Consider the following 288,358-nt stretch of genomic DNA (forward strand, 5'->3'; position numbering starts at 1 on the left):
GAAGCAAGTCTTGCCTCATAAGAGTGTCTCCAGCACAGAAGTTCTCCCATCATAGACACAGCTGATCCTCACAACCAATTGGCCTGGAGGTCAATTCCTCCCAGTGATACCAACAACAATCAAGGCTTAACTACAACAAGACTGTGCACAAGAGTGTCCACCTCAGGTAACTGGGGAGGCTGAGCCACTAGGCCCTATAGGACACCTAGCATACAAAGCCACTCTATCAACCCAGGGAAGTAGCCAAAATGCGGAGACAAAGAAACAGGTAACAAATGAAAGAAATGGAGGAAAGCAAACGACTGGATATAGAGTTCAAAACTATGGTTATAAGGTTTTTCAAGAATTTCCTAGAAAAGGCCAATAAATTTAGTGAGATCCTCGAGGATATGAAAAAGGACCAACTAGAAATTAAGCATACACTGACTGAAATAAAAAATAATATAAAGAGATCCAACAGCAGACTAGAGGATTGCAAGAATCAAGTCAAAGATTTGAAAAACAAAGAAGCAAAAAACACCCAACCGGAAAAGCAAAAAGAAAAAAAGAATCCAAAAATATGAAGATAGTGTAAGGAGCCTCTGGGACAACTTCAAGTGTACCAACATCCGAATTATGGGGGTGCCAGAAGAAGAGAGAGAGCAAGATACTGAAACCTATTTGAAGAAATAATGACAGAAAACTTCTCCCACCTGGTGAAACAAATAGACTTACAAGTCCAGGAAGTGCAGAGAACCCCAAACAAGAGGAATGCAAAGAGGACCACACCAAGACACATCATAATTAAAATGTCAAGGACAAAAGACAAAGAGAGAATATTAAAAGCAGCAAGAGAAAAACAGTTAATTACCTACAAGGGAGCACCCATACGACTGTCAGCTGATTTCTCAATAGAAACTATGTAGGCCAGATGGGAGTGGCAAGAAATATTCAAAGTGATGAATAGCAAGAACCTACAACTAAGATTACTCTACCCAGCAAAGCTATCATTCAGAATTTAAGGTCAGACAAAGAGCTTCACAGATAAGAAAAAGCTAAAGGAGTTCATCACTGCCAAACCAGTATTATATGGAATGCTGAAAGGTATTCTTTAAGAAGAGGAAGAAGAAGAAAAAGGTAAAGATAAAAATTATGAACAACAAATACATATCTATCAACAAGTGAATCTAAAAATCAAGTGAATAAAAAATCTGATGAACAGAATAAACTGGTGAATATAATAGAATCAGGGGCATAGAAAGCGAGTGGACTGACAATCCTCTGAGGGAAAGGGGTGTGCGGGTGCGGGAAGAGACTGGACAAAAATCGTATACCTATGGATGAGGACAGTGGTGGAGGGGGGGTAAGGGCAGAGGGTGGGGTGGGAACTGGGTGGAGGGGAGCTATGGGAGGAAAAAAGAGGAACAACTGTAATAATCTGAACAATAAAGATTTATTGAAATGAAAAAAAAATTTAAAAAATTTAAAAAAAGAAACTACTTGGAGCAGAGTCCCTGTCAACCCAAAATAGAAGCAACAGTTTTATTAATGCACTAGGATTTAAAGTTAAAAATGCTACAGAAACTTAACCTAGCTAATACTTTACCTCATTATCTACTCTGACTTTATCTCCTACCATAATTTCATTCACTCGCCCTGTGGCATCCAACCTCCCTGCCATTCTCTGAAAAAACCAGGTACTCTCTCCACTGAGGGCTTTGCTATTCCCTCTGAGTGCAATGCTCTTTCCATAGGTCTCAATCTTTTTACTTGATATAGCTTTATTCAGATTCTAGAGTCAGTTTCAGTTGTTTATGTTTCTATGAATCGGTTCATTTAATCTAGGTTATCTAATTATTTAGCATAAAACTATTCATAGTATTCGCTTATAATTCTTGGCACCCTTTTGAATTGTACACTTAAAAATGGTTGAATGTAAACATCATGTCATATAAATTTACCACAATAAAAAAAAAATGAAAGGAGATATTTCCAGTCACATGAGCCTGCCAGTGACTAGTTCAGAGAAAGACAATATATAAGTTCCTAAAAGGAAAGAGTACAGGACTAAGAGTTAAGGATATTATTTTAGGCCATAGGAGTTCAAGAATATCCAATAGTTTAGATAATTTCAGTTTTAATATTACATTTGTCCTTTCCACCTTTCCATAGTTTTGAGGGTGATAAGAACTGATGCAATTAATATCAGTCCTTTGTCTAGTAAGCAGCTCACAAATGGCCTACATCCCTCCGTGGCTTCAGTTTTAAGGGTTATATTGGATAATTTGTAGGTAAAGGGTTAAAAGAATCAATCTGAACTCATCTGAGTTGAGCTCCAATTATAGAGTATTTTTCCCATAGCTATCCTAGAACCATAGCTAATTCTCAGCTATTTTCTAAATCATACATAATGTGATATATTATCTGTAAATCCAGATCAGCTATAATTTGATTATGTGAGGAGAAATTGTCTGTTTCTTTTACAAAAAAAAATTCTTCTTGTGGTACATTCTGTCTAGCAGTTCCATTTGCAAAGTAAATCTCTCCTACATATGTAGGGGTGAGTGATAGAGAAGAAAAGTGTGTTCTGACAATGGTCCCAAAGCAATATTTAAAAATTCAGACATGGGAAAAGCTTAGGATTGTTATAAATTCCAACTATTTGAGTGGTTTCAATATTCTAAGGGGACTGATAGTCTATGGTAGTGGGAATAATGATAACTAGAGTGTAACATGTCAACAAGAAACTATAGTATTGTTGGTTTATATTTCCAGATCATACACCTTGTGAGTTCAGAAGAAGGACAGGGAATTGTTGGGCACTAATATTTCCCTTGAAGTAGCTTCACTGGACATACTTTTGAGAGTTGTCCTTTTTGTTTCTTGAATAATAAGGGACATTGGCTCTTCCAATGACCTGTTTCCTTGCAACATCTTATAGGTGTCCTTATTTATGAGCTCTTGATTCTTAGACTTTTTGTTCTTATTTTCATTTCAGGTTTTACCTAAAGAGCCCAGACTTTATTTTTATTTCTAGATTGTTTGCTTTGTTGCTATTTTTTAAACTGCTTATCGCACTTTAGAGATCTTCAAAATTGGCAATTTCCAATTCCAACTTACTTTTTCTATTTATGGCTCAGTCCATTTTAAAATCACCTATTAGTTTGTCTATATTTTATTTGAAATTCTACATTTTTAACTCATCATTACTTGAGGAAGAGGCTTCTAAAATTTACTTATTTAATGCATTTTATATTTTCCTTCTCAAAGGCAGACTTTTAATTATGCACAGCTTGGTTACTTAAATCTTCTCCTAGTCTTTCCCTTCATGCTTCTTTTAACCATTTTCCCGTGATAAGAGGCTAACAAATTGACTACCTGAAATAAATTTGTTATGTAGAATCTGGTATGTATAATTATCTTTAAAGATTTCTAAATTCCACAATAAGTATTTACTTTTCTTGACCTCAAGAAAAAAAATCTTTCATCGTGGCTCTTATTGCAGCTCTAAACCAGGATTTAAGGACAACATCTATATGTCTGCCTTCTTGGTCAGCAATGTAATTATTCCTTTCCTGAAAACAAGATAGATTTACTAGGCCTAATCTCCCTCTGTAAATCACACTACTGATTTTAGGTGGGAATTTTTTTAACTGTGCAGTTCAGGAATTGGCAGATTCGCAGATGTGTACAGGAGTTGACATCTATATATATAAAAGCCTAAGTGACTGTTATGACCAGTTGACCAAACGATCAGTCGACCAGTCGCTATGACACGTACTGACCACCAGGGAACAGATGCTCAATGCAGGAGCTACCCCCTTTTGGTCAGTGTGCTCCCATAGGGGGAGCGCCGCTGAGCCAGAAGCCACCGGGGCTCACGGCTGGCAAGCACAGCGGTGGTGGCGGGAGCCTCTCCCGCCTCCGCTGCAGGCAGGCAGTAAGGAGTGAGGGGTCTCAGACTTCAAGAGCCCCTGACTGCAAGAGGAATGTCTGACTGCCAGCTTAGGCCTGATTTTCAAGGAGATCAGGCCTAAGCCAGCAGACGGACATCCCCCGAGGGGTTCCAAACTGCTAGAGGGCGCAGGCCGGGCTAAGGAACCCCCCAAGTGCACGAATCTCGTGCACCAGTCCTCTAGTCATCTATAAAAGCATAGGTACTCATGTGAGATTGTGTTTAGTTGGGACTCAGGGTGTGTTTAATAGGGACTCAGGGTCTGTTTATGATGGCCTCATTTTCAGAAAGGAGAAGCTATATCAGGTTGGTTTGCCAAAGTATGTTTACTGAATCAAGTTGTTTTAAATCAACTGAACTCATTTAAAGCTGGTCTAATGCTATGAACAACTGGTCTTTTCCAAATGCTATGAAAACTTTTCTTTACCTTACGCAGTAGAATATAAGCCCCACAGGAGCAGGTTTTGCTCACTGTTATATCCCAAAGGTAGAACCACGCCTGTCATATAATATCACTCAAAAAGTACTTGTTTCATGAACTTCAGCCAATTGCTTAATATCTTATATCTTTAGGTGTATTTTTTTTTGAAAGGGCATTAATTGTATTTAATTTCTGGGGTGGTTGTGAGGATTAAATTCAGTTGTGGTTGTAATACATTTGGTAAGGTACCTGGCATATAGAAAGATTTCAATAAGCAGTGGTGGCAACGTGGTGGTTTCCATTTTTCTTGTTATTATTAAACTAGAGGCCCGGTGCATGAAATTCTTGCACAGAGTGTGTGTGTGGGGGGTCCTTCAGCCTGGCCTGCACCCTCTTGCAATCCAGGACCACTGGTCCTTAACTGCTTGCCTGCCTGATTGCCCCTAACCACTCGCCTGCCTGCCTCATTGCCCCTAACTGCCTCTGCCTGCCTGCTTCATTGCCACTAACCACTCGCCTCCCTGCCTGATCGCTCCTAACCACTCTGTCTGCCTGCCTGATTGCCCCTAACCACTGCCTGCCTGCCTGATCGCCCCTAACTGCCTCTGCCTTGGCCCCCGCCACTGCGGCTTCATCTGGAAGGACGTCCAGAATGACGTCCAGAAGGTCGTTCAGCTGTCTGGTCTAATTAGCATATTACCCTTTTATTATTATAGACTAGAGGCCCAGTGCATGGATTCACTGGCCTGGCCTGCGGGGATCGGACCAAAACCAGCTCTCCAACATCCCCCAAGGGGTCCCGGATTGCGACAGGGTGGTTCTTGGGTGATGCACCCTGGAATCGGGCTCCCTCCTCTCTGGTTCTGAATGCATCACCAGAGAACTGCAGCTGCCAAGTCACCACAGCTCGGGAGCTCCTGCGTTGAGTGTCTGTCCCTTGGTGGTCAGTGTGCGTCATAGCTACTGGTTGGAGCGTCTGCCCCCTGGTGGTCATTGCATGTCATAGCTACCAGTCAGAGGGTTGAACAGTCAGATGGTCACTTAGGCTTTTATATATATACTAGAGGCCCAGTGCATGATTGAATCATGCACGTGTAGGGTCCCCTACACGCTTTCACTTTCGATCATGGGGAGCTGGGTGCCTGTCCGCTGGTGCACCAGGCGCCGGAGGCTTCTGAAAGGCCTGGTGCCTGAGCGGAAAGGCATCCAGCTCCCACGCTTTCCTTTCAATCGCACCAGGCCTTTCAGAAGCCTCCGGTGTGGCAGAGGCTTCTGAAAGGCCTGGTGCCTGAGTGGACAGGCACCCAGTTCCCACGCTTTCCTTTTGATCGCTGGTGCACCAGGCCTTTCAGAAGCCTCCAGCGTGGTAGAGGCTTCTGAAAGGCCTGCTGCCTGAGCGGACAGGCACCCAGCTCCCCCGCTTTTGATGGTCTGCGCGGCGGGACGTCAGCTCACTGCCCCAGAGGCCCTTTCTGTGCCGCAGCACAGCCATGGCGCAGACGCTGAGCTCGTGCCACTGCTGGCAACGAAGCTCATCGTCCCGCCCGCCCAATCAGCTACCCCGGCCACCCCGAGTCCCGCCCCCCCCCGCGCCTCCTGGCCAATCATGGGCATAGCGAAGGTACGGTCAATTTGCATATTTTTCTATTATTAGATAGGATAGATGACAGGGTAAAAATATATAAAATAATTTACTTCTCTAATTATGCTCCCCAGTATCCTTGCTTCATATTGATATTTCACTACCGGAAATATACTCCAGTAATTCCAATACACCAATTCCTTAATTATTCAAAATCTATCTTTTTTTATGTGCCCTTCTATCTGAACCATCACTTAGCTCTTTTAAGAACTAATAATAGCTGATCAAGCCATAAATTGATTTCCTTCAGAGTGCTTATTTCCCTGCCAGAACCCACATTGACATAGTGGGAACTTAAAGCACTGAGACAGCCCACAGAAGATTTTCAGCAGAAAGGGAGAATGTTGTCTACCATTCCAGAATTCATCTTAAATAAGATGGGGCAGCCCAGACTCCATACCAGGCTGTCTATTCGTTTCTCTACAGTGCCTCTCTCACAATGATGAATGCATTAGCTCTCAGTTACACCAGTCTGACACCATCCTTGTCCGTTCAGAGATCCAGATACAAAAACCAAGTAAAATAAGTTCTAAAAAGTGTCCCATGGACCACCAGACCAGCTTTCAATCTTGAGAGCAACTTAATTGCTGTAGCAATGTCTACAGCAGCTAAACTACATTAAGGAATCATTGAAAATTAAGAAAAGCTAGTAAAAGTAAATTATTCTTTCAACTAATCTTTTCATGATAAGGTGTGATCGTGTTTTTCTCTTTTGTTTCAAAAGGGGTATAGTTTAAGCTAATAAATTTCATAGTGCATGGCTGATCTATAATAATAAAAGCATAATATGCTAATTAGACTGATGTCCTTCCAGACGTCCTTCCTTCTGGACAAAGCCTCAGTGGGCAGGGGCCGAGGCAGAGGTGGCAGAGGCCCCCCGCAACGGCGGCGGGCAGGGGCTGGGGCCAAGGCCCTTATACGTATTTCATGCATCGGACCTCTAGTAAGTAAATAATAATAATGTGAACATACTTTGAATGTTTACTGGTCTTATCTTATTCAATCATCACAACAAATCTAAATAGTAGATATTATTATTGTCCACATTTTAGAGGTAAGTTTAGAGAAGCTACATGAGTTGTACATTGTTGTTAAACTACTAGGTGGGAGAGCCAAGATTCCAATCTGGGCCAGCCATTTGGCTCAAGAAGCCTTTCTCTTAACCGCCATGGTACACTGAACTCAGAGATGCTCTGTGTTTTCTGCTTTCCTAGAACAATGCTGAAGAGCAGGATTTTAATAGTTGCAGCTCTCAGAGAGCTACCTTTCCATGACATCATCCAGCCACTGTCTGCTGTAAATGAGACAACTTAGAAAATATCCTAAATTCATAAAGCTTGTTCTCCATGTGGTCAACCAATTTCTTTTTACTGTAGAAACACAGAGAGAATTCTATGATGTAGTTCTCGTGTTATTATTCAGTTACTAAAACCATGAAAATGAGAATTTGATGTAAATTTTGATGGTCTATGTGGAGGAATTCCTGGTTCAACATACGTTTTTTTTTTAATAATGGTACTGACCATACCAGGTAACATATTTTTTAATCACTGTTATGAATAAAAATGGTCAGTAATTTAAGGAGCTCAGGATACAATTAGATGAGACATTTGAATATGGATTAACATACTCAGTCCTCTAACAAGGTTTGTATGATATAATAGGTGCAATCCAACCATTTCAGCCATTCATATGCCCAGTGGCGGGCGCTTTGCAAGATCCCTTCAGAGGTAGTCACCAAACACCATGGGAAGACCAAAGCAAGGACCACAAATTCAACTTCTAAAGGCCTTGTTCTGCCCTCAGGGGCTTTCCTCTCTAGTCTTTCCTTCTCTTTTACCTTTTAATGCATTTTCTCTCATCACATTATTCTTTTTTCCCATTACCAAGTGCCTTGTAAAGAAAACATTTTAAAGCTAGATTGCCAACGCAATGAATTTTTAAACTCTCTAAATAGGACATTAGTTCATAGCTTGAATGTTTTGAAATCTGATCAACACTCAGTTTCTCAATACATTAAGCAAAGCAAGCAAAATTAGTCTGCTTTATGTCAGGTGCTTAGCACAAATCCCTTAATAATGTGCTTGAGTGCAGAAACCATTAATAAGCGCATAATTCCCGAAGACAGGCTTGATTAATTAAGTCATATGTGTATCCTTCTAATTAAAAAAAAGAACATTAGGCAGATGAGTGGAAATTCTAAGTACAAAATTCAAAGGCTTCTTCTGAATGCCTTTTGCCTTTCTCTTCAAGATGAAAGGAACGCTGCTGGTTATTGTAACTGCCAGCAAACAGTTATAGCATGGGCACAAAGCACCCAGAACTCTGTGTCATATTAAAAACAATTTGGTATTCATCTGCCAATTTGTAATTCAGTTCTCAATCAGGGGCCTGTCTGATTAAGTCAGGCAATTCAAATGTGAGGGGGCAGCTGGTGCCGCTATGCAAATAAACAGATGAGAAAGAAATGGGACCAATGAATCAACAAGCAGATGGTAAAAAGCCAAGGCCTGCAAAGAGTACTTGAGTTTCTTTTCGTCTCTGCTTCCTATCACCCTGAGTCTCACAGAATTTATATTCCAAGGGATTATAAAGATTATCACTTAGCTTAATGATCAGCATAGAAGAGTTTCTAACGTTGCTGCCTTTCGCATTAAGGATTTATGTAAAGAAAACATCGCAGTCACAGAATACTATTTTAAATTGTTATCTGCTTCAATAATTCCTCGTTTTTTTCTTAATCAATTAACTATATAATAGAATTAAGACACACATATGCGGCCATCTTTATTTCTGGCCAAGTATTTCCATGCAAAGCTGCATACTCTTCAAAGAGTAGGAAAGTCTTCCTCTCAGGTTATATATGTGTTGGGAAGCAAGGCTGAAATAAAGGCACTGGGTCCTGGATCTGTTCATTACCTCAGTTATGCATTTCCTCATGACTGGGTCACTGTCACATAGTCGTACTAATTCTTGATCTTTTTTTCTGCCACTAGTTCAAGCATTACTCATTTGTCCTTGTCTGAACTGGATCTATTTGGAAAATGCTCACAGAGTGTATCTTTATTTCAGGGCATCTCAAATTTCAGATGCAACTTTGGCAGTCATGTTGTCGAGGTCTCGACATAAACACCTCCATTAATTATGGCTTTGCATCTGCCAAAATCTTTTCTCTAGCTTCCTTTCTTTATCCTGATATCAAACAGACAAAGCCAAATCATAAAGATAGTATAGGACAGTGGTCAGCAAACTCATTAGTCAACAGAGCCAAATATCAACAGTACAACGATTGAAATTTCTTTTGAGAGCCAAATTTTTTAAACTTAAACTTCCTCTAACGCCACTTCTTCAAAATAGACTCGCCTAGGCCATGGTATTTTATGGAAGAGCCACACTCAAGGGGCCAAAGAGCCACATGTGGCTCGCAAGTTGCAGTTTGCCGACCACGGGTATAGGCGATAGGATGAGAACAGATGCAGTTAGAAGTTGTTAGGAGATTTGAAGTAGGCATGGTATTATTTGGTATACATTTTTAAAATATAACATACTGATTCTTACAATAACTCATTGCAAATATTGAGAGATTGCTTTTAGGACTTTGACAGCTGAGAAGACTTTCTTTAGAATGTGGTTGCAAGTCATTGGTTTTATTAAGAGGGTGGGGAACATTTCTATTTTTATAAGCAAATATTAACACAGGACCAATTCTTGACTTCAAGGATTGTTGAACTCAAGGATATGGTTCTTGTTGGCAATGTATAAATCACAATATTTCTAAAATATTTGTTCATGCTAAATATTTTTGACCAAGGTCTTTGGAATGAGTTTCCTTTCTGCTTTCTAAATAGAAAGTGTTGTTTCATAGTCATCTGTTACTATCTTGAAGTTCTAAAAAGCATGATAGTGACTGCTTTGGACTAGCTTTATATCATATAGTGACTAGACATGTTCTTTTGCAAGGCAAGGTTTAGTTTTATGTTAATTTCTCTACCACTAACTATTAAAAGACCCATGTAAATCATAACCTGTGAAAAAGTCAGGAACAATGCTATGTAACATCTCTATTTTCTTTGAATAAGAAAAAGCACTGAATACCAAGGATAAAAAGCCAATTTCTAGAAATCTGTGACAAAGATATAAAAGTTTAATTGTTGAAGATGTTGGGAAGAGTCCATAAATGCAGTCACTTGCACATACACAACTTCACACTTGTACCACTGAGTTATTTCACTTTAAGGTTTCTATTACCATTTTCCACAATGCTTCTTCTGTCTTTACCTTTGCTACCCCATTGGTTCCAGTTCCCTGGACATTAAATCTAATTTTGTTCCCTGATTTGATTATTGGCTTATTTGTTTTCTAATTTCATATCTGGTTTTGCCGAGAAGTCAACTGTCAGTTTAATTATTGCTCCTTTGACTCAAGTCTCTTTTTCTCTGCCAGTTTATAAGATTTTTCTCTTTGTACCTAGGGATGGATTTCTTTTGATTTATTGTGCTAAAATAGCACTTCTTGAATGTGTCTTGATGTATTTAAACGGATTTGGAAATTTAACAACCATTATCTCTTTAAATACGACTTTCTCAGTTTACTATCTACTTGCCTTCAAGACTCCAATAATCTATATATATTAGAGGCCAGATGCACGATATTCGTGCACTGGGGAGGGGAGTCCCTCAGCCTGGTCTGCACCCTCTCGCAGTCCAGGACCCCTCAGGGGATGTCCACCTGCCAGGATCGGGCCTAAACTGGAAGTCGGACATCCCTCTCACAATCTGGGATCCCTCCCTCCTTACCACCTGCCTGCTCACTCCTTACCGCTTAGCTCGCTGCTCCTTAGCACTGCCGAGAGGCTCCCTCCACCACCACTGCGCTCACCAGCCGTGAGCCCGGCTTCTGGCTGAGCAGTGCTCCGCCTGTAGGAGCACACTGACCACTAGGGGGCAGCTCCTGCATTGAGCATCTGCCCCCTGGTGGTCAGTGCATGTCATAGCAACCAGTCATTCTGATCATTCTGCTGTAACAGTCGCTTAGGCTTGTATTATATAGATAAAAGCCTAAGCAACTGGCCAACTGGCCGGTAGCTATGATACACACTGACCACCAGGGGGACAGACGCTCAACGCAGGAGCAGAAACCACAGGCATGGAAACATGGAACAGACTGATGAATCTCAGAGGCAAGGGGGGGGGGAGGGCGGGAAGAGATTAACCAAAGATCTTATATGCATACTAGAGGCCTGGTGCACAAATTCGTGCACTGGTGGGGGTCCCTCGGCCTGGCCTGTTGGGATTGGGCCAAAACTGGCTCTCCGGCATCCCCCAATGGGTCCTGGATAGTAAGAGGGTGCAGGCCAAGCTGAGGGACCCCACTGATGAACCAGTCCTCTAGTCTATATATATAAAAAGCTAATATGCTAAGTGTCCATCTGACCAGTCGCTATGACACACACTGGTCACCAGAGGGCAGACACTCAACGCAGGAGCTGCCATGACGCACATTAGCCATTTACAGAGAAATGGCACCACAGCCCTGGAGCCCACAAAGCAACACTCGGCTTCCCCCAAGTGGGACACAGGCCCGGCCACAGTCCCAGAGCAACAGCTCACCAAATTGCAGCCGACGCTGCCAAGACCCCATAGCACAAAATGCAGACCACAACCCAGCCCAGAAACAGTGGCTATGGGCGCTGGGTAATGACATCTGGCTTCCTTTCCCTAGAGACTAGCCTCCTTGGAGTTTCTTCAGCCCAGGAACATGACTTGCTTTATAGCCAGCTGGAAACATTTTACACTGTAACCAATGTCTGTGAAGCATTTTCCTGTGCCTCATCTCATTTGATCCTCACAGAAGTCCTGGAGTAGCTAGATAGGAGACTCGGTAGAACCCTATTTTCTTTTCATTGGCCAGAAAACGGAGATTTAGAAAGCTTAAAAACTTGACCCGACTGAGAAGAAGAAATAAATGGTGGACCTTGAAAATGACTTCAGGTTTTCTCACTGTGCAGAATATAGTCAAACACTGCTGCAGTTAAATATTTTACCCTTTGTTCTCCCTGCATGATCTACAATAATAATCTGCTTTGTGTTGATATTTACTGCTGTGTTGCTGACAATTACCTGAAAGAGAAGTTGGGGTGCTTTACTGGGCTGGAAAATGTTTAGCTAAATCAGAAAGCAGGTCTAATTAAGCAAGTTTATTCTATATCTATGAAAGGCTAAGTTGACTCACGCACGCGCGATACATATAAAGCTCTCGCTTGCGCCAATCTCACGCATGTGTTTCAATCTGTCATTGTCAATCATGAATTTGGTTGACACTTCTATTATAGAGAAAGGGCAAATAGTGATATTAAGATATTTCTTCTAATTAATTTCCTTTCAATGTGCACGAATTCATGCACCAGGCCACTAGTAAATATATAAGATCTATCTTCTATGTTTTTAATCTGTTTTCTGTATTTTTCATCTTTTTGTAACTCAGTACTTCCTTCTGGATTTTTTCTTCTGATCTACTTTCCAATTCATGAATTCTCTCTTCATCTGGGTATAGTATGTTTAGTACGCCACCCACTTAATGCATAAATTTGATTTTATAATTTTAAGTTCTATAATTCCTTTTTTTATAGTTTTCCAGTTTTCTGAAAAAAATCTCAATTTTGTATTTTATTTTCTTAAAAATAATAAGAATAGTTATTTTTAAATCTCTATTTGGCAATTCCAGTATCTAGAGCCTCTGTGGGTTTGTTTATATTATCTGTTTTTTCTTCTGTTTTTGCTAATGTTTTCTTTACTCTTTTGGTTTCTGATTACTTTTTATTGTTTGTCAAGCACTGTATTTGCAAAATTGCTTGTAGAAATAACTTGAAGTATAGAATAATGTTATCTTCTACCAGAGAGAATCTGAATTCGATGTTAGCATACCGCTAGGGGAACTAGTGATATGGGTTCACTTCATTATAATTTCAGAAATTGAAATGATTTACAACTAAGCTGCAGTCCCCAAAAGGCATGACTTCTCCCAGTTCTCTTTTTTCTTAGGATTCAGCTATTTGGATTCCTAATCAAAAGTGTTGAGAGCTCACTTGTCCCCCACTTTTACCCCTGGTGACACTGGACTCCAGTTTTTGCCTTTGTCATTTGACACTATTAAGTCTTTTCAGCCACGTCCTCCAGAATGTACAAATGGCCCCAGAGGTGAAGCAGCCAAAAATTCTTCCCTTGGCTTTCCAACTCCTCCAGATTCCAGTTATTTGTCATTCTTGTTTTTCCTTTGCCTACAAGCAGATGTGGTATTTTTTTTTAATATCCTGTCCAATTTTTCCTGCTGTCCTAATTGGAAGAATTGACCAGTAATTCAGTTTTGTCCTAACCCTTGAATGTGTGGCTACCTTCTAAATCACTCCTTTTATGTCACTGATCCTGCCACAAGCTTAAGACAGACTCAGTCAAAACTGATGCTATATTACACGTCCTTTTTCCAAAAACCCATAGAAAACACACACGCATGTGCACGCGCGCGCACACACACACACATACACGCACACACAGAAGCCACACTATACCATAGCAACTCACCAACTAAAGAAAGTAGTGGTAGCAATGAAATCAGAATTTTTAAGTTTTGAATAAAATAAAGAGTACCCAGCCCATACTCATGACTCTCTCTAATTGAATCTTGCTTACCTGCATACAAATAAGAGCATGTAAAAGGAAGCCATAGGCTTTGGCCCAGATCTCCAGAATTCATTCAAATAATCAACATTTGCCTGTCCCCTTTTCAACTTCACCCATTTGTATCTGTTTTTTGGCTCCAGTTTCTCAACCAATCTATTTTATTTACAACAATCTCCCACCACCACCACCACCAAACGCACCTTCAATCAGCACCTTTCTTAGTACAAAACCTCTGGCATTTTCCCTCTGACCCACCTCTATAATCTTGGATAAGAATCATGGCACAGGTAAAATTCTACCTGTTTCCATTAGATAGGCTTACCAAGTTCATGAGCCCCAAACAAGGTTGCCCAAGAGACAGAAGATGAACATTTTCACACAATTTCCTAATTATTTAGTGTGCAAACAATTGGATGTTTAACTCAAAATTACTATTTGTTGAAAATTATCTAAAATATATTAAATAGAAACATTTTTATCCACATTAAAGAGTAAGAAAATTACCTTTCAAATAACAGAGGGATTTGGGGTGAGGATTTAAGCCAAATAGAATAAGGACTCTAGGGAGGGAGGGGGTTAGGCAGGAAGAGAGAGAGGGAGAGAGAGGGGAGAGGGAAAGGAAAGGAAGGAAAAGGAAATGGAGAAAAAAGAAAGAAAAGATTTGGTTGATGACAAGGAGAAAATATTCCCATGTCCAGCACAGACTGGGTATGTTTTCTCAGTAGTATATACCTTCAGTTATATAATTAAAGCTTGAGCTACTGGTATAAACAAACAAACAACTACCCTGAACTTACTTCAGGCTTTTGTTTGCTTCCCATAATTCAGTTTGGAAATAAATCACTTAAAATTTTTAAAAAACAGGAGCAAGCTATAACAATGAATAACTGTCACTTGCTCTCACTAGCTTGAATGCCAAGGTTCCTCCCTCAAGAAAATTGTTACAAATCTCTAAATATAAGGATTTTAAATGGAGACAGCCACAGGGAAAGATAGAAACATCAATGATGAGAGAGAATCATTGTTCGGCTGTCTCTTGCACATCTCCTACTGGAGATTGAGCCCACAACCCCATGGTTCATAGATCGATGCTCAACCACTGAGCCACACCAGCCAGGCACAGCATGCATCTTTAACTCATTATGATTTACTTAGAGATAATACTGAATTACTAAAGGAATATACATCAATCTTACAACATTATAGATATGTTTCCTGACATACCCATCTTTTGTTTTTTGGGTTTTGGTTTTGCTTTTGCCATGTATGGGATATTTATGTTTGTAAAAAAAATATGGTTTTTGAATGCTTATTTTAAATCAACGACAGGGTAAAAGGCACCACTCTAATTTGATAGAGCCTTACTTAGTCAACACTATCATTTTAAATAAGGTAGGGTTTTAAATATATTTGTTTAGAAATGATTTATTTAGACCACCAATGATGCCAGAAAGGTTAAAGAGAGCAGACTAGTTATTTATTTAGAGGTCTCTAGAAAAAGAAGGTGACACATTTCTGACATATCTCACAATTGCTGCTGAGGGAAGAATTAGATCCACATTATAACTCAATTGCTTTATCAGCCCACCAGTAACTTCCCAGTTGCCTAGAACCGTGGTCGGCAAACTGCAACTCGCGAGCCACATGTGGCTCTTTGGCCCCTTGAGTGTGGCTCTTCCACAAAATACCATGGCCTGGGTGAGTCTATTTTGAAGAAGTGGCGTTAGAAGAAGTTTAAGTTTAAAAAATTTGGCTCTCAAAATAAATTTCAATCATACTGTTGATATTTGGCTCTGTTGACTAATGAGTTTGCAAACCACTGGCCTAGAATGTCTTCATGGTGAATTCATACTTGCCAAAGATGCAACAATTCTGTAAATTCTAGGACCATCCCATTGAGACTTTCCTCCTCTCCTTGATTTTGTGAAGCTTCTGGTAATTTATAACCTCATGCTAATGTCCAGGGCTCTCTGAAAGAGCAATTACATAAATATTTTTAATTGCACTATTCTCTTAAGCATACAAACCACAACTCATCTTAAGTATGTCAAGGTCATTGGTTATCTGCACTGACGTTTTAACAGGATGTGACAACCTTAAAGTTCTTCAGTCAAAAAATCTCAGCAAGTTTAGACGTTTTGAAAGGTCTCCCAATGTTCTGTGAACTACAAAGTGTGCTAATCTTTCATGGGCCTTTTACTTCTCCATGTTGCCCATTTGGCTAACTCCATGGGACAATTTGCCAATGATATCAAAGGTATGACTTTAATTGTACAGAAGAAACTACTGCCCAAATTCCAATCCTCAGCTTTATATAGTCATATTTCCCCATACAAAGAAATTTAGGGATAATAGTATAAATTAATGGCAATCCTTCACTACCTTTTCTTCTTCCTCTTTCTAAAAAAAAGTCTGTATCAATGCATAGCACATGTGAACAAGGGCAAGAAATCAACAAAGGCAAAAGTAAAAGATGCCTCACCTGGAACAACATTATGAATAAGTAATGAGGAGTATAAAGAATATCAGAAGTAGGGAGTTAATTGCTTAGCAAAGTGGGAAAATTTTTAAGGTAGTACTTTAAGAGAATTTTTTAGCACCCCTTTCAAAAAGAGCTGAGATGTGTAAAAAAATCTCTTCTATTGCCACTGCAGAAAACCGAGGACATAAGAGAGAATACCTTTAATTAACGAACTAATCATTTCAAAGCCAATGTTGGAGAGCAAATTTCACTAAAATTAGCATTTCACTGACTTATACAGTAGCACATTAAAACCAATGATAGCCAGGACTATAGAAATATTATGAAAACTCTGTACTTGACTTATGAACTTTGGACAGTTGCAAAAATAGGGACAGTGACTTTTTTGTTAATTGATATAAAAACCCTGACACAAAGTCATATTCATGCCAACACAGACTGTCACAGAATATGCCCTACCACGTCACATCAGATCAGCAGATAATTCAGAATGAGCCTAAGGAAATAGGAATCTAAATGTGATTATGGCACTAACTAGCTAAGAATTTTATAAATTACTTAGGGAAACAGGAGTGATGTTTTCTGGTGTATGAAATCTTACATATAGATATGTAGTATATCCTATATAATAAAAGGCTAATATGCAAATTGTCCCCACGGGCAGGAGTTCCACCAACTGGGAGTTAGATGTGCGCTGACCACCAGAGGGTGGTGTGGAACATGGAGGATGTCAGTGATGCAGCACTGGCAGCGGGCAGCAGTGGAGGCACTGCCGGCCCAATGGGCCCCGACGAGAGCGTGACTGTGGCGGGATGGTGGAGCAGGTGAGCGGTGGCGCCAGGACAAGGCAGGTGTGAGCAGGGTCCCCAATCGCCCCACTGGTCGCCCCACAGATGGGCCCTGATCACCAGCCAGGCCTAGGGACCCTAGTATATACATATACATATACATATACATATACATATACATATACATATACATATACATATACATACTAGTATATATATTTCACAGTATAGTACATATACTGAGTGGCCAGATTATTATGACCACCTGACATTTGTAGGCAAATTAGCCATACACTGCATCGTATGGGATATGGAAGCCAAAGGCCTGTTCGAACACCTTTGCTGTCTGCAGTTACCAAAATAAAACATCTCCAATTCGCACAGCAACACAAGGATTGGACAGTCGAGCATTGGAAAAAAGTCATGTGGTTCGATGAATCACATTTCCAGTTGCATCATGCAGATGGCAGAGGGAGAATTTCACAGAAACAGCATGAAAGCATGCACCTCCCATGCACCCTTCAAGCTGGTGGGGGCAGTGTTATGGTTTGGGGCATGTTTTCCTGGCATGATTTGGGCCCTTTAATTCATGTGGAACAACGTCTGAATAGCACAATATACCTAAGTATCGTTGCTGATCAAGTTCATCCTATCATGTTGATGGCGTATCCCAATGGAGATGGCTTCTTCCAACAAGACAATGCGCCATGCCACGGTGCTCGTATTGTGCAGGAGTGGTTTCAAGAACATGAGGGAGACTTTACCTTACTTAGGTGGCCCCCACAATAACCAGATCTCAATCCAATTGAGCATTTGTGGGACGAAGTTAAAAGAGCCATCAGGCAGCTGGTTCCACAACCATCAAATCTCACAGAACTGGACAGTGCTATTCATCAGGCATGGAGTCAGATTCCTCGCATCACCTTTCAACATCTCGTGGAGTGAATGCCAAGAAGAAAGGCTGCAGTATTGAAGGCAAAAGGTGGCCCAACGAAGTACTGATAGGGTGGTCATAATAATCTGGCCACTCAGTGTATATTCACACTTTAGCTAACAATGTTGTAAATTCATACAGCACATGTCATTATTAAAATCTACCATCCTCCTCCTGATATTTTTGTTGTCTACATAGAGCCTCATATCAGAAGAACTCTGAAAATTTTTTAAAATATGACCATGTTGTATATTCCCATTTGCCACTCTATTCCACTATGCACACATTCTCCCATCCTGCTTTGTGACCTGAGAGCCTGACTTCCATGAATAACAACAGCTGTCCTCTGTCTTCCAATTAGGTTCAGTGGATAGAAGGTACACAGTATGGAGGGCAAGAGGAAAGAGGTTGGGGTATTTATTCCACCAGCTACTTCCCTGCCAGGCCTTGGGTTGGCAGCAGGTTGGGTCCACTGCTGACAGTGATAATGCAAATTAATTCTTGTCAGGCACTGCTCTTCTACAGCTGTAGGAGACTGGAGGCACTTCCTCCCCTTCCCCCTTCTGGCCTACTGTGAAAAGTAGGTAAGGGGTAGCCACTGTTGCTACCATGGGTACATCTCCATTGCTTGCTGGCTCCCTTAACCCTGCCCAGGTGTCTACAAATAGTTCCTCCTTTTATCTCTCCTCAGCTTACCCATTCGATATGATATAACCTGACTGATGTATTATTTTACGTGAATGGAACCCAATTCAGAAAGTAGCATCTTTATTTAGAGAGAAGTGCTCTAATCTGGAAATACTTCATGTCAGCAGCACATCCTGCTGCTACAACCAAACTAGCTATGTCAATTCTCTGTAAACTATGGTGACAGGGTTTTCTTTCCTATTCTTTTTGAGGTATAATTGACCTTTGTATTAGTTTCAGGTGTATAAAATAATGATTCAATATTTGTGTACACTGCAAAATGACCACAGTAAGTCTAATTAACACTTGTCTCCATATATTAATTGTTAAATTTTTTTGTGATGAAAACTTTTAGATTTTTTAGTAACTTTCAAATATACAATACAATATTATAAACTACAGTCACCATGCTGTACATTACATCTCCATGACTTACTTATTTTATAACCGGAAGTTTGTACCTTTTGACCTCTTCACCCCTTTTTGCCCACCCCCTGCCCTGGCAACAATGTGACAGTGTTTTCTATGCCAATCATTTAAACACATGATCTCACATAGTATTTCTAATTTCTGATCTATGAATTTTGCTTACAAGAAAGGTCTTATGAATATACAAAAAAATGAAATAATAGGTCCACATACAAAGGCCAGTCTTTTTTCCCATAGCTAAATAACACATAAATGAGAGAAATGAACACACAATGCTGAAGGACTTGGTTTTCAAATATTTTAGGGACAGAGTAATAAGATGGCCTTTCCACAGAATTCTAGCATTTTCCATATACCAAGATACCACTTGATTCATTGCTGTTTGCACCCCTGGTATGAATGTCCTTTTTATATGAAAAGGGCAAACCTTCTGTAAAAATATTTTGAATGTTTCTCATACAAAACCCAGAGAACACTTGCAGAGGAACCAAAACAACATACAAACAAAACGGGGCAGGGAGGTAGGACACGATGATAAAGGCATGAAAGTGCCTGTAGCAAAAAAAAAAAAAAAAAAAAGACTTCCCGAAAAGGAAAATAAGGGCTGCGGCAGTTGAACTCCCTTTATCTATATCCTAACAAATAACACCTCCTGTGCTTTAAATATTTAATGTGAAATCTGTGGATTTATATAGCTTACAAAATGCCAGGGGCTTATTATCTTTACAGTCTGTATGACAGGAATATTCATATCGCTGGATTCCATAGTCGAAGACAACAGGAATTCCTCCAGGTGCCAATGGCAGATAACTTTCACATGGCTTCAATAATCCACTAATTATGTAACCCCTCAGGTAGAACAATGTCATTAATCTGATTAAATTATTTATGTTGCTGGAAAGCTAAATCTTATTAGGTCTTTACTATTTTATTTGGTTCTGCAGTATGGATATGCAAAAGGGCAAAACCATCTTTTCTCCACTGCATTTTCCAGCTTGGGGGGAAAAAAAAAAAAGCAACAAAGAAGGAAATAACCACTTATTTGGTGTTTTTGATACAAGTTCACACAGGCCCAGAATGTTCCAGGTCCCTTTTGAAGCCCTGCTCTCATGGCTGAGGGCTCCTCACCATGTTTCAGTAGCAGGGTTTTAACCCGTGGTCAGATTAAAGTCCTACCAGAGGCCCTGTCAGAGGTACTGTCTAAATTAAAGTGGAGAGGCTTCATGTCTCCTGAGCAGATCACTGATAAGACTGTGAAATCCCCAATGCTAAATGTGCTACCCAAACACATTGAACAGACTCCCCTATTTTTGTTTTTGGCAACAGACTGGCCCATTTTCATATCTGTGCTTACCTATCAAACATTTAGTTAGAGGATTAAAAAAGTCTGGAGATTAGATTAAAATCCTCCTGAATTTGATGGGCTACTCAAAGCCTGTACCATTTATCCAAGCACTCTGTGTGAATACTAATTTGTAAAATGCTTTATAACCCTGAATTTTAAAATGTTATGGCTAATTCATCTATTATTTCCATTTTATAGAAATAAGTATTAACTCTAAACATTTTATCAGGAAAAAAGAAACAAAACACAAGGTCTGTAAGAAAAAATGCATGTTTTTAAAAATAAAAATACAGCCCTAACCGGTTTGGCTCAGTGGATAGAGCATTGGCCTGCAGACTCAAGGGTCCCAGGTTCGATTCTGGTCAAGGGCATGTACCTTGGTTTCGGGCACATACCCAGTAGGGAGTGTTCAAGAGGCAGCTGATCGATGTCTCTCTCTCATCGATGTTTCTAACTCTCTATCCTCCCTTTTTCTCTGTAAAAAATTAATAAAATATATTTAAAAAAAAAAAATACAAAGTGTTGCAAGTCTTACATTTGATCGAATCAATTAGTTGACATATTTATCTTTATTAAAACTTTCCTGAGTCTAGTTGCCCCATGTCTACTGGGATTTCTACTAAGTTTCTCACTTCCAAATACTCTTCCTTCTTTCAAGGTTTCCAAAACATGGGGGGTAGCTATGATAAGCCTTTCTCTTGCAGCCCAGGGCTTTCTTTTAATCGGTATGTGCTCAAGACATATAGCCAGCCCAACTCTCAGCTAAATTTAAATCATATGATACTAGGATTAGAATTCATAATCTTATGTTACAAAAACACCACCCTCTAATAGAGCTCACAGAATTAAACAACTCTACTTTCTTCTTGACCAGCAGCTAGAAAACACCATAAAAATAAGTCTATGTTCAAATCCAGGCCCAACCAACATGTAGTAAGAACCAGCAAATAGTCCACTTACATTGAGTTTTCCTGGAGATAGACTTTTGGGTTAAGTGTGTCCTGAGAGGCTTCAGGCCACATACAGTAAATCTTAGAGTATACCAGGCATCTATCTGCCCAAGGTTTCTAAGTGTACAAGTGACTGTGCATGTACCTGCACCACCTGGATTCCTCTCTAGGAATGAGGGACTCAATTCACCACTACTGGGAGCACTACAGGCAGACAACCCTCCGCTGTCAGCCCCCTACAAGGATTGCCTCTGCGAAGACAGCCTCCATACTCAAGATCACCACCTTACCAGGGCAGCCCATATCCAATGAACAGGAGATGTGGTGGTTATGAAGGCCCTGCTCCTTTGCCCAAGCGGGATGGTTCTGAAAGATTATCAGCTTCAGAGCTCCCTATATGTTGACTGAGGCTTCCACTGAGAATGCATTGTAATTCAACTTCTCTCTCTGCCCAATCCTGCTTCCTCCCCTTCCCTTCCACAGCTTCTGATGGCCAAAGCACTCTCTAATAAACTTCAGGCTTGTTCAGCTCCACTGAGTCAGCTCCCTGGACAGTTCAAGCTGTGATGATGTTTAATTACTATACTCCCTAAGAATTCTCTTCATCCAGGAGTATACCTGCCTCTTCCAGATGCAGAGTCCTGGTCGAGTTCGCAATTAAGAAAGGAAGTTAAACAACACAGAGTTTAAAAATGTGAACTGTGATAAACATTATAAAGAAAATAGAAGGTAAGGAAATATATCATAATGGAAAAGAGCTATTTTAGGTGAAATTTTTATGGAAAGCCTCTATATAAAGGTTACATTGAAGCTGAGACCTGAAGATAGTAAGGAGCTGATCACAAAAGGATCTTAAGTGGGAATGAACTTAGCATGTTTAAGAAACTTTAAGAAAGGGTAGAGCAGATAAAGTATAATGAACATAATGAATATAATTAGCAAGCAGCAAAGAGCAAGGAGTAAATGAGGTTGGACAAGAACCAGATCATGTAAATCAGGATAAAGAATACAGATTTTATTCCCCAAGAATAATGAGAAGTCATGGCACCACGGTTTTTATTTATTTATTTATTTATTTATTTAATTTTTTAAAATCTTTATTGTTGAAAGTATTATATATGTCCCTTTTTTTCTCCCACTGACCCCTTATAGCCCACCCCTGCCCCCCACCACCCCAGGCCTCTGCTACCATACTGTCTGTGTCCATGAGTTATGCATATATGCATATTAGTTCTTTGGTTTTTAAACAGGAATGAAACATTATCCACTTTACATATCAGATCACACTAATTGCATTGAGAGTTGACTGAAGGAAAAAGTGAAATATAGGAGACCTGTAGGAGGCAATGTTGTAGACTTCCAGGGGATGGTGGTAGTACAGCTAGGTACTGACAGTGGCAATGAAGAGAAATGGAGAGAATAAATATTTCAGAAATCATGGCATGTATCTGATATATTGATTATGGCTTGGATATGAGGGGTTAAAAAAGAAAGAAAATCAAGAATGATGCTTGGGTTTCTAAAATATACCAAAGAATGATGGTGATACCATTTAGTTTTGGAGACTGGTGAGTGGGAAGGCAAAGCTTTGGGATAGAATAAAAATTCATCTTGGACAAATGAAGTTGCTTAAGAAACATCCAAGAAAATACCTCAAATAAGCAGTGAAATAAATACATCTACATATCATTGGAAAGATTTTATCCATTATCATCATTATCACCATAATCACCATTATCATCATCATCATCATCATCAATTAAGGCATCTAACCCCTTAGAGATTCAGTTTCTTTATAAATAAAACTAGAGGCCCGATGCACGAAATTCGTGCAAGAGTAGGCCCTCACAGCCCCGGCTGCCCTGGCCTGGCTTCGTCTAGAACAGTGGTTCTCAACCTGTGGGTAGCAACCCCTTTGGGGGTCGAACAACCCTTTCACAGGGGTCGCCTAAGACCATCAGAAAACACAGATATTTACATTATGATTCATAACAGTAGCAAAATTACAGTTAAGAAATAGCAACGAAAATAATTTTATGGTTGGGGGTCACCACAACATGAGGAACTGTATTAAAGGGTCGCAGCATTAGGAAGGTTGAGAACCACTGGTCTAGAAGGTCATCCAAAAGGTCCTTCGGACGATTGTTCTGCCATTTGGTCGATTTGCATATTACGCTTTTATTATTATAGATGGGAATAATGTCTACCTTTCTAATTCATAGAATTGTAAGAATCAGAATAAAATAATATATGAGCAAGCACCTTGCAAACACACACATATACATTATATATATGGATATGTATGTATAAATAATACTCAGCATTTTGATTTAAAACCAATTATTTACACTTCAGTCCCTAACAGTAGTACTCACACAGGATGCTTTTAGATCATGTTAATTCTACCAGTCCCCAACAGTTAAGTCCTGTGTGCGTCTATAATGTGTAATTGGTTCTAGATTATGATTTCTACATGCTTGTTCTAACCAGATACCTGGAACTTCTGAGGATATATAAGGCGTATATATAAGTAGTGCTGAACATACAGAGAGAGAGAGATGGGGGGCACCAAAAGAATTGTCAAATTCAAAAGTGCATGTCAAATATCAGTAAATATTAAGTATTCAAAGGATAGGACTTCCTTCAATAGAACAAGAATCTATAGGTAGATACTCCTCCTTATCCTTCACTTCACTTTCCTTACCTTACTAACGCAAGTAGAAACAAAAAGTTTCTTTCCTATTAGAAGTTCCTATTAGCAGATATAACGAATACTCTCTTGGCCTCTGAGGAACACCCGTCCAGTAAGACGCAAGGTGAATATTGAAGTTCTAGTAACTTCTGAGGGGTTAACCCTATTTATGCAGCACTCTGTCTCTGAACAGACCTTCTGGAGTCATAAACATGCTAATTAATCCTCTCCAAGGAATCACTCTGGCAGACAGAGTCTGGTGCCAATGCTAAAAAAGAGAGAGATGGAGATAAGAAAAGTACCATAGTTTTATCACCAGATACCTGAAACTGACAACCAGATAAAATGATCAATGATGAGAAGCAAAATCTCTGGAAATCTGTCATGGCAGCAGGAAATGCTTATCTCAATAACCAATTTCTGCACTAGACATAGTCAATGGGCTCCTTTTTAAAGCCAGGCAAAAGATTAAATGTATTACTGCAGTAATTATTGGTAAAATAGCGACATTTTCAAGAACTTACTCATCTTTATCTTTGCTGTATGCTCTGAGGATAGCTTTCAGAAACATAAAAATCAAAATATTATAAATAAAATTTTTCTATTTATTAAGTTTTGTATTTTTGGATATTTAACTATTTTAATTGTTTACTTAAAGATGGCCAAGATGAAGATCCTATTGCTAGAATTCATCATTGCGATGAATTTCTAGAGTTGGAATGGTAAGCTTACATGATTAGAATTTGAGATAGGCTTTTAGTGTTAGGGCAAGAAGGGACCCACTTTGATCATCTTCCTTATATTAGTGGTCTCAAGAGTGAAATACACAAAAATTTTTTACATTTATTTTTATTTCCTTTTTATTACTGGATATATTTAATAACGAACATAGTACATCAGAACAGTTATGCAAGTACCTAATTTAGAAATATATACTTAGAGTAAATAAATAAATCTAGTATATTTTTATACTTATAATTTCCTGAATGATCCACATATTTGGATACCCTTGCTCAAAAGCTCACGTTATAACCAGTAATGTTTTAAATACATATAGGACTTACCCTAAAATACCTTTCATGAGTATTATAACATTGCAAAAGCTCTGATTCAGGACCAAACGGTGCCTTTCTGCAATTTAGAAAAGGAGCCCTTCATTCAGGTGGACCTGCTCGGGAAGTACAGCTTTGAGAACTGAGCAGGGGCCAGAATGCAACTCCACTCAACCCTCAGCAGATACCCGGGTACAGTGAACAAACTGCACCAACGTCCAAATGTGTGGGCCCTGCATGCTCCATTTTCAGAGAATGTGCTCCAAGCAATCACGCCCCCTGCCTCCATCTGGCCAGACTTCTGGGAAGTGGCCCCAACAGCCTCACAAATGGCAGTTCCTTTGTGAATGAGCTTGGTCACAATCCAGAGTCTGATTCCCAGTTTCACAGCCTCAGAAAGGAGATGTTTGTCCTCAGGGAGAACAGATCCATTTACTTTAACCCAAGTCACAAAGTTAGCAAATTTATTATTTTGACCCAAGAAACATCAATGTCACAGAAACCAGAATGCTCTGGGACAGCACACTGAGTACTTCTCATCATAAGCAAAATTATGTGGGAAAGCAAGTTATAATCAGAAACAAGGCACCCCATCAAATGAATCAAAAGCAAATGGCATCAAATCAAGGTGGCCAGATGTCTGCAGCTGACAACAGAGGTGGTTAGATCAATATGACCCAAAGTTCTCTAGCTACAACTATTTGGATCCTTCTCCATAATAGATGTCATCTTGCCAAGATCTCTGCCAATACAACAAGCATCCTGAACTGAACAGCCACTGGCTGTTCCCTTCCCCACACAGTGTTTGGAAAGGCACAGTCTGTACATGCCTCACTGATGCTTCTCGGTGCCTCCCTGGATAATAAAACAGCCCCTCTTTCTGGCAGGCAATTTTTTTTCTTTACATGTGTTATAACACTGCATTAGCTTTCATCAGTCCTAGAGGTAAAGATGTCACTCCTGGGACCGTGTACATCACTGCTACTGGCCCATAAGTTTAAAGTTTCATTTTCCAAAGGAAGTCCAATTTTTTGCAACTTTTTCAGGGTACTATACTGTACCCCCTAAGTGCCAAAAACAATGTGCTGTTCACACTGTCTTCAGAGTTGCAATAACTCTGATGTACAATGCTCAGAGTTTCAGGAGTGAAACAGCCATCTACATACATATCAATTCCCTGATCACCAAATGCTAGTCATGTAACTCTCCTCACTATTAAGACACTTCAAGGGGTGCCCCTCCTCATTACTAAGACATTTCTACCATGCAGTGCTCCTCGTAACTAAGAACGTCCACATGGCAGACACCTTCTTTTGATAAATTTATTATTATAACTTTGGCAACCAATAGTGATGTAATAAGGAGAGAGCGATGTATTTAGACTCAAATGAAAATAAACTTCACCGGGGGAAAAAATGTGCCCATTCATAAAGATGTTTATACTAATAGGGACCAGCCGAAGAAAATTATTTATTTAAGACCCAAAACATTTCTCCAAATGATAAGTTTGACCTCAGTTTCATGTCAGAGTTAAGTAGAAGAATTCATCCCTATGTGTTTTCATTTTCCCATTAATATATGCTACACCAAGAGAAAATAAATAAGTAAAAACTAAGTCAGTGAAGTCAATGAACTGATGTGAATTAGTTATTCATGTTTTAATGTTGGCAGTGGAAAATGACTGCCAGAAGGTACAGGGGCTCATAGATCCCCAAAGTCAGCTGTTTTCTGTAAACATACTTTTTAGATGGTTTATAATATGTCCTTGGACCAGACTCTTGTGATATTGCTCTGTTTTCCCTCTTAGATCTCCTGCATGTGCATAAAATGTCTCTTCTCATTTTACTGACTGAATTGGCTTCTTATTCTTTAAAATGGTCATTTTTTACCTTCGAACAAATTGTTAAATTTGCTATTGATCATGCATAAAAATAACTATCTGGCCTGAAACCTGGAAAAAATTTATCAGACTTTACTGGTTGATGCTATTATTGAAGGTAAAATACCATCTATCATTTAAAGCTGTGTTAAACTATTCATATCTCTTCAAGAATTGTGATTTTTCAGTTTCCTATTTATATATAAAATCATATTTAATTTCTTTTATGCCAAAAGCAGTGTGCTAGACAGTGGGGAAAATAGCAAAGCGAATTAGGCCTGACTCCTGCCTCCAGGAATCTGACACTCTACAAGGAGCGAAAGGTGAGACATGCATATAAATGGCTACAATGTGAGGCAGCATGAAATTGGGGCCATGGAAAGAAGGACCAAGTACCCTAGGAATTCAGAGGGAGCCTCGCTTCCAGCGGGGATGGTCAGGGAATGCTTTCACCACAGAGAAGGAGGCATCTGAGTTGGGCATTAAGCCATGAGTCAGATTTCAGAAGGCGCAGATGGGGGATGAGGCATTGCAAGCAGACAGAATTGCAACAAGGACAGAAGTAGCAAAGCACAGGGAACAAACAGTGATCCAATTTGGCTGGACCATGGTGTACTGTAGGGGGTGGTGGTGCTTGGGAGGTAAGGGTAAGTTGAGGTTAAATTATGAAGGGTTTTGAATGTATGGTAAAAGCGTATAAACTCTGGTGGGCAATTCAGGGAAAAAGGATCATCTTGATCAGAATGCATTTTAGAGCAATTGATCAGGCAGTGCAATATGGAATAGAGAGAGAAAAGAACAAGGCAAGGAATGATGATTGATACATTTTATATATGAGATGGCTAGTGGGCTTTGCAACAGACTGCCAGGAATAGGTAAGTTTGAAATGCAGCAGGGATTTTTCTGTGAAATATTTCTTATTCAACCTATATTTCCCCCTTTCTGGCTATAGGAGTGAGGAAAGCCAAAAACCACAGAGTGGGTTCATTAGTCTAAAATGTGAGATGTGAATTCTAAGGAACTAAAAAATCTGCAGGGGGTCAGAGGTGGGTGCTGAAGTCAAGTTACAGAGCTAAATTTCTAGAACCAAAGAAATAAGAATAAGCACAAACCAAGTCAATTCAGAGAAATCGAGGGTGGGAAGAGAGTCCTGCCAGACCACCAAGAATGCAATTTTTAAATTTTGTGTTTTCTTTTTTGTTTTTCATGTTTTCTTTTTTAATGATAAGCTAAAAGAATTGTGAAAGCATACTTTGGGCCATGAAGATAAGAACCTTATTAATGAGTGCTTCCACTCTATTTCATTGTTTGTGCTTAAATTTTTCTATTGCGTTGACACCAAGTAGTACTATTTAATTTGCAGGGATTCATACAGAGAAAGCAGAGGAAGAATTTATATAGAAATGATACGTATGCCAGTCAAAGGCCAAATGAAATCCTGGTGAACTAAATAAACAATAAATTATCATTGGTTCAACTAAAGAAATAGGAAAATGGAGTCCATGATACCAAAACTTAACAGAACTAAAGACTCAGAGTCCATTGTACCCAGAAACTAAATTTTCTTAAATCAGTACAGAATTTGAATTTCAATGATTTGGTAATTTCTTGATATTTAATTTGTATATACATTTTGGTTTATAATTATGTATCATTTATAGCCATAATAAGCTTATACCTAATTACACTTCATGAATGTAAGTACCATTTTCTTAAAATGATATCAGCTAATTCAGTGGAGGTAGAATGAGTGAAAATTTTTTTTCACTAAAGTGGGCCATACATTACTAATATTTGGAAAACATGCATTTTGGCTTGTGGCTTGATTTTAAGATAAAGTATGGCAACTATTTGCTTAAATTGTCAAGGCAAAGGAGACACTCATATATTTATATTGTAAGAGGTAGCCCTACCCACTTTTCAAGCTATAAACTTCCAAATTAATAATATATGCAATAAAAAAGTTTTGTGTAGTACCTATTTGTTTTGTCCTTGAATTAGTTCAGTTACTATGTGATTTAACCAGAGAGCCCCAGGCTATAAAATAAAGTGACTGAACCTAGATTGTAAGAATATATATTGTAGAAGAAATTCTTCAATATTTTTCCATTTTTGTTTTTATTCCACCATTTTGATATCAGTCAGAAAATATATTCTATGGTAACTAAATAAGCAAATAAAATCAGCATATCAGTCACCACTGGGATTATGTTATTTTTAGCATGCTGATGTGAAGTTGAGTTTAGTAGGAATCTCTATTACATTAATTGGCTACCAGTTCTGCTAAAGTGTAATTAGCACCACTATTCATATCTCAGCCCATGTGTGAATTTGGCAGCACTGTCAGCATAGCACACCTGTTTTCCTAGCCCAGGATACTAACTGAGCAACAACTGACTGATATCCTGAATTATATTAAATACTAGTGGCCCGGTGCATGAAATTCATGCATGGACGGGGGTTCCCTCAGCCCAGCCTTCACCCTTTCCAATTGGGGACCCCTTGGGGGATGTCCGACTGCCAGTTTAGGCCCAATCCCACAGGGTTCAGGCCTACACTGCAGTCAGACATCCCTCTCACAATCTGGGACCGCTGGCTCCTAGCCACTCACCTGCCTGCCTGCCTGATCACCCCTAACTGCCCTCCCCTGCCAGCCTGATCTCGCTCCCAACTGCCCTCCCCTGCAGGCCTGATCTCACCCCCAACTGCGCTCCCCTGCTGGCCAATTTGGTTCTGATTGGTCGGTTTCTATGCCAGTCAGCATCAAAAGCTCCACCTCTTAGGCAGCCATTTGCTCCTCACAGTTCACCCAGATGTGGTTCTGATTGGTCAGTTTCTATGCCAGTCAGCATCTTCGGGCCTATCTCCAGGCCTGATCAGAGAGGCAGGGCTGATCAGCAGCCCCTGTGGAGGCCCAGAGAGAAACAGAGGCACGGCTACTGGCGAAGCCCGGAGAGAAATAGAGAGGCAACGGCTGATCAACAGCTGCCATGGAGGCTGCGGATCAGACCCTGCCTCTCTCTCCAGGCCTCTTTCCGGGCATGATCCACAGCCCCCTTGGCAGTCAGTGCTGGGTCGCTGCGCCCACACCGGCAGCAGTCAGTGCTGGGTTGCTGTGCAACCCAGCTCTGACTGCAGGACTGACGTCTGGTGTTCAGTCAAGGTTTCAGTCAGTCATTACGGACCCTGGGTTTTTATATATTAGGATATTTAGTAGTATTCCTGACATGTGTTCAAAGGAGACAGTGTTTAGATTTTTTCTCATTGCTAATCTACACTAATAAAAGAGAAACATGCAAATTGACCATCACTCTGCTACACCCACCAGCCAATCAGGAGCAAGTATGCAAATTAACCCAACAAAGATGGTGGCAGCCATGGAGCTGGAGCAAGCAGGAGGCTTGGGTTGCCCCTGGTGATGGAGGAAGCCAAGCTTCCTGCCCACCCTGGCTGGCCCTGGCCTCCACTCAAGGCTACAAAGTTTCAATTATAGAAGATAAATAAATCCCAGATACCTGCTTCCAGCTGGCCCTGGCCTCCGCTCAAGGAGGCGCTGAAAAAAAAAAAAGAAAAAAAGGAGGGGCTGGGAGCCTGGATCACTGGGGGGGTGGCCAGCCTGAAAACAGCCCTCAGCCCCTCACCCAGGCTGGCCACACTCCCATGGAGTGAGGGTCCCCACTGGGGGGCTTGGCCAGCCTGCAAACAACCATCAGCCCCTCACCCAGGCTGGCCAGGAACCCCAGCAGGGATCCCCACCCTGAAGGGGGTGTGGCTAGCCTGAAAACAGCCCTCAGCCCCTCACCCAGGCTGGCCACACCCCCATGGCCCCATCCCTGTAAACGGGCAGTCGAACATTCCTCGAGGGGTCCCAGATTGGAGAGGGTGCAGGCGGGGCTGAGGGACTCCCCCCACCCCCATGCACGAATTTCGTGCACTGGCCTCTAGTATAATATAAAAAATATGGAATTTTCCACAAGTTTCACAAAATGTTAGCTAAGTCATATTTAAACTACCTCCATGAGGTTACACTCCATTATCTCCAATGTGTAAGAACAAGGGTCAGGGTCTCCCAAGCTTTAAGATTCTTCAGCTCATCACATTCTTAAAGTTTCCTCCTTGTGAATAAACCCTCATAGGAAATGCCTCCAGCAAGTGCTGGAACATGCATGACAATCTAAGAACAACTCATTTTAGGATAGGAAAAATCAATGAAAAATATTAAATTAGTATTTATACGAAGAAAAATATTTAAAATAAAACAAGTTATTAAATGTACTTACCTAGAATAAGTATCAAATCCAGATAATGCCAAGTAATCACAAATTTCCAAATTAAAAAACTATAGGCTAAAAAAAAACAAAAACTATAGGCTACTATCTCATCTTTTGACTTATAATAGCACCCTCTCAGTCTGTTATCCAATTTTCATATTTAGATGTAGGGAGCGGCTATAGGGTTAAGCCTCAGACTGACCTGTTGGCAAAGCCACAAGTAAGCCCCAGCTTAGAAGGCACAGCCCTCTTAGCATAATTAAGCTTGACCTTATATCCTCCCTAGATCCTTCCTGGGTAGCTAATGGGCTGTGGGAGGTGCAGCAAGTGCTGCCAAAACAAGTGAAACTCACAAGAACACTGTAACTATGGAGACCACTACCTTGTTTACCTCTGACTATAAAATAAAGCATCAGCTTGCCCTCTGGATCTCTCTCTGTGGCCTCAGCCAGGCACTGGAGATCCACCTAGACCAGTGGTCAGCAAACTGCGGCTCATGAGCCACATGCGGCTCTCGAGCCGCGGTTTGCCGCTCTGTTGACTAATGAGTTTACCGACCACTGTCATATACTACCCTTTACCTCTTTGCACACAATATGCCACAACTGCCTAATCCTCACAGCTTCCAACTACATGGTAACATTTAGTCTAGCAGTGGTCGGCAAACTCATTAAGTCAACAGAGCGGCTGCGGTTTGCCGACTACTGACCTAGACCCAGCTTATTCTCTTTGTCTTTTCTTCAATCTTTCACTGCCCCCGCCCCCTCAGGCTCACTGAACCCTTGGCTGAGCTGGCCCAGCTCATTTAGATGCCACATCAACTAGTCTACAAGTAAAAGGGCCATGACATATTCAAGCTTGATACTACATTTCTTCTTGTTTCTTAAAGAAGGGATTTCCACTCCACTCTATTCTTACCTCTGGAAGCACACTCTAAGTAACTGTTCTTTCTGGATCCCTACTTTGTTTTATACTAAACAAATCACAGCAGTTTCCAACCAACTCACTGACCCTTTATACCAACTCAACAAGATTAGGGAATCTTCTTTCTAATGGGGGCATCTTATTTTCAACCACAAGCAGCAATATGCCCTGGAATTATGATGAATAGATTCCCATAATCCACAAGCTCCTGATTCAATGTGAATTAAGGCCCACTCCTTAATTCAGGGATCGAGCCTGCAACCTGGGCATGTGTCCTGACTGAGAATTGAACCATGACCTCCACGTTCATAGGTCAATGCTCAACCATGGAGCCACACCATCCTGGCAGGAATAGGTAGATTTGATGGTGAGTTAGCAATTCAGAAAAAGAAAAGTAGGCCAGAATTGTTTGCTTCAGGGGGAAAAAATCTGGGAATCCAGAAGTAAGCATGAATAAACTGGGCCCCAGAAAGAGTGAGAGGGCCTAAGATAGGAAAATGGAATAAAGTTTTGAAAATCCTTTCTAATTTATCCAGAGATGGATTTCACTACTGAAATTTTCAGCCCTAATTTTGTATAACTGTGATAAACAGCTGATGGTTCTTCAAAAATTAAACAAATTACCAAATGGCACAGCAATCCTATTCCAAGCTACACACCCAAATGAACTGAGAACAGGTGTTGGTTCACAAACTGGCCCCTGTACATGGAGGGCAAGGAGAGATCAAAGAAATAGGCAGGCCATTCCAGAATGGTAGGTGGAAGATTTAATAAGGAAGGGAAATTACATATAAGGACCCTCTTGGGCAACTGCAAGATGAGTATATCTCCACACCCGCCCACTAGAATCTTAAAAGCTTATACAGAGTCCTTAACTGGGTCCAGTCATGTCCAGGTGGTCTCAACAATGTGACTATCTCGCCCTAGACGATTTGGATCAGTGGATAGAGCGTCGGCCTGTGGACTGAAGGGCCTGGGATCGATTCCGGTCAAGGGCACATGCCCGGGTTGCGGGCTCAATCCCCTGTGGGGGGGCATTCAGGAGGCAGCCAATCAATGATTCTCTCTCATCACTGATGTTTCTTTCTCTACCCCCTTCTTCCTCCCTCTCTGAAATCAATAAAAATATATTTTAAAAAAAACACACGTGACTATCTCAAAGCTGTGTCCTTAGGGCAGCTTCTAGCTTGGGGAAGGCAGGCAGAACACACATTCCAAGGACAGGGAAGGGTGTAAGGTGCCTCCAAGTGCCTGGGACCAACTCACAGGTCAATCAGTGGTCAGATCCTCTTGATGACCTCCTCCAACAACAGGTGTTCAAACAAATACCTGAACATGAATGTCTGTGGCAGCACTATCCACAATAGCCAAAAGGTAGAAACAACCAAAATGCCCATCAACCAATAAATGTGGTATATCCAATTTATAATAGAATGTTTTTCAGTGATAAAAAGGCATGAAGTATGCCCAGCTGGTGTGGCTCAGTGGTTGAGCATCAACCTATGAACCAGGAAATAACAGTTCACTTCCTGGTCAGGGCACATGCCTGGGTTGGGGACTTGATCTCCACTGTAGGGTGCAGCCAATCAATGATTCCCATCACTGATGTCTCTATTTCTCTCTCCCTCACCCTTCCTCTCTGAAATCAATAAAAAAATATATTTTAAAAGGCATGAAGTGTTATACATGCTACAACATAAATGAACCATAAGTGAAAGAAATCAGACACAGAAGGCCATATATTGTATGGTTACATTTATGTGAAACTAGAGGCCCGGTGCACGAAAATTCATGCACTGGGAGGGGAGGGGTCTCTCAGCCCGGCCTGTGCCCTCTCGCAGTCTGGGAGCCCTCAGGGGATGTCCAACTGATGGCTTAGGGGAGCGGGGAGCGGGCCTAAGCCACAGTCTGGCCTCCCTCTGTGGGAGACGACAGGAGGGCTAATCAGAGGAGGTGCCCCCTGATTGCCATCCCCTCCCTCTGCCTGCTGGCATGCACCTTGGCTGCCTGACGCCACCTGCTCGCGGGCCCTGCCCCCGCCGACCGGTTGTTCCGCCATTCGGTTGATTTGCATATTACACTTTTATTATATAGGATGTTCATTTTACTGAAATCCATAGAGACATAAAGCAGGTAAGTAATTGCAAGGGACTAGAAAAGGGGACACAGGAATGAGAAATTATTCTAATAGGTACAGTTTCTTTTTGGGGTGATAAAAATTTTCAAAACTAGATAGTGGTGATGGTTATACAGCATTGTGAATGCACTTAATGCCCATGGTACTTCTGCAGCCCACTGCCTACCTTCTGTGTTAAATTCACAGACAGTGCTGAGTGGGTGTGAGTAGAGAAAAAATGGTCAAGTGCAGCATCTCAAGTTACCCTATGCCTTAGAAGAGATGAACAGACAAAAGTGAGAAGAACATTTGAACAGTATGGGTTCCTAAATGTCATCCACTCCCTGGACACTTCACAGATTGGCAGGAAATGACTGAAGGATGCACCCTGTAATTTAAACTCAATCAACAGAAAGGAGGATTCCAAAACAAAGAAAATGCTGATGAACATTTCCCTCTAAACAGGTATCATCTTCATCCTTATAGGGTCAGTCAGCAAGGAAACAAAAGTGCCCATTGTTCCTTTATGCCATCTAGCTCTGCCTTATTCCACATATACAATACAAAAATGTGGGAGAAATGAAGCTATTTTCTGGGGAAATTTAGACAATTCCCTAACTACCTAATTACTGGCCTCCAAAGTATTTAGCTATGAGACTTGAAAAGCAGAGGAAAATATGTCTCACTAAAGGTCTGATAACAGGTATAGACAGTCCCTCTCATTTCACACTGTCTGTTCTCTATGGGTTTACAGTAGCCAGGTCTTCAATACATAGCTCATCACAGCTGATTATCTTTGTTCTCGGTTTAGAGAACTCGGGTAAGCAGAATGCACTGCATAAACATACAAGTGAGTGGACATAAGCAATAGGAAACAAAAAAATATGTAGGCAGAATTCAGGTTTTGTAAATATATTTTAAGAGAGTGTTGAATGAAAGGTCATTCAACAACACGTTTACACAGATTGTTTTAGAGTGAGAGGGTTATTGGTGATAAATGGTTATTTTTCCATTTTTTACTTATATTTCTGGATATAATGCAATAAGTACATATTTATTTTTTTATTTTTTAAATATATTTTATTGATTTTTTACATAGAGGAAGGGAGAGGGATAGAGAGTTAGAAACATCGATGAGAAGGAAACATCGATCAGCTGCCTCCTGCACACCCCCTACTGGGGATGTGCCCGTAACCAAGTTACATGCCCTTGACCAGAATCGAACCTGGGACCCTTCAGTCCACAGGCTGATGTTGTATCCACTGAGCCAAACTGGTTAGGGCCATATTTATTTTTTAACTAGAGGCCCGGTGCACGAAATTCGTGCACGAGGGGTGGGGGGTGTCCCTCAGCCCAGCCTGCAACCTCTCCAATCTGGGACCCCTCGAGGGATGCCTAAACGGGCAGTCAGACATCCCTCTCACAATCCAGGACTGCTGGCTCCCAACTGCTCGCCTGCCTGTCTTCATGATTGCCCCTAACCGCTTCTGCCTACCAGCCTGATCACCCCCTAACCACTCCCCTGCCAGCCTGATTGATGCCTAACTGCTCCCCTGCCAGCCTGTTTGCCCCTAACTGCCCTCCCCTGCAGGCCTGGTCACCCCTAACTGCCCTCCCCTGCAGGCCTGGTCCCTCTCAACTGCCCTCCCCTGCTGGCCATCTTGTGGCAGCCATCTTGTGTCCACATGGGGGCAGCCATCTTTGACCACATGGGGGCAGCCATCTTGTGTGTTGGAGGGATTGTCAATTTGCATATTACTCTTTTATTAGATAGTATAGAGGCCTGATGCACGGGTGGGGGCCAGCTGGTTTGCCCTGAAGGGTGTCCCAGATCAGGGTGGGAGTTCCCTTGGGGCGTGGGGCGGCCTGGGCGAGGGGCCTGTGGTGGTTTGCAGGCTGGCCACACCCCCCGGCGACCCAAGTGGAGGCCCTGGTATCTGGGATTTATTTATTTTCTATAATTGAAACTTTGTAGCCTTGTGCGGAGCCAAGCCTCCTGCTTGCTCTGTGGCCGCAGCCATTTTTGTTGGGATTTATTTATCTTCTATAATTGAAACTTTGTAGCCTTGAGTGGAGGCCTAGGCCGGCCAGGCTGTGAGGAAAGCTTGGCTTCCTCCATCACCGAGGTCAACTCAAGCCTCCTGTTCTCTCCAGCTCTGTGGCTGCTGCCATTTTTGTTGGGATTTATTTATCTTCTATAATTGAAACTTTGTAGCCTTGAGTGGAGGCCTAGGCCAGCGTGTGCAGAAAGCTTGACTTCCTCCATTACCAGGGAAACCCAAGCCTCCTGCTTGCTCCGTGGCTGCAGCCATCTTGGTTGGGTTAATTTGCATACTCACTCCTGATTGGCTGGTCGGTGTGGCTTGTAGGTGTGGCAGAGTGATGGTTAATTTGCGTATTACTCTTTTATTAGATAGGATCTTATAAAAGAAAAAGTACAGATTATTTTCCCACCAAAAGGAACCAGCTCAATTTATGTTTATGCTTGAAATATGACAGATTAATCTTGAATAGTTTGTCAAACTAGAAAGCAAGGAAACTATCATGATTAAGATAATATTAAAAATATTGGATTTTCACCCAAGCTGGTTTGGCTCAGTAGATAGAGTGTCAGCCTGTAGACTGACGTGCCTGGGTTTGATTCCAGTCAAGGGTATATGCCCTGGTTGCGGGCTTGATCCCCAATAGGGGGTGTGCAGGAGGCAGCCAATCAATGATTCTCTCTCATCATTTATGTTTCTATTTCTCCCTTTCCCTTTCTCTCTGAAATCAATAAAAAATATTTTTTAAAAGAATATTGGATTGTAAAAATGGCCCAGGAACCAACCAGAAAAGAATTTCACAGCCAAAGATGAAACTATTTGAACATTAATATTATTAAATAACTGCAATGGATGAAAACACATCATATATATTTAAATGTATTACATTGTCATGATGCTAAAATAATTATTTATTGGCTACCTTTTATAGAATGCTAGAGAATAAATTCAATATTCTAAAAACTGGTAAAAAAAATAAAAAAAATCAAGCAAGTATCTTGCCTTTCCTATGCTAACTGTACTGGAGGATAACCTAATGGTTGATGATGAAAACTGTTTCTTTATAGAGCTATTCCAGCTTGTAAATTAGGAAGGAATTATAAAGTTAAATTATCATTGTTTTAGAAACCCAATAAACTAATGAATACAGAAAGTTATCATTTTTGGTTCCTAATATCATCAAAAAAGGGGTAACCAGAAATGTAACTCCTACTAGAAGTAGATACCACCACCTATAAGGATAAGTCTCCAGATCAAACTTTTGTTTTTTACTAGATATAAGGGAAAGATCTCTCTAAAGGACAGAGAGGACGTAATCTACAAAATCAAGAATGTGAAAGGCTATACAGAACAAATGACCTAGCTTCTCCAATTAATAAATTGCAAGGTGAAAAAATTAGGGGGAGGGGATAGCCTATAAATTACAAGACAATTAAGAGATAACAACCAATGCCAATGTACAAATCTTATTTGAATTTTGATTTGAAACATTTTAAAATAATTTTTTCAGACAATCTGGGAAATTTGTCCACTGACTAGCTATTTGATAATAATGAAGTACTACTGTTTATTTTTTAGGTTATAATAATGGTTATGTGATTATATTTCTTAAAAGAGTTCTTACCTTTCAGATATACATAGTGAAATATTATAAACAGAATGATTCCATGTCTTGGATTTGCTTCAAATGATCTCTCTACAGGTGGGAGCAGGGAGTTAGGTAAAATAGTATTTACCATGAGCTGAAAATTTATCAAGACAGGTGATAGGAACAGGGGGTCTTCTTTGTACTATTTATTCTTCCTTTTGTACAAGGATAGTAAGTTTTAAATTCCAGAACACCTACAAATATCCCCAAACTATCCACCTAAGATTTTAAAGTATCTTCTTTCTCTGGGTAAATATTAAGGCCTGGGATGGGGGGGGGGGGAGGGGATAACAACACCTAACTATTTTATAGCTGAGTAGAGAGACACCATGGGACTGGGGAGAGATTGGCCAGGATGAGCTTGGCAATGCCCACTAGGCCATCGGAAATTTCATCTCAGTCCATGTCTTTAAAAGTCTGGCCTTCCAGAGTGAGTCTAACAATTATTTTCTGAACAACCTAAGGGTAGTGAAGTAAAGCTCTTTTGCCTGTTTCATCTTTCCACCTCTCAACACAAATAACCTCCTGGAATTTTATAACCAAGAATTGGAAAGCAGGGGAATATTATTTTAAAGGATCTTGGCAGAATTTCTCATCTATAATAATAAAAGTAATATGCTAATTAGACTGGATGTCCTTCTGGACGACCTTCTGGACGAAGCTGGGGCTGCTAGGGAAGCCCGGGTCCTGGATGCCAGGGGGAAGCTGGTGCCAGCAGCCGGGGAAAGAAGGCCTACTCTTGCACGAATTTCGTGCATTGGGCCTCTAGTAGAAACAGAATTGTCTTTTTTTTCAAGCAAAATACTTCAATGAGCCAATTAGGTAGAACAATGCTTATGAAGACAGTAAAAGATTAGAAGACAGTAAAAGAAAGATAAAAATAAATTCCTTTGTTTTTAATGAGAAGAATTTGGATGGTGCACTGGGAGCCTCTGAGAAATGAGTGGCCTCAATAAAAAGGGGTGGCAGACTGTATGGACAGTGAGGGAACCCAGCACCCTGGAGGAAAGTTTTTACAAGAAGAAAAGAGTGTCCTTAAAGAAATATTCATTGCTAGCTATGGGTATGGGACTACTTGGAACAGAGGTGGCTAAATTTCAATTTTGAAATGACTGTTCTGCTGTAAAGTGATGCGACCCTCAGCCCACTGTTGAAATCATAAGTAAAAGCAATTGCCCACACAGCCATATGTGAGTAGTTCATGGGAGAGGAGCAAAGGCAAGGTAGCGGCTGTTCATGTTGAGTTGGTGTGGGCAGAAGCAAGAGACAACTGCAGGAGATCTGTGTTCAGTAGAAACAGAGCAATTTAGAAGACAATTTAGACCACCATATTCTGTAATCCTATGCTCTTAATTCTGGGAATAACCCTAGAGATCACCCAACCAGCAGTTTTTAATTTGGTCCACAAAGCCCTTGGCTTCCCAGAGGTGCTCAGGGGCTTCCAGAAGGGACATGGCCCCCTAATCCTTGCTACATCCAGAATTTAATCTACATTACATATTAGAATTCCATGTAATATCTTATTTTTTAAAAAGATTTTGCTGCCTGAAAGGGGGAAAGGGCATTGATATTATCTAACACCCTCATGTTACAGGAAGGCAGAGAGTTGAAAATGCTAAGGAACTTGCCCACGATCACACAGTAGAGCTGATATTAGAATCCAGTTCTCCTGATCCCTAGTTCACTTCTTCCTCCTCTTGACAGGGGCTAACAAAGGTGCCAATGGAAAAAATGAATGTACACTTAGGGCTTGATTGGCCTCTGCAGTTTTATAGGTTCTTGGCATCACATACAAGTCTCTGTGGACCAGGTATCAGGAGTCTTCTCAGCAGCATAAACTAGGTAGCAGAGAAAGACTGGAAGGCTAGAGGAGACCTTTGCCCTCTCTGCCTGTTGCAAATATCCATTCTAATTCAGTTTCAAGGCTCTGCAAGAAGCCTGAGGCTGATTTCATCCATCCACCTGTCTTGCTCCTACTCCACAACAAAGTCTGAGCTGCCTTCACTTGCATTCCCCTAATCTGTTTCTCTTTTTTCTTTCAGTTTTATTGAGATATAATTGGCATATTACACTGTGTAAATTTAAGATATACAGCATAATGACTTGACCCTAATCTTTCTAATGGAGTCAACCACCATCTCTCCAACCAAATTCTTTCTCCAAAACCAAAAATTAAATTTCGGGAAAGTCTTGGGCATAATGGAAAGAAGACTAGTTTGAGAATCAAAAACCTTGGGTCTACAAGACAGTTCTACCAATTAGCTGTGCGGCCAAAAGTTAATTAACTCTTTGTCTATAAAATGGTTCTAATAATACTTACCTCATGGAGTTATTACATAAGGAACAAATGAAGTAAGCCACTTAAAATATCAACCTCAGGACATGTTAGTCATTTAGTAAATATTGATTATTTTTTTCACATTTCAATTCAACTCATAAAAAAGCCCTACAGTACTCGCCTGGCATCCTATCACTGGTACTCAGCTAAGGCAAGGAGACCAGCGGCAGCCAGAAAAGTCATGAAGAAGTATTTTTTTGTCTATGTCTGAATTCTTGATGTTTTTTCAAGGATGCTAATGTGTCTACAGTAAGAGGCAAAATTGTTTCCCTCTAGAAAATATGATCTGAAAAAAAAATGGCAGAGTTGTTATGTGGTCACAGTTGACTGTCTGCCCAATCCACTCTTCCTCTGGTAGACTCTTAGGTCCAGGGAAAATGTTGACATCTCAGAAAATATTTCATTCTGTTGGTTCAAGCTTATAGAGGGAGTCAGCCACACAGAGCCTCCTTTAGCAGGTGGATCCAACCAACTCTGAAGGAAAATCAGATCCCTCCCTTCACACAAGACACTTTAGAACAGTAGGCCTTCAACTTCCCATGACAGTGACAACGCTGTCTTCTTATCCTTCCCTTTCACCATGCTCTGTTATAGGGTGCTTCCTTGACTGCAATGCTCCATTAGTTTCACTGACATAATTCAAACAGCAGCTATGAATCCCTCACAGAGGAAGAACTGCCCCATTTCCCTTGTGATTCATGCCCAGTTGCCTAGTCCAGTGGTCGGCAAACTCATTAGTCAACAGAGCCAAATATCAACAGTACAACGATTGAAATTGCTTTTGAGAGCCAAATTTTTTAAACTTAAACTTCTTCTAACACCACTTCTTCAAAATAGACTCACCCAGGCCGTGGTATTTGGTGGAAGAGCCACACTCAAGAGCCAAAGAGCCGCATGTGGCTCGCGAGCTGCAGTTTGCCTACCACGGGCCTAGTCTATAGCTATTCTGTAAACTCATTCATATCCCCCTGTCCTGCCCTCAGTTGACAGTCATTATTTCTCATTGGAAAACTTACTGCTATAAATAAACTAAAGGCTTGATTTTAAAATTTTTTCCAGAGTTTCACCTAACTTGTAACCCCCAAAGCAGCATCTATTCATAAGCACAAACTCAGGGGGGAAATTTTGCACAAAAATTGAGACATACTGTCTCAATCAGTTATTGTCACAATGACATTAAGTAAAACAAACAAACAAAACTGGATCTCAATGACTAACCCATAAGGCTCTGCTTCAAGCTGCAAATCAGCTGGGACAATTCTGTTCCACAAGGGCTCACCCTGAGCCCCTGTCGAAGGAGGCAGCAGCCCTTATCATGTGAAGGGGTCAGAGACTCCCAGAGGTTCACTTGGACATACACAAAGCTTGTAAAGGCCTAGAATAAAAACTTTAACACTGTCAGATTGGTACGGTATCCACAAATCAATAAATGTGACACACACATCACATAAACAAAATAAAGTATTAAAATCATATGACCATATGAATAGATGCAGAAAAAATATTTGATAAAATCCAGCACTCATTTATGATAAAAACTCTCAGCAAAGTGGGACTAGAGGGAATATACCTTAATGTAATAAAGGCTATATATGACAAATCCACAGGCAACAACATAGACTCAATGGGCAAAAACTAATAGTGTTTCTCTTAAGATTGGGAACAAGACAGGGATGTCTGCTTTCACCACTCTTATTCAATATAGTACTAAAAGTCTTAGCCATAGCAATCAGACAAGAAGAAATAAAAGGAATACAAATTGGAAAGAAAGAAAACTGCAATTATTTGCAGATAATGTGATACTATATATAGGGGACACTAAAAATTCCATCAAAAAACTACTAGAACTTATATTCAGTAAAAGAGCAGAATACAAAATAAATACCCAGATATCAGTTGCATTTTTATACCCCAACTAGCGTTCCTGTTGCAGGAAAAATCCTGCAATAGGATTTCCTGCTGCACTCTACCCTGCCTCCGCTCCGCCCTTGTTGCCCGCCCCGCCTTCTCCTCCAGCCTGCCTGCTTTTCCCTTCGCCCCCTGCCCTGACTTCGCTCCTCCCTTGTCGCCCGCCCCGCCTTCTCCGCCAGCCCACCTGCTTTTCCCTTCGCCCCCGGCCCTGACTTCGCTCCTCCCTTCTCCTCCCCGCCCCCCCCCCCCCCCCCCCGCCACTTGCTTGCTTCTTCGAAGCTTTACTCCCTTCTGCAGCTCTTGGCTTCTTTTGATGCTGTCTTGATATGCAAGTTAGCCGCCATCTTTGTTGGGGTAATTTGCATACGCATCCTGATTGGTTGGTGGGCGTGGCTTGACTGGTGGGCGTGGCTTAGGTATAGCAAAGGTGCGGTCAATTTGCATATTTGTCTATTATTAGATTAGATAATGAACTATCAGAAAGGGAAACTAAGAAAACGATCCCATTTACAATTGCATCAAAAAATAAAATAAAATACCTTGGAATAAATTTAACAAAGGATGTAAGACCTGTACTCATAAAACTGTAAGACACTGAAGAAAGAAACTGAAGAAAATACAAATAAGTGGGAGCATATATCGTGTTCATAGATAGGAATAACTAACATCATTAAAATGTCCAAACTACCCAAAGCAACCCATAGGTTCAACACAATTCCTATCCAGATACCAATGACAGCCCTGGCTGGTTGGTTCATTTAGTTGGAGCATTGTCCAGTACATCACAAGGTTTCAATTCCAAAAACTTGTATGGGACTAGAAAAAAACCTGAATATCCACAACAATCTTGAGAAAGAAGAACAAAGTTGGAAGAATCACACTACTTGATATCAAACTATACTACAAGGCCATGGTACTGGTATAAAAACAGATACATAGATCAATGGAACAGAATAGAGAGCCCAGAAATAAACCCACACCTTTATGGTTAATTAATATTTGACAAAGGAGGCAAAAACATATAATGGGGGGAGGATAGTCTATTCAATAAATGGAGTTGGGAAAATCTGACAGATAACATGCAAAAAATGAAACTAGACTACCTTTTTATACAATACACTAGAATAAACTCCAAATATGCTCATTACAGCATTATTTACAATAGCCAAGATTTGGAAATAGCCTAAGTGACCATCAGTAGATAAAAAAAGCTGTGGTGCATTTATACAATGGAATACTACTCAGCCATGAAAATGAGGAAATCTTACCTTTTGAAACAGCATGGTGGACCTAGAGAGTACTATACTACATGAAATAAGCCAGTCAAACGAAGACAAGTTCCGTATGATTTCACTTATGTGTAGAAGCTAATGAAAAAATAAACAAACAAAATAGAAACAGACTCATAGATACAGAACAGACTGACAGCTGTCAGAGGGGTGGGGTTTGGAGGGGTGAATAGAAAAGGTGAAGATATTAAGCAAAGGAAAAAAAACCTCATGGACACAGACAACAACAGTATGGTGATTACCAGAGGGAGAGGGGGGTTGGGGAGGTAGAAGAGGCGAAAATAGTGACGGAAGGAGACTTTACCTGGGGTGGCAAACACACAATACAATATACAGATGATGTATTATAGAACTGTACACCTGAAACCTATGTAATTTTATCAACCAATATCATCCAAAAAAAATCAATAAAAATAAAAAAACTTATGCACTGTCATTTCCTACTATATTCTATTAGCCAAAACAAGTCACAATTCCAAGTCTACATCAGTAGGGTGGGAAAGTATACTCCTCCCATTGAGGTAGTGGGAAGAGAGAGGGTGAATGTTTGCTAAACAATGATGAAATTTCTAACACCTCCGTAGATGCCAACTACAGGGTGACCCCCAATAAATGTATACTCACTTTAATAGCTGATAGCTCAATTGATGCTTCTTTCTTTTCAATTTAATCCACTGGAATTAATAAACTATTCAAAGTGTGTGTACATTTTGGGGGGGACACCCTGTATTTATTCCTTAGAGAGTCAATGGTTCCCTGCATTTCTATATTGATGTCTTCCTTGCCCAGAGTTAGGAGTTAGATAATATGATGATTCTCCAGGAAGTAGTCTACCACAACAACTTTAGTGCCATTGCCTACTCAGCATTAGGTAAGAGATAGAGACTAAGCCTTTCTGCTATTTGTATGTAGCCATCACTAGAAATAGATGCATGTATAAACGATATGTAGTTTAAACACACACATACTCCCAAACCGCAGACATTTTTGCAAACTCGCCAGTGCCAGAGGGAACCTCCAGCTTGTGGTCTGGCCTTTTATGTGGCATTTCACTTGAGTATTTGCTTTGGAATTTGATCAACAGAGCTATTCACGGGGCTATCACCACATGGTACACTTACTACCACAGAAACACAGAACCTCTTCTACAGGAACATCCCCTGTTCATTCTGTAAGCTGAATTCCTGCCATTTCCTAAAGATCCCACAAAATGGCTATGTGGGCTCCTACTTCATGGTAATTTGGAATAGAAGCTAATGTATTCGTTTTTACACAACTCTTCCTTTGCCTCCTTCCTCTGGAAGAATTACCTTCATCGTGTTTTATTTTAAAACTTAAAAAGAAAAATCAAAAGGTAGGGAAAATATGGTCTCACTTGAAGAACTGAAAAGTGGGTATGGATGAAGGTCTCACTAGGGTTAATCTGGAACTTCTTTTGCTTTTCCCACCAAATCATATCTTAGGTTCTAGGGAAATAATTAACAGCAGGCTGACCCAGAATTAATCTCAGAACTTATTTGCCTATTATTTAACTTTTTATTGTAATGTGGAAAAAGAACAAACATTTCTTCCCTTCCTACGTGCTCAGGAATTAAGCTCAGAGAAATTTAGCACCAATCTGGACATTTAAACACCAGTCTGGAAGTCCCAGAAGAAGAGACCTCACAAAGTAGCAGAAAGTGCCACAGCTCTGTAATCAGACAGATTCGGTTTCAGTCCAGACTCTGCTCCTTCCTCTGTCATTGGCAAGATTGCTTAATGAAACCCTCAGTTACTTACTGCTGCATAATATACCACACCTCCACACTCAGTGGTTTAAAATGACAACCCTCTTACCATAGTTACAATTTTGTGGGTCCTGAATTAGGGCAGTGCACAGCAGGGACAGATTGTCCGTGCTCTACAAGGTCTGTGGCCTCAAATAGGGTACCACCGAGGGCTGGAAATGACTGGGATGACCCAACTCTGGACATATGTTGGAGCCTAGATTTTGGTTGTTGGTTAGTCTTTTTGGCTCTTCTCTGAACAGTATCTAATGGGGCTGGAATGTCTAAAATGGGCTAAGATGGCTAGAAGAGCTGGTTCTCTCCCCTCCACCTTCCTTCTCCCCCCGCCCCCCTCTCTTTCTCTCTTTTTCTCTCTCCCCATCCCTCTCTCCCCAGATAGCCTTTCCACATGGCTACCTTGGCCTCACTCAAAGCATGACACCCTTGGGGTACGTGAACTTCTTACATGGCAGCTGGAGCAAAAGCAAAAGCTATCGGGTCTCTTAAAGATTAGACCCAGAGCATGCTGTGTCACTTCCACCACATGCTTTTGGTCAAGCCAGTCTCAAAGGTCAACTCAGATTCAAGAGACGGGAGAAAAACCAAACCGCCTGATGGAAGGGTGGCAAAGAATTTGCAACCATTTTTAATCCACCACAAATTCAAATTTCTCATTTGTGAAAGAAAATCAACAAATTCTATAACTGTTTTAAAGACTAGCTAAAATGTTTTCAAAATATTTGATATTTGGGTGGCATTTTTAAATGGTGGCCTTTATTACTGAGAGTGTTTGTTTGAATAAGAGAACATTTAAAATTCTCAAGATCACATTTTGGTCTCACTGATATAAACAAAATGCCAGAACAAAATTTTGCAGAGATGTCAATATATAGCCAAGATATAATATAATGTATAATATGTGTTCCTATTCTATTGTTCCCTGTTGATTTTTTCCTGTTATCATTAGCCTTATAGTGTTTTCATGGCTCAGACAAAGCTACTATCCATTCCTTATGGTAGAATAGGCCACCATTACAGTGAAACTACCATAATCTGTAGGGGATGAGGAATGTCCTGGTGGTGACAGCAAATACTTAGAAGTCCTTTTAATGGAAATTTCCCATGTATGCAAAGTCTTCGTCTATAAACATATAAACAACAAAGAGAACTAGCCTTCTGCAGAGATAGGTCCTCCCCTGGGTGGTGGATAAGGCACTGTAGACCAGAAAACACAAGAAACACAAGTCTTAGAGAGGAGGACTTGAGTTCTCTGACACTTGCCACATAAGTTCCTTCCCACTCTGCACCTTTGTTTCTTTAACACAGGGGTGTATGGTATGTGATTTGGCACATGGAAGATGCTCAAAGGCTTTTCTTGTAAACCTGTGTTAATGAACACAGTTACTTAGTGTTCCAGATTTGATATCCATTCTCTATTTTAAACTTCCTGTCCCACTGACTACATTCATGTGATAGCACATGTGACTTTTGTTTTGAATTAAAGAATCAACTCACTTCCTGAGGAGACAAGGAATCTGAGCCTCCCGAGTGGAAGGAGTATCCAGGGTTCCTATAACTACAAAGAGCTGTCCACAACTGCCATTTCTGAACTGTACAAGGTGACAGGATGATCTCAGTAGATGATGTCTATTTCTTCCTCTCCATTTTCTCAAATTACTTCCACTTTGCCTCTACTCCCAAACAATACATCACAAAAGCTGTCTCTAGAGCCACCGATGACATGCATGTCCACAAAAACAACAGATACTTCCATCCTCATCCCATTTGACCCTGTGTAGTAGCATTTGACACTGTTGACTTCTCCCTCCTTTTTGAAACACTCTTCCCTTGGCTCCAAGTAGCACATAACACATGTTTCTCTTCAGATCAACTGCTCCATCTCATTCCCTGCATAAATTCATCCTCCCCTACCTGAAAAATTGTTAGAGTTCCTCAAAACCTGGTCCTGGGTTTTTTCTCTTCTCACTCCATAGTCCTTGTCTACTGACACTCCCATCCATTACTACCCCTCAATAGCTTGCTAATGTCACAAAAAATGTACATCTCTAGTCCAGACTCCTCCTCTGGACAACTCTTTTTAGGTCTCTCAAAGGCACTTTAAGTCCAAAATGTCATTGGAATTTTTGAAAGCCCTCCATGGAATTCTACAGCTAAGTTTGGAAACCATTACTCGAAACTACCAGTTCCCTCATCTATAAAACAGTGGGGAAAATAGTCCCAACCATAAAGAGTTAATGAGACACTTTAACAAGGCCATTTGTTACATAAAGGGTTTGCACATTATAGGTGATCAGAGAACAGTAGTTATTGCCATTAGCTGGTGGTGGTGGAAGTAGTAACACATAGTCAGGAGGGATCAGATGATGAAGATTCATAAGGAGTCTCACCAGCCTTGCTGGCTATGTAGCATATTTAGATTCCTTTAAATGTCAGCCCAATTTCTACTTCTATACATCTGGAGTTTTTTCTGGCTTGTAGAAAGCATCTTACCACAGAGGCATCTTTTATTTGGATTTACCTGCATTGACATGAACACCTGCCTTTCACACCTCACGTAAAAATCGTACAACACATCCTATGGGTCTGATAACTAACCAGGAAAACTTCTGTGGGGCCTTCAAAATTTACAGGGCTAACTTAAACACATGAGGAGAAAATTTTGATATCAAGTTGCATCTGAGCCTTTGAAACTATTTTGGGTCAGCTACACAGCAGAAGTTTGGGCCTGGCAGCAAGCCGTAAAACTGAGCCAAAAATAAACCAAAGACCATTATAAAAATGCTGTAAGTGCCAAATGAATGCGATGTGAAAATTGCAACATAATGGGGTAAAAATATATACAAAAAACTGCTTTCCGATGGTGGCATTAAGTGTCCCAGCCCAGGGGAAGAAAGTTTGAGGGGAAAAGTCTGGAGAGCAAATCCAGTCCTTGGGAAATTAGCCTTCCAGACATCTCAGAGTCCCCATCCAAGGCGATTTACAATTTATTACCCACCGCGAGTCAAGAGCATTCATGCCTCCTGCCCATATCAAAGAGTGCAGCCTGGTACAGGGAGGAGTTTTCATAAAAATTAATTGGGCCACTCAGCTTTTCAACGTATTCAGAAAATGAGGCTCTTTTTTCCCTTCTCCAGCCTGGACACACTCTTCCTGCTCTTCTCTCAATATCTAGCCATTCCACAATACACTTGGCACATTTATTCGTTATTTATGGTCTTATTTTCCTGAGCTCCAGAGAAGGTGGTGATTTATTCTCAGCGCAGTCCCCTGGTAGAGGCTTTTAGGAAGGGTGGCAGCAAGCACCGTGCTTCCCCTCCTGGCTCTGCCCAGCCTGCTAGTCTCAGCCTGCTTTGCCAGGTCATTCCCACCCTCCTTTTCTCCAATTAGGAACTGTTACCAATTGAACATGGACAGATTTATGCCTGGCTGGGGACCAGCTCGTCTTCCACTGATTGTCTAAAAGAAGAGTATGTTCTGTGTCAAAAATCCTTTGCATGGAGTCCAACTGTTTTCTTGGAAATTGCTTCTTTGACCCAGGCTCATAATTTTTTTTTAGATTTGAATTTTATGGGCCTGATGCAAAGTCTGTCAACATATTCTTTGTGACACTTTTTCAGGGTACAGCATATTTCTGAAGAGTACAAAGGTTTGGGGATATTCCTATCACTTAGTGCCAAGAAAATGCACTAGAAACGGAGGAGCGTGGGAGAGGTGGAGGAGCGTGGGAGAGGTGGAGGAGCAGGCTTAATAACCTTTTACTGAGGGATTTTTGAGCGGCAGGACAGATACGATATTCTATCAGCAGTTTTGAAGTAGTTTGATGTTAAATAGCAGATCCTTCATGTTCAGGTGAACCCCCATGGTAAGGTCATCAGGATTGCTATGCTCCAGAGAATGACTTAATTGGCTCAGAGCCATGCCATTTTTTTATTATTATATATATACTAGAAGCCCGGTGCACGAAATTCGTGCACAGCGGGGGGTTGTCCCTCAGCCCAGCCTGTACCCTCTCCAATCTGGGACTCCTGGAGGGATGTCCAACTGCCCTGGCCTGCTCTCTCAAGCTCCATTCTGCCGCCATTTGTTTGAATTTGTTTACCTTCTATAATTGAAACTTTGTAGCTTGAGTGGAGGCTTAGGCCTGCAACGGCTATCGGAAAGCTTGGCTTGCTCTGTTACCTGGGAAACCTTGCTCTCTGTGGCTGTAGCCATCTTGGATGGGGTTAATTTGCATACTTGCCCTGATTGGCTGGTGGGCGTGATGTAGCGGAGTGATGGTTAATTTGCATATTACCATTTTATTAGAGAGGATATATATATTTTTTTAATCCTCACTCGAAGATATTTTTTCATTGATTTAGAGAGAGTGGGAGAGGCAGCGGCAGAGAAAAATATTGATGTGAGAGAAGCACATTGATTGGTTGCCTCCTGCACACACCCTGACCAGGGTGGGGGAACCTGCAACCAAGGTATGTGCTCTTGACCAGAATTGAACCAGGGATCTTTCAGTCCGCAGGCTGATGCTCTGAGCCAAACCGGCTAGGGCACTATCCTGTTTTTTACCATATGAGAAGATCAAGGTGGAAATACGGTCAGCAACACAATTGTGCATCAGACCACAACCTCAATTTCCTCTAAATATTTGCCCTTCTCACATATGTTATAATGTGCCTTTGGATGCACTAATAATAGGGTAGGCAGGGACCTTGATGAACTTCAGATGGGCGAGGGCTAATTTAACCTATTCACACAACTAGGGAGTATATAGTCTTTTTTGTTTTATTTTTTAAATCTTTATTGTTACATATGTCCCCTTCTTCCCCCATTGACCCTTTCTTGCCGCCCCCATTCCCACCCCAGGCCTCCACCACCTATTGTCTGTGTCCATGGGTTATGCATATATGTATACAGTTCATGGTTGATCTCTTCCCACCCACCCACCCATGCCCATCTTCCCTTTGAGATTTGACAGTCTGTACCATGCTTCTATGTCTCTGGATCTATTTTGTTCATCAGTTCATTTTGTTCATTAGATCCCACATATGGGTGAGATCATATGAGATTTGTCTTTCTTTGACTGGCTTATTTTACTTAGCATAATACTCTCCAGGTCCATTTATGCTGTATCAAAGGGTAAGAGATCCTTCTTTTTAACTGCTGCATAGTATTCCATGGTATAAATGTGCCACAGCTCTTTTATGCACTCATCTATTGATGAGCACTTGGGTTGTTTCCAGATCTTAGCTATTGTAAATTTTGCTGCTATGAACATAGGGGTGCATACATTCTTTCTGAGTGGTGTTTCACGTTTTTTAGGATATATTCCTAGAAGTGGGATCACTGGGTCAAATGGCAGATCCATATTTAATTTTTTAAGGAAACGCCATACTATTTTCCATAATGGCTGCACCAGTCTGTACAGTCTGCATTCCCACCACCAGGGTTTCCTTTTCTCCATATCCTCACCAGCACTTGTCATTTGTTGATTTGTTGATGATAGCCATTCTGACAGGTGTGAGGTGATACCTCATTGTCATTTGAATTTGCATTTATCTGATGATCAGTGACTTTGAGCATTTTTTATATGTCACTTGGCCATCTGTATGTCCTCTTTGGAGAAGTGTCTATTTAGGTCCTTTGCCCATTTTTAATTGGGTTGTTTTCTTCCTTTATTGAGAGTGCATAGTCTTGATGCTCAGGTGATACCTCCTTATGCAGAAATTCAATGAAAGTGATTTGCTCTCTGAAAATGGTAAACTGATGAGCATGGATAGGAAAAAAATATATGAAAAATTGAAGGGATGCTCACATTTTCCTTCCTCAAAACCCCACTGGGATTTCAGCTATGTCCAATATATTTAAGAAAAGACCAAATATGTCACCCAGGCCCCAAACTCCTTGATGTGAGCAGCAGAGATCCAGGAGTCTGCAAAATAAAATGGTGAAGTAGAAGAGTTTTTTTTCTCCCATGTCCCACCCTCTTTTTAGCAGCCAAGAATAACAGAGGCCAGGATAGAAAAAGAAACACACAGACTTGCCATCATTTCATTAAAAGAATATGTTGCTGAGGCAGAAGAGAGGAGAGATTCTGCAATTTGAGAAAATGTTAAATGTAGTCAGCCTCAGAGATGGGAGCATCAGCTAACTGACACACACAGCCCTAAATCATAAGGAGTTTCACTGTGCACCAGCAAGGCCTCCTGCCACCTCCAAATACTAGCCTCAATTTTTGTGATAATTTTATCTCTTCCACTTCTTTCCTGAACTCTGAATACTTCCTATTCAATTTCCTTTTGATGTCTCTTTTCCCCTCAATTAGCATATTCCCTCCTTATTGGCTGAATGTTTTTATCATTTCTTTGTGCTCTTGTTTTAAAATGACACATATTCTATTTACTTCTCTGAGACTGTGGATATGCATTTGACATTATCATGTGCTTTACAGTAATACTAGAGGCCCGGTGCATAAAAATTAATGCACTGGAGGGGGGGGTCCCTCAGCCTGGCCTGCCCCCCTCTCAGAGTCCAGGAGCCCTCCGGGGCAGGAGGCAACCTGACGATCAGGGGAAAGTGATGCTCCATAAAACCTCTGCTTCTGCCACTGCCGGCAGCGCAAGCCTCGGCTGGCCCTGGTTACCTGAGCCTCAGGTTGCACTGGGCTGCTAGGCAGCCACCATCCAAGGCTTGCCTGTGCCTCGGGCCAGCCCTGGACGGCTGGGAGGCTGAGGGGACTGGGGGACTGGGGGACTCCGGAGGCAGGCGCACGGGGCGGGCCCAGCCTTGCTGTGTGCCTGCCATCCCGGTGGGGCTGAGGGGACTGGGCACCACAATCTTGTGGCTGTGGGCACCGCCATCTTTGAAGGCATGGCAGTCAATTAGTATATTCTCTCCTTATTGTCTGTGGGCACCACCACCTTTGAGGGCGGGGCAGTTAATTAGCATATTTCCTCCTATTGGCTGTGGGCACCGCCATCTTTGTGATGGCGTGTGAGTCAATTAGCATATTCCCTCTTTATTAGATAGGATTTTTCTGTGTTTTTGTTTTAATCTTTATTGTTGAAAGTATTACATAGGTCCTCCTTTTCCCCCCATTACCCTCTTCCAGCCTGCTCCCATCTTCCCTCCTCCCCCAGGCCCTCACCACCCCATTGTCTGTGTCCATGGGTTATGCATATATGCATACAAGTTCATTGGTTGATCTCTTCCCATCAACCCTCTCCTGCCTTCCTTCCCTCTGAGGTTCAACAGTCTGTTCATGCTTCTATGACTCTGGGTCTATTTTTGATCATCAATTTGTTTGGTTCATTAAATTCCAAATACTTATCTTTCTCTGACTGGCCTATTTCGCTCAACATAATACTCTCCAGGTCCATCCATGCTGTTGCAAATGGTAAGAGTTCTTTCTTTTTTATTGCTGTGTAGTAATCCATTGTGTAAATGTACCACAGTTTTTTTATCCACTCATCTGCTGATGAACACTTAGGCTGTTTCCAAGTCTTAGCTATTGTAAATTGTGCTGCTATGAACATAAGGGTGCATATATTCTTTCTGATGAATGTTTCAGGTTTCTTTAGGATATATTTCATTGTAATATTTTTATAGTATGCTTTTTTTACATCTTTTCTTTTGTGTCTTACTATATGGAGTATCTTTGACTAGATCTTTTGATAATTTATTTTTATTATCTTTTATCTATGAAAGATGTACCAGATATCTGGAGGTGTTTTATGTTGACAATGTTCTGGGGTAGCAGGAGGCCTTGCTGGTGCACAGTGAAACTCCTAAATTGGGCAATGCACAGTTTACTTATTACTTTAACCAAAGATTACAGTTGAGCAATAGAGAGAAAAACCTGAAAGGAATGGACCAGAAAAACTAGTCATAATATAATTTCTTTAAATGTATTTGTTTACACCACCAATCAGAAGTATGGCTTCTATACACATTTCATATGCATACCCACATGTGCACACACACACATATACATTCCTGGTCCTACTTACAGGCTCATTCCCCCTTATGTTAGACTCCAATTCAACTTCTAAGGTGAATAATTTTTTTGTACTATATTTCACTTAAATGTACAGCTTTACACAGCCACATTTTTATTTGACAACTAGAGGCCCAGTGCACGAATTCGTGCAACAGTGGGGTCCCTTGGCCTGGCCTGCGGGATCGAGCCAAAACCGGCTCTCTGACATCCCCCAAGGGGTCTGAATTGCCAGAGAGTGCAGGCCAGGCTGAGGGGCCCCTCCGGTGCACGATTGGGGCCAGGGAGGGACATGGAAGATTGGCCACCTGGGGAGGGACCACGGGTGAGCTCCAGGGAGTGTCTGGCCCATCTTGCTCAGTCCCAATCAGACAGACCCCAGCAGCAAGCTAACCTACCAGTCGTAGCATCTGCCCCCTGGTGGTTAGTGCACGTCATAGCGATTGGTTGACCAGCCGACTATCTGCCTCCTGGTGGTCAGTGCATGTCATAGCAAGCAGTTGAGCAGTCTTAGCATATCATTAACATATTACACTTTGATTGGTTGAACGGCCAACAGGATGCTTTTATTATATAGGATTTGGAATAAGTTCTTAATAAAGGGTGTCAGAAAATAGTCTTGTGGCAACTAGGAAATATAGTTTATATGGAGGATAATGTTCCTACTAAAATAACTGTTCCATTACAGTGGCAAGAAGATGACCTCAAAGGCCTTCATGTCATTATTCTGTTGACTTTACTAATAAGAGTAGACACATTTTCCTTGACAGGCAGAAGCCACAGAAACTTCCTTCTGTAGCCACCCAAGAGAGAGGCATGCTGGAGTAAGCCAGGACCTGCCTAAACATGGAAGTAATCTATTCATTGATCTGTATCTAACAATAGCCAGCAAGTTAAAGGAGGATACTTAAGTGAACTATACCTGTTCTTACCAAATGGGTTGTTTAATGTATTGTCCGTTATGTAGGGTTTCTGAGCTCACCAAAGGGTACACACATCACCATTCAGCTTTGAGGGAAAAGAATACAACATACCATTCATCCCTTCACCAAGAGGGGAAGTACTGCTTCAGTTAATGTGCTAATCTCTAATTAAGATTGCAGCTAGTAGTTAAATAAGCAAACCAGTAGGATAGAAGCAAAAATGTCAGTGCATCACAAATCTATTGATGGTTGCTAGGTTATTAGCCACAACTTGCAAATCCTGAAAAGAGATTAGTAAAATGTGGTCTATTTCTAACACTGAAAGTTCTGCTACTGTTAAATGATACTGATTAGCTCTATACCAAAAGGAATGAACTGGGTCTGCCAGCATGGCTAGAACTCAGATGCATAAAGTTTAAGGGAGAGAAGCAATGCTCAAAAAGAATGAGGGTGGGTGGGTGGGTGGGAGGTAATCAACCAAAGACCTTGTATACATATATGCATGGCCCATGGACACAGACATTTTAAAAAGCACTCAAGAAATAATATTATATATCATCATGGAAATGAAGAGAGTTTTTATAAAGGTCTATTGTGACCACACACCAAACTATTGATAGTGGCTGCCTCTGGAGGTGTTGGGATACTAACAGTTAATTCTGGGTAGTGGGAATATGGGTATTTATGTTTTCTTTTTTACTTTACTGTATTTTTAATTAAAAAAAAACATTTTAAAATAAATTACACCATATTGATGACCTATATCATGAAGTTCTCTGGGTAGGAAGGAATTGTGGAGACCTGCAGCCCATATGGCGAGAGGGTCCTTGAATGGCCACCACAATGTCAGTCAAATGAATTTGTTTGTGCATTGCACTTGGGTCCCTCCACAACTCCACTACTGTCATGCAATTTAGCTATCATTGCACAATGCAGCTTTCCTGAGATGGTGTGATCCAGGAGTTCAAGACAGAGTAATAGTTTAACTCAAAAACTATTGGCAGGCCCTGGCCAGGTGGCTCAGTTGGTTGGAGCATTGTCTATACACCAAAAGGTTGTGGATTTGATTCCTGGTCAGGGCACATACCTAGGTTGTGTGTTCATTCCCAGGTTGGGGCTCATAAAGGAGGCAATCAATCAATGTTTCTCTCTCTCTCTCTCTCTCTCTCTCTCTCTCTCTCTCTCTGTCTCTCTCTCTCTGTGTGTGTGTGTGTGTGTGTCCCTTCTTCTTTCCCTAAAATCAATAAACATATTATCTGTGAGGATAAAATAAAGAACTATTATAGCTCTCAGCGCAGACTGACTTTCAGCTTCTCATCAGCATTCAGCTACAATGCTAAATACCAGGGAATGGACCACTTTGACTACTCATTAGAAAACATTGTAGGGAAGTCAAGGAAAATTAGCAAGATGACGACGTTTTAGTGGAACCCAGAAGCAGTCACTGAGCAAAAGCTGAATAGCAAAGAAATAGCAAAGCCTGTTGATAAATCAGACACAGGAAGAACATCAAAGTATCAGTTATGTTAAAATCAAAATCATCATTTTGGTGAGTATAATTTGGCATCCAGATGGACCACACTAAACAATTCAATTCTATTTAATTATTTAAATATCATTTTTGAGAATCACTTACTTGGCAGTAGAACTGTTTAAAATCAAATGTTTTATAGGAACCACATTACAGCTTTGCTATGTAGAAGACTTTCTGTAGTCTTTGCATTATTTGTAATAGATACCTCTAAGGCAGTGGTCGGCAAACTCATTAGTCAACAGAGCCAAATATCAACAGTACACGATTGAAATTTCTTTTGAGAGCCAAATTTTTTAAACTTAAACTTCTTCTAACGCTACTTCTTCAAAATAGACTCGCCCAGGCCGTGGTATTTTGTGGAAGTGCCACACTCAAGGGGCCAAAGAGCCGCATGTGGCTCGCGAGCCACAGTTTGTCGACCACAGCTCTAAGGTTTTAATAGATTGCATGTTTCAGCAAGGAGGAAGGGAACTAATATTTGCTGAGTTCCTTTTATGTACCAGGCCCGGGCTACATGCTCATCTCATCTCAATTCATCCTCACAACAGTGTAAGATCAATATCAGCTAGAAATGATATTCTGGAAATTCCTTCTAGACATGAGAAAACTAAGGCCTCAACTGTGAAGTAAGTTGCCCAAGTCCGATGGTTGGGAAGTGGGAGATCCAGATTGCAAACCTAGGTTGCTCAACTTCAAAGCCTTTGTCCTAGAGACAGCTTGTTTAAAAAAAAAAAAAAAAGTAATATATAGCCATCACAGTAAGTGAAAAAGGAAATTCTGTGATATACCTGAGGGGCTTTTATGGTTGGCCTATGAGTCCCCACCCGCTAATACTCTGTAGACTGTGGAAATTTCCCTAACTGAGATCTAATAAACTATGATCAAACTTTGATGAGCACATGGATCCCCTGGTCTTAATAAAAGACAGATTCACAGTCAATAGGTCTAGGATGGAGGTAAGATTCTGCAGGTCTAACAAGCTCCCCATAATAATGACCTTGCTGGTCCACAGACCACAGTTTGAGTAACAAGAAGTTGTAGAATATTTAACTATGTTCAGATGAAGATGGCTTACAGAGACAATCCTCTGCTGAGAAACATCATTAGATTCTGTTTTAAATGACAGGATCTCATCTTAAAAAACTACTTATTTTTTTTAAAGTCCTTAGACTTATATTTTACAGAAACACATCCTAAAGAATGGTGGGTTATGTACAAAAAAGGGCCTTTCTTAATTTCCAAAAAATTACAGATCTATTATTTCACCAAATACCTACCCAAACTCTATGTTCTCTTTTCTTCAATATGCTATATACACTGACTCCTCAGTTAAATATTCAGCATAAGGAATAAACTAGTTTCAAGAGGGTTTTTTAACTATTGACCTTTAATACATTTTGCTTCACTTAACAGAGGAACTAGTTAAATATAGAAGCAAGTGTTGGACATCTCTAAGCACTTTTAATAGAATCTGTCTCTATGATCTCAATAAAATGATACAAGTCACTTAAGAATCCTATGAGAGACTTGTTTTGCAATATCAACTTTAAAAATCACACTAAAGTTTTTCAAACAGCGGTTAAAAAATGACTATATTCCAGCCAATTCCTTTTTAATCTATACCTAAGCAATTTGATGCAAATATTCATATACATGTTCTCTTGCAATTAAAAAAAAATAGAATGGTTGTCATTCTTATCCATCCTGAGAACATAATCCTCCCCTAATGTTCTAAAGAAGGTAAACAGATTGGTCAATTATAATCAGGTAGAAGTGATTATAGTTAAACCAAAATCATAATTTGTGGTGAATACGTCTCTGTCACAAGATGGATAATGATAAACAATTCTGTCCCTTGGGTTCACTCATCTGATTAACTGGAGGGTATTTTGTGGTTAATGTAATCCTAACAGCTCTATCAGAATTTCTGTCTCATCAAAATTTAAATTTTTACATTATAGAATTGGGAATCTTGCCCTCATAATCTTCCAAAAACAGTAAATAATGTGTTTATCTACAAAATAACTCACTCCCTCTTCTTTTGTCAGCTACTCAGTTCTCTTTTGCTATTTATATCCACACATAATCCTACCCTTCCTGTCCCAGGTGCTTTGGAGCAGTGGTCCGGGGACCACTGGTTGGCGACTGCTGCTTTGGAGGAAGGCAACTCCCTCCCAGCTGGCCAGCCCTAACCTAGCAGATTATCCCTTTCCCTGGGCAGAGTAATTGAGTCATTGATGGACTTCTGATCCAATTGGAGTCAATAAAAAATGAGAAGAGTTTTGTTGCCACAATCCAGCTTCTTTCTTAGAGGGAAGATTCAGAGGCACCCTCTCTCTGTTCATGGCAAGTTATCAACAAAACCATCTTTTAACCACAAGGGGGAGCCAACCCTTATGGTGAAGCTGACACCATGGCAGGAGTCAAAACAAAAACAAAAACAAAAAAAAAAAAACGACCCTCAGATTGTCCCATGCACTCTTCAAGCACTCTTTCAATCCTCTATTCGACGAACATTCCTCTAATTGATCTATGAAGAAATTTTGAAAGCCCCTTTAAATGCCTTTCTTTAGTTCAATAGCATACTTGGCCACATTTCCCCTGGCACCATAGTCCAATATATCTGTCAAAAAAGGAAATGAGGTTACTGTAATGATGACCCAACCACTTCCTCTTCTTAGAACTCCAGGAAATAAAATAAAGCTCATAATTTAATAGTCTGCATAATCTCTCTTCCTCTTTTTCAAAACTGGAATGGCAAAATGGCATTTGCCCATATCTAAGGTATCCAGCATAACTCATGTTTGGGAGGATTACTCAACATTTACAAGTTCTTTTCTTAATATGTTGAAATGTAATCTTTTAAAAAACACACATTTACAGCAATGGCGTGCTTCAACCTCTCGTTACAATCTTTTTTGTCCAGTAAGCTCTACTTCCCCTTTGACTACAATTCTGATTAAGGAAGTATTGTTATCATTTTCTCTCCTGTGTTAAATTTCATAGAAATTTCTTTATCCCCCCGCCCCCCCCAAAAAAAATAAAAGCAGACCAGAGGTCACTAGCCGATGGTCTTGAGTTTATTTTCCCTCAACAGCTCAGCAACCTCTAGCATGAACCCCATGGTCCACATAATTACTAAGAGTGTTAACCTTCTTGTCCTTTATTCCAAGCAGCACAAAGGAAGAAGAGGGGCAGAAGAATGTGCCCCTTCCTTTATAGCAGGGGTTGGGAACGTCCAGCCTGCGGGACATATAAGGCCCGCGAAATTATTTGGTCTGGTCCTTCTAAGGCCTTAGGGGTGAATCAATTAAGTGTTTGACCAAATATAGCAGGCTAATTTTTAAGTTGATAATTTTGGAAATCTTACCTTATAATAGACAAATATGCAAATTGACCGCACCTTCGCTACGCCCAAGCCACGCCCCCAACCAAGCCACGCCCATCAACCACGCCCACCAGGAAACCGTTGCAGGGAAGCGCCTGCTCCGATCACAGGAGCGAGCCAACCTGGGGGGTCGGCTTGCTCCTGCGATCGGGTCACAGGGACGCTGGGTTGCGGCAGAGCCCAAGGCCCGGAAAGCCGCCCGGGGCTTTCCCGGCTTTGGGCGCCAGCGGGGTGCCTGCTCCGATCGCAGGGACGCTGGGGTGCGGGCGGCGCCCAAGGCCCGGAAAGCCGCCCGGGACTTTCCGGGCCTTGGGCGCCAGCCGGGTGCCTTCTCCTACCTGGGGGGTCGGCTCGCTCCTGCAATTGGGTCGCAGGGACGCTGGGGTGCAGTTTTCACCTGCACCAGTTTTCTGCCGGCACCGGGACCCTGAAAGAAGGTAGAAGGCGGTGGCCACAGCCAAGGCCTGGGTCCCCGGTGCAGGCAGAAAACTGGTGCAGGCAGCCAGGTGAATGAAGGTCTATTGCACGAATCTTCATGCAAACGGGCTACTAGTGATATTATAAATATCTAAATGGCCTTTGGCAGAAAAAAGGTTTCCACATCCCTGCTTTAAAGAACTATATTGATTGATTTATGATAGATTATGCTATGGCAATAAATTCCAAATATCAGAGTTTACAACATCTTTCTCACTCTCTTCACAGGTGTCTGTAGCTCTATGCTACATTTCCCCCCATTTGGGGATTGTTGTGAGCTGAAGTGTATTTCCCCCTCAAAAAAAATCCATATATTTAAATCCTAATACACAGTTCCTTGGAATGTGACTTTATTTGGAAAAGGGTCTTTAAAGAGGTAATTAAGTTAAAATGAGGTCATTAGGGTGGGCTCTAATCCAGTATGGCTGATGTTCTTATAAGAACAAGAAATTTGGACACAGACAAATACTGAAAGGAAATGGTGTGAAGATGAAGGGGGAGAGATAGCCATCAATAAGCAAGGAATATATCCTTCCATTCCAGACTTCAAAAGAAACCAACCCTACTAACATCTTGATCTTGGATTTCTAGCCTCCAGAACAGTGAGAAAATAAATGTCTGTTGTTCGAGTCACCTGGTCTATGGTATACTGTTTCTATGGCAGCACTAGAAAACTAACACAGAGACCCAAGCTGAAGAACAGAGAGAGGAGAACAATGGTTGAACCTTGCAATTTCTCTTATAGATTCCGTTTGGATGTGCCATTTGTCATCTGCTCACATTCCATTGGCCAAAGTCAGTTATCTGGCCAAACTCAACAGAATATACTCCTCCTAAAGGGAGGCACTGCAGGTCTCATGACAATGGGAATCTATACACATAAAAGAGTAATATGCACATCAACCGAATGGCAGAACAACCAGAACGACTGCTCGACCAATTGCTATGAGGCATACTGACCACCTCTCAGTCCCTCCCCTTGGCCAGCAGGCTCCAATCACCCAATGGCGAACAGAGAACCAGGGGTGGGTGGCAGCGGGGGGTGGGGCCAGCTGCTGGCAGCCGGGGAAGATGGCCCTGATCACAGGCCAGACCTAGGGACCATACCTGCACACGAATCTCGTGCACCGGACCTCTAGTGGATCTATAATCCTCACACAGCATGGACAGCAAACAATAAAAATAATAATATCATCTACCACAATGATACTTTTCTGGTTCTCTACTGTGTAGAAACTGTGCTGAAACATAGTGGCTTAGAGTTATTCTTTTCTCTCACAGTTCTGTGTATTGACTGGTCATTTCTCACTTGGAGGCAGCTATAGTCCAATGAAGCTGTCTCCTCTGAAGATTCAGCTGGGCTGGACATACAAAATGGTTCACTCATGGTGTCTGGCAGGTGATGCTAACTATTAGCTGTGAACTCAACTAGAGCTCTTAACCAGAGTACCTACATAAGGTCTCTGCTTGTAACGTGGGCTTCTTACAGCATGGCAAGTAGAAAGTAGCCTCAGAACCTGACAAGATTCAAGGTGAGGGCGCACAGACTCCAAATATCAATGGGAGAAGTATCAAAATACTTGTGGCTTTCTTTTATCCACCATTGGTACATTCCACTTCAACTGTATCTCACTAGTGAAGAGTTAGACAATTAGTTCCATCTAGCTTCAAGGGAAGCTGGGAAAATACTCTCTATATAGCAATGTACCTGCTAAAAATTCAGGTTCTGTTATTAGGAAGAGATAAATGGATATTTGGATAAATAACATTGCCACACATGCCTCATATCCTCTTTATTCAGTTTTCTTTCTTAAAACAATTTATATTATCTCTAGAAACTCTTTGGTTTTTTTTTTATTTAACTTGTTTCTTTTCATCAAAGTAATAAATACACATTTTTAAACAACCTCAAAAGGCTTATATAAAATACTAGAGGCTTGGTGCACAAAATTCGTGCACTTCGGGGGGGGTTCCTCAGCCTGGTCTGCGCCCTCTCACAGTCCGGGAGCCCTTGGGGGATATCCAACTGATGGCTTAGGCCCTATCTCTCCGGGGAGCGAGCTTAAGCCATCAGTTGGACATCCTTAGCACTGCTGCAGAGGTGGGAGAGGCTCCCACCACCACAGCTGTGCTCAGCAGCCGTGAGGCCAGGGGAAAGCTCCTGCATTGAACGTCTGCCCCCTGGTGGTCAGTGCACGTCATAGCGACCGGTCGTTCGACTGTTCGGTTGATTTGCATATTAGCTTTTTATTATATAGGACCAGAGGTCCAGTGCATGAAAATTCATGCACTGGCTCGAGGGTCCCTCAGCCCGGCCTGCCCCCTCTCACAGTCCGGGAGCCCTCAGGGGTGGGAGGCGACCCAGCCATCAGGGGAAGGCAATGCTCCCGTCACACCTCTGCTGCTGCCACTGCCAACAGCGCAAGCGTCGGCTGGCCCTGATTACCTGAGCCTCGGGCGGCCCTGGGAGGCTGGGCAGCTGCCATCCAAGGCTTGCCTGCGCCTTGGGCCGGCCCTGGATGGCTGGGGGGATGAGGAGACAGGGGCGGGACCAGCTGTGCCATGCGCCTGCCGCCCTTGCGGGACTGAGGGGACTAGGCGCCGCCATCTTGTGGCTGTGGATGCCGCCATCTTTGAGGGCGTGGCAGTCAATTAGCATATTCCCTCCTTATTGGCTATGGGTGCCACCTTCTTTGTGAGGGCATCATAGTCAATTAGCATATTCCCTCTTTATTAGATAGGATTTTATTTTTTTAATTTTTTTTGACATTTTTTTTATTGAGGTATTATATGTGTACATATCTTACCATTGTCCCCCCACCCCCCACCCATACATGCCCTCACCCCCCAGAGTTTTGCGTCCATTGTTTATGCTTATATGCATGCATACAAGTCCTTCGTTTGATTTCTTATCTCCCCCACCTCTCCCTAACTTTCCCCCTGTAATTTGACAGTCTGTTTGATGCTTTACTGTCTCTGTATCTATCTTTTTGTTCATCAGTTTATAATGTTCTTTACTATCCATAAATGAGTGAGATCATGTGGTATTTTTCTTTCATTGACTGGCTTATTTCACTTAGCATAATGTTCTCCAATTCCATCCAGGTTGCTGCAAATGATGAGAATTCCTTCTTTTGTATGGCAGCATAGTATTCCATTGTGTAGATGTACCACAGTTTTCTGATCCAGTCATCTGCTGATGGGCACCTAGGCTGTTTCCAAATCTTAGCTATTGTAAATTGTGCTGCTATGAACAATTAGCATATTCCCTCCTTATTGGCTATGGGTGCCACCTTCTTTGTGAGGGCATCATAGTCAATTAGCATATTCCCTCTTTATTAGATAGGATTTTAAATAACTCTTGTTATCTGTTTCTTATCATTTTTCTTTGAATATTTACCTCAAAATTTCTAAACTAAATTCTTCATTCTTGGGAAATTCTTCCTATCCTACTCACTCCAAAATTGCCCAGAATATAATTTAAAAAAGATCCATAGAACCCTTCGTGTTTCTGGCAAGATCCTCCCATCCCACTGTCACACATCTCTGGTTTCACCATTACATGTTATTTAATAGGCCATTCCCAACATGGATTTCCACATCTCCCTAAAATTATCAGAATGCCATGCACTATGCATACATCCATTCCAGTCATGACAAGGAATCCACTCCTCAGATTCGTCTCTCATCTTGATTCCCATGTGGATTTGCACCTCTAATCTGACTCAATCTCCCAACCCTCCACAACTCCCTTTCACCTTGCACTGGGCCCTCTCTGGACCTCAAAGTCCCCTATGCTTCCAACCTCCTCCCTAGAAGTTGCCTTCACCTCCTTGCTCTGCTGGAGCTTTCAGGCACCATGTCAAGAGCAGCTCCTTCAAGCAGTGGTTGCTTTTATTCTCATAACCAATATTCAACAAGGCTTGGACAGGGGCTATGTCCACCCCTCTCCATTCCTTACTCTATTTCCAAACTACTGTTTCTCCCAATCACTAAATTCCCCCATGGAAAAATGTGTTATCAGATTACCACATTAACTGTCCTTGTTGTAATGATCTACCTTCTACTCGCTCCCATATTAATGTCCTAGATCTTGTCATTACCAACAACTGTTCTGCCTCCAAAATCTCCATTTCAAGCATCTGACTTAGATCACCATCTCCTATTTTTCTTGACCATCTATCTAAAAATCCGGATCCAATAGTTCTCCAAACACACTGGGACCTCCAATTGACTGTTCTTACCACATTTCACTACCTGTCACACATTCTTATTGGCCCCTTCACCCTTGGTTAGATTCCAAAATCCATTATTATAATGTTTCCCTTGCATACGCCTGCTATGTCCTTGTACCTCTCTCCTTCTGTCTTACACACCCAGCAAGATCCCAGTCAGACCAGGTGCCTGCATCTAAGCAGCTGAACACAACAAGAGAAAGCCCTCCAACCACACTGATGGCTCACCATTCAATGTTTATGCAAACCTTTTAACTGGGGCCTCAGCACTGCCAGACAAGCCTCATTCAACATTCTCTGATACAAATTACTCTCCCACTCTTCAGGAGGCCCATTTCACAATTTCTCCTTTATAGCAAACCTCCAACTCCTCCCTATTCATTTTCAGCTTACCCTTTTGCTTTTTGTTTTTGGCTAGGAAAATAAAAACAAAACAAACTGTTAAACTGTTGTGACAACCTACCCCAAAATTTCATTGAAAAAACCATGAGAGCTCTGCAGTCATAGAGAAAAAGAGACAGGTGAGTAAAGTATAGAAAATAGGACATCAGCAACAGACTTTATTTTCTTCATATCTGTCTTAAAGGCCAGCTCAAGTTTGTTGTATAGAACCCTTTCCCCAGCCAGGGGCCCTGGGCCCCAGTCTTGGTTCCACCAACTTTATGGCTGCACAAACCATCCTGCCCAAACAGTAAGTGTTACCAACTAAATTAAAGTCATGAAACTGCAAAGACATTATTTTTCTTATAAAATGGCACAATTAGCTTCTACGCTTTATTTCTTTTAATGTATGCAAATGAATGGAGAAGTGGGAGTGGTTTAACTCTTCTACAAATCTAGTGGAATTCCTTTGGGGAAAGATGTCAATAAATGGAACTACACATTCATTGTAAAGAAAAAGACATGCTATTATCATCATTAGTAATAATTTAATTACATTAGCTAATTGTTATTACATTTTTATGCATTCACATGAAGGCAAATTTTATCTCCCTGCTATCTCTGCTGTTAAAACAAAAGAATAATGCTATCCTAGATAGTAATAATAATGACTACACCTGTCAAAATAGATTTATATCTTGAGTCTCAGACAGCCTCAGCAATATGTTTTGCCAGGAATATTTATTTTTTCTTTTGTCTTTTCTTTTTTTTTTTTAAAGAAGAAGACAAAAAGCAGATTTCCATATCTACTCTTGAGCCTCCCTCTCCAATGGTGCTCCAGGCAACAACCCTTCAAAATTAGGTACCAATCAGTGCCAATTCCTTTGGTAACCATTGTAATAACATTAACATGATGAACTAATGAGATATTAATGCGGTTGTAATAGACATTTTCATAGGAGTTCCATTGTAATTGAGTAGTTTAATAATCTGCCTTAATCTGTGCTTGGCAAGAGTAATGTATGATGAATAGGGAAAGGCAGAATTTTGATGACTTTCAGCTTGTAAGGTGTTTACTCTTTTAAAACAGAAAATACCTGTTTTTAAAAGCAGGTGCATGAGTAAACATTGGAGAAAACTGAGCTCAGAGTGTCACAACCCTTATTCCTCAAGGCATCTCAATGCATTTTATACATTTTACTTTCTAAATGGCAATAGATGTGGGGAATGGATATTTAAGATCTATATTTGTATTTTATATGAATATGGTAGTTCACCTGTTTATTTGACTTTTTGTTTGTCAAAACTTAGCAATTATGATTCTGGATGACAGAGTCTTAAGGATTTAACAACAGTACAATCAGCATTGCTTTTAAAGGAAAGAAGCACTAACACCCATACCACATACACACAGATACACACACCTACACACATAAACACAATTACAAACACACACACACACACACACACACACACACACACACAGAAGAGCTTCTATTGTTTGAGAGAAATAAAGAAATAAGGTCAAGAACCCAGAAAGAAATAAAAAGGCATGTGGTGACAGAAAAGAAAAGGCAAAAGCAAGATTGAAAAGCCAAGATATTCAGAGTCTTTCAATTGGATTCAAGAGGATACCTGCAAGTAACCCTGGTTTGAACTCTGCTAAAAGAGAGAGGAGCAGAAAGAGCAAGGCCTTTGTATGATTATTTATTCCAGCAAACAACAGCACATGGCAACTCAGAGCCTTTCTACTCCCTGAGCTAATATTTGGAAGACATTGTATCTCCAGGGCAAATTCTAAGTGTTCCTCCTCTCTCTAAAGAAAAGACAAAGGGGGGGGGGGGGGAGAGGGGGTGGGGGGTGAGGAATCAGAGGTTTCCATCATCCAAGGATAAAAAGAAAATACTGATGAAATTCAACATTGAACATTGTACAAGGAAGATAAAAAATTTAAGAAAAAAGGTGTGATGAAATGCTTTGCTTAGCAAATACAAATGAAGGTTATGTAAACCATGTGATTTTTTTTTTAAGGCTGACTGTTGTTAAATTCACTGGCAGCATTTTAAAATCTCCTGAACAGTGAATGCTGCTGCCAGTTCTACTCAAGCTTTCACCGCCTCTACATCAGACGTACTTTCCTGGACTCTTTCAAGGTTGCTTGGTTCTGCCCAGCTTGGACACAAGGAGGAGATAGCCTGCAGATTCACTAGCTTCCTTTCATCTCCTCCAATTCCATTTCTCTGCTTCCCTTGGAAGAACCCACTTCCTCAGTGTGACTCAGCACTGTGTCTGCCTGGAGCACAGCTTGCAGGGTGTTTGCTTTGCTCCCTCATCATGGCCAACCCACAATTACTAGAGGGGACTGTCCAGGTTCTGCCTCTAGTTTCACCCAGCATTTCACAACTTACCAGACCCTTTACCCGCCTGTATATTTGACACCAGTAAGAGTTTTCAACACTAAAACTTTTGGGGAATTAAAAGGGCAGACCAGGTAGGAAAAAGACCATCATCATGGGATTCAGAGAGCCTGTTTTCATATTCTGGTTTCTCCACCTAATACCTTGTTACTTCATCTCTCTGCATTTCAGCTTCCTCACATATAAAAATATCTGTACTAGTCTCCTCAGGCTGCTGTAATAAAATATCACTGATCGGTTTTTATTTTCTCAAAGTTTGGAGGCTGGAAGTCTAAGATCAAGGTTTGGCAAGGTTGGTTTCTCGTGAGACCTCTCTTTCTGGCCTATAGACACTAACTTCTCACTATGCCCTCACATGGCCTTTCCCCTAAGTGCACATGAAGAGAAAGTTTTCTGGTGTCCCTCTCTCTTCTTATAAAGACACCAGTCCTATCAGATTAGGCCTCAGCCTTATGACCTAATTTAACTTTAATTATCTTCTTAAGGGCCCTGTCCCCAAACACAGTCACATTGGGTGCTAGAGCTTCCATCTATGGATTTGGGGAAAACACAATTCAGTCCCCTATAACACCTACCTTAAAAGATTTCAAAGATTCCCAGAGTTTTTACACTTCATGAAGAAAACTCCTGCCCTGAAATGTAAAAAACAAAAAAAAGGGGGGGGGGGGGGGGGGGTAAGGGGGAGGGTGAGAGATAAACAAAGCCCAATCAAGGCAGCATTGTTTCAGGAATATCTTTGTGAAGAAGAAAAAGGAAACTTAGCTCATATGTTTTCTCTGGCCCTCATTAGCAAAGATTCTGTATTTATCAGGGATAACTAAATAATGGATAATTTTATTCTCCTATTATATTAGAAAACATTGGGATAACCATTGTCCATATGGCCAGAATATGCAGAATTCTATTTTCTATCCCTGCCATTGACTGATAAGGTCATTTTGAATATTACAATTTCCCTCTATTTTTAGAGGAAATCAAATAGTGCATAATAAACTACAGTGCAAACAAAACTATGTTATGCTTTCTCAGCAATTATAAATAACCAGATCAACCCTAATCAAATTGTAATAATATTTAGAGTCTACTGAGTCCACTAGCTGTGGTTTAAGGTAAAAGGAATAAATAGAATACTCCTAATAAAAGACACAGGCCACTGCTAGCTCTGCCCGTAACTTCAACTTATTTGAGATAGTATGTGCAACACCTTGGAACCCTCAGGTGATTGGACTCATGGTGCAAACCTAATCCAAAGTCTGCCCAACACCGCATTAGTAAAGAAAGGCTGTGGTCCCATGCCTTCCCAGCCACAAAGCCTATAAGACCCACTTGTTATGCCTATTTCATGATAGACCCCTGAAACCTCATAAGAACCCTATCTTCTTTTGGGGGTGTGGGGGGGGGGCTGGCTTGGGTGAATTTCTTTTTCTGCAATTAAGGGAACCATAAAATTTGGGTCTATAACAACATCTTTTCTGTGCCTTTTGATGCTATTAAATCTAGAAAAACACTCAAAAGCCTGAATGTTTCTCCCTCCAGTGGTTCCTAAAGGATTTTTGTTGGTATTTTATTTGATGTTGTGTATCTTATTTTATTACTGTTACTCCACATTCAAAGTGTGGGGAGATATCAGTCTGTATTGAATCACCACAACAGGATATCTCCTTTTGCAAAGAACTTGTCTTGGCATCTGCAGATGAATTCATCTATAAATATTAAAACATACTAGTATCTAGAGCTACAGAAAACTACTGGTTAATGTTTCCTGGTAGAAAAAAATTTAAAAAGCCAATAGATGAGTTTTCAAATTGGGGTTCTTACCTTTCATTCATTCAAAATAGATGAAAATGTCACGCAAAATCTATTTAAGAGAACCAGCAAGTGAAATCTTCTTGTATCTCCTGACCTCAGACCTGACGTCAACATGAGTTGGGCATGGCTTGGACGTGATGGCTACCATGAATTGTTCTTCCTCATCCACACTCCCACTTCCACTCTTACTATTACAATCTTAAGCATTATGAGGATGTCAAGTAAATCTATCTTATTTTACAATATATGCCCACTGCCCCCAAAAGAGTAGGTGTTCAATAAATACTGTTGATCAGTTTTCAAATAAGTGAATAAAACTTCCCTTAAAAAAATACTCCTCCTTGTGCACAAACTACACTCCTACAACACAGATTTTCTCTTTTCCTTGTTTTTTATTTAGGAATCCTCATCATATATATATGTATATATATATTTATATATATATATTTATATATATATATATATATATAAAAATATATATATATATTTATATATATATATATATAAATATAAATATATATATTTACTCATCCAACTAAGATTTTATATATGTGTGTGTGTGTGTGTGTGTGTGTGTGTGTGTGTGTGTATATTTCTCATCCAACTAAGATTTAAGTTATTGAGGTTAGAAACTTTGTCTTTTTATATTCTCTCTATTGTCCTTAATCCAGTAAATGTGCAATAAATATTGGTTGATTAAATGATAACTTGAAAATTTAGTGAAATAACTGACAGTTTATTGTTTAAAAAGGTCAAATCAGTTGTGTCATGAATTCACTGGTCAGTGCTTCAATCTTCTAACACCCCAAATAAACTCTTCTCATTTTTAAGAAGCATTGATTTGAACCAATATATCCATGTGAATATTAGGAAAGTCATAAGGTTTTTTAGTCTTAACTGTATTCATATGTTAAATACTGTTTTATTGCTTACCCTGGATCTTCAAAGCCTGCTTTGTTTAAATGGGGAAAGGATAGCAGAAGAATGTGTAAGAGGCATCTCTGGGAAAAGAGGAAGAAATTAACTTTGAGGTTTTCTAGTTTGAAAAGGTTAAAAAGCACTAAAAAATAAAACTAGTCAGCATTCTCAGTGTAGGAAAATGACAGTGATTAAAAACCTCTTTCTGCCTGGGTGAGCACTGTCCCGTCCCTGTCCCTGTCCCTAGTGCTGGGTAACTCAGAGATATAATTTATGATGGATTCACAAACAAAATGGTCAATGGTTCAGCACAAACCAAACATGAGCAGACACATTTCTAAATCCAACCGTCATGCTGCTTACACAATCTGTTGATCCATTGAACAAATATATGTTGAAAGATTAAGCAGGAGTTGACTGCCATTCAGGAAGATAAATGTAGAGTAGACTCATTTTCCGCCTGACTTAATGCTTAAGGATTTGTATTAGAAGGATGTTGGGGAGGGGATGTCTGCAGGGGGATGGGAGGAAGGGGAATTCCAGTCACCCAGATCTTTTGAATGAGATTATCTTGCCAAGGACCTCACACAGAGGCCTTTACCAGCCCTATTTCAAATCCTGGACCTTCTTTTCCCCCTTATTCTTTTATTGTGAAAAGAAAAAAAAAATCGAAGGAAATAAATGAGCATTGCAGGAGCACTTGCCTTGGCTATTCAGTCCTCGTTGATGGAACGATAGGAGACAGAATGTTTTATACAGTACAGTGTGAGATTTGGAAGGGGGGAAAGAGACAGGTTGTCATAAAGACACATTGTTATCCAGCTATCTCGTAAAAGAGCTGTGAACCACTAAGCTATAGAGAGGACTGAAAGCCTAATCTAGAAACTTGGTGTTCCCAGTGGTGAGGCCAATGCCATCCCCTGCCAGAGAGTGGGCCAGCCTTGATCCAGCTCATACTTGTTGAAACCTTCCTCAATTGAGGTCTGAGGGCAGGTTTCTGGAGTTCATGTGTTCAGCTTTGCTGGGCTGAAAAAGCCAGACCCCTTCACTGTTGTTCATCCTGTTCTAAGTGCTTGAGCTTCACAAGAAAGCATTGCCAAAAAGAAAGAGAAGGGAGGGTGGAGGGAGAGAGGAGGAAAGAAAGGATGAAAGAAGAACAAGAGAGAAAGAATAACCATTTGTACAACCTAAGTGGAATTTCCTTGATTTGTAAACCGGGGAAATAACTACAATACAATAATGCAATCATGCTGCTTCCTTATTTAGCAAGCTGTGAACACTTTTCAGACACAGCCAACATCTCTGGCCTGGTTGGGAATGCATTCAAAAAGAAAACCACTGAGCACTGCAAAAAGAGATGGATCTTGACCTACCAAAGTACATGTGCCAATAAATGCACTAGAAAGCAATTCACTTTGATTCAACATTTATTGAGTGCCCATATGGGTCATGACACAGGAGTAGGAAGCATACAAGCTTATAAAAGATCTGGCTCTTACCCTTGCAAAGCTCATATGCCAACAAAGACCATGTGGACATGTGTAGAATGGTACTTGGATGTCCAGGGAAAGGTATTCTTCATTTTCTATTAAAGAATAAGTTGAATCTTCTAAATTGGAAAAAAAATTAGGCAGGTGCTAAATTTAAGCAGTGCCATGAAGAAGTAAAGGGAGATGAGCACGGACAGTTTCTCACATACAGGGTCAGTACGAAGGCTCAAGAAGAAACTGTTCAAAGTAGTCTAAGAATATCTTTATTTGCCAAGCAATGCAATGAGTTTGGAAATCGAGAGGGTGTTGGGTAAAACTGGCTGATGAGAGGTCTTGAAATTGTTTTTAGCCAATCATGAGCCCTTGTTTTTCATTTTTTAAATGCATCTAGTGCAAGATGAAGAATTGCTAAGATATAAATTTTGTGATTTCTAGTTTTTTATAGCTTTTAATTTTGTTTCTTCTCATGAGATTTCCTATCATCACAGGCCTCCAAGTTGAAGAGGTTAATGACCAATATACTAGCCCGATGTTTCAGTTTCTTATTATTTTATTTCACTGTGAAATTTTGCTGGGATTTAAAATGATGCCACACAGCACATGAGTTTGGACCATTCCTTTAACATTAACACCCCCATCTTTTCCTTGGTGCCACTGTTATTCGTTTTATCTTTCATGAGCACTTGACTTCCAAGTAAAACCAACAGCATAAGTCTCGGGCACAAAGTTTAAATTTTAGACCAGTGAGTCTACAGTCCATTTTATTCCATTTGTTTATTTTAACCAAGTATCATTGACTTTGAACTATTTAATCGTAAGCATCTGATTTCTCCTCTTTTTGGATGGCTTAGAACTTGGCAAGCCAAAATGTTAACTACAAGAATAGAAAAGAAACAGTACTAATGAATTCAATGGAAATTGCTTGCAGTCTAAAGAAAATATGACCATCTGTGTTAAGTTATTGAAGATTATGGATTGAGCTTTTTGTTTGGTTTGGCTTGGGATGGGGGTGGGGATTTGCCTATCACCCTTTTCACTTATGTCTAACAGTAAAATGTCAGATATTATAGGGCTTTAGCCTCCTGCAAGGCTATCCCATTGGACAACCAAATCTATGTGAATCTTGCACATGATGGAAATTGGAAAGCAGTCTCACGTATATTCATACAACCTCCTAAAGTTATTTCTCCTCTGCCCTGGAATGCACAGGAAACAGTGTGTTTGGTCCACTTTCACCAGATCCAACCACCTCAGGTTCAGGTAAGCAACTCTGTCTTAAAACCTCTCTCTCCCCCTCTCCCTTCCTCTTCCTCTAAAAAATTCAATAAATTACACACACACACACACACACACACACACACACACACACACAGAGGTGAGTATGAGCTAGGTGACAGCAAAGCATAATCTAAGAGAGTCTTTTCTCCCAAATGGGCAGGAACTAGTACAGACTCTCCGGATTGATTTGTGGCTATCCCAATGAAGAGAACATAATTATGTAGATCCAACCCTAGTTTGGCAAGAGATAATACTAGCCTGGATGCCCCTTAATAAAGAAGTACGAAGTGGTTCTTGTGGGGTTTCAAGGAGAGGAAAGTTAATGATTGTGCTACAGAAGTCTGTTCTGGATTGAAAAAAAAGAACTCTGTTTTTATCCCCTAAATCTAGGAAAAATTCTTCCAGAATAGCAAAACTAATGGTAGCCATAGCTAATGGTGTGTTCTAAAATGCATTTTATTCTTTCTCAATGAAGCTCCACGAGTATGATGACATTTTCAGAAGGAGCTGAAAGCTATTTTGCCAAAATTAAAAGCATGGTTAGAAAATCTGCTCCAAATACAATGGTCTGCTGGATTTGAAATATTCCTCCAGAGACAAGCCCCACGTTGCAGAATACCTGAATCAGCAGAAGGTGGGAGGAAGTGTGAAGATGGTATTTATTATGTCTTGAGATGACTCCATAGGTCACTGCTGATTTCTGTTTATACTGCGCTGACCTTTCACACTCCAGAGCAGTTTGTTCAGCTGTGATCTACAATCAAGAGTACATGCACTATTTCATCCGGTGGGCCCTGCTCTAACCTCCTGGTATACCCAAGGAAAGATGCAGTACATAGAAGGAAATGCCCATCAGACTATAGTTCTTTAAATTGTCTGTTTTCTCACTGTGCACTTTCGTATTAATAAAAATTTACGTGTTGGGTTACTAGTATAAACCATGATCCCAATGGACTGGGTTTTAATAAAGCAACTGTTTTCACTTTACATTATGGTAATTGGAAAATGAGCCTCTGGAAACAATCCTATCTTTAGGTCATTTGTTCACTCATCTCAATTAGGATATGTTCAAATACTGAAGAGCAGTCTAATACTTTTTGTAATGGTCTGTGCCAACTCTTTTACAAAGGATTACTTGAGGTCACCAAGCTGTGATCATAAAGAAACCATGGGCAGTTTAGTTAGCCTTTCAGGTTGATATTTATGTTTAAACTTACTGGAAGTCTGTTACTTGGAGCTCCTTGATCATTTTATCCATCCATTCAATAGCACAAGATTCCTCCTGTTTTTCCTGGATATGAGAACTCAATTATACTGCCACAAGAAAATGTTTTGTGATTTTTTTAGGCCAAAAACAGTCTTATGCATGTGTAATATAAGCAATAATAATATAGTATTGTTTCCCAGATAAAACTACAATTCCAGGGACTGGACTACTTCAGTCACTCATTCCTGAAGTACAGCTTAGCCTGTGTGGGTCTCTTAAAGACGAACTTCCATATGCAGATTACCTTTAATGATTACTTCCCTAAGAAACTTTCCACATATGCCCCTAACCTGTGTACATTTAGCACCTTGTACTACTCCCCCCATCCCCCATCCAGCACTCAACACTGCACAATAACCCCACGCAAATTAGCTCTTTGAGATCAGGATCTTATTCATCCATAGAGCCCTAGTGCCTAGCACAGTACCTGACATACAGTAGGCCCTCAATAAAGTCATGAGAGTCCACAGTGATAATAAACTCATGTCCTTCATCAATAGGCCTCTGTCTGTTCTTCCTTTCTCCAACCATTGTGTGCTGTTCTGACACCAAATGAGAGGCATGCGTAGTAGGAAGCATATGCTTAGTGATTGAACCAATGTGTAAGCATCTCTGAATGGTAAGGGCTTCAGGGCAGGGACCATGACTAATTTCTCTTGGGTCCTCAGTCACTGGTTTATAGCAGGTGCTTATTAGATTTATTTGTATTGAATAGGCCTGATCTTTTAATCTGTAAAAGTTTTGAAACATGATATGCCTTGTAATACAAATGCCTATAAATTTAAAGTTCACAATATATTCTTGAATGGAGGAGTAGACACTGATTCTTTTGCTTCTTCCTTAAAACCCACTGTTATCTTGGGTTCTGGGTCCCCGATTCCTTAAAAATAATTGAGAGGGAGGGGGATAAAAAGAAGGAGGAGGAGGAGAAAGTGAAGGAAGGAGGAGGTGATGGAGGAGAGGAAAGATAGAAAGAGGAGGGATGATAAAATAAAAGATTAAAGGAAGAAAGAAAAGAAGGAAATGAAGGGAAACCCATAACTCTGTGTCTAACATAAGGGATGATGGAGTAATAAAAGGAGTAATGTTGATGAATATAAAGTGATCAAGTAAGCACTATTTTTCGAAGATGAAACAAAAAAGAATTTAGAATTCTATTTTCAATAACATGGTAGACTAATCCCTCCAGGCATAATTAAAATGCTGAATAAAATATTTAAATTGTCATTTGCATACATGGCTTGGCTGGCAGGAAACTATGGATGGATTGGAGACCAAAGATGAAAAGTGTGAATCTAGAAATATAAGTAAGCAATAGAGAAAGCCCTTGTCCTAGGACTATCTAAAAATCCTCGAGACCTATAACTCATTTTTTACTGGGCTGCACCCATAGAACTTGGGGCTCTAGCAAGGGTATAGGTCAAATTGAAAAGCTTTGGCATAAAGCAGCCTACCCTCTCCCCTCCAACCTGTAATAGATACACTGTCAGAAGGGAGAGGAAAAGAAAAAATATTCCACACACTTTACAGAGGGAGATGTTGGGCATAAATGCCTTGTTAGGCTCTGACCTCAGGTTTAGGTGAAAAAGGGGGGTGGGGGGTGGGAAATAAGCCTTGATAATTTCTAACCACAAGCCCTGTTTTATGTTAGTGTAATCTCAGAATTCCCTCTGTGTGACTCCCAAGAAAATACATACTGAGAAAAAATATTTTCTTAAGTGGTCCAGCCATCACATCCATATGCTGGAATGAGAGAGAGAATGAGGAGAAAAGCAAGCCACCTCCATTTCCCAGAAGTCGTACACACCAATTCTGGCCCCCAACTTACTCATATACCGATCCTAGCTGTGTATAGGTTGTCTTTATTCTGGGTTCCAAAATTTATTGATGACGAAAAATGCAAGAATGAATATTGGAGGTTGTTGTGTGGGAGTAAACTCTGCCTTTATCTTCAAATATTGAGAAGTAAGGTAATACTTGTTCCCTGGACATCTTTCTGGTTAGAAATGGACAGGATTTTTGAGTCATATTGTGGAATAAATCCGTTTTGCTAGTCTTCAACTTTTCATTAAGAAAAATAACTTGATAAAAAATATATATGAAACTGGTAATCAATGCTTAAATAAAAAGATGAAAGAAGAATCCAAGATCAAAAAAATCATATAAATTGTAACTAAAGTTCTTTTTCTAGGATATTTGAAGTCACTAGGACACGTAAAACTGATTAGAACTGAAGCAACCTTATTGTTTCCTTTTATTTTGCTCATCTTAACACAAATTTCCTCAAAAGCGTATAGTGGCCAAGCCCTCCTGCAGAGCTGGAAAAACAAGGAAATCACTGAACATTTTCTTTTGATGGAATGCCTTGCTTAGGGCTTTTTGTTTGCTTGTTTGTTTTTGCTTTGGTTTGGGGTTTTTTGGCTTCTGACTAAACCATAGGAAATAGTCATTTTAAATTTTATAAAAGGTTAAAAAAAAGACATCTTCTGTAATAAGACAGCATCTTTTTTAAAAATCCTCAGTTAGTGCTATTAATTATTCTTGGAAGAAGGGAAGTGTAAGTTCTCTTTATAGGAATAGGTTTACATGTTTTTTTAAAAAACCACAGCACTATATCTGAAAATCTACAATAGAGGCATGTGCAATTTCCCAAAAATGAGGGAGGTATTTTCTTTTTCTGTGCCATGCTTCCAGCTATTTTACAAGAAAAAAATAAAATGTACTGTTGTGCAAATATCAAGATAACACTGACTCATGACAATACTTAATGCTGGCTAAATTAGTCTCTCTTTAATTCTGGGTTAATCTGGAGATGTGAAGAGGAAATTTCTACTGCTGCAGGTTCTCACACACTCACACACAAGCATACACCTATGTATGTATACTTGTGTATGAGTCACAGCAACCACGTATTAGCACAAAAATCTCCAGCCCAGCTGGTGTGGCTCAGGATTGAGTATCAACTCATGAACCAAGAGGTCACCCATTTGATTGCTGGTCAGGGCACATGCCTGGGTTTCCAGCTCAATCCCCAGTAGGAGGCATGCAGGAGGCAGCCAATCAATAATTCTCTCTCATCATTGATGTTTCTATTTCTCTCTCCCTTTCCCTTCTTCTCTGAAATCAATAAAAATTAAAATGAAAAATAAAAAGCTTAACCAAGTAAGGTTTTATTTTTCTCTTGTAACAAATACAGGAATAGGCCATCCTCTTCTATTTCTATATTTTCATTCTGCCACATTTAGCATTTTGCTTTCATCCTCATGGTCTCAAATGGCAGCTATACCTCCAGGTATCACATCCACATTTCAGACAGGAAAAAGAAACAAGTGATAAAGAGGAACAGGAAATGTCTACACCTGAAAAGCAAAACTTTCCTAGATGTCCCCAATAGAATCAAACTTATTTTTTGTTGGCCAGAATTGAAAGAAAGTCTAGACAATGGGCTAATTTTACCAGACATATTGCCATCTCAAATTGAGGTTCTAATAGGAATAAAAAAGAATGATATAAATATTTAATGCCAAACTTCTAGCATTTCAATGCATGAAGGAAGTTATTAAGCTTCTCAGAGAAAAGTATAATATCGTATTTATTTTCTGTTCACCAAGTGCTGACATATAGTTCATAGTCATTCAACAACTATTTCTTCAGCTCCTATTGTATGTCAGGTACTATTTTCGGTGTTGGGGATACACCCAGATAAAAATTCTTGTCCCCTTAGATCTTTCATTCTAGCAGGCAGAGACAGCTAGTAAACTACAGTCACAATAAATAAAGTCTACAGTTTATTCAAAGGTGATAAATTATACGGAAAAAAAAACACAGCTGGGTAAGGAGAGTTAGGCATAGAGGACCGAATAAGAAAGAATGGTATAAATATTTCATGCCAAAATTCTAGCATTTCAATCCATGGAGGAAGTTGTAACAAAAATAAACAAGGTTATGTACTAATTTGTTTTTCTTTTTATATCTCAGTCCCTTCTGATTTCTGGAACGTATTGTATGTTTTATCTTTAAAAATAATTTTTTAAAAAATAGGTCAGTATTCTTTTCAACTCCCATTCTTAAAAGTGTTGAATCCAACTGCTGTTATTTACACAAGAAATGTCAATGATTGTGTCAGGTATCGTGGTAGACTAGACATTGCTTCACACAGTGCAAACTGTTTGCAATTTATTTAAAGGGTCTTATTCCATGAGGAAGAATGAAAATTGCAAGGGAAAAAAGGAGCAATTAACAAAGAGAAAATGCTCTCCTGACCTGGTGCCTCTTAAGCCTGGCTTTTCTAGGGAATGTGCTTCTCAATAGGCATAGTGCAACTGGTTAACTCTCCTCTCCTCTACTTTAAATCATAAATATAAGAACTACATTCACACAAGAAATTACATTTCAGAGTTTTAAAAAAATTCCAAAATCAACAACATCTCCCAAGGGATTGAGGTTTGATTGATTTTATTTAAAATCTGAGTGGGTTTTGACCACTAAATATTTGTTTAATTATCTCAGCAGTGAAGAGTGATGCTCTCATTAGCAGGGGTTAGAAGCCCATCTGTGTTCTCTGTCTATCTTTTGTACATAATTGTAAACCCGCCAATTGAATGTACAGTTGGGGAGTTGGAAAGTTGTAATTGCAGCTCTGATTATCCTGTGAACGTGGGTAAAACCATTTATTTTCCCTGGGCCTTGGCCTATTTGTGCATAAAATGTAGTTAATGCTACTCCACTAAAATGCAAAAATTCAATATTTAATGCTAAGCTAAAGAGTGTTGCCTTGTATACTGCTCACTGGCAAAAAGTGATGTTCTCCCAGTCCCTGAAGCTGGAGAGCCCAATGACAGTAAGAGGAATCTGATCCCTATGAAATTTGCAAACACAGAATCACAAAGGTGCCATGTCCCTGCAGAAAACTGAAAGTGAAGGCTTCTCCAGAAAGACAGGAAGCACAGTGAGTTGAATTTCACAAATGTTAGGGAAATGAGCCAAAGTCATTTGATAGTTACTTTCAGCAGAGGCAAATGCAGATTTTGTGAGACTTGGAGCTTTTTTTTTTTTTTTTTTTTTTTTTCAGGGAGAGGGAGGTACTCTTCAGTGAAAAGAATACTTAGTGAATGTTTCTGTAGCATGAAAAACAAAGTCACAATGAGTTATAAAAATTTTTAATGGAAAATATCACTAAGTCACAAAATGTGTAAAAATACTGACACTTGGAACTATCTGACACACCTCTATAATATGTTCCCTTCATTTTTTGTCTACATCCTTAATGGTCTCTTCAGACAATTTTTTTTAATTCATTGATTTTTAGAGAGAGAAGGGAGAGAGAAATATTGACTTGTTGTTCCATTCATCCATGCACTCATTGGCAGGGGATCGAACCCACAACCTTGGCCTATTGGAATGATGCTCTAACCAACTGAGCTACCCAACAGAGCCCATCTCTATATATAAAAAGCCAGCGACCAGAACACTATAACAACCAGAACTCTGTAATGACCGGAATGACCAGTCGCTATGATGCCCACTGTGCCAGCAAACTGGCCTGATCGGGGGCAGGGCCGGCCAGCCAACCCCCCCCCCCCCAGGCCTCTATCCTCTGGCCAGCCCTGCCCCCGATCACCACCCCTCACCCCAATAGGGGGCCGGGCCAGCCAGCCAACCTCCTGCAGCCCCTCCCCCCGGCTGGCCCCACCCCTGATCGCCCCCCGACACCAATCGGGGGCAGGGCCAGCTGGCCCACCACCCGTAGTCCCTCCCCATGGCTGACCCTGCCCACAATTGGCCCCCCCACCCCAAACAGGGGCAGGGCCCGGGGGCCAATTACCCGCAGCCCCTCCCCACCGGCTGACCTGGCCCTGATTGGGCCCTGATCAGGGCGGGCCGACTGGCAAACCTCCCGCTCTCTCCTCCCAACAGGCCCTGCTCCAATCTGCCCTGATCGGGGCTGGGCCGGCTGGACCCCACCCATGCACGAATTCGTGCACTGGGCCTCTAGTACAATAATGACTTTGATAAACATTCTCAGAGGCAGATTTACCATGAAGCAAATGAAGTTACAGCTCCAGAGTCCCTCACTTCCATGGGTCCCTTGCAAGGCCCTACACCAATTTTGTATTTTCCTCATTCCTATCACAAAAGAAAAAATTATTGTGTCTTTATAATTGTGCATGTTGTTGCATTATTGGGTTCTATTCCTGAGAGGAAAGAACTTCCATTTACTAGGCTTCCATGAGAACCAAATTTTCTATTAAGAGATGACAACTGGACAAATTCTCCATACTAGCTTCTGACTCCGCATGTTTCAAATTATTGTCTTCCTCCACTACCACCATCCTTACAATGCCAGGCTCTATAAGACACACTCCCAAAGCAGGACAACTTCCCGTGCCTTCATGGCACAATAGTGTGTCAGTTATCACAATGGACAACAGGAGCATTCCTGGATGCATTCTCATAGCAGTACACCTAGCCTAATTCTCATTCTAAATAAACGTTCACTATGTACTTCTATAAGTGACTATGAACCACATAAAACCATCTCACTAAACACAAACTACATACACCGCCAACTCAACTTCCTCTTAGCTAGTTCTCCAACATACAAAGCCATTCCAATGCCATCTCTATGCAAGAGAAAGAATAAAGGGAAGTTAGAATGGAAAGAGACTATGATCTTAAACAACATGTTTTAAATGTTTTACTTTTATAAATTTTATACATATGGCCTTTCAAGTGTCCCTTTAGTTTAAGCATCATTAATTTAATGGTAAATCTTTGCTAATGCTGAGTCCTGATGGCTTGGGTTTGATGGCTCAGAGGAAACAGAAAGCTATGCAGGTATATAATATTCTGAGCTTCAGAAATAGCATTTTGGCATTTCTAGCTTCTATGCATCCAAAGATGTGAATTCTGATTTGGATTTCTGAGGACACAAATTATTCATTCAGTTGCAGTTCACTTATATATCAAGTCACACAAAAAAATGCTTACTGAATTTTATCATCATTAAGAAACTACTAAAAGCTGTAGGTGATTGAAAAGTAAGCCATAGTCCCTGCCTTTAAGGGATCTAGAGTCCAGAAGAGGAGACAAAGACAAAATCACAATGCAAGGCAAACTGCACTGGAAGAACAAAGGAAGTAATGTCCAAGTAGGAGTCCAAATGATCACACTGCAGGCTGTTTATTTAAATGACTTTAAAACCTCTGATCCTCAGTTTCCCCATATACAAAATGCAGGTAATTAAATACTGATCTCACAAAACTAATGTAAAGATTAAAGGAGATAAAACTGCCTAAATAGAAGGCTTTCTATAAATATCACTCCCTAGAAGCCAAAACAATCTTATTCTTTTATATATTTGCTTCTGTTCCAATGCTCAATAAATCTCTGTTGAAAGCAGAATAATAAATAACAGGATGAATGAAATCCTATATAATAAAAGAGAAACATGTAAATTGACCATACCTCTGCTACGCTCACCAGCCAATCAGGAGTGAGTATGCAAATTAACCTGACAAAGCTGGTGGGTTAATTTGCATATGCAGGCACCGAGCGCCCTGGGTCCTGGGAACATCCTCCAGACCCAGGCCGCTCCTAGCCTGTAGGCCCGCACATAGGCTCTGAGTGGCCGGGATCCCAGAATGCCCCCAGCCACTCCGGGCCTATGGGCGCAGGCGCCAAGTGGCTGGGGGCAGGGCGGGAACATTCCTGCATTGCCATGGCAATACAGCAGATGTTCCCGCCCTGTGGTCGCTTGTGCGTGCACTAGCACCAAGTGGTGGCCCAGGTCCAAGCCATCTGTAGGACATCCCCTAAGGGCTCCCAGTCTGTGAGAAGGGGCAGGCTGGGCTGAGGGAACTGCCCCCCCCGCTCCGTGCACAAATTTCGTGCACCGCATCACTAGTAAAAATATAAGAAGAGATAGTGAGGGCTTTCCAGAAAACATTTGCTCTTACTCAGGCCTTAAAGAGCTATCAAGAATGTCTTGGGCAGTAGTCTTTGAATGACAAATGGCAGAAACCCAACTCAAACTGGCTTCAGCAAAAAAGAGGAACAGTTGATTTATGAAACTGAGAAGTCCAGGAGAACCCTGGTATCCAAACAATATTCCCGGAACAAGTCTCTCTCCAGTGTTCCTCTTTGCTTTTTCTGTTAGCTTTGTTCTCAGGCAAACTCTCCCCTCTCCATGGCAAATAGTCACCTTCAGCTCCAGGTCTACGTGGCCCAACTCACAATATCTGTGGGTTCTGAGATTTGGAATATGCTGATTTGGAATATGCATCAAGGTGGTTGCTGGGGTGGTATACAAATGGGGTGGTATTTTAGGGATTGAGAATAAGAAGGGGTTGATTCTTAAAAATATCCAGCAGCTAAGTAGGAGGAGGGAAAGGACTGCTGTGGAATTCACCTACAAAGCACATTTCAGGTAAAGAAGAAACAAGAGCAAAAGCGCAAATGTTTACTGAGTATATGCCTCCCTGGTGTCTGGGAGCATACAAAGGTGAGGGCAATGTGATTCTGACCTCGAGTAGGGAGGTGAAGCATGTCTGAAAAATAAACAACCATAATCCAAGATGGGACGCGAGCAAAGCCCTAAAAAGGTTGGTTAAATGCCATTTGCTCAGAGAAGGCAGAGATCTCTTTCAGCTTGAAGGATTATAAACTTTCCAGCAGACAAGGCACTTGAATTGGATTTTGAAGGAGACTGTAGGAAAAATGGTTATAAATCATCTGAAAATTGAAATATCAGCCCCATTTCCCCACCCCCTTGAGAAGAACCCCAACATTGGCTTTTAGAGTTGAGGAGTTATAGTTCTGATACATGAGAACATCCAGTCATTTCTCAAACCATTATCATGGACAGAGATTAGAAACAAAGGCAGATAAGAAAGGTCACAGAGTGGTTTGTAATGTGGCACAAGTAATGCTGCCTGGGCTAAAATTTTAAGTAATTATATCTTTTCTCATTTGTTCTTTTATGCATCAATTTAACTAGACTTTTTTTTTATTGAGGTAATAGTTGCATAACATAAAATCAACCATTTTAAAGTATACAATTCAATGGCGTTTAGTACATTCACCATGTTGTTTAATCATCACCTAGGTCTAGTTCCAAAACATTCTCAATCTCCCCAAAAGGGAAATCTGTACCCATTAAGCAATCATTCCCTCCATTACCCCATTCCCTGTTTCTCCCGGCCCCTGACAACCACTAGTCTGCTTTCTGTCCCTATGAATTTACCTGTTCCAGATATTTCATATAAATGGAATCATATAATATGTGACTCTTTGTGCCTGGCTTTTTTCACTTATCATATTTTCCAAAGTTAACTGGACCTCTTCTGATACTCCTTCCAAAATTCCATAATGTGGGGGCTATGTACAGTGAGTCTATCAGCACTCCTATGACGGGCTTTCTACCACCCACTGTCCACTGACCCTGGCAGTCAAGTATGAATCCAGGGATCATGTCATAAGAATACCTTTGGGCTCTTCTGGTCTCATAAACAAGTACTCACTTGGTATATAATAACAAATTAGCTGGTTGCATATTGGGTGCTTGTAAACTCCAAAATAAATTGTTTGACCAACAGAACTCTGTTTATCCTGGAATTTGAAATCTGGAAGGTTCTTAGATAACATCAATTTTTTAATCTGTTCTTTAGATAATGAAACTGAGGCCCTAAAAGCTTTAAAAAATTACCCAAGAGCACAGAGCCCATATAAAAGCTCAGAAATTCTCGGGCTAAATTCAGCACTCTCTGATATGATATGGTTTCCAAGACTTTGCCTCTAGAAGCAAGAACAAAATGCAAGAAGACAGCAGATCTAAAGAAAACCTCTCAACTCTGGAAAAACCAAGAGGAGTCTCATTTCACTATTTAGGAATCTGTGCAAATAATAGGGGAGTTGGGGGTAACACTGCAGTTCACAGAGGAAGAAAAGCTGGTGGATCAAAACTGAGACCAGTTTTTTTTAAAGACCAATTTTGATCTTAAATTATGAGCATATAAATGGGTGGACAATGCTTTCTACCATGTATAAATTTGGAGTGACCATTGGAGTTATTTTTCCCTGCGGGGGTGTTCTCCTTGTCAACATGGCTTATGTCTTATATTATTATAGCAATGATGATCTACATCCTGCCATCTCATTTCAGATTTGCTGCCGGGGACACTGAAAATGAATGACCCAGCAACGGGGAAGGGGTTGGGGGTAGGGGGCAGTGTTTAGGATGCAAAGGCAGTGAGAGCACTCAGGAGCAGCTAAACTGTTCTGCCTCTCCAAAGATATCCTTTGTAAATGAGAGCTCAGATCCTTCTAGGTAGAAATGTAGGCCTGTAAATATCATGTCAGGAACCCTACTTTTTTTTTGTAACATAAAGTCAATGATGCTTAAAATATGCACAATATGTACCCCTGTGGAACACTCAATTATCTTGACGTCTGAACTTCTGGGGATGGTCTATAAAAAAATAATTCAGAGGTGAGCAGAAATAGACAGAATTGTAAAACACAATTAGGGAGGGGTGGTGGGGAAGCCCCAGAAGAATATGCAGCAGAACAAGGGAGAAACAAAACAATGCTCCAATGTGGTCATCTTTGTTCTTTAATCTCATCTTTGAAAGATGTATTTCCTGGATTTTTGTCTGAGAGATTCATAGCATTTCCTGGAGACAATTTACTTTTTTCTTTTTAACTTGAGGCAAAAAGGTGTTTTCAAAAACAAGCCAACTGAACCATTCTCTCTCTGCAAAGCTACAACACACAAACTCTCTGTACCTAAAACAAGTAAACAAACAAAATCTCCTAACTAATATTTAGGCTTTCAAAAGCTGGTCGGCTGCGAGCCTGGCTAGGATAATAATTTGCACCCTCCTTCAGCCACACATAATACAGTCTTTATGCAGCAAATAGCAAAGTTGTTTCCCCGCAAGTCAAAGGTCACTTTCTGCTGAATTAATAGCTGCTCTGGGAGGGTCAGTGTTGTGCTATCCTACATTTTTTCCAAGGCCTGGAGATGCAATTTCCTCCAATCTGCAGGCAATTTCCCACCAATTTTCTTGGGGAGCTAATAGGCTGTGACAGGAGATGGAGCTAGCAACTAGCAGGCATCTTCAGAAAAGACAAATTGCATCTCTGCCACCTAACTGGGCAATCTAGATCGACAGAGTTTATAGCTTTGTAGTGTTATTGGGCCCCATGCTAACAGCAAATCATTCACGCTGCTCGCTGAATTTCATATTCCCTTCCTTCTGAATTTGTTATTACCACATATCACTTTGTAGCACTTTCCCTGGAAATTGCAGTAAAAAGGGGGATCGAACATATATTAGTGACTTAAATGTCTCCTAAATTGCTTACCAGAAATGATTAGCTTTCAGTAATTTCTGTTTACAGGGTTGGGGCTAAGCTGGTACTTTTTAAGTGATGGGGTGGGAAGGTTGGAAAGACGAGCCAGAAAGGAATGAAGAAGTGCTGTGCAGCAGGTTGCAGCCTTCGGCCAGCATATAGAGACTGTGTCTTCTATCTGGTAGGTGCTTATGAATAGTCAAATGCATTTCAAAAATAAACATTTGCAAAACATGTTTGCAACACTGCTTTATGCTTTGCCTAGATTGTGTTTTAAAAGCTAACAGTTTAATGTAACAGTGGAAATGTTTTCATAGAATTAAAAGGAAACACCCTTATTTTCATTTATTTTTTCCTCATTACATAAGTAATACATGTTCAAACTAAAAGATTTAATAAGGATAAGAGAAGGGAAGAAAAGAAAGGCTGATTAAAGAAACACCTACTCATTGTTCCACTCAAGCATTTTTTAATTGCCTGAATTAAAAATGCACAAAAATGAACAAGCTAGGCTCCTGCTGCTGGGGATTCAGCCGAGTGGAGGAGATAGGCAAATGAGCAGATACATTGTAAGACACTGTGTCCCAGTAGTCTGAAGACCACTTTTGAAGAAAGGGGGAACAGACTGCCTGCTCCACTAAACCGAGGTGAGCAGAACAGGTCAGGTGGAGTTAAATGGGGCAGGTAAATTAACAGCAGAGATTTGAGTCAGCTTTGCTTTCCTAAAGTGATGCTAGCTGAGAGGATCAAAATGAAAATAAGTAACCATTGCACTCTCATTATTTGTATCTAGAGACCATCACTTGACAAGCATATAAACAATAATGCTTTGGACAACATGCTCTATGCTGTAATAATGACTGTACTAACATTAGAGTAATATTAGGGTATAAAAACGATAAGAGTGAACCTTAGGATTACTGAGGCCCGCCCCAGGAAAGGAGTTGAGCAGAGACTATGCTAGAGAAAAATGCAGACATCCTAGTAATCTTAAGAACCTCATTCCTAAATGATACCTATCTCTAGAACTTAGAGAAAACTAAAATGCTTTAAAAATTTTTTCCTATTTAAAAAAAACTTCAGGAAGGCTAATTAAATGTTAGGAAGCACCTGACCTTGACAGATAAGTAAAAACTAAAGCAGAAATACGCCCCATTTCACTAGATCAGGAGGCCACTGGAAGGATCGTGTAGTCTCTGCTGTATTTGCTAACACCTTCATAAAGAGTAGTGTTATGGCTCAGCTAGCGTGGCTCAGTGGTTGAGCATCGGCCTAAGAACCAGGAGGTCACAATTCCATTCCAAATCAGGGCACATGCCCAGGTTGTGGGGATCCCGGTATGGGTTGTGCGAGAGGTAGCCAATCAATGATTCTTTTTCATCATTGATGTTTCTAATTTCTCTCTCCCTCCCTTCCTCTCTGAAATAAAAAATATATATATTTTAAACATAGTAGTGTTATGATGTCTTCTTTTTCAGCTCATTATCATACCAGTATGCCTAAAGGTAAGCAAAAAGGATCTCCTCAAAAGGAAAAGGAACAAGGTTTGGTGTGGAACTTGTTAAACCTTGGGGGTTATCAGGTTGATGTGAGCAGATCAGCCTGGCTTGCTGGTTTTGAGGGCAGGTTCACTCAAGCAGTAGAAATGTGAAGGGTGCAGCAAGATGCCTGCTGTAACTGATCTCCTCCACTTGCTAGCTATGCAATCTGAAATTTCATCATCCATATTTTTCCTACACAGAAGGCCTATTTAGGTGACCCTGAGCCTTAAAGGCAGAGTGTGTTTTGAATCTAAAGGTATTCAGAGGTAGGCCTACAATAATCCTCCATATATATTAACTGACTGAATTGAATAGAATCAAGAGTCCCCTAATTAAAATGCAAATACCCTCTGAAAGACACCAGTCATTATCCATGGACCTCACCCAAGCAGGTTCCCATTAAATGGGTCTGGGCAAAGGCCTCAGCATCTGCACAGTTCCCCTGCAGAGCTAGTTTTGGAAACCCCTGTCTAGATGTGGGCTGAGAGGAGTGGGGTGGACATGAAATGTATACCCATAAGAACAGCAATGTCACATTGTGGGAAAAGCATGGGAATGGCCCCTCAAGTCAAAGCTGCCCTTTAAATCTTAGGAGCTATGGGAACTCAGCCAAGTGACCTAATCAGAACTTTTTGTGTCCTTAACCCAGTGGTCGGCAAACTCATTAGTCAACAGAGCCAAACAAATATCAACAGTACAACGAATGAAATTTCTTTTGAGAGCCAAATTTTTAAAACTTAAACTTCTTCTAACTCCACTTCTTCAAAATAGACTCGCCCAGGCTGTGATACTTTGTGGAAGAGCCACACTCAAGGGGCCAAAGAGCCTCATGTGGCTTGCGAGCCGCAGTTTGCCGACCACGGCCTTAACCTGTTATCGCGCGGTGGTTGTGAGGGTCACAAGAGGCAAAGCTTGTGAACCTCACCCCATCATGGTCAGCACTGGCAGGGCACCTTGCACAGGGGAGGCTTATAAAAAATGGCAGCTCTTTCTGCCCCCCTCTCTTCCCCCCCCCCCCGCCTCCCTCCCCCTCCCCCTCCCCCTCCTCCTCCTAGGTTAGCAATGGATCTTCCCCCCTGCCCAAGCCACTCCCTGACTCATGAAGTAAGTACAAAGCCTCTCCCAGGTTTCAAGGTTCCACATGGATTCAGCTCAAGCACTGGGCAAAGTGTTCTCTCCCGTCCTCCCACTTCCCTGTAATTGCATTTCTCTTGGGCATAACTTCCCAATGGGTGAACCATTACAGAGCCACGACTGGCCGTCCTCAGTTCCTGCTTAAGCATGTTGGCTTTTCATCCAATCTGTACCACTTCTTTGCATGCTATATTCACTTCTCTCTGTCCATATGAGAACCCTCAAGTTAATACCACTGGAACCGGTAAGACACAAAATGGCACCCTGTGGCTGGAAAGAGTCCAAGGGCTTCACTGAGCATTTCAATTGCTACTTCAAGAATTAGGTAAGGGAGAGAATGTAACTCATTAAATTTCTTCCACAGGCAAAGAAAAGTTAAGGACTTGTCCAAGATCACACAGCATTTCATATATTCTTCAATTTCAAAACTAAAAAAAAAAAAAACACAAAACACAAAAACACTTATAGACAAATTTTATGGCCTTCATGAACAAGGGTTCAGACCCCATGGCTTTTCTGGGGACACCCAAGAATTCAGAATAAACTAGGAAAGGTCACTGGTGAGAAAAAAAAATTCCATCTTTCATTTCTGCTTAACCTTTAATACTAAATGCCTATCAGTTACTGAACCTAAGAATATTTAGAAATAAATGATGTTGAATAAAATTAGTAAAGTTTGCAATTTTTCATAATATGAATAAATGAGATAGAATTAAATATGTTTCCTACTTAAATTAACACTGTCCAGTGGGAAAGAAAATTAGTTTATGCTTACTAGAAGGATACATAAAATTTTACTATAATTCAGCCCTAAGGAATTTTTTAATTACCTCAGTAATGAAAAATGTAAAATTACTGTGAGTGCAAGTGCTGGGATCTTTCAACACCCATTCCTCAGCTTTAAACCATTTGCCATTTTAATATCCAACTTCATAAATATTTTATTTCCAAAATGTTTGGCCCTTCAGAAGACAGGAATGAATGCAAGATAAGATCTAGCAATAACTAGCACTCAACAAGGGGGGGGGGGGGGGGGGAATGGTAATATCCACAGAGTGTACAGATCCAACCGAGTTTAAATGCCAACCAGTCATTTCTTAATCAGGAGCAGTGACAAAAATCACAAATTTCATTGCTGCTGTGTCTTCAGAATTAGGTCCAAGAAATAAAAAATAACGACCTTCACTTGTTTGTGTGGTCTGGCAAAGGATTAAGCCAAAAAAAATAAAATATTTTCCCAATCAGCAAATGTTCCTATGAATGGATTGGCCAGCAACCCCAAGAACATTTCTTTGAATTATATCTTGCATGCAATCCCATTTTTCCAGTGATCCATTAGTTAACCAGAAATACTGTACAGAATTTAATGGGTTAGGAGACCTTAAGGGAATTGATGCATCTCAAATGAATGCCTCAGGGGATGCTGGTTTATTGCACAGAAGATAATTCTTTCCTGAAAAGGAGCAAGCTTCATTTGAAATTAAGATTTGAAGATCATAAACGGAATCAACTGAGCCAAGAAGTCTTTTGTGATGTACCGCACCTGGGAGGCAAAGGCGCATTTGCAGAGAACATGAGGAGTGAGAGGAAGGCTTCATGGAGTGACAGAAACTTTTCCCCCCACCTGAAAACAGTATGTCTTGTGAAGGAAACTTAAAGGGTTTTTTTTTTTTTCCATATCAGTGTGCCACACTAAAAAGTTTGTTTTTGAGATACAGATAGATGACAGGCAGGTAGGTAGGTTGGTAGATAGGTAGATAATAAATGTTGGTTGTGTTCCAGAATATCTTGATGCAGTTAACCCCAAAGTAAATAATTAGCTTGTTGTAAATGCAGCCAGTTTTTAAAGTCCTGGAGTAATCCACTGTGGACTGCAGCAAGGAAGTGGAACAAAGAGTGTGAAATGAACAGATGGATTTGATTTTAAACAAATTAGACCCATGACAAGGGATGTAACAAGTCGTTTTTCAGTTTTCCATGCTATGGGTGAAACTTCCCTGTGCCCTTTCCAGCCTGCTAGCTCATTTTTCCCCTTCAGGGAATGCAGGCCTTTCAGCTTTGGGCTCCATGATTGTAAACTAAGGTCTCCTGCTTCTACTAAATTGACCAAACGAGGCACCAGAGGGGCTGAAGCAACAGAATGCTTGATTAGTTAATCTCCAAACTATTTGTTCTCTTAATCTCCGACTCGTTCCTAGACACACTCATAAATACAAGAACAAATGTTCAGGAGATATCACACCTTTGAAACTCTGGACTCTGGGAGTATTCCACAATCCCTTATTGCCATACCCATCGATGTGGCTGACGTCATCCCCAAGCTGGCTCACTGACATGAATCATCCTTGTCCTTTCCACGGTTTTTTAAAATCCCACCCCTGCCTCCCTGCCCCAATGTCATGGGTTCGGTGGCTGAAAGCTACCAGAGGTGGCCCCTGTGCACTGAGGCACACCCCTCCACCAAACCTGAACTCCCCAGCTGCATCCACGGCCTCGAAATGTCCTGCTGTCGTCTCACTACCTCAGTAAAACTCACATCTCCTTACTGCCCATATCAACTAGGGCTTTGAAGGGAAACAAGGGGTCTCTGTAAATTCATACTAACAGGTGAATGACTGACCTAAGTGGTAAGTCCCCTAACTGACCCTTCCCTCTAGGCCACCTTCACAGAAGCATCTAGGGGTGATCTGTGACCCACAGAAAACATTGCAGCCCCACCCTCACTCCATCTGCGAGCCCACCCTACCCAAATACCCACCCGCTCTGCCCAGAACTTAACCATTGCTCCTCCCTCTTCCTGTCACAGAACGATACTGAAGTTTTCACTTTGCCTCTGAACTCCCTTGATGCACTCAGAACACACTGCCTCTGTCACAAGAGTTTAGCGAAATCTGTGTTCACAATCTTTCTTTTTTTTAATATATTTTGTTGATTTTTTTTTTTAACAGAGAGGAAGGGAGAGGGAGATAGAGTTAGAAACATCGATGAGAGAGAAACATCAATCAGCTGCCTCCTGCACACCCCCTACTGGGGATGTGCCCGCAACCAAGGTACATGCCCTTGACCGGAATCGAACCTGGGACCCTTGAGTCCGCAGGCCGACGCTCTATCCACTGAGCCAAACCGGTCAGGGCTGTGCTCGCAATCTTATAGTTCAAGCACCATTTTATCTGGAAACACTCCCGGCTCACACCCACCCACGAAAGGTCGCGGCTCCCGTCTTGGCGTCAAACTCTTACCTAGGTCACGACGGCGACTCTCGGCAGCCTTCACTTGATTTCTGCAAGTTCCAATGTATCCGAACTTGTCCAGTAGCCAGCTACGAAAGGTGACCGCCGTGCACTTCTGGACTCAGTACAGAAAAGCAAAACAATCCAGCGTGTAAACAAACGTCAAAAAAAATGAGTGTGCGGTAGAAAGTAGGGAGGCTTGTGGCTGGTCCACGTCCCCAGTGAGCTGCGAGGGGAAGGGCCCAGTGGGGCCGAGGTCGGCGGAAGCTGCCACGTTTCCAGCGACGGCAGGGACAGGCCCAGTATCTCCCAAACATGCCCCCCAAAGCCCTCTTCTCGTCAGCCTGCTGTTGGGTTCTGTGGGGGTGCAGAATCCAGAAGACGGCCAGCAGGTACCGCGGGAGCCAGGCAACCGGGGTGCAGGAGGGGTCTCCCTGCGGGCCCTGTGCGTGGAGCGGCAGGACCAGAGGGCGCGGAGAGCGGACCCAGCAGCTGGCAGGTAGCGGAGAGGGAGGAGGTGGCGGAGGAAAACCGAAAGGGACATGGGTTTCGTCTCCGAGACGCTTCCGCTTGAACAAGGGGGAAGCTTCGAGACCGTTCCACGGAGAGAGAAATTGCGCAAGGGGGAAGGCCTCGTGGGGAGGCGTGGCTGTGGATCTCGCGAGAAGTGACCCTGGAGTGGTGCTTGCTTTGTGGGGAGGGCAGTCATGCACCACTTAACGGGAAACAGCTGGTGGAGGTGGAGGAGGATAGAAGGGAAATAAGAGGTGTGTGGGGGGGGGAATAGTAAAATAAAGAGGGGAAAACACGGGGAAACGTTTTTGAGAAATGGTCCTTAGGTGGTTTTGACATTGTGCACATTGTGCAAATGTCCTACCAAGAATGCACTTACACAAAAGTTTGGGAACCTTTGCTTAAGAGAATTGAATGATTGTGTACGTTCATATAGATATATATCGCACTATTTTGCAGTTTTTGAAAATGTGTGTCTTTCCTCCTTAAGGAAAGAAATTGTCTTTTTCATCTTTGCCCAAAGACAATGAATGTTTGCTACGTGACTTTTGAATGAAGGGTAAAAAAAATGTCTATTTATTTACTTATTTATTTTTAAAACCACTTTTATTAAGATATTATTGTCATACAAAAAGCTGAATATTGCTCACTTGGCATGGCTCAGTGGTTGAGTGTCGACCTATGAACCAGGAGGTCACGGTTTGATTCCTGATCAGGGCACATGCCCAGGTTGCAGCTCAATCCCCAGTGTGGAGCATGCAGGAGGCAGCTGATCAATGATTTTCTCTCATCATTGATGTTTCTCTCTCTCTCTCTCTCTCTCTCTTCTGTCTCTCTCTCTGTCTCTCTCTCTTTTCCTCTATGAAATAAATACAAATATATATATATTTTAAAAACAACGAAAAGCTGGGTATTTTTAACACACACAACTTGATGAATTCAGAGATAAGTATATATCTGTGAAACCATCCCTACCACAAAGAGGGGGGGAAAAAACCCTTTTTAAAAGGAAGCTCGCTACTCCTAGAAGAATGTAGCTCATATGTGATTTCAGTCAATGGGATAAAATAGGAAAACCTACAAATAAGAGAAGGAAAGAAGGAAAATTTGGGATCAGGAGATTTGAGGAACAGGGTTTTCTTTCCCTGAGTCTTAAAATGACAATACAGACACAGTGGCTCCCTCTGTTATGGGAGTAGCGCGGCCTTTGTGAGAGCAACAAACACAAGATAAAATTCTTTGGGCTGAACATTAGAGCAGCTGATGTCACCACATCTATCGTGCCATCGCCAGAGGAAAACCGCCCATTCCTCCTTGAGTTAGCATAGAATTTTTCAGCTGTGTCCAAAGCATTGCCACAGATGTGCTCATTTTGTCACCTGCTTCTCAGCAAACAGCACAGACCCCTCTGGGCCCCAAGCCTGGCCCTGGCTCAAATTCCCTGGCTTTCCAGAAGGCATCCAAGCCTCTCTGCGTTTATACAGGCAGTATCCCCTTGACCTTTTGCAGTTTTCCACAGTTGTGCCATAACTGGTCACTTGCAGGCAAGCACAATTATTTGCACTGCCTGGTGCCAGGGGAGAAATGCCAAGCTGGTGAGGAAATGAATCAAAATGAATTGAAATTAACCTGCAGAGAACTGATGAGGAAGACTCATGCTGCAGCAAAAATCAATGAATAAAAAAAAATGATCTGCCTAAGAAAAATCAATGAAACCAAATGGGCTGCCCATGGAGAAGAATTCTCTCATATACACAGGCTACGCCTGACCTCAGATGTGCTCAGCTAATCCAGCACTTGTCAGCTTGCTGAAGAGAGCATAACCTGTCTTTCCCCCCGCAGCAGAGGTTCTCAAACTTTAATGTGCACGAGTTACCTGGGGATCTTGTTAACATGAAGATTCTGATCCAGTAGGTGTGGGGTGGGGCTCGAGAATCTACACTTCAAACAAGCTTCCAGGAGATACTGATGTTGCTGGTATGTGGACCACACTTTGAGTAGGAGGCAGCAAAGTGTGTAGTCTCTGGACCAGAATCAGCAGCATCATCTGGGAACTTGTTAGAAATGCAAATTCTTGAACCCCAACTCCAAACTGACTGAAGCAGAAACTCTGGAGATAGGGTCTAGAAATCTGAGTTTTTACAAGCTCTCCAGGTGATTCTGATGTACTCTGAAGTTTGAGAACCGTAAATATTCTAGATCTAAGCCATGTTTTTTTCATGTAGGTCCTTGACCATCTCTACCATGAAAACTTCTCCTGGTAAGCAAACTTGAAGATCTCTTGTCTCCTTTTAAAATCATCATCCTTTAATTTCTAGTTTATGTTAACTTTTTAAATGCTCTTTTTTGTCTCCTAAATTCCATCAAGAGAGATTCTCTTGGCTTTTAAATTCTATCAGGAGCCACTTGAGAGCCTGGTCCATACCTTGTTCATCTCTGTATCTCTAGTTTAGCAGTGTTTGCCATAAAGCATGTAATCATTAAACACTTGTGGATAGGCTGATGATAGTATGTGGATTCACAGTGAAGCCAAATATGGTTAAGTGAAGGGCAGGAATTCAGTTGCCAGTTTGAGCATTCTTTTCAAGTGAATAAAATATAGATATCTGCATTAATTATCTAATGCTGCATAACAAACCACCAAAAAAACTGAATAACTTAAAACAACAATGCTCATTTATTATCACTCATGGTCTCTGTGGATCAGGAATGTGAGTCTGTCTTGGCTTGGGGGTCTCTGATGAGGTTGCAGTCAGATATTGGCAGGCTAAAGTCGATGAAAGGCTTGACTGGGCCTGAAGGACCTGCTGGCTCACTCACATAGCTGGCAAATTGGCGCTGGTTGTTAGAAGAGGCCTCAGTTCTCTCCACGGGGCTACTTGAATGACCTCACAACATGGCAGCTGGCTTCTCCCAAAGGAAGCAATCCAAGCAAACAAAGCAAGACTCCCATGCTGTCATTTTTATTATTATTATTATTATTATTCTATTGGTCACATAGATTAACCCTGATTCAGTGTATGAAGGGACTCCACAGGGCCTGGAAGCCATGTTGGCACCTGGCTATCATAATGTGTATCTTCAGGTTGCCACAGATATTGAGTTTGCTTTCAAGGAGTAAACAGTCTTGGGGAGGAAGAAAAATAGTGAACAAGTTCACAAATAAGGATTTAAGATAGAAATACAAGCATGAAAAAATAAAACAGTAACTAGGGGACAAGGTGGGGAGGGTGGTGACTTTAGATAATGATGTCAGGGACTCTCTAAGGCAAGCATGTCAAACTCGCGGCCCACGGGCCACATGCCTTGTTTATTTGGCCCATGTTATCCTTTGAGTTTGACATGCTTGCTCTAAGGTAACGATATTTGAGCTGAATGATGAGGAGGAACCTCCATGTGAAAAACAGGCAGAAAGAACAGTTTGTGCAAAGGTACTGGACAAACTTGAACAAGCTTGGCATGTTTTAGAGATGGAAAGCAAGGGTGGCTGGAGGGTTATAAAGAAACTAGAGGCCTGTTGCATGAAGATTCGTGCAATAGGCCTTCCTTCCCCTGGCTTCTGGCACTGGTTTTCCTCCAGCACCCTGGACCCAGGCCTTCACTCTGGCCACTGCCTTCCACCTTCACTCCGGCCAGAGTCTACCATCTTCATCTTCGCTGCGGCCAGAGTGCCGCTCCTGTAGATCCTTTCTCCCCCCCCCCCCCCCCCCCAGCCCTCCCTCTCATAGCAGGTGTCCTGCCCTGCCCAGCTGCTCCGCACCTGGAGTGGCTAGGCGGCAGGGTCGCCACCATCTTTGTCCTTCTAATTTGCATATTCCCTCCTGATTGGCTGGTGGACATCATGGAGGTACAGTCAATTTGCATCTTTCTCTTTTATTAGTGTAGATAGGGGGTGCCATGAGGGAAGGACAGCCTCCAGAGAGGTGGGAGGCAACCTGGCAGAGTTTGGCATCTCCAAAGCAAAGAAGGTGTTTCGGGAAGGACAGAGTAGTCAACTGTTTTAAAAGCTGCTCAGAGTTAGAGCAAGGAAAACATGAAGACCTTGCCAGTGGGCTTGGCAAGAGAGCACTGGAGACCTTGTCAAGGGCAGTTTCCATGGTGTGGATGGGATCGAAAGCCTGATGGGTGTGTTGAATGGAGGCAGAGGGTGAAGGAATGGAGGCTGGGAAATGGAATTCTTCTGAAAAGAACTGATGTGATAAGAAGAAGACATATGGAGTAGTACCTCCGGGGCATGGAGTTAAGGAAATTTTTTTGTTTTGATGTTTGTCTTTGATTTTTGGTTTTGAGATGGGAGATAGGAAAGCCTACATGGGCTGAAGTATGCTGAAAGGAATGAGGTAAATACAGGTCTCTGAAACATAGATAGCAATCTCTTAATATATGTAGTTCCCATCTTTACCCTTGTGACTGAGTTTTATTTAGACCCAACTAATTCTAGATAGCTAATTTGGCAACTTGGAACATTTTTGTACTTTATTTAATTGGGAATTATAGTTCTTTTATTAGCTCTTCTGATTTAACCCATGAGTAGATATTTAGACTTTAGTGTCTAATTTATAGAGTTTATGAAAGTAATAACATGACATTTTTTTCTACAATATACAGTTTTAAACTCCCATTAATTTAGACTTGTCTGAGTTTTGTGACTGCAGGTGACCAGGTACAGAGACTCACAGTGATATCACAGGGTAGTGAACATTTTCCTAAAAATTATAGAAATAGTCAACTTTTATTGACTTTAATTACATACGTGTTACATGATAGAAGGCTTTTGTGTGTTTTTTAAACAAATAGCCAGAACTTCCCATTGTTGCCCTGAGGGTCTGGGAGAGTCAGCACCAGCAGCTTCTATGTCTCCCCCCTCTCTACCCCGCCACTGTATCTTTTCAGTATTTGTGTGTGTGTGCCCTGACCTGAAAAAGTGGAGAAATAATGATTTTAAAACACTGAGTGGGAGTCAAAAGTCAGACCAGGCCTTGTTTTTTTCCTGATTCCTCCTAGATGGGCCCCTGAGCGTCCTCCCAGTCTCCTCTCAGTCCTGTCCTGCTCCCTTGGGAAGTTCCTCTCCTCTTGCAGTTCAGTGGCCTTGTATATATAGGAGGGGGTTTGCAAAAGTAGGTTTGCAGTTGTGAGTGAACGAAACACAGAGTTTATTCTTTTATTATTACTTAATTATTGTATTGTTTTCCACACGATCAACTGTAAACCTACTTTTGCCCCACCCTGACCCCTTATTCACAGGGGCTAGATTCATTCCAAGACCCCCAGTGCCTGAAAGTATGCATAATACCAAACACTATGTGTACTGTTGTTTTTTTTCTATATATACATGTATGCCTATAATAAAGTTTAATTTATAAACTAGGCACAATAAGAGATTGACAATGATAACTAATAATAATATAGAACAATTATACTGAATTAAAAGTTATGTGAATGCGGTCTCTCAAATAACCTACTGTGCTATACTCACCCTTCTTGTGATGATGTGAGAGGATAAAACATCTACGTGATGGATGAAGTGAGGTGAATGACGTAAGCATTGTTGTCAGAAGGAGGATCAAAACTAGAACAAATGTGTTTTTCCTTCTTCACAATTTTACAGATAGAAGACTCGTTCTTACCATATATCTTAGCATCCCCAGCATACAATTTTTTTTCTTTCTTTATTAAGTTGAGAACTTTCACCTCTTCACTTAACGGAAGCACTTTATGGCTTCTCTTTGGCATATCCATTGCACTTGTGGCCATTATTAAGTAAAATGAGGGTTACTTGGACACAGGCACTGTGATACAGACAGTTGATCTGATAACTCATATGGCTCCTAAGTGACTAAAGGGCAGGGAGTGTCTACAGTGTGGATATGCTGGACAAGGATGATTCACGTCTCAGGCCTGAGGGAGTAGAATAGCACAAAATTTCACCATGCTGCTCAGAATGACATGCAATTTAAAACTTACGAGTTGTTTATTTCTGGAATGTTCCATTTAATATTTTCAGACCGTGGTTGACTGAGGGTAACTGAAGCCGTGGGAAGAGAAACTTTGGATAAGGAGGGACTGTGTGTAGGTCTGAGGTTTCTGCCTGGAGAAAGGAGAAAGGAAAGAGACGTCAATAAAATCATGGATCCACAGGATGTGTAGGTTATGTCCCTCTCCCTGGTAGTTGTGAGCACTTGTCTAGTCAGGGATCCCTATTCTAGGGGCAGTGAATTGGGAAGTAAAGGACCTGAGTCCAGAGTTCATACTCCAGATTCTGCAAATGCTTCAAATATCATTATCTAAATTAGCATTGAGGGTTCCGTAATTAGCTTAGAAATGTTAGGTTTATGTTTTTCATTGGAAGAATAAGTGTTTTCAAGCTGTATGGTTAGCTAGAATGATTATGCATCATCCTGCAGGAACAAAGTGATAAGCCCTGGGAGCCCTGCAGCCCAACAACTTCAGAGCTTTCCCAGAAGTCCATGCGGTCCTGAAGGAACCTGCTGCCTGATCCAACTTAGAAAACTTGCTGAGCCTCCCATGCAGGGTGCTATTCAGAATGCTCATGAGGACGGAGAACAGGGGCTGCACCACGCCGAGAGGACAGGTTGGACGATGTTTTCTTATACAACTACATTCTGAGACCAGCTATCATTTTTAACAATCACCCATGTCAGTTACCTGTTGCTGTGTGACCAACACCACCCCGCCAAACTTAGTGGCTTGAAGCAATGATTTATTAAGTTTCACAATTCCGTTTGTTGGAAGTCTGGTCATTGTCCTGCTGGCCTTGTGCAGGTACGGTCTTCTGAGGGTTTGACTGGGGCTGTCTTCAGTTATGTCTGGCTGTCGCTGCTGGCTGTCAGCACCCCGTTATCCTCCACATGAGCACTCAACCCCAGGAGACTAGACTAGACTTCTTCACACATGAGAGTGTGAGAGTGGAAGCTAAAGGACCTCTAGAGAAACTAGCTGAAGTCACTTCCCCCATGTGCTGTTGGTCAAAGGGAGTCACAAGGCCAGCTCACATTCTAGAGGACAGAAAAATACACCCCGACTTTTGGTGGGACTAGCAGTAAACTCACATGGCAAAGAGGTGCACAGGGAGGAATAATCCACAGGGGCCATTTAACAAAAGAATCCAACAACATTAGGCTGAAGTGCATCCTTACCCACTTTTGTCAAACAGTCTTCTTGATCATTTTGAATTTTTCTTCGGGACAAACTTCTTATTAGATCTAAAGAAAACCTCATCTTTTTTTAATCTAATAATTTGATGAAGAGTTCCCGATACACCAAGTAGAAGTGCCAGCACTGACATTTTGGGTTTCTTATGCTTGTATTATTTTCAACCTCCAACCCCACTGCTGGAAATTCTTAGTACAGAAATCCACTTCACCTGTACATGGAATCTGCAACACATCACTATTTGCTATTAGGACACCAATGTCAACTCCCTCTACTGCCCCTACCATCCCTTGAGGCACCTTGTGAACCGAATGGGCCATGTAACCATGTGTGAGAGATGCTCCACTGAGGCATGGGAGAAAACAGTAACATTTTAATTCATATTTGTGTATGTATATTTACATTTATTTACAACCTAAAATAATAAAATAAGGCTTACTGATATTTAAAAGCTGAGTTAACAATATAACCCCTACTTGGTTCATATGCTATATGGTTGAAATCATACAGTACGTAGCCTTTTCAGATTAGCTTTTTTTTACTTAGTAATATACATTTAAAGTTCATCCATTCTTTTCATGGTTTGATAGCTCATTTCTTTTTAGTGCTGAATAATACTTCTTTGTCTTGATGTATCACAGCTTATTTATCCATTGTATTAATGTGGGCTCTCTGGGGAAAAAGAACCAATAGCTTAGATATAGACAGATAAATAGACAGATAGATAATGCAATATATATTATAGATAATGCAATACACACACACACACACACACACACACACACACACACAGGGTGGGCAAAAGTATACTTACAATTGTTAGTACCTGAAACACAGAGTTTGTTCTTGTTTTATTATTTATTTATTATTGTATTATTTTCCATATGAACAACTGTAAACCTACTTTTGCCAACCCCTGAATGTATTACATAGTATTACTCAATATATTACTATATATATAGTAGTGGCCCAGTGCATGAAATTCATGCACATTAAAAGGGAGTTAATTAGAGGAAATATTTTAATATTGCTATTTGCCCTTTCTCTATAATAGAAGTGTCAGAGATGAAAGAAAATTAGTAAAATGTATATAGAATCTCCCTCCTGTCAGAGTCTGGGGCGCACCGCAGGACCTAGAGTCAAGACCCAGCTCACCACCCGCATGCGCTTTGAAAATGCAGGAGACCCAGACCCGGCTGGCCCCACCCCCATTGGGTGAGACCCAGACCAGGCCGGCCCCACCCCCATTGGGTGAGACCCAGACCAGGCCGGCCCCCCCCCCCCATCAAGCCCCTCCAGGTGGGGTGGCACAGCCTCAGGTCCCCCATCAAGCCCCACCAGGCGAGGGGCATGGCCTGAGGTCCCCTGTCAAGCCCTGCCAGGCAGAGGGGTGCGGCCTGAAGTTCCTCACCCTGGCCAGGCACCATGCAGCCTCAGGTCCCTGCTGTTCGGTTGTGACGTTACGGTGTCCTGGCTAATTTGCATATTCTTCTAATATATATAGATATTTAGAAAGAGATTTATTATAAAGAATCAGGCTGGAGACCCAGAAGGTCCAAAGGTATAGTTTCAGTCCAAGTCCAAGTCAGAGGAAACAGAAGACTGTCCCAGCTGGAAGACAGGCTGGAAGAGTGAATTCTATCTTACTCAGCCTTTTTGTTCTATTCAGTGATTGAAGGAAGCCCACCTCAATGAGGGAAGAGGCATCTGCTTTAGTCAGTCTATCTGTCCTAATGCCAATCTTATCTAGAAACACCCTCCTAGACACACCCAGAATAATGTTTAATCAAATATCTGGGCATCCTGGGCCCCAGTCAAGTAGACACACAAAATTAACCATCATACCCACTCACTTACTGAAGGACCTCTTGGTTACTTCCAATTTAACAATTATGAATCATAAACATCCTTGTGCAGGTTTCATTTTGACTCCTTTGTGAAGATACCAAGGAACATGTTTGCTGGATGGTATGGTAAGCATATGTTTAATCCCAACTGGTTTAGCTCAGTAGATAGAGCATCGGCCCTTGGACTAAAGAGTCTCAGGTTCAAGTCTGGTCAAGGTCATGTGCCTGGGTTGCAGGCTCAATCCCCAGCCCTGGTTGGGGTGTGTATGAGAGGCAACCAAATCAATGGAAAAATATCCTTGGATGAGGATTAACAATAAGAGTATGTTTAGTTTTTTAAGAAGCTGCCAAACTATCTTCCAAAGTGACTTTTTTTTATTGCAATTCCACCAGCAATAAATGAGTTTCTGTTGTTCCATTTCCTTACGGATATCTTGATTACTGAGGTTTTTTTTGTCATCACCTTAAACTTTGAGCTTGAGTAGTGTGCCTTCCTCAACTTATTCTAGTCCTGGCCCTGGACTCGGATTTTTTTTTAGGGCAGAAACTAGGTCTTATTATTATTTTTTAAATGAAATGTGGCAAGTAGAGTACTTAGTAAAGTGCCTGATGTACAGTCAGTGCTAAATAAGTGTTAACCATAGTAATTACTATTGTATCTCTCAAATAACACCTACCAAAGTTACCTGCACATAGTAAATGTTTGTTAAATGAAGTAATAGGCTTGTTATACAACTGACGTATCTGTATCTAGGGTTTGGTCTAATGTTTTTATCAACTCTAGTTTTATTTGATTGGCACATATTTCTTCTATGATTTCCCCCACATTCTATAATCATTGAGATGTTGATGCAAATGACTTAGAATATTTCAGTTACTGGCAAATTACAGAATGGTAATTCCTAAAATTGAAATAGCCATAAGACAGAGTGACTCAGAATACAGACAAGGAGGAAAATCTTGTGAAATAGATTGTGGAAATGCTGGGAGAAAAAATTCCCATTGGAACAGGAGAGTCACTGATACTTTTGTGACTGGGCCTGGAAGCTATTCCAAAAGGTCTCACCATTATGCAAGGCTAGCCATTTCACCACCTGCCTTTGAACAACTGTCAATTGCCAACATCAGGAGCCACACACACCCTACAAGGAAATTTCTGTTCAAATCAAATCAAAATCTTATTTATGCACATTTCTGTATCTCCCAACTTAACTTAAAGAAATCATACGTGTATGATTTTACGGAAGCCCAGGTGGGATGTCAGCCTCACCCACTTCACAGTCAATTTGAGGAAAGAAGAGAAATGGTAGGTTTAATGTCTTTTTCGCTAATGATAATATTATATAACAGATTTATCTTACTGTTTCTCCACCCCCATGAGTGGGGATAAAGGCCAGTACTGAAATCCATTTCAGCATTTTTCTTATTGAGTCATTCAACCAACCAACTCGTCCTCACATCGCCCTTAGAAAATATTGCTCAGCTGTGGCTAATGGGAAGGCATCCTCGGCTGTGGGTGCTAAGAGGTACATGGCTGACAAGGGCAGCATGGACTTGGGTTTGAGTTACTCTTACACAGGTATTACTCTATAAGGTGTGTTTTATCAGAGAGGTAGGTTTGGCTAAAAAATTTAAGAGTTTATATATTTTGTACCATAGGTAGCAGTTGATATTTACTATGTGCAAATAATCAATTGAAGTTTAAAACTTAAACAGTAAACGTCTCATGTATTTAATATAAATCATTTAAACCTAATAGTAACAGAGGAGCTCAGAGTAGATGACATGTAGAATTATATTTTGTTTTTAGCAGAAGCCTACTAGAAAAACAAAAATTCATAGAACGGGTGAGCTAGCATCTCTACACAGCAACGGTAAGAATTGATACCCCTTTAAAGCACTCTGCTCCTTCCTATAGTCCCTTCTAGTAATTTTTCCACGTTCATCCAGTGTTGAAATGTTCAATTGAATTATGGCCATCACGAGACATTTTTTTTGAACAGTATCTCGCTTACCTGCGGGGGATTGGCTCTGCAGATGCTGGGGACTACCTAGAGCTTTTCAATTATTTCGATGTCAATGTTAAGATTTCTAACTATTTCATCCTGAGAGTCTATGTCTTCTAAAAGGCAAAACATCTAAAATGGACATAAATTAGTAGACAATGTGACACCTATTTAGACACTGATGCAGAGATTAAAAACAACACTAACATTTACACTCTCAATATTGAAGGTATGGAATGCCTCATATTCTGTCAAAATATAATAAATTACAGCCCAGAAGAGATGGCTATCACGCTGTTAAATATTAGCCCCAATATTAGAAAGACAAACATGACTGACACGGAGGTTTGTGTATTGACAAAGTGTGTGTCATGGAAAGCAATAATAACAGACTGGACCACATTCCTGAATGATTGTTTAATAAAACATAGAAGGACAGACATCTTGGCTGGGTAGATTCTGTTTTATTCACTCTTCAAATAAGAGAGTCTTTCCAGCCCGACGATATGTCACAGGATTGTACAAATTGGCATTTGCAGATATCAAAAGGATGCCTGCCACCTAGAGAGCAGGTTGCATTTACTGTCAGTTGCTGGCTGTCAGCGGCCTTTCTGATCCTGTTTCCATGGAAATTGACATTAGATAGGTGGGGGGAGAAGGGAGTTATGGGTTGCGTTCTTATTTCATTATTTCAAATAAGATGTTTGAACCTTTTACCTGCTTTGCACCCATCTGAAACTGGTTTCCCTGGTAACGGAATCAGGGATGTGGCCCCCCAGTTGCTGAGAGCAGGTACTCTTCCCCTGCTGATCTCAGAACACAGCACGGAAGGGGAGAGTCAGCAAGGCCAAGAGTCCTGGATTAGCTGAAAGGGTGTAAGGAAGGAAAGAAATTGGAAGTGACCTAAAACTTCATAAGGTTGTTGTTTTTTTAAATACAAGTTTTTCTTTAATTAAAAATCTAGTCATTCAGGTAAAAACAAATATACAGGTGGTGACGGTCTGCCATGGACCTTAAAAACGGCCACCCCTCAACTGCTAATCCCGCTGCTCTACCCAGCCCCGTCCCTGAGGCTCAGACCCGCTGCCCATGCATTTCCCTATACATCATGCTTACTTTTCTTAGAGGGTTAAAAGAGAAAAAGGAACAGTATAGACAAGGGCTCACTGGCTCCTCCTCCCTGCCCCTCCCACTCCCCCCGAGATCAATGTTTCCTCATCCTGAGTGACTTGCTTTCCAAGGGACTATAGTTGTTTTTAAAAGGCTTTTCACTGCAGAGGATATGCATGGGGTGGCACTAAAATGGCAGTCTTCTTTAAAAAATACTAATATACAAGTAACCTTAGGGGAAAGAAAAGAGTGGCCAATAAACTAAACTATTAAGAATGGTTGCGCTTTACATTCCAAATGTGAAGTTATGTATCGGGGCTATTCCAATCGCAGAGTGCTATGCGCTGGATTCAGTAGAATGGCCATGTAAATTGAAAAGCAAACTAATGTCTCTTCAAGCTCTGGAAATCACAGAAGGAATTTGCTCCCAAGTGGAAAACGCTAGGCAATCAACCAATGAATCACTCACCCAAAGAACAAAAGCTTTGTCTTTCTCATCAAGTGTCTTTTATGCAGAAGTAGGATACGGGTCACTTCATGCAATATCAGGAAGAAAACCAGAAGGGCAGAGGTTTCGGCACATAGACCTCACTTGAGTTCTGATGTGTTGTATTATGGAAAGGGGAACAGTGTATTTCCTTCCTTTAATTTTGCCATATATAAAACATTCCCCCCAAAATATTACACCTGAAATGCTTGATAAAAATAAAACTGCTGACTGAGATGCTAGTATTGGGTGAAGGGAAGAGATTTTACTTTTATGCAAACAAGAAAGCTAACTATAGAAATGAAATACAGGCTTATAATGCATTCCCACCCTACGATCTAGTAATTCCATTCTTGACATTATTTCAAGGAAATATTTCAAAAGAAGAAACAGTTCTATATTTGAAGATTATTAATGCACTATTAGTTATCGGAGTTAAAATATGGTAAAAATAACCATGCAACATTGCAGAAGTAGTCTAATAAATGGTGGTGTATCATTCAATGTTGCCAAAAAAAAAAGAACTGAAGACTGCAGAAATATTGGGGGGGGGGGCAGGGGGACTTGTGATAGCTTAATGTGAAGAGCAGAAAAACCTTATACACTGCTGATGGGAATGTAAATTGCTGCAGCCACTATGGAAAACACTACGGAGGTTTCTCAGGAAATGAAAAATAGAATTACCATTATGACCCAGGATTCCCAATTCTGGGTATATATCCAAGGAAACAAAATCATAATCTCAAAGAAATACCTGCACTCCCACGTTCATTGCAGTATTATTCACAATAGCCAAGGTTTGGAAACAACCGAAGTGTCCCTCAACAGATGAATAAAGAAAATGTCACACACACACATACACACACACACACACACACACACACACACACACACACACCAAGAATATTATTCAGTCTTTAAAATAAGGAAATCCTGCCATTTGGGACAATATGGAAAAACTTGGAGGGCATTATGCTAAGTGATATAAGCCAGACAAGACTATCACACGTTATCAGTTGTATGTGGAATTTTTTAACAAGTCAAACTTAGAAACAGTAGCATGGTGATCGTCAGGGCTGGGGGAGATAGGGAGACGTTCGAAAAGAGTACAAGGCGGAGCTGGCGGCCTCCAGAGTCCATGCCCCGGTAAAGCCCAACACCCCTGCGCGGCCGCCCAGGTCGAGGACCCTTTAGGATCTGGTGGCCGCGGTGGCGGCCTTGGAGGAAAAGGAGGATGAAGAGGAAGAGGAGGAGGAGGAGCAGGAAGATGAGAAGAAGGCAGTGCGACAGGCGCGGGCGATGACTGACTTTAACACCATTTCCGGGGTGAATAACCTAACATATATGAACTCTGAGGCTCCTGTGGACTTTTCTGATATTTATCACTCTAATGAAGAATATTTCAGGAAACTAGAAGAGCTGAAGACTGCCCACATGGAAACTATGGCAAAGTTAGAGAAAATGTACCAGAATAAATTAAATTTAAAGGAAGTGCAGCCAGTGATCATCAGGGATGAAGCTTCTAGCGTCACTTCCATGTGTGTATCAGAAAAGAACTATCACCCTATCTCGTTAATCACATCACTTTCAGAACCTGATTTAGGTCATTCTTCCTCCTTGATTGTGTCTTCCTCTGAAGATGAGCTGCCCAACTTGGAAAAAGACTACCCTGAGAAAAGCAGAATGATGACCTATGCTAAGGAGCTCATCAACAACATGTGGACCAACGTTTCTGTTAAAGATTACATTCAGTGTGAAGATGCTGACTTCCCAGCAATTAAAAAAACAAGGAAGAAATCAAAAGAATGGGTGCCAAAGATTACAGTACCTGAGCCTTTTCAAATGATTAGAGAACAGAAGAAAAAAGAACATGAAATATAAATCAGATATTGAAATGGTACACAAACTGCTCAAAAAACAAGAAGATTCAGAGTGTAAGAAAATATTCCGAGCCAACCCAGTTCCAGAATTTGTCTTTTTCCCCCTTTATCATGATATAGTCAAGCAAAATGAAGAACGAGGACTATGAAGGAGAAAAACAAAGGAGCGCTTTGGCCTCACAAAAGCCATTAAAGTTTATTGCAAGGGAGGAACAAAAGCGAGCAATCTGGGAAAAGCAGCTGAGAGGCTTTGTTAAGTCTAAAAAGAAAACAAATCGATTTAAAGCCAGACCTATACCTCGATCTACTTACGGGTTCAACTACCAATAACAGGTTAAAAGAAGAAGAGCTCTTTAGAAACATTAAGACACAGCGGAGAGCCCAAGAACTTTTACCGAATTCATCCCCTCCGCCTTAGAGTCCACCTCACAGAAGTTTTGCTGCAAGGAAGCCCAAGGATCCCGAACGGGCTGAAAAGTTGAAGTATAAATGCAAGTCTAAGAGCCGGATTGCTGATTCTGGAGAACCTCCTGAGAGATATCAGAAGCACCTCTCAGAACAGAAAAGTCCAAAAATCCTGTTAGTTTACAAACCATCTGATCTTCATGCAGCCTCACATGCATCCACTAAAAGAGAGAAAAATTAGGCAGATAATAAAGCAGATGAAGAAAATTTGAAAGAAACACATTGGGCTTATCAGTCTCTAAGGCACAAGTCACCAGTAAGAAGTCCAAATGCAAAGCATGTGCCTTATAACTACAACCCTCCAATGCCCACAGTATCTTCCAGAGGAAGAGAACAAGCCACCAGATCACTTGAGGAAAAGAAAATGTTGGAAGAGAGAACTCGGATCCTAACTAAGCAGAAACAAAGAATGAAAGAATTGCAGAAACTCCTGACAACCCGGACTAAGGCTTATGACTCACATCCAAGTTTAGCTGAAATGTCTAAATCCAAAATAAAATCTCTCAGAAAGAGTGAAAAGGAAAGGATGAGAGAATACCGACGAGAACTAGAAGAAAAATTAAAACACAGGCCACTGCTATTTCAAAGAGCTGCTCAGAAAAATGCAAGAATGGCAGCAGAGAAGCATTATTCTAACACCCTAAAAGCACTAGTAATATCTGATGAGTTTGTTCCAAAGAAAGGCCAAAGTGGAAAAATATTTGAGTCCTTCAGCAATCACGAGATGAAAAGTTTCACTGAAGATAAAGAAAGCTTTAATGAAGAAGAAAATATAGGAGAAAGAGAGAATGGGGAAGAAAATTATTTTACTGAAACCAACAGCCAGGATTCTTGCAAGGAAAAAGAAGCCGAAGAAGAAAGTGGAGAAGAGAAATCTGTTGAAGAATAAAACAGAATCAGCAGGGCCTCCTCTCTATGCCTTTGCTGTTTTTTGCAGCATCCAGTGTTAGCAGCTTTGCTTGTTTTGTTAGGAACATGGATGGGAAGGAACCCTTCTGATGTGTGCAGGGCTCTTTAGCAAAGTTATCTGTAGCCAAAAAGGCAAATCCAGCTGATTAGTCATTTAGTCCGAGTAAGGCTTTGCCTATTCAGTTTTTTAAATGGCTACATGTGCTCTGTTTGCAACTTTGCTCTTACTTGTATTTTTTAAAAGCAGTTGAGAATCACAGCTGTCACAAACTGATTAGTTATTATGTCATTATTTTTGGTAGAAAAAAACTGGCTTAGCATTGAGGGCAGAGAAAAGTATTGTCCTCTGGTGATTTGTTTGAAAAAAAATTTCTGGAAAGCATGAATCAATACATATTTTAAAATTGTGCTGTTTGCCCATTCTTTTTCTCTGCAGTACATCTCACAAAATGAACCCTCACAGTTGTTTTACTAGTTAACTTCCTTATCTGAACCATTTTTATTTTTATTTAATTTTTAAAATCTGGACCATTTTTTTAAAGTAATAAAATATAGGAAAAAAATGGGTACTTGCAAATTTACATTTATTTCTGCACTGAACGTTTATTATTAAATTATCCACCCTATTACCAGTTTTTCTTTTTATCTCTGGTTTTATTCTAAATTATTTTTGACATATAAATTATTAGAAAAGTTTTTATACTTACTTTTTAACCTTGTGTATTATGGCAGATAGAAATAATTATAGCATTCTGAATTATAATCATAATAAATAACAAGCTGGTTTTAAATGAGATGAAATTGTGCATAATAACTTGTCCAAGGCAAGTCTCCAAAGTAATTCAGGCTTACCTCTTTAATTCTAGAACCAGGGTGTTCAATTTTTTACATATTATTGCAGACACACTTTGTCTTTCTGAGAATGATGTTATGACTTTTATCATTTTTCCTCTGTAAGCAAATTTTTTGTTATAAGAATTTAAACCAGTCATAAAGATGTGATAGAGTGAGACATTTTCTTTTATAAAAATAATCAACTTATAAAGAGGATTAACTAATAAAGGTATATAATAGTAGTATTTACTTACTGGAAATTTATGCTTTAAATGAAGAAATAAAGTGATTTTTTTTCTAATTAAGGGCAAAGGTTTATTTGCTATTCCTTTTTTATAGTTTGTGTTAAACTATTTGTCACTACCATTAGATTGTTAGTTGGCAGCCTTGATAGTTGGCATCATTTTAAAATTCATATTTGTATTCCTTTAATATTTTGCACAGGATTGTGCATATCATAGGTACTTAATAAAGGTTTGGATGAGTAAGTAAAAAAATAAATAAATAAAATAAAAATAATATAAACTTACCTATACGGTGAATAAGGTCTAAGGCTAATACTGTTTAACTGAAATTTGCTTAGAGAGTAGAACTTGTGATGTCACCAAAAAAAGTAAATATGTGAGGTGGTGGATGTGTTAATTCTATGGAGGGAATCCTTTCACAGTGTATACATGTATCAAATCATCATGTTGTATATACTTTAAAAAGCTTAGAATTTTATGTGTCAGTTACACCTCAAGCAGAAAAAAAGACAGAAAAAGAAAGTGAGAAGCAGGTTCTAAAACCATGTGGACAAGGAGGTAGAACAGTACCATTAAGACAATGGGGCTTTGGACGGTGACCAACAGGCTTAAAGCAGACTCCAACAATTAGCTGTCTGATCTCAGGCTGTTTACTGAATCCGTTGGCCTCAGTTTCCTCATCTGTTAAATGATATGAAACCAGTAACCACTTCACTGTGATGATTCAGTGAGATAACATGAAGAGCTCACCTATCCTTGACACATGGTAACACTCAACCAGTGCTCTTATTATTAATCACCTGTGTTATTTTTCCTAATAATAGAGAAACATGTAAATTGACCGTACCTCTGCTAGGCGCACAGCCAATCAGAGTGGGTATGCAAATTAACCCAATAAAGATGGCGGTTAACTTGCATACATTCCTGGGTCCCGGGAACCTCCTCGGTACCCAGGTCACTCCCAGCCGGCCATCCTGCAGAGGCTATAGGCTTAGGGGACAGGGGTACCCACTTCCCAAGCCTAAAGCCTGGGGCGGAGGCTGTAGGCTTGGGAAGGGGCCGAGCCTGCCATTGGAGGGGCGGAGGGTGCCCACTTCTCAAGCCTACAGCCTGTTCAATTCCCATTCAGGGCACATGCCCAGGTTGTGGGCTCCATCCCCAGTAGGAGCTTGCAGGAGGCAGCCAATAATGATTCTCTCTCATCATGATGTTTCTGTCTCCCTCTCCCTGCCTGGGATCGAGCAGGGATCGGAGGGGCGGGGGTACCCGCTTCCCAAGCCTACAGCCTGGGGCGGAGGCTGTAGGCTTGGGAAGGGGCTGAAACTGGGATCGGAGGGGCAGGGGTGCCCGCTTCCCAAGCCTACAGCCTGGGGCGGAGGCTGTAGGCTTGGGAAGGGGCCGAGCCTGCCATTGGAGGGAAGGGGGGAAAAAATCAATGGAAACATATCCTCAGGTGAGGATAAAAATAAAAATAAAAAAAGAAATGTCATATCTCATGAAAGGCACGTCTTGAAAATGCCTAAAGAAAGTTGTCATTTTTTCATGGTGAAGGGACTGGAGTCCATGTTGATGAGAATACCTTGGTGGCTGCGGTGGCTGGCAATGGCTGCAGTAGCAGGGTGATGGGGCTGGCGCCTTCCCCTGATCAGCCCGGTTGCCTCCCACAAAGGGAGGCCAGACTGCTCCAACAGGGAGTGGGCCTAAGCCATCAGTAGGACATCCCCTGAGGGCTCCCAGCATGTGAGAGGGGGCAGGCTGGGCTGAGGGACCCCTCCCCAATGCACAAATTTCATGCACCAGGCCCCTAGTATTTGACATAATTGGCATACAAAGTATATTTTTCCTTGGTGGTGCAATTGGGGATTTTAATTTCCTTCTTTGTACCTTGCCATGTTTTCCAAATGGAGAATCAGAGTTGTACGATACTTTCATAGAATGAAAAATATATATATCAGGAGAGAACATCTGGAAGCCCTTGGCTCAGTGCCTGGTGCACAGTTCTGCCAGCCACTTGTTGGAATGGCATCACTGGTGGTCCTAGCCAACTAATGTCAACGTAGTAATTCACATCCAAGATGCTGAGAGCTGCCTGCCCTTCCCTTGCTGTCAGTTTCCTCAGGGCAGTGCCTCACCCACATCCTTCCACTGCTATCAGCAGGTTCTTCCTCAGGCCCCTCACTGGAACAATTTCACCTTGGTCATCTGCCCAGAGGCCACCTTGCCACGTGCTAAGTGAGATCACATCCTCCATAAATGCTGGCCGGCTGAATCTTATGATAATTTGAATAAAAACATTCTATAACAGTCAGCAGCTTGTTGTTCAACACACAGTAAGTATTCCACTTTTTCAGAGAACAATTTCTAACCTTTAATTATGCATCATCTCTCTAATTAAACACATTCTTGAGGCTTCCACTGTACATTAGGTCATTTCAGTAGGTTTTCCAAGCTGTAGAAGACTCACATAACTCACATTAAGTTATGGCTAAGTTAAAAAGCAACATTTAAAAAAACTTGTCTTTGGTTTAGACCTATTATAACATTCAGCTTCAAAAGTTAGTTTTGGGGACAAGAACCATATGATTTCACTCATATGTGGGACATAAAACAAAAAGCAACAGACAAAACAAAACAAACTCATAGACAGATAACAGAATGGTGGTTACTAGAGGGGAAGGAGGGTGGGGGAAGTAGAGGGTAAAGGGGGTCAAATATATGGTGATAAGCACACAATGCAATATACAGATGATGTATAATAAAATTTTATACCTGAAACTTCTATAGCGTTAACCAATGTTATCCAAAAAAAACTTTAATTAAAAAGAAAAAAATAGTTTTGGGAACAGGGACTAATGCAAGAACAGCAACTTCAAAACAGTATGCCTTGCCCGGCCGGTGTGGCTCAGTGGTTGAGCATCAACCTATGAATTAGGAGGTCATCGTTCAATTCCAGGTCAGGGTACATGCCCAGGTTGTGGGCTCGATGCCCAGAAGGCGGGGTGTGGGAGGCAGCTGATCAATGATCCTCTCATCATTCCTGTTTCTTTCTCTCCCTCTCCCTTATTCTCTGAAATCAATAAAACACACATACACACACCACGAACAGTATGACTTGCATTTTATTGTCTTTTTTCTTTTAACCCTCAGCCCCAAAGCCTAAACTATGGTATGGTTCCAGTCTTAAGAGAATATGAATATATTCAAACATTTTCTGAATATACTAATAGCTCTATTGTTAGGAATGCTGCTCCAAACCAGCACCCTCAGGATCACCGGGCAACTTAGTTTGAGAAATGCAAATTCTCGGCTCCCACACGGACCCACTGAGCCAAAACTCTGAGAATGGGGTGCAGAAATTTGAATTTTTACTAGTCCTCTTGGTGATTTGGATGCAGACAAAAAGTTTGGGAAAAGCTTCCCTAGAAAAACTAACTCAATTAAAACCACTGAACTGTTTAAGTGCAAGAAGTCCGGGGAGTAAGTTCCTCTGGTCATTACCCTTAAAGACAAGCGTCATCTTGCTCAGGGGAGCTTGAAACTGGTGATCTGCCGACTTCATTGCCAAGCGAGAGTGAAGAGAAGACATCCTTGAGAAGCAAACAATCCATGAACCTGCAGCGGCGGGGACTTGAAATGTCATCACTCTGGCTCAAGCTGACAAGGGGCAGCCGTCTCTTGATGGAATTAAAAAGGATGCTGAAATTAAGAACTAGATCCCTGGCTCTGATTTGTTGGAAAACTTTTGGGAAAGTCACCACCTCAGTGAGCCATTAGCAAAAGTGCAATTTTTAAAAGCCCTGTATAAACGCTCCACGGGTTTGGAACCAGCTGCTGCTTCTCAGTCACGAAGTCTTAAATAACCCATTAAAAATCCCATCTCTGCCCTAACCCAGTGGTCGGCAAACCGCGGCTCCTGAGCCACATGAGGCTCTTTGGCCCATTGAGTGTTCTAACGCCACTTCTTCAAAATAGATTCGCCCAGGCCGTAAACCGACTTCTGTGCATGGGCCACGAAGTTTCAATCGCACTGTATGTCCACACACGCACATGGTATTTTGTGGAAGAGCCACACTCAAGGGGCCAAAGAGCCGCAGTTTGCTGACCACTGCCCTAACCGGTTGGGCTCAGTGGATAGAGCGTCAGCCTGTGGACTCAAGGGTGTCCCAGGTTCGATTCCGGTCAAGGGCAAGTACCTTGATTGTGGGCACATCCCCAAAAGGGGGTGTACAGGAGGCAGCTGATTGATGTTTCTCTCATCAATGTTTCTAACTCTCTCTCCCTCTCCCTTCCTCTCTGTAAAAAATCAATAAAATATATATTTTTTAAAAATCCCATCTCTCAGACACTGAGAATCATAATTTGTCAAACACTTCCCTATCGCCTGGTAAATAACAGAAACTTAATAAAGGTGAATGAGCCTATTGACGAAATATGTTGTTCTTATTGTGATAAAAACATCTAGTTATAAAAAAGGCACTACAAACCTATCATACTAGAACTTCAGTTTTTACACAATGAACTTCAATTCCATGGAAGAGTTACATGGCAAAAACTTACATGCAATGTATCAGTAAAGACTGAGTGATAAAAAAAAAAGGTAAATATATGTAAGGTAAACCTATTACAAAGAATGGAGAAAACAATTATCTGCATAAATTATGTTAGTGAACACAAACCTACCTACTCTTTTCTTATATATATACTAGAAGCCTGGTGCACGAAATTCGTGCACGGCGGGGGGTTGTCCCTCAGCCCAGCCTGTACCCTCTCCAATCTGGGACTCCTGGAGGGATGTCCGACTGCCCGTTTAGGCCCGATCCTGGTCAGGCCTAAACGGGCAGTCTGACATCCCTCTCACAATCCAGGACTGCTGGCTCCCAACTGCTTGCCTGCCTGCCTTCCTGATTGCCCCTAACCGCTTCTGCCTGCCAGCCTGATCACCCCCTAACCACTCCCATGCCAGCCTGGTTGATGCTTAACTGCTCCCCTGCCAGCCTGTTTGCCCACAACTTCCCTCCTCTGCCAGCCTGGTCACCCCTAACTGCCCTCTCCTGCAGGGTTGATCACCTCCAACTGCCCTCCTTTGCAAGCCTGGTCCCTCTCAACTGCCCTCCCTTGCAGGCCGGGTGCCTCCCAACTGCCCTCCCCTGCTGGCCATCTTGTGGTGGCCATCTTGTGTCCACATGGAGGCAGGATCTTTGACCACATGGGGGCAGACATATTGTGTGTTGCAGTGATGATCAATCTGTATATTACTCTTTATTAGATAGGATAGAGGCCCTGGTGCACGGGTGGGGGCCAGCTGGTTTGCCCTGAAGGGTGTCCCGGATCAGGGTGGGGTTCCCTTGGGGCCTGGGGCGGCCTGAGCGAGGGGCCTGTGGTGGTTTGCAGGCCGGCCACGCCCCCTGGCAACCCAAGCGGAGGCTCTGGTATCTGGAATTTATTTTCCTTCTACAATTGAAACTTTGTAGCCTGGAGCAGAGCCAAGCCTGGGGCTCCCTCCGAGGCCGGCAGCCATTTCTGTGGCAGTTAATTCACCTTCTACAATTGAAACTTTGTAGCCTTAAGCAGGTGAGCCCGGCCAGGGTGTGCGGAAAGCTTTGCTTCCCCTGTTGCCGCCGGCAACCCTGGCCTGCTCTCTCAAGCTCCAATCTGCCGCCATTTGTTTGAATTTGTTTACCTTCTATAATTGAAACTTTGTAGCTTGAGTGGAGGCTTAGGCCTGCAACAGCTATCGGAAAGCTTGGCTTGCTCTGTTACCTGGGAAACCTTGCTCTCTGTGGCTGTAGCCATCTTGGATAGGGTTAATTTGCATACTTGCCCTGATTGGCTGGTGGACGTGGCGTGGCTTATGTAGCGGAGTGATGGTTAATTTGCATATTACCATTTTATTAGAGAGGACTAGAGGCCCGGTGCATGAAATTCGTGCACTTGGCGGGGGCGAGGGGGTGTCTCTCAGCCCAGCCTGCACCCTCTCACAATCTGGGACTGCTGGCTCCTAACCACTCACCTGCCTGCCTGCCTGCCTGATCAGCCCCTAACCACTTCTGCCTGTCAGCCTGATCACCCCCTAACCGCTCCCCTGGTGGCCCAATCAATACCTAACTGCTCCCCTGCCGGCCCAATCACCCCCAATGGCCCTCCCGGCTGGCCCAGTTGCCCACAACTGCCCTCCCCTGCCAGCCATCTTGTGACAACATGGAGGTGGCCATCTTGTGGCAACATGGGGGCGGCCATTTTGTGATGACACGAGGGCAAGACACCACCTAGGCTTTTATTAGTATAAATATTTTTATTGATTTCAGAGAGGAAAAGGGAGAGAGAGATAGAAACATCAACGATGAGAGAGAATCATTTATTGGCTGCCTCCTGCATGCTCCCTACTGGGGATCGAGCCCACAACCCAGGCATGTGCCCTTGACCAGAATCAAACCTGGGACCCTTCAGTCCGCAGGCCGACGCTCTATCCACCGAGCCAAACCGGCTAGGGCAAACCTACCTACTCTTATACTATTGCACCAGACCAGTACCTAGGGAATTGAAGGTAAGAGGCACTTTGAACCGTTTGGAAAAATCACAACCCACTCAGATTTGAAGGAACACAGACAAGACCCATGGTAAACCCGAATCTGGTTCTGACTCCTATGAAGCCACAGTTTTCCTGAGTCTTGCTTACTTAAGGATGACGATGGTCACCTCAATTTTTATATGTAAAACTGACGAGCATGACTCTTGGCACATACTGGTGATCAATGTCTAGCTGAATCTGAAATTTATTGAACCCTAACTTGTAATCCACATTCAAGACAAGAGGTACACAAACGTTTGGCTCACCTGGGTTTCAATAACCATGATTGCCACCACTTGGAGAGAAGTGTTAATTCAGTTACTTCCTAAATTCACAGCTTAGGAAGAAATCTCCCATGCATGCCCCCTCCACTCACAATCCTGTTTCACATGCCCATTTCTGATCCTCAAACCCTGAAAACTGGGCATGACAATTTTATTATTTTCATTTTTATGAGTGGGGAGACAGTTTATCCAGGCAATTCTCTACGATTCCAAGCCCCCTGAGCAGAAGGACTAGCTCTAGAATGCCTCTTCCAGGACCAAACGAGTGCCTCATCCAAAAGCAAATCCTTAAGTTGATAAGATCTAGACCTTATTAGAGAAAATCCAATTAGAGAAAGAATATCAGAAGCTGGGGAACCTACAAAGCATGAGGGGAGAAAATGCAGAACAAAAAAAAAAAAAACAGGACTACTTCTTTAACTCAGAATTCTTTTGAATGTGCCCCCCCCCCCCCCACACCCCGCTTCATGGACACACGATACCCAGCTGGAGACTACATTTCCCAGTCTAGGGAGTGACTAAGTCCTTGCTAATCAACAGGGCGGGAGGGATGGAGGGATGAACCAATGCCTAGTCACCTGCCTGAGCGCACATCCCTGCCCCTGGACTTCCACTCTGTCCACTGCCGGCTGGAAGTGGGGACGATGAAGCCACCCCGGAGGCAGAGCGGCACTGCTGGCCTAAGTCTCTGGGTCTTATGTGGGAGAGACACAAACCTTTGTGGTCTCTAAGCCACTGTATAGTGGGGTCTCTGTTCCAGTAACTTAACCTCTATCCTACTATTACAGAAAATGGGGAAGTGAGGCAGGGAAGAAGAGAGAACAGAGAAGGTACACGGTCCTTTAATCAGCCATCAGAGTCTGTGGTACAGAAACCTGCTTCATTACACAAGGAAAGGATGAGAGAAATCAAGTTAGTAATTAGGGCTTTGCCATTCGCTTAATAAGAGAAAATATTTAACAAACTCTGTACATAAACAAGCATTATTTTGGCAAAAAGCAAACAAAATAATGTTGTTAAATGTATAAAAAATAAGGTCTGGATAGCAAACAAAAAAAAAATATTAAGACAAACTTACCAACAGCTTTCGGGATCATAAGAAAGCAAGAACATTAAAAAGCCCTTAGATGCGATTTTTAAACAGCCAGGGAATGTGACTTAACATCGTTGCTCATTATTTTCTAAAATATAACAGTAAACAATAGGTATATATAGAAAGAGCCCTGGACTCTTTTCAGGAGGAAACATGTATGGCAACTTATTCAAAGCCCAGGGTTAGATTTCATCTAGTCTAATCAGTAAAAGCTCACTCACAAAGAGGAACAGACTCACGACGGAGAGCAACGGCTGAGCTGCAGGGGAAGCCTTAACGAGGAGAATGAGGTGAAGCACTGGGTGTGGTTGGCTTAAGAACAGTAAGTTAATATAACAGATCAAATAAGTATTAATGGAGACAAAACCAGTTGACAGCTCACCTTTCTTTTACAGGTTAATAAACTCAACAGCTTCGTGAACATCATCAATCTTAACACTAGGCCCCAGTTACCTCCACTCCTTGAGACGTGAAGCTTGTGAAAGAGAGATTAAAGGTTTGAAAAAGCTGAGCCTTCCCAGAGAAAAGAACATTCTGTTCCCCAATGAATCACCAAAGGAAGCAGAACTTTCACCTGTGACCTTGAATGACAAGAGTATCCAAACAAAAGAATAAATTTTGACCAAGTTATCTTAGCTTCCCAAATAAAACTGTTATTTATATACCTTCGATTTACTCGCGATACCTAGTGTTGGGTTTCCAGTAACTCAAAAGTGTTGCCTGGGATGCCATGCAGGAGAAACCCATGACCAAATACATTAACAAAATCAGAAGTGCTTTTAAAACTTCCTCTACAAATGTTTATAAAACCCACATCAATGATCCCAAAGCGTTGATAAAAACAAGAAGGCAAAGGAAAACCACTTATTGGTACTAAAGCCTTTACTGTAATAAACCAAATATATTTACAATTTATACAAATGTTTAACCTTCAACAAAAATACAAAAAAACATTTCACAAGATGCAAAACCAGGAAACAAGTTCATTGGAGACACCACTGCGCTACCAAGGACGGAACGTGAGGTGAACCGCAAGGAACAGAAAGGTAATCTGTGCAGATCACACAGAAAGAAAAGGACCGGCTCTGCCCGGGCCACAGGCTCTGTCCCTCAAGCCCGCAGCCCCGGCCCCTCTGTCCACCTGGCCTTGGTGCTCCATTTGGTCTAGGCAGATAGGTGACCTTCTGTTGATGGATGCGTCGCCTCCTCTTTGTAGACTCAAAGTCGTTTTGTGTCAAGGTTTAAAAACAGGTTTTCTTGTTTTTAAAGTTACAACTCTTCTATTTCTACAAATTCAAAACATTTTGGCCCAATTCAACTATAAACATTAAACCACATAATGTTTTCAGTAGATGACTTCGTAGACTGTAGCCTTCTTGTCCCCTGAGCCAGTGACTATGTACTTGTCATCCACAGAGATGTCACAGCTGAGCACAGAGGAGGACTCTTTGGACTGGAAGAGAGAACAGTGGGGGCATGTTTACTGTGGAACAGAGATACTCAGGGGCCCTGCTCCCTCCAAGGCACCTTCCACTTGGGGTGTCACTGGACTGGTAAGGAACACTGACTCACCTGGAATATACTAGCTCCGTAGGGGGTCCGCCAAGCGTTGAGGAGGTTATCTTTCCCAGTACTCACAAACCACTTACCTAGAATTAGCAAAGGAAGATGTAGTTTAACAAGATAAAATCTCTACTATACTATTAACTCCATGGACTTAATCAAACTCAGTGCATTTTTAATCATGAACTATCATGTCCAAGGGCTGGGCTATGCCATGAGTAGAGACAGCAGTTTTAAATCCAGGCTCTGCTGTGAATCACCTGTGATCTTGGTTTAATGAAAGCAGCGGCAAGGACCACGTCAGCCTCCTTAGCCACGATGGGTAGCACCACACCCAGCACACAGTGGGTCCTCAAACAGGGAATCAGTGACTTTGCTGTCCTTGTTAGTCTCCCCATGACAAGATGGGGCTAAGAAGGATTAAATGACAGACCTAAGGAAAATGCCAGACACGACGCATGGCGCACAGAGTGCGGTCAGGGGTGATAGCTACTCATCCAGCATTGACCTTGCGAACAAGTGTTTGATCCAGTGTGGCCTTCTCCCCTCTGTATCCTCACTGCAGGGTGCAACCTTCAGGCTCAGCTACACATTACATCCTGACTGTGGGCTCCATACCCTGGTCACTCCCCCATGACTCCCTCCACTCCTGCCTGCCTCTTCAATAAATCCCCTCCCAGCCCTCTTCAGAGCTGCCACTAACTGTGCCCCACCCTGACCCCAGACTCTCCCTACCAAAAACAAACGTGTCAAAACCTTGTATGAGGCAATTTCATTGCCTGCTGACTTCTCTCGAATTAGGAAAACAGACATCATTGTGCTCTGAGGGACATATTAAGACAGTGGAATTATTACTTCCAGCTGCTCAGAGCACAATATTTTTTTCCAGATACGATCTCAGCTCTATGTTTCTAAAAGTCTTTTCCACAGAGGCCATCGCTGTCCTCGGGAGTCCCTTCAGCTGCACTCACCACAATAAGCAAACTTCAGGGACAGCACGCAGCTCTCGTGGAGGTGCAGCTGGTACTTGTCGGGCTTGTTCACGTGGAGGACCTCCACGTTGCTGCTCTCCATGCCCACGGCCAGCCACTCCCCGGTGGGGCAGTACCCCAGGGAGAAGATCTACAAGAACAGAGCAGCTCACTGATGAGTTTGCCTAGTAAACTTACGATGGAAAAAGGCAACAGGGAAGGGGGAAAAATAGCAAGAACAGGAGGATGGAATCAGCAAACTCCAGACTGTGGTCAAGTCGACAACAAGCAACTCAACCCAGATGAGCCAAGTGTTAAACATCTTTATATGAGACAACTGGAAAAATGGGAGCAGTTATATGTGATGAAACTAAGAGGTTATTCTCAATATTAATGGTATTTTTGTGTGTGTTGTTTCAAGGATCCCTGTCTTTACAGATACTAACTGAAATACTTATGGCTGAAATGACAGAATGTCTGGCATTTACTATAACAAGCTAGTGTTTGGGGCAGGAGTGATAGATGAGACAAGACGGGCCACGTTCACTAACTGTGAAAGCTGGGTGAGGGGCAGGTGGGGTTTACTGTACAATCCTCTGTCCTCTCATATATGCTTCCACATTCTCTGTACTCTCTTATGTATTTGAAAATTTCCACAAGAAGTTTAAAAAAAAAGGAGGGCAGACCAAACAGAATCCTACTCATACTGGGGAAAAGGGCTAAAACAGGGAAGAAATTCCACAAAATTTTAACAGGGACACAAAATTTAGTAGTATATATAATTATTTTCCATTTTTATCCCATTTTTTTCTGAGTGGAATGATTTCATTACAAAAAAATAAGTCTAATGTTGAAAAGAACACTTTTTCCCATCAGAAAGCACTTAAAATGGCAGTCTTTCCCCAAACACACCTAGATTCAGAAGCTTGTCATCTAAATAATCTTCACAACCCACAATCAAAGTTGAGAGTTTTATATCATTTCAAAACTCTATAAATTTAGTCAGCCATGAGTCTATTTTCTAAAGGGTGAGTAATAAAACAGGCACCCATGGAGAGGCTGCAGCATTTTTTTATGTTCCCTGATGCAAGAAAAATGAATTAACTTTCAGAGCTGTTGTGACTTTCCTCTACTCCGTGTGATGTGCCTGCATGCTTTTCAAGCTGTTTATATGTGAATCAAATTATCAGCTCTCACCCTCACATGAGGCGGGGAGAAGCAGACCCAACCCGCTGCGGGAAAGCTGGATATTCCTGATTGCACCGACTCCTTAAATGAACTCATATATGACTGTAACAGCTATCAGGGCTTAACCTACAGGAGTTTAGACATCACTCTAAGTGTGTCTGGGGCAGGAGTGATAGATGAGACAAGACGGGCCACGTGTCGCTGTTAAAACTGGGTGAGGTGGGGGCAGGCAGCTGTTTCAAGGGCTTTTTGTTTGTTGGTGTTTAAAAGAAAAAAATCAGGCCGAAGCCGGTTTGGCTCAGTGGATAGAGCGTCGGCCTGTGGACTGAAAGGTCCCAGGTTCGATTCCGGTCAAGGGCATGTACAATGGTTGCGGGCACATCCCCGGTAGGGGGTGTGCAGGAGGCAGCTAGTCGATGTTTCTAGCTCTCTATCCCTCTCCCTTCCTCTCTGTAAGAAATCAATAAAATTAAAAAAAATAAAATAAAATAAAAAATAAATAAATAAAAGAAAAAAATCAGTATCTCAAATTTAAGCCCGGTCTGTTTGTATAGCCACTGTTGTCATGGGGTATGAAGGGAGGGAGAGTACACACACACACACACACACACACACACACACACACACACTCACTCACACCACCTCCCAGATTCCAGGTAGGAGGAGCCGGGCACCTGTGAGGTGAAGTCGTGCTGCTGCAGCTGCCGCCCTTCGCGCAGGTCCCAGGATCTGACCGTGTTGTCCAGGCCGCCCGTCCAGAGCTTGGTGCCATCATTAGAAATGTCAATACAGCTGGCCCCGTCTGTGTGGCCCTGGAATTGCCTGATAAAACAAACCAGATTGAATAATGATTTCCTGCCAGAGCTCAAGGTAAACACTGTTGTGTTGTTGGTTTTGGACTCGGGGTGTGTGTGTCATCTCTTCAGTGTCTGCTGATGTACAAGATCAAACCAACCCTCCCCGAGGAGGAAGACGGTGCACCTGCAGGTTTTCTTTTTCTTTCTTCATGATCCAAGTGCTAAAGAAATGGAATGCCATCTTAGGTCACTGCACAGAAGTCAAACACGCTACTATAGTTGTTCTTACAGACCCGCCTGGAAGGTAAAACCTCTCCCAGGTCTGGAAGAATGTTTTATGTGTTAGAAGAAGAAAAAAAGAGACAACCACACAGAATCCCAGCCGTATTCCTCAAAAGAAACACGAAGGCCCGGCTTTAATCCTGCAGGCCCGCGTCGCCACATTACAGGCTCGGGGTCTAGCAGTGCTCACAACACAGCGGTGAGTCAACACAGCAGTGCCCTTCTAGCCAGCAGAGGCTGAGCTCACAGTGACTCACCCTTGCTCTCTGTGTTAGAAGGTGCCCTACATTCCAAATCTGGACTCCCAAAGACAAAGGGTTGTGCCCACCTCCGGACTCGAAGGTGCTGAGCAGAGATAAAGCTAACCGCTGAAGCTGACCCCTGGCACCTCAGCAAGACTGAGCACAAGGTCGATCTCTTAAAGGGAACCCTCGAGCTTCAATCACAAAGCGACACCAAGAACAATCAGCCAACAGGATCTGCTGAGCACAGATGCTCTGCTAGGCAGCAGGTGGGGCCCGCTGGGGGAGGGGATCAATGTAAGTCGCTGCAGGGCTGGCAGTCTGGGGGTCCGGGACCCGGTTCTGCATGCTCAGAGGGAGCTGGCGGGAGAGCCACCAGAACAGGTGAGAGATGCTCAGGGGCCCAATCGCGATGGTAACAGGACCCAGTATAGAGCTGCTTGGGAATTTCAATGCCAAGAGGGGATTTTCCATACCTGTCTTTCCACTCACTTATTATTCCCACAGGTCTGCATACTTTTATAAGCTGAGCTTGGAATTTAGTAAGCGTGTAGGAATAAAACAGCACCGCTGTTGCCCAGAATTCTGAGACAACATGAGAACCATCCCCTCAAAAATCTTTCCTCTGCGAGCCACTCTGAACTTCTGTCTCTGTCCTCCTCTTCCCCGACAACCCTGTTCTCCCAAACTCTCACCATGCACGTGCACCCCAGTGGGCTCCAGACTTCCCACCAGTCTCACAGGCCTACGGCAGACCCTGCTCCACGTGCTGCAAGTGCAGCTTCTCTTTCCTCCAAGCACTCTTGAAACCCAGTGACTCCCCTCCATTTCATCCTCTCACTTCGTCTTACTTCCAGAACTCATGAAATACTCTCACTCCTTGACTACAAATGCCTTTGCTGACTTACAGCGGTTGGTAGGTGTCCCTCCATCCCTCTGTCCACACATCTCTGCACTACTCTCAGGCTCCGACAAGGTAGACCCCAGGACTGTTCGGAAGGTGCGGTTCACAGTAGATACAAAGATATTCATAGATTCTACACTGCCTGGTTGCTCAGAGCAGCTGGTATCCATAGGTGGCTGGTCCAAACTGAGAAAGAGGTTTGTGAAGCACCACCCCATTATATGAAACAGGGGCTGGCACAGAGCAGGGGTTAGAACACAGACATGAGAACAGAATGCCCGGACCCAACCACAGCTCCATCATGCCGGGCAGTGTGACCCTGGGCAGGTAAACTTAAACTCTGTGCCTCCAGCTCCTCTTCTATAAAATCAGAATAACAGGAGTGCTGACATTATGAGGATTAAATGGGTTAAGAGTTGAAAGCACTGAGAACTGGTATTTTGAAAGTGCTATTTCCTAAGTTAAAAAACAAACACACACAGAGAAAAAACAACGAACACTTGCTAGGTTAAAAGTCTGAAGCAGTTGTCAGCTCTAGCTCCATTAATTTGCTCATTCTGCCCAGTGAGTGGCAAGAGAGAAATAACCACCACACCGTCTCGTGCGCACAGGGACAGAGCCTGGCTCAGAGACTCTCACTGGAACGAGAGGGAGCTGCTCTGATGACCTCCACGGTCTGTCCAACCCTTCCTCCAGCACACAGGCCCAAAGCACTGGGAGGAAGCCTGCTAAGCAATTCATGAGCCTAAAATCACACCATAAACGAGCGTTTCAGAGTGAAGATGAACTGTGAAATGAAAGGGCGAGAGATGCTAGTTTTGCCTGGATGTTTTAGTGCTTACATTTTCAAAGATTTTTCTGTAAAATCTCTGGTGTGAGCAGTGACTTAGGTGGAGGGAGTGAGCTGCCGGAGCTGAGAAGAGACACAAAGGTGGTGACTGCAGCTCTCACTACGGTTAGGAGCACAGGTTCCAGGAAGTCAGGCTCATTCCTGGTGAGTGGCCCTGGACAGGGCTTAGTTAGCTAGTTATCAAGAAACACAGATATGCCCTGGCGAGTTTGGCTCAACGGACAGTGCCGGACTGAAGGGTCCCAGATTTGATTCTGATCAAGGGCACATGCCCATGTTGTGGGCTCGACCCCACTGGAGGGTGTGCAGGAGAGGCAGCCAATCAATGATTCTCTCTCATCATTGATGTTTCTTTCTCTTTCTCCCTCTCCCTTTCTCTCTGAAATCAAAATAAATAAATAAATAAATAAATAGAAACAAACACAGATATTTGAAAAACAGTGTGAAATTCATGCAATCTCCTCTTCAAATGTTCGTTTTGTTATCCTTTATTAGTTGGCTCCTGTTTGCACAAACAAGGTTCTAGCCAAAGCCAAAACTATCTGCCCTAGCTGGTTTGGCTCAGTGGATAGAGCATCAGCCTGAAGACTGAAGGATCCCAGGTTCGAGTCTAGTCAAAGGCATGTACCTCAGCTGCAGGTGTGCAGGAGGCAATCAATCAATGTGTCTCTCTCACATCGATACTTCTCTCTCTCCATCTCTCTTCCTCCCTTCCACACTCTCTAAAAATCAATGGGAAAATATCCTCAGGTAAGGATTAACAAAAACAAGCCAAAACCATCTACCACTGAGGACCCTTCATACCACCATGAAATCCATAATGTGCTGCCATGTGGCGAAAGCCAGGAATACTTTTTAAACAAGCCTGGCATCTCTATGTGCCTGAAGAATGGAAATGGGAACATTAGGGAGTTAAATATAAAGTCTAGGGGACACTCGAGCACAGCATCAAGATGGTGAGTCCCCCAAGGGAAGCCACACAATTCCGTCTTTGCACTCCTAACACCCGGCTCCCAGCCTGGCACACAGTAAGATCTGAATGTGTGGGCTGAGTGACTGGGGGCAGCTGGAGAAGCAGGGGAGACAGGAGGCCTTCTGACCTCCCCACTAATAGAAAACCACCTGTGCTCACCTCACCAGCGTCTGGTTGTGCAGGTCCCACACGGCAATGTTGCCGTCGCTGCAGCAGGAGAAGCAGACCTTGGAGTCAGGGCTGATGGCCAGGGCGTAACAGGCGGGGGCTGAGGACGTCAGCTCTGCCTTGATGCGAGGGGTTGGGGCGGCCAGATCCCAGATGGACAGAGTGCTGGCTTCCCCTCCCACTATCAGAGTGCAGCCATCGGGGAGCAATTTGCAGGAACGGATGTAGTTATCTCTGTTCTGTGAAATAAATACAATTCAATCGCTGCATGTACTATACACTAAACCATAACAATGCCATGTTCTCTAACTGCTATCTTGGTTTTTTGACCTGAAAAGTGGTATTTCATGGACACTAACAAGCAAGAATTCTGTCGTAAAAATCGGGATCCGATTGCAGCTGTCTCCCTCGAAAGAGTAAACGAAACGAACTCAAAGGATTGCGTGCTCAGACAGGATTGTCCCTCATGTTCAGTTCTCGCCGAGTAGACAGAACTGAAGTTATCAGTAGATGTGAGGTAGTAGATACACACAGACTTCTCTATGAAGAAACCTCTTTTCAAAGCTAGTTTATAAATATTTGAGCTCATCATTCTCTTTTATTTACTAGTATTTGGGGACTGTAGACCCCCTGCCTATGCTCTGGTGTCCATTACTCTTACCCGTACCTAGGCCTGCACCATGTCCTCATTAGCCAGGTGCCTCCTTGTCTAGGAATTTAACAGAGCTGCTTTCCTGTAACCTCGCTGCTGTCATTATTTATGCCTCTCAATCCAAAGACAAAAGAAATTAATAAAAGAGGGCATCTCTCCATCAAAATCAACACATCTTAAAAAGAGAAGTGGGACCTAAAATGACAGCCCTACCCCTGAAAGAAATAACTGCTATCCTCCAACCCAAATAGACATAGCGGAGTTATTTTTGCTATGCTTTCACCATGGTCTCTCAATCAAAGATTGGAAATCCTGCCACCCTTCCTTTTGGAAGCACTCTCCAGAGTCCAGGCAGGCAGTGAGTGAAGGGCACCACCTGTACAGCCAAGTGCAAGCAGACTCCACCCAGGGGCAGGGTGGCCTTTGCCTGCCTCAGGCCAACCATATGTGGTCTGTAGATCCCAGGGTTACAGCTTAGCGACCGGAGCATGCCCACCATGTCCTATGATCCTGGAAAATGCATAGTGGTATTCTCGGATGCTGAGAGGTGGACGGGGCACCTGGGAAAGCCTTCTCACCACTCCTGTTTTGCTGACGGCTGCCCTGATTTCTCGCAGCATGATCCATTAACCCTTTCCTGAAGTTAAGGTAATAAAACCCAGCCAGCTCCCCAGGCCTCCCTGGAAACACAGACCCTGTTCAGACTGGTTTTAATGCCACGTTATCAAATGTTTACTATTCAATATTTATCCAAAGGCTGCAGGGAAATTAAAAGTTGAGTGGGTTGCAGGGCTCGGAGTCCAGGGCTAGCTGAGCTTTCATCCATTAAATGGGAAACCCCCTTTTGAATACACATTTGAACAAGGACAGCTTCTGTAAACGACTCTAAAATATTTTTCTAAAAGAAATCCATCATGGGATTTAACCACCGAAAGAGCAGCAAATGAAAACTTCACATCTACAGCAGAGGGGTGGCAGGGAGCTAAATCGCTAACACAGGAAACAGAATGGGCTTCCATTTCCTCCTAATGGGAATTAAAACCCAGGCCCGGACAGCTATTTCCTTACTGAGTCTCCAGGGAGAAATTACCCTTGTGCACCAGGTTCTGCTCACTCACCAGACAGTCAAGCTGAGAGACAGGGCTCTTATTGCCGGGGTGGCTGATGTCCCAGACCTTGACGCAGCCCTTCCCACCCGTGTACACGTGTCTCGTGGGGTTGCTGATGGTCACTGCGCACACCACCTCCCCGTGGTTCAGGGTGTTGATCTGGCGAGCGTGCCGGGGGATGCCGGGTCCGATGAGGGCGTCGGGGGGGAAAGGGACAGGCTGCATCTGCCCGTCTGCTGTCACGTGGAAGGAGTAGGCACTTTGGGACGGGGTGATTGGAGAAGAGAGAAGGGCAGGAGAGGAAAACAGAAAAAAACATCTATTATAAAGCAATTAGTCACAACCTCCACACACTTCTGTGAGAAAGACAAAGAAAAGGAAAGATTCGTTTGTTAGGATTTTCTTTTAAAATCAATGTAAGTTGAAGTATTTACTGATGGAACAAATTTAAAAGAATAACAGAACCAAAGACACATATTGAACTGTATTTATATTTTTAAATTGTGTGTATCCATTCCATAAAGCATTCCTTCAAATCTAATTATAAGACACTAAATGTGCCTCCAAATGAACATAATATGCTTCCTTCCATGTACCTTATAACTGTATCATTTCTTTATATAATGTTAAATGATTATTTTTGATGCTTATGTCAAGCACTTATGAACTTATAATAAACAGTAAACAGTGCCTCTCAAAACAAATACAGCTTTCTAAAGTACCAATTTCAAACTCTTGTTTTGCATAACCAAGACAAAAGAAGAGAGATTCTCTTAGGTCAATGGCTTTGTGACAGCAATTTCACGTTTCTCCTGCAACAATCTCCCGGTACATGAACTCCAACAAAGCTCCCAGCTAAAAGACTACTCTTCCCAGCTTCCTTATAGCCAGCTGAGTCCCTGTTCTGACCACAGAGACATAGGTCAAATTCTTAATCTAAAACAAAGGGGACCCAGTGGTGGCATGAGTGCTATCTGTACTTTCCTCTCAACTTTGCTGCGAACCTAAAACTGCTCTAAGAAATAAGTTTATTAATTAAAGAAACAAAGAAAGAAAAGCATTATAAAAGGGGAGGTGTGCCTGCCCTCTTCTCTTCCTCCTTCCTGCTGCCTACAAGATGAGCAAAATGACTGGAGCTTCAGCAGCCTTTTGGGGCCAAAAGGTGACTCTGAAGATGGAAATCAATTGCTGAGGGAAGCAGAACAGAAAGACAGGATGCAGAGGCCTTCGTGACACTCTGGGAGAGAGAAATAAACTTCTCTGCTATTTAAGCTTTTGTTTTTTTCTCCTATTAAATACAAACAAACTAATCATAGTGCACACTTCTGTTTCCACACCAAAATCTCAACGTGTATTTTCTCTCTCATGTAAAAGTGCTTAAACTCCCAGCACTAATATATAACAGATGTTATAAAAGATACACAAAGTTAATAAGGTTTAGAGAATGGAACTACTAATATGTTCACCCCACATCCAAACTGATGGAATTTGGCACATGGCACTAAAGACTACTCTTACTTTCTCTCGTCGGAAGGTCCACATTAAACCTTTTCTATATGTCCATATACATAAACAATAAACGAAGTATGTAAAGTTTCCTCCTTCCCATAACCCTCTGGGGTAAATCTGGACACTCTCTGAAACTTGTCATTGTCACCTAGCAGTCCCTTTACAGATCTAAAGACCATGAGTATTAATAAAGAATTTAAGTTTTTATTTTGATGCCAACTCAAAATTTGTAAAATAACTTAGCAAGCACAAAATTGAAAAGTCATACAAGATATCAGGTCTCTACTGGCCTGCACATAAAACCCACATACATGCTTAGCTTGAAAATAAAATATACGCTATTATTTTTCCTATAAAAGCAAAATATCAAACACATGACTTTTAAAAGAATCCCTCCTGCCCCCAATCAAAGGATACAATCTTACATATCTGCTCTCTCCTGACAAATTGGTTACAATAAATAATATTAAATGGTTCAGTGGCCCAAATCCTTAATGTTACTCTTCATCTGAATAATTGAGCACACAAAATGGGAACCACACAGACTGCCCTAGGCAATAAATACACACATAAAACAAAGATAGCTCAAAGCCCTTATGTTACCAAACCACTAAACCTCATATTTTTTTAATCCAACAGTATTCTTTGCTACCCTTAGTAATGTATCAAGTCCACATGATAGTTCAATACGTGCACATTATATAGTTAATCGAACCTATGCCATTTATTATATTTGAAATCAAATCGCATTTTATTGCCCTGGGAAGAAAACTAATACAAAATAATATTGACTATAAACTGTGAGTTAAAAAAATACAATCGAATTGAATGTATTTAGGGAGAACAGTGGTTGGCACAGGGAGAGAACTTGCCTCTCAAAGCTTTCTGTGCTGTGACGACAGTGGCAGGAGTGAAGGTCAGTTTCTCTGCCATAAGTCACTTCCACAAAGGCGAAGTTTCCCATCAGAAGCCCTTTCGGCAATTCTGGGTTTTTAAGGGAAGGACATTTTTTCTTACTTCCACTGGAACCCTGCTTATTACAGAGTTAAATGTTCCAGATCAAAACAGAGGCACCATGTCCAGGCAAAGAGCTGTCCTGTCGTCTCTGAAGATGCCACCTCTGCCCCAGGCATCCTCTGCTTTACACTGCGCAGGAGGTCTGCGATCATGCTGAGCAATTTAAAACTGACTCACAGGGCAGTGAACTGCTGCCAGAAGCTGCGAACACTTGTCCGTCCCAGGGGAAACCCGTATGGATGTTAATACCTCAGTCCCAGGGGGCCTCGGAGGAAGCGGGCACTGGCCGCTGTGCTGGGAGCCTAATCAAATGAACAAACCAGAACAACGATGCAGAAGGTGGAGGGTCCCAGAGAGGAGTGCACTGGAAGCAGTGACCAGGGAGCAAGCGAGATGGTTTGGAATTCACTTTTCATCCATAGAACAGGACCGTCTCCGAGAAAAGGCCACGCTGATGGTGCACCATGAGGATGTTCAAGAGACGCAGGAGGAAACTTACGTTTCTGATCGAGGAGCTGGGAAAGGGTCAGACCAACCAGGAAGGGGGATTTACAAACAGAGAATATTTATGAATATATCTCAAGACTGAATTCTGAAAGAATATGTTTTAACTGCCTTTACAGTTCAATCATAGACAAAACTCAAAATCTGAGTGGTGGTCACCCTGGGTGACCCAAAGGGACACAGGAGGGTTCTAGAGAGCTCTTGGTGAAAAGTCACTGAGCTATACAGGGGTGATTCACGCACTTTCCTATCTCAATAATTACAATCTTAGATTCATTTGTTTATTCAAAAAGTCGAGGGGGGTGGGAGGGGGTATTCCTGACTGATGAGCATGTTAGAGTAGGCCTGTGGTCGGCAAACTGTGGCTCACGAGCCACATGCGGCTCTTTGGCCCCTTGAGTGTGGCTCTTCCACAAAATACCACGGCCTGGGCGAGTCTATTTTGAAGAAGTGGCATTAGAAGAAGTTTAAGTTTAAAAAATTTGGCTCTCAAAAGAAATTTCAATCGTTGTCCTGTTGATATTTGGCTCTGTTGACTAATGAGTTTGCCGACCACTGGACTAGGCCCACAGTCAAGTCGAGAGCCCAGGCTTTGGTTTACGAACCTGAGTCATGAAGCCCCGGCTCACTGTCCTTGCTAACAGTGGCCTTCCTACTGGCGTAACCACCTGCGGCCTATCACATGTCTGTTTGCTGATCCACAAGGTAGAAATAATAATACAACACAAAGGCTGAAGGGGCTGTGGTTAGGACTAAGAGATGACAGCTGCAAAACTGCAGGGCACAAACCCAGTGCCTGACACCTGCAGGGGCCTTCGGGCAATGGCAGCATCAGTATCAAACACCCGTGACTTTGGAAGAGGAAGAGGATATGCTGAAACAAGGGCTCTTATCTGGACCAGTGGACAAGTGTGAGGGTCAGGATATGCTGAAAGGGAGGACGGTGTGGGTGGGAGTCAGGAAAGCACAGGGCAATGGACAGGCACAAAAATGAGGAAATTCAAAGGCACGGGAGGATGGGGAGACGGCACAAAGAAGAGGACGGCTGGATAAGATTGTGGCAACCTGTGGGGCAGAGAGAACAGTCCCGATAGCCCTCATTAGGGCGAAACTGCTAGGGCCACCCACCTTATCCAAGAAAGAGAACGGAGCCCCCGCCTCACCCCAGCCAGCTTTCTGAACCAAGCACCGGCAGGTCAGGATCCTAAAGTGAAAGCTGGTTGTAGAACTGAAAAGAATAAAGCCCACTGGACATCACAGACTTAAAACCGAATGAAGTCACACATGGTCAGAGCACGAGACTCTTCATTTATTGGGCACACAGCAGAGAGGGAGGAACGCAAGAGTCTCCACAGGGATGCCTCGCAGCGGCCGTGGAAAACTGGAAAACAAGACTGCGTCCGGGGAAGCAGGTTGTTTTTCCCTGGCAGGCTGGCTCCTGTTAATAAAACTATGCTGTGCTCCATGACCAAAGGAAAACAGGTGTTTACAGAGTTATTGGTTCCCTATAAATAGATAGCAACAGCAGCAGCAGAAGCCAGTAAACAGTAATGAAGAACCACGGACCCCAGAGATAAAGGCTGTGGCTAAGACCCCTGTGGGCTGTGGACTTGGCACGCTTGACGTAGGATTTCTTGCTGTATTTAAAGGTATCAAAAATCTGATTATGTCAAAAACCTTTGCTTGCTCGTCAAGCTTTTGGAACCAAGTCCTTCACAACTGAGCCTCTTTCATGGGACTGTCCTGTGTCCTAAACTCCCAGCCACGTGGAGCAGGCCAGTCCCCTAAAATATCGCGGGCTGGGCTGTCCCTCACTGTGTTGCACACAGGCTGTTCCCTGCCGCCTAGACCAGCACCGCCTCCTGCGGACGTGCACTCACGTCCTCCCTCCCTCGCCTGGCACACGGCCCCAGGCGGGATGATTCTTTCCCAGGGTCCGGCTCATCCTGTATCCTCCTCTCAATCTCGACTACGGCACGTCTCACACTGTGGACTATTTGCTGCACGTGTTCACATGTCTGTCTTTCTCATTCCAGCGTTCTTCGGGGACAGGTGGATGACTTCACCAGCTAGCACACAGCTGGCACTCAGTGAACCCCAATGCTCCAAGCTGTTTACTGCAACCTAATCACTTATAAATGAAGGCGTGAAAGGTTGTTCCGGCAAGGAAAGTCAGCTACTATGAGAATGTACAGAGTCCTCTGACCCCCTGGGTTATACCAGCCAACTTTTCCCAAGGAATTTCTAGAGGTTGCACCAAATATTGATAAAAGATGGTATCAACTTTCCCAAGGGGGGTAGGAGAGCAGTCCCTCAATAGCTGATATGAACAGAAAGGCAACAAAAGCAACTATAATAAAGGAGTGAAATCCAAGCCAGCAGAACCCAGTGGATGCAAGAACCCTGCAAAGCAAGCTGAGGCAGGTGCCGCCACAGGTCGCAGGCTGCATGCTCAATCCTGTGGCTGGTGGCTGAAAAGAATGCAGTAACTAGTGAGGAGACAGGTTAGAGTCTCAGTTTAGCCACTAATAAGATGTGGGGATCTTATCTAGCTCATTTGGGCATCATTTCCCTACTTTTACAATGTGCTATGACAATGCTGACCCTGTACACCCGATTGCTGAGGTGTGGAGTAAATGAAGTGATGTGGGACAGTACTTCCAGCAAAGTTAGGAAGTACACTGCAGATTTGACCTCTGTTCCCATGTCCCAGGAGGCAGCGTACTATCCCTTAGTATTTAGAGAGGAGGGAAGTAGTACAGTAGAGGGTGCCCCCCTATTCCCTGACTAATGAGTGGGAGCAGTGATGGCGAACCTATGACACGGGTGTCAGGACTGACACGCGTAGCCATTTCTGATGACACGTGGCCGCATGCCGAGGATGAAACATTTGCTGCTCCTGAGGATGAAACATTTGCGAACAGAGTCTTGGAGTTAGTTTTTTCCTCAAAGTGACACACTACCCGAGTTATGCTCAGTTTTTTGGCGAAGTTTGACACACCAAGCTCAAAAGGTTGCCCATCACTGAGTGGGAGAATCAAGATCCCGGTCCAGGGCAGGTTGGTTATAAACATGGAGTTCTAACCTTTACTGTAGCTTCCATATCAGCACTATCTCTGACATTTTCGCCTCAAGAGGGATAATGTGGGCCCAGCAGGAAGGAGACACCTACCCTGCACTTCAAGAGACATCAGGTATGTCAACATATCCGTGCACTTCTTTACAGAGCCCTGGGCACAGGAGGCTGGGAGGGCTGGAGTGTCTGGGCTCATTCTAAGATGAGAATAGTGTAGTTATGATTCTGGAGTGTACTCTTAGCTTCAAGAACCAGGAGAGTGAAGGTGGTGGCTGGGGGTGGGAGGGTGTGACATGGGGTCATAAGAAAATCAGAGTCATATTACCTCTAAGATTTCAGCAAAAGAAAACAGGTCCTCAGGACTTTAATTCATCTATGATGGTAAAATTTCTCTCTTTGCCAATATGACATTTAACATTTCTTAGGGTCTGCACATCCAACCCATAACACCTATAAAATCCTTTACTTCTTTCCCAGGATTTTTCCAGTTTGGCGTCCCAACAGAATAGAGGGCTTTGGAAACAAATTACTACAAGTTGAGGACTTCAAAGTATTAAGATGGAAAACTTTTTGTTTGTTTCCTTATGTAGTTGACTATATTGCTATTCCTGTTATTAAAAAGGCAAATGCCGAAAAAGTAAATGGATATGAAAAAGTAAATTACTAGAAAGAGAAAACAAGAAGAGATGGCCTGATCAATAGACTGGAAGGATCTCTGGACAAAGTAGGCATTTATGATTCTGTGTCCTGTGCCCTTCTTCCTCCATCAATTAAATATTTTCAAATTTGTTGATGTGCTGAGGCAGAAATGAGGCTCCAATGTAGGAAAAAGATACAAATCGAGATTTCATGGACAAGTGAGACAAAACGAAGTTTAAAATACAGCCATTTCAAAGCTCAATTCAAAAATTCTAGCCACGAATCCAACCACTATAGGCAAACAGCATGATCTACACAAGAACTGTACAAACTACTTAATATATGATAAGCAGAAAGTAATTTCTGAAGAAGGGAAGAGGTAGAGAAGTAAAGAGAGGGTTAATTGTCTAGCAGGTTAACGTACCTCACATCAAAAGAAAGGGCCTCATATGTCAATATAATCTCAAGAAATTAGCGACACATTCTCAGATCATCAAAGGATAGAAAAACAGAAGTTAAACTAAACCCACATGGTGATAATAAGGCACGAAACAGGTATGTTACTTTTAGTGTTTAATAGACAAAACACCCAAATGTCATAACAGGTAATTTTCAAATCCAATAAATAAACCGGCTGTGGAATCTAGACGTCAGAGGAACCAGAAGTAAATTCAGTAATGGAAAAAGGGGGTGGGAGGACGCAGCCACTGAAGTGTCCTTTGGCCAGAAGCCAGGGTGGCGTCTCTTCACAACATGTTTCCTAAGAGGCCATTTTACCCCAAATGTAGTTAACATTTTCTTTTCCCTTTAGGCTCTGACTCCTAAAAGGTACTTTAACGATTTATTTAAATAGTAAACAAGTGGGTGGAAGATTTCTCAATTACATGTCTAGCATTAAAATACAGGGTGAAGGAACCTGGAACTAAGATGGAATCTTAAGCCAAACTATGATTAGTGACTTCTAGGTGCTACGAGGGAGGCAGGTGGAGCACAGCCCCCAGTATTTATGGAGGACAGCAATGCTCCAGGGCCAGAAAAAAACGTCTCCACAACAAAGAAATGTCAACCTGACTGAATTTCCAAACCTCTTTCACCAGTGATCTACACAGAGCTTAGGGAATGCACTGCCTACAACTAAAAATGAGTTCCAGTAAAGCCGACTAAACAATGCCAAATAAATCTCACCTGGAGGGTTTGGAAACTTCCAGGGTTACCACTTATAAGTCAGCACCACTTCCCTGCCGGCCTGGTTCAGTGGTTGAGCGTCGACCTATGAACCAGGAGATCAGGGTTCGATTGCCAGTCAGGGCACATGCCTGGGTTGTGGGCTGGATCCCCAGTGGGGGGTGTGCAGGCGGCGGCCGATCAATGATTCTCTCATCATTGATGTTTCTGTCTCTCTCTCCCTCTCCCTTCCTTCTCTGAAATCAAGAAAAATATATTTTAAAATAAAAAATAAATTAAAATAAAAACCAGCACCACTAAATTCTAAAATGCAAAATGTGAACCTCCTTTTGGAATGCTGAATTTCAGGGTTTCCCATAGTCCTGGGCTCATCTCCCACTAGTCAATGCAACAAATAGTTGTTTACTGGGATGCTCCAGGGACAAAGGGACTTCATAAGCTTCCATTCTCATGGGGAAGTAGAAGATACAAATGACATGTGGACATCAGTTTACTCGAGGCCAAAGTGTGAAAAAGCGGCATGAGATGTTACAAGGTGCCACTGGAGAGAGATCATACATGGGAAGTCATCAGCAAGGCTTTGTGAAGAAGGCAGCAACTGAAGCGGTCTTTGAACAGAAAATGCTTCCACAGGAAGAGGAGAAGACTGATGAGAAGGTAAGCTGCTCAGGATAGAAGGAGGAACCTTCAGGAAAAAAACTGGATATCCCATCTGGCCTGAGCACAAGATGCAAACAGACATGAGGCTGGAGTGATGGTACCGAGGGCCCTTGAATGCCACATGGGGAGCTTATATGCAACTTTTGAAGACCTCCGAGCAAGAAATGGATCAGATCAGATAAATACTTTAGAAGGGGGAAAACTCATCTAGGATCCTATTGACAAAAGTGAGCATAAAATAAGTAAGAATTTTAACAAATAAAATATTGAGTAAAATGAGAGTTAAATAAGGAAGAATCAAAGGCTAAGTTTGGGCCCAGATATCAGAGAGAATGGGGAATATGCCTTTAACAAAGCTATAGAAGTTAGAACAGTGTGGGAGAGGGAAAATAACCATGTTAATTGCATAACCCTATCGAGATCTTAGATGACTTTAGCACCAAAAACAAGTACAGGATAGTGGCGACATGAGTCATCTTGCGCTCGTCCAATTTGATAAAAAGAATGTAAGGCCACAGGACCTTTTGCATATGCTGGTTCCTCCCGCTAGAGGTTATGCCCTGCCCCTAGGAGGTTAATGCAGCTCAGAAAACACTACTGAGAATCCTTCTTTGACCCTCCCCATGGATGGGATCAGCCCGTCACATGCTTTCACAGAAGAGTTCCTCTGTCATAGCTCCTATCTCAATTATAATTAGGCATTCGTTTTTTGCAATGATTTGATTAATGTTGTCTCTCCATCAGTAGGCTGTGAGCTCCCAATAGGGTCCCCTATGCCTATGCAGCAAGTCTCGATGAAATCTGTGGAAGAGAGAACAGGAGGGAGGTAACTGTCTAGATCTCGGTGAGCAGATGGTGCAGGAACCTGAATCACATCCTACAAGATAGGGCTGATGCAGGGACACGTTCAGCCAGAAGAGACGCCTCGTGGCAGATGGTGGTCTCCAAACATATCTGAAGAGCTGTCGTGAGGATGATGGATGAGCGGCACACTATGTGGTCTCAGGGGGAAGGAGAGAACCAGGATTGATGGGTAAAGGTTCCAGGGAGACAGATCTCAGCTCAAGGGCTGGAAGAGTTTTCACACAGCTGGAGAAAACGGATTGCTCCAAGCAGCAGCAAGTCCCCTTCACTAGATACGCTTGGTCAGAGGTGCATAGCCACTTGGTGAGGCTATCGCAGAAGGCGAGCCACAGATGAGCATTCACACCAGAGGCATCTTAAAGTCCCTGCAGTCCCCACTGGACTCTCCTAGAGGCAGTCATCCATTTGCTCCCTGTGCTGGCAGCTTATCTCACGCTTTCCTCAACAGCCCACCCGCTCTGTCCCTTTCCAGGGGGCTATTCCTTCTGCACATGCGTCAGCCTTCAGTGTGACCACCACACCTCAGGAAGCCCTGCCCTTCCTAACTGGTCATTCTTCAAATGTCCGCCTATAACCCACTGCTGTCCTCACAGCACTCATCACCGACCACACACACAGCTAAAGCATGCGTTGTTCCTTCAATGTCTCCACTACATCAATAGGCCCCCAGGCGGGGAAAGCAAACATTCTCTTGCCTGAAGCATGCCCACAGTCCAGCACAAAGCCTGCCATACAGTTCTTGCTCAAACATCCATGAATAACCACCCAAATATTTCGACTGGTGTTTCTCAGAGAGACCCTTGCAAAGCTTTTACCACTTTCTTCACCCAACTCTGGACTTACTGGTTTGTCTCCCTTTCTCTTAAGTGTCTCAGCCCAGTGCTGGTCTAAGTGTGGTCTGCAGACCTTTGCTATTGTCAACTCACTGAGAAACGTTTATACAACAGTCAGTTCATGACTCTTATACTACAAAACTGGGATCCTTTGTGTCGTCCCCTATACGTCTGTGTTGTATGTAACAAGAGTGTCAATGTGTCAAACTAGGAAAAGACTGGTCCGTGATCACAGCCGGTAGAGAGGCAGTCTCGGGCAGCATTACTTTACTAACTGGTAAGAAGTTACTAATTCATGGATTGATATGGGCATAAGGCTGTACAGCCCAGATCCTCTTGACAATGGGGGAGTTCATTTTGCTCTCTGATATTAACTCCATCTTGCTCACATGATACGCATGCCTCAAACTTGAAAGATAATCCTAAAAAATAGATTTTAATTGTTTTAGACAGCAAGGACCGTTCTGATCCAAAGACCAACACCAGTGGCCATTTGACCCAGGGGAGAAAAGCACTCTCCTATGTGAGAGTCTCACAGTGTTGTCACTGTGCCACTGTCCTTCTCTCTGGGCACCTCATAGCCTGTTTACACCGCTGTAAACAAAAACCCAAAGTGCTCACAATCCTCGCACATGAATATTTTGGCTCTAATAAGCATGACACCAGTATTGTTCACTGAAGGTTTAATCTTTGTGTCTAATCACGTTATTGACATACACAATACTATATACAAACACACACAACACTGTATACAAACACACACATGCACAAATACTGGGAACTGGGTGTCCGTTAACCATCCCCTGCACACCAGCCTTGGAGACCAGCACTGTAGTTCAGACCTCTGCCCACCTTCCCCTCAACTTCCTCACATATCACATTCAAGGTGGGATCTTGGCAGGGGGGCACATCTCCTACCAATGACTCTTAAAACTGGCTTTCCTTAATGGTTGGTTGAACTTAGCTTTATGTGCCCATTCTTTTCCCAAAGATCCACCAATGACTATGAATTATTGCCTTTTATCACAACACTAGTAGCCCGCGCACGAATCCATGAGCCAGTCGCTCTCTGCGGGGCCTGGCCACTCCGCACCTGCTGCCCAGAGGCTCTCCACAGCCCAGAGGCCCATCTGTGTCCTGGCCTGGCCAGAAGCCCATCCGCGGCCGGGTGCGGAACGCTTGCCTCGTTGCTGGGTCAATGAAGCAAGCATTCCACCAGGCCGCTCACACTGCCTGCTCTCAGCAGCCGCCCCCCGCAGGACTGGGGGACTCTGGCGGGGCTGAGAGGACTGGGCACCGCCATCTTTGTGATGGAGTGATGGTTAATTTGCATATTGCCCTTTTATTAGATAGGATTACTTGTTTTCCCTTTATCCACTCACCAGACAATAGGACATCCAACAGCTACCCTGCCAGCAAACACATATAAGAAAAGCCCATCCTGCACACAGGGCCACACACCCAAGAAAACACACAAGGTAGTAGCTAATGGGTATGTAATCGGAAGGAATCTACCAGCTAAGGAAGCATCTGCAACACTGTCCCACTCCCCAGTCCCACTCTTCCCTGGGCCTAAGATGCCACCTTAAATTCTTAGCACCTCTATTAGTTCCTAGTGTAGAGAAAAGCCTAATGTCATCATTAATCAAATTACTATGAGACAGATACTATAATGCATGAAAAGTGAACAACAGGAATCTGCTTTCCTAAAAGCAGGTGATGGGAATAAAGAATTCCATTTTATCTCATGCTCCCGGTTTAGGTGAAACAAGGCTCCAATCAAAATCACACAAGGATGACCACGTTGTTGAATGGACCACTCAAAATAATGCAATAATAATGTTTGCTTTCCACTTTATGTGTCCTTTGCAAACACACAAAAGTAGAATGTAACAAAAATAAACTGAAGGCCTATGACATGTACCTTTATTGAGAAAAATCAACAAAACTGGAACAGGCTTTTCTGCCATCTTCTATCCCAGAGAAAGGCAGAGTACTTGCTAGGAAGTAAGACATATTTCAATTAAGCTTTAAAAAAAAAAATTGAGAACTTGAGGAATTCTTGGAAATCACATTTCTAATTACTAACTATGGAAAGCAAGTAATTTCATGTGACGCTGGAGGAATAACCACCAGGGTTTTTCAAATTCTGAATGCTCTTTTGCCCTTTAACCTATCTGTCTTGCTTCCCCACATAGGCACTCTGCTCTTATAATTCTGAACCTCTCAGAGTATGGCATTCAGCAAAACTTTACTTGGGGGTCAACCTCGGATGTTGGCATCCGACAGAACATACTCTCTTTTCAAACTCTTGTTTCTACCAAAATAGGGAGCAGGTAGCACTGAGCTGGGTAAAGAGACAACATGTTTAAAATTTCTGAGATTTCAAGAGTTCATTATAGGTTACTGCCCACCACACAGTCCTGTTGAAAGTCCCCCGCAGCTACCCTCTAACCACATGGCAAAGCAGAGCAGCTTTCTGCCGAAAGGTCAAGGGAGGAGGGCCACCCACCCCGGTCCTTGCAGTGCTCCTCACCCTGTCTCCAACAGTTTCTCTCCAGAAATAATGGAATGCATGAGCTCACCCGCCGTGAGAAGACAGAGGCATGACACCTACAGGGTGCCTATTTATAGAAAGTGTTAACACTCCTCAGGAAAAGACACTAGAAATCTCCTTGGAAACACCCAGGCCTGTGCTCCCTTTGGAATTCTGGTCTGATAATACCCATGACTAAGCAACCGCCTTGAAAATAAAACTGAGAAGTTGGAGGTACTTACGGTTTCCCCCCGGGGATTCCTGCCAGGTTGGGAGGGATCGTAGGTACTCGCATGTGAGGGGGAGGATCAAACCCAACCTGGAAACAAAAGAAGGCATCGCAGACTCAGTTTCTACAGGGCAGGCACTTGGTGAGCATCACTACAGATGTCTCACTTGAAACTCAGGTCCCCAAAGCAGCTTAAACAGGAACAGTGGCACAGGCTAGCAATACCCAGAGGAAATACATCATAGGAGAAGTAATACAACCAACTCTAAATACTACAAGACACACTTCCTTCTGAGGAGGTGGAATGGAGAGGGATCTCTTGTGCACTGAGCCAGCCTCCCATGGCCAATACGGGTCTGCCTGGTCCTGGCGGTACACAGCGCAGCTTGTTGTCTCAGTCAGCATTTCTCAACCTTGACACTATCGATGTTTTAGGCCAGACAGTTCTCTGTTGGGGGCTGTCCGGGAGAAGGCAGGATGTTTAGCAGCATCACTGGATGCTATCCTCTAAGTGCCAGTCACACACCCCAGTTGAGATAATCAGAGTATCTTCAGACATTACCGAATGACCCTGGGAGGCAAAATCGCCCCCAGTTTCATACCACTGATCTAAGTTAATCCTTAAGGACTCATACACGATTTTGTGCACCTTAATCGCAGTACCTAGTCCCTCAGCTGCCCACTTGGCTTTAAACTATCCTGTCCTCCACTGCACTGCTCTTCCGGCAAGTGAAACATAAGGGAAGAACCAACAAATGAGAAATGCACATGACATACTGCAAACAACCAAGAGGAAATATTTTCTATTTGCTATGGGTTATAAACTATCCCCTTGTCCTGAAGCAGTCAAGGGCTCCACATTCGATTTTCCCTTCCTTTGCAGTTTTGTATCTCCCTGGTCAAAAATGAGGCCAGAGAGACAGCGCCCCATGGTTCCCGTCCCTGTTTGTGTTTCTGCCTGTTGCACTGAGGTCACTCCTTACACCGAAGCCATTCTATTGGGTTTAAAGAATAATATAGGCATGGAAAGAGAAAGTTATGGCTTCTCAAATATTTTTTCCTAAGAATTAAAGAGGAAAGAAAACGAATGAAAAGGCTTCTGTGAGCTACTTAAGTCATTTCATCGCCTTCCAAAAAAAAAAAAAAAAACCACTTAGGTGGGAGAAAACCAGATGTCCCCTGAACCGCTAAAGGAGCTCCTAAACACTGCCTTTTTCATCCACACAGAGAGTAAAGCAAAAAACGTCTGGCCGTCACTAAATGGAGCGGCATGTGGATGAAAGCGAACAAGGAGAAGGCAGGCACAGCGAGGACACGGGGTCTTTGTTTCTGCTTTGTGGGAGCTGCCACCTGGACCCACCATGCTCCCAAGGTCACCTACCATGGGAGAGCGCCCATAGGCCACCACAGCGGCAGCAGCAGCCGCCGCACTCATCTGCGGAGACATGTTGTGCAGGCTGGCGTAGGCGGCACCGGGGCTGGTCAGCTCACCGTTCATGCCCGCGTGGGGCACCATCCCGAATGGGGCGGGGTATGGGCCGGGCACTGCCAAGGGCGTCCTCAGGCCAGCCGCTGCAAGGAAGCACAAGCCACACGTGACTCAACTGGCAGCTCAGGTCCAGCCTGGCTGGCCATTCAGGGAGAGCTTTTAGTGTTATTCTTTAGGGAGAAGGAAAAGGGGGACGGAAAGAAGGGTGACTGTGGGATGGTGAATCAACTCCAAATCGTACACAGGATCCCTTCTTCCCCAGAGCTGAATTCATCTGGAAAGAACAGACCCCAGGGGAAGCACTGCCCACACATTTCCTCCTGAGTAGCACTGGGAAACCAGGGGGAATTAGCAGCATCCCTGCACCCAATTCACACAAGGCAAACTGAGGCAAAAACCTGGTCCTGGATTTATGTAAACCAAAGCATGGATTTAGAAGATATATTCTGGGGCCTCTTGTCCTTTGAGCCTTTCCAGTGAGGAAGATCAAGTTGAAGGTTATGAGTTTATTCACAGGCTGGAGTCTCATTGAAATTCTCCAGATTTCTACTGAAAGAGAGATCCCGGATTCCTGATGGACCCGCAGAAAACCGGCCAATTGAAGTAAGCAAGGAGCACACTTAGGCTGGCCAGACGGGCCATTTTGGTCAATATTAGCGAACTCAAGACACACAATAATAGTTTGGGAAGGAGCTTACATTTGGAATAATTATCAGAAACTTTACTGAAGTCCCTAGGACTTGTATTATTTGGAAATAAAAGTCAAATGTAAACAGCTAGAAATAGGAAGGGTGAAGCTGCTGAAACCCAAGGATGAACATCTGCTTCTTATCAGGGCTTTTCTGAGATAGGAAGGAGGGAGGTGGGCAGTAACTACATTTTGTTCCTGGGGAAACTGCGTCACAACAGGAACAGATGACGAATCAAGCTGGGGAAGGACAAACAAAACAAAGCACAAGAAGAGGCGATGCCCTACCCGCCTGGTTAACGAGGGGGTCCATGGCTGGAGGCTTGCCGAGGCCGGGACGGAGGCCTGGAGTGGCACTGGTGCCCGGTGTGGGCATGTCGCTCCGAGGCGTCGGTGTGCTGGATTTCAGAACAGGCGTGCTGGCTTTTTCATGCTAGTATCATTAAACAAATTAAATGAGTATTATTTTTAATCCAAGCCCTATTACACAATTTATCACAACAGCAGCTGGAACACTGGGCACCTTCTAGCTACTCCCTCAGCCAATTTTCATAAATCCACACAATGTTGACAGCATTAACTTGTGAGCGAGAAATGTTGACCTTTCCTCTTCCTGCCAGAATTAAAACCCTAGCGAAAGACACAGAACATGATCACACTTCTTCCTCCGCAGGTTGTTATTTTACGAAGTATTTTTCCATCAGGCTTGTGGACTTTGGATCGAGGCCAAGTCAGAAGGATGACCATTCAGAGGAAAGCTCCTGGTCACTCAGAAAAAAATGCCAGGTCACCAAGAATGCTAGAGGGAAGACCCCTCTTCCGATCTTGCCTTTCGTGGCAGTGGGAGTGAGGCTAATGGTGAGACACAGCAGGGCCGTTGATTTTATGAGATGCAAACCAGCATCTCAGAGGCAAAAGCCCTAGACTAGTCCCATTGCTGTGTTTGAGAGATATGCCTAAAATGAAGAGATGGTGCTCTGGACTTAAGCATCACGGCCTGCTTGCCTATGTAACCCATGTGGACCATTAGTGCAGGCGTCAAGGCAGCTACAGGGTGACAGAGTATCTTCTTTTGCCTCTCAATTTTTCATGTCCTTTAAATTCATCTGAGCAGCTCTGTGGCACAGTAGCAAAGAACATGTGCTAGAGAGAGACCCCAGCTCTGTCTGGCTTTGGATCTGATGGGCTTTATAAATTGGCAAGTGCCTCAGGCTTCTTTCCCCATCAGAGAAATGGCTTGAGAAATGACACTGTAAGGATTTACTGTAGTCGGTTATGGCTCAACTAGAGTGAGTTAAGAGATGACGCACTCTACAGTGTTTGCTGTCGACTGAAAGCAAGAATGGGCTCTGCTGCAGTCCCCTCCCCCCGCCAGCTCCAGCTTCCCCCCAGTGCTGCCTGGTGTGAACCACCAAACTGACTAGCAGCCCAATCACAACATGCCCCCACCGCATGGTTCCATCTGAAACCAGATAAAAATGGACAGCTGAAGAAAATGAGGACTTCTCAGGACCTAGGAGGTCTGAATTATTTGCTAACTGGGAAGTTTCAGAGAGCCTGTGCTAGGAGCATATCCCCCAAATAAGAAGGCAAGGAACATAGAATTGTATTTCTCTCTAATTACGGCCCAAAAGAGACAACTGAGAGGGGAAGAGCAACACTGTATGGTAACAAAGAACAGAAGAGTACGTGTCACTTTTAAACACTTAAAAATACAATTCTCAATCAGTAAAAACTCCGCATTTCAAATACTTTAGGGTCCCCCAGTTCACAAAGAAAACTAAACTGCTAAAGAGGCAAGTGAGAGTTCTTATTACCTACCAAGCTCATTTCTTTGGATTTCAAAGAAGCAGAACTTCCCGAAGAGGCGGTGGATGCTGGGCTGCTGGAAGCATCTTTCTTTAGCAGGCGGTTTTTGTCGATCCCATTTTCCCGGGGTGAGTGGGTGGGGCTTGCTCTCGGAGAAGCAGGGTCCTTAACAAGCATAAGCAAAGCTTCCATGATTTTGCTTACAATGGACAGATCTTTCCCTTACACACTCTTATTCCCACACTAATCCTCTAAAGTAAAGGAAATGCTGAAGGTCTAGATTTAGGGGACTCGAGGATATGCGCACCAACACTGTTCTCCTTAAAAGGATGGTGTCTGCAAATATACCCAATTAGACACCATAAAGAAGAAAAAAATCTGGGAACAACCATATTCCTCCTCATGCTCAAATACTTTGCCCAGAGGGCACAGGAAGAAAATGAGCACCAGGGACCCAACTTAGGGATTCAGAATGATTAGGGAAACATTTATTTTAAAGGAAACAGAAGTTCGGGTCAGATAGAGCATGACTGCTCCATCCATGAACAACCATTAAGTTCTCTATGGATAAAGGTGCAAGAAACCAAAACACTGTGGCTCCACTTCTTTTTCTCACAAGTCACTCGGAACATAAAGTTTGATAAAGAGTGTAGTTACCTCATTAGACACATCCACAACTAAATTGTCATCGCTTTTGTCACCATCACTGTCCTAGGAAAAAAAAAAAGTTTTAATTCCATTTATTAAAGGTTTGAAGCCCAGTTAAATTTCTATAGTTCTTGATATCAGGCAGACTAAAGAAAAAAAAACATCTGGAATGTGCCTATGGGCTCCCTTAGAGATCACCAGCCCTAGTAATGAATCCGCCTTCTCCCCTTATCGGACCTGAGGCTACACAAAGCCTCAGGCGGGATTTCTGTTGCAATAGCATACCAGTTACATAATCACAGCCTGCATATGAGGTGTGGCACATAGTACGGGCTTGATAAATGTTTTCAACCTGAATTGCCCTTATAATCTGAAATCCGCATTATATCAGGTCTTTTCTCATTGAATTTTAAATTATGAACACAATTCATGTCACTGCTTTAATGAGCATCACCTTGAAGACAGCCAACAAATCTAACGTTCACAAATAATTGATTATAAAGACAAACTTAAACCATGTTCCCATGGGGTGACTCATTACTACAAAAAATATAAAGCAAGCAAAAAACTAAAAACAATAAAGGTAGTTATTGGCTGGAATAACAATAATCTTAAGAATATGAACATGAAATGACCTCATGTTAAGAATAACCCTCTTTAGCAACCAGCATAAAATATTTTTGGAGAGATAGAAGGAAGACAGGATGGCAATAATGGAGGGCACCAGCATCCTGCAGTAGGGCTTTCATCGTCTCTTCATAAAGCCATAGTTTGATAATCAGAGGAAACTCCAAGGTTGCACTGAGTTTGGAAAGGCTTCAGAAAAGCTGTCCAATGTAAGGATCACTCTTCAAGTTTGAGGCAGGCTGAAAAAGGCAGCTTACTTTCCTAGTCGAAAAGCCTGACGTCCTTTGGTGCAAAGTAATACAGCGAGCATACAGAAAAAGTAGGCTATCACAACAGGCCCTAATTCCCAAAAAGAAGTAGGCCTGTAGTTTATGACCTAAACAGTCCTTTTCCTGATGTCACTGTCAATTGAGAATTCACAAATAATGTTTGAGAAATATTAGTACAGTGCAAATACTACCCACATTGGCCTTCTGTGGGACACAAGTCCAGGCTGGAAAGTTACCCTCAGCTTTAAAGTCAGGTCTTAAATGTTTTCTATAACCATACCTAGAGCATTACGTGCGGGAGACCTAATTTACTTTCTTCAATAATGTGTTACTTGAGACACTGTTATAAAAGCACCATGAAATTCACCAATAACAACATAAAATTACCACCAATGAGGAAGCCTAGGCAATTCAAAATGGTCCATTGAAAGAAATACTTTCAGGTAATAAAAGAAAAAATTAATACTAAAGAAGACTTGCATTTGCTTAGTAAAGCACACAGAAAAGCTTAAATATTTCCAGGTGTACAGAACCCAAAGCTAGAGTGGTGATAAAATAGAAGCTGAAAGTGTTTCCCTTTTAGGAAAAAAATAAATTTATAGAAATGGTTAATGCAACTCAACTGGCAAAAAGTAGCCAACAATTAACTTATTATAACAGATCTTTGAAGTGAGTCCTTAAGTTTTCTGTAATTTAAATCTTAGCTTTGTATCGACCCTTCTGCCAATATAAACCTTCACAGTACAGTATTCCTGTGATGGGTCCTGAGGCCTTTGTCCCAGATTCTTCAACATCGCTTCAAAACACCCTCAAACACCTATGCAATTAGCCATACACGCATGTTACAAAACAGTCATGCAGAGCTATGGGTTGCAGCTCACTCACTATTAAATAACTTAACATACATAAGTAGAACAACCTGAAAGTGTATCGGCAAATTTCCAAATTTCTGCATATCATGGACCTTCTCACTAGCTAATTAATAGTTGATGCTATATATAAAAATACCTGCACGGGACACTGGCTCTGGGCAAAAGATAGGGGCAAACATTATGTGCTGAAAGGCTTGGGCTGGAAAGGACCAAAAACCTGGGTTCTTTGTATATTATTATTATTATAGTGCAAAGTGTAGACTAATTCAAAGGACCTCTGACAAAATATCCACCCTAAGACCTCGGTTTGGGAATCCTAGCACAGTTGTTAAGAGATGGATTCTGGAGTCAGACTGCCTCCAGGCTCAGCCACTAGCTCTGACCTTGGGCAAACCACTTGCAAGGTCTGTACTACAGTTTCTTTATAAAATAGAAGTGATCAGAATAGCATTCAAAAAGGTATTTTGTGGCACCACAGATCTTACCCTGATCACGTTAGCAGCACAGGCCCAGGACAAAATGAAAATGCAAGTCCTTGTTCAAAAATTGAGAATGTGAAGATGGCTGAGAGCAGAGCAATAGAACCAAGGGTGAGGCAGGGTCCTTTTACAAGCAGGGCCCTATGCAACCGCACTCCCATGAGGCCAGCCCTGCATTCCTGTGTCCCCGCTTAAGAGTAACTAAAGCAGAAAGCCTAAAATTTAATACTAAGCCTGGCAGAAGGATAATTTACAGTTCTAGGGGGAAATAAAATCCTGCAGTGTTAAGACTCTATCCTCTTTATGGTATTATTTTAAGGGCTGTGGATTATCACTAAGATCTTAGAGTACTTTTGTATACTCACTTGGAAAATAAGCAAGTAAGCAACAAATATTATTTCAAGTCTTTTATTTACTTACATAGTGGCTGGAATCCTTATCATCCACCTTTCTTTTTTTGATGTCGTTGGAAAATTCAGGCCCATTTCTGCGTTTATCGGTGCCTCGCAGACTGTCTGGGACCAAGAGGGAATTACTCTACAAGACAAAAAAATTAATCAAGGATTTCTTCCCAGGTCTCTTTGTACACATGAAAACCCAACCTGAACGTGATAGCTATTTTAGAAAGGTGATACCTACATCGCCTTTCATTCCATTTAATTCATCTCATCTGAAGACTGGATGGCAAACACTTATACAACTTTAAGTACTTAAAAGGGAGACCCTGGCTATGCAATCAAACCATTTTTTCAGGCCCTACTACTCACTTAAAATGTTCTGTTAACTGTTAAAGAAATGGGAACTTGCTGTTTATATGGGGATGTGTTTTTATTTTCCCACTGCAACTTCCTGGTCAAGAATATGAATGGCCTATGAGTAAATCCTGAGGTTATTCTATTAGACTTATTCTGTGACTGCAAGTCAGAGTGTGTCACTCCTAAAAAATGCAAGGAGAATAGGTGAGGTTAACAGCACAGTTTACTAAGACAAATCAGCACTTCCTGCAGCAACAATGAAGAAACTCCTTTGAATTCTTTTAATTTATTGTTGAAAATAAGATTTGATGCTCCTCGCAAAAACACCGAAATTTAAGACCCAAAGAGAGAATTTCAGCCAGTGAATCTTCAAGGGCCAGACCAGTTCCCACACATAAAAGCAGGAACAAGGACTAATCTTTTCCACAAACCACACAGGATACTTTCATTTGCATGTGCTGAGTACAAACTGTTGACCCAAAGAAAAGAGGCATTTTAGATATTTGGGGGTCACATGACATGATCTGACAGCTGGTCAATTCCCATCTCCTCTGGGCTAATGCATCAGAACATGTTACAATGAGTTATTTTAAGGGCGGGATTAGCATATGCAAGGGGGCAATTTGTTCAGTGATGTGTTACAGCCTGGAACAATGCTGAGCGAGCTGTGCAAAAACCTCCTTTCACAAAGCAAGATAACCCCAATTTCTGAAAGATGCTGGCAAACTAAGAGGAGGGTGTCCAGGGCCAACAGACAATTATGTTACCTTCCTCTGCCACAATTTAGAAGAGAAGGGTCTGTTGAAAACCTTTGCGTTAGACCACTCTAACGCCATTGCATGTACCAGGAGCAAATCATTTACATATATTTTTAACCACCGTGGGTACCTAACTAGCCTACAGTAATCAGCCAGGTGGCTGGCTCTCAGAGCTCCCACGTGACAACTATGGACCCCACCATAGGGGCCTCCACAGCTTAACCACATGCAGGAAAAAATAAAAACTAGGAACCAGAAAGCAGTCTGATGCCTCTATGCTTACTTCAGGGGCTGACTCCGTTCTCCCTTGAGCTGAGCTTTTCATTCATGACTGTTCAAGCTACACAAAAGCCAGGAGGCTTACAGAAAAACAGGGGAGGGACCACTGCAATTCAATATAAAGAAGCTCAGAGTAATGTCTTTAGCACAGGGTGGGGGACTGAAAGGTGAGCTGGCTGGATCCCTGAACTAATTACCTTGGTAAATGTCAGCTAAAAATTAACCCCTACAACTCAGAGCCACACAAGATGCCTGACAAAATTCAGAGCCTAACTAAAAGTGCCAAGTGCAAACATGCACTCAGAAAAGCTGAGCCTCCAAGGGGAGTAGCAGCTTGCACTTCAGTATAAACAGTATCCAAATAGAGCTGTGTTATAGAACTATACATCAGCCCCAAAGTCTCCTCTCCAGACTCTGAGCAGGTACAATGGAAGGGCAGGGCTGAACTACTTAACTTCTGCCCCTGTGCCCAGAACCTTAGTTGGTGCCCACTGGTAATTTTAAAGTCTCTGATCAATGTCACCTTTGTAGCCCTTCTGCTGAATCTAGCACTGGGCATCCAAACCATTCAGTCATTCAGAGACAGCTCTGAATGATCTTATTTCTTTAATGATGTTAAGTGGTATTGCGAACACAAAAGTAAACAACACTTATTAGGATCAAGAGAATTTTTGTTAGAAACAATAGCACTCCTACAGCTGGACCTGTAAGCACGTCAAGTGTTGAGGCCTTCCGACTAAGTCTTAGAAGTTACTACTGGAATTCCCCGCTTGAGCCGCTTAAATGAGGCCTATAATCTGAATGCGGTTTTGAAAAAGCTCTGAGAAGTTCCTCTAAATTTGGACAGGGCTAGTAATTAGCACCCCTACTTATCTGAAAATTGGCCCCATTCAAATGGCAGACTTAGACGAGTTATGAAACAAAACATCTCATCGTACCTTTGATGCTGTAAAACTGATTCGAAACAGGTGGCGAAGAGTGTGGGCTGGAAAGGCCGAGAGCGACGGCGAGGAGCCAGCGGGTTCCTGGCTCCCACTGCAGCCCCACCAAAAACGGACCACCTCCTTTTACCCTTGTCCCCAGGAACCCAGTTTTCTGTGTGTAATTGCCCCTGACAACCTCCGGGCTCTGACGCTGCCTTCATTGTTGTTCCTGATTTAGGCAAACAGTTCCTGTCTAATGAACTTCACGTCAGCAACAATAACTTCTTGGTTAACTACTGCCTAGGAGACCCCAAGCTTCGTGGTTCCTTCATTTGCTCCCCAGGAGCCCAACCAAAAGACTTCACAGGTATTTCCAGAATTCTCATGAGACCATGAGTCTTTCCCTCTCATGCTGTGTTTCCCCCCAGGCACCATCCAAAGGCTCAGAGGTGGAACACAGCCATTTTGATGGTCATTATGAGCAGTTTCATACCTATTTTAAGAATGAAGAGATTATACCTGGGTACTAACTTAATATCCTTTGGATCCTTCAAAATTTAGGGTTCTATCTTGATCTGTTTGACTAGGACAAGTCAGAATCACCTTTCATACTAGGATTTATCAACATTTAAGAAGAGGCCGTGGCACAAGAATGAAACTGAGGCTACTTTGCTTTGTTGTTATTTAAAAACTCATGCATTCTAAACACAGAGGAAAATTAGAATCCAACCTTTGAAGAGGCTAGAGCAACCTTAAAGACATACTGTTCATCCCCTTCATCCCCTCATTTTACCAGCAAGGGGAGGCAATGTGCCTGAAGGCAATGAGCTCTTCCCACTAAGTCAAAGTGCCACCACACCCAGAAGAGAAATTTCTAAACTCAATTTATGTTCCTGCATTACTTGGCCCCCAATACTTATCACTTACAAGTCACACTGGCTCTTTAGCCTATGAAGCTTAATTGACCTTCTAATGGACAGAATAATGCCTAATATATGTTGCGTGCTTTCTGTTTCCTCTTCCTAACCACAAGACACCTCTCTCTCTCTCATACACACACACACACACACACACACACACACACACACACACACATCCTGATTCACTTGGTTGATTATCCACAATATAAAAAATGTGAACATAAAATTAAAAAATGAACATTTCACAGCCTACTTTAAAGTGGCCTAAAAGTAGTCCCGAATTCCAACGTTTACATTCATGAGTCCTACCATTTATAGCCAAGATTCACACAAGAAAAGAACTCAGCAGAGAACAAAGTAGTCCAGGGACCCACAGCACCAGTCCGATGGGATGGCAATCTTGGCAGAGAGTGATCCCACAGACCTGTTTACCACCACAGACCTCCCTTCCCAGAGTCCCTACTTCTAAAGATTTTAATCTACCAAACAGCATTTATCAAGTACAATTCATTTGTCCAATATTTACTTGCCAAATAAATATTTAATTGTGAATCAGGTATTTTTGATCAGCACGAGATCTCCAGACAGTATATATGTTTTCCTTTGTTTTAAAATTTTGTTAAGAACAAAACAAAATCACCTTATTTTCCTTATGTCTTCTATACGAACTCAAAATAGGAGTTTTAAGCAGCGCGCCCCCCCCCAGGGGGGGGGGGGGAGAGTATTTAAATATGAACAAATCAAGACCTGAAAACACATTATGGTTTCAAAACAAAGTTTCTAAAATCGTGATTTTCTGCACCTTTCGTGTTGCACACACTGGTAGAAAGCTAAGTAAATAGATCAAGGGAGATGCATATCCGACACATCTCTAAAGTAAAATGAATCCTCTGGAATATTCAGTACCAGAGACAGAAAGTGGGTCCAGAAGACCTATTCGCCCAACAGGCATGACTTCCTCTCATTTTCACATTGAAACCACATATGAAATGACTAGATGAGGTGCAAGTACAGAGAAAACATGCTCCACAAGAAGTTATGACCTGTCCCTCTTAAGGTAAATCTCCAGAATATAAAATCTGAGTGGGCCTCTTCCCTGACAACAGGGAAATTGTTCACTATGACCAATAATATGCAACCTGAGGGCCACTTCTTGCACTAACAGTGATGTGATGGTTAGGAGCTACTCAGAGAGAAAAGCAAGAGTAGCAGATCTTCCAATATTACACCAGTGTGCACTCATTGAGTGGTCAAATCCATAGTAGCTTCCTAACTGGGTGAACCATGTTTTGTAAAAGCAACACCAGGAATATTCTCTGCTATAGTTCAGTGGAGTCAAGTTGACTAGACAGTTGGTAGAGGGTTTGAATCTAAATGGGTAGAAGTAGACAATATGTTCTCTTAAAATAAAGCAAAGATAAACATCCAAATGCAATTATTAAACCATTCGTTCATGGAAGAACTTAGCACGTTTAAGTAGAAGAGTCTGTTGAACTTCAGAGAGCATTGGGTTGAGTCAAAAGAAAACGTCAAGATTCAGACTTTGTGTTTGTTTCCTTTATTCTGACTGTTCCGGACAATGTTGTTTCTATTTCACGCTCTGATTACCCACTCAAGACTGAGGGAGAGACCCAGCTGCTTCGGGATGCATAAAACCAGTCTTTAGAGTCTTATTCCAAGAATTTAACTTTTCTTTAGCAATTTAACAATAATAGTTGTTCATGTATGTGGAGATATTTTGGAAGGCAAACTCCAGAAGATATGAAAGAAGGCAAGTTTAATGAAACGTTCCGCTGACAGTGCTACCGGAACACTTGTTCCGAAGCCCTCATACATCCCTCATCTAATGTAAGACCTCAAAGCAACTCTTCTGCCAACCAAATATCAACCTGGAAGCCACCAGCAGCAAATCTGAAAGGAAAAACCTCTCATGGATACAGCAAAAGCTAGACAGGTTTCCCTAATGTGAAAATAATGTACATTATTCAAATGGATTTCTTTAGCTGCCATGCCGATTCCCCTAGGGAACTTTCTCCTCCCCGCAGGAAAAGTGTTTGTGTCAGAGGTACAGATTGGAAACGCATGACACCTCATTTATCCTCAGTTACACTGAGGCAGTGGGAACCTAATTTGCTAGCACACTCTACACTGACAATTAACTTCTCGGTGAACATTAAAACAATTAGGTAACGACGCACCCCATCACATCTGTGTGCTTTCTTCACCGACACCTGATACCAATTAAGTCATCACCCCCGACGCTGTACTTTTTGCTACAGTCCAATTGGTCAGTCTCGTATTCTGCCTGACATTTCAACAAATATATTTTTTGCTCATAAAACTAACAAGATCCCCACTTATCAATGGTGAAAAGTGGAAGAGAGTGGAGAAGTGTGGAAACGTGTCCACTTGGCAACCACATCGCATCTCAGAAGCCCTGGCGGTGAAGCGGGTCTGGTATACATCTATTTTTCATAGTTAAAATGCAAAATACAGAAAGAACCAGTGTGTTCTTGCATCTTGATCTAGGAACTCAGCACTGTCGGATGCAGAAGGGGGACTCAGTCAGGAGGACTCCCAGGAGAGAACATAGCCATGTAGGAGGCATACAAACCCAGTCGATATTTGGGCTAGAAGAGGTATTAAACCACACGATGTCTTAGGCATCATCCTCCACGCCCCGCCCCGCCCCGCCCCCAGCTTGCCTTTCCACCTACCTTCTCCTGGTAAAGCAAAATAAAATAAAAAACTCTTGAGCTGACAATAAATATAATCACTTAAAAATAATTTTTAAATGAACTCAGGATACCCCCATTCCCCTAATCAGGACCTTGGTCACAGCAAAAAAAAAAAAAAAAAATCAAATCTGTTATTTCAAACCTTTTTTAAAAGCATGTTTTCGAGGAACTACTTAGGGGTTACTGTTCCTCTTCTTTCTCCAGCCCCTGATGAGATACCTTCTATTGCAAGATAAGGCCCTGAAACTAGAAAGCACTGGGTCAGGACCTGGATGTGAGTTATTTGGGTATCTGACAACTTCCATCCACCCCTCCTTATCTGAAAGTCAGCAGATGCAGAGCTTGCTGCCTACTACATTCCAGAGGGAATGAAAAGATTATGGGGCCAACATTTAGGAAAACCTGCTCCAAATGGTAGGCATCAAGTTATCTAATTACAGAACACAAATTAAGTCTTTAAAAAGGTTTTGGAAGGAGAAAATACTCTCTACCTATTCTTTGTTGTTTTTTGGGGGAGAGGAGGAGTCAAGATGCCCTATATTCACTGTGATCACAGTGAGATAAAACCTAAACATTTCTCTAGTCACACACAGGCTCACATACCCATCTGAACATTTGTCCTGGGTCATACACAGGCCCCGATACCCACCCGGTGAGATACGGCATCCACAATAAACGGACACCACCACCACTCTCCCCCCTCTCCCCGCCCACTCCTAACAACCTGGAAACAGCCCAGGCTTTCCTTTCTTCAGGGGTTCACCCTTCTCACAACAGTGACGCCGATTTTCCCAGAGGATCCATTTTTTTTAAGCACATGGTTTTAAATGCTGTCCAAAGGGGAAATCTGCTGAGGCAACTAACTGCCTGAGAAACGTCAGTATCCTTCACTGTGCCTAAATACTGCAATTGTAGGTGACGCATCTCGGTTCTATCCTTCATTCCCAGGCAATTCCTTGGCATGCACTAGGTCAAGATAAAGTCATGAACATTTAGATGAAAATACCTTCTCCAAGTCCCCCCTACGTTTGGTGAATTTTAGTATCATGAGATGGATCAAGGGCACAAAAAGCTGAGATCAGTTCATGGTCCCAACATCCTAAGAAACACCATTAGCTGCCACCCTGTCACATGGGCCTACCCTCCACAACTGTCTCACCCACTGTATTTTAAAAAGGAAAGGACACCACAAGTAACCTGGTTGGGCATGACTAACAATGCATTTACTGTCTTGCTAGCAGGTGCTGAGGGGAGACATGCCTAAAGGCTTGCTCTGCTGTGTCTGAGGCCTTGCTGTTTCTGGTTCCTCCTAAGTCTTCACCTGCGAGGCAGCCCCATCACCATGTTTCAGATGACCTGCCTGTGCAGCCAGACTCCCTTTGTCCACAACAGGGGTTCCTTCTATCCCACCACCCCCATAATGCCATGGTCCTGAGGAGCCACTGGAGATGACGTGAAACTCAAAATTAAAATTTCAGAGAAAGACCAACGATGCCGTTTTTCCAGAGAAAGCCTCACGTCCTACTTCCCCCTGTGCTCTCCAGTGCTGGTCGTTCTGAGAAAAAGTGAAGTAGGAACTGGTCCTGCCCTACCTTGGCCAATTAACTAGCAAGTAGGACAACTAGAGAAGAAAAACAAGATAAAGACACCACCTTATAGTAAATACAGTGATGGCTGTCATAACTACTCTTACGTCCTAAGTATGAACCCAAAAATTTTAAAAGCCAGTTACGGGAGTGACAACACAGTCTCTTTAAGAGACATGATCTAATTCTCAATTGCCATTAATTAACTAAATGTATGACCAGTGGCACCCAACCTCCCTGAGCATTGTATCTTACTAATAAAATAACTACTGTTATGATCTCTAATGTGGATGAACAGTACTTCCGACTTCTCTGGACCAGGAACCCCTTTTGAGAAGTTGATGAAAGTTCTCTCCTCAGAACACTCTGCATAGTTGTTAGAAGGTTCAAGAACCTTCTGAGACCAATCTATGAAACCTGCTTATGTCCACAGACCCTCTATTCTCTGGAGTCTCTGCCAAATCCCCACCCCCAAGGCTCCTCCCTTTTCCAAATGTTTCAAAGAGTGATTACAGGGGTCAGGAATTTCAGTATTTTCATTAAAAAAAAAAAAAAAATCTGACTATGACATTAAAAGGCACCACTGCAAAATGGCAACCAATATTATGCAGTGCCTCAAACAGTGCTGGGCACATAGTAGCTACTCAATAAATATTTGCTAGAGTAATGAGAATTTAAACACATATTGTATGCTATTTTCTTTTTAAAAAATATATTTTATCGATTTTAGAGAGAAAGGGAGAGAAAGTGATAGAAACATCAATAATGAGAGAATAATTGATCAATTGCCTCCTGCACGCCCCACCCTGGGGATACAGCCTGCAACCTGGGCATGTGCCCTGACCAGGAATTGAACCATGACCTCCTGGTTCATAGGTCGATGCTCAACCACTGAGCACACTGGCCAGGCCTATGCTATTTTCTTAAAAGCCATATGACTCTTAGTCAACTCTCTTATTCCAGGTCTTTCAAGCCTTGTTTAAATGATATTCCCTTCAGCCAAAATTTAATGTAATTCATCTCTAAATGAAATATCTAACGTTTTTGTTATTACTGAAGAAATAAAGGCCTTTGTTAGGTCATTTAATATTTCTTTGTTCAATAGTAAGTAGCATTCTGATAGTACACTCTTGTTAAAAACAACCACCAAGTTTTGTAAATTAGGAAAGCACTAGTCAAATCTTAATTTATAAACAGCCAGACAGCAACGGAAACCTCTTAAAAGTAACTGGCTTTATCATTCATCCCTTTCAGAAACAAGCCACTTACACAGTGTCCATGTTTTCACCCTGTTCTTAATGCTTTCATATCCTGAGTTTTACATTAAAACAGGTTGAATTAAGGCTCATGTGTTTTCCTACCATAAAACCTTAAACTAGCAAATGGAATAATTTTGTCACTAAAAAATAAGCAAACATGACCTTTGAACCAGTTTTAGACTTAGAGATACAAATTTATACACACTCACATCCCCTCTGGATCTATGTAAGTTCCTAGGTTTTGCACTTAATATAAATAATGTGTGTTCAATGTAGGAAGAAGAAGAGCAGGAAGACATAAGCCTATAGACGGGTCTGGAATTTTTCAGAACTCCTTAGTCTCATGGCAGAAGTTCTCAGGGTTTGGTCCAAGAACCCCTGATGTTCCCAGGGACTCTTACCTACCTCTTTGAGGGCAGACTTTCTTCCTATTCTTCCAAACAATGTTTCAAAACAGAAAGAATGCAGAAGTTGATGAAAATCCAGCTATCCTTTTAAAACCAGGCACTAAAGACATTTGCAAATGTGTAAGACAAAGCCACTCTTCCCAATAATTTTTTTTTGAAAATAGTTACTTTTCATTAATAATGTTACCACAAATTAAGTAGCTCTTTATCTGCTTAAGTGATTTTAAAATTTATTTTCTTTCTAATCCAGAAAATTTTCAAAATATAAAACCCACATAAACAAAAGTTCTTTGGGGTTATCAACAATTCTAATTTAAGGGTAGAAAAAGATTCTGAGACCATAAGGTTTGAAAACTTCTGCCCTGTAGCAACTATCCATGACCCCTTATTGGGTGAAAAGAAATAAGAGCATTACAGGGCAAACGGACTTTATCTACCAAGTAAAATTCAACTTCATAATTCAAACCACTTTATTAAAGAGGTAAGTACTACAATATTTTAGGAACTAATGGTACACATCATCTTATTACCCATTGCTTCTCATATTCAATTTTACACAAAGTTTGAAGAGCTACTTAATTTTATATAACTGCAGCAAAATCCCACTTACGTGGACAGCGAACAGTTTAATTCCTCTCTAGAGACTGAAGTTTAAGTAAATGTTTATACTACAAATTAGTGTAGATTCCCATTTTATATCACCTACAGTTTTTTGTAACTTAACAAGCAGGAAACACAGTACGTATTCTGAAAGAATTTTGAAATTATCATTACTTGTCAAAAATTTAATGTGGAAAAGGAAACATACAAATAACACATTATTTTATATTTTTACAGACTGCTTTATGCAATGTATCCACATTTTGACTTGGATGCTCACTGATTGCTAACGCAACATGTGGACTTAAAAACAATCCACAGCTGCATAAAATTCAATAACCACTTTGTCCTTCTTTAAGGACAGAACTCATCATCCTTCCTCCATCTCACCATCACTTCCACAATGAATAAAGTTCTTGCTTACATTTTTCAGCCAAAAATACAAGTAGAAGGTTATTAGACACATTCAGAAATATACAAAGAGGTCTGAAAAATGCCCCTACTACCTTCAGCATGCAAATCTCTCCTCATTCCTGTCACACACTGGCATTTCACAGAGGTACATATCATGGTATCTCTTCCACAACTGCCTAGAATTTTTGCTGAAACTTTCTAGACTGTATTTTAGGATTTTGGTCTCCTTTCCTTGGTTCCTTGAGAAAGGCCTTGTGATGTATGTGCCTACGTATCCCAAACTACAGACGCGTTTCCTATATTACCTAACATTCAGTAAATAAGAAATATACAGTGATTTAAGGTGAAACCATAATACTGAGAATAAAAAGTTAAAGTCCCAAACCTAGAAGTAAATTAAATGACAACACGCAGCATGCTAAAGGACATGGGTTCTCTCAGCATCTTTTGCCTTCTGTTCTCTGGTCCAGGATTAGGGATTTTAATTTGACACAATATAGGATGAACATGACAGAAAAAATGATAATCTAGAGACACTAAAACTGCAAAACAGAAAGGTCACCTCCACAAATCAGTCAGTTTACTTAGGTGTGTACTTTGTGAGGATACTTTATTCCCTAGCTGTAATTTTTTCTCTCCCCAATATTTCCCAGAGAACACTTAGAGTACCAGAATTTAAAAACTAGCTACCCCATACTTTCACCATTATCCACTGCCCCCAACACATCCTGATACATAAAATATTCCAAGATCTATCTCAAAGAGAATTTTTAAAGTCCCTACTAATTCATCCTGGTTTGTGGATGTGGCTTAGTTGGTTGGGTGTTGTCCCGCCCACCAAAAGGATGCCTGTTTGATTATTAGTCAGGGCACATGCCTGGGTTGTAGGCTCAATCCCAGTAGGGGCGTGTGGGAGCTGCCCATCCATGTTTCACTCTCACATAGATGTTTCTCCCTTTTTCCCTCTCTCTTCATCTCTCTCTCTAAAAATCAATTAAAAACCTTAAAAAAAAAAAAAGATAAATCACACACGCACACACACACACACACACACAGAAAAGGGAGGGGAAAAAACATAAACTTTTCAGAATGAAAAGAATTGCCTATCTTCCTCCCAAACCCATAACAAAAAAGTTATCAGAATGACTTACAAGTTCAGTATCTCTCCCCCACACACACACCGCCCTTTTTGTAACCAGTTAGATTTAAGATGGTCAAAATATTGCTATGTTCAAAAAGAAAGAAAAGAAGGGAGGGAAGGAGGCAAAAACTGTCGATTATCATTGCTGAAAAGGGGCCAATTCTCACTCTATTTCATCATGACATTTGCGAGATGCATTTTAGATACAGATCTCCCGACAGCTACTGGTGGATATGTGTGCAGGTCTGACATGCATTGTGTGAAATGCGTGAGAGCCAGGCCGGTGGAAAGATGAGCTCTCCAAGCACAGAATCCTGGCCGCTGAATTTCCTTGTTTTTAAGAACTTAAGATGCTCAATTCTTTGGTCTAAAATAAATTTAAGTTCAAGTTCACACTCCAAGGACAATTATGAAAAAAGAAAACTAGATATGGAAACCTAGCAACTAAGAGGCATTTGCAGAGGATAATAAATGGTTCAGGTAGAAATAACACATTACTAACCCAATTTCACATGTGGATTGTGACCTCTTGCCTGTAAAACTGATTTAAGATAAAATATGAATACTCTTAAACTACAGGCAACCTAGCCTCAAAATGCAATGGGAAACATATTTTTAAGTGGGCCTGGGGCACATACAGATAATAGCAAAGAGCTCTGCCCCAAAATCATGTTGCTCTCATCTAACGAAAGTTTTATAAAAATACAGGGTTGGGTGGGGAATAGTCGTATTTTTTTAAAAAGCAAAAACCTGGTCACTGAGGGAGACAGGGAAGATGTGCACATCTGTGCTAAGGAAAGGCAGTGTGGGGTGCACTACGGGAAGGGGGTGTGTTCGTGTACAGCAGGCGTTAGAGTACTTACTGTGCCAGGTTCTCTGTCTGCTCCCGAGGTTACCAAGAAACGCACAGACATGCCCGTTCAGACACAGAGGCAAGAACAGAAATAAAAAAAAGGGGGGAATAATTAGAACACAAGCCCCAAACAGTTTTAAAAATGGCTTTTATTTATATAAGTCATTGCACATTCCTAATACAGTGATTTCCTGAAAATTACAGTATTTTGTAAACATAAGATTTACAGTTTAACCATACACAAAGCCTATTTTTTTATTTCTTGACAGAATAAATTACTTTTCTTCAAAAAATTAGTCAAGTGCAATTTTGCCCAATATTTAACGCATACTAGAATTAAAGCCTATGAAGCTAAGTAGTAACAGATGCAATTATCAAACCTCTCATTTGAACACATTCACTTTCAGATTTAACTTCTTATTTCGCCCCATTTAACAACATTACTTTCTTTGAAAATTACCCAATTAAGCAGTTAACAGTTTTCCATAATATGGTACAGGCCATTGGCATTAACTAGGCAGTTGCCAAGATGTCAAGATGCCTGCAATCTAAAGAGATCGAGAAATCTACAGATGCCCACACTAAACCCTGAGAATTTCCAGGGTGAGCTGTATTTCAGTGGCCAAGCTTTGCGGCAGTTCCTCTTAGCTCATTGTTTGCTCTCTGAATAGGTTGGGGCTTTCTTTAGCGGTGCACACAACTTTGCAGCACTGTATGAGTGTGAGGACAAAGTCCTAATCTGGCTTGCCCGGCCGCTCACCTCTGTGGTGGTCTGCATCATGGTGCTTCTTGTCATCTTTTATTGCCAAGTGAGACTGCCCACTAAGAGCACTAGACAGTGCCAGAAGGCCGGCACTGCCGCCCAGGGGCGGGATCCCAGGCGGCTGAAGTCCTGAAGGGTGAGGCGTAATGGGGACTGGGGGTCCGTGGCCATGAGAAAGATGCTGAGCTTGCAACTGCTGCTGCTGTTGGTGGTGGTGAGGGTGGTGAGGGAGGGGGAGGAGGAGGAAGAGGAGGAGGAGTTGTTGTTGGAGTTGGTGGTGGCGGTAGCAACATCCAGGGGAAAGTAGACATGACATGAGGATGGAGAACAGAACAGGAGGGTAAAATACACACAAAGGGGTCAAAGAGGGAGACAGAGGGAGGAAAAGAGGGGAAAAAGGTGATTAGTACTTTCAGTTCATCAAAAGCTTTTACCTGATAAGATACAATCTTCCCAAAATATAATCCTCAGATCTACACTGTCACTTTCTGGCATTAAGTTACCCCGAGAATGTAGCTGTTTATTATCATCAGCAATCCTGACTATGTTAGTAGCCCCTCAGATGTTTGCTAGTTCCATCTCTAAGTGCCTCGAGGGATGAAATCCATTATGTCATTGAATCTAAGATGCCACAGATTCAAGACTCATTCTGATTTCAGAAAGGCTAAAACTGGGGAAGTGCAGATATGCACCCTACAATATAGTAACTGAGTAGTCATCAGTTATTAAGTGACTCCATTTCACCCTGACCTTCTTGAGTTAACTCACCACAATGGTATTATGAAAGAAAACCAACCTATTACCTTTAACAGAACTCAAGAGGGCAGGAGCAGTGCATCTCTTATGCACCCCACCCCCAGGCACGTGACCTTATTTCACTAAGCCCTCACTGTGAGTAGGTCCCAACATTCCCATTCCACAGAAGGGGCCAAGCCCAAAGCACTGAGAGAATTGCAGAGCTTCTCCTGGCAGGTGGGAGGGGAGTGGAGTCCCTGTAGGAATGACCCTTAGGACTCACTAATCACTGAGCCACCACATGCAGAGGGAGGTCTCAGGGAGCCAGGCATGTGACAGGTGGAAGAAGCTTGTGAAGGTGAAGCGCTGTTTATCCCGTACTTCCTCTGAGCTCCATGCCCCGAACCCAGTCCTTCAACATCACAAGGATAACACTGAGGCCCAACGAGTCCAAAGACCTTGACGGGAAATCACTCGCACTGTCCTATGGGATACCAACCACAGACACCCAAGTCCCCAGTCCCAAATGCCACTGCCTCTATAGCTTAACTTATTCCAGAGATCATAAATCTTTTCACATTAAAAAGTATCACTGCTCTCATATATTATATTTAAGAGCATGTTGTAGAAATGAAAAAGTATCTAAGAAATGGCCCTTGTACCATAAATCTGGCCACATTTCAGCTGTCCAACCGAAAACTCGTTTTTGATGAGACAGTAAAAACGATTAAAGCTCAATTTCTAAGGTGTAATGTTGGGAAATTCTTAAGATTCTGATTTGTGCGCACTTCCCTGGGACTCAATTACTAGTTTTATTTATTATGCTCTGGCGTGTACTGAATATATTAAACCTCACACCAGATTTTCAGTAATTCCCACCCAGACTACTGATCTTTAATTGAATTCTGAGCATGTCCCCCCTCCAAGAGCAGGAGAAAACAGCATCTTAAAAGCAGAAATCAGTATCTTACAATCATTTCACAGTAAATCTTCAACTCCTACGAGCATCTTTAAAAAAATCTTTAGTTCTCTTTCAACTTCCATTCCTTCCAAAGAGAGCACAATTCTAATTAGAGGGAAGTTGGAAAAGGGGGAGAGAAGTCCAAGAGGATAGCTTTAACAGTATTCTTGGAAAGTATTTATAAACTACTCATTCGACATTTGAGATCATAATAACAATTTCTTTACGCATAAAATCACCTTCCTGTCATCCCAGAGACACTAATTCTTGCTCTGTCACCTTTTAAGAGCTTGGCAATAGCAAGACATAAAACTGAAGAAGCTGGCAGTGCGTCACGGTCCGCTAGGCATGCTCATTAGCACTTAATTAGGAACTAGACACCTGCCATAAGAAATGGGCTTGCAGAAGGATGAGGACCAGGTCTGCCCTACCAGCAATTACTATCATTACTTGGAGAGTAAGAGCTATGTCCGGCTTCTGGGAGGGAAATGCAGTGATGCATACACAAGCAGCAAGAGCGGCGGGGTAATTAGGCACGGCACTGATCAAAAGAAGATGGGAGAGGCTAAGCAGAGGGGAAGGCAGTTAACTACAGGGCTGAGGACGCCAACCCTACCACCCCCCCTGCACACCCCTGCTCCCCAAAAACTCCAGAATCCAGTCACCAAAAGTCGACTTCAGAGGTGGGATTTGATGTCAGAGCAAAGGCAGCATTTGAATACGCAAGAAGGAAGCCGATTTCCTGCCAAACCCAAGTCAGTTTTTAGAAAAATGATCTGGAAAGTATTCTCTGATATGCTGTTGAAAAGAAAGGTTAGCTTATATAATAAAGGGCTTTGCCACAGCTGTGAAGTAGATCCCGTGGTTAAACCCAACATTTAGGCTAATAACTCAGTGGGGATATCCTAGAGTCTAACTGGCCACAGGCAACTCTACCTCTACCCATCTCTGCTCTGAGCTTCCCCCTGGAAGAAACAGCTCACTGTCCATTATTAGAGGCAATTAGGTTTTTCCATCCTTAACTTGGCCATCTTGAGAGCTTCTTTGTTTTGTGTGTTGCTGTTTTTTAAGCAAATCCTATCCAAATGGAAGGTGTCTAGGAAGCAACAGGAAGGAGCAGCTATTGAAGATATTGCAGGCCCAGGAAACAGGGATATCACTGTCTCACATTTACTTCTTTATCCAGCCAGGAGAGCTCCCAGATAATATTGTCATCTTCAGTATCTGGCCTCTGCTCAGAACACACCTGGGGCAGGGAGGGTGGGCATCACGGCTCCCATTTAGCAGATGACAGGGTTGCTTGCCTTGGGGCTCATAGCTGGAAGGATGACTGCAAAGCTTTTGTTCCCTAGAACAGCATTTCTCCTGGGACCACAGCAGCATAGTCTCACATTCACAAAAGCCCTCACATTTCTCTCCTTTCCAGGTAATGAGAGGCTCAAGGGCACGCAATACAGCAAACTTATCACTAGATTTACCTGGAGACAGACCCACCTGCACCATGTAGACTAGCAGTGATGGATGGGAATTTGAGCTGAGGTTTGTGACTCTAGAGTGTCCACTCTCCTGTCCCCACTCTCTAACACCCTGTCCCTACATTTGAAAAAGGAGGCTCTGTTTGGCTCCAGCTCTCTTCTAAGGAAGTTTATAAAGAAGAATCAAGCCTAAACACAGAGTGCTCTGGCTTCTCTCAGAACAAGATGCTTAACAGATAAGAAGTGTTTCTTAAGATAAAACATTTATTGAAGGGAATAGAGGGCCCTCATCCTAGAGAGTGAAACAACTCCAAAAGGCAGCCCACCTGCCCCACATGTCCTTGGAAAAACATTTTTTCTCAACAAGGCTTACCTGAGACTGGCAATCTAGCACCCATCACCTTCACTAAAAGAAAAACCATTTATGCTACTTAAACATATGTTTTAAAATAAAAGAACTACTGACATTGCTATACAGCCAGAAAAACCTCAAAAAACAAAACAAAAAAACCCACCACCACCAATGGGTCTCCCAATTGGGGGAATTTATATGCATCAGTCCTCTATGACCTAAACCTGAGCAGATCATTGGGAAACTATAAAATGTTTCTCAACATGTCAGCAAGCGTGGAAAAATGCAACCTTCTATCCATTTATTAGTTTACACTAATAAGTAAACTTTTGTCCTAAATTAATGCTTATCTATACAGCACAGAACACAAAACAGTTACTAAAGCTATCAGAAAAGGCATTTTTGATGAGCAATGGTGGTTTTTAGCAATACAGCTGGTTATTCAAGTTATCAAGCTAGACAGGCGGGCTCTCACACGGAGCAATTTTGACATTCCTTTGCCCCAACGCAGGGACATTTGGCAAAGTCTACAGACATTTATGGTTGTCACACTGGGGATAAAATGTTAGCGGCATTTAATGGGTAGAGGCCAAGGATCCTGTTAAACATCCCACAATTCACAGGACAACCCCCACCACAAAGGATTATAAAGCCCAAAATGTCAATAGTGCTGAGGTTAAGAAATTCTGGTCTAGATCTAAGCTGGAATTCTGTCCCATTACATTAGAATTCAGGTTCTTAAACATCCAGGGACTTGTCAAATTGTTGTTTAAAAAAATAAAAATACTTCTCAACATTCAACTGTTCATTTTCCCGTCGTCACTAGCTTGTCACAATTAAAAAAAAAAAAAAGAGCACCTACTTCCTTGACTTGGCGCAACCAACAATTTCAAATAAAAACTTTCTGTTCTACAAAACAACTTGGAAAAGGACTACACAGGTAACTTTTACATATCAGTGTTCTGGTGCTCAAAGGCGATTACGAAAGGGTTGGGTTGGTGGTAAGGCGATGAATGCACTTGCTCTCTCCCAAACAATCTGAATAGGCTGAGAGTGAGCCACGTAAAACAAACACCAAACCCTGAGTTAATGATACTGAAAACCCACAAGGAATAAAGAAGTAACCTCATCCATGTCAAACAACAGCCACACATTCTGACTTGTAATTCCCGCTACTATAATGAACCTGACTTGGCTGTTTACATTCAGAGATTCAACATATCAGTCCCGTGTTTCCACATTTTTGTTTCTCAGCCAGGTCTGGCACAGTGCTTTATCACCACAGAGCTGCCTATACAACAGGAAAGACACCCAGAATACACGGGAAGGCCGCTGCTCACCTCACCCTCACTAGATGCTAAATTCTTCATCACCAACCACAGAATCAACTTGAATTTAATCCGGTATAACCTCAGGAAAAACGATGTCACATAGATCACAAATTGAACCCAACCCAAATTAAAACCATGTCGCATGGTTTTAAAATAGAATCTCTAATGCTGAAAGCGCGACAGTAAGTGGCATTTATAGCACTTGGTATTTAAACATTTTTAAAGTGAAAATGATGTGGAAAGTAGCATTTGTTGACAGTTCTCTCCAATCACTCTTACTTGATTTCTGCTATTTCCCTGTTCTTTAAAACACTCACTTCTTTTTCTGCACTGGCATTTAATAGGTAGAAAAAGAACAGTGGTATGCTACAGCAAACAAGTGGGAAAATCAAAGACAGCACTACAGAAGTTATCTGAAAACCTCCCATTACGTGAACGGCCTCTTGCATAAAGAGGGGTAAGGATGATAAACAGGCAAAACTGCTTTCTGGGGCCAAGAATGCTCAAGACACTGGAAGAAAATGAAAATAAAGCATCAACAACAATCCAAAGACCCGATCTCAATGTAGCAGCACACAGAATGACACAGAGAGGGAAAGAACGAAGGCCTGTATGCAGACAGACACCAGGATGAAGGCCTAAAATTCTGAAGGATCTGAACTCATCCTTTCTACATTTCAGCTAATCCACAGGCCAACTCAGTCTGCAACATCACCGACTTGCTTGTCCAACCTGCCCTAAATGACTGTTACAGTTGTGACAGTGACCAAGACCCTGGGACTTACATGCCTGAATTACAGTAAATTTTAAAAAGTCATGTTTATTTAGGAAGATACACTCCTAAAACCACATAAGGTTTTAATGGGAAAAAAAAATGCTCACCATCATTAACCACTAGGGACATGCCAACCAAAACCACAAATGAAATACACCACTTCATACCCACTAGGATGGCTAGAATCAAAAGATGGACAGTAACAAGTGTTGACGAAGATGTAGAGAAATTGGAATTCTCATCCACTACTTTTGGAAAACAGTCTGGCCATTGTTCAAAAAGTTAAACTAAGTTACCATATGACCCAGTGATTCCACTCAAAAACGTGTACACAAATGCTCATAAGCAGCATTATTCAAAACCAGAGGCCCAGTGCACGAAATTCGTGCATGGGTAGTGTCCCTAGCGACTGCCAGCTGGGGCCTCCCTTCGTCCCACGCTGCCCCGTGGTGGTCAGCGCACATCATAGCGAGCTACTGAACTCCCGGGTGGGTCGAACTCCCAAGGGGACACTTTGCATATTAGGCTTTTATATAAATAGAAGATAGTCAAAAGGTGGAAACAAATGTCCATCGACTGATGAGTAGATCAAAAAATATGGTAGACAGGCCATGTGGTGGCTCAGTGGTTGAGCATCGACCTATGAACCAGGAGGTCGGGTTTTGATTCCCGGTCAGGGCACATGCCCAGGTTCTGGGCTCAATTCCCAGTAGGGGGGGCTTGCAGGAGGCAGCCAATACATGATTCTTATCATTGATGTTTCTCTCTCTCTCTCCATCTCCCTGCCTTTCTTTCTCTAAAATCAATAAAAAAAATATATTTTTAAAAGTGATATACTGATGCAACGGAATATTATTCATCTATAAAAGCATTGAAGTACATGCCACAACATGAATAAACTCTGAGAACATTATAACATGTGAAAGAAGCCAGCCACAAAAGGCCACATACTACATGACTGCATTTATATGAAATGTTCAGAATAGACAAATCCAGAGACAGGGGAGGCAGGGCAAGAGGACTGACTGCCAATGGGGACATGGGATTTCTTTTTGGAGTGTTACAGCTATTCTAGAATTAGGTAGTGGTGATGGTTGCACAATTCTGTGAATATACTAAAATCCACAGAATTACATGCTTTAAAAAGGGTAAATTTTATGGTATGTAAATTATATGTGATTTTTTTTAAAAACCACATAGATATAACTCATAAAATGGGATGCTCAATACTAGGCTTTTTTCCAAGGAATCAGGTACAAGTCACATGAAAAAAAACACATGGGGACATTAAAACGTAAACAATGCTTCACCAAGTTTCCTAATAACTGAAAAGCACTCTGACTACTCGGAAGAACCCAGACATTGAAGCCAACCCTGCATTTGTCAGAGAGACCTAGCTGTGCTCAGTAAAACACTAAAGGAGAAGGTGCATAAAAGACTTCTTTGCAATACTGCTCGCTCATTTTGGAAAATTAATAAAAGAACTGGCCCTAGCGGGTTTGGCTCAGTGGATAGAGCGTCAGCCTGTAGACTGAAGGGTTCTGGGTTCAATTCCAGTCAAGGGCACGTACCTCGGTTGCAGTCTCAATCCCTGGCTCTGGTCAGGACAGGTGTGTGAGGCAACCAATTGATGTGTCTCTCACACCTTGATGTTTCTCTCTGTGTGTGTCCCTCCCTCTCCCTTCTACTATCTCTAAAAATCAATGGAAAAATATCCTCAGGTGAGGATTAACAAACAAGTAAAAGAACAACACTGCAGGATTTTAAGTGGAGGGTATGTCACCAAATACAAGTTTGCAGAGTTGGAAGACCCATGTTTGTTGTGGCCATTTCATTTTCTCTTATTGGTAGCAGGCTAGGCACTATCCTCCTAGGGCGAGTTTGTTGTATAAAGAAACTTACAGCTGGGTTATTGATGGGCTTTCCAGGGATTAACTGCATACTCATAAGAATAAGAGGCTAACCTCATCCTCTTAAACATCACACACTACAATCCTATAGATAGCTAACAGCTATAGCCCGAGGAGAAAAATAATCCAACATTTTGCTAATCCTTAAACCAATCATCTTCTGCAACAATGGGAGCCCTTTAGGTCTACAACTCAATCTCTTAAGGACAGAAAGGCTCCAGCTCCAGACACATCAGGAGTTTGTACTCACAGCCATCCCCTACACAAACAAACCCAGCCAGCATCACAAAATACCCTACACTTATTTCATACTAAGTTGTTTTAAAGTGAAGAGCATTACACATTTACTTATGAAGGAGGAATATACAAATCTAACCAATAAATGGAGCCCCAAACCTGAGGCTCCCATAGGCTTTGACAGAAGTTATATTCATGGAAAATAAGTCAGACTGTGTCCAAATGGATGAGAAAGGAAAAACGAAGTTGCCTACATTAACCCCAAATTTCTTGAGTTCCTGAAGTTCATGGGCAATTGCTCTAAGAAACTGCTCAAATTGTCTTATATCTACAGTTAGCATGGAGGCAGTTATCAGAAATCTGGCATATCTTGGTATGGAAAACCCCCACTGGTCACCTGGACATCTCGCCTTCCAATTCTTTCAGTGATCCTTGCCACCTCCCAGTGCCAACAGAGGCCTTGTTCCCTTACTCACATTTTTGCTTCTCAATTCTCTCTATATCTGTTCCCAAAACTTAACTTTAACCCCTTGGTTCTGAACTTTAAGTTTGTTCATCAAAAGTTAAATGGCAACCCATCCAGTGTGGCTCAATCGTTGATCATCGGCCTATGAACCAGGAGGTCAGGGTTCAATTCCCAGTCAGGGCACATGCCCAGATTGCGGACTGGATCCCTAGTAGGAGGTGTGCAGGAAGCAGCCGATCAATGATTCTTTCTTGTCATTGATGTTTCTATCTCTCCCTCTCCATTCCTCTCTCTGAAATCAATATATATAAGTTAAATGGCAGCACTTTTGTACTGTTGTGTCTTCATTAAGTCATGCATGCATGACAATGTATGTGTGTGTGATGAGCAGAGCATCTGGCTGGGTCTAATCTCAAGACACCAACATCCAGGTAACCACTAGAAAAGACAAAGGAGAACAGCCACCCCTCACAGGGGGCTTGGCCAACTGGACCACAGATCTGCTCCAGACACTTAGAGAAACCAGGCAGACAAAACTGCAGTTCAAGGAGCCAGGACCAATACTGGGTGAGGGCTGCCAGCCAGGGTCTTATCCCCACAAAAGCCATGCAAGCAAGATGGTGCTGTCTATCTACAGATGGGACATTGATCGAGGCGAACGGATCGTATGAGGTCACAAAGCTAAAAAGTGGAAGCACCAAGTGTCTTACTCAATGTCTTTAAAAAAAGAAAACCACACTTCACTACTGTTTACTTTCTAATCAAAACCCAATCTTCTTTGAAGGGGTGGGGGAAACTGCTGAGAAGAAGGACAGGGAACCTCCTGAGGGGATGGAAACACGCTGCACCCTGAGAAGAGAGGGCTGCACCCTGAGAAGAGTGGTTACAGAGCTGTGTGTGTGCCCAAAGCCATCAAACTGTACGTGCAAGATCTCTGCATTTCACTGCAAATAAATTACACCTCAGTTAAAAAGAACTGTATGTGCAGATATGTACGTATCAAAATCCATATGATATCGATTTATGTCATATAACCTAGCTTAAAAGTAACTCTAGTTATTTGGAATCCCAAATTCAACTAAAATTAATTATTTAGTGTCAGAGCAGGTAGAAGAGAGCTTTGTTCCAAACTCCCCAATACAGCGGGGAATGATCTTGAAGAGTCCTTGGTTTTTCTCTGCCTTCAGGTAGCCACTAACTATCCCACAAACAAGTGTTTCAGCATTTTACGAATCTGTTTTGTTTTATGCATTTTTAACACAATTCCAAAGTTTTGAAGAAAATCTTTGAGGGATGCTGCTGAAATTGTAGAGACTATCCTGATATAAAAAATAAAGGTCTCAAATGAGTTAAGTTCCTTTTGCACAATGAACTTGTTTCTAAAGCACAAGTGAGCTGTATGTCAAAACAAACCCTGTGCCTTTTAAGATCTCTATATTATTAAATACTCTTCCTATTGTTATAAGAACGTAACATGTTTAATAGCAAAAGAGCTTATGAAAAGCAAAATTCAAAAAGTAAATCAGCAGTTACTATTCTGCCAATTATCAATTTTGCTATCAGTGAAAACTATTGAAAATGTTTAACAAAACCATTTCAATAATTTCTCCAAATTTAAACTATCTAAGAATATTAAAGTTGAAGGTAGGTGCCGTGGTGGAAAAGATTTTAAAATTCAATTTTTCTATCAGATAGAAGAACAAGTTTTCTATGCTGGTGAGAAATGGGCACCATTAATTCACTCAACAAGAATGGAAAAAATATGTCCTCTCTCTCCTAAAAGAGCATCCATAGTCCTGGGACACAAGCTGAGTTTGCCTAGAAGCTTGGTGTCCTTGAGAATATTTAACGTTCTCCTGGTTTGCTAAAGAGAAATATCGTTAGCCCTGTCAAGCAAGCAGTGAGCTCCTTGATTGTACCTTAAAGGGAATGAGAATGTTTCGGCTCATTTGCATTTTAAAGGGTACTCTTTCATGATCTTTCACACTTGTAATAGATGTCTAAACCGTTAAATTACTATTTCTTTTCTTAGCCTGAAAGTCGATGCAGACGAAGAGCGTGGCCTCTCCCATTGTTCTTTCCCCTAAGTCGGTCCCTGAACAATACTGACAGCTGCTATCAAACCGGGCTGCATTTACTTTGCGCGCAGCTGCTGCTTGTAGGAACAGACAGCCTCCCGGAGCCTCCTCCCCTCTGGGGAGACAGGTTGACACACTGCATGTTCAATGAAGGGGGTCAAAGGTCCAGTGAATTGTCAACCCAATTTTATGCTACTTCGATTTTCCAGGACGCACGCAATTACTTTCAAGCAAAAATCAAGCATATGCCAGAGCATGAAACTTATGGTTTGGGGTAATTATTGATCACTACAAACTTTAAAAGAGCCTGCTGACATAAATTAATATACTGATTCAAAAATTACAATTATAATACACTGATTCAAAAATTACAATGATAAAAACCACACAGGCCGAAGACATGCAATTGGCGTTTAGTCCTGAGCTGGGTCCAATGCGCTGATTTGCGTTATTGTTGCTAGCTGGCAGAGCTCATCTGCCTTTCTAATCTCAACAACATGTTTCCTGGACTAAAGCCATTCATAAAATTAGCGATTCATCTGCCCTTCTAAAACAACCTATTTTTATTTTCTGATTCGGCTCAAAATGAGTATTACCTATAAACATCTGGTTGATACAATTTTCCCCTTTCTGATGTGTTGTACTGGGCAGTGCCTTTGAGAATTTAAAAATACAAGTTTTACCATCAAGAAATGATATGTAAAAATTTAGAGCCTATCAGAAAACAAATGTGTTCCACAAAGTTTAACTGGGTACTTGAGACCTGCTTTGCATATGTTTTCTTTTAATCAAAACAGGCTTTTCCATCCTCATTCATTAGGGTTAAAAATTCTGTGCTTAAGCTACAAGTACAATTTGCTATTAGTCTTTGCTAATCAAACATGGTACATGCAAAAGTACCAGTGAATATTTGATTTGATCTCTGAAATAAAGCAATTCATTACACAAGAAAAGGGTACAGAAGGCAGCAGACAAATGCAGATGTAATTGTGTTTTTTGTTGAATGTGATTAGAGAGCCCACTAAGTAACAGTCAAAAATGTGATACTAAAGGGGGAGAAATGCAGAGCCTGGACTTGGGGGGAGGAGAAGGGAAGAATTGTTTATGCAGAGCTAAGCTGTCAAGTGTAATAAAGCAGCTTGAATAAAATTTAAGCTGAAAATCCACTGAAGCTCCCCATTTCAGGGAGGAAAAAGCTATTAAAAGGAAATGAAGGTCACCCTCCCAGTTTATTTCACCTAATTGACTGCCAATAGCTTACCACAGGCAACCCGACTGCAGATCTGCAATTGAGAAACTGATGAAAGGAGAGTTTTCAAGCTGAGGCTCATTCTTTAATCCTCCTTGGCTCTTATGTTTTTTCCCCATCTCCAGTTGGGATGTAATTTTAAACCCTGATGGATTAACTGGTTCCATTGTCTGTGGCCGTCATTGGACTATGGCACTCTTAATCCGTACAGCAGCATGTCTAATTATCATTACAAAGTGTCTCAGGGAACTATAAAGACCAGCAGGGCATCTTCTCACAAGCAATTAACATAAATTGATAAATGAGTGATTTGAATCTGCTCAAGGCACTCACTTATGAATAAAACCAGAAAGGATGGTCCCTTGTTTCAGCTACTTCTTTCACTTGGTCCAGAAGGGCAGAAAATCTGAGAGCCATCCTGGACCCTGAAGGGGGTTGGGGGCAGATAAACTCACGCAGGGGATGGACCGCAGGGTTCACCAGGCTCATTAATAATGCAGAGCAAATAACTTGTGATTGACAACCAGTTGCCAGCCAGGAGCACTAACTGAACTCAAAACAGGAAAGTAGAACCCTGGTGAAAGGCTAGAGGGCAGAAGGGCAGACAATTATCACTTCTTCAACAGCAAGAGAGAGTTCTTTTCATTGGGGTGCCACTTAAAACTTCATGGAAGAGGCACAAGAAAGAGGAAGACCAAGCAGTTAGAAAGGTCCCAATACCCTAGAAAAACAAAAGGCAAAAGCAAAGAAACTAAATGAAATGGTCATTATGAGATGTGTCTTGACTTCGCTGTGATCTAAAGTTATAGGACAGAATAAGGAATAGTTTAAAACTCTAACCTAAAGGGTATTTTTACCTGGCTACTGGAGCAAAAGTGTCACAGGCTCAAGGATATTTATTTTCCCATTAAAAGGTAGACTGATTTTTCTTCTCCTCCTAAAACGGTTTCTCCTATCATCTCCCTTATGCTAATCTCTCTTCCCGAGCAGAGCTCAGCATACCTGAATCCCCCCCCCACCCTTATCAAATAGGTCAATGTTAAGCTACACAAATATCTTATATATACAGAGATTAAGCCATCAAATTAATAAGAAATGAAAGCTGGTTATACACACTGTAGGAGGTAGACCTGGTAGGCCACGTACCCCGATGATGGCATTCAACTCTGCCATGGTCACCTGTTTGGCACGTTCGACAGCCTGCGCCACCTGTTGTTGATGCTTTGAAAACAACGAGAAGAAAGGGTAAGCAAGGCAGCCAAGAACTTCACGTACCTTCCAACGATAACAACAAAAAGGCAAACGCCACATGCGACGCAGACTGAAGTATAATGTTTGGATTTGCTAGTATATGAAAAGTTTGTCGAGCACCCGTTATTTCACAAAACACATGTAGAAAAGGGGAAAGAAAACAGAGCAGTGCTTTCCTTGTTTCTAACTCACTCCAGTCACCACTTAACTTCTGGTGGAAAGCTAAGGCTCGGAATGGCACAAAGTCAAAAAGGACACCAAAAATGGTTAACCTGGGGCTTCAGAAAATAAACAGTATGGGATCATTTAAAATCAAATCTTCTATTAGTTCTCTGGTCAACACATCTCAACCCTTAAGTAGTTTTTGGAAACTCTGGTAATTCCTCTCCTTTAGACAGTTCACCCTACACAAGGGAAAGGAAAGACCCCACTCTTAGTTCACAGTCCGGAAACACTCTACCGACCTCCCGACTTCCACCCACAAGTAAAAAACAAAGCCACACCTGTGCTTTGAGAGGCATGGGACAGACCACAGCAGAGACGAGGATTACTGAACAGGGAGTACACATTACGCTGGAAGAGGCTGCTAGAAGAGCAGAGATGGCTGCGGTATGAAGCAGCTGATGACAACTAAACGGACAGCCCGTATTTCAGTTCCCAGTCCAACAAGCTTTGTCTCAAGATATATGAATCCTTGTTTAGCATTTATAAGTTTGTATCCAAAAGTAAGGTAAACTTTAAGGTCAAACTAAAGCATACTGGTTTTGAGTCAATCTCACAGATTAGTCATATACAGAGCTTTTCCCTCTCAAAATATTACAGTTAAATCCTGTGGTTTTGAATCTTAATAAAAATGGCATACACACACACACACACACACACACACACACACACGCACAACTCCGTAAGTTAAGGTAACATGAACACTTATTTCATCCTTAAGAGTACTGGCACCCACTCCCTCCATGGACAGCATTAAGTCAACCATTATGCAAGTACAAATGAAATACCTGCTTCCATGGTCAAGTCAACCCTGATGGACCCATTTTTAAAATTCAGAATAAGAAAAGCTCTCTAGAGAAAGGACACTTGGAATCATCAGTAGCAATTAAGCTTATAAATTAATTTAATTTAAAATTAGAAAAGTTTTATGTTTGATAGTCATTTTGCAGTTTTCCAAAGGAAAAAATTTAATTTGAGGTTGAGCTATTGCCATCACTTCTAATGTGCCCTCAGATCTGTTAGATGGAATAGCAGGGGTATACACACCACAGCTGTAACAGATGTTCTTCACACTTGTTCCTTGTGATAAAATTAACATCTTAAAACTAGCTAATTTGCAAACAGAGAAGCAACATAATTGCACTTTAACAGCTGAACAGTTTTACTTACTTCCTGAGACAGAAATGGGATGACTTGTGCACAAATCGTATTCAATCTCTTGGCGATTTCAGTCTATAAAGACAAAGCCACATAAATGTTTAGTATACTTCATAATCAGTTCAGAAAGATAAAACTTCACACCCAACACTTTAGCCCTGCACTACCTCACTCTTGAGGGCATAAAATTGCTTTTCCCAGCTACCTTACCAATATTTATCTTGAGATAAACAGTAGATATTAATCCCACTTGCAAAGTAAGACATAACTGCACGCTTTATTGGTCACTTAAATAAGAGATAATGAGCACTTTAATTGAATTGGAAAATCTACGTGGTTTAAGGCTATATAATCATTTAACCTGGTGATTGCAAACCCCTTCGAATACTTATTCAATTATGGTGTACCGGGCACATTTATGTAGTTACAGCAAGTTCATTCAAACTAGCGTCAGAAACAGGCAAGCAGGAGCACCATCAAAGCAATCTAGCTTTCAATACAAGGTGTGAGAGCAGCCCCTTTCCACTCGTCCCAACTCTTGTACAACTGAAACAGTATTTGAATGTTAGTAGCCTGCATTAAGTCTCGAAATTGCAAACAAGCCAAGAAAATAATATTAAAACAGAACTCAAATCCAAAGGGACAGTCACATCAAGACACTGAGTATCTGTAAAGTTTCAACACAATTCAGCATCAAATGTGAAGAGCTCAGTACAGGGTCCACAGTTCAGAAGGACATAACGAAACGTGTCCTGAGTGTCTGTGGCCTAAGCTGTTGTCAAGAAAGTAGGAAGAGTCTCTGCCAAGCTCCAAATCCACAGGATCCTTCTGCTACAAGGGACAGACCGGCAAGGGAGGGAATGAAGGATGCTTCTGCTTCCAGCACAGGGTAGGATCCACCTGCCTGCCCCACCGCCAACACCCTCCAGCAAAATGCAAAGCAACTCTGCCTTCCTTTCCTCTAACTTTAAGGATCCAGTTCTGCCTTTAAAAAGAAAAAAAAAAAAGTCATCTAAAATGAGTCCCAGATTGGACCTTATTTATTCCATCATTTTCCATCAATGCTTACTTACTAATGCCGTCCGATATTGAATTAGGTAATGAAAAGGATCATGAGCAGACGAAAATTATGAAGCACATAGCCATGCCCTTGAGAAACAGAGAATGGAGTAAGATAAAGTAGAAACCGTATAATGAAGTATATCAAACAAGAGCTGCCTTTTGTCCTCTAAGATGATTCTAGTTAACACTGAGTAACAAGGCCTTCAGCTGGATGGGACTGGATTGGGGTCAACCCAACTCAATTCTCCCTGACTACCAATGAGATAGGGTTCCAGCCGGGGCCTTGTTAGAAATGTAGTACTAGAAGAGGAAATGACTGGTATAGACCTTGCTTTAACCAGCAGGGCAAACAGATATATGGAAAAAGGGTGCAGCTGCACCAGGTGTAAAAATAGGACAGGGCAGCCACACCTAATTCACCCGATTAAGCTAACTCAAGGTCATAGCTCTCCTCGAAAGCACCAGCACAACAGGGTTAGGGAGGGTGAGGGTGGGTGATGTGTGTGTGTGTAAAGGAGGATGAATGCCCTTGGTGGACTCTTAGTCCTTGCCCCCCATTCCCTAGCTACAATATATCCAAACAGCATTCCATACTTTCCCCTTCTCCAAAATTCACACTTAAGGTTTCCCAATCTTAAAAAAAAATGCTTAATACTCACTTGAAGTACACACAGATGTGTATGTAGAAAAATGAAATAACTCTAGGTCTCTCATCCAGGGATAACACTGTGGTGATTCTGGGAAGCATCATTCGAGGCACTCACAAGCCCAGAGTGGAGCGACTTTTATATCAAGGGCCCCCACTATATATACTGCTTTTCTCTAATTTGTTATTTCTACTCAAAAATGTCTCATGGACACTCTCCCACTCAATAAACACAAGCCTACTGGTGTTTAAGCACCCAATATCAGTGGATATTTATATTTCATCTAATTTGCCACATTTATAAATTGTGTCAGATAACCCTCTACAAAGATCTCTAAAAGAAACCCCTAGAAATGAACCTGTTAGGTCAAAGTGTATGCATATTTTAAATTGGAATGCATGCTGATAAACTGCCCAGTAGAAAAGCTTACCAATTTATATTATCGCCAGTCTATAAGGGAACATGCTCTCCCACAATGTCAATATTGGGTTTTGTTGACCTTTTTAAAAATCTAGTGATCTCATTTTATTTGCATCACTCGGATTCTTCCTGAAATTAAACATCTTTTCACTTATTTATTGACCCACTGAATTTTTTTTTCCCCTTTCTCTGTTTTTCCTTTGGTATTTATTCATCACTGTCTTTTTGTAGTAGTTCTTCCCATATGACAAATATTGACTCTTTCCCCTGGTTTTCCCAGCTTGCCATTTGTCTTTCAACCTTATTTGCTATAGCTGTTTGCTGTGCATAACTAAGTTTTTATGTGGTCAAGCTAAAGAATACTGTTTTTATTTTCTGGCTTTTGGGTCAGAATTATAACACTCAAAAATTATAGAAGCCATTTTCTAATTTTCTTCTAGTGCTGCTATAGTTGTACTTTCTATACTTAAGTACTTGACCTTGATGGAATTTATTTTGGTGTAAGAAAAAAATAATCTCTTTAATTAATAATAATATGTGCTATTACATGGGAGTGGCTTTAAGGTAGAACTGATTTTAACTGTCAGGGGACACTTAAAACCTGGTCTGAATGAAATGAACTTGTAAACCTTTAATAATTAGTTATTAAAAAAAGAAGTACAGATTAAAGCAGAGATCATATAAATTGAGTTAGAGTAGGTAAGACAAAAACATGAGGAAGGTTAAAGATCAAATTGATGAAGAAACATCAAAAGCCACACCATCTTTCCTGGGAATCTATATATATAAAAGGCTAAGTGACCAACTGTCTGTCCGTCCAACCAGCTGGTACATATGACATGCACTGGCAATTTAAAAATAAACATTGACTCACACATGCACGATACATGTAAAGCTCTTGCTGGCACCAATTGCACGTTGTGTTTTAATTTTATAATACTATATTATATATACTATTTTGACATGTAAATTTTTGCAGTGACATAATTACCACACGGATCGTTCTTCTAATTAATTTCCTCTCAATGTGCATGAATCTGTGCACCAGGCCACTAGTTCTACTAGGTGTACCGGTTAATAATGTGGATCTTTTTCAATAGATGGAGTTACACATATGTTGATATATATGTGATTTGATATGTATGCCATTTTGTTGTATTGACAACAAGCTTCAAAACTTCATCTGTCAAAGTTTCTAGAGGTGTTAACATCATATTTTTACACTAAGAAATGTCAAATTTCATGCCAAAAAAAGAGCATTTGCAGGAAGTTTTAATTCATTATTTTGAAGAAAAGTGCTACTCAATACTTCGGGCAGCTTATGGTAAACATGCTCCATCTCAAGATACTTGTGAACGCTGGTTTAAACACTTTAAAAGTGATGATTTCGATATGAAAGAGAAAGAACGTTCAAGTCAACCGAAAAAGTTTGAAGACCAACAATTACAAGCATTATTGGATGAAGATGCATGTCCAACTCAAAAACAACTTGCAGAAAGATTGAACGTTGCTCAGCAAATAATTTCTGATCGTTTATAAGCAATGGGAAAGATTTTAAAGGAAGGAAAATGGGTGCCACATCAACTGAACGAAAGACAAATGGAAAACTGAAAAGTCATCAGTAAAATGTTGCTTCAACGGCACGAAAGTCTTTTTTGCATTGAATTGTGACTGGCGATGAAAAGTGGACTTATTTTGAGAATCCCAAATGCACAAAACCATGGGTTGATCCAGGTCAACCATCAACATCGACTGCAAGGCCAAATGGCTTCGGAAAGAAGACAATGCTCTGCGTTTGGTGGGATCAGGAAGGTGTGGTGTATTATGAACTTCTAAAACCAGATGAAACCATTAATACTGATCGGTACCGACAACAAATCAATTTGAACCACACATTGATCGTGAAACCACCAGAATGTTCCAGAAGACACAGCAAAGTAATTTTGTTTCATGATGACGCACCATCACACACTTCAAAACCAGTTAAAGACAAAACACGTTAAAAGATCTTGCCTGGGATGTATTAACCCACCTGCTGTATTCACCAGACCTTGCTCCTTCAGATTACCACTTGTTCCGATCAATGGCACACGCACTTTCTGAGCAACACTTCAAATCATACAAAGAAGTGGAAAATTGGGTCTCTGAATAGTTTGACTCAAAACAAGAAAAGTTCTATTGGGGCTGTATCCACAAATTACCTGAAAGATGGGGGAAATGTGTAGCTAGCGATGGACATTACTTTGAATAAAGTACTTTTGCTGTTTCTCTTGAAATTATCGTGTTTTCTTTGATTACAAAATCCGCTATGATTAACCGGTACACCTAATAAATAAATGGCCTGGAGAAGAGATGGAAACAGGAACAGAGGAGGACCTTTATCCCACCCGTCTCCTCCTCCTGGCGGGTCTGTAAACCCTAATCTTAAACTGTCCTCAGACAAGTGAGCTTCATTTTGAGCAAAGAAGCCTAAATTCAAGTCTCACCTCTGGCTCACCCAGAAATTCTCTGAGCTGCCCTGGCTTCTCCATAAGGAGAGTTCTCACCTCCAGGCATCTTGAGGATGGGTGGGTCCACTTGTTTCCCTGATAGTGCTTCTTTGTGAGTTCTAAACCATTACCACCACCCCAGGAGGATTTCATAAATGTTTTTCCCAGCCCTTAAAACAGTCTGAAAAGCAGCATAAAGACTGTCAATAATATTATCTCTTGTTTCAATGCAAGACCTATAACTGAACACAAATTAACAAGTAGTGTTTTCCACCCATGCTTCCATTCCTGACCACAGAATTTGCAAGCAGGCTAACTGTGTATCTGGCCCTGCTAAAGCAGGTTTTAAGAAAGTTCTGTAAGCTTTTCAGACAGCTTTCTACCTCTTGCAAAGGTTAGATGACTCCAACAAAAAAAAAACTGCAGGCTAACTGTGTTTTCCACCTGGAAATCATTTTCCTGATGAAAGCTGAAGCCGTATTTGGTTCCTGCTAATAGTTATAAATACTTATAACTAAACTTTCCCTGTGCCTCTATTTCTGACACCATATAAGGCAACAACATTATGTCAGGTTCAAGAGCTATGCCCAAACCAGATTTGCATGGAACCTTTGTGCCCAGAAACTTAACCAGCTGGGTAAAGGCCCCAACATCAAGCCTTATCATCCTGGCTAGTCTCGATTCACTGAGACAACAGGAAGCAGGTATCCAAATTATCTGTTCAGAGCCATCTTTTATTCTCCCTTGCCAAAGCCAGCTCTCCTAATGACTTGCTTATAACAGAGGTGGCCCTCATAATCCAAAAACTTGGGTTTGCATCTCAGTAAACCAGTACTACTAGTAGGTGTCCTTAAATCACTTCAACCGCTTGGCCACAGTTCTTATCACCAATCTACTACACTTCAGTGTTTCATCAAAATCAAGTTAACATGTGAACTCCAGCTGAACTACTGCAAAGAGCATTAACCGAATCCTTCAAGGCCAACCTCACATCAACTTGAAAGCTACCTTTCCCACCAGTAATACCAGAAAACAAACTCTTCTCTTGGCCCTTCAAGATCCTCCACAGCCTTTGCTGTCCTTTGATACACTACTAGTAAGTCCATAGGTTTAAAATCACATCTAACATAAAGCTACCATACAGATTCTTAATAGCTTTCAGCACCCATGTCTTCTCCACACGACAAGGTAGGAGGCATGAGAACAAGACTCCTACCAAACATTTTACACAGCTCCCCTCTGCACCCTCTGCCAAGAACACTGCCCACATGTGCTTTTAAGGAATGGTTCACTGTCTAAAATGGAATCCCCTTGCACCCAATGATCAAGAGGCAACCAGACAAACTGTTACTAAACAGTGTTCGAATAAGGCTGTTTACAGTAACAAATCACATCTTATGTTAAAAAGCAAAATTCAGCTGAGTAAATTTGAAGATCTAATTGGCTTTACTCAATGAGTCATGAAGCAGACAGCATCTGATCTAGCAAACAGAAAGAAGCTCCAAAGAGCTATCCAAAAGGAAAGGTGTTTAAAGGCAGAAAGGGGGTGGAAAAAGAAAATTATTAGGGATGAACGTACTGTTCTCAGGCAAGGTTACCCACCTAAGGGGAATGGAGGGGGCCTATCAGTTGGATTACCTCATTTTTGCTATTGACTGGTTAATGGCTATGATCCTGGGAGAGGATAAAAACCTATTACGTCTTGGTTTGCCAATGTGAGCCTTAACACAAGTGACTCCATTTTGAGCCTGTTGTTTCTTATTAACATTTAGATTCACATATTTTAACTAAATATGATCAAATACCTCGAAGGCTAGCTTTTGAACCAAACCCGGGTGTATTTTGCAGGACTCTTAAACTGAAGACATGTTCTGTGCATCTGAACTTAAGTTTTAGGATTTTATGATTCCTAAAAGCTAGACTCTCCACCTTCTTATACGCCTTACATGTAGTCTAATTACAAACAGAAGAGGCCACTCCTCAATGTCTGCTCACTTCTCCACTACAGAGTCATGTATAATGAATGTTATTTGAAGCTCAAAACAAGGTGAGGACTGCTTAAGAGTAATTGTCCATGGTCTCAAAGCAATCCAATGGCACCTTGCCCAAAGTCAGCTATGGGAGGGGAAACTCCATCACCATTAAATTGCAAATTGATGGATCATAAAAAAGGCTGTTTATGCTGAGGGCTGGCAAACTGATTTTTTTTATTTGAGTCAAGCAGGAAGCCCAAAAAACATCAAAAGCCACACCATCTTTCCTGGGAATTCTAAATAAATGGCCTGGAGAAGAAATGGAAACAAGAACAGAGGAGGAACTTTATCCCACCTGTCTCCTCCTCTTGTGTCTAGCAACAGTAGACAAACAAGAATATGAAAACAAGCCCAGCCAGTGTGGGTCAGTGGTTGAGTATCAACTCGCCGGTTCAATTCCCAGACAGGGCATATGCCCGGGTTTTGGGTTTCGAGCTTGACCCCCAGTAGGGGGCATGCAGAAGGCAGCCGATGGATGATTCTCTCTCATCATTGATGTTTCTATCCCTCTCTCCCCGAAATTAATTTTTTAAAAATAATATGAAAACAACGCACACAAAGGAAAATTGATAACGTCTAAATCCCTTCTGACTAGAAATTTCTGAATCTGTGAAAGGACAATGTTAAATACAGAAAAAATGTTCCACCTCACCTGCAACCAAACAAAACGTAAGCTTTGTTGGAAGGTGTGTCATTCTGCACCAGTTAAGTTAGTTTATTAAAAAAATTAATGAAATACAACATTGATGAGTCCTCTGGAAAACAAAAACCATCATAACATTACTGATGACAGAGTAAATTGGTAGTCGTCTTAGAAAGCAACTGGGCAATGTGTTCTAACAGCATGAAATTATTCAAACCCTTTGGTAAGGCTTCCCACAGCTAAGAATTTATCTTAAGGAAATAGTTCAAATGAAAAGCATTCCATGCATGAAGCTGTTCACTGCAGCACTGGTTTCAAAGCAAAAGAGAAAAAACAGGTAAAGATGTAACAGCAGTTCAACACATCACAAACATTTGCAGAATTTCTGAAAATCTTAACATTTGCCCTCCTGAGAAATCAGTTGTCTAATACTAGGAGAACAGTATTAGACCCAAAGGCAAGGCAAGTAACCATTAAAGTCACATGTATGATAATGATGTTTAAATAGCCAACACATTACCAGATGAAGCAGGAGAACAAGGACGTGATGTTAGTGTGCCTGTGTGTTTTTTCACAACATATGCATGTGGCCAAGGACTGTTGATATCCAAAATAAACACGGTGATTATGCTGTGGGGAAGGGTTACTGGTGACTTTTTATTTTCTTCCAGTGACCTTGTGAACACCGCCTTTGATTTACTGTCTAACTCTATTATTAAACTGGAAAGAGAGAAAAGGATGGTCGGGCCCACCACCTCTGTGATTGACAGTGGCACTGAGTCACAACAATGCTGGCAAACCATGACACCATGTGGGCGCCTGGCCCTCTTACAATCCTCATGTCACATATGGAGAAACCGATGTCTACAGGAAATGACTTGCCCAGGATCATAAAGCAAGATCAGAGGCCACATTCTTTGCCTAGTCCTTTCTCCAGGAGCGGAAATGGAAAATTGGGACATACTCAAGATCAGAAATAAAGCTGATAAATTCAGCTTTGTTTTGCAAAGCAATACAACCCAAACAGGACTGCAACAGCACAAGGCCAAGGCCATGCCGTCTCTCAGCCAAACAATGGTACCACAAGAAGCAGTCCCTATCTGTCAACAACAGGGGCACTGCATCCTTACTGCCCTGGTATAAGTACTCTGCAAAGCTAAGTAGGCATTTTACAAGGGACCTCAGTTATCAATTGTGAACCTTAGATAAGCAAGTCACAGCCAAACTGCACTTTAGTTCTCTCCTCAGGCAGAGAGTATTAGTGTATCAGCACTAACATCAATCTGGCCCACCAATAGAGCAAAATCCACAAAATCACATCTACAAATACATCTCTATTTCCTGCAGATGACATTTATATACCTGGAGAAAAGTCAAGATGTTTGAATAAAAACCACATACCCAAAATGACAGATGCAAAACACTGCAAATAATCTCCTAAAACACCGTGGTCTACTTTGGAGGGGGTGGGGGAACCTTTGCCTAGAGACCTACTTTAGAGTACCCAATATTCACCAGATTTACTACTACCCCACCATACACCTCATGAAAGGGTTAATTTTACCTTAAATTTTAATGCATCAGAGTAGCTTTCTTTTAAAATAGAATTGTGTCAATAAACTGACTAATCACATTTTGAGGAAATCCAAATGAAAAGAACTTGTGGTGTCATTAAGTTGAGGTTGTAATGAGGTTATGAGGGATTCTCAAACTTAAGAATACTTTGGAATCACCCGAGAGACTTGCTAAAGCATGAGCAGCTGGGTCACACTCCCAGATTCTGAGTCAGGAGATCTGGGGCCCCAGCATCAGCACTGCTCTCAAGTTTCCAGGTGACGTGTGGTTATTGGACTAAGACCACAGCCCGAGAACCGCTGTCATCCCTTAACCACAACAGCGGCAGAGCCTATTGCTTAGCACACTGCAGGTCCTCTTACACCTACTCTCAAATCCTCAATCTGAGCAGGTCCCCTGAAACTAGGGTTTAGTGGGCTGGTAAGCCATGCCTGCCTCTCTCCAGAGCCTTGCCACAATGCCATGGCTGCCTTCGCCACGCATTTTTTACAAAACAAGGCCAAGGCAAGAACACAAACCGGGGGTGTCGGAACACATTTGCCTACTGTGGGAAACAACCTCAAACAATATTCATTTAAATGATTCCACCCATGGCAATGTAATCTCGCCCCCTCCTTAAACCCTATGATTAAAACAAAACAAAGGGTACCAGATGACAGAAACCCTTTAGTGGCTCAATTAATCAGAACATAAGTCACCAATTACTGGCAGATAATAACTTTTGTGTTCCATCTCCCCCTCACTTGGCAGCTCCTACTGCATTCTAAATCTGAGCCCTTTCCAACTGGGCGCAGACTCTATCCTTTCACTGCTCATCCTTCACTGTGGCTTCTTTGGAAACAAGGAGGGGGTTAAGAGAAAGGGGGAAAACCTGCTGAAGGCTGCAGGGGCGCAGATAGCAACACTAATTGCTCCCATTCTCTGGCTCCTCCTGAGACAGATTGCAGGGCCTGCATCTCCAGAGAAAGCTCTTGCTCTTGTATCTCCTTCGTGGCAGCTCTCAGCAGAGCAACTCAAGTGCCCTTAATTGTTTATGTTCTTAATGCAGAGTCTCTTGAATGCATTCATTTTTAATAGCAGGCTTGAATATGGGGCCTATCAAAGAATGACAAAGCAACTCTATTCATTGGTTCCCCCTTCCAGCAATGATGGTCTTTTGATTTATTTGCAAATGACAAGCTTGGCTGGCCCCACTTGAGGGCTGCGCTTTTTTTTTTTTTTTTTTTAAGAATTCAGTTGCATTTCCAAGATGAAGTTGAGTCTGCAACACTGTGTATTTGTGTAAATTCCACCTCCCCCCTTCAGTTCCTTCTAATTAATGACTTAAATGTTTTGACCCAACTGTTGCCAAGCAGAGCATTTGGGGTTTAATTTGTCACTTTGGTAAAGATGCATCCTTGACAAAAGCATGGCAGCTGTTTTGGTGCCTAAACAGCACATTTCCATTATTCAGAAGCCCTTGTTATGGGGTTCAGACAGTGCTGTTCACATGAAATCATATTGCCTTGTCCCGTGATAGAAAAAGACAGCATTTGGCAGCCTCAAAGGAAAATGCACTCTGTAAAGCCACAGAAGGTTTTTAAGACAAACTCCGTAGGGTGAATCAACTCTGTAGGGTGAATCACAGAGCAGCTCTGTGAAGTCATCACCTATTGTTCTCAGAAGGGAAGGCGAACAAGCCTCCCCTCAAACACATCCCAGCAAACACACACCTTTCACCCTCTTCACAGGTATTAGTCATGAAGGAGTTCTTAAGAAATTAGATAATATCATACAATAGCAGAATCAGTGGGAGGAAAAGCTGACTACGTCATCATCATTGCAGTAAAGGCTAAAATTACAATTATGAAAATAAAATATGTAGAGACAAAGGCTGCCCAGGAGTACGCAAAAATCAAGTTACCTCTGAAAACTGGGTTTCTGAGAAGGTTCTTTCTTCAAATTTTGTAATGTTATTTTCTTTGCAATAAAATTAAAAACACTTCTTCATTGTAACTACCTCATAGGCCTGTCTTTGGTTGGTACTGACTTCCAACCGTCTGCGATCACTATCTCCATACCTTCCAGCATGACAAAGCAAGCCACCAGCGCACTATTGATCATTGGTTTGAGCATTTCCCATCGCCCTGCTCCCCACATCTTCTTTGGAGAAAACTGGCTCAGAGGTTTGCCATGAATAGTTCCCTAGCAGGTTGGAATCTCTAGCCAATCCAGATAGTGGGAAAGGAATTTCCTGCCTGAGGTGACCGTGGACAGTGCTCCCTAATTTTTTTGCTACACATGAGTGACACGGTCGCTCTACTCCCAGAGCGACTTCTTAGGGAAAGCAACTATTCCACCAGGACGCCATGTGGCACAAAGCAGAATGGCCACAAGTTAGAGACATCAGCGATGGTGAAGCCCCAGGGCAAAGCCACTGAGCCCCCAACTCAGTCTCAGTCTGGAAGCCCCACCCAGACCATTACTCCCCCATAATCTGAGTCACTGGAGAGGTGGTATCTTGGGAAGGAAGACAAGGTTCTTGGGCCTTCCCAATTGGAACCTGTAATTTATTTTTCAATCAACATCATGCACCAAGAAACCTGAAAAGCTCCAGAATGCAATTTACTATCCGAGTGGCCAGAAGACTGTTTAAGGGAGGGGACTCCACTACAAATTGGGAGCCTGCCTCTGCTTTAGGAAAAGCGTGCACAGCTGTGCCCAGAAAGCATGGGCATCACAGGTTGGGAGCCACTGAGGTAGAAAAAAACTTGTGCACAATGAAGTCAGCAGTGAAGAAAAAATTGTTTTCTCAAAGCATCTTAGCTCATGATTAAAATGAAATCTGAAATGCTGGTGAAAATTTTCAAAGCATAACCTTTTGGAAAAGCTTTTAAGTATTTAAGAAGATGCTAAATACAAGGATCCTAGATGACAAACTTCACTAGTATATTAAAGATTCACAGAATATTAACTCAGCTATGCAGGTGGAGGCAAACAGGAATATCATTTTAAATACAAGTTAAATTATTATTTTAAAAAAACTAATCAACACATAATACAATCCACAGAGAAATCTAAGCAAGAGAAAAATAATTATCATTTCTCCAAGATAACAGTCAAGCTACTTTTCAGGGGGATGTGTATTGTATGAATGAGAATTTATTCAGGATTGCATGGATTGTCCAAAAATATATATAATTAAAAGTATGCCAAAGAAAAGCCCTGGGTCCTCTTATGTCCGGTCATGACAATTTACAATTTTAAATTGTTGCAATGTGAGTCTAAGATATACTGGGGAGCTATTAAATGAGAAGGGAGAACAACTAAATCATGAAAGTGAGAATGATTTATAAAGGAGGGGCCACCCGAAGTTACCATTCCTGTAATGCACCAGTTATTTTACAAGTAGACAAATCAATTTCTGTGCTCGTGTTTTTAGAAAGCATCCTAGATATCCTTCCATTAATTATGTGGGTTCAGGACATGTCAATTCTCGTTTCCCAGAGCACCAGAAACCAAATTTAACCCACAGATTGTGTTACGCTGGTCTGCCCTCACAGGGTTCCCACAGGGCTGGCTTGGTTCAATAATGCCGAGCTCCTTCTGGAAGAACAGCATAGACTTCCTGCCATTTGGACTGTGAAACACAGTAATTCACCAGGGAATAAAGGTCAAGGTTGCACTTTTGGTCATTACTGAATCATTTGAGATGATCTGTGGTGAGGATGAGAGGAAAATCGAAGGCTGTGAGAACGCTGCAAATGGCTTGACCTCAGACCAATTTTCGTCTCCATCTGTCTAATAGACATGTGGATAAAGAGCCCTCCCTCCTTCTGGGCTGCTGGGCTGTTTTCAAATCTGCAGCACAAGCCAGGAACCAGTTAAACAATACATTAATAGGGAGAAATAACCTTCTAAGCCCCAGAGTGACGCTTACTCAGGTTTGGGGTCATTGGCTAAAGTTTGGAAGGCAATTTCTCTAGTCTGCAAGCAGTCCTGCAGCTTACTAAAAATTGTAATGAATACAGAGAATCATCTGCAGCGCAGGAGCAAGTCAAAATCTCCTTATTCGTACATGCAAATATATGCATACCTACACCTCCACCCCCCACTAAAAGACATCCACATTCTATTATGTCTGTTAACACACACACAAAGGGAGCAGCAGTTCGCAACACTGCATGCTGCTGAGAAATCAATCTTTTTTCAAGTGTCCAATTAATGCTATTTAATCATTATTAAGGCACTTCAATCCTTAAATACAAAATGGGAACCCAGAGCCTAATTATCATTTAAGCCATGGAATCAATGTTAATATCCCAATTTTATACTAATACTCCCCACTCCCCTATACTGGTTTGGCCAAGCTACTTTTTTAAGGGAATGTTGTGCCATATATAAGTTTAGGCCCCCACAGTATATCAATGTCAAACAACATCGTGTCAAGCTACGATTCAATTCAGGTAAGTGCCACTGCCAAATTTTCTTGTTCCCAGACGGGCTTTAAGATTATTTTATTGCTTAAAATTTAATTTGTTCCAACTCGTGTCTCCATGACAACGTTGGCTAACCCTGCAAATCATTTGGGTAATTGGATATCTTATCTTTCTATTGCTCTCAAATCGAATGATTCTGCTAGAATTGTAACAGCCAATCAAATTTACAGTCCTCCTGAGTAATAGACTTGGAAAAGTAGCCACATTCATCTCCTCTTTACAGCCATATTAACCAGTATGCGACAAACAGTAGAATCTGGTCTTCAAACTATACTCCAAATTATAAATGGTGTCAATACCAATATTCTCACAGTGCAAAGTCTACTCAAAAGCCTCTTCCCTTTTATACTGTTTTGAGAAGCAACAATTGGTACTCATTCCATATAAACCTTGAGCAATTTCAGTATTTTGAGGGAAACTGACCAGAGTAATTCCAGTAGCTAATCAGAAAAAAATAAAATAAAAAAGAAATCACAGTTTTGCAGGGATATTTGACCTTGTGATAAAATAATGACCAAAACAATGGCTGCACAAGATTATAGTGTATGCTGACATTGATGTTTCTGAGGTTCGTTAGGGAGATAAGTCATATTGGATCCATTAGTCAAGATGTAAGAATACAGATTTAGCAACCAGTTCAAAAAATCCCTATACCCTTAGAGAAATCCAAGTAGCCAAAATATGACACCTCTTTATACTTCATTTAACTCACAAACATCACAGCATTCAGGATAGTCAATTACGGAATACAGATTTCCTATAAAATTCAAAAGTCAGCAGATCCCCTCCTGAGTTACTGGTATGATTTTGGTCTTTAATCAGCTAAAAAGTACAGATGTTGGATACACTTCAGTGGTCCAAGTCCAATCTCTTGGTAGCTGTGCAAGGAGATAGTCCAGACACTGTAAAAGAGCCAGTCAGCTTACAAATGAAAAAGGCTCCGGAACCCAGGCTGAGGGGGTTGTCAAGAACCTCAAGCTTTCCCTACAGACACTCAGGACTTCAGGACCACCTCAGGCTAAACACAGAGAGACACAAACCTGGAGCTTCTCAGCACACAGGTGTCAGGCAGTTGAGCTTTTAAGCAAGTGTGAGAATAGGTACCGGCACAATTTGTCTCAGCTGTGCCTTCCTTTATCCCCAATAGACATACACAAGTTTCTACTGCATCCTACTTGGCAATAACAGACAAGAGCCTAAAATTCCAGTATGTCCAATTCCAATGGCCCTGCTTTCCTCCCCTGTGCATTCCCCCCCCCCCCCCCCCCCCCCCCGCTGCTTTCCCAAATAATTAGCACAGAGCAGAAGCTGTGAATGTGACAGGACACAAAAATCTCAAGCCCATGATGTACATGAAGAACATAACTACTCAAAGTTTTGCAAAGCACCTTACAAGTTTTCATAGCCAAAAGATATACCTCACCAAAAGGTAGACATCATCAAGGCTGAAAAACAACTTCTTTCTCTAACCAAGCAACAACTTGGCCTTGTAATTCATACGCACCCTCCTACCCACCCCCCCTCCCACCCCTTTTTTTTCAGGGTGACAAATTAAGAGTTGGATTTTCTACATTACATTAAAAAGGAAAAAATCAGAAATGCACCTCCCATACTTTATTCTGCCAAAACTCACTTCAGTAAAATGAACCAAATCCTCTCTGTTGTTCATCTATTCCTGTAAATGAAAAAACTCAACACAACTCTATTTTCACTGGTAGTTGTATTAACTACTTAAGGCTGCTGCCTTCCAAGGGCTTATTTTACTGTTTGGCCTAAGTAGGGCATTTTAATTCCTCTAGATTCCTTAGCCAACAGGTTGCCAATGGGGTCTGCATTAAAAAAAAAGTTTCCTTTTGAGCCTTAAGATAAATGCTTCTGATCTTAGAAGGAAACAAATAAACTTAGTCATTGAGGGAAAATAATAAATAGTGAATAATTTAGATGGAGAGAGGAAGGAAAAAACAGGATGGGGGTGTGGCCTGGAATTCAACAACAGGATAGAGTTTTAAATGGATCAATAACAGATTTCGAGAAGAGCTATCCTCAGAGTGCCCAAGTGCCAGGCACCATTGTGTCTATGTAAAGAAACGCATTCAATCCTGTAGGGTAGATGCTGTCTTCATTCCTAACCTACTAGCCTATTAACTCTTTTGTAAGGAGGAATACTTAATATCTACACAGGAGGGAACAGGGGGGCTAGAAGGATTTTACAGAGCACTCCTATAGCACAATTCCTACGGCATGTGGGAACTCAATGGATGGGGACTATGACTACTCACTCTAAACCCACAAAGCTGACTTTTGAAAGCCAAAGCTGAAAAAGACAATGCTAGAGACCCAAATGGATACCTGTAGCTGCAGGCTGCACAGGACCGCTGCCCTTCCTCCATCCCGGTGGCCCATCCATTCTTTATTGTCTCCATACCAGACCTAGATGCCGATCAGTGTTAAGACCCCCTTTCCTAAACCTAAAGCAACCTTTTTTATTTTCACTCACTAAACCATAGAAGCCTTTCAAATGACACATATAAAGGCGGCTGCATTTTGTTCTCTAAAATCAATTTTCTCCCCAGCCATCAAGTAGATGTTCCCGCACAGAGAAAGAACAGCCCTTCCCTTCTAATTCAAAAATCCATACTGTCATTGCCCTTGCAAACTGCTAAACAAGCAGTATTGGCAAGTCACTTGTGTTCTGTAATATATTTACTGCAAATCCCAAAGGCTCGCCTCCTAATGCAGTTTTCTATTGTGTCTGTGCGTGTCAATACACTGGCTGGTCACCTTACTTGTAAGAGGTTCTGACTGGCTGTTTGCTCAAGGCATCAAGAGGGGACTGAGGCTGCACTCCAGGAGGCCCCCTGCCTTGGAGAGCCTCCTCCACATAGAGGGGTACTCAAAGAGGTTTTGTTTTCTGGTATTTCACACCCCTCTACCACCCACGGCCTCCAAGGCCAACTTAACTTCTTTATTAGGACAGTTTCCAGCCACACAGTCCAGGTCAGAGTCCTTTTGCACAATTATTTCCCAGTTTTCCTACCTATCAACACTAAAGCTACTTCCCCCAGCAAATATAATGATTGCATCTCAAAGGTGCACTACACAGGGCCAAAGGCAGGAAGGCTTGGGGAGGGAAATTGCCTTTCCTGTCTTAAGTACAAATCTCACTTTCAGGCAGCAGCTGAAAAAGAAAGTACTGTAACACCATACATAATTGTGGATCACCTAATACAACCATGCCAAAAACACAAAGGGCAAGTCCAGGAGGAAAATGTTATAAAATATTATAAACAACTATTAAAATAGAATTCTTAAAATGTATTTAGAGAAAATTCCTCCTCCATGTTATCAGTTTAAAACAGAGTTGATAGCTAGAGGAATGCTCAGCCCTCTAACAAACCATTTTAAAGTTTTCCACAGTTAAAGTTTTCCAAAATTACTCATTTATCCATATAGGGGAGGGTGGGGGTGGTGGTGCAAAAGCTCTATGTAAGATATTTGACAAGCAGATATTACAAAATGTTTACTTATTGACTCGGTATCATATAGGTGGGTACATATGAGTGTTCACTGTACAATGTCTTTCTTCTTTTCTGTATATTTGAAATTCTTAAGAAAATGTTTGGAGGGCGAAGGGACTATGTAAAGACTGTAAGTAAATAATTAATGGGTATAATCATTACTATTAAAAACCTGGCAACTAAATCAAGTTTAATGCCTTGGACAAAACTTATCATTCAATTTATCCAAACTACAATCCTATCAGGCCTGTGGTTGACATTAGGAGATAAGCAGTGGTTCCAGGGATAGTAACTGACACACACACTCAATTCACATGGAAGCCCAGACCTTAGCAACATGCTACTTCTGTTTTCTCTTTTTTTTTTAATATAAACCCAAATCTATTACTATAATTAAACTCCCCATTAAGAAGCCTCAGTGAAAAAAAAAAAAAAAGTTAAAAAAAAAAAAAAGAATCCTCAGTGGATATTCTGACTATAAATCACTTTTCCAGAAGGAAAACAACTTGAGCAACCACGGTGAGATGAGGTTACTAGAATTAAAGTCCTATAAAACATCTAGTGAAATCAAATAGAGTTCATTCTGAATTTTAGCATAAGGACCCATTCTCTCAATTCAAGTTTTTAATCTGGGTTCCGTAGACTTGCTGAAGAATCCTAACATGTCCATAAAGAGCCAAAATTTCTGGGCAAAGCTATTGTGTACAATTTTTTGTACAGACAGCTTTCAACTCATTCTCGTATAGATTCAGGATCCAACTATCACTCTACATAAGAAGCATTTTGAATGCTACTAAACAAGTGCCTACTCTGCCGGACTCATTGGGAAGGGTAGACAGATGTAAGTCTCAAACTCAAGCTTCAAGCAGACTGCAAGCTAGCTGGAGTAACAAGAGGCACATGAAAAAACATAATTACAGAAATCAGAGCAAAAACAGTGGTATGACAGCTCCTGCTGGAGCAGTCGTGGAAGCCTTGACATAAACAGGCAGTGTTGTTACTGGAACTGGACCCTGAAGGATATCAAGGAAGGCCATGTGAAGTTTGACAAAAAGGCCTGGACTTTTTATACAGAAAAAAGAAAAACACAAAACACATTTTAGGCATGAAGAAGAGGCCCATTGGGCTGGATTAAAGGACCTGGAGGAAGAAAAGGAGGTGGCCAAGTTAAGATGGCCAGGGACACTAACCAGGAGCAGACACAAAGATTGTGAGTGATGGGCAGAGGCAATTATTCGAATAGGAAGTCAAAATTAGAAAGAACAGACATAACCGAGTAAGTAAAAAAAAAACCAAGCAAGCCCCTAAAGGTGTTTTGCAGTCATTATCTTAAAAATGCCACCTTTCCAGGCTCGAGTTCCAAGAGTGTTTGAAATGTAGGGCCAGTGGTCTGTAGAGACAGCAAGCCCTTGGGCCACACAGAACAAGCCACTGTGGTGTTCTGAGAATAGGAGGACTTTTACTTCAACCCCTCCTTTGAAATTTTCCATTTATGTATAATAAAAATATACAATATATTAACATGAGAATGTATTTACATAGCTTATAAATTTATAACTAAACAGTCTGGTGATATGTTTTCAAACTTTTTACTGACAGGTTGCACAAAATACCAGACAAATAATCTGGTTAGATCAGTAATGGTACTAGTATCAAACCCAGCCTAGTTCTGCATGTATTTCAGTGGTTTAACAAATTGCATGATTTGGACACACATGTTCAAATACACCTACTACATTGCCAGAAACAACTGATTCCACTTTATCAAGTGAATAAAGAATATCTACTAACACACTGAAAATAGTTATGTACACAACTCTACCCCCTCCAGTAGGCACAGTGATATATATCCACAACACTTAATAGCAGTTTTTCTTTATATGGCAGATTTAAAAAAATGTATATCCAATGGATAGAATTCTCATTGTTTTTTTCCTTCTATTCAAAATGAACTTTATCTTACACTTTTTCAGTTAACATATTTTGTGGTCAAGAAGGAAATACTACTACAACTAAAAAAAAAAAAATGCTTTTTATACCTAGTATGAGAACGTGTGGAGAAAGGGGCTGAACAATGTGCTCACAATTATGACTTGATGTTGTTTTAAGGCAGGCAAATGAATCAAACTTAAAAATAATTAAAAATCTGAATTGTAAAATAAGGACATAAAGATTTTGAGCAAAATCACAAGTTATTTGATAAACCAGTTATTTGTGTCAACATTTCTTGGAGTTTCATAAAAAGCGTTATAGTGATTGGATAGTCTATCAATTGAGCAATTCTATAATCATCAGTTTCGCAAACAATTTTATATACCATTTTTTTCTTTAAACAAGTGAACGGCAATACCTTAATTTATTTTAGTATGAATAAATATACTAAATGAATATCTTAATTTATTTTAAAAATTTCAGTGTAAATCTTCTTCACATTTTTAGATCAAACCATCCTTCGGAAAATTAGAAAATCTCTCCCACACATAAGTGCCTACACCTGCGCTCTCTCTCTTTCTACTCACGTAAAACACCACATACACCACATGGAACAATCTTATGGCACATTTCTTACTGTGGAACTCACCAACCCTTAGTGAGGACTATTTTGAAGGTATAAATGTCCAATCTTGTCATATAAGCCGACAGACCAAAACAGCTATCTAAAACTTAATTAAAAACCATATATCCAACATTCCACATTAAAGGGGGTTTGACACTCAGGACATCTTATAGTTCTGAGCATTTCAATTTTAAAATAATCTGAAGCCAAGAGTAAGCAACAGGGACTGAAGGGGATGAGATGACTGAGTCAATCAAAAGTTTAATAACTGAAGAGCAAAGACTCAGATCTATGGAAACTTAAAAGTGGTTCCATGAGCCAGTAACTGAATATATCTTTAGCTTAACCACCACACAAAATGATTTATTTAAATATTTGCTAAGGGAACATATTTTTTTCCCCCCTCTGTGTTTCTTAATAAACACTGTTTGGAGGAACATCTTAAACCCTCTGGCCAAAAACACTCCTCAATTGACACATGGGAGGTGAGGTGCCAGGTTCCGGTAAGGGTGCGGTATGACTCCCCTACGGAGAGATCAACCAAATCTTAGAACCTGCCAATCTAAACCCTCATTTTTCAGAGAGGAAAACTGAGGCCCAGACAACTTGTTAACGACTTAAAGTCACGAATTGAGGGACCTCACTGAAGTATTTTCACCAAGGCAGATCCTATAGATCACAACAGCTCCCAATGGGCCATCCATTTCACCTTTTCTCTGCTGTCTCTGACTTAAGTCCAACCCTGGCTGGTGCCGCCTTTTATATATTTTGTTCCTATTGGAGTTTTTTATATCAATTTTGAATTTTAAAAGCAACCTCGTTTATCCTGAGTACCAAGTTTTTTGATACCTCCCTTAACTTCTCCCAAGGCAAGTGCCTCAATCCCCTCACCCTAGTCAGTCAGCCCTGGACAGAAACCAGCAACAAGCCCAGCTGTTGAAGGGGTTGGGTAGGTGCAGGTTTCATAGTAAGGACTCAGCCCTGCATGCTGATAAAAAAACAACAACAAAGGCTAATCTTGCACCTCAGAATCTAGCTCTCAAAACACAGGGAGCTTTATCTCTTTTAACTTATGCTTGTAATGGACAGGCCTGGCTAATGAAAATAAAGTTGGGGACCACTCCAATCCTGATGACAGCTACCCTCTTTGTATTACAAGATTAACACCTGGTGGAGCTTAACTCTGAGTGTCTGCACTCTAGCTAGTCATTTCCCATTTGGAGACACTGACTTAGAATAAAAAATCTCGAAGTGAGAAAGTATAGACAGAGAACGCAATTGGTTAAAAATAGGGAGAAAGGTAAAACTTGCAGACAAATAGCAAGACAGTCACATCTATGGAATCAACCAACAGGTAAATCCCTAACAGTTCCACTTAAACACTTTTTAAAAACTACTAAAAAACAACTTATTTTTTAAGAGAGACTTTAAAAGCACACATCAAAACTGTAAAAGCAGGTCTAATCCAATATTGGCATGGTCTGAGAAACTGTGCTTGCTGGGATATTGCATGGAGCTTGGAAATGTTAAGCTCTCATCTGGTTTTTCCTTTTGCTCCTCTCCTTTCCCAGCCCCCAAGCAGTGAGACAAAGTGACTGACCAAGCTTATTGAACCACTGGGCCTCAACCAGGAGTCCTGGCCATGTTTCAAATTTCCTTTGATTCTTACAAGTTATTCTAACCTGCAGACAGAGTTGCTAGGTTGGTTACAAGTGCAATCAGTATTGCTAATTTTCATAACTTTTAGGACACGCGCCAAGCCCCAAAGTGTCTTGTAAATCGTGAAGTTGGTCAGCACAGACCAAGAGTGAGAATAGGAGAGACATGCAGCTAGGAAGACCTGAGTCACTACACAGAGGCCCAAGGGTGTTTCCCCCACTGGCCACATCCTTAGGGAAGAAACACTGAATTGAGGACCAGGTGACCCAAACTCAAGCATCAACAGGTGCTTGGCCTTGACAAGGCCCAGACTCTGAACACTTGCTCATAGCTGCCAGAGCAAAACACCTACCCCCAATCTACTTCACAGCATGAGGCAAATCACTTTTGACAACTGGGAAGTGCTGTATAAATTCCAGCCACTAACGACAACTCATGGCATGGCTTCACCAGCCTGCTGAAAAGATACACAAGTGGAACAAATAAGGCTTACATATCAATTTACAGAACACATTGTTCCCAAAAAATATCAAATGAGGTAATACCATGCCACATGACAGAGAAAAAAAGCCTTTAAATTTCACATGGCTAGCTGGGCCAGTGTGGCTCAGTGGTTGAGCACTGACTTCACAGTTCGATTCCCGGTCAGGGGCACATGCCTGGGTTGCTGGCTGGATTCCAAGTGAGGAGCGTGCAGGAGACAGCCAATCAGTGATTCTCTCATCACTGATGTTTCTATCTCTCTCTCCCTCTCCCTTCCTCTCTGAAATCAATAAAAATATATATTTTTTAAAAATTTACACAGCTAAACACACTAGGCAGAAACCTCAAAGCAACTAGACTCACAGTAACCTGCTGGTTTTTACTGTACCCTAACACTTCGGTGGTATCAGAATTGCCTTAATTTTTAATGAGAAGTCTCCACCTTTTCTTGTAAAGAGATAGCTAGAGTTTAAAATCTACCTAGAGAGAAATGGACAGGCAGAGATCTATACCAGTAAAAGATTCAAAAGAAAAAACATTTGTCTAATGCTATGATAAAAGATTTAAGTATCCATTACCACCACTAAGCCGTTGACTTCTCAGTAACCAGCCACAAATGGAAGCAGAGAAAGTAAGGGGAAGACTTATCAGGAAGTGTTGACACAACATAAACATGGACTGTGGGCACCAAACCAAGTAAGGAAACCACAATTATACCACTCTTGATTTGGACGCACTTCCACTTTTTTTTTCCCAGACGGAAAAGTCTGGTGTGACTTGACAGTGAAATCTCTAAAACTCACTCCTTCAACAAACCCGCTGAAAGGTGGGAAGGGAGAGCCGCAGTCACACTGGAGATAAATCTTAACATTAAAGCTCTCTCCACGGAAAGTTTCCCCATTACTGCATTTTTTTCAGTAACAAAGATGTTGTCAGAAATGACAATTTTTTTGTGTCCCCAGATGATGCCTTGCTAGCATTTGGTTATAAGCCATAAAGCAGGACTAATTTCAGCCTGTCAGGAGTCTCGCTAATGCCCAGTTTCCCCCTAGAGAGAATTCCTGTCAAATCTAATGAGAGCTCCAAAGGCCCTCTCTACAATATAATGAGCACTTAGGCCATGCTGGTGATCAGGCGGCAAAAAGCATCAATTTGAGCCTGGCTACACCCTGGGGGCCAGACGTCACCAGTTTTAATAAGAATTATGATTACTAGCTGCATCGAATGTCTCCTCAGAACTTATTATTAATGTGTGACATTCAGGAGGATGTTTCTTCAAATGTAAGGCCACTTTAAACTGAATTATAGCACTGCTTTGCATACCACTCCAGTTAAGGGTCTGTCAGCATTTACAATATAAACTAAATTTCAGAGAGCTGAATTCCCTACTATGAAGAATATGGCATCTCTGAGCTTTTCATATTTTTTAAATTACTGAGCCAATTACATACAGCATATTATTAATGCATAGTGGCTCCTAGATGGACAAATGCCTCATGGAGTACAGGTTATTAGAAAACTATTTTCACACCATGGAGGTTCCTGACCCTCTTCTCCCCTTCTTCCTTTTTCCTATGTGATAAAGAGGTCACTCTGCCATGTAACCTATAGGAACCCAGAAGAATTACACACCTCCTTAACTCCCCCAATAAATCCAGCACCAGCATATATCACACAAAGATGGCATTCCCTTGTAAAAGAGTCAGGGAGGTTATTAAATCCTTTGAGTTTATGAGTTTAAGAAAAAAACTTGATCTTCTCTTAATCTTCCAGGATACTTGATAGGGGGGGAAAAAAAAAAAAAGATGGGAATAGGGAGCTTTAGGATTAACTTATTCTAAACAATGACAGGTTAGAACTTCTTGACAAAGTTTATTTGCATAATTTATTTAAATGACCATAGATCTTTTAGTCCAATTACTATCAACAAGTTACAAGTGTTCCAATCAGGCACTAGCCATTTAAACACACAAAACAAAGACACAAAAACAAAGGCACAAACCCAACATAAACTAAGCTACCAACTCTGTAAATCAGAATAAAATCAGCGCTTTGAAAGGCCCAATGGTATTATTAATGAAAGGCCCTGAATGTCACTATCTCTTTCCAAACACATGTCTGAGAACAGATCTAATGTACAGGATGATAACTTAACATTATGAAACCTATGATGAATTAAAAATCAAAGAGTGCAGAGTTACAAAAGCAGAATTCAACTCTGAAACACACTTGCTTAATGAAAGTCTTTGAATATAAGGAAGATCTGAAGCCTGAACTAATCAATTTCTCCACTGTGCCCCAGCCGGTCAGCCATGCTCTTTAATTTAATGAAACAAGAGTTTGAGATGAAATAGCACATATACATCAAGTAAGAATTGTATTGTTGCACTTTGAAATGTGTCCAACTGTGCAACTTCATCTGATGATAATTTTTTAAGAGGCAATCGATTTCTAAAAGACTTATTGTACCAGCGTCTTGATGAAAAAGTGAATGTCAGCATATCTCCAGAATACTTACGCCTTGCCATTAATGCTTTCTTTGGCAGACAATGACTACTCAATCGAGGGTCCTTTGGGCTGAGCAATCATTTAGCTTTTCTTCTCTTATGAGGTCCTTAGTGCCTTGTTCCAGCTCAATACTCTTTTTATACACCATTATAGTAGCCATAAGTGTGAATTTTATGGGAACTTGCAAACTCATAGTCATAGCTAGAGCTTTCCAGTCACTAATCTTTTCATGCTTTTAAAACCACTAGGACTGAAGCAACTCCCAACATATGCTGTGGCCATAAAAGAACACTTTTTTTTTTCACCTCCAAACCTGCACCAACTGAGAAATTTTTTCCAAAAAGATGTATGCAAATAAGCCACTAATTCTGAGTATCACTTTATGCAGCCCCAAAGCATAAAGAAAATTCCATAGTTAGTCTTATATCTTGTTTAACCTTATTTAAAGATGGGAGTGTCTCACAGGTCCACACTTCTTTCCAAACCAGAACAAAAACATTAGCAACTTAGGCAACTCTACAGAATGCCAAAATCTTTCAGGGAGAATATATCTATCCAGGTAGAAAAGGAAACTCGGAATCTCAATTCCCATCTGCCTATATAAACAAGCTAGTTTACATTTCCAAGAACCTCTCACTCAGTGATTTAAAACTTGCGTAACTGTCAAGAAGCAACCCTTGCTGCAGAATACGACCACCAGTTTGCAGGAAGGGAAACCAAGGCAGAAAACTGGCATACAACCCCCCTACTAGAAGGCAAAGCCAGTATTAAAAAACCATGACTCATTTGTTGTTTTAGCTTGAGATTGAACTAAAGCTTACCTGTTTATGCATTTCTATGTTTAATCCATATGACATTTCATAATACTGTAAAAAAAAAAAAGAATCAAGCATTTCATTAACTCACATTTTATAATGCTAAAAACACATATTTGCTCATATTATGTGAAGAGGAAAAAGTCTAATCTTGGATACCTACCATCACATAGTGCCTCTGCATTTCTGTCTTTTCACTTGCCAGTTTCTCACATTCCAATTTAAGGCTACGAAAACAAAACAGGCAACTTAATGTAAACATTATGTCACTTGTTTTAACATCTGCCTCACATATTTGCACTTCAAGTAAAAACACAGACCAATTGGGAAAAACCATAAACTATCTAGGTAAACACCCAAAAACTTTGTCCCTTCGTTTAACAGAGAAAAGAAATTTAAGTGAGCATTACAGGGTACCCACTCAGCAGCTGGTCAGATGCACCAAGAAGAAAAAATCTGTCAAAACCTCTGATCTACCCTTAAGACTGTTGTCTCCTGGTGGTCATCTGTTCGTTCCTACTTCCCTGCATCAAGGTTTGCTTCTCTGGAAGGACTCCACCAAAATCAGGCCTTGGCTTAATCTTCAGTCTCAGGCATAGGCTGTACTATCTTGGCCAACTCAGTCTCTAGGTTGTAAAGTTACTTCTACAACTGTTGGTCCCTTTTAAAAACTTTGGTTTTTAAATCCCTGCCAAAATATGTCAAGCAGCTATTGTGATAGTGGGTTGAAGTCCTTCCTGATTGGTAAACACGGCGTGGGCAGGTATGCCTCAAGCTCTAGAGATTATTATCTTCAAGTAGACAAAAGGTCAATAACCAGAAAGCCTGACAAAATAAGAAAATTCAGCCCTAGCTGGTTTGCTAAGTGGTTAGAGCATTGGCCCACAGACTGAAGGGTCTGGGGCTTGATTCAGGGTCAAGGGCACATACCTCTATTGCAGGCTCAATCCCCACCCAGGTCTAGGGCACATGCGGAGGCAACCAATTGATGTGTTTCTCCACATGAATGTTTCTCTCTCTCTCTCCCTTTTCTCTTCTACTCTGTCTAAAAATTAAAGGTAAAAAATATCCTCAGGTGAGGATTAACAAAAAAAAAGAAAATTCACACTAAAGCATATGTGTGCTTTTTCTCAACCATGACAAAAATTAAGTCAATTACAGCGCTAGCTGGTTTGACTCAGTGGATAGAACAGTAAACCTGCAAAGTGAAGGGTCCCAGGTTCGATTCTGGTCAAGGGCACATGCCCGGGTTGTAGGCTCAATCGCCAGCAGGGGGTGTGCAGGAAGCAGCCGATCAATGATTCTCTCTCATCATTGAAGTTTCTATCTCTCTCTCCCTCTCCCTTCCTCTCTGAAATCAATAAAAATATTTTTTAAAATAAAATTGTCAATTGCCATTATTTCTTAGCTCTGATCAGTTAAAACTTCATAGAAACGAGAAGAAATTTAACATTTTTTGAAAGTCCACTATGTATTGGTTGCTTTACAGTTTTCACTTATAAATCTTTTGAAATAGGTCTCATTAAATGAGACTAAAGCTGAGATGGATATAAACGTAACTCCAATTCCCTGTCCTACCCAAACCAACCCAGAATGACACCAAAGCTGGTGAATTTCCCTTACACACATCAACCCCCTCGTCACCACCAATACTAGACACGGCTAAAAGCATCTCACTTCCCATAATGGACTTTGCCTCAGACCACCCAATTCTCTAGCATGGCAAACAAGTGATTTCAACACAGGCTTTGCCTCCCTGAACCCGCACTCCAGGCCTGGGCCATCGGCTGAACCAAGGTTTTAGCTCAGTCTGTTGCAAAATAAATAAATGTAGTGCAAATATTGATGGTTCTCATGCAACTCCTAAATACACGCAAAGAGACTCCCTGGAACTGCAGCAAACGGGTAAAAGGGAGACAATGGGAGTAGGAGGAGACAAGAGAAGGGGCTGCCCAGGAAGAGCCAGGAAAGAGGGTAACGTGAATGACAGATCTTTACTGCGACTCCACACGCCACCGCCTGGACGCCTGAATTAAGTACAGCCGTCGCCACCACCTCCACCCGGCTGGGCGACAAGGAGCACCGGGCTGTCCGGGCGACTATTCGCCCGGCAAGGCCGGACACGCACCTGTGATACTGAGCCTGCAGAAACTGGAATTCCTCTTTAATGCGGTCCAGGGACTCTGGAATAGTGAACTTGAAGGGCTGGCCTGCAGCCTGGTGCGGCGTCTGGGGCGACAAGCGAGGGGGACCGCGGGTCGGGGATGTGGGCGGATGGATAAAGCAGTAAGTCAGAGGAGAGAAAAGTGGGTGGGATACAAACAAACAAAAAAAAAATTACGTTAGAAGTGGTAGAAGACGGAGTCTTGAATTCGAGTTTGCGCTTTACTTTGGGGAGGAAGAAAATGAACCCTCCTTTCCAACCCCCAGCTTCTAGAGAGGCTCGGAGCCTCTTCCAGCCTCCAGGGTGGGTCGTAGTAAGCGCGCCGGGTCAGCCGGCTGGAGGGAAAGGGGTTCCCCAGCCGCCTCCGAGAATCGGGCCAGATAGTGGCGTGGAGATGGCCGCCCCCTCCCCCACGGGGGCGAAACTGACCCGGGGGACTAGAGGAGAAAAACAACTCCCAATCGCTCCCAGTTCCCAGAGTCGCCTGGGCCACCTCCAGGCGCGCCAGAACGGGGGCCTCATTGATATGCAAATAGGCGAGACCAGAAACAAAGGGGGGCGCCCTACCGCCCCGGGGAAGGGGGAGGATGTGGCTGCGGGAGCCAAACCCCAGCCTCTCCGGGCGCCCCCGCCCTCCCTGTCTAGACGTCAAGTAGGAGTGGGCCCAAAGGAATTGGGGGAGATTGGGAGTTTCAGCCCATAACCCGCTCCTGGAGGCCAGAAGCCGGGACCTCCCAGCCTTGCACTTCCAGAGACCGGAGGTTCCGCCAAAATGTAGCCGTCACCCACCTCCCTACGGCTCGGAAGAGCGCCTCCTCCCCCACCACAGCCCTGCCCCCCCACTTCCCCAGCCAGCCGCGCCTCACCGGGTGCCGGCTCTGCGGGAACATCGCTCTGGCGGTGGCCGCGGCTCTGTTCCCGGGCAACTCAATTCTCCGCTCAATTTCCAACTTTAATCCCGCCGAGGAGAATTAAGCTGGGAAGCAGGCTGAAGCGGGACGCGCCGGGGGCCCGCGGGCCACGCACGCAGGCGCGCTCCGAGGGGCGCACCGGCCACTCGGCGGCCCCGCGACTCCTGCTCCCGCCGGTGCGGGCTTCCCACGTTCAGGGCCACATCGCGGGGCACCTCGGGCCCGGCAGCACCCAGAACCTCCGCAGCGACGCACTGTTTTCCAACCCGTGGGCCTCGACCGCCCGGGCGGGGAGGTGGGGGCGCGGTGGCTCCGGCCCGCTCCCGTAGGCTATCCGCGTGCGCGGCAAACGTCCCGGACAAACAAATCCCGGCGGGTTGCTTTCCTTTGCTCTGCTCCCGGTTCGTCTCTTCTCCGGGGTTTCCCCGTGGCGCCGACGGCGGGCGAGGTGCAGGTGGTTCGGTGTCCCGGCTAACCCCACACAAACAACCCTGGTGACGTTCGGAGCCGACCCCCGCGGGTCCAGGCAGCGCCTTCGGGCGGGCGGGCGGGCGGGCGGTCGCAGGCCCCCGAGAGACTGAGGGAAGCGCGGTAGGGGCCGCGGTGGAGTCTCAGTCCCGGCAGAGGAGCGCCGAGGCGGGGAAAGTGCGGAGGACGCGCCGGGAGGCTGCTCGGCACACCCCGTGCGACCGGCACTCGATGTTCTCTCCGGTGGCACAAACGTTCCAGGCCCGATGGGGGCTACTCCACGGAAGGTAGTCCCCCGGCCGCCCGCTGCTCCTGGAGGCTGGGGCGCATCCGGACGCGGCGCCCGATGAGCACTCGGGGGCCCCGCACGACCGGCCCGGCCGCTTCGGACCTTTCCTCCGAGCCCCTTCCTCGGTCTTCTTCCCTTCCCTTCGTCTGCCTCCACGTAAAAGGCGCTCCAGCCCGCTGCAAAGTTCTCTTACGACCCGGGGTACGCCATCTACGAGATGGTGGCGAGGAGAGCAGGAGTGAGCTCTGCTGCTCGGCCTCCCTCCCGGCCGGCAAACTCCGCGGGCGAGTCTGGAGTAGTCGCGACAGGGGCAGCCCGCGGGGGTTAAGTCACCGCCGGCCGGCTGAGGTCCGGGCTGGCGGCGCGGGTCCCGCCCGGCCGGGAATAGGTGTGTGGGGGTGCGGGGGGAACGGAGAGGGGGGGGGGTGCAGCCAGCTGCCTCGGGGACGCGGGGCACAAGGAACCCGCCGACGCCGCTGCTGCTCCTGCAGCCGCCGCTCCAGCCGCCGCCGCCTCCCGCGTATCTCGCGCCGGTTACATTAACACGCGGTTTCACACTCCGGAGCTAACCAGCGCGAACCCCGCCCAGCCCCACGCGGGCCCCGCCCAGCTCCGCGCAGGCGGGGGACGCGAGCACCGAGCCGGCAGGCGACGGAGGCCGGGGCGGTTGGGATGGGGGGCGGAGCTAGCCAGCGTCAGCCAATCGCGTGTGTCGTGCCCAACGTGGGGTGCAGACGCCAGACCTGCCCGGAGCCTATGGCGGCGCAGCACTGGACAGGCCGCCCTGCTCCCACTCCCCCTCCTCTCCGATCCTACTGGCTTCCATCTCCGCTGTCTCCCCCGTCTCCCTCCCACCCCTCCTCAGCCAGCCGCGTCCTCCAGAGCTGGGTGAGGAACTGTTCCTGGAGGAACCGCGGGACGCGACGCCAGCCAATGGGAAGCGGCGAGACGCGGAGACTGGCAGTGTGGATGGGAAGGTCGGTGGGAAGGAGAGCCGCGGAGCCGGGCTGTCAATCAAAGTAACGTGGGGCCGGCGAGGGAGCGCGCTGGGCGCGCGCGCGAGCAGGAGGGACCGGCGAGCGTGTCTCCGCGGAAGCTGGGGGCCCGAGTTTGCTAAAATCCTGCCACTTGTTCACTTTTCCCTGGAATGAAAATCCTGAGATTTTAATGAAAGTAACTCAGAGACTATCCGCGTAGTTTATTGGAGGGGGATTAGGGGAAGAGGAAGGTAGGCTTTTTGTAGTTGAAGCCAAATGCATCTTTGGGGTGCTGGCCTCTTGTTTGATACTACTCTTTTGAGAGTGAGGTCACATTTTAAAGAATATTTTTTTAAATTGATTTCAGAGAGAATGGGAGAGGGAGAGAGAGAGAGAGAAACATCTATGATGAGAAGAATCATTGATTGGCTGCCTCCTGCACGCCCCCTAATGGGGATCGAGCCCGCAACCTGGGCATGTGCCCTTGAGGAGAATGGAACCCGGGACTCTTCAGTCCGCAGGCTCACACTCTAGCCACGGAGTCAAACCGGCTAGGGCGTGAGGTCACATTTTAAAATTTCTCTGAGGCTTGTTTTTCCTTGAGTTGCCTTTTCGCTACTGCACAAAAAGGAGTGGTCTGTGCACTTAGTGGAAAATGCATAAATCGGCAAAGCATTGGTTGTCGTGTAAGACTAGGCTTTTCATGCCCACGCCTCCTTTGCACCCAGCATCACAGGATTTGGTTTTTATCTGACGATTTCAAACCATTTTGCAATATAGTCAATCTGCCTTCGTTTGGCAGCAAGTATACCCAAGGTGCTGCCAGGGTAAGGCACGCGCGTCCCAGTCGCAAATGCGATGCTGTGCCCTGCGGCTCGAAATTTAGGGTCCCTGTCTTAAAGGTCCCAGCTTCGCAGTGTTGGGGGATAAGCGGCTGCTGAGAGTTTTATGGGTCTCAGCAACCCGATCGTGAGTCTGTCTGCAATTCCTGGAAACAAAGGGAGACAATAGGATAAGCGTGCATTGAGACCTGGAAAACCAGCCCTGCCCACCTCCCACCCATAGTTTGGGTGATACCCCAGGGCTGAGTCCTAAAGGAGCTAAATGGGAAGTGTTGGTGTAAATGCCTTGACTAAAATTATTATGAAGTGGAAATTGACTTAAAAGGGTTTTGAGATTTTCAATAAATGGGCATACTGTATAAATTTCCAGTTTTTGTCTGTTTCTCCAAATATCCCACACAGCAGAAAACCTTCAGTATTGCTGCATTTATTCTTTTGTTTAAAGAACAGTTCAGTGGAGCTATTTCCACATGATTAGTGAGTGAATAATGCTGTTTTAGCCTAATGGTGGTGAATTCTTCCTTGAGAAAGACACATCTTTGACAAGCATTCATCTTACGTTGGATTGTACTTACCAAGTTTTTAGTGCTAATAACCAACACCGTGGTCCTATTATTTTACTTTCAAGAGGCTTATGGAAAGACACTTATTGAAACAAATACAATTTGCAAAGATCTTTTTCTTGAAATATTAAAAGCATCCTTGTAGATGATACATTTCACTGTTGGAGTTGTTTTTAAATATGTATGCTATTGATTTGTCTATAATTGCATCAATCCCAAATATCAATTATAAATAAAAAATTAAAGGAGTGATATTTACCCAGCCTTTACAAGACCTTGGTAAGTTCTTAAACAAGTTTGGCTTTGTGGCTTTCAGTGTTCTTATTAAGGAGGTTTAGGAAGGGGGTCATATTATTCATTTTGCTAAAATAGAGAATGGGAGGGAAGGGAACACTGCCCCTCTTTGCTTGGTTAAATTTAGTGATGACCAGAACAGGCTTGCTCCACACACGGGACTTCTTAAAGTTGTATGATCCATGGGCAACTAAGTTTGCCCTTTGGCAATCTCTCTGCCTTGAAATCTTCATCTAGTGATCGGGACACAGATGCCACGTATGATCAGCTCCAGGACATTGTAGAAAGTCCTTGCCTATCACAAATATGCCTGTGTGTTTTTGGCTGGAACAACGGGGGCCACTGAGACTTCTCCCTGGCTCACCCAAGTTTTACTTTGATTTACTGGCACAGGCCGATGATTAAGTTTAACAGGAATGAAAATATTGCTACGTCTCTTCGACTCTCACCTTTCCATCCCCTTCAAAATCATTTCTAACACGGTGCCTTTAAATGTTCTCTAATATAGCTATTCAAAGCAAACATGTCTACTCACTGCATTTCCCAGTTTGCCATGGGTCACAATTTGAAAGTCTCTTTTAACCAATGCTTTGTTACCAGTAGAGTTTGAAACACCGGGCCGTCTGATTTCCTTATACTGTAATAATTGGAAAAAAGAAAGAGTAATGATTTTTAAATTGGAAGGCCTTTGATTGTGTGCACAAAGATGGTGTGTTTTCGATGGCTTCTTTTAGGGCAGCGCATTCTCCTTGAGAGAAGGGCCCCTTTTCAAGGTCATATTTTCTCTGTGATTGTCATGCTGTAATAATTACACTGTAAAAACTCTCACCAAACTGCATTATAAGTGATGGTGTTTAAATAATCAAGTAGCTTTAATCTTACGTTTTAAATAAATAATATATGTGCAGATTTGCCTACAGCCTGTTTAAAACAAAATGGTCCTACTCATGAAATCTATAATTTTGATCTTCTATTTAAAGTCTTTTAAACATAATCTTCTTTACCTTTAACATATTCATAGGTTGATGATGGTTTTACATGAAATAATATTAAACATTCAACTTCCATAGGGAAAAAAAAAATTGTCTCTGAAAAAAGTTGTCTTTTTATTTTCTGAAAAAGAAACAAAAAGATCATCAGATTGTTTATTTTATCTCCATATATGTATATATTTACATTCATTTGTTGCTGATTATCAAATGCTCAGCTCAGCAATGGTGTAAGTCAGATGTCCTCAAACTACGGCCCTCGGGCCACATGCAGGTGTTTTTGCCGTTTTGTTTTTTTACTTCAAAATAAGATATGTGCAGTGTGCATAGGAATTTGTTCATAGTTTTTTTTTTTTAAACTATAGTCTGGCCCTCCAACAGTCTGAGGGACAGTGAACTGGCCCCCTGTTTAAAAAGTTTGAGGACCCCTGGTGTAAGTAATTACAAAAACTAAATGCTACATATAGAGCAATAGGAAAAATTATGGCTGCTGGTTATAGAAATGATGCATCTTCTTTTAAATTTATTATGTTTTTATTTGAAATAAAGAATAATTATATCAAATTTTAAAGGATGTTTTGACATTTTCTCTATTCTCTATCTTTTAACTGTGAGTTATTGTGTATACATTTCCTCATTTGACTTTTTTTTTTTAGCTGGGAGTTTCTTAAACCTAAGAATGTTGGGTACAGAAACGTTTTTTCCCTAGAATTGCTTTATAACCTTCCCTTCCCACCTCTTTACCAAAGAAAAGCACAGGATGGGCATGGGGGCGGGGGTGGGTGGGTGGAGGGGAGAAAGCAGAAAAGAAAAAAAATCAGTAGCAGATCCATGGAGCAGTAAAACCTCAAATAAAATCACATCCAAAGAATCTCTTGTGGTTTCACACAATATGGTAAAATTAGAGATTGCAGGAAACCAACTAAATTAAACTGGGAGCATTTGAAGAGAAATGAGCAGACTTTATGAAAATGACACATTGACTGACCAGTATGCTTTTTTATCAACAATTTTTTGTTAAGACGCAGATCAAAGGAACCTGCATATGTTTTCATTTTGTTCTAACTAGAAAATTACATCCAGATGTTTAATAGGCATTCGGTTGGTTTTTCAGCATTGATTAGATATGTTGGTTCTGTTTGCTTACAAGTGTAGCCGGATCATTAGCTAATGCAAAGAAATGTTTGCTGTGAGTTGCTAATTAGGGCTTTTGGAAACCCTCCACACTCAAGAACAATTTGTACAGTGGCCAGAAGAACTTGTGGGGCTCAGGGAAGTTGTTTTCCCTTTTATGTCTGGGTGGGGAGAAGCAGACAACCCCATTCCCTAATCTCCCTTTGCCCACGGGGATTGCGATGCTATCCCTGAGAACTGGAGTGCAAATAAATTAGGAAGAGACCACACAGGCACTCCCAAACACAGAGATAAGTGTACTCTCTCTGGAACAGCCACCGAGTGTGTCTTTGGGGATGGGGGGAGTGAACATCTAAAATGCTGAACATTAACATGTGGAAGATGCTTGGTGCTAATGTTATCAAATACACAGCCTTTTTAAGTATACTTTAGAGACAGATGGGAAAGCCCTTTATGATAAACGAGTGTACTTGAATTCATTACTGTAGTACTTATAATTAAAAATGTCTCCTTTGCAATTTCAGTACTTTAACAGGGTACAAGAGACCACGCTTGAAAAGGGAAAGGCTGGGGCTGAGGGAGCGGAATTTGGGGGGTGGAGGATGAGCCTGGGAGGAAATGCAGTGTTTACCTTCCCAGCCCACCCATTTGTTTACCTTGTTAAAGCCCCAAAACTTGTAGGAGATTACCCATTCAGGAGGCTTTCAAATAAACTGTTTGAGAATGTGAGGCACCAAGGCAGATAAACATCTTGGCTGGCCAATCATGTTTTTAAAAACCACTTGGCCTGCAGAAGAACACCGCCTCTGCTGGGGCCGAACTTTTGTTTATTTAAGTCTGGATTTCTAGAGAGAGGTATTGGGTCAAAATGGCCAGTGTTTATAAGCCATCATAGAAGTGCAGATACAAATGCTATGGTTGCGTGTGCTGTGTATCCACGCCCCTCCCAAGCCTGTTTACATCTGTCTTGTACACATGTATGGCACACTCCTATGTGTTTAAATGCAGAGAGATTAATTTGGGATTTTCACACCAATAGATTAGATTCATTAGTCATTTTTTTTTTTTTTAATAGTTCAAGCAGAGGGCTTTTCCGTCTGAGCTTTCAAGTCCACTTAGGGAGATGTACTTGAAAAGCAAGAACAGTATTTGGGGGCAAAATCAGATACTGCCTGGGCCTCAGGCCATAATAATGGGTCTCAGTAAAGTTAGCTACCTACTGTCCTCACCCCCACCCCCACTCCCACCCCCCCTTAACCTACTCTAAAGTCTGATAAAAGTTGTGATAATATATTTTTTTATTCTTTCATTTTAGCATTGAGCTCAAAAGAAGCTGAAGGGCATTTGGTAGACAAAAGAAAAAAGTAGTTAAAGGAAGCACCTTTGATGCTCCTTCCTACATATTCGCATAACAAGAGCAGACCTTAGCCCCTTACTGCTCCTTGCCTTGACCCACCTTGCTACAGGCTCTGGACTTGGCTAGAAAATAACATTAAACTGAGACACCTTTCCTTTTATATTGAAAGCTTTTGCCTAAGCAGTATCATTTAAATAACTTTCTCCCTGGAGTTAGCAATTTCTTTGAAGGGTTAAAGTCAGAGTTCAGCTAATCTGTGATCTCTTTGTGTTCATGGTTGAAGGCAGGTGAGCTCTGGGGATGGAAAGGGGCTAGAAGGCAAGTAAATATTCCATATACCCCCATGGATTCTAGAATGGCAAGTCTAGGCCTAGTCGAACAAGTCAAATGACACAAATACAGAATGTTGAGACATTTCACAAGACAACTGTCCTGAACTGTTTAAAAAGTAAATATCAAGAGAGGTGTGGGGGTGGGGGGGGAGTGGGAGGGTTATTCCCTAAAAACAAAGACATGATGAAAATGCAATAAGTGAATATTTATTGGCTCCTGGTTCAAAAAATAAATAAAATCCAGCAATTAAGAAAGATGTTTTTGGACAATTTTAATGTGGACTGGATCTCAGTAATATGGAATTACGGTTAAGTTTTTGGTGCAAGAATATTGTGGTTGCCTACGGGGATGTTATTCTGAGAAGGTGCATGGTGAAACATGCAACTTCAAATGATGCCGGCAGCTTCAAATAAGTGTGTATGGAGCAAAAGAAAGCAAATTTAGCAAAAACTATACAGTTATAGAATTTAGGGATAAAATCTGCAGTTATTCATTTTACTATTCTTTCAACTGTTCTGTATGCTTGAATATTTTCATGATAAAAAGTTTGATTTCTGAAAATACAGTGGATAAGAGCATTGGCCTGTGGACTGAAGGGTCCCAGGTACGATTCTGGTCAAGGGCATGTACCTTGGTTGCAGGCACATCCCCAGTAGGGGGTGTTCAGGAGGCAGCTGATCAATGTTTCCCTCTCATCGATGTTTCTAACTCTCTATCCCTCTCCCTTCCTCTCTGTAAAAATAAATAAAAATATATATATATATTTAAGTTTAGGGAACAATTTTAGATTCATTGTCTACATCTTTTTCTTTATATGTCAAATAGAAATTTCTTTTGGAGTTAAAAGATTAGCTTGCAATGTTTCCAGTTTTCAAAGGTACAAAAAAAAGTGATCTCTCTCTTTTTTTTTTCTGATCATGGAAAACCTGTCATATTAATAACCAAAGTATTACCCAGTGTTTTTACCCTGGATCTTTGAGTAATTTTATTTTGTTATTTATGCTATTTTATATTTACTTATTTTTTTCTGTAATCTCAAATATCCATTAGTTATTAATTAATAGAAAATGGTAATCTTTAAATAAATTAAGGCATTACATTAGCAATCCTTTAATGCATCGTTTTGTGGGCCATCAAACTCAGAATCACCAGGAAATCTACTAAAAAATAAACTATTTGTTAAAAATAAGGTAGCAGCAAATACATTTTATTTTAATTTTTTAATTCCCATTATAGATCATTGTTATGCTCACCTTTTCATCACTTAAGCCTAGCAGTGAAATTTATAAATTTGATTTGGAAGTTTCTTTGATATTTTGAAATATAATGCTGAAATGGATTATTGCTGTGAACTAAGCTTTAAATATTAATCTTGTAACGAAATGAAAATAGCACTAAATGTTGAACAATGACGTTATGCTCATCTGGAATCATAGAAGCACATGTTTATGAAATGCTAGTAAATAGTTTTATAGCCTGGCCAGTGTTGCTCAGTGGTTGAGTATGGACCCATGAACCAGAAAGTCACAGATCGATTCCTGGTCAGGGCATATGCCTGGGATGTGGGCTGGATCCCAAGTAGGGGGTGTGCATGAGGCAGCCTATCAGTGAATGATTCTCTCTCATCATTGATGTTTCTATCTCTCTCTCCCTCTCCCATCCTCTCTGAAATAAATAAAAATATATATATTTAAAAAAAAATAGCCCTGACTGGTTTTGCTCAGTGGATAGAGCGTCGGCCTGTGGACTGAAGGGTCCCGGGTTCGATTCCGGTCAAGGGCATGTACCTGGGTTGCGGGCACATCCCCAGTGGGGGGTGTGCAGGAGGCAGCTGATCGATGTTTCTCTCTCATGGGTGTTTCTGGCTCTCTGTCCCTCTCCCTTCCTCTCTGTAAAAAATCAATAAAATATATTTTTAAAAAAATAGTTTTCTAGAAAAGTCCTGAAAAGCCACAAGGCATAATCTGAGATGTGATGGTTGGAATGTGGCATCCATTTTTTTAAATTTAATGGTAACTAGCATGTTTTAAAATTTTCCTATCACCATCATGTTTATTTGAAAGGAAAAATTTCTGTGACAATGGTAAACAGATTCTCATTTGCATATGAAAAGATTAAATCTACAACCTCCCATGAAAAACTTTCCTTAGAGACAAATATGAAAATACAGGGAAACTAGGACTTTTCAAACACAGTGACTAATCAGTCCATACAATATTTCCAGCCACCATGCACATAGCAATGATTATATAAAATGAAAATGTTAAAAATAACTGCTTCACCATGACAGAAAAAGCCCCATGGGGACAGAGTTATTCTGGTTTCCCCCTTCGCAGTCTCCACACTTCAGAACTGGCAAGCTACAATTGACACTTGAAAAACTGTTACAAAACACTGACAAGTAATAGAGAAATGTTGATTAATGTAAACAGCCTGCCTCAAGGAATAATACCTTTCTTAAGAAAACTGGTTTTCCAATTAGCATTTCTATGGCGACAGGTATCTTCAGGTAACTCCAGAGAGCAGTTCAAGAAGTTATTTGCCTCTGCTGGAGAGAGAGGATGTGATCATATTTACATGTTTGATTTCTGAAAATTAAAAAAATAATTGATAGGTTAATAAGTCAATGTGCCTTAAAAAGCAAGGAAATCCTGACACATGCTACAACATGGCCAAACCTGGAGGACATTATGCTAAGTGAAATAAGCCAGAAACAAAAAGGTAAATACTGTGTGATTCCACTTATATGAGGTAGCTAGAGTAGGCATAGATAGAAGGTAGAAAGAATAGAGGTTGCCAGGGGGTGGGTAGAAGGACGAATGAAAATTATTGCTCAATAGGTGTGAAGTTCCAGTTTTGCAAAATGGAATGAGTTGGTGGTACCGCAACAATGTGAATGTACTTAATGACACTGAACTGTGCGGTTAAAAAATGGTCAAGCGCTAGCCTGGTAGTTCAGTTGGTTAGAGTGTTATCCCCATTGCCGGTTTAATCCCTGGTCAGGGCACATACAAGAATTAACCAATGAATGCATAAACAAGTGCAACAACAAATCAATGTCTCTCTCTCTCTCTCTCCTCTCTCTCTCTTCTCCCTTCCTATCTCTCTCTAAAATCAATGAATAAAAAATTTTTAAATGTTTTTAGAACATGGTTAAGATGATTATATTATGAATTTTATATTATGTGTATATTACCAAAATACGATACATTTTTTTATCTTGTACAAGTTTTACTATGGATTCTCATCCTATTCATTTCCTGTATTTGTGCATACCTTTGTTTATTGAGCACTTAGAGTGTCAGACACTGTTCTAAGTGTTTTACTTGTTCGTATTACCTCATTTGACACTCACATCATTTCTGATAAGCAAGTATATTGTTGCCGATGAAAGTGGGGTTCTTGTGGTGTCCCAAGGAAAGCATTCCAGGAGACCCATACGGGAGGAGGAGGTCTGGTGATAAGATTTATTTGTGGTGCCAGATGCAAAATCAAAGGAGTTCCCCTGGGTTTCCAATGTCCCATCTCCATCCGTCCTGCTATGGAAAAAGTCCAATCTTGCCTTCATCGGGCGTAGAAATAGAGCCAGTGTCCAGATATTTTGTGCAATGCTAAGGCTAGATCAGCCCAGCCTTCCTCCCCATCTGGCTACCCTTCGGCTGGGGCCCATGTTCAGAATCCGCATGATCCTGGGGCCACACATGGCTGTTAGAGCCACATGATTACTATGGAGAGAGAACATGCAAATGACCTGGGTGAGTGTGTGTTACAGAGAGAGAGAGAGAGAGATAGAGAGAGAGAGAGAGAGAGAGAGGGAGAGGGGGCTTTGTCTTTGTTAGTCTCAGGTTATATTATCTCAGGATTGGGAAAGACCATGCACTTTTTCAAAACAACCAATCAACTTCCCAAGCTTTCTCAGGCTTATGATGCGTCTACCCTCTATCCCATCCATTCTTTCCCCAGGTTAGACTGACAGAAGTCTATGGTTGCCATCTTGGCTCCTATTGTACATGTGCTTAACTTCCCCTTTATTGCTCTATCCCTTCCCCCAGTGATCTGTGGGGATGGAAGGTGGTTCCCTGGGGAGTTTGTGAAGCTGTTATTTCCCAAGGAAGTAACCTATGCTTCTGAGTTGATTATGCTTAATAATGTCTAATTCCCTTTGCTCCCTTCCTTTATTAATACCAATCTACCTACACTAACACTATTGTCATCCCTGTTTTACTGACAATAAACCTGAGACCTAGTACTTTCCCAGAGTGACATGTGCTGGCTGGGCCTTGAACCCTGGCAGTCCAGAGAGCCCACTGGCAGCCACTATCCAGAGCTGAGTACTTAGTTACCCGACACAGTGCCATTTCTCACTCTGCTCTCACTAGGTCACATCCCCCATTGATCCACTAATAGGAAAACATTTATATGTGTTTTGCCCACAAGCTTGGTAGGATTTCTCTTGGTACTTTTGAGGTGAGGTTGATACTTTAAGAATTTATATTCCTGTAAACAGAGCTAACAGTTGCCTCAGGGCTCTAGAATTGTATCTGCCAGCAAAGAATTGCAGCCACCTTCAGTTGTGTGCTTTCAGGCAGCACCCAATCCATACCCCAAATTGGAATTCAGCAAGAGAGAGCGAGCGAGAGAGAGAGAGAGAGAGAGAGAGAGACTGACTCAATAACCCACTAAAGCACAGGAATGAGAGAAACTGCAAGTCCTAATTTCATCTAGGATAGCAAAGCGAATGTACTTATTTACAACTTAAAAAATAACATTAAAAATACAAACATATGCCCTGCCAGTGTGGCTCAGTGGTTGAGCATCGAACTATAAACCAGGAAGGAGGTCACGGTTCGATTCCTGGTCTGGGCCCATGCCCGGGTTGCAGGCTTGATCCCCCTTGTGGGGCATGCATGAAGCAGCCAATCAATGATTCTCTCTCATCATTGATGTTTCTATCTTGCCCTCTCCTTTCCTCTCTGAAATCAATAAAAATATTAAAAACAACAACAAAAACCAGGGGAGTCATATATAGTTCCGTGATTAATAATGGTTTGGGATATCTTGATAATAGTAGACATGTACTCTGGGTACTGATAACACGTTTGGAAAAATTTGACCTGTTAAATGTAAATGGATTTGTTTCTATCTTTCAAAGCCCTCTTAAAATCAATGGCTTTCAAATATTGTTGACTATGATCCATACTAAGAAACACATTTTTTAAATCTCAGTCCATTCTCTCTCTTTTATATACACACACACAGGTCACATCCACAGATTGCAACACATAATTTAAAAACATTGCTTTAAAGTATGCTGTTGTATTAGTTAGGATTCTCCAGAGAAACAGAACCAATAGGATCTCTCTCTCTCTCTCTGTGTATGTATGTGTGTGTGTATGTGTGTGTGTATATATATGTATATATACACACACACATACACACATACATACATACACATACATACACATACACACACATACACACATACATACATACACATACATACACACACACACACACACACACACACACACACACACAGGAATTGGTCACATGCTTATGGAGGCCACGAAGTCCCACAATCTGCCATCTGCAAGCTACAGAACCAGGAAAGACAGGGGTATAATTCAGTCCAAGTCCAAAGGGAGTCCAAAGGGCCACTGGTATAAGTCCCAGAGTGTTGTGAAGTCAGAAGAACCAGGTGCTTGATGCCTCAGCTCAAGAAGAGAGTTAGCCCTTTCTCTTCCTTTTTATTTGACTCCCACCCACATCGATGAGGTCCATCTTTACTCAGTCTATTGCATCAAACGCTAATCTCCATAAACACTTTCACAGACACACCCAGAAATGTGTTACCAGCTCTCTGGGCATCCCTTGGCCCAGTCAGTTTGACATATACCGGTAAAATGAACTATTACAGCTATAGAGTTTTTCAATTTTAATATTAACACCTCCAGCTATGGAAAGTCATTAACCCTAAAACCATATTCATAAAAAATGGCAACACCAGTCTACTCAATAATATTAGGACAGATTGTTCGTTCTTTCCTTTACATTTTTGCAATGATAAATCATAATCCCTGCCTTAAATGAAGTTATATTCTAACTTCCAAATCAATAGAATTCAGAGCTCTTCAGAGAATTTCCTGAATAGTTATTTTGTCATCCTTTCCTCTGCTGTCCCATTTCTGCCTTTCCCTCTCTCCCCTCTTAGCATCCTACCCCATCCTCCACATCTCCTGGCATCCTTCATCTATCTCCAGGGTCCATCTGGAGCTTAGAGTGATATAACAAAAACAGCACCAGTCTCAGAGACAGAGTCCTGAAATGGAATTCCCTCTACCTCTTACCTATGACCTTCGGCAAACACTTCTCTCTGGGCCTCAGGTTCCTCACCTATCAAAACAGGATAATAGCACACTTCTCTCAAGGTGGTTGCCTGGACTGCAAGAGACTAGCTGAGATTACTTAGTATAGTACTTAACACAATGGCTGGCCCTGACAACCTGGTTCTCTTCATGTTTTTTGCCTGGGGCTTGATGAAGACCCTGCCTCAGGTCACCAGAAGCAGGGGAAATGCCACCCCTACTAATACGCACCCTGGAAAATCAGACTGCAGCAGGATTCCAAAAGTGTGTCCTGTCATAGCCCAATACTCAGACCCACGAAATGCATCATGATGGTGTTTCTCTGTGGCAGGATAAATGGATCGTAGGGAAAGGCCAAGCCACCGACCTAGAATGCCCTACGAACTAACGCCCATTCATACGCTGTTTGATACTCAAGAAAAAACACTAGTACACATACGTTTTTGGAAATAAAAATGCTATTTGGGGAGGGAAGGTTACATACATCAGTTATTTTTGGTGGCTAACTGCCCAGAGTTGCCCATTTAGATAATGTAATAAGAAGAAAAATGTGGCTAACCAGCAAGACGTTAATGGAATTAGGTCTCAAATATGCTCTTGTTGAAGGTCATGCCTTCTCACCCATTGAATATGAAATTGTGCATTGGAATGACCTTGAAAAACGCATATAGAAATTACGAAGTCAATTAGATATTAACTGAACTCTTTTTAGGAATGTGATCTGGGCCAGGATTATTTTTGAACTGGAACTTCCACTCTCCTCCCAGAGACTTCTTTCACATCATCTATTTTATTAGCGATGGCCAAGGTCTCAAATCTGTGAGTAAGGTTTAGTGAGAATTGATGAGGCCTGACTAAATAAGAATCCTAATGGCTGTGGGTTGCTGTTATGTGGTAGAAGTCAAACTCAATTATCTTTCAATTCAACAATTTTCTGTCTACTGAGAGACTCTTTAGGACCTCTTCCATGTGACTTCCTTCATTTGAAATATTTCATTTGAAATCATTTCTACTTTAGAAAGACAAAAAATATATATCAAAATACAAAACCTTCATATCTGAGGAAGTGAGAAAAAAAGAAGAGATTTTTTTTTCCCCTCTAGATTTGGCCTTTTCCACTAAGGAAAAATAAGACTATCAGGCAAACAATCAGATCAAAGTTAAAACAAAAACTCATGATTATAAAGCATAAGTATGTTGAGCTGCTGTATACACAGACCAATTCTACCAGCTTTTACATCACGATTACTTCCCTCCCCCACTTCAGCCATTTAGGGAAAAGTTCTGTTTGGGAGGATAGAACAAAGCCTATCTTTGTGCTGTGAACAGTGCAGTGAGCTCCCAGGGTTGGAGGAGGAGAGAAGAAGAAGGAATAATGAACAGGGAGGAGAAGGTGGTACTTCTTGTTCTTTAATTTCAGTCAATAAGAATTCCTTCGATGTCAAATGGGAAGGCATCTCTAAAATTTGCAGTCTGTCAGCTGTTATGCTGACACACACCTCACTTTTTCCATAAGCGTGTTCACCTAATGATACATTAGTAGACATTAGAACCAGCATGGACTGAAAGGTCCACAATTGCATGGGCTAGAATTAGGAAATGCTTTTCTAGGAATGAAGTATTCTCATTACCAGCTTCCTTTTGGACTGAATATAAACGCCAAAATGGTTTGGGGGAGAGGTGGTGGTGGTGGTGGGGTGTTGTTGGTTGTGTGTGGTAGATGTCAATGTTGAGAATTTTTATGCCTAGTGCAAAAAGAGCCTAAAGTGTTCCTTCGGTGAACTTTATTATTCACATTTTGAAAACCTTCCAGGCCCAGTTTTAACTCCCAGAATGTTCCTGAAAAACACAGGTAGAGGCCTCTCTAGCAGTAGTATTGTCAGTTCTGGCATTATTAGCCTGGTTGTTGTTGTTGTTGTTGTTGTTTTATTATTATTATTATTACATTGCTTTTTAAATGCTCCCTGGCTTTTGGCAACATTGTGCTCATTACCATTGCCAAGAAGTTTATGGAAGCGTGAGCCAGTGAAAGTTTATCCATTCTAAGTTTTGAAAAAAATTTCTTTCTTCATTGTTATAGATGCACACTTTAATAACGACAACTATATAAATAAGATAATATCAGCTAAAGACCTGGTAGCTTTGTTAGTTTAAATAGCACAAATCCGTGCACTATATACTTTAGTTGTTCAATGTTTGTATAAAAACGGTTATGAAGAAGTTGCTGTTAACACAACTTCTATAGGCAATCTTAAACTCTGATAAATTAACTGTTTTCCTCTGAGCTTGAGAACAGTGGCGGATTCCTACTTTGTAAGTCTGGCCAACAAATCTGGGGAATGCAAATAGAGTTAGAAACCTGTGAAAGCTTTTATTCCCTTCACAGACGTATATTGCAAAGTGAATTGCTTTGCAAATGTTAAGGGGGGATGGTGGAAAGAATAGGGAAGAAAAGAATGTGTTGGCTTTGTCTGCCAGTGGTTGGAGTATAGGGTGACTTGTGTGTGAGTGTGTGTGCATGAAAAGTGGGATTTTAATGGGCGCTCACAGTCGGCTTAGGCAGCCTCTGAAAGCTCTTCTTGTCAGATAGCAATACCCTAGATAGAAGGACCCATTGTTTTCTAAATCTGAAGTTATCACCCTTCCCTTTATCCTTTCTTTTGGACCTTTTAGTGTTTGCTTTATCAGAGTATTTTAATCCCTAGTGTGGTGACTTGGTGTAATTTATCTCATTAAGCCTCTCCTATTTTCTTCTGTTTACATGGCTAATATTATTGTGTTTTATAGAGCTTATCCCAACAAGCCACTTCTTTGTCCCATTGTTTCACCTCTAGGCCAAGAATCAACAAACGAAGTTTTTATCTTTCCAATCTTGGACCTCACCTACTTGTCATTCAGTTTGTATAGATTTCATGAAGAACATGTTCCTTTGAAAACAAAGCAAGGATTCATTTTTATGACCTAAAAACAAACGATTACCTTCTCAAAAGCTCCTGATTATCTCTTTTATGAATATAGTCTGGCAAAGACTCACCGTACATGGGAGTGGGGGCGGGGTGTATATATACATATATATAGTTCCTTGTGGGATGAAAGCCCAAAGTCCCTGAGCAATAATGCCCCGCTCCCACACTTGTATTTCTTTCCTAATGCACAGACTATCCTAGAATCAGGTGACCTGAGCACTGGACAGCACCTCGTGATGTTATCTTGTCTAAATCCCTATCCTTCGGCAAGACCACACCCGAGCCCGACAGGAAAATTAGTCTTGTTTTCAAAGTTCTCTGAATCAGCCACATATTTGAAATGTCATGTCAGAAAATTCCTTTTCTAAAGAAGTAGCCTAATAAAAGCTTTGTCATTTCCTCAATCTTTTTCTTCTCCAGATGGAAAATCACCAAATACCATCCTCAGAGAATGAACACTTTAATGAGCAGTAACCTCCTATAAGGCAGTGGTTCTCAAACTTTAGTGCACATGAGAACCACCCTGGGGGCTTTTAGGGGGCTTATTAAAAACACATTGCTGGACCCCGACCCCAAGGCTTTTCTGATTACAGATGTGAAAGAAGTATTGAGAATTTGCGTTTCTAGCAGATTTCCAGGGGATGCTGATGCTGTTGGGCTAGGGACCCTACTTTGAGAACTGCTGATTCTAGGAACTCTAAAGGAGAAATAGGAGGGTAATTATGAGGCAGAAACAAGGGCATTCACAATAAGTTAAACAAGTTAACCTCTATATGGAAAATGGAGTCAAGTTAACCTCTACGTAGAAAATGCTAAATGCCTATCAGGTGAGTTCTTTGCTGTCATGGAGTTCACAAGGTCAGAGTCCAGTGGGAGAGGTTGATGACAAACAGTACTTTAGGATATTAGCTTGTAACACAGGGAACCTTGTGAATAGAGACCAGGAAGGCAGTATTCAGGCTAGGCAGAAAGAAACCTGAGAAGCTTCCTGTAGAACTGACTGTAAGCCTGAGGAGTAATTCCTGAGTTGATTCTTAAAGAAGGAAGGTAGTCCAGCTGGTGTAGCTCAGTGGTTGAGCATTGCCCTATGAACCAGGAGGTCACGGTTTGATTCCCGGTCAGGGCACATGCCCAGGTTTTGGGCTGGATCCCCAGTGTGGTGTGTGCAGGAGGCGGCCAACCGATGATTCTCTCTCATCATTGATCTTCCTTCCTTCCTTCCTTTCTTCCTTCCTTCCTTCCTTCCTTCCTTCCTTCCTTCCTTCCTTCCTTCCTTCCTTCCTTCCTCCCTCCCTCCCTCCCTCCCTCCCTCCCTCTCTCTCTCTCTCTCTCTCTCTCTCTCTCTCTCTCTCTTCCTCTCCCTCTCCCTCTCTCCTCCCTTCCTCTCTGAAATAAATAATATTTATATATTTTGGAGCATTTCAGGTCTAACATTTTATTTTTAAATTTTATTTTCTTTATTGATTACGGTATACAGATGTGTCCTCCCCCCCCCATTGCCCCCCAACATTTTCTGACATGACATTTCAAATATGCTCATGCCCTCACCCCCCTGGTGTATGTGTCCATTGGTTATGCTTATATGCATGCATACAAGTCCTTTGGTTGATCTCCCCCCTCCCCTCCCCTGCTGTCCCTCTGAGGTTTGACAGTCTGATCGATGCTTCGCTGTCTCTGGATCTGTTTTTGTTCATCAGTTTGTGCTGTTCATTATTTTCCACAAATGAGTGAGATAATGTGATATTTATCTTTCTCCAACTGACTTATTTCGCTTAGCATTATGCTCTCCAGGTCCATCCATGCTGTTGCAAATGGTAGGAGTTCCTTCCTTTGTACAGCAGTGTAGTATTCCATTGTGTAGATGTACCACAGCTTTTTAATCCACTCATCTGCTGATGGGCACTTAGCTATTGTAATTTGTGCTGCTATGAACATAGGGGTGAATATATCCTTTCTGACTGGTGTTTCTAGTTTCTTGGGATATATTCCTACAAGTGGGATCACTGGGTCAAATGGGAGTTCCATTTTTAGTTTTTTGAGAAAACTCCATACACTTCTCGACAGTAGCTGCACCAGTCTGCATTCCCATCAGCAGTGCACAGGGGTTCCTTTTTCTCCACATCCTCCCCGACACTATCATTTGTTGATTTGTTGATGATAGCCATTCTGTCAGGTATGAGATGGTATCTCATTGTCATTTTGATTTGCATATCTTGGATAATTAGTGACTTTGAGCATGTTTTCATATGCCTCTTGGCCTTCCTTATGTCTTCTTTCAAAAAGTATCTATTTAGGTCTGTTGCCCATTTTTTTTATTGGGTTGTTTATCTTCCTTTTGTTAAGTTGTATGAGTTCCTTGTAAATGTTGGAGATTAAACCCTTATCGGTGATAACATTGGCAAATAAGTTCTCCCATGCAGTGGGCTTCCTTGTTTTGCTGATGGTTTCTTTTGCTGTGCAAAAGCTTTTAATTTTGATGTAATCCCATTTGTTTATTTTCTCTTTAGTTTCCATTGCCCTAGGAGCTGTATTGGTCTGAGATTTTAAAAATTAAAGCAGACTACCAACTGACACCATACACAAAAATAAACTTGAAATGAATAAAGGACTTAAATGTAAGACGGGAAACCATAAAAATCTTAGAAGAATCCTTTGTATCTGTCGAATTTTCCCAACACCATTTATTGAAGAGACTGTCTTGACTCCATTGCATGCTCTTGCCTCCTTTGTCAAATATTAATTGAGCATAGTGGTTTGGGTCGATTTCTGGGTTCTCTATTCCATTGGTCTATATGTCTGTTCTTGTGCCAGTACCAAGCTATTTTGAGAACATTGGCTTTGTGATACAGCTTGATATATGGTATTGAGATCCCTCCTACTTTGTTCTTCTTTCTCAGGATTGCTGTGGCTATTTGGGGTCTTTTTTTTATTCCAGATGAATTTTTGGACATTTTTTTCTAGGTCTGTGAAACATGCTGTTGGTATTTTATTGGGGATTGCATTGAATCTGTAGATTTCTTTGGGTAGTGTGGACATTTTAATGATGTTGATTCTACCAATCCATGAACACGATGTGTTCTTCCATCTGTTTATGTCTTCCTCTATATCTTTTTTCAGTGTCCTGTAGTTTTCAGAGTACAGGTCTTTTACCCCCTTAGTTAAGTTTATTCCTAGGTATCTTAATTTTTTTGGTGCAATAGTAAGTGGGATTGTTTTTTAAATTTCTCTTTCTATGGATTCACTTTTGGTCTATAGAAATGCCATAGATTTCTGGGGGTTAATTTTGTATCCTGCTACATTGCGAATTCATTTATTAAGTCTAATAATTTTTTTATGGAGTCTTTAGTGTTTTCTATATACAGTATCATGTCATCTGCGAATAATGACAGTTGTACATCTTCTTTTTTAATTGGATATCTTTTATTTCTTCTTCTCTAGTTGCTATGGCTAGCACTTGTCTAATTGCTAGCACTATTGAATAGGAGTGGTGAAAGTGGGCATCCCTGTCTTGTTCCTGTTCTTAGGTGAAATGGTTTTAGTTTTTGCCCATTGAGTATGATGTTGGCTGTGGGTTTGTCATATATGGCTTTTATTATGTTGAGGTATGATCCCTTTTATTCCCACTTTGCTGAGCATTTTTATCAAGAACGGGTGTTGGATTTTGTCAAATGCTTTTTCTGCATCAGCTGATATGACTGTGATTTTTATCTCTCAATTTGTTTATGTGATGTATCACGTTTATTGATTTGCGGATATTGTACCATCCTTGCATCCCCAGGATAAATTCTACTTGGTCATGGTGCATGATCTTTCTCATGTAATGCTGGGTCTGATTTGCTAGAATTTTGTTGAGGATTTTGGCATCTATGTTCATGAGGGATATTGGCCTGTAATTCTCTTTCTTTGTGGTGTCTTTATCTGGTTTTTGAAATAGGGTAATGCTGCCTTCATAGAATGAGCTTGGAAGTTTTCTTTCCCTTTGAATTTTTTTGAAAAATCTGAGGAGGATATGTTTTAGTTCTTCTTTGAATGTTTGATAAAACTCCTCTGTGAAGCCATCTGGCCCAGGCTTTTGTTTGCTGGAAGCTTTTTGATGACTGCTTCAATTTCCTCCATAGTTATCGTCAGCCTATTGAGATTTTTAGATTCTTCCAGATTGAGTTTTGGAAGGTTGTATTTTTCTAGGAATATGTCCATTTCCTCTAGATTGTCTAGTTTGTTGGAATAGAGTTGTTCATAGTATTTTTTTTTTTTTTTTACAATCCTTTATATTTCTGTGGAGTCTGTTGTTATTTTGTCTCTTTCATTTCTTATTTTGTTTATTTGTGTCCTCTTCACTTCTTGGTGAGCCTGGCTAGAGGTTCATCAATCTTGTTTATTCTTTCAAAGAACCAGCTCTTGGTTTCATTGATCTTTTGTATTTTTTTTTGTCTCTATATCATTTATTTCTACTCTAATCTTTATTATCTCCTTCATTCTGCTCACTATGGGCTTTTCTTGTTGTTCTCTTTCTAATTCTTTAAGTTGTAGAGTTAGATAATTTATTATCATTTTTTCTTGTTTTTTGAGGTAGACCTGTAGAGCTATAAACTTCCCTCTCAGAACTGCTTTGATTGTGCCCCATAGATTTTGGATTGTTGTGTTTTCATTGTCATTTGTTTCTAGGATGTTTTAAATTTCTTCTTTGATTTCTTTGGTAACCCAATCATTGTTTAATAGCATGCTATTCAGCTTCCAAGTGTTTGAATTTTTTTATTGTAGTTTATTTCTAATATTATGCCATTGTGGTCTGAGAAGATGCTTGATATGATTTCAATCTTCTTGAATTTGGAGACACTTTGTCTGTGACCCAATATGTGGTCTATTTTTTAAAATGTCCCATATGCACTTGAGAAGAATGTAAATTCTGTGGCTTTGGGGTAAAATGTTCTGAAGATGTCAATTTAGTCCATCTGATCTAGTAAGTCATTTAGAATTGCTGTTTCTTTTCTGATTTTTTTTTCAAGAGGACTTATCCAGTGATGTCAGTGGGGTATAAAAGTCCCCTACTATGATTGTATTGTTGTTGATCTCTCCCAGGAGTTTTTTTTGTTTTGTTTTTTTTTATGTATTTGGGTGCTTCTGCATTGGGTGCATATATGTTTACCAGGTTTTTATCCTCTTGTTGTATTGATCCCTTTAGTATTATGAAGTGGCCTTTCTTATCTCTTGTTATGACCTTCACTTTGAGGTCTATTTTTTTTTTTAAGTGAAGGTATCCAGACAAAGGATCAGGATTGGGCATGGACTCTTTCATCAGAAGGAATATATGGAATTAAAGTGGGATATGGAATTTTCATGGAATAGCAGGTCATCCAATTTTCCCAAAGGGGAGAGAGGCAAATGAAGTGGTGATGCTAAAGCTGGAGGGGGATAGGTAGGAGCTAGTTCAAGAAGGAACATCAGAGCATCTGTTAGGACTTTGAAAATAATCTGAAGACTATTATTTGACTTAGAGTTAAGTGTTGTTGTTGTTTTTGCATCTGAAGGGGGGGAGGGATTTATTTGTCTACTTTTCTGTTATCAAGAACAAAATAATAAGGCTCCATAAAAGGGGACTTCAGAGATGAAGAAACTAGAGTATAGCTATCTCCAAATGCTTGTACTTTCTTCTCTGTAATCACAACTCCTCTAATGGGTTTACTTTGGTTTTTAGCCAATCTCAGGGCTTGCTATCCTTATAGCCTAGGTCAGTGGTCGGCAAACTCATTAGTCAACAGAGCCAAATATCAACAGTACAATGATTGAAATTTCTTTTGAGAGCCGAAAATCGACTTCTGCGCATGGGCCACGAAGTTTCAATCACACTGTACTTGCGCACCCGCACGTGGTATTTTGTGGAAGAGCCACACTTAAGGAGCCAAAGAGCCGCATGTGGCTCACGAGCCGCGGTTTGCCGACCACTGGCCTAGGTGGAAACAAAGTTCCCTTTTAATTAATTTTTAATATTTTTAAAGTTTATTTCAGAGAGAGGAAGGGAGAAGGAGAGAGAGAGACAGAAACATCAATGATGAGAGAGAATCATTGATCAGCTTCCTCCTGCACATCCCACACTGGGATAAAGCCAGAAACCTGGGCATGTGCCCTGACCAGAATCGAACCATGACCTCCTGGTTCATGGGTTGACACTCAACCACTGAGCCACACTGGCCAAGCTTCCCTTTTAATTTAGTTGAGAGATTTTGGAACTCCATAAAGGGAAATTTATAAAGACACTAGGCAAACACAAAATCAAAGTGAACAAAACATATAGAAGTTAAGTCTGAAAGTAACAGCTGGGTTTCTAGCTTCATCTTTTACTAGCTGTACAGCCTTGAGCATGTTACTTAATTACTTGTGCTATAGTTTCTATATTTAAATAGACACCCAATTTCCTAAAAGATTCACGTGATCTTACATGGTCTGGCACCTACCTCTTTTTTTTATTTTCTTTTTCTTCACCCTTAATATTTCAACATACTTTTTTAAAAGAATAAAGACAATTCTTTACTAGCCACAATCCTCTTACCACATCTAGGAAAATTAATACTTATTATTTAATAAGAAATATTTTATGTTTTCTTCTATATTTTAGAATATTTCCTTGATGTTTTGATATTTTACTTTTATATGTACTAAAGTTGGAGTTTTGTATTTGGTTTTTAAAATGAATTCTTTTAAAAATTTGTATTTATTGGTTTGAGAGCGAGGGAGAGAGAAACATTGATTTGTTGTCCCACTTATTTATGCATTTATTGGTTGTCTTGAATGTGCCCTGACCAGGGACTGAACCTGCAACCTTGGTGTATCGGGATGATGCTCTAACCAACTGAGATACCCGGCCAGGCCTAGTCTCTTAGTACATAAAGAGGCTCTTTCAATCTTACAGCAAGGTTTTTTCAGTTCTAAGGTATTTTCTTGTTTTATTTATTGTATTTACCATCCTCTCTCTTTGTTATCGGTGCTGTCTTCCTCTGGAACCTCTGGATGTTCATGCTATGTCTCTCATCCTTATCCTTTCTTTTGTGCTTTCTGTCACTTGGTTAGCTTGGAATTAATTTAGGAAGAATTCCTTAGCTTGATCTTTCAGCTTACTAATATGTCTTTTAGCTTTGTTCATTTTACTTTTTATCCAAATCTAGAGTATTTTTAAATTAATGATCAATTTTTAAATTTTGTAGATCTCTCTTTGAGTTTTTGCTGGATACAAAAATCTTCCTGAACCTCTCTCTGGAGGAACTACCTCCATTTATACATTTTCTAAGTTTCATTTAGTTTTCTCTATTATCCCTACTACTTTATGGTGTGGTGTGTGTGTGTGTGTGTGTGTGTGTGTGTGTGTGTGTGTGTGTGTCCTCAAATGTGTTGGGAGTTCTTCTATGCACTTCTTGATTTGTGTTTCCCTGGCAGCTCTCTGTGGACATGATATGCTTTTACTGCTATCTTCCCCTTTTGATTATGAAAAGGCGATGGAATGTGCTGACAGATGGCGTGGCTGGTAGCTAGTTTTCTTTATGTGGGATTTCCCCATTATACTTGTGTTTTGCCATCATGGTAGCAACCTGATTTTTAGCAGAAGTCCACACCACTCTGTCTTGATGGGTACCACCCTGTCTTACTGTTGCCTGCTCACATGGCGTAGGTCCTCTCCATGAACTGGGGCTGGATTCCTAAGGAGTGTGTAGATCCTTGTTAGCACTTAATAAAAGTTCAGGTAGGAGCCGCTGATGGTTCCATGAAGCCAGATACTTGAAGTTAGGTTTCATCAATTTTCAGGGTCATGTTGACTTTCTCCAGCAGGGCTTGGTCCTCTACCTGCCTTTTTCAGCCTCATCTTAAGTCCAATGATCCTCACTCTTTCTGCTCCAACTACATAAACCTTTCAATCTTGTGTTTGTCATGCTCTCTTCTACCCCAGGGCCTTTGCACATATTGATTCCTCTATATAAAACAGTCTTGCCTTCCTCTTCAGTAATTACTACATTTATTTATTTTTATTTTAAAAATACTTATTTATTAAATTGATTGGGATGACATATAGGTTTCAGGTGTGGGTTTCTATGTTCCAAGATCTGTATATTGCACTGTGTGCCCACCACCCAAAGTCAAATCTTCTCCTATCACCTTAGTAATTACTACATTGATATCTATGGCTACTTCCTCTAAGAAATCTCTGATCTCCCCGAATAGGTAAACTCCCTCCTATTATAATAGGCTTTTGAAGTATGAGGAACTCTTTTTGGTAGTACTTTATGATTATTTGTGTAATTATTTGCATAATGTTTATTTCTTCTACTAGACCAGGAATCAATCAGCAAGCTATAGCCAGCTTTGACCTGCAAACTATTTTGTAAATTAAATTTTAATGGAACACAGCCACATCTACTTACTTACATATTATCTACTAGAGGCCCGATGCATATTACGCTTTTATTATTATAGATGTCCACTTTTGTTAGTACAAAGTTAATCAAAGTTGAGTAGATATAGCAGAGGCTTTATGGCCCACAAAACCTAAAACATTTACTATCTGTCCTTTGACAGAAAAAAAATGTACCGATTCCTGTACTAGATTATGAGCTCCATGAAGTCAGGTATAAGATGTGTTTTTGCTTACTTGCCTATCTTCGGCATCTAGCCTGGTATCTGAATATTTGTTTTGCTTTATGTTTAAATAAATGCAAGGAGATTTTTTTAAATGCATGTTTTACCAGAGTGTTGAAGGGGTTAAATAAAATAACATGCAAAGGACCCATCCCATAGTGCCCGGAACATAGCGATGGTTAATATGTTAGCAGCTATTATTATCCTCAGTTGTTACTTAGTGCATTTTAGTCTTTTCTCTGGGTCTGAACCTAAGCTGTCCTCTGACCCTGGGCTGAGTTGTATTCCTGCCCTTCACCTGTCCTCTGGCCTTGTTCTCCTGGATGAGAAAGGCATTTATATTTTGGGCTCCAGGGCTCATTCCTTGGACTCAGATTCTTAGCAATGTATTCTCCACCCTTCCTGGAGATATCCTTCTAGGATGTCCAGTCTGTGTATTTGAAGCATATCATTCTCACGCCTTGTCATAGCCTTTAACCTGTCCTGGGGCCTAGCTTCCCCAGGTCATCTAAGTGATCGCAGTTTTGTCTTATTTTACAGTTGCCTCTTTCTGGGACAGCATGCAACTGCTTTTCCTCTGGTTCCCCAGGAGAAGGTGTAGGATTGGAAGAGAGCTCCTAGTGAGACAGCGAGGAACAGAACAGGCTCAGAACTGAAACCATGTGGTTTTATAGGCAAGAGAAAGGAGGTGTCAAAGCCTAGCCTAGAGGCTGTTCAGCCTGACACAGGTCCTGCTGGATGTAGACCCTGAAAGGAAGGAGGGTTCAGGAAAACCAGGGGTCAGCAAGCTGTGACCTATGGGCCAAATCCAGCCTGCCTTCTGGTTTAGGTGCCTCTCACACAAGACTGGCTTTCAACTTTTAAATAATTGGGGGGAGGGGGGAGGAATGAAAAAAAATCATATTTTGTGACATGTAAAAATTATATGAAATTAAAATTTTAGTGTCCATAAATAAAGTCTTATTGGAACACAGCTGTGCTCATTCATTTTCATATATGTTTGCTTTCATGTTACAACAGCAGAGTTAAGAATGGGTATCAGAGAGCATATGGCCATAAAGCTGAAAACATTTACTGTCTGGCCCCTTAGAGAAAAGGTTTGCCAACCCTCCGACTTACACCATTAGTCTCAGCTGGGACAGTGACTTTGACCAGAGCCCACCAGAGCATCTTCTATGTTTAGCATTGCATGACCTCCACAAACCCCATCAGGCCCCATCTCAGGGTTCAGTCTATGGTGCTGCAGGGAGAGAAGGTGTTAATTAAATGGCTTAATTAGAGGAATCATTCCTGAAGAAGGTGGGGAGGGATGAGATGAGAAAACACAACAGTCTGGTTCAAACACTGGTTTCACCGCTTATAGCAGTAGGACCTTGAGCTAGTAGTGTCCTAACTTCTCTACGAAACAGTTCCCATACTCTAAAATCTACATAATTATACTCTCAAATACATAGGGATGTTGGAAGGACTGATGGAACTAACGGGTACAACAATGCCTGGCATATAGTAGGCACTCAATAAATAGTCACTACTATCACGACGACTGGATGGAGCGCACTACTGGAAAAGTTGGCCTTCGAGAGGAAAATGTGTTCTTGTTTGTGCAGTATGTGGAAGACAGAAAAAACAATGAACATGGGAGATAAACAGCCCTGGGTTCAATTCTGTCATATATTGATCATATCACTGCTGTATGATCTTAGTAAAGTTACTTAACTTCTCTGAGCCTCAGTCCTCTCTCCCCATCCCTTATGTAACCCAGATGTCAAGTGTGGGAAACATTCATTTCCTTATGGGACCACCTGTCACCATCTCTGGTGAAACACGTGGGGCTTCTGTTTCACCCTGTGCCAACAAGCCCATTCAGAAAATTCTCTTTCAGTAAGCATTTAATGAGTTTAGTAAATTTATTGGAGAGTTGAAAGAGTTACACTTTCGAGATTGGGTCATGTTGTGCCCCACACAGCCTGTTTCTAAACCTCCTGCTCACGTCTTGCCTCTGTGTCTCTTCTTTCTGAGTGAGGAGGCCACAATACCTTCCCCTCCCATTCTCCACACATTTCCCCTTAGCTCCCCAACTCCTACCACCAACAGAGCCCAAATGCCCAATGATCAAGGCATTTCCCACAAAGACAGTTCTGTCCCCAGGAGGAATTCTCCTACCAGCTGCTAAAGGAATAAATGTCCTCTACCCCCTTAAACAAGCAAAATAGGAATAATGATGCCTACCTCACAAGGTGTTTGTGGGAATTCAATGAGGTAATGTGTCTGCCAGTTTCTGGCTTGTAGAAGGCATTCAATAAAGGTTACTTGTCTCCCCTCTTGATTCTTCCTTTGAGATGTGAACAAAGAGAGAAGCTGAGAAATATTTTGAGGTGGAGATGAGGGTAGATAAAGCAGCCAGGAAGGTCATCTCCTTGACCGTCGCTCTCCAGTAAGTAGAACAGATATTTGCCAAGAGAAACTGGAAGAGGTGGAGGGGCCTAGGGTGGAAGCCAGACAAGTTTGGTTTGTCTTGGAGTCCGTCCAAAAGAATTTAGTTACTAAAACAGCAGTTCCTCCACATAAATCCTTCAGGTTCTTGAAAAATATTATTAAATCACTCCTGAATCATAAATAACCCTAATTTTATTCACCTTGCCTCGAGGCCAACACACAGCTCTTGCAAGGCCCCCCGCTCCCCCTGAGCACTCAGATGAATGGGGATGGTGCCCGGCCCGCACAGCATTAGGTGGCCTGCCATTTAAACTGTTATTCTCCGATGGTTTCCTGGCCCTTTCAGACTTAGTAGTAATTTTTCCTTAGGTGTAGGAGGCACAACAGGAGGTTTATTAACAAGGTTCTGTGGCAGGGGCATGGGAATTTGGGAACCCTGTTACTTCTCTATTTGGACTTTTGTGATATCTTGTTTGTATTAGTATTCTTCTTTTTTCTTTTAACCACATAATTTAAAAAAAAAATAAATTCTTCCTAAAGAGCTCTCTTCTATTTTGCTGTGGGCCAAAGATGTTTCTGCCCAATGTTGTGAAAACAAATGGTTGGATTAGTCAATGCCAGATTGTATCCTAAGACCTTAAGAGGTCCTTGCTCTCTCTCTCTCTCTCTCTCTCTCTCTCTCTCTCTCTCTCTCTCTCTCTGAGATTTCTCATGGCTTTTTCTTCCAAAGCTAAGATAAATAGAAGAGTGGTAACACCTGTCTCTGTTATGTGTCATTGTTTGGGATTAACAAAAATTAGGAGTTTAGGAAACATGGGTTCAGTTCCTGTTAGTCCACTGTGTGTCTTCTGAAAGATTGTTCAGTAAATATTTTGGTTTCATGACTTAATGTTTTCCCCAAATATAGATAATTTGTTTCCATGTGTAAAAACATGGAACACAAAAAATATAAAGACATGTAAATAAAAATCATGCATGAAGGCCTTCACCCCCACTGTTATCATCTCAATACATTTCCATAGAGTTTGTTTTCTCTGCAAATGTGTGTACATAGTTGCCAAACTATAGGATCCTGGTGTACACACAATTTTGAAGCCTGCTTTTATACTTACCGTTCATTTCACCAGCATTTCCTGGTCATTAGAAAGTCTTCTAATCATCCTCTTAGTGGCTGCATAATATCTGTAGTGCATATTACTGTGCCCTAACTTATTTAATCACAGATTATTGTACCCATAGGCGGTGTCCAATTTTTCATCATGTAAATAATGATGCCGTGAGCATCTCTGCACCTTGTCCCTGCATCTATGAAAATTCATGAAGAAGGTATTTCTAGAAATAGGATTACTGGCAAAAATAGAAGCCTGGAACCTCATTTTTGTCATCACTGACTTTAGTCAACTGAAGGTGTTTCATCTCAGATCTCGTAACAACATAGCAAAAAGATTGGCTAATTTTTGCCTGTATGGTGGTTTCATGGTTAGCAACTGGAGGACAGTATCTACACTAATAAAAGAGAAATATGCAAATTGACCATCCCTCCGCTATGCCCACCAGCCAATCAGGAGCGAGTGTGCAAATTAACTCAACAAAGATGGCAGTTAATTTGCATATGCAGGTGAGGAGTGAAGACTGAAGACAGAGTAGAAGGAAGCCAAGCACTGCAGAAGGGAGCGAAGCAGCGGAGAAGGGAGCAAGCGAGGCAGCCGAGACGTGATGGAGCGAGGCAGCGGAGAAGGGAGCGAAGCCTGTCTTGGCAGGCTTCGCTCCCTTCTCTGCTTCACTCTGGCTGCAGGAAGCCCTATTCTTGCAGGAATAGGCTCGAGGAAGCCCTATTCTTGTAGGAATCTTCCTGCAACGGGCCTCTAGTAATATAATGATGTGGTATCATAATTATGACTTGGTAATATTCTAAGGTGATAATAATAAGCTAACATTTATTGGATGGTTAATATGTGTTAGGGCCTCATTTTTGTTGTTGTTGTTTATGTTTTTATTGATTTCAGAGAGAGGAAGGGAGAGGGGGAGAGAGAAAGATAGAAACATCAATGATGAGAGAGAATCATTGATTGGCTGCCCCCTGCACGTCCCCTACTGGGGATTGAGCCCACAACCCAGGCAAGTGCCCTGACCAGGAATCAAACCGTGACCTCCTGGTTCATAGGTCAATGCACAACCATTGAACAACACTGGCCGGGTTAGGTCCCATTTTAAGTGTTTTATAGATATTAACTCATTTAATCTCACCACAACTCCAGAAGGTGGATAGTATCATTCCTATTTCACAGATTGTAAAGCTGAGGCACAGAAGGTTAAACTACAAGGTAAGTACTGAGCCAGGATTTAAGCTCAAATATTTTGGCAATGGCCCATGCCCTTAAGCACTCGATGATCCTACCTATAAATAAGCAAGCAAGTAAGATTCCTCACCCTCCACACACCAACGCTGCAGTGCGCGGGGCTACCTAAGCTGGAAAAGGGGTGGTGACTCCACCACTCACTGCTGAGCTGCAGCCCTTCTTTCCCTCAGCTCTTCCCCCTTCAGTAGCTGTGTGCCTTCCTGGGAGAGGGCAGGAGAGAAACAAGCTGCAAGCACCCAATTCTGTATCTGAAAGGGAAGAGGAACATAGCTCAAAGTGGTCTCAGGAAGCTGCTCATTCAGGATGGAAGCTAGGAAATAAATGAGAAAACACTGCTTCAAGGTTTGGGGTTTCTGTTTTGTTTTCATTTTTGTTTTTCACAGTTGTTAGTGAGCCAGCCTTGCCTAAATAGAAGCAATATTTTCCTTACATTTCTCAGCAATTCTGTTTCTGTGGGTTCTCAGCTATTTGTCGCTGCAGAGCCAGATGTGAGCTCTAAAGCAGGAGGTACTAGAGACGACGGTGACTGTGTATTCTGAAGGAGGCAACTGATCATTTGTGCTCCTGTCCACTGCAGATCGCTTGGTTACAAATGACCTCCAACAACTGTTCAGCTTGGATGGTTCTAAAGGCACCTCATTGTTTAGAGTGCTGCTTGGGACTGAAGTTCTAATAGTCATTTTCTGTTGTCCCACCTCCTCATGCTTCCTTAACATAATACTGGTGTTACAAATGGCTACACGGGGTGTTTCTAGGTAGGTAAAGCCCACTGGTGCTGCGGTGATACAAAACAGAATACAACTGCCACAGCAAAATCCAGCACAGCAGCAACTCCATCTGCTTCTCCTTCCTACCTTGCCAGATTCCTCTTAGGGGAACCCAGCTGGAGGGTCTGCCCTATTCCCACTGGCTCAGGATTGAAATGTGTAAAACTTCCAACAGCACCAGAAATGAACGATGGAAGAAATGCACCACAGAACCTTTCAGGGAAGCTGCCTGCATAGAAATCCTCCCAAGGTCTCTGCAGTGGGGGCGTCGAACAGCCAGAAGTAAGTACCTGCTCTGCCTGTACCTGGCACATAGAGATGTTCAACAGTGTGTGCTGAACTGCAGTGGGTTCTGTTGAGTTAGAGTAGATGGAATAGTAAAAGGTAGAACAGAGATGCTTTCTCCTTTACTTGGATAGTCTAATAACATAACATTAAGTGTTTATTATGGGCCAGGTCCTGTTCCAGGTACTTTATATGCATTATTTCTTTTTAATTCTCGCAACATTCGTATGAGGTAGTTTTTTTAAAAAAATATATTTTATTGCTTTTTTACAGAGAGGGAGAAGGATAGAGAGTTAGAAACATCGATGAGAGAGAAACATCGATCAGCTGCCTCCTGCACATCTCTCACTGGGGATGTGCCCGCAACCGAGGTAGATGCCCTTGACCGGAATCGAACCTGGGAACTTTGAGGCCAACGCTCTATCCACTGAGCCAAACCGGTTAGGGCAGTTTTCTTTTTTTTTTTAAGGACTCTAATTTTAGAGCACTCTTAGGTTCACAGCAAAATTGAGGTGAAGGTACAGAGATTTTGCATATACCCCTTCCCCCCACACATGCACAGCCTCCCATATTTCGATACCTCCCACCAGAGTGTTCCATATATTACAACTGATAAACTACACTGTCATATAGTCACCCACAATCCATAGTTTGCATTAGGGTTCCCTCTTGGTGGTGTAATTCTATGGGTTTAGACAAATGTATAATGGCGTGTGTCCACCATTATAGTATCATACAGAGTAGTTTCATTGCCCTAAAAATCCTCCATGTGTTGCCTATTGATCCATCTTCACCCCCTTCATAGGCATTTTTAATATTTCTATTTTACAGCTAGAGAAGTGAGGTTGAACAACTTCCCCAGAGTCATAAAGGTATGTATGGTAGGATTGGAGCCTGGACAGTCTGACTTGCGCCATTTACCACTCCACTGCCCCTCATATTGAGTATTTTCTATGAGAGATATATCTACATAGCATCCTGAAGAAATGTTTTAATGGAGTTTGCTCCCTAAGAAACATGTATTTGTTTACAGATGGTACTATTTGTATCATTTAATCACATACATACAGTGTTGGGCAAAAGTAGGTTTACAGTTGCTCATATTGAAAATAATATAATTAATAAATAATAATACAAGAATGAACTCTGCTTCACATACTCACAACTCTAAACCTACTTTTGCCCTACCCCTGTATATATATCCACAGATTGATCAATAACATATAGTGAGGCTAGTTTGAACAATGTCTTAAAATTAATGAAATATTTTGAAGCATTTTGAAGGATAACATACATGCAGAAAAATGTACATTGTACATAGCATGATAGCATGTGTACAGCTTCATGAACTTTCACAAACTAGAAACTCATGTATCCACCTCCCAGAACAAGAAACACAGCATTACCAGTACCTAACGGCCTCCATCCAGTCTCTCCCTCCCCCAGGGGTAACTTTTATCCTGATTTGTAACACAACAGATTAGTTAGCAAAGGGGAATTTTTAACAGTGAGAAAATTATTAAAGTTTCTCCAGAATCTTGTGTCCCCAAGTGTCACTGTGATCTCTAGTCAGCACAGTTACTCAGAGACCCTAACAGCTAAAAGACAGTTAAAGTAAGGAGTCAAGTTCACATTATAGGATAGACCTCAAAAAGCAAAAATGAAATAAAAACCCACTCCCTTGTTGTAGAGAGTCCAGAACCAACCTCTGAAATAATTGTGAGGATGGAATGGGAATAGGGATGAGGTTAGTATACACTTATCCTATATAATAAAAGGCTAACATGCAAATCAACTGAATGGCAGAACAACCGGTCACTATGATGTGCACTGACCACCAGTTGGCTCAATGCAGGAGCTGCCCCCCCTGGTGGTCACCCCCAGTGCACAAATTTCATGCACTGGGCCTCTAGTCTAATCATATTTGTAAACAAAATGACAAGCAAATTAAAGGGGGCGGCAATCTATGGTAGGGTACAGATAAAAACATCCCAAGTGTGTTCTAACATTCAAGAATTACATTAGACATATTGTTTAGAAGCCTCTGAGCCCATCTTCTAAGAATTCTAAGGGGAAGTTGAGGGTGGGAGTAGCACCATGTTGGTACAAGGTGGCTCTTTCCCCACATTGATTGACTTGACCAGAAGCACACATCTGACTCACTAGAATGAAAGGGTGCTACTAGTGTGGGCTGGCCTCTTAAACCAAGACATATAAACTCTGACTGCAGAGACATGAAATAGATGTGCTGACAGAGATGAGGACTGTGAAGTAAGAGATTAGAGAAGAAGACAGAAGGAGAAAAAAAAGATGACACTGGAGCAAAAGAGCTAATTGGTTTCTGCTGGAATTCTAATTTTTTCTTGTGCAACCCATCATGAGACCCAGGTTTGCCTCTTCATCTGGGGCGCCATTAGATATGCTTCAACCTTTTATACTCTAACCTCTATTATTTTGATAATGCTAGCTTGAAGGGCTTCTGTTACTCACTATTCTAGCTACAATGGCTATCACATATCACTCCATAATTTAGTGGCTTAAAATAAGAACACTTATTTTGCTTACAAATCTGCATATTGAGCAGGGCTTAACATGGATAGTTTATTTCTGCTCTAACTTGAGGCAGTTTGAAGGCCAGGGGCTGAAATGGCCTGAACTCTCACTCACACGTACGTAATACCTGGGCTGGCAGAGTTGGAATTACATGGAAATCTTTCTGTCACTTTGTGCTCTCTTCATCACGGTGGCTTCAAGAGTAGATGGACTTTTACCTGGAGGGCTCCAAAGGCACAGGTCTCAAAGAGAGAGGGCCAGGTGGAAGCCATATCTCCCTTTTATGACCTAGCCTCCAATGTCATGCACGGTGATATCCACCTCATCCTATTTGTGGAAGCAGTTACAACAATCCACCCATGTTCAAGGGGACCCCACCTGTCAATGAAGGATTGTCACCACATTGTGAGAAGAACATGTGGCTGGAATGTATATCAGTGTGGACATTTATAGACAATTGAATTGGTTATACTTATATATAAAACCTGATTGACACATGGAGTAATTCATAAAACTTGAAAATCAGAGTTCCCAGAAAATTATCGGTCTTGTGATGGAAAATATCCTGGTTGGTGGGTACAATAAGAATTCTTTCTCTCTCTTCCTTCTCTGAATTAACGAACATCAAATTTACCCACAGGTGGCCTCACTGGGTTCTCCCCAGGAAACAGCATTTTTAAAAGATGACTTGTCTCCTTGATTCCAGATCCATCTTATATTTAAACTTTATCATATAATGAGGTATAGATGAATTCAAATCCCTTTCTGTAGTGAAAGGTTCCTGGTCATCTTGTTTTCAAATGTCATTTGTAAGCATGTCCTTTTTTTGCTTGGTGAATGAGGTTTTCCCCTCCAACTTGACCCTTCTTGTATTTTTAATAAATAGTGATCCAGGATTTCAGGGTCCAAAATACTCCACAGCTGTAAAGTAGGCACTACTGAAAGATGTATTCACTCCTTCAGGCCTCCAAGGTGCTATTTAAAATGTTATTGCTTCATATCCCATAATAGAAGCTTGCACCTTATTGATGGCCTATCTCTTGACTGTGCATGTGTGGAGGAGAAAGGCTAGGAGAGGAAGAGCTGTGAACTGGAACAGGAAGCTGAATTAACTCTTTCAGCAAGGCTTAAAAGGAAAGGTTTAGTCCAAAAACTCTCAAGCCTAAAAGATGCTGAAGCTTTCAAAATAAATAAGTAGCTAAGATAGTGTTATTAGATGCAGTAATTAATGGAATGATGAAGTCCTTGCTGATGCGGGCTGAAAATAGGTATGTTCTATACTCCATAGCAACATGTTCAATACAGTAGTAAAATGAACTTAATTATGAAAATATGCACATTCTGATTCCATATAGAAAACTTCAAATTGTCATTTGTTCAATTAATGAAGTTTACTCAGGATTGTGTAAACATCTTCAATTTATAGGTTCACCCTGTTATTTGAAATATGGAATAGAAAGATAAGACCATTGATGGAGTTTAAAAAATTCTACCAATAATAATAAATGAATAGGCATGAATATAGGGTCAACCTTAATAATAGCTATTGGGTCCTGTAGAACTAGCAGTCTGGTAAATAGTTAACAACCAGCTCAGGTTGGGGAGAGGGGGATATGAGAGGGCAAGGAGAGCCCTAACTGGCAGCATTTGCCAATGTCTGTGGTGTAAATATTTCTACCATGGCTGATTTTATACTGTCAACATGGCATCACAGAATACAGAATTGGATGGAAGAAAATGGGAGATATCTATCAACAATAAAAAATATACCATATATTAAATAATACAGAATTGGGAGGAGATATGTTCAGTGGGCTCTTGTGAACTATATGTGCCAGTCCTACACACCATTATTTACAATTTTTGGAAAGCTAGTCAGATGGTTCTTGAATACACCTTGTTACAATACTAGTGTGGAAAAAGACAAATTTTAGGTTGCAGGTTCTGTGGCAGAGACATTTCATGCTCACTGAATCTCCACTTACTCCCTCACATTTCTCATTGGCCAATGGACTAGGAAAAGAGGCAGAAGCATTTAAAAGTTGGTATGCAACCCTCAGTCCTCTCTTCCCTTGCCACTACAATAAAGGAGGTCATGAGCTTCCAATGGTGCGGATATAAGATGGTGGAACCTGGGTCAATGTGGTTCCATGAATGTGTGGAGTCCAGCCCTTATACCATACTTGAGTTAGTAACTGCTGTTCAACAAACCATCCCATACAGAATGGCTTAAAACAATGCATTGTTGTATCTGTCAATTAGCTGGGCTCCACTGGGCAGTTCTGGTCTTCTCACCGAGGCTTTCGTGAGGTTTTAGTCAAATGGTGGCTGATGCTGGAATCCTTGGAAAGCTTGACTGGGATTGAGCTAAAGATGACTTCTTTAATCAGGTCTGGCACCTCAGTACTCCTCCACATGGAATCTCATTCTCTAGACATCTGTGCATGGCCTCTCTTGGCAATAGGATGGTCAGACATTTCATATCTTGAGTGACTTCAAATGCAGAGGCTGTCAGGATTTCCTAAGGTTTAGGCTGGGAACCACCATAGTTTCACTTCTGCTACATTTTCTTGGTTAAAGTGAGTCCCGGGATCAGTGCTAGAGACACAGTGGGAGGTGGCAATACCAGGGTGTCACTATCAGGATGTAAGACTCATTGGCAGTCTTCTATAAGGATTAGCTATCACATACCACAAGTAAGAAACAAACCTTTGTTGTGCTAAACCACATAGCTTTCAGGGTTAATTTGTTCCCTTGGTTAAACCTAGCATAATCTGACTAATCCAGAAATTTGTGCTGTGTTAGTGAAGATAAGGTAGGCTTTGCTGCAAAAACAAACCTCACAATCTTAGCAGCTTAACACATGGTCCTCTGGGTGGTTTGATGGCTTTCTAGGATGCTGCCTTCCAAGGGTGACTCGGGGGTCCAGGCCACTTGCATTCTCTTGGTGTACCATCTGAAACGTGGCTTCCAGCTCACTGGGGCAGGAGGAAAGAAGAGAAAGGGGAGCTCATGGCTCTTAAGTACCTACTGGCCAGAACTAGTCACTTGTTCCAACTATAAGCAGGTTGGGAAATTTTGGGGAGCATGTGAACATTTGATGATGAATAAATTTCTCTGCCATAAAGTTATGTGAACCTATTTACCTTTTGAAGGAGGGAGAGAGGAAGGAAAGAAGGAAGGAAGGAAGGGGAAGGGAGGGAGAGAGGGAAGGAAGGGAGGAAGGAATTTATAGAATGCAAACCACAACCACTAAACTACTACCACTAAAACTATTAACAAAACTGAACTATTAACAAAGTACTGCTAAACAAAAACTATTAACAAATAACGAATAGCAGAGGCTTTCACTGTGTTTTTAATGTTTTTTTTTCTTTTTAATCAGCAATGATAAGGAAACTAAACCAGATTAAGTGCTATATTATTGGAGGTACAAAGCAAACAAGAGGGAAGAAGTGATTGAAGAGCACTTCAGAAAGCTCAATACATTCAAATCAACGGGGCCTGATTACTTGCATCCCAGGGCACTTAAGGAATTGGCAAATGTAATTGCAAGACCTCCAGCCTTTATTTTAGAAAAGGAAGGTTGGACAGGAGAAGGTCCTGACAAGTGGAGTCTGCAGATGGAGTATTTTAGTAAAAAAAAACAAAAAAACCCAGACACACACAGGGAAAAGCACAACCATGGTAATTATAGACTATTCAGCTTATCTTGGATACCTGGGAGGATACAAGAACAAATCATCAAACAATCAATTTGCAACCACCTAGAAGAGCACAAGGTACTGGGTAGTAATCAACATGATTTTGTGAAGTACACATTATGCCAGACAATTTAATTCTACCCGTGAGAGAGCGATGAGCCTGGCAGAAGAGGGGAAAGCAAGACCTACAGTTGGATTTCAATAAGTTTTTGTTTTCTTTCGATTTTTAATTCCATCCCCTGACATTTTCAGCATCAGCTCTCCAAGAGGATGTTAACTAGAATAACAGTTGGTGGGCATGACTCTGGATGAGGCACTCAAAGTGATAAAAACAAGCTGGCATGGTTATTACTAATGGTTATTGTTTTAATCAAATGATGTGGACAAAGAAGATGACAATAGTGAAGAAGATGTTGAGATACAAATAGCATTCTCCCCCACTGATGGGAAATGTGAGAGAAAAGAAGAGATGCAAAAAACAATCTAAGAAATTCAATCTAAGAGATCCAGAAAGGGAGAAAAAAAAAATGGTAAAAGAGAAGTTACTAGAGAAAATTATGTAAGAAAATTTCCCAGAAAAGGACATACATCTTTGCATTAAAAGAGCCTCTTAAAGGCCAACTACAAAAAAGGGAAAATAACCCACTTTCACACAACTTGGTAAAATTTTAGAACTCTAGGAATAAATAACACTTTCTAAAAGCTTCCAGAGAGAAAAATTAGGCCACTTATAGAGGAATGAAAATTGAGAGATGTTAAATTCTCATTAACATCTTTGGCTGCTAGAAGATAATAGAGTAGTTTTACTTTTTTTTTTCAATTCTGGGGGAAATTGAATTTGATACTAATTTTCATATTCAGCCAACCCATCAATCTGTGAGAATAGAATATAGGCATTTCACATAAACCAATACCCAGAAAGTTTATTTCCCAGGAACCTTTTCTTAGGAAGTTACTAGAATGTGTACTCCAGCAGAATGAGGAAATTATCCAAGAAGGAAGGCAACAAGGGATCTGACACAGGAATAACATAACTACCCCAAACCGGGAGAAGTTGGAAGAAGATAACATAAATGAGCTAAATTCTTATCTGGTGGCCATTCATAATCAAGACGTAGAAAGAGGAATGATTTTTCTAACACTCCATATATTCAAAGAGTGCATAATTCATGAAAGAGTTTTCATATGTATATATGTAAGGTTGTGGGGCACAATCTCAGAGCACAAGTACCAACAATCTCTGTAGTTTAAGGACACGTTATGTTGCTGATGGTCATGCATCCGTGGCATTTTCCCCCATTTCATTATGCATGCCCAATTAGGAGATTATATTTGCAAATTTAAAGTCATATCTGCTTTAATGCTCCTTTAAATTTTCTCAGAATTATACCTAATATTTCACAGAGTACTCTCTCCAAAATTAATAGCATGGTGCATGGCCACATGGTCTCTTTAGTGTTTTATTGCAACTAATTTCCATTCCAAGGAATATGTTCTCAGAATTGTTTTTTCTCCCACTGAATGATAGCTTAGGTGACCTTATTATAGGATAAAAACTATTTTAAAATTATAATTCTAAAAATTAAAATAACAAAAGTCACTTGAATCATTTCTAGACATTCCTGTGCATTTCAATAATAGCCTCGTTCACAACTGTCTGTTAAATGATGGCAGATACAAGTAAAAACTCTGTATGTAACATGCATCAACATGTAGAACCAACTTAGTGCAAAGTTAATGAAAGGACCAAGGTGAGCCGGCTGCAAGAGGACAGGAGCCAATCACTGTACTTGTCATACCCTAATCCCCATGATCAAGGACTGTGTAATTACAAGTTCCACGGTACTTCTGATTACTGGCTAAAATGGTATGCCACATAGCCACACAGATAAACACAGTTGCCATGCACACTGCCTGCTAATGCAGTGTGCTTGATTACTCTTGGCAGCAGTTAGCCTATTTCAAATTTTGCACAAAATTGGTACTTACCTAATAGGCCAATTACACTTTTTCAAATTGTCATTATTCTGATGTATCTAAAATATGAACATATTGTAAAAGCAGTATTTATTTTTATTTAAAGTGGGGGAAGGGAGTGGGACGGGCTGTTTACAACCGGAAGAACTAACAGCAGACATGTTTATTTTTTTAAAAATTATTTTTATTGGTTTCAGAGAAGAAGGGAGAGGGAGAGAGAAACACCAATGATGAGAGAGAATCACTGATCTGCTGCCTCCTACACGCGCCCTACCTACTAGGGATGGAGCCCACAACCCAGGCATGTGCCCTTGATGGGAAATGAACCTGGGACTTTTCAGTCCACAGTCTGGCGCTCTATCCACTGAGCCAAACACGTTAGGGCTAACAGCAGACATGTTTAAAACGGTATTCACAGGAGATGGGACTGGGGCTGGGGAGGAATCATCATAAGCCTCTCAGAACCATCCCATCCACACTGTTTAATTTATTATACGGTGCATTTACTACTGTAACACAAGTATCATATTATTGTAATTAAATTCATAAAAACAGTAACAGTTGCCTCTCTTAATATTGCTCAAAGAGTGGGTCGTGCAAAACTTGTTTAAAATGCTGAACTACTGGTTCCAAATGCACTCCTACTGAATTTGATCCTCTCTATTGGGAGCTAGGAATCTGCATTTGGAACCATTAGTTTAGGCATGGATTGCAGAAAACCTAATTTGTACATCCTCTTCAAGTATATTTCAGGACTGAGCTGCTTGTGAAATCATCACGTGCTGTGTTGCCTTCTGTGTTCTTTACCATGTCTAAGTGCCCTTCCTTTCATTTTTTTTTACCATCAAGATGAAAAAAAACCAATGACCTCTCTTTTTTTAAATTTCTTTATTAATTAAGGTATTACATATGTGTCCTTATCCCCCCATTGCACACCCCCCCCCCACTCATGCCCTCACCCCTCTGTTGTCTGTGTCCATTGGTTAGGCTTATATGCATGCATACAAGTCCTTTGGTTGATCTCTCCCCCTTATCCCCACCCTCCCCTACCTTCCTTCTGAGGTTTGACGGTCTAATTGATGCTTCTCTGTCTCTGGATCCGTTTTTGTTCATTAGTTTATGTTGTTCATTATATTCCATAAATGAGTGAGATCATGTGATATTTATCTTTCTCTGACTGGCCTATTTCACTTAGCATAATGCTCTCCAGTTCCATCCATGCTGTTGCAAATGGTAAGAATTCCTTCCTTTTTACCACAGCGTAGTATTCCATTGTGTAGATGTACCACAGCTTTTTAATCCACTCATCTGCTGATGGGCATTTAGGCTGTTTCCAAATATTAGCTATGGTGAATTGCATACTGCCTGCTAATTGCATACTGCATTGCAACTAATTTCCATTCCAAGGAATATGTTCTCATATGTTATAACCCCTGTGCTGTTATAAACATAGGGGTGCATATACCCTTTCTGATTGGTGTTTCTAGTTTCTTGGGATATATTCCTAGAAGTGGGATTACTGAGTCAAATGGGAGTTCCATTTTTAGTTTTTTGAGGAAACTCCATACTGTTCTCCACAGTGGCTGCACCAGTTTGCATTCCCACTAGCAATGCACGAGGGTTCCTTTTTCTCCGCATCCTCACCAGCACTTGTTTGTTGATTTGTTGATGATAGCCATTCTGACAGGTGTGAGATGGTACCACACAGTCGTTTTGTTTTGCATCTCTCGGATAATTAGTGAGTTTGAGCATGTTTTCATATGTCTCTTGGCCTTCCTTATGTCTTCTTTTGAAAAGTATCTATTTAGGTCCGTTGCCCATTTTTTGATTGGGGTGTTTATCTTCCTTTTGTTAAGTTGTATGAGTTCCCTGTAGATGTTGGAGATTAAACCCTTATTGGAGATAACATTGGCAAATATGTAGTCCTATGCAGTGGGCTTTCTTGTTGTTTTGTTGATGGTTTCTTTTTCTGTGCAAAAGCTTTTTATTTTGATGTAGTCCCATTTGTTTATTTTCTCTTTAGTTTCCATTGCCCTAGGAGCTGTATCGGTGAAGAAATTGCTTCGGCATATGTCTGAGATTTTGCTGCCTGTGGATTCCTCTAGTATTTTTATGGTTTCCCATCTTATGTTTAAGTCTTTTATCCATTTTGAGTTTATTTTTGTGTATGGTCTAAGTTGGTGGTCTAATTTCATTTTTTTGCATGTATCTGTCCAATTTTCCCAACACCATTTTTGAAGAGACTGTCTTGACTCCATTGTATGTTCATGCCTCCTTTGTTAAATATTAATTGAGCATAGTGGTTTGGGTTGATTTCTGGGTTCTCTATTCTATTCCATTGGTCTATATGTCTGTTCTTGTGCCAGTACCAGGAAGTTTTGAGAACAGTGGTTTTGTAATACAGCTTGAAATATGGTATTGAGATCCCACCTACTTTGTTCTTCTTTCTTAGGATTGCTGCAGATATTCGGGGTCTTTTTTTATTCCAGATGAATTTTTGGAAAGTTCGTTCTAGGTCCGTGAAATATGCCGTTGGTATTTTAATGGGGAGTGCATTGAATCTATAGATTGCTTTGGGTAGTATGGACATTTTAATGATGTTGATTCTACCAATCCATGAACACGGTATGTTCTTCCATCTGTTTATGTCTTCCTCTATCTCTTTTTTCAGTGTTCTGTAGTTTTCTGCGTATAGGTCTTTTACCTCCTTAGTTTAGTTTATTTCTAGGTATCTTAAATTTTTTGGTGCGATGGTAAATGGGATTGCTTTTTTTAGTCTCTCTTTCTATAAGTTCACTAACAATGACCTTTCTCTCTCTTTCTGCATATGGTCTTATTTTGGGGAACAACAGTTCTTGTCAAGATCCTTTAAGCTGGGCCATCTCTTGAACTAGAACAGGTAAGAAAATCTGCTAAGCTTTAAAATCCATGACAATGACTGGGTTTTTCAGTTATGTAGGGAGAAACATTTTGAGACTGTCTTTGTATCTTATTTTGGTGCTGATCACTTTTTCTCACTCCCATGACTGCAGGAATATTGATCTCAGCATTATTTTGACCATTAATGAATTATGCTGGCAATAAGCAGAGACACACACCTCCTGCCTCCTGGGAGCTTAATCTTCTGCCACGCATTTGCATTTGTAAGCCAGCACCTGTGTAGTCTATATTCTAACTATTTGTTATTCTCCTCTAATTACATATTGGTAGTGGTCCATTTGCAGCTGAGAGCAACCAACTGGAGAGTCAAAGAGATTATTAAAATATTGACTTTAAATTAAAAGGCCAAAAGGAAACACGGCTGGGTTTGTTCCTACCCATTCTAACATGATGAGCCAGGGACAGTTTATAACCTTTCATGTGAAGGAAAGTTGGGTTTAAAAATTAGTACAGTAGTTTTACCTTAGAAGGAGTTTTAACCTTAAATATTTCCTTTGGCACCAATATTTCTGTTAGCTTCAGCCTTCCTCACCGGGAAAATACCATTTTGTTTGGCAGGTGATACATTTTTACATCCTGTACTTTTCTACTTGGCGCTGATCAGTCACTCAATTTAGGGATTAGGGCATTGTGCATGGTTCAGGAAGAGCCAGAAAACTTTTCCTTTTTGCATTTTGGTAACTTTTTATCACAATTTCAAATTTATATAAAAGTTTCCAGAATTGCACAAAAAAAAACCCATATATCCTTTACTGAGATTCATATTTATTTATATCTTGTCCCATTCGCTCTCTTTCTATAAATCTATTTCACACACAGCCTTCTTTTCCTGAACAATTTGAGAGTAAGTTGGAGACATTATGTCCCTTGTCCCCAAAATATCTTGGTATTTTCTTAAGAATAGCATTCTCTTTATAACTATGCTTGTTATCAAAATCAGGCTATTTTGATATAAGCCACAGTCCGAATTTAAATTCAGATTTTCTCACTTGTCCCACTGATGACCCAATAATTAGTTATAAGCTAATTTCCCCCCAGACCAGCATCCAGTTCTGGATCATATACTGTATTGAGCTATCATGTCTTCTTTGTTTCCTTTAATCTGGAAAAGTTTCTCAGTCTTTGTCTTCTTAACTTGACAATTTTTTATAGAAGACAGAGCAATATTCTTTGTTTAGTTTTGGAAAAAGCCCTTCATTTTGGATTTGACTGGAGTTTCCTCATGTTTAGACTTGGGTTCTGTATTTTTTGGCAGAGATACCATTGAGGTGATGTTGTGTCCTTGTCAATGTATGGCGTCATTAATGTCCATTTGTTCCATATAAATGAGTAAGGTGTGATCACTTGGCTAAGATGTTTTCTCCACCATAAAGTTACAGCTTTCCTTTTTATGAGTTGTAAATTACAACTAATTTGTAGAGAGATATTTTGAGACTGTGTCAATATCCTGTTTCTAAATTTTTTTCTGACTACTGTGGCATCCCTTCAGGATGTTCTGACTCCATCGTTCCTTCTAGATTTATTAGTTGGCATTTTGCTATAAGGAAGATCTTTCCCTTCTCACCATGTACTTATTTAAGTCTAAACTCGTGGATTCTCATGTTATTCAGTGAGTTGTAATCTATTAATGTCACTTTTTATTTTGATTCTCAAATTTTCCCAGATTTGGCCAGTGGGCAGCTACTTCAACCTGGTTTGCCTTTTTGGCATGCGTCCATGATCATAGCACCACCTTAGTTTCCATAGCAATTGGATCATTTTATATTTTCTCTGTCCATCCCTGGAATTAGCCATCTCTCCATTGAGCCACCATGTAAACTGTGGTAAGAAAATAAAATTTATCTTTTATGCATGTCTCTCCCTCTTCTCTTCACTTTTCAGTAACCTGTCCCACCAGTCCCTAGAGTGAACATGATTTTCATTATCACTTGAGAGAAAATTCTGATAAATTCATTTACCTTAAAACTCTTTTGGAATGACTACATTATCTTTTTTACAGTTGTTTACATTTTCAAAGAGGAAAACAGAAAACAATACTCAATAAAAAATTATTAGTCATAGAATGTTACTGATGAAGGAGATATTTTTTTGTTAATTGACAGAATACCAAACAGTATTCCCTTTCCTATTCTTCTGAAATCATCATTTTACTATGGTACAGTTTTCATTTCTCCAATTGAAATTGATATATTTTAAAGAAAAATTGTTAGGTTTATTATAAATCATTATATAAACATCATAAATCATCTTAAAGACAACTGTTTTAGTCAGTGTTGTGTTCTACTAAAACCTCTAGTTTTATTACAGTATAACAAATATCTATGCAAAACTTAAAAACTGGAGTGATTATTTGGATACTGGTGTAAGCCCAGTTAAAAATTCCTGTACCCCTTTTTTCTTCCAAATGAGAGTGAACTTTATATTAACTTATCCACTTCATTTTTCCCAATATAGGTAGGAATAATATTTCTCTAAGATTTTAAAGGGAAAAATATTTTCAAAACGTATGTTAAATGTTAAATACTCTAATTGCATCTAACATCCTGAGATGATTAAAAGAGGACGTAGAGGCAAGGAAGCATTCAGTTTAAAGTACTTCCAAACTAGATTTGAAATAATGTCCATTTAAAATCTAAAGTCAAATATGGTTCTGTTCAAATGTAATTCACTGTTGGTAAATGCTAGGTTGATCTTCCTGTATAATTTTGTGAACCAGTGTCACCCCAATCCTACCTAATAAAATAGTAATATGCAAATTTACCGCACTTTCACTACGCCCAAGCCACGCCCACCAGCCAAAGCCACACCCACCAGCCAAAAGCCACACCCACCAGCCAATCAGGGAGAGTATGCAAATTACCCAACAAAGATGGCGGTTAATTTGCATACGCTGAGAGAGGGAGGAGTGAAGACTGAAGACAACTTAGAAGGAAGAGGGAGGAAAAGTGGAAAGCAAGGTGGCTGCCAGAGAGAAAGCCCGGGCGGGGCGGAGCGGGGTGGAACAGGGCGGAGCAGGGTGGGCGGCAGTGGTGAGCGGGTGCAGGCACGGTGGCCACAAAGGCGGCGGCAGCGGCAGCGCACGAGGCCGCAACAGCCGCTTGCAGGATTTTCCTGCAAATGGGCTACTAGTAAATTTAATAAAAAGGGAAAAAATGCCAGGTTGTTCTTGAAGAAGGTATTACTTTAATCTCTCATGGATTAGCTTCTTAAATTTAGAATTTACCATTTATTTCACTTTTTACTTTGTCTTTATTTCCCTTTCTCTCATTTTGGGAGAGGAGAGATGATTTTATTTTAAAGGAAATACTCACTATAGTGAATCAAAATGTAAACAGTCACCTGTTATTACTGAGCCTGAAATGAATTGCGTTTGCATCAGTATCTTGTATTTAATAAATTATGGTCCATATGTATGCTTTCCTATTATAATTTCTTAATTCATGGATATTCATTACCTACATTCTAATTATTTTTTTATCTTTTCTTATCAAGTAACTTATTGAGTTTGTTACTTTACTAAGCCAATTTGTTATTGAACATGTAAATTTTCTTTTTTAAAATTAATTTTTATCACAAGACTATATGCATAGTTATTCTGTTTCATCAAGAAACAGTTATTAAATGCTTACAGGATTCTTTTTTTGAAAAATATATTTTTATTGATTTCAGAGAGGAAAGGGAAAGAGAGGTAGAAATATCAATGGTGAGAGAGAATCATTGATTGGCTGCCTCCTACATGTCTCCTACTGGAGATGGAGCCCGCACCCAGGCATATGCCTTGATCAGAAATGAAACCAGTAACCTCTTGGTTCCTGGTTCGAAGCTCAACAGCTGAGCCACACCTGCTGGGCTCACAGGGTTCTTACATGTGTTCCAGTTGTTTGTTATCCTTTTTCCTTTCTCTTTCTTTCCCTTCTCTTTCTTTTCTCTCTTGAGTCTGTCTTTACCTTTTAAGCTTAAGACATAAGCTTAAAGACATAATGCCTGCCTTACAGGCTATTGGGAGAACTAAATACAACAATGAATATGGAAGTTCCAAGCACAATGCATGACCCCAGTATGTACTTTTACTTTTGTGTCTTTTAAGGAATCTTACTTTGACAAGCTTGACAGGTCATCGAAACTGCTGTGCTGGGCAAAATTTTGCTTTCAGAAAATGAAAGCCTGTGACTAAGCATGGCTCTTTTCAGGTTTACATGGAAACTGCAATAGGTGGATTACTAGTTTTGACAAAGGTGGAAGCAAGACTGTGGTAGGAAGGAAGGAGCCTTGTTCCTGTGACAAAGGACTGCGGCTTACTCACTAACCCACCAAGGGACTTAGTCACCTTGTTTTGGGGCTTCAGTTTCTTCAACTGTATTAGGGCATGGCTGATGTCCAGGGCATTTCTGGTTTTAAAACCTGATAGTTCTACAGATGCAGCACTTTTATTTCATTTTTTAAATCCTCACCCGAAGATATTTTCCCATTGATTTTTAGAGAGATTGGAAGAGGGAGGGAAAGACAGAAAGAAATATTGATGTGAGGAAAACACATCGATTGGTTGCCTACTGCAAGGGCCCAGAACAGGGCCTGGGCAGGGGAGGAGCCTGCAACCGAGGTACATGCCTTTGACCAGAATCGAATTCGGGACCCTTTGGTCTGTAGGCGGACACTCTATCCACTGAGCCAAACTGGCTAGGGCAACAGATGTAGCACTTTTAAAATGGATTTATCTGTGAGGTGAAAAATGACCTGGAGGATGTACAATGTGTTCATCATGCTGGGTATTCATGGGTGATGGGGAGAAGGATGACCTTATTTCCTCCTTTCCTCCCTCCCTCCCTCCCTTCTTCCCCTCCTCCCTCCCTTCCTTCTTTCCTCCCTCTGCTTCTCTCCTCATGGATTACTGCTCTTGTATCCTAAACATCATATAGATTTGCAAGCAATTTAGGGCAGCAAGTGGTTGTCTATGTGAGTTTGTGGTTTCTAAGTAAACTTTCCTTCTTTTCCTCTTTTCTTCTTTCAGCAATTATTGATAGCTCCTTTCATGATCCAGGCAGTATACCTAGGCCCTGGGACACTCAAGTGAACAAAAATGTCTAAGTACTGCATTCATGGAACTTACAGTCTTTTTATCTGTATCTTTCTTTTTTTTTTTTTTTCTGAAAAATGTCATACATATAGAGAATCTGAAAAAATAATGTCAGGGACATCTGTGTCCCATAGATTAACCAATTGTTAACATATTATGTTCTCTCTCTCTCTCTCTCTCTCTCTCTCTCTCTCTCTCTCTCCCTCTCTGTGTGTGTGTGTGTGTCCTCAACCAGAGTCACTTCCTTATCTTTTTGCTGTGATAGGCACTATATGAAATTCTGTTTAAAGGAAAGGATCTGTGGCTTTTTTTAAACAAGTTAGAAAACCATTGATGTAGTCCAGACCCACTTTGCAGATAAGCAAATTGAGGCTATCCAAGGGTAGCCAGCATTACCATGATTGTTAGTGGCAGCATTAAGGCTAAAACCCTCGTCTTCTTATGCTTGGTCTAAACTCTACACACACACACACACACACACACACACACACACACACACACACACTTTTTAATTCTTTGAAAGTTGCAGATACCATGCATCATCCTAAGTACTTTAATATTCATCTCTAAGAAGCACTACACTCTCATCATTAAACATAATACCATTATCACGCCTAATCTGGTAAACAAAAATTAGCATCAACCTCATAGAATTGTGTAATGTCTATTCCATATTCAGAGTTCCTTAATTATCCCAAGAATGTCTTTTACTGCCATCCCCCCACCTGTCCCCCAATCAAGGTTTATACATTACATATGTTTTTTATGCTTCTGTAGTCTCTTTTAATATAGAAATGTTCCCCCACCCCCACCATTTTTTTTTTTTTTTTTTTAATGACACTGACTTTGGAAGAGCCCAGGTTAACTGTCTCAGAATGTACAGAATTCTGGATTTGTCTGTTTGTTTTCTTATGATGTCATTTAACTTGTTTTTGTATTTCCTGTAGAGATTTGATTAGATTCATGTTAAGAGTTCTTGGCAAAACTACTTTATAGATGAAATTGTGTTATCTAGTTTAAGTTTTATGCAAAGGTCACTTATTACTTGTGATTAAGAAATAGAAATTTAAATTTGTATTACATACTGCCTCTTGGAAAAAGCATGAGTTTTGCTAGTAGAGGTCTGACTTGAATGTGACTTCTGTATTCTCTAGCAGCTTGACTAAATTAACTAATTTAGTAGTTTAGCTCTCCACAAAAGACCTGAGCAGAGAGAATCACCCCGGGGCATGCTTGTCCTTAGTATTTCTTTAGAAGGAGGGCTCCTCTATACCACCCCTCATTCTTGCCACCCTTCTCAGCTCCATCCCAGCTTAAGTGCCACCAATTCTGTGCCATTGTCCTCCTTAGAGAAATTTGAAGTTTCTACTTTGAAGGGTTTTGGCAAGAATAAGAGATGAATTATAATATGTGCAAATTACACAGCACACTCTGCTCATTATTATATCCTCAACGTACCACCACTGTTATTAGAACAGTATTTACAACAACAACAACAACAACAACAAAAAGAGAGGACTTGAAAAGGGACAGGGAAATGGTCCAGTATGGACGAGAGGAATATTCAATTTCTTAAATGGTTACTTCAAAAACCTTCTAAGAGTGTTCGGGCTTATGCCGTGACCTCAATAAATGTTCAGCTGGGACAGTGCTATGACACAACAGTCATTAACGTTTATGCAGCCCTTTACAGTTTACTAGTACAAAGCACATCCACATTCATTATTATGTTTGACACACACCCTCTTTCAAGGAGATCAGATGTGCTTAAAGCCTAGCCCAAGGACACAAAGCAATTAGTGGGGGAGCTCAAATTAGGAGTTCTATTGGTAGAACAGACTCTTTTGCTGAAAATGTACAGTCTGGAAGAGACACCAAATGTCTCCTTTCTTAATTCCTGACCAAGTGACTCGTTCCTTATGGTGAAATGCTTAGTTAAAGCTCTTGGAATTTATTTCAGACTTGCAGCTTTATCTGTCATATTTTATCTGCGTTGGGTGACATTTCTTGTAGTGTCATGAGTCACCAGAAAGCTTTAGTTATTTCTTGCTCTCTGCTCTAACAGAGAGAAGTTCTGGTTAAAATGAACCTGAATTAACACTGTCACATGCATATTAAAAATGCACTCAAATCTCTGAGCTGGACTAAGTTCATTGCTCAAATTGTATAGCACAGGGCAAGTTAAAGACTCACACAAACATTGGTCCTTGTTTTCTGAAGGAGCTAGAACAGTGAGAATATTCTCAATGTTGACCTTGATATTTTTTGCTTATTTCTGTGTGGCTTTTTTTGGAATAAAAATGTATTGCTATTTTAAACTAAAACTGATGATCTTTGGTTTAGCAAACTAGTGTAGCATGAAACATCTTAGAGGAGATGATTTATCCTTTATTATCCAATTCAAGATATGATCTCATTTCTTTTGTGATTTCTTCTTTGTATCACAAGATACTTAGAACTATACAAGTGTGGGCAAAGGTAGGTTGGCAGTTGTTCCTTTGGAAAATAATACAATAATTAATAAATAATACTATAAGAATAAACTATTTCCTGTACTTGCAACTGTAAACCTACTTTTGCGCTGAAACCGGTTTGGCTCAGTGGATAGAGCGTCGGCCTGCGGACTCAAGGGTCTCAGGTTCGATTCTGGTCAAGGGCATGTACCTTGGCTGCGGGCACATCCCCAGTAGGGGGTGTGCAAGAGGCAGCTGATCGATGTTTCTCTCTCATCGATGTTTCTAACTGTCTATCCCTCTCTCTTCTCTCTGTAAAAAATCAATAAGATATAAAAAAAAAACAAACAAAATAAACCTACTTTTGCCTACCCTTGTATTTCTTAATTTTCAAATATTTGTGAACTTTCTAGTTATCTTTTTGCAATGGTATCTATATTTGTAACCATATTGATGCTTTAGCATCATTCTGTGATGTCCAGGGATCATATTTTGTGTGATTTCAGTCACATGGATGTTGCTGAGACTTGCTTTGCTGTCCAGCATACATCAGTTTTGTAAACGTGCCAAGTATACCTGAAGAAGGAAATGCTTTCTGCAGTTGTTGGTGGGACTGTTTCTTGTACATCAGTTATGCCAAGTGGGTTAATCTTGGGTTCAAATCGTCTGTATTTTTACTGACTTGCTTCCTCCTCCTCTGCTTATTATGACTGCTTACCCTATTATTTCCTAAGAGAAGTATATTAAAATCTCTCACTAATATATGAATTTCTTTCTTCAGTTTTTGCTACATACATATTTTGAGATAAAGTTACTAGGTGAAGGCAAATTTAGAATTGTTCTATCTTCTGGTGAAGGTAACTTTTTTGTGTGTCCCTGTTCATCTCTAGTGATGCTTTCTGCTTTAAAGACGCTTTGATATAAATATAGCTACACCATGTTTCTTCTGCTTAATATTTTCATCCTTTTAATTATCCTTTTCCTTTCTCTAGCCAATTACTCTCAATCTTTTCAATATTTCATGTGTGTCTCTCCTTAATATTTTGCCACATTTCCTTTATGTATTTTTGCCTACCTTTTATTTTTTAAGATATATTTTTATTGATTTCAGTCAGATATATAGAGAGAGATAGAAACATCAATGATTGAGAGAGAATCATTGATCGGCTGCCTCCTGCAGGCCCTCCCTGGGATTCAAGCTCACAACCCAGGCATGTGCCCTGACTGGGAATCAAACTGTGATCTCCTGGTTCATAGGTTCACACTCAACCATTGAGCCACGCCAGCTGGGCTTTTGCTGACCTTTTAAAATTAAACTATAGACATTGCAACTGTTCAGACTAGTACTTTAGCATACACATACCCCTCCCGCCCAAATCTCCTAATATCATCTAATACCCAGCCCAGATTCAAATACCCACAATTGTCCATAAGGTGACTTTTATTAAGTATGTGGATCATTGCATTTGAGTGTATGGCTCTTAGTTTCTTAAAATCTAGAAAAAGCTAAATTAATTGATGCACTATTGTCTCAAGAGTAACCATAAGGAAATGAAACAGATATAAATATTAGTTTTAAAAAAACATATAAAAGTACCAAAAAGAAAGAAAGAAAAAGAAATACAGTTAGTACATTCCATTTGTAATAAAAATCTGAAAAATGTAGGAAGCCGAAGTGAGAAAATAACAGATACTTTTATGTCTTCCACCAACTGTGAGCATGGCTACCCTCCTGGTAGCCTTACCTATTTCTATCTGTCTACCTACCTATTTGTCAATATTTTTACATGGTTGAGAACATTCTGTATATAATTTTTTCTTTAATATAAGCAATTTTATATCCTGCATTACCTTTTTACTCTTTAAATTTAATGTAATTGTAATTTTTAATGGCTGCATAATGTACCATTAAGTGAATGTCCATAATTTTGCAATCATCTTCTGTTGAACAATTGGTTTATAATAGTTAATAATAATAATGTTATGAACATGTTCTTGAAGAAATAGTCTGTTTCACATTATATCCATCATGCTCACATCATAAGGCTGAGAAGTGAAATTTCTGAGTCCAAGGCTTTTCAGACAAGTGTTCCAAATTTAAAACATCCCAACATGCCAAAGCTTACTGCATTGGAATAAACGTTCTCTTCAAAGCAGACACAGCATGGTTAATGAGTTATCGTTGATATTTAGTTATGTGGACAATTAGTCACCACATATCTATAGTGGATGCTGGGTTTTGCCCACCTATTGTAGAAGCTGAAAATGCCAGATACTTTCTCAGGCTCCTTGAAGCTAGGTCATTGGCATGTGACCTCGGATGGACCAAACTGGCTCCCTTCAGACTTTGAGACTGAAACTATTTATGCAAAGAAACAGGCACAGTGAGGAATCCATCTGGGGTGTGTGTGCAGTGGCCACAGCCATGAGGGAGGCAGCATCTGATGTGGTCATTGAAGCTGCTAGGTCCAGCAGTCAGTGGTAGTGGCAGCAGTATCCTCAGCAGAAGGGCTTTGACATGATTTTAGTTCTGGCCCTGGCTGATGTCTAGTGTCTCTTCTCCTTTACCACGCCTGGTTGTCCAATCTTTTCTCATCCTCTGTCAAGTCCCAATATCCTTTAATAAATTACTTCTCTATTGAAATGAGCCATTTCATTCCATTGCTTGCAAAAAAAGAACTTGACTAAATTTCCATGCAGGGATTCTTCCCAAGCAGCAGGACCTATTTCAAACAGCAGGAGAACCGGCATGCATGACAGAGATCTGGGGGAATAGAGAGGGCTCAGCAAAGGTAACTTGTCAGGACTGGGGAGCTGGGACGAGTCAGGTTGCACAAACTGGGTTAATATTAAAACTGAATAGACCAGCTTCTTCAGAAGTTAACATTTATCATTCTTGGGCACTGAATCTGGTTGTCAGCAGATTCAGGGGCTGATTCAGGTGTCCAGCCTTTGTAAATGTGATACCAGAAACCAGATCTGGGAAGGTGACTAAATGTTAAGCCTCCAGATGGACAGTGAGCCAAGCAGCCTTATGTGGGACTGACGGTGGATCTGAGACCAGGTGGGCGAGAGGGGCTGTAGTGGATGAAGCTGTCGGTGTGCAGTGGAGGCTAACAATCTCCATGGAAGACCCTGTAACCACTTTTGGAAAGTATCTTTGGCAATTTCTTCAGAACTAGTTTTCAAGCAACACAACCAAAGCAGCCTCATTACGTAAGTGGTCTACTTTGTGTCCGACCCAAACCGGTATTGATCACCTTTCCCATGGGGATGGGCTTTGAATATATTTTGGCCATTTGAAACATCCAGAAAATCAAGGCTGTAACTATTGTGGGTATTAGAAGCACAGCGCCAGCTCTGAAGGCCATCTTTGGAATCATTGTTTATTGGCGCTCGCTATTCCCTGCAGGATGGTACCTCTGCCTTTCCCTCTCTGAAACTCCAAGGGCCCTTCTTTTGCTTCTATAACTTGTTTCCTGGCTCACTTGTACTACCTCTGAACTTTCTAAATAAACTTTCTCTTATAACTTGAAAGAAAAAAAAAAAAGAACAACTATTTATTTAGCCTTTAGATGTTTCCAAAGTTCTAACAGTGCTTCACAGCAACTATCTTTTTAAAAATCTCTGAACAGCCCTGAAAGGTAGGTATTAGTAACCTGTTTTATGGATGAAAGTACAGGCTGAGAAGTTAATTGTCAGATAAGACAGCAAATGAGTGGTAAAGCAAGAACTGAAACCCAGACCTGGTTCTCTCTGGGGCACAGGCTCTTCCTGTAGGCAGTGCTCCAGGAGGTTCCAGAAATACTTCACATAACTTCAGCATTACTGCTGTCTCCTCAGGAGCCTGCTCTCAAGGGAGTGATATACATCTGACTCTATAAGTTCGAGATCTGAAAAGTCGCAGTTATCTTATACAGAGGCCCATTTGCAAAACAACCCCCAGGATTCTGCCCAAGTCTGTGAAGTCTTTAAGGGCTTAAAAACAGTAGAACTCATAAACAGTAAATGTGAATACAAGTCAAATAATAAAACACCATCATTGATTTTCATACTCAGCAGAAGTATTTTAAATGATTAAGAAAATAACCCTCACTCTACTGACTCAATGACAATGAAAACTTAGCCTGGCTTGTGCCAGCTTAAAGGAGGCTGCTGTCTGTGTGGGCATGGTCCTCTCTGTCAGGTACAGAAGAGCAGGTCCATGTGTGAAGGGGTTTGTTTCTGGGCATTTCTTTTAGAAATTCTTAATATGTATTTATTAAGGACCATACACATATAGTAGGTAAAGATCGAATCTTCTAGATTTCCTTTGGCTGACAGCAGACCAGTCTTCAGACTGATGCTAATGCCTAGGTAAAAGGAGAAGGGGGGGGGGGGGCAATCACTTAAATTGCACTGCTCTTTACACTTCCTCCCTGGAGACAGTGAGGGAGGGACTGTTGTGTACGGGGCGGGGGGGGGGGGAGAGAGAGAGAGAAAGAGAAAGAGAGAGAGAGAGAGAGAGAGAGAGAGAGAGAGAGAGAGTTAGTTGGCAGGGTGTGGTGTGGGTGGGGATGTGGTAATGATTTCAGATTTTCCTTTTTATTTATTTCTTTTTTAAAAATATATTTTATTGATTTTTTACAGAGAGGAAGAGAGAGTTAGAAACATCGATCAGCTGCCTCCTGCACACCCCCTACTGGGGATGTGCCCGTAACCAAGGTACATGCCCTTGACCGGAATCGAACCCGGGACCCTTGAGTCCACAGGCCTACGCTCTATCCACTTAGCCAAACCGGTTCCAGCAGATTTTCCTTTTTAAAGCAATAGCTTGCTGCATGGGCACCAAGTGGAGGTAGAAGGGGTGCCTGTGCTGCTGGGAGGCTTCACTGTGAAATTGTCTTTGTGTGGTTAGGAGCCAGGTTGGGGGCCTGGACAGGGGGTTGCTAAGTTGTCAAGTCTTAATTTGTCTTTGCTCACCTTGGGTGGTACTCTGTCCTCTTTGCCTCCCAATTACTGACATGATGGGAGATGTTGGTGGTGGTGCCATATTCTCTTAAGGTTTTCTTTAAAAAAAAAAAATCAAACCAGCAACCAATCAAACAAAAACTTTCTACTTCCCAAATCTGTCCCCCGAGGAAAGGTTCAAAGGCTGTTCTGAACCATGGGCACTGATGTCACTGCTGTCATTTGGATGTGGGTTTGGTGGTTTTGGTGGTGGGAGGTGGGAAAAAGCTAAGCAGAGGGTCCTTCCATGCTATTCCCTTCCTGCTACAGTTGTTTCAGACGTCCCAGCTTCCAGCCAGACAGTCCCAGAATGTCTCTGCACAGAATGCAAAATGAACATGTTTTATAAAAATAACTCCTTTGATATCTCCCAGCCTTGGACCCTGCTTAGTTAGGGGCAATGACCACGAGGCATGTCATCTCAGGCTGTCCTGGTGGAGTGAGGGGGAGACCACCCATGGCTTCCCAGCTGCACTGCCTGTGGAGCAAAGGATTCAGAAGCAAAGGATTTTTAAAAATAATGAAAAAAAGAAAGAATGAAAGAAAGACCTTTTTGAAAATCCTTACTGTTTCCCACTGTCTCCCACAGCGATTCCCTGTTTATTAGTGTGGCCCAACAATGTGGAGATTCCCTCCTCCCCGCCCCCCACACCCACACTTTGATATCAGCCTAACCCCTGAGGTTAAACTTGTGGTAAGCCACCATCAAGGTTAGCTAAAAGAAAGTTGTAACTGGGAATCATTTAGTCCTTTAGCTATTGCACATTTTCACATTCATTCTTTGAAGAATAAGACAATAACACTATATTGTTTTATTATTCAGAATCCCCTTGTTGCTGGCAACTGAAATCCAGACAGAATTTGTTTAGGAAAAGGGGAGAAATTTATGGGAAGGATATTGGGATATTTTAAGTATCTTGAAGATGGGGTTAAAAGTCAATCTCTGGGGAAGACAAGGAAACAGCTAGAAATTTAATACAAAACAAACTGAGACTGAAGCCAGAAGCCAAACTGCTACCAGGATTCTCTCTCATCTCTGCCCCTCCTAGTTGTCCAAGTCATTCTGTCTCATCGTAGACCTTGTTTCACATATTTTGCATTAATACACCAAAGAGGGACTGACTTTATTTCTTAATTCCACATAGAAAAGTCTTGTGGAAGGCCCTAATTGTCCTGGCTTTAGGCAGGGGTGCCAGCCTGGTCCAGTCAATTGTGTCAGTGGGGTGGTGCCATCTAAGAAACGGTACATAGCTCAACCCCCTTGCACCACATGTCCACATGTTTGGAGTCTAGAAAGGAGCCATTCCAAAAAGGGAGTTTCTTTCTTGGAAGTAGGAAGGAGTTCTACTCAAACAAAATAGCAGATTCCCACTATAAGTACATAGAACATACTTGCACATGGACCTGAGAAATGTTTCTTGTCTGTCCAACTGAAGTTTTGATAAAAGTCAAAACTCAAAAACCTAATCTAGATATCTATATATATAAAAGCCTAAGTGACCATTATGACTGAACGACCAGAACAACTGGACGACTGGCCGGTAGCTATGACGCGCACTGACCCAGACCCTGCTGCTGGGGCCCCGACAGCCCCAAATCTGGTTCATGTGCACCCCAGACCCAGACAGGAGGGAGGAGGGAGCCTGATTCCTCACAGAATTGGCCATTGGTTAGCTTGCTACTAGGGCCAACCTCCCGTGGTCCCTCCCCCTGGCCAGGTTGAGGGACACCAGGCCCCTAATATATATAGCAAGAACTATAGGATTCATTCATTCACCCACTTATTTTAATTTCAGACTCCAAAGAAGACAAAATATATTGAAAATGACTGGACCCACACTCTAAAGAGAACCAAATACAAATAATAGTTTACACTCATATGTATACATACCATATACACATACACTAATTCACGTGAATTTGGGAATTTTCTGCTTGTTGGACTGGATTCTCTTCTGCACACTCTCCATTGTTTTTGTCTAAGTTGATTTGGTCTGAGCTGAGATGTCCACTTTTTACCTGGGGGCTCTTATTTCTGAGTGTTGCCTCTGCCAATCCAGTGGATCCCCCACTCTGAAGGGGGTCCACTGTCATTCTGCTCAGGTGGCTGGCCCTCCAGATGCTGATGGTGGAGGGAATGCTCAAAGCCTGCTAGGCAGGGTGAATCTTCTCCTCACTGGTGCCTGAGAGCACATAGATTGTTCCTTTATTCAACTACATGGTGTAATCTTATGTAAGATCATAAAACACCCTTCTCTTCACCACCCATCTCACCTGACTCTCCCTGCCACAATATGTTGCCATCCCATCGATATTACTGTTCATTAACTCATGCCTAACATGTAGTGGCTTATACTAGGTGTTAGTGAGTGTCTAAAAATAGATACAGAGCCTGGAAGTGAGAAATGAAAATTGCAAAATGGCTGGGTGGAAAAGATGATGAGACACAGGTAGGCTTTTTTATATTTTTCCCTGTGGGTTATCTTTTATAGGTTAAATAAGGCCAACCAAGGGTATTTAGCCACTTCAGACATTTTACTTCTTCTTAGATGATTCCAACATCTGTTTTATGTATTTAATTTAACAGGACTTTGTCTTAAAAACCACTCGTATAACATGATTTGCTTTAAGCATTTGCCATCATGTTTGTGTGTTTGCATTTCTAAAGTTTTGCATTTCAAATCAGGCAACTAGTTTCAGCACATGTATTCCCATGCACACATGGCCATAATCGGGATAGAAGACTATTTGAAAACAAGCCCCCAAAATAGTCACTAGGAATAAAAGGTTTTATGTTTTCTATTTATAGGAAGAGTTTGGGGGGGGGGGAAGAGTAGAGAGTTTGGCTTTATTTTAAAAACAGCACAATTGAGTATATAATTTAAATGCAAAATTGTAGCCTAGCATTTTTCTAATTGTATTAATAACCTGAACACCCTGACAGGGGCAAAGGAAGGTTGCAATATTCCTATCCACAATGATTACTGCCCAGCAGACATTTCTGCTTTCCTTGACTCCTGTTTCCCTAGAACAGCACGCCCATCAAGTGTTAGCGCATTGCTTACTCTCCCCCTTTGTTTTCTAGGAAACCTGCCTACGACATCTTCTAGCATGCTATAAGGATGATTTTACAAATCATTTTATTACTACGATTTCACTGAATCTTTCTAACAAATCTATAAGGTAAATATCCTAGGCTCACTCATAAATGTCAGGGCTAGGTTGTATATCCACAATTAAAAAAAAATTATCTTTATTGTTGAAAGTATTACAGATGTCCCCTTTATGTGTTTTTTTTCCCCCATTGACCCCCTCTACCCTGCACCCGCTCCTCCTAGGCCTTCCCCAGACTATTGTCTGTATCCATAGGCTATGCATATATGCATATAGGTTCTCCGGTTACACAATTTTTTATGTTAAGTCAAGAACCTTTCTCACTTCATTCATATTTTTCAAATTAGGGTCTGAAGATCCTTGAAAGTCTGCAGTTGTTTCTCAAGGGGCCTTGAGTTCTCTGCAAGAATTTAATTTTGTTTTCATTTTGATGCTAATAATGACTATCAACATATTTTGGTTCCTTTGGATGATCAATGTAACAGAGAGCTGCCATGTGCTTTCACGGCCTGCATATTTTTCTGTGCTTAAGATTTTGTTGGTGCCAGGGAATGCCACTTTGTCAGAGACAAATGGTTTGGGGGTGGAGGGGGGAGAACATTCAGGCAGTTAATATGTGAAGGTTGTGTTCTCACTAAGTGAAGGCCAAATGACTTCATCATAGGATGTATGAAGAAAGGTTGTGTGTAATGTAAATAGAGACAAGAGGTGGAAGCCTTGAGTCATTGCACAGCATGTGATCAGCACATTGGACTCAGAAGAACCTGCATGTTGATGGGGAGTGAGCCACACTGACCTGGGCTACATGTAAATGTTCTTTATGTCGAGTTTTTTACTATGTGAAATTATCTTATGTTTTATTTCTTTGCTTGTCTGTTGTCTGAATTTTTACATTAGAATATATACTTCTGGAGAGCAAAGGCCTTGCTTATCTAATTTGCTCTTTAAAAAAAAAATTTTTTTTTATGACACCTGGAGCCTTGGGGATGGAAAGACTCTAGGGATATCTTGTAGACCAAGTGCAGAAGAGAGTTTAGAATATAACTGTAAAGAAGTTAAGGATTTAAGAGGTGAATAATAGAAATTGAGCTGGCAATGGAGACTAAAGAAACATCTAGGCAGAAAGAAAAGTGTCATATAATAGAAAGCAATGGAAGACCTCAAAAGAAGGTCACAAGATCAACCAAAGAACTTGTATACATGCATATAAGCCTAACCAATGGACACAGACACCCGGGGGTGAGGGCATGAGTGGGGGTGGGAGGGCAATGGGGGAATAAGGACACATATGTAATACCTTAATAAATAAAGAAAAAAATTTAAAAAAAGATCACATTCAATAGTATAAACTGATGCCTACAAGATAAATATAGTAAGTGCCTTTTGGCTATGGTGCCTTGGAATACACTGGTATCCTTGGGGAATTATATTTCATTGGAATGATGGGGTAGAAACCAGACTTGAGTGGACAGAAGCATGAAATATGAAGAAGCTGAAGCAGTAAATGTGAACAACTAAATTTCTTCATGAAATTTGGCAATAGGAGATCCAAGAATATAGCTAGAGTTGAACATGGGGTTGAGGGAGGAATTTTTTTTCTTTTAATGGGATATAGTTGAGCTGATGAGCTGAAGCTAGAAGAGAAGTTGAAGGACATAGGAGAGATGGGGGGCAATAGATGCCACCAAGTCTGTGAGAAGCAAGAGGTATAGTATCAGAAGACAAGAAGAGGTAGGCTTTAGATGGAGTAGGGCACCACTTCTATTATGACAGGAGGGAAGGCAGGATATTTACTCAATACCTGCTGTTGGCAAACAACAAGGAACACGGTCCCCATCCCCAAGAAGCTGCAGTCTGGTTGGAGTGACAAGACATTGCAGCAAAAACAAAGAATAACTCGGTCTGTGAGAAGCCTACGGGCAATGAGTGCTGTCGTATTTCAGAGGAGAGCAAGATTAACTCCTGATGCTATGATCAAGGAAGTTTTCACTGGAAGTGGCATTTGATTTGGAACTTGAAAGCAGAGTAGGATTTTACTAGCTGGAGAATCAAGTGATAAGAGAAAATAAAGAAGAGAAGAGTGCATTTCATGTAGAGGGACTGGCATGAACAAAGGATTGAAGTACTATACTTCAATCAGTTTATCCTTCAGCAAAGAAATGGGCTAAAAAAACCTTTGTACTATGACATAACACAGCAATTTAGAGAAAGAAAGAGACGTTAGAGATTATCCCATCTAGTGCCTTAGCTTTTTAGGTATGAAAACTGAGGTTCAGAGGGATGGAAGTGAATATCGAAAGTCACAAAAAGAGTTGGGTTCTGGCTTTCAAATGTAGCTTACACAATAACATTATTAAAAGTTTTGGAAGGATAAGAATGCATTTAGTAACTCTGCACCTGATTTTATTGAATTAATTCAGAGGTGCAATGGAGTGAAAATCAGAACTTTAGGTTTTTAAAAAAAGTAATATTGTTACATAGTCATGGTGATCAATTCTAACAAAATTTGCTACAGAGGCATTTCATTGCAACCTGCATTAATGAAGAGATAAGGATAATTTGTTAAATAATTATTAACTAATGATTAGGAGGAGATTAACTAATGATTTCCTGCAGTTCACCAGACCTATCTTACACTGGTCTCCTATGCCTCACCTAAGTTAAGACCCAATTGGGAGAGGTGTATTTTCAGGTCCTCTGCCCACTTTTTGATTGGGTTGTTTGTTTGGTATTGATTTTTATGAGTTCTTTATATGTTCTGGAAATTAAATCTTTGTCAGAGCTACTGTTTGCAAATATCATCTCCCATCTGGTTGGCCGCCTCTTTGTTTTGTTGTCAGTTACTTTTGCTGTGCAGAAGCTTTTTAGTTTGATATCGTCCCATTCATTTACTTTTGCCTTTACTTCCCTTGCCTTTGGGATCTAGTTCATAAAATGTCCTCTATGACCATAAGTTTGGTACCTATATTTTCTTCTATGTAACTTATTGTTTCGAGTCTTAGATTTAGGTATTTAATCCATTTTGAATGAATTTTTGTACATGGGGATAAACTTTAATCCAGTTTTATTTGTTTGCATGTGGCTTTCCAGTTTCCCTGGCACCACTGTATGTTTCTGGCTCCTTTGTTGAAAATTATCTGTCCATATACATGTGGTTTTATAGCTGGGCTTTCTATTCTGTTCCATTGATCTGAATGTCTGTTTCTCTGCCAATACCATGCTGTTTTGTTTATAGTAGCTCTGTAGTATAATTTGAAGTTAGGTAGGGTGATACCTCCAGTTCCATTCTTTTTTCTCAGGATTGCTTTGGCTATTCAGGGTCTTTTGTGTTCCATACAAATCTGATGATTTCTCACGCTATTTCTTTATAAAATGACATTGGGATTTTGATGGGATCACATGAAATTTGTATATAGCATTGGATAATATGGCCATTTTAACTATGTTGATTCTTCTACTCCATGAACATGGGATATTTTTCCATTTTATTGTGTCTTTTTCAATCTCTTTTAATAATGCTTTGTAATTTTTAGTATATAGGTCTTTCATGTTCTTTGTTACATTTATTCCTAGGTATTTTATTCTTTTGGTTGCAATTGCAAAAGGTATTGTTTTGTGGGTTGTTTTTTTTTTTTTTGAAGTTTTGTTGTTAGTATATAGAAAGGGAATGGATTTTGAAGACATAAAAACCAGCCAATAGATATATGAAAAGATGTTCAACCTCACCACCAATTAGGGAAATGCAAATCAAAACTACAATGAGATACTACCTCATACCTGTTAGAGTGTCCATTATCAACAAGACAAGCAATAATAAGTGTTGGAGAGGTTGTGGAAAAAAGGGAACCCTCATTCACTGCTAGTGGGAAGGTGAACTGGTACAACCACTATGGAAAGCAGTCTGGCAATTCCTCAAAAAATTAAAAATTGCCCTAACCAGTTTGGCTCAGTGGATAAAGCGTCGGCCTGTGGACTGAAGGGTCCCAGGTTCGATTCCAGTCAAGGGCATGTACCTTGGTTGCGGGCACATCCCCAGTAGGGAGTTTGCAAGAGGCAGCTGAATTGATATTTCTCTCTCATCGATGTTTCTAACTCTCTATCCCTCTCCTTTCCTCTCTGTAAAAAAATCAATAAAATATATTTTTAAAAAATTAAAAATTAAGCTATCATACCATCCAGAAATCCCTCCCCTGGGTATACTAGTATACCCAAAAAACTCGAAATCATATATTTGCAAAGATATATGCACTCATATGTTCATTGCAGTATTATTCACAATGACATGGAAACAACCAAAGTGTCCTGTGATAGAGGACTGGGTAAAGATGTAGCTCACATACACAATGGAATACTACTCAGCCATAGTAAGGATGAAATACTGCCATTTGCAACAACATGGATGGACCTTGAGAATATTATTCTAAGTGAAATGTCAGTCAGAAAAAGCTAAGAACCATATGATTTCACTCATATGTGGGATATAAAACTGAAACTTGTGAACAACAAACAGCAGTGTGGTGGTTACCAGAGGGAAAGGGGTTAAGGGAGAAAGGGGGTCCTAATTATGGTGACAGGAGAAGATTTAATTTTGGGTGGTGGGCACAGAGTGCAATATCAGATCTTGTAACATAGAAACCCACACCTGAAACCTATATGATGATGTTGACCAATGTCACCCCAATAAATTTAATTTAAAAAATATCCAATTGGCCAAAAGTGAATTTGATGAAAAATTGTCAACTCAAAGTATGTATTTATACTAGAGGAGGAAGATGAGAAGGTATTAGTTTCTTAAGGTAGCCGTAACGTATTATCATACTCTTAATGACTTAAAACATCACAAGCATCTTACAGTTCTCAAGGTCAGAAGTCCAACACACATCTCACTTGGTTAACATCAAGGTATTGGCAGAGCTACATTTCTTTCTGGAGACTCCTAGAGAGAGATTCTGTTTCCCACCTTTTCCAGCTTTTAGAGGCTGCCCACCTTCTTTGGCTCTGGCCTCCTTCCTCTATATTCAAAGCTAGCAAACACTGCACCTCTCTGACCCTTTTTCTCTAATCGCTGGAGAAGTTGATCTCCCTTTGATCATGCCAGGGAAGAGTTTCTCTGCTTTTAAGGATTCGTGTAATTAGATTGGACCTACCTGGTTTATCCAGGATTATATCCTTATCTCAATATTCTTAACCTTAATGATGTCTGTAAAGTTACTTTGCCATAGAAAGTAACAAATTCACAGGTTCCAGGATTAAGATTTGGACAAATTTGGGAGGAGGCGCATTATTTTGCCTACCACAAAGAAGAAGGAGAAAAAGAAATATTATGGATTCTTAGAGAGATGATGGATTTTTTTTTTAGTAAATATTATGGATTCTTTAATAATTATTATAGACAAACTGGCCACTGGGTATGTTGGTTCTGGGGCCTCTTGGGAGGGTCACTGGTACAGGCCAATGTCAGACACTGCCTGTGAATGGCCCTGGGCAACCTGTTTGGTCGGTTTCTATGCCAGTCAGTGTCTCTGGGCCTATCAGAACCAAATCTGGGTCAACTGTGAGGAGCCAGTGGCTGCCTAGGAGGCGAAGCTTTTGACACTGACTGGCATAGAAACCGACCAATCAGAACCAAATTGGCCGGCAGAGGAGGGCATTTGGGGCGGGGGGGCGAGGGGGGGATGGCGATGGGGCGGCAGTGGAACAGTTAGGTGTTAATCAGGCTGGCAGGGGCGAAGTTAGGTGGTGATCAGGCTGGCAGGCAGGCGAGCGTTTGGGAGCCAGCAGTCCTGGATTGTGAGAGGGATGTCCGATTGCCGGTTTAGGCCCGATCCCAACCTCATGACTTAATTACCTCCTAAAAGCCCCATCTCCAAATACCATTACATTGGGATTAAGGTTTCAACAGGTGAATTGGGGAGGGAGTTGGTACACAAACATTTAGGGCCATAGCAATAGACTCTTCTGAGTTGCCCAAATTGGGTTGCTTGTGTTGGTGACATGGGGCTAGTTCCCTTGGTTAGGTCTATACTGAATGGAATAGAAGTTTTTCTGAAGTCCTAACATTGCATAACTACATCCCCTTATGTTCTTCCTCAGTCATGAATAAGGAAGGCTGGGTTCATCAGCTGATTAGTGTCTGGTTTTTCCTCGCAAAGATCTTTCTAAGACAGCAGCTGCCAACCTTTCGGACCTCATGGACCACCAGTGGTCCGCGGACCACCAGTTGGCGACTGCTGCTCTAAGACACTCGGCCACTCTGAAACAATGCACTCATTGGGACAGTTCCAAATTAATACACTTATTTGTTATGGACACATTAAACTATAGCAAACAATGAAGCAAAACATCCCAAAACCCAACTGTTCAATCTTGATGTAAAGATTAGTTAGAATCTAAAGTATACGTTGAATTTTAAAAATATACCCAACATTAAAAACATAAGTATTAGAAGATCAATGAAATAAAAATCAAGTACCCCAGTATAATCCTGTAGAGGCCTTACTTTCATAAATACATGACTTTTTTATGGCTTTTGGTTACAAATTTTTCAGGAAAGGAATGCTGGTTTCCCAAAGTCACTTGGAGGGATAAATAAAGCTAAAAGTCAATGGTCTCAAAAAATAAAAATAAGAAAGAAAATTATTGAATGAAATTCACTTATTCATAAAGAAATATTTATTGATTTGGTATTAATATTAAGTATCAATTAAGTTTCAGGCTTTTCTTTCTGACTGGAAAAGTATTCCGGGTTGTTGATTCAATTCAGTGCAATGTAATGGTTACTAATTTGCAGGGTTGGGGGTAAGATGGACATTCTTTTGTGAAAGTTGAGGAAACTGTTAAAGATACATACATTCCCTTTTTTTAAAAAAAAACTATAGGTAGAATATGTAAATACCATTGAATAAGGCCAAGAATTTATGCATATGAATATATAGTCAAATCTCAATTCCACACCATGGAGTAAGGATGGCTAATATCGACAGATGTTCCACTACCCCACTTGCCATGCCAGAATTATTTTTAAATAGTGCTTTAGGCAGGCAAGAACAGTCACTGAGTGTATTAGTTTGCTAGGGCTGCCATAACAAAATATCACTGCATAGCTTACACAACAATTCCAGAAAGTGGAAGTCTAAGATCAAGATGTCAGCAGGTTTGGTTTCTTCTGAGACCTCTCTCCTTGGCTTGCAGACAGATGCCTTCTTGCTGTGTCTTCACATATCTTTCATTTGTGCATGTACCTCCCTGCTGTCTCTTTTGTGTGTTCAAATTTCCTCTTCTTATAAGGACACCAGTCAAATTGGATTAGGAACCATTGTAATGGCCTCATTTTAGCTAATCACCTCTTTAAAGACCCCATCTCCAAATACAGTCTCATTCTGAGGTACTAGGGATTAGGACTTCAACGCATGAATTTTTGAGGGATACAATTCACCTTACTACACACAGATATAATGTATTTGCTATCTCTGCCACAGAGTATGAATGCAATCATTTTACCCAGAAATAATTTAAAATGAGTATAACCTACTTAAATAATGTTTTTTAACTGAAATGTTTTCCAACCCCTGGACCAGAGTACACTCCTTTGAGAATGAATGTTTATTGCATGATCTCATCTTCAGGTGACCTCCTGAGTTCCTGGGGCAGTGTAGTGGGAGGTGCCCACGGTGAGCAACACTCCCCTCAGGGGGACAGCTTATCGTCTGGAATGGCTCCTCAGTGGAATCTGTGTCATGGCTTCCCTGCCTCTCCAGAGTCAACCAGAGCCAAAACCGCAGTGGGGACTGCTCCACAACACTGCGTCAGTGTCCCTGCCTTGGGAAATGCTCCTCTACCTCCTTAGCCTAGAGGGGAGCCAAGATTGTAAAACCTAAAGAATGTGAGCCACAGTGATTCTATCTCGCTGGGAAATATTGCAAACACATTTGTACATAAGCACACAGATTAGAAGAGTATTTCCCAACCAACTTCAGTTAACAGTTATTGTCACTGGAGAGCAACAATAACCCTTTATCACTTCAGAAATTACCCACATCCACAGATTGATATCTAGAAACGGTTCCATGATTATTTTAGATGGAAGACCTAAGGAAATTACATTGAGAAAAGTGACATATAGACAGGTGAGAGTTGCAGATTGGTAATTAGCAAAGAAACATAGGCATATATTTTTCAAGGCTTAGTGAATCTTCTGGAATTATGCAACAGATAAATGACTCAAAAGAATCCATTTGAAACATTGCCCTCCAGGACTAGAAGGAACCTCAATGGGCCTGTGCTCTGATATCGTCTCAGATCTTTTCTCTTATCAGAGGTGTGTCCTAATACTGTTCTGGGAGGACTAAGCCTGCCAAAGGCCATGTGATGTGCTGGAAATGCCAAGTTCCAGAAAATAACACAGTGACCTTGATGGCAATACAATGTAACATCTCTTAGCTTCAAGTTCATACAAATTTGTATAAATATAAATTTCAGAGAAAACCTCTATTTTTTTCCTAACCACACAAAAATAAAAGCTACCATTTTGTTGTAAGTTAGAATAAAAGAACATTACCCCTTATATCACTGGAATATATTAAATGACTAATTACATCAAGAATAGTCTATGTATGTCAACTGTACTAAAATTTAAAAAAAGAATAGGCTAGAAATTAGTCCTTTGGAACAATCTGCTTCATAGATTAGCATGAGAGCTTATTTGCATATATGCTGTAGCCACATTTGGAAGAGAGTGTGTGTGTGTGTGTGTGTGTGTGTGTATATATATAGCATATATGGCATATATAGTGTTTTAAAGAGAGTAAATACCATGTAGTTCCAGTTAATTCTGGAGGCAAAAGACAATTTTAGTGTTTTTGCAACATTTGACAATCACTTCATCTTTGTAATATCATCTAAATTAGCATTTTTAAGAATCCCATATATTACATAACAGAAAAGGCCTAAGTCGTATCAGAAGAGACTGGAGGCAAATTAAGTTTCCTTTTGTCCAACTTTGTGTCACTTCCTGCCTCCATAAATAGGGAAAGCAAAATATCTGTGCTTCTTATTCATGTACATCTGCCAAACCAATTAACACCTCCTGAATGTTATCTTAATTGCATTTATTAACATAACATTATCATAGCAGGGAGATAACATTCAGGAGGCATTAATTGGCTTGGCAGGCACTCTTGAAAGGGGAGCAGAAAGAAGGGCCCTTCTCAGTATCTTGCCTTTCTTTTTTATGGTGGTGGGGAGGAAATGAGATTTCCTCGAAACAGAAAATATATCCCTACCAAAATGGCAGCCGCATCACAGGGTCACTTGATTCTCCTTTCTAAAAGTTGCAAACAGCTGTGTGCTGTAAAGCCTGCCTCTTGAGCAGTTTACCTAGATGCCCATTCGGCACTCGTATCTCTGCAGTTCTGGCTAAGGAGGCCCTGGAGGTGGGGAGGCACAGAAATGCTTCTCAGGGATACACTGGGCTATAGTCATAAATGTTTATACACCTCAACTGCTTTAGAAATAGTCTGAATAATTTCCTCGGATGAGAATTTGATAGGACTCCTAGTCTATTCTTACAAAATCATAAAACTACAGAATGTTATAACTAGATGCATTCATTAACTCATTCAGTAGGCATTACTGAACACCTACTGTAGTCCAGGGACTGTAAAATACAGAAGTAAAGAGATAAGCAAGACTCAATACCTGGCTCAAGATGTCCAGCTGGCACAGGAATTGGTCATGTAGACAGTGACCACAGGTGTGTGGCTTATTGTAGACACCCAATACATATTTATTGAGTGGATGAATTAAGGAAATATGATGACTGTGGTTCCACTCTGGTAATAGTAGGGAGGTTAGGGAATATGGAGGTGTAGGGATATGTGTAGCAGAAGGCAAAGCTAAAGCCAACAGATGATTGTAGAAAGATTTGAATAGGGACTGAACTAAGGCAGAAAAACTAGGGATGCAGAGGAGGGCACAGATGAGAAAGTCCACGTGGGAAAAATAGCTGCTAATATTTACTGAGGGTTTTCTTTGTGCCTTTGAGCGAAACAGTGTTGTTAACACTTGATATGAATTTAATTTTTCTCAAGAACCATGAGGTGGTCCTATTCAATTAGAATGTGGGAGGCTGAAGAACGCCCCCCTCCCCAAGGATATGTACTTTCTAATCCCCTGAATCTGTGAATATGTTACTTACATAGCAAAAGGGACTTTGTAGATGTAATTAAGTTAAGGATTTTGCAATGAGGAGAGTATCCTGGATTATCCATATGGACCTGATGTAATTACAGGTCCTTTACTTGAAGGGGACAGGAGTAGAGTCAGTGTGTAAGGTCCAAGTATGGAAGCAGAGGCCAGAGAAGAGAGAAGATGCTGTGCTGCAGACTTTGAAGATGCAAGGCCAGGAGCCAAGGAATGTAGGTGGCTTCTAGAAGAGCTTTCCTGGGGCATGCTGTGTAATTCTCCAAGTTACTCTTCTCATTTTAAAAATATGTTTCTATTGACTTTATAGAGGAAGGGGGGGGGGTGGCGGGATAGAGACATCAATGATGAAAGAGAATCACTGATTGGCTGTCTTCTGCATGCCCCCTACTGGGGATTGAGCCTGCAACCCAGGCATATGCCCTGACTGGGAATCAAACCGTGACCTCCTGGTTCATAGGTCCATTGAGCAACATTAGCTGGACTCTTTTCATTTTCTTTAGAGCACTTATCTCTATCGGAAGGTACTTAATTTAATTGTACAATATTTTTCTTTTTTTGAAACTGTTTCTCCTATTACATTCATCATTGATCCAGTGCCTGACACAACAAATATGCTCAATAAATGTTTGTTAAAAGAATATAGGAAGTGAAGAAGTTCTCAAAGTTGCTCAGAGTGGCACATCCTGGCTGTCAGGAAGTCCTCCTAGAGTCTTGATATGTTGAAACAACAGACTATCATCACTTTGTGACATGGAGGTGCACTGCTCAGACCTCATTTCAATGAAGAACTTCCTGACCCAGCTGCTGGGAATGTGGTCTGCTGACAGCCTTTATTGTTAGCCCTTCAGGGATTACCTCACTATCCCATTACTTCATTACCTCCGAAAACTGCCTTACCCAGGTCACATCCTTCTTAGGGTGGCTTACACCCAACCATTGATTGAGAGGGGTTTAAAGGCCTGGCTGGCCATTTTAGTCCAGCATGGGACAACTCTGGCAGGCGTTTTAGCTCTGCTGTTCCTTGTAGGGTGGCCCAATGCTGTCATTGGGCCCAGATTGTGCTTGATTTCTGTCTCACCTGATCTGGTTTTCCCTTCCCCTCCATAGATGTTGATCTCAAGGACACTCCTTACTGAACATACTGCACACTAAACAACTCTGTCTTAGAATCTGCTTCCTGGAGACCCTCCTTCCCGCCCCCCGCCCCCCCCCCCCCCCAATCTTAAACAATCACTAAGCATAGGATTCTCTCTTGAGCCAGGTAGTTATAAGTAAACAGAAAACAGAACCCACAATTTATGAAAAATTTAAAGAGCTTAATATTAAGGAAGTCCTCTCCATTAATTATTATCTTTTCACTGAATTAGGAAAAGACCTCTATTATTAAAGAATTATCAGTGAATCCTTCAAACGTTGATGCCTCCCAGAAACATGGTTTGATAGTCACATCAAATCTCTGTCCTAAGTATCTCTTGATCTTGTCTCTGATTCATCACCATCATCACTCTTAATTCAAGCCATCCATTAGTTTTCTCTTGGTTTAAAGAACAATTTTGAGTCCCTTATTTTGTCTCCCACCAATTCTGTCTCCATTGTTTAGCTTAAACTCCCCATCACCTTAAACACAGATTCTAAAACCTTAACATGACATCCAAAGCCCTCTCTGATTGGGCTTTTCTGTTTTGGGGCTCATCTCTGGCATGCTTAATTAACCTCCCCTCTATACCACTGTACTTTAATTTGGTCCTATTAATGCTCCAAATTTTCCATGTCCATCATGACCTGGATTCTCTTAAGAGCTCTAGCTTTTCTTTTCTTTTCTTTCAAATCCTCACCCAAGGATATTTTTTCCATTGATTTCTAGAGAGAGTGGAAGGAAGGGAGAATAGAAAGAGAGAGAGAGAGAGAGAGAGAGAGAGAGAGAGAGAGAGAGAGAGAGAAACATTGACATGAGAGAGACACATTGATTGGTTTTCTCCCACATGCACCCATACTGAGGTTGGGGAATCTCCACATGCACACACACTGAGGCTGGGGAATCTGCAACTGAAGTATGTGCCCTTGACTGGGAATCAAACTCATGACCCTTTGGTCTGTAGGCTGACACTCTAACTACTGAGCCAAACCAGTCACGGCTAGAGCTCTATCTTTGAATATTGCCACCACTCCCTCCTTCTAATCTCAGCCATACTGAATAACATAGACAGTTCATCAACATGCCTTGTTCTTCTTTGCCTCTGAGCCTTTGCACATGTTCTTCCCTCTGTCTTGATTATATTCCCTTTCTCTGCCTACCCACCTCCCACCAAGCCTTTCTCCTTGCCAGCTTGATTTCTGTTGCTGATGATCCTTCCCTGATTCCTAAGGATGGATTTGATAGCTCTCTATATGTGCTCTTATGATACCCTGTGCTTGGCTTTTTTGATAATAGTCTTTTATCATTCATAACTGTCTCTCAACGGCTATCTCAGCTATTAGACTAGAGTCCTTACTCATAGCTATGAACACAGCAAGTAACACAGTGCCTAGCCCATTGAAGGTATTTGGGAAACTTTTGTTGATGAATGAAATATCATGAAAACTGAAGTCTCATGAAAACCCTAATATATAGGCAGGCTAGACATTTTTGGGCCAGATTTTAGAGATATGGAGATTGAGGTTGTATTTGGGTCTTCTGATTGCAAATATAGTACTACTTACTACAAATGCCTCAATCCTTCCTTCATTCCAAATTATGCCATTCCACAAATACTTGAAAGTCTGCTGTATGGTAGGCCCTGTTATAGGTGCTGGATTGACATGATTTGTCTTATGGAGCTTACATTCTACAAGGAAAGAATGACAATACACAAGTAACAAAATAATGTTGAGTAGAGGTAAGTTCTGTGAAGGAAATATGATACAATGATGTGATAGAGAGATAGCAGTATGTAGGGGAGAGTGGTTCTTTAGAATTGGGGGGCAGGGAATGCTCCTTGAAGAGGGTGACATTGAGCATAAAGCAAGCCAAGCAAAAATCTTTCTGGCAAAAGGAAGAACATGTGCAAATCCCTAAAATGGAAAAAAGAAACCACAAAAAAAGTTTGTTGATGGATCAGAAAGAAGGCCAGAATGGCAAGATCACGGTGAGAAAAGCTGTCAGAGAAAGCATCAGCCTAGATCATATAGAGCAAGTAGATCCTGGCCAAGAGTTTGGGTTTTGTTCTAAATGAAATAAGAAGCCAAAGGAAAATTTAAAAGAGAGGTTGGCAATTTCTTAATCTGAACTGTGTTAGAGTGGGAATCCTAATGATACAGACAATTTGGATGATTAGGATTTCAGGAAATAGACTGCCATGTAATTTGGAAAACATAGTGTAGTGGGATAACAGCTCTAGGAGCAGTGTGGACCCAGTGACCATTTTCCCGGGAGAATTACAGGTGCTTTTATGAGCCATGATTATGGTTTCCATTAGTAAACTCCATGTCTCATGTTCATCTCTTATTTCTAATTGCCTGCTGGACAGCTCTTTCATAATGTCCTGCAATTTATGTCTAAAGTTGGATCTGTTGGCTTGCCCACCTGCCCTACCATGAAGTGCTATCCTCCTTCTTTATTAATGATCCATTGATTTACGTATGTTATCCTTGTAACAAAAACCCAGCTGAGTACCAAGTCCTGATGCTTACACTACCCAAATATTTCTCAGATCCAGCTTTGTTGCCCTTGTCTGTCTTTAGGTTCTCATCTGCTATCCACTGGACTTTTGTAGCAACCTCCTAAATTATCATTAGTCTTCCTTACTCCAGCCCATTTCAAACTTCTCAGACCTAATCTTATTTTACCTCCAAAATGCACTCTTTCAAGTTTTATTTCTACTACAAAATACTTTTTTATTGTTAAATAGCCAAATCCTATCACCAACTAAAAAGCCAATATGGCCGAAACCGGTTTGGCTCAGTGGATAGAGCGTCAGCCTGCGGACTGAAAGGTCCCAGGTTCGATTCCGGTCAAGGGCATGTACGTTGGTTGCAGGCACATCCGCAGTACAGGGTGTGCAGGAGGCAGCTGGTCGATGTTTCTCTCTCATTGATATTTCTAGCTCTCTATCCCTCTCCCTTCCTCTCTGTAAAAAAAATCAATAAAATATATTTTTTTAAAAAGCCAATATGTATCCTTCTATGTTTTTTTCTATGATTATACACACATATACACAAAATAGGTTATAATATAATTGTTTGCTGATCTGCCTTTTTGTTTAATAGGTTGTATTTTTCTAAATGAGTAAACACACACCTAAATCATTTTTGGTGGCTTTATATTATCCTATTGTATGGATGTACTACCATTTACTTAAATAAATTTCTTTTGAAAGTCATTCAGGTTATTTTGCTTTTATGAATGATGTTATATTGAACATCTTTCTATTTTATCTACTTATATCACTGTCTCACTTCCTTAGGAAACATTTACTTGAAATGGAACTTTTGATCACATATAATTTTTTGTAATAGTTTTGTGGTTTCATGACTTAAAGATTTGTTTTTAATTGGAAATTTTTTAGCATGAGGTATGAGACAATGGTCTGAAGTTTATTTTTCCTAAACTGTTTGGCAAACTTCTGATATTACTTATAATATTATTTATAGTTTAATCAAACATTTCCCCAATGATTTCAGGCCAGTTCCCCCTCTTTGCTACTTATTTACTTCTATATTTTTGTGGCAGAGATTTACTCCCCCCACCACTACATTTTATTTATTTATTTTTAAATATATTTTTATTGATTTTAGAGAGGAAGGGAGAGAGAGAGAGATAGAAACATCAATGATGAGAGAGAGTGATCGATCCACTGCCTCCCACACATCCCCCACTGGGGATTGAGCCCACAACCCGGGCATGTGCCCTTGACTGCACTCCAACCCGGGACCCTTCCATCCACAGGCCCAAGCTCTATCCACTGAGCCAAACCAGCTAGGGCTTATTTTTCAAATAATATTTAGCATCATTGGTATCAAGTTTTAAAAAACACGCACACACTTGTTGAGATTTTTGTTGACTGTACTAAATTTCTGCATTATTTTGGAAGAAAATGGCATCTCAGAACTTTTTTTGAAAATAAACACGGTCCATGCCCTGGCTGGTTTGGCTCAGCGGATAGAGCGTTGGCTTGCGGACTGAAAGGGTCCCAGGTTCGATTCCAGTCGGGGGCATGTGCCTTGGTTGTGGGCACATCCCCAGTGGGGGGTGTGCAGGAGGCAGCTGATCCATGTTTCTCTCTCATCGATGTTTCTGACTCTCTATCCCTCTTCCTTCCTCTCTGTAAAAAATCAATAAAAAATATATATTTAAAAATAAATAAATAAATAAATAAATAAACACAGTCTAATCTTTATCTTGTTTAAAAACATATCATAATTTCCCCTAACGGGAAAGTCATGTTCCTTTGCATGGCTTATACCACCTTACATATTGTGACCCCTGCTTACCTTTCCATGCCCTTCAGAGATTAAAAAAAAAAATCTTAGATTACCATACTTCAATGAATATGGAGCAGTTATTTGAAATTCAAAGTTGGGGTGGAGGTGGTGTGGGTAGAAGAGGACGTATTGGAAGGTTGAAGACATAATTTGGAAATCTCTATTTATCTCACTAGCAGTTGTAACCGGAGGCAGGGGCTCCTAAGCTTGATTGCATTTTGGCCTGTAAACCCATCCAGTGGAAGAACATCAGTTCTAACCTGCAAGCCTTCCAAGAATATGCATATGATCAAGGCTATCTTTCTTTTAAGTCTTGGGAAAATTGTGACTTTCTAAAGTTTGGATCCTGCCTCTTGACACTGAAGGAGAAAATTCCACTCACTGCAAAATAAATAAGTTGGCTGCTGTGTGTTTAAATGTGGCATAATCTCCAAACCCTGGCCCCAGTGAAAGTTTCTGTTGGCTCTTTTCATCCCTCCTCACCCTTCCTTGTTCTCCATGTGTTTCCCCATTCTCTGCCATGGACAATCTGGTGGTGGAGATCTGGGTCAGTGATTGTGGGTGAGTGAGAAGGAAATGAGAGGGAACAGGGAGAAACATTAAGAAAACTAACTTGGCAATGTTAAAATTTGCTGAGAGAAGACAAATATCTTTTTAAAATTTCTCTTTATTTTTTAAACTTGTTTAAAATTTTAATTAAATTTTCAACTTCCCTTTGAGACATAACATATAAGAATTCACATGCATGCCAAAACCGGTTTGGCTCAGTGGATAGAGCGTAGGCCTGCGGACTGAAAGGTCCCAGGTTCGATTCCGGTCAAGGGCATGTACCTTGGTTGCGGGTACATCCCCGGTAGGGGGTGTGCAGGAGGCAGCTGGTCGATGTTTTTCTCTCATCAATGTTTCTAGCTTTCTATCCCTCTCCCTTCCTCTCTGTAAAAAATCAATAAAATATATTAAAAAAAAAAAAAAAGAATTCACATGCAAACACTCTTGTGGGATATAGACTACGATTTTTCAGACATCCACACTAGGTCCTGGATACTCATGGTGTACTTGTTTATAGAAATCACATTAACTGAAAAAATCTTATAAAAATTCAATCACTGTATTTGAGAATTTTGTGGTTATCTTGCTAAAGTTGGGATGTCTGCACGAGTCTTCAAACTCCACAGATGTCATTTTGGTAAAAGGTTTTTGGTTTCCCTCCAAACAATCTTATTGGATAGATGCTAAAATGGGTATAATAGATTAGCTTTCATTTTTTTTCTATCTTTATTTCTTTGCCTTGTCTTTACTAAGGTTGACATTGCTATTGAGCAAGAAAGTATTGAAAATATGGACAGAACAAAAACAGGAATAAGAGAAGACAGGTACAATTTATAAACTGGCTCATCGCCAGTGACTAATCAAAAGCTTGGTATCAGAGTCCATGTAAGTTGAAATTGAATTTCTATAAGACAAACAATGCCCAAAAGTTCACTGACCTTTTCCCCCGCAATGATGTTGTTTTCTGGATGTCCTACATGTGTTACCCTTGCTCTATGATCGCTTTTAAGATTAAGTTGTGAAGCTGTAAAACTATTAACTGCCAGAGGAATTGAAATATTTTTGAGGACGATCTTTCAAAATTCCAGAGAATCACTGGAATTGTATTACCTCTCTCTCCCTCTCCATGAAAACATGGTTATAATTTATCAATTATTATACACAGAAAGTAGGGGAGGGAACAGAGAGAGGACATATAATATGGTTTTAATCCATAAGAAATGTTATAAATGCACCATAACCCTAGTTTCCCCTTTATTTATTTTTTAAAGTATTTTGGTTGATTTCAGAGAGGAAGGGAGAGGGAGAGAAATAGAAACATCAATGATGAGAATCATCCACCGACTGCCTCGTGCATGCCCCCTGTTGGGGATTGAGCCTGCAACCCAAGCAGGTGCCCTTGACCAGAATCAAACCCAGGACCCTTCAGTCCACACACAGGCCAACGCTCTATCCACTGGGCCAAACCAGCTACTGCCCTAGTTTCCCCTTTAGAGCACAGAAGCTTAGTTATATAAACAGAAATAAAAGAAATCAACCAAGCCATTTGCCTTTCCCAAGATCGTGAATTATAGAGCTTGGTTTTCAAGGACACTGATTTCCCATACAACCCTGCAGGAAGGTGAACTGAGCTCCGTTTGAGGTCACAGCAGGGCAGCAGAGGACAGAACTTAATGAGATGTCTGAGCTGTAAGGTAGCTAGCTCATCAGATGCACATCTGAGAAATCCTGGTACATGGATGAGACAGATGTGACTCATGGATTCAAGTTGGAGCAGGAAGAATGGTGAACAACAAGGAAGGAACCAAATAACTCAAGTCTCAGATGGTTGGAGAAAGCAGAGATAAAATACAATCTTTACAGGGGGCCTTGCCTAACCAGGGCTAAGAGTTAGAAATGCACATTTACCTGCTATTTGTTCACTTATCTGAAAGAAACTTCTAGTAGAAATGTGCAAGAAATTTCATGCAATAGGACCAGGGCATGCACTGACCTGTTAATAAATTATATCTATTGCATAGGAGGAATCAAAGTTATCAAACATTATAGAACTTACGTTCTAACGTAGAGAGAGACTTCTGTTTTTGTCATAAATAAAAGAACATTTCAAACATACACAGAAGTAAAGGGGAACAATACACTGAACCTCATGTACCCATTACCCAGCTATACCAATTGTCAGCGTTTTACCTATCTCAAAAAAATTTCTTTTTGATGAAGGGAGTTGGCATGAGAAGAGACCTGGAGGGTGAGACACACTCTGAAGAGGGGAAGCCAAGGCCCACGCTGTCAGCAGGGCTCCCTGAATCCCTCCAGTGTGGCAGTATTACAACATTACTGCATTACTTGTTAAACGAAAGGTTTTAGCTCCGTGAATAATCAGGTAATCAAAAAGTAGTTACTGCTTTGACTTTTTATTATAAGTTCTTCAGTCACTTACATTTAAACATTTTAAATATATCATTATTTTAAACACACATCATTATTTTAATTATATCCAATTAAATATACTTGCATCTCCTCAGCATGCATCACTCTGTACTTTACTAAAAAGCACTTTGAATCAAATTGCATGCCAGCATTTTTTATTATAATTTATGTGCACGTATCTGCAGATTTATACATTTTGGAGATTAATTATCAAAAAGTTTGTCTGCCAAATAGTGGAATAAAGGCTGCCTGTGACTCAGTCCTGATCACATGAAAACAATATTGCTAGGTTACAGCAATATAAGAAAATATAATTTTTAATGATTGCTTTTAGCTCCTGTTGAAGGACGTTAGCTCTTTTTACCCAAAAGTCTGTAACTTTTTATATTTGCTTTTGTATCACTCATAGCTTGGCATAAGAAATTCTTACTACTGGTGTTTGACATCTGATGGAGTAGTGCAAAGACCCTTAAACTAGAATTCAATATGCAGTTCTTGCATGCTAGCCAGCTCTTTGCCATCAGCTGCCGCCCACCTCTCTGGCTGTCTATCACAAATGGATCCACCTAATAAACTCATAAAAGAAGGATTCAGCTCTAGAGTTGTTGGAGGCAACCAGCTGGTACAGTTTGATTGCTGGTATCTTGACTGGTTCCGATAACCTAGATGCCAAATCTTCAGATTGACTCTCACTTAAACGCTTACCTTTCTTAGCTCATGCCCCCTGGTTTTGGCATATTTATTTACTTTCTCTAGTATATGAACAAAAACTTTTCTATATGGTTTCTGGATTAACTAGTTTCAAGCCCTGACATATATTTTCCTCAAAGGAGGATGCCTGCTGTCAGAGCAGCTGTGCGCTCTTTCCCACCCCTCTCCTTTAAATGGAGGTTTGGTGTTACACACTGGGTTACTCTGTGACCTGGGATGTATCCGTTCCATTTTCTAATACCTTCCCAACTGAAAGACCTGGGTCTAGGCCATCTCTAATGGTCCTTTCTTTGTTAACATTCTACTTTGTTTGTAATATTTGCCTTATCCTATATAATAAAAGGCTAATATGCAAGTTGTCTCCATGGATGGGAGTTTGACCAACCAGGAGTTAGATGTGTGCTGATCACCAGGGGGTGGCGCGGAACATGGCAGGTGTCAGTGATGTGGCGCTGGCAGCGAGTCGCAGTGGAGGCACTGCCAGCCCCGATGAGAGCGGGACTGCGGCAAGATGGTGGAGAAGGTGAGTGGGCAGTGCCAGGCCAAGGCGGATGTGAGCGGGGGCTCTGATTGCCCCGCTGGTCACCCCAAAGATGGCGACTGGTGGCAGCGGGGGGCAGGGCCAGCGAGTGGGCGGTGCCAGGTCAAGGTGGGTGCGAGCAGGGCCCCAATTGCTCTGCCGGTTGCCCCACAGACTGGCCCTCATCACCGGCCAGGCCTAAGGACCCTACCCATGCACAAATTTCATGCACCAGGCCTCTAGTTTTTTAATATTACACAATTACATATGATTATAGTCTCATTGCAAAAGTACATGAATATAAGGAAAATGGCTGTGGAATCCCTTTAACTTCATTGTCCTTCCTATTCCTCCTTTTATAGCCAAAGATAACTAACCACAGAAACATTCCTTGATTGATTTATCTAATAACATTTTGTTACACAGAGTTGCTTCTTTGTGACGTTTCAGTAGCTATGATTTGTACATTCTATTTTGGACAGTGTTAGTCATTCTAGAGGCTGTGCTGGTGAGGAATGGTGTGGGTGAACGAAAAGGCTCAAGCTTTCAGCAGAAGATTTGAAATATGAATAATGAATTATTCTCTTGGGTTTGCATAAGATTCTGGGAAGTTAATTCCCTCCCTTTCCAACGAAGAGGAAATTTGAAGGGAAGGAGATGATGGTGAGATAAATAGAAGGAGGAAATAATATTCTGTCATTTTACAAATTTCAGTGTGTAAAACTAGTCATTCAGAAAATTTATTTCCTTTTTTAAATAGCCCATGAAGCTTATGTAGAGAATAGTATTTTTTGGATTAAGTTTTGTGATGCCAATGACTAAATTTTTCATTGAGTAGAGTAACCAGGAGCATAGATTATGGTAAAATTCTATATAAATATATGATTCTCTTTTAAAAAGTGCTCTCTATTAAAATGATAAAATGTGACAAGTTCTAATGGCAAATTATTGTATTAACAACAGAGCATGTTAGTGCTAAATTTGAAGAAATACAAATACATTGGTATGCTCTGGTTCCTTTGTCACTAGCATCACCTATTATCAATAGCTAATTATTTGAACAACAGTGCATTGGGGGAAACAATTTTTACTTAACCTTGAATCAGACTCTTTCTAGAGTGAATAGAGTTCCAAAGTTTTTAGAAAGTGATCAGAGTGGAATATGAAGCTCTTGCAGTTTCCTTTCTATTGTTAATCTCTTCACATTAGCGTATGGTACTTAGAACTCATTTTACATAAGAGTTTGTAAGAATAAACTCCATTTCCTGTTTCCATTTCGTTGCTTGCTCACCCCATGTAAAATTAGAGGGTAAAAATGACAATTCCTACATGTATTAAATATCAATTTCAGTAATTTTTTTCCCAAGCAGAAGAATTTACCACATCTTTTTCTTTCATTAAAAAACAAACAAAACCCCCAAACAGTGACTAGTACATAAAGCCAAAATACTCAAGATTATCTATTACTGAAAGCAAACAATTCTGCACCACAAATTCTGTACCCAACAAAATAGGTGTTCTAATGGGAGGTCAAAATAAAGATATTTTTGGACGTGACCACAGACCCTCTTTGAAAGCAATCCTCAAAGCACATTGCTGTAAAACAATTTTTTAAAATGTATATAGCAATGAGGGAGATGTGGGCCAAAAAACATTAAAGTTATAGCTGAGTTTAAAGAACTTGTTTGACACATAATATAGAAATAGTTGTTAATAATATGAAACTAAAACCCCAACCTGCAAGTAGGAGATGTGAGAGTACAGGGATTACAGAATAGGAAAAAAAAGGGGTAGGGCTAGAATTGAAAATATCTTAAGATTTTTATCTTGGTCAGGAGGATAATAGAGATATGATTATTTTTAGATATTGATAAGATACAGTCATTTGCCCCTAAAAATATTTGGGTCAAGGATGGTCTGCATGTTATCAGATAAATCTATCAAGGAATGTTTCTGTGGTTAGTTATCTTTGGCTATATAAGGGGGAATAGGAGGGACAATGAAGTTAAAGGGACTGCACAGCCATTTTCCTTATATTCATGTACTTTTGCAATGAGAGGCCCATAGATTATGATGGAGCTGAAAAGATCCTATCACCTAGTGACTTCATAGCTGTTGTAACCTAGCACAAAGGTTGCAAAATCAAGGCTGTGGTTGAGATGGCAAACAACTTTAACCTGGGTGCAAATGAGGATGACATTGAGGAGCTCCTAGAGGTGGTCCCTGAGGAATGGACTCATGAGGAGTTGTTGGAACTGGACCAGGAATGCATAGCTGAAGAAGAGGCAAGAGAAAAAGAAACTGCAGGGGAAGAAAAAGAAGACCCCTCCCTCACCCCAACAAAAATTCACATTGAAGGGTTTGGCAGAAGCTTTTTCAGACCTTGATAAGCTCCTTAATAGTTTGAAAACATAGTCCCCAACACAGAAAGGTTTTCAGTAATAAAAAGGAATATTCATGGTGCACTATCTGCTTATAAATCTATGATGAAAAAAGAGACAAACCAAGCAAATCACCTTGGACATATTTCTGAAAAGCATGACAGCTCCTCAAGAAGAGCCTCAGGCAGGTCCTTCAGGAAGTGTTCCAGAAGAAAGAATTGTTATCATAGGCAACAACAGCTCCATGCACAGCTGTACAGTGTTTGTGTTTAAGCTAAGTGTCCCTACAGAAGAGTCAAGAGGTAAAAAAAATTTTAAGCTTATAAAGTAAAAAAGTTACAGTAAGCTAAGGTTAATTTATTGGAGAAAAATATTTTTTAAAATATATTTTTATTGATTTTAGAGATGAAGGAAGAGGGAGAGAGAGAGAGAGAAGCATTAAAGATGAGAATCATTGATTGGTTGCCTGCTGCATGCCCCCTATTGGGGACCAAGCCCGCAACCCAGGCATGTGTCCTTGACTGGAATGGAACCTGGGATCCTCCAGTCTACAGGCCGACGCTCTGTCCACTAAGCCAAACCGGCTAGGGTAAGAGAAAAATATTTTTACTAAATTTATTGTAGCCTCAGTGTACAGTATAAAGTCTACAGTAGTGTACAATAATGTCCTAGTTCTACATATTCACTTACTGACTCACTCAGAGCAACTTCCAATTCTGAAAGCTCCATTTATGGTGAATGCCTTATACAAGTGTATCATTTTTTAAAATCTATTATACCACATTATTATTATTATTTTTTTACTGTGCCTTTTCTATTTTTAATTACACAAATACTTTCCATTGTGTTGCAATTGCCTACAGCATTCAGTATGTAACATGCTGTACAGGCTTAAAGTCTAGAAGCAATAGGCTATTCCAGTATAGTCTAAATGTGTGGCAGGCTACACCATCTAGGTTTGTGTAAGTGCACTCAGAGATGTTCATACAACGACAAAATAACCTACCTAACAACATTAAGCAACACATGACTGTATATACTTTTAAATGTGATTATTTATTTATTTAGTTAGTTTTTTTGTTAATCTTCACCAGTTGGTATTTTTCCATTGATATTTAGAGAGAATGGAAGGGACGGGGAGAGAACAGAGGAAGCGAGAAACATCTATGTGAGAGACACATCGATTGGTTGCCTCCCACATGAGCTGGCAACCAAGGTACTGCCCTTGACTGGAATCGAACCTGAGACCCTTCAGTCCATGGGCCAACGCTCTATCCACTGAGCCAAATCAGCCAGAGCCAAATGTGAATATTTCAATGTCAAGACAATTCCTAAGAAGAATAGGAAAAATATACATATCTTTTTAACATTTAAAAAAGAAGAAAATAAATGGAACAACTAAGCTAATTCAACAAAAGGCAGGGAACAAAAAGGAAACTAAATGTAAAAGAATGATAAATAGAAAACATAAAAATAAGTTCAAAAAGAAGTCAAATATATAAGTATTCACACTAAGTGAGAATGGTTTAAATTATTTTTTTAAAAAACATAGACTTTCAGACTAGAAAATGGAAAAAGAAACCCAATTTTTTTGCTGTTAAGATATGTGACACCCCCTCAAAAAATAATACAAAAAGTTTGTCCAAAAAATCATGAAATTGTATGCAGAAAAAAATTATAAAATATAAAGCAAAGAAAAAAGAGTGATTAAAATCCAATGAGAAATGGGTAACCCACAATCATAGTGGTAGATATTAATATAACTAACAAAAATGAATAAATCCAGGAGTCAGAATTTTAAAACACATTTAATAATCCTGCTCTAACATATATAATTTATACATTTAAAATATTTATAAACTTCATATTCTTTTATAGAGAATTTACACTATTTCATGGAACATTTACAAAATTTGATCATGTATTAGTCTACAGGAAAATCTCCATGAATTCCAAAGAGCAGAAATCATAGTTCATATTCTCTGAAGAAAATATAGTAAATGTAAATAGTAACAATAGAAGGAGACTACTGTAGTCCTAATCTATGCATTTCAAAACAAAAAAAGATACACTCTCCTAAATAACTCTTGTTTAAAGGGAAAATGAAGACAGAAACTATTAATCATTTATGAGTAAACAAAAGTGAAAGCTCTACCAATTAACACTTGCTGACTATTGCTAATGCAGCACTTAGAGGAAATTTTATAGCCTCAATATCCTTATCCTATATAATAAAAGGGTAATATGCAAATTGTCCCCTTGACTGGGAGTTTGGGCCTGCCAACCTCCTGTGTCCACTCCCTCAGGCCAGCCTGGCCTGATTGGTTCTGATTGGGGGCAAGCCAGCTGGACCCCACCCGTGCACGAATTCATGAATTCGTGCACTGGGCCTCTACCAGTAATTAGAAAATAAGGAGTTAAAAATTTAGTGAGAAAAGAAACAGTAAAATAAATAAGAATGTAGAAGAATGAAGAGAAAACACCAAAGAATGGACTCTATAAAACCCAAAGCTACTTCTTTGAAGTGGAGTATGAATTAGACAAGACCTTTAGTAAGTCTGGTCAAGAAGAAGAAGAAAATATAAAAGATGACCACTTTTGAAACAAGAGAGAGCACAACCACAGATTCAGGGAAAATTGAAAAACTTATAAAAGTATACTCTCTTTAGCTCGGCCTGTGTGGCTCAGTGGTTGAGCGTCAACCTATGAAACAGGAGGAGTTCCCATCAGGACACATGCCGGGGTTGAGGGTTCAATCCCCAGGGTGGGGCATGCAGGAGGCAACTGCTCAATGATTCCCTCTCATCATTGATGTTTCTCTCTCTCCCTTCCTCTCTGAAATCAATAAAAACATATTAAAAATAAAACAAAATAAAAGTATAATGTCTTTGACTTTAAATTACACATTCAAAATCTATTTGAAAAGGAACATTTTTCTAGGAAAATATAAATTACTAATATTATTTCAAGAGATGGGAGAAAACCTAAAGAGAACTGTACTCATAGAAGAAATTGACAAGGTAATAAAAATATCTACCCCACAAAAGATACAAGGCCTTGACTATTTAATGAACTATAAATTTTCAAAAAAAATTTTAACTAGTTAATCTCTTCTGTAAATAAACAGAAGGAAATAATTTCAATTCAACTATCATTTTATGTAGTTGAGGTACCAAAACTGACAATGACTACTACACACACTAACATACACACTCAAATGAAATGACCACTTTTGGCCAATTTGCCTTATAAACATAAATATAGAAATCCAAGTAAAGTATTATTTAATTGAATTCACTATTACTAAGTGATATTAATCCCAGGAATGCAATAGTGATTGAATACTAGGAGATATATTCCTGTATTTTACTACATTGAAAAGTTAGAAAAATCTCAGGTTATCCCAACAGTGCTAAAAAAAAAAATTGATATAAGTTAATATTTATTTGTGATTCCTTTTCTTTTTTTTCTGTTTGTGATTTAAAATAATGAAAACAAAATGACTTATAAGGTAGTCAGAGGAAGAAACTTTGTTAACTTCATAGAGAGCATCTAACAGAAATCTAAGGCAAATACAAAAATTTTATGGTAAAATAAAGCATACCATAGAAAGGAGGAAGGCTTGTTATCACTACCCCTACTCAAAATTATAATGAAAGTCCTAGCTAAAGCTTTTAGGTATTCAGAAATAGATTAAGAAGAAATGCATATAATACTGGGAAGGGAAACATAAAATGTTTCAATATATATATATATGTAAAACCTGCCTACAAAATATAAAAGAATCAAGTGAAAAACATTAGAACGCTTGAGTATTTAGTACAAACTACAGTACTACAGTATCAATTTGTAAAATTCAAATAACTAATGGTCATGGGAATTCTCTAAAAATTAAGATAAATACTATGTTTCGATATGAGAACACTTAATATTTAAAAGATGTAAGTTTTCTACATTTAATCTATAAATTCAATCCAGCCCCAATTATAAGTTACTTTAACTGAATTTATTGTGGTGACATTGGTTAATGTAGATTTCAGGTGTACAATTCTATAATACATTATCTGTATATTATATTATGTGTTCACCACTCCAACTCATGTCTCCATCACCATTTATGCCCCTTTATCCTCTTCTACCTCCCCCCACACTCCTTTCCCTCTGGTAATCACCATACTATTGTCTGTGTCTATAAGTTGTGTTTTTTTTTAATACCTCCACCTTTTTCACCTAGCCCCTCAAGACACTCCCCTATGACAGCTATCATACTGTTCTCTGTATCTATGAGTCTATTTGTATTTTGTTTTTCGTTTACTTTGTTCATTATATTTCACATATAAATGAAGTCATATGGTACTTGACTTTCTCTGACTGGCTTATTTCACTTAGCATAGTACTCTCCAGGTCCCTCCATGCTGTTGCAAAAGGTAAGATTTCCTTCTTTTTATGGCTGAGTAGTATTCCACTGTGTAAATATATAATGGCTTTTTTATCCACTCATTCATTGATGAGCACTTGGGCTGCTTCCAAAGGCTATTGTAAATAACGCTGCAATGAACATATATTCTTTCAAATTAATGTTTCACCTTTCTTTGGATATATTCCCCAAAGTGGAATAACTGCATTATAATTTTTATAAAAACATATTTTATTGATTTTTTACAGAGAGGAAGGGAGAGGGATAGAGAGTTAGAAACATCAATGAGAGAGAAACATCGATCAGCTGCCTCCTGCATACCCCCTACTGGGGATGTGCCTGCAACCAAGGAATATATCCTTGACCGGAATCGAGCCTGGGACCCTTCAGTCTGCGGGCTGACGCTCTATTCACTGAGCCAAACCGGTCAGGGCTGCATGATAATTTTTTGCGGTAACTCCATACCACTTTCCACTATGGCTGCTTCAATCTGCATTCCCACCAACAGTACATGAGGGTTCCCTTTTCTTCACATCATTGCAATATTGTTGTTTGTTTAGATACATTGATTTCAACATTTTTCTTGAGGACAAAATGTAGGATGGGGGTTGCAATTTATATATATATAAATTTTATTCTTATTCTTTATATCTCTAACATATTTTAAATTAATGTTTATCTCTTTGATATGTAGTAAAAGCTTCAAAAGGGAGAGAAAATGTTCAATATTACCTATGATAATTTTAATGAAAAAGAACAATGAAGGAGAACTTGTTTTATCAGATGTCAAAACAGGACATGTAGCCATAGCAATTGAAATGGTGTTGAAAGCAATGACTTGAGAAGAGATAGGTAATTGCAACGGACATTAGAGACTCCTAAACACCTGCAGGTACTTACTCTATGGAAAAGTTTGCATTTCAGATAAGAGAGTAAAGTGTGGACTATTTAATAAATGGTGCTGGGAACATTAGCTATTTATTTGGAAAGAAAATAAAGTAAGAGCCTTATCTCTTGGATACATAAAAATGAATTCCAAATGCATCAAGAAGCTAAGTGTAAAAATAAATTCATAAATATATACAAGTATTAGAAGAAAATGTAGGAAAAAATAACTTAGGATGGAAACGTCCTTTTTAAGATAAAGTAAAAATTCAAGGGCCATTAAAAAATTAACTGATTTTTATAACATAAAATATAAAACTTTTATATTTATAACATAAAATATAAAACTTCTATAGGATAAAAGACAATTAAAAGGTTAATGAGAAGAACAAAAGGTTAATGAGAAGAAGCTAAGTGTAAAAATAAATTCATAAATATATACAAGTATTAGAAGAAAATGTAGGAAAAAATAACTTAGGATGGAAACGTCCTTTTTAAGATAAAGTAAAAATTCAAGGGCCATTAAAAAATTAACTGATTTTTATAACATAAAATATAAAACTTCTATAGGATAAAAGACAATTAAAAGGTTAATGAGAAGAACACTTTCAAGCTCACTCTATGAAGCCAGCATTACCTTAATACAAAAACCATATAAAGACAACACAATGAAAGAGAATTACAGGACAGTATCCCTCATGAACATAGATGCCAAAAATCCTCAACAAAATTCTAGCAAATCAGATCCAGCAGTACATCAGAAAGATCATACACCATGACCAAGTAGGATTTATCCCGGGGATGCACCTCAACATAATAAAAAACTTATATGACAAACCCACAGCCAACATCATACTCAATGTGCAAAAACTAAAACCATTTCCCCTAAGAACAGGAACAAGACAGGGATGCCCACTCTCACCACTCCTGTTTGACATAGTATTGGAAGTACTAGCCATTGCGATCAGACAAGAAGAAGAAATAAAAGGCATCCAAATTTGAAAAGAAGGCGTAAAACTGTCCTTATTCGCAGATGACATGATACTGTACATAGAAAACCCTAAAGACTCCATCAAAAAATTATTAGATTTAATAAATGTATTCGGCAATGTAGTGGGATACAAAATTAACGCCAAGAAATCTATGGCATTTCTATACACCAAAAGTGAACTTACAGAAAGAGAGACTAAAAAAACAATCCCATTTACCATCACACCAAAAAAATTAAGATACCTAGAAATAAACTTAACTCAGGAGGTAAAAGACCTGTACTCAGAAAACTACAGGACACTGAAAAAAAGAAATAGAGGAAGACATAAACAGATGGAAGAACATACCGTGTTCATGGATTGTTAGAGTCAACATCATTAAAATGTCCATACTACCCAAAGCAATCTATAAATTCAATGCACTCCCCATTAAAATATCAACAGCATATTTCACAAACCTAGAAGGAACTCTTCAAAAATTCATATGGAATAAAAAAAGACCCCGAATATCTGCAGCAATCCTGAGAAAGAAGAACCAAGTAGGTGGGGTCTCAATACCAGATATCAAGCTGTATTACAAAGCCTCTGTTCTCAAAACTGCCTGGTACTGGCACAAGAACAGACATATAGACCAATGGAATAGAATAGAGAACCCAGAAATTGACCCAAACCACTATGCTTAATTAATATTTGACAAAGGAGGCAAGAACATACAATGGAGTCAAGACAGTCTCTTCAATAAATGGTGTTGGGA

At 41.1% G+C, this 288,358-nt stretch overlaps 1 protein-coding gene, 1 long non-coding RNA gene and 1 pseudogene across 8 annotated transcripts; 1 reads left to right on the top strand and 2 right to left on the bottom strand.

Annotated features, from left to right (window-relative positions):
• The first annotated feature begins 104,377 nt into the window (after nt 1-104,377).
• Nucleotides 104,378-106,974, top strand: LOC103286639 (protein FAM161A-like; annotated as a pseudogene).
• Nucleotides 106,975-116,888: 9,914 nt separating this feature from the next.
• Nucleotides 116,889-202,487, bottom strand: TLE1 (TLE family member 1, transcriptional corepressor). Of its 4 annotated transcripts, none has more exons than XM_008142044.3 (20): nt 201,164-202,487; nt 200,262-200,362; nt 198,297-198,360; nt 198,140-198,184; nt 173,259-173,321; nt 171,762-171,836; nt 159,044-159,245; nt 158,294-158,310; nt 146,071-146,187; nt 143,413-143,466; nt 142,768-142,920; nt 141,235-141,379; nt 140,151-140,341; nt 138,783-138,859; nt 125,727-125,976; nt 123,948-124,195; nt 120,415-120,562; nt 118,553-118,703; nt 117,591-117,667; nt 116,889-117,471 (listed from the first exon to the last, which is right to left on the bottom strand). In XM_008142044.3, the coding sequence occupies exons 1-20, from the start codon at nt 201,185-201,187 to the stop codon at nt 117,364-117,366; spliced, it is 2,310 nt and encodes a 769-aa protein (XP_008140266.1). In that variant the 5' UTR covers nt 201,188-202,487; the 3' UTR covers nt 116,889-117,363. The 4 variants fall into 4 exon arrangements, with proteins under 4 accessions (XP_008140266.1, XP_008140264.1, XP_028002070.1 ...); XM_008142042.2 differs by having other exon boundaries at nt 159,044-159,248; XM_028146269.2 differs by having other exon boundaries at nt 171,732-171,836.
• Nucleotides 202,488-210,935: 8,448 nt separating this feature from the next.
• LOC114231657 (uncharacterized) lies at nt 210,936-237,687 on the bottom strand. Of its 4 annotated transcripts, none has more exons than XR_008558390.1 (4): nt 234,936-235,027; nt 228,637-228,890; nt 227,527-227,647; nt 210,936-211,042 (listed from the first exon to the last, which is right to left on the bottom strand). It is a non-coding gene; the product is annotated as an uncharacterized LOC114231657 (long non-coding RNA). The 4 variants fall into 4 exon arrangements; XR_003617637.2 differs by lacking the exon at nt 210,936-211,042 and adding an exon at nt 226,888-227,024; XR_008558389.1 differs by lacking the exons at nt 210,936-211,042; nt 234,936-235,027 and adding an exon at nt 237,648-237,687 and having other exon boundaries at nt 227,475-227,647.
• Nucleotides 237,688-288,358: the final 50,671 nt, after the last annotated feature.

This window comes from Eptesicus fuscus, chromosome 15 (genome assembly GCF_027574615.1).
Source record: "Eptesicus fuscus isolate TK198812 chromosome 15, DD_ASM_mEF_20220401, whole genome shotgun sequence".
NCBI lineage: Eukaryota > Metazoa > Chordata > Mammalia > Chiroptera > Vespertilionidae > Eptesicus > Eptesicus fuscus.

What these genes read in the sequence shown, in the direction of transcription:
- TLE1 (XM_028146268.2), bottom strand. Translation starts at nt 201,187, where the DNA reads ATGTTCCCGCAGAGCCGGCACCCG. An exon ending in CCTATGGGCGCTCTCCCATG is followed by an intron (nt 138,860 to 140,150) that starts GTAGGTGACCTT and finishes TTTTGTTTCCAG; the next exon opens with GTTGGGTTTGATCCTCCCCC. An exon ending in CACAACCAGACGCTGGTGAG is followed by an intron (nt 120,563 to 123,947) that starts GTGAGCACAGGT and finishes TTGTTTTATCAG; the next exon opens with GCAATTCCAGGGCCACACAG.